Source organism: Telopea speciosissima, chromosome 1, assembly GCF_018873765.1.
Source record: "Telopea speciosissima isolate NSW1024214 ecotype Mountain lineage chromosome 1, Tspe_v1, whole genome shotgun sequence".
NCBI classification, from domain to species: Eukaryota; Viridiplantae; Streptophyta; class Magnoliopsida; order Proteales; family Proteaceae; genus Telopea; species Telopea speciosissima.
Window position 1 is genome coordinate 18,856,917 of NC_057916.1, and position 280,549 is coordinate 19,137,465.

General features: G+C 38.9%; 16 protein-coding genes, 1 long non-coding RNA gene and 3 pseudogenes across 23 annotated transcripts; 10 read left to right on the plus strand and 10 right to left on the minus strand.

The window, feature by feature from the left end:
• Window positions 1-8,667: 8,667 nt before the first annotated feature.
• On the plus strand, window positions 8,668-14,098 carry LOC122648999 (binding partner of ACD11 1-like). 2 transcript variants are annotated; one of them, XM_043842341.1, is made up of 9 exons: window positions 8,668-8,680; window positions 8,718-8,752; window positions 8,891-8,994; window positions 9,317-9,392; window positions 10,585-10,650; window positions 10,741-10,806; window positions 11,622-11,953; window positions 12,954-13,077; window positions 13,767-14,098. In XM_043842341.1, the coding sequence occupies exons 2-9, from the start codon at window positions 8,747-8,749 to the stop codon at window positions 13,785-13,787; spliced, it is 795 nt and encodes a 264-aa protein (XP_043698276.1). In that variant the 5' UTR covers window positions 8,668-8,680; window positions 8,718-8,746; the 3' UTR covers window positions 13,788-14,098. The 2 variants fall into 2 exon arrangements, with proteins under 2 accessions (XP_043698276.1, XP_043698275.1); XM_043842340.1 differs by lacking the exon at window positions 13,767-14,098 and adding an exon at window positions 13,403-13,483.
• Window positions 14,099-21,983: 7,885 nt separating this feature from the next.
• Window positions 21,984-34,033, plus strand: LOC122649110. Its single transcript, XM_043842475.1, has 10 exons — window positions 21,984-22,700; window positions 23,992-24,169; window positions 24,291-24,519; window positions 25,318-25,457; window positions 25,762-26,048; window positions 28,800-29,000; window positions 29,095-29,595; window positions 30,408-31,070; window positions 31,716-32,258; window positions 33,654-34,033. The coding sequence occupies exons 1-10, from the start codon at window positions 22,425-22,427 to the stop codon at window positions 33,885-33,887; spliced, it is 3,252 nt and encodes a 1,083-aa protein (XP_043698410.1). The 5' UTR covers window positions 21,984-22,424; the 3' UTR covers window positions 33,888-34,033.
• Window positions 34,034-46,115: 12,082 nt separating this feature from the next.
• On the minus strand, window positions 46,116-49,409 carry LOC122649111 (FT-interacting protein 7). The gene has a single exon (XM_043842476.1). The coding sequence runs from the start codon at window positions 49,336-49,338 to the stop codon at window positions 46,177-46,179; it is 3,162 nt and encodes a 1,053-aa protein (XP_043698411.1). The 5' UTR covers window positions 49,339-49,409; the 3' UTR covers window positions 46,116-46,176.
• Window positions 49,410-55,545: 6,136 nt separating this feature from the next.
• LOC122664298 (indole-3-acetaldehyde oxidase) lies at window positions 55,546-165,593 on the plus strand. Of its 3 annotated transcripts, XM_043860062.1 has the most exons (11): window positions 55,547-55,789; window positions 56,304-57,992; window positions 58,212-58,471; window positions 58,563-58,772; window positions 59,706-59,924; window positions 60,096-61,061; window positions 67,162-67,257; window positions 79,267-79,365; window positions 79,874-80,063; window positions 82,139-82,404; window positions 92,550-92,565. In XM_043860062.1, exons 1-10 carry the CDS (start codon window positions 55,645-55,647, stop codon window positions 82,372-82,374), a joined length of 4,110 nt encoding a protein of 1,369 aa, XP_043715997.1. In that variant the 5' UTR covers window positions 55,547-55,644; the 3' UTR covers window positions 82,375-82,404; window positions 92,550-92,565. The 3 variants fall into 3 exon arrangements, with proteins under 3 accessions (XP_043716013.1, XP_043715997.1, XP_043716005.1); XM_043860078.1 differs by lacking the exons at window positions 82,139-82,404; window positions 92,550-92,565 and adding an exon at window positions 165,355-165,593 and having other exon boundaries at window positions 55,546-55,789; XM_043860070.1 differs by lacking the exon at window positions 92,550-92,565 and having other exon boundaries at window positions 82,139-82,428.
• Window positions 74,006-85,948, minus strand: LOC122664390 (annotated as a pseudogene).
• LOC122664323 (pathogenesis-related protein 1-like) lies at window positions 89,999-90,496 on the minus strand. Its single transcript, XM_043860101.1, has one exon. It carries the CDS (start codon window positions 90,494-90,496, stop codon window positions 89,999-90,001), a length of 498 nt encoding a protein of 165 aa, XP_043716036.1.
• On the minus strand, window positions 93,974-94,483 carry LOC122664371 (pathogenesis-related protein 1A-like). The gene has a single exon (XM_043860166.1). The coding sequence runs from the start codon at window positions 94,481-94,483 to the stop codon at window positions 93,992-93,994; it is 492 nt and encodes a 163-aa protein (XP_043716101.1). The 3' UTR covers window positions 93,974-93,991.
• LOC122664332 lies at window positions 99,481-99,978 on the minus strand (annotated as a pseudogene).
• On the minus strand, window positions 103,120-103,638 carry LOC122664352 (pathogenesis-related protein 1A-like). The gene has a single exon (XM_043860133.1). The coding sequence runs from the start codon at window positions 103,629-103,631 to the stop codon at window positions 103,140-103,142; it is 492 nt and encodes a 163-aa protein (XP_043716068.1). The 5' UTR covers window positions 103,632-103,638; the 3' UTR covers window positions 103,120-103,139.
• LOC122664399 lies at window positions 105,319-105,623 on the plus strand. Its single transcript, XR_006333333.1, has 2 exons — window positions 105,319-105,442; window positions 105,540-105,623. It is a non-coding gene; the product is annotated as an uncharacterized LOC122664399 (long non-coding RNA).
• Window positions 116,005-116,525, minus strand: LOC122664341 (pathogenesis-related protein 1A-like). The gene has a single exon (XM_043860121.1). It carries the CDS (start codon window positions 116,514-116,516, stop codon window positions 116,025-116,027), a length of 492 nt encoding a protein of 163 aa, XP_043716056.1. The 5' UTR covers window positions 116,517-116,525; the 3' UTR covers window positions 116,005-116,024.
• Window positions 119,723-123,175, minus strand: LOC122664362 (basic form of pathogenesis-related protein 1-like). Of its 2 annotated transcripts, XM_043860154.1 has the most exons (2): window positions 123,154-123,175; window positions 119,723-120,186 (listed from the first exon to the last, which is right to left on the minus strand). In XM_043860154.1, the coding sequence occupies exons 1-2, from the start codon at window positions 123,173-123,175 to the stop codon at window positions 119,723-119,725; spliced, it is 486 nt and encodes a 161-aa protein (XP_043716089.1). The 2 variants fall into 2 exon arrangements, with proteins under 2 accessions (XP_043716089.1, XP_043716079.1); XM_043860144.1 differs by lacking the exon at window positions 123,154-123,175 and having other exon boundaries at window positions 119,723-120,214.
• LOC122664380 lies at window positions 126,999-127,490 on the minus strand (annotated as a pseudogene).
• Window positions 143,263-157,309, plus strand: LOC122664316 (probable aldehyde oxidase 4). Its single transcript, XM_043860090.1, is given in 5 exon segments — window positions 143,263-143,356; window positions 145,678-146,043; window positions 146,046-146,372; window positions 155,240-156,239; window positions 157,172-157,309. Coding segments are annotated over 3 exon segments (1,410 nt in total). The 5' UTR covers window positions 143,263-143,356; window positions 145,678-145,898; the 3' UTR covers window positions 156,178-156,239; window positions 157,172-157,309.
• Window positions 165,594-167,254: 1,661 nt separating the features above from the next.
• Window positions 167,255-181,879, plus strand: LOC122664291 (indole-3-acetaldehyde oxidase-like). Its single transcript, XM_043860050.1, has 10 exons — window positions 167,255-167,440; window positions 171,162-172,856; window positions 173,400-173,659; window positions 173,788-173,997; window positions 174,576-174,794; window positions 177,358-178,323; window positions 179,991-180,086; window positions 180,449-180,547; window positions 180,980-181,169; window positions 181,640-181,879. Exons 1-10 carry the CDS (start codon window positions 167,281-167,283, stop codon window positions 181,855-181,857), a joined length of 4,113 nt encoding a protein of 1,370 aa, XP_043715985.1. The 5' UTR covers window positions 167,255-167,280; the 3' UTR covers window positions 181,858-181,879.
• Window positions 181,880-191,769: 9,890 nt separating this feature from the next.
• On the plus strand, window positions 191,770-196,434 carry LOC122646155 (beta-glucosidase BoGH3B-like). 2 transcript variants are annotated; one of them, XM_043839654.1, is made up of 10 exons: window positions 191,770-191,851; window positions 192,488-192,749; window positions 192,844-193,048; window positions 193,379-193,469; window positions 193,592-193,737; window positions 193,903-194,146; window positions 194,260-194,364; window positions 194,885-195,067; window positions 195,325-195,532; window positions 195,823-196,434. In XM_043839654.1, exons 2-10 carry the CDS (start codon window positions 192,527-192,529, stop codon window positions 196,308-196,310), a joined length of 1,893 nt encoding a protein of 630 aa, XP_043695589.1. In that variant the 5' UTR covers window positions 191,770-191,851; window positions 192,488-192,526; the 3' UTR covers window positions 196,311-196,434. The 2 variants fall into 2 exon arrangements, with proteins under 2 accessions (XP_043695589.1, XP_043695586.1); XM_043839651.1 differs by lacking the exon at window positions 191,770-191,851 and adding an exon at window positions 192,110-192,236.
• Window positions 196,435-202,330: 5,896 nt separating this feature from the next.
• Window positions 202,331-206,202, plus strand: LOC122646169 (beta-glucosidase BoGH3B-like). The gene is made up of 9 exons (XM_043839664.1): window positions 202,331-202,559; window positions 202,655-202,859; window positions 203,256-203,346; window positions 203,469-203,614; window positions 203,778-204,021; window positions 204,113-204,217; window positions 204,745-204,927; window positions 205,192-205,399; window positions 205,688-206,202. Exons 1-9 carry the CDS (start codon window positions 202,337-202,339, stop codon window positions 206,173-206,175), a joined length of 1,893 nt encoding a protein of 630 aa, XP_043695599.1. The 5' UTR covers window positions 202,331-202,336; the 3' UTR covers window positions 206,176-206,202.
• A 31,397-nt stretch (window positions 206,203-237,599) lies between these two features.
• Window positions 237,600-241,730, plus strand: LOC122646176 (lysosomal beta glucosidase-like). Its single transcript, XM_043839673.1, has 9 exons — window positions 237,600-237,842; window positions 237,967-238,171; window positions 238,572-238,662; window positions 238,802-238,947; window positions 239,814-240,057; window positions 240,157-240,261; window positions 240,419-240,601; window positions 240,733-240,937; window positions 241,070-241,730. The coding sequence occupies exons 1-9, from the start codon at window positions 237,623-237,625 to the stop codon at window positions 241,555-241,557; spliced, it is 1,887 nt and encodes a 628-aa protein (XP_043695608.1). The 5' UTR covers window positions 237,600-237,622; the 3' UTR covers window positions 241,558-241,730.
• A 5,920-nt stretch (window positions 241,731-247,650) lies between these two features.
• On the minus strand, window positions 247,651-254,033 carry LOC122646190 (protein IQ-DOMAIN 29-like). 2 transcript variants are annotated; one of them, XM_043839690.1, is made up of 2 exons: window positions 253,937-254,033; window positions 247,651-248,992 (listed from the first exon to the last, which is right to left on the minus strand). In XM_043839690.1, exons 1-2 carry the CDS (start codon window positions 253,975-253,977, stop codon window positions 248,173-248,175), a joined length of 861 nt encoding a protein of 286 aa, XP_043695625.1. In that variant the 5' UTR covers window positions 253,978-254,033; the 3' UTR covers window positions 247,651-248,172. The 2 variants fall into 2 exon arrangements, with proteins under 2 accessions (XP_043695625.1, XP_043695627.1); XM_043839692.1 differs by having other exon boundaries at window positions 247,651-249,024.
• Window positions 254,034-258,375: 4,342 nt separating this feature from the next.
• LOC122646184 (beta-glucosidase BoGH3B-like) lies at window positions 258,376-263,407 on the plus strand. The gene is made up of 9 exons (XM_043839682.1): window positions 258,376-258,634; window positions 258,729-258,933; window positions 259,129-259,219; window positions 259,357-259,502; window positions 259,883-260,126; window positions 260,228-260,332; window positions 260,463-260,645; window positions 260,846-261,050; window positions 262,722-263,407. Exons 1-9 carry the CDS (start codon window positions 258,415-258,417, stop codon window positions 263,204-263,206), a joined length of 1,884 nt encoding a protein of 627 aa, XP_043695617.1. The 5' UTR covers window positions 258,376-258,414; the 3' UTR covers window positions 263,207-263,407.
• Window positions 263,408-280,549: the final 17,142 nt, after the last annotated feature.

Genomic DNA, 280,549 nt, shown 5'->3' on the forward strand with positions numbered 1-280,549 from the left:
TTTACTCTCGTATATCCCCCTCTAAACATGCAACCTGTACATGGTCTACCCACCCTTGCAACTCTCTAGTCCCCATCAGGGTTTTCGTAATCGGTATCAGTATTGGTCTCTAGTGATAGTGATTCGGATCGATCCATATCGATCAGTCTTATCCCTGTTTTTTTCTTCAAAACATTAGATTTTTTTTTACATATGTACCTTTGTTTGTACCAATCCATCGATACGAGATCGATCAAGAATCGATATCAATATCCACAGCTACCGTTACGACTTTGGTTCTTCTCATTGTATTTCTTTTTTTTTGGTCAAAAAACCTTATTAACCTGATTAATGTTATCTTGGTTTAAACCCTTCAAACATATTTATTGTTATTTATCAAAAAAAAAAAAAATTGCCTTAAAATCAATCCGCTTCAAGGTTTTGGAGAGGAGGAAGTTTCGGTATGGCCGTATGGTTTCTCTCTCTCTCTCTCAATGAGACACTTAACTTTTCTTTTCTTTTCTTTTCTTTCTTTGTAATGTCATTTATGAAAAGGAGAGATTTTTGTCCATATGATGAATAAAGTCAAACCAAAAGTCTAGGCTTCAAGGTCTTGGGATCAAGATCGTCTCCAGGGAGACGTGCACCCATGGTGCTGTCGAGGACATCCAGCAGCTGAGCTGTGCCGCATATATCTTGGCGCACACCTAGGGATGTGTGCGACACAGCTCAACGATTGGCAGCAATCTGGGCATGCTGGGCTCCCTGGAGATGAACTAAATTCGAAGTCTTGAAGAGGAGGAAGTCTCTCTCACTCTTAATGAGACACCTAACCCTTTTTTCTTTTGAGAGAAGTGTCCCATTTTCTCTTTCTTTTAGCATGTTACACATGGAGCCATGCTTGGATATTTCTAAAGAAATGGGCCAAGGACCCAAGGTTTTGTGCTTTATTTCTTTTCATTGTTCCCATTGTAGCCCTTCTTTTCTTGTTACTTTTGTCATAAAATTCCTCCATTATATGTCGCTTATCTCATACATGTTATTCACCAAAAAAAATTCTCATACATGTTGTCTCAAATCTACTTCATATTTTGGTTATGTATCATGACCCATGGAGAAGATTTTGATTGTCACGAGTCACAACAAGTGGGTTTGCTAAAAGGAAAGGATTTTCTTATTATAGGTCACGATACCTTTTGAAAGGATATAATGAAAGCTTTTAAGTAGTATCCTTACAATATTGAGATGGAACTTATTGAGGAAAGATCGCCTTGCAGACAATAAAATGCTCTGATGATCAGGACATCTTACAAGAATAACAAAGATTGGGGATGAATGTAACCACGGTGATTTTGTGGTTTGATATTGTATTGTATTTATAAAGGAGAGAGTTTGTACATGTGTATGAGTGTTACAAGGAGATAAAAAAGGAAATAATTGTTAACGCTTAGGATCTATTTGTGAATCCTGATCTTGAGTGGTAACTGCATTGAGCTTGTCTTTATCACCAACTTGAACAGTAACTATATTGGACTTATCCTTATCTCCAACTTGATTAGTAATTGCAATGGACTTATCCTTATCACCAGGTGCCGTAGACTGGGTCAAGTGCGGAAGACTGATATCTTTAATACATCTCAGTGTGAGGAGATAAGGACCTCCTTCCCTTCTCCATTTGGAGGGGATTCAACTATGGGAGACCCCTGTTGGAACTTAGGAGATTAGATGGAAGAGGATCTAGAAGCCGAAAGGATGGCTCAGTGCCAACTCCTTCATGTGACTTGTTGCTCATGGCAGACTTGCTACCGGTGACATGCTAAAATCTAAAGGATTGGTTGGGCCAACCAGGTGCCCGAGTTGCCCTATTCTTTTCTATAAGGAATTTGTTTGTCCAGGATTATTCACATGCTTACCTAAAAGCAAAAGGCCAACCAGAGCGCAATGTCTACATATATATAAAAAGAAAAGTAAACCTAAGTTTATTGAAAAGCGAACAAACCCCCCTTTGAAGGAAGCCAACATTGGATAGTCCACGGGGTAACTTAAGCCACCCATTGGTTAGTTAGGTGGTGGCGCATTCAGCATTCTACAAGCTTCACCAGAAGGACTTTGCTTCCCTGCCAAAATAGAATGCCTCCTAGAAGTGATTAGTCGCAACAAATCAACAATTATCCTTTCATTGCATGCAATAAACCCAAGCTCCACTCTCGATATAAATTAAAGTAAGGCCTGATGGAAGGAGCCTCCCTACCCAAATAAGAATCCCTACAAGAAAAGGACCTATACGAGTCACAGAACCTGCATTGGCCCTCTCATCTTTTGTTGCTTGTTTGTAAAAAATGGTCCCATATTCCTTTGTGACGTTTATAAACAAACTGTTTTTCTTTTTGTTTCTAAAACTACTTACTTCAACTAACTTTGCTAAAAACAAACTTATAAACAATTTAGAAAGAAAGAATAAATTTCTCCTAATTTAGTTGTATTGATGTGTCTTGCTACCCAACTCATTAAGAGATAAATAGTATTTTACTCATAAAAGGGTTGTGAATGTATAAGATAATGCTTCTTAAATAATTAAAGAGACCATGTGTAGAATCAAATGAAGCCAAAAGACAAATGTTTTGAACTGATCTTATGTGGATTGGGCCTTTTTGTCATACCTTGAAATCCTGGCTCTAGTACATGTCATACCCTTGGACCTTTATCCGCTGCTGTAACTGGAGCACTGCTATGCGCATCGTGCCGCGCAACAACAGTCATGTGCACACAGTGGGGCCCTCTGTGCACATGGCTACTGTTGTGCTACACGATGCCCACAACAGCGCTCCAGTTACAACAGCAGACCCCACTGTGCGCACATGGCTACTGTTGTGCCGCACGATGCCCACAACAGCGCTCCAGTTACAACAACGGATAAAAATTCCATACCCTTAATGCATGCTTAATCCTTTACCCAAGGACATAGAACTTGCTAAAGACTTCCTTGATCTGCACAGACCTATGTGGTATCAACATATTTATTGCCATATGGAGGTCAGATGGGATTGGGCTCCTCTCATTGGAGGGCATCGCCCAATGAGTGTCCAATGAGGCATCTAACGGCTGGGCTGTGTCGCACACATCCCGATAATTGATTGGGCACACACCGGGATGTGTGTAACACAGTCCAGCCGTCGGATGCTTCATTAGGCGTTGCCCTCCATGGAGAGGAGCCGAATCCAATCAGATGAGGCTGTTATTTTGTAGATAGGTAGATGCACACATGTGTATTTTCAATTATATGGAATTTACCAAGCGGTAAAATAAAGAATTAAAATTTTCTCAAATACGAAATAGATGCGTGGACATACATGAGAGAGTATATGATTAACTTGAGGCAAAAATTGATGTGGCCAAAGGAAAACCAAATGTATTTCCTAAATATCTAATGGTAAGAATTACCACATCACCCTTTTATGTGGCATAATTCAATGTGTAGGCTAGGAAACCTTTACCACGAGAAATTTATGAATAATTTTTAAAATTATTTTTAAGTTATTGGTTAATGAACTTTAAGCACAGTGAGTTCATTGGCCAATTTTAATGCCAAGCTAAGATGCTATATGAGTGGAAATTAATTGTGTCCAAACCTATAACAGATTACAACTAATTCTAATATTATACAATGGAGGTTTGCATAATTTTTTGTATTTCGATCACAAACTTACAATGGGTTAATGCTTGACAACTGACTGTGCGATCTTCTATAACAAAGACCCATCAATAAAATGGAAAAACTTTTCCTTCACACCTGATATGAAAGATGCACCTGAGAATCTAAGGTCATTATTACTCTCTCCTATATGTTGATTGTCTGAAATGTCCTTCGATATTTCTGAACACCCAAGAATTCCTCTTTCACTGTCGTTTAAGGAAAGTTTGATCATATTTTACTGTTTGCCTTGTGCCAACTCATGAAGCATCAAACAATCTTTTTTTTATGACTTGTTTTAAAGGAAGAATGCATTAAATGTATTGCTCTAATAGTTTCACAAGAAAAAAGAAGTTGCTTTTTCTCAAATTTATTTAACATTTGAACCTCTAATTTTGGTTTATTTTAATTCTCAACTGTTTGACTTATAATTTGTTGGACTTTTTGTTTTAGCAAAATTTTTTGTAGAAAACTACTAAATTATTGGAGCACCATTAAACTCATGACCAAATCTAATCTGCCACATGGTGCAGCGCTCTTAAAATGGAAGTTATCACATGCGTCAAATGTAATGTCAATAAATGATTCACAAAGATGATTGTGTTGCTTGCCCCAGCAGTAAGGATCTTTGATTATTGTGACAGTCTTCGGATTGAATCCCTCCTTCAGACTTCTCGTTCACTTTTCTTATCTTCCAACCACGCTTTCTCTAGAAAAAATGGAAAATAGATCGAGTTTCTCTTCACCCGCGGTGGAGAGAGAACCACCTAATCCACGGTGATTTGATTTTTTAATTGAATTGCAAAAAGGTATTTCAGACATTTGTAAATGAATTTAACTCGTCTCTAGGGAGCCTAGCACGCCCAAGGTGCTGTCAATCGTTGGGACGTGCCACACACATCCCTAGGTGTGCGCTGAGATATGTGCAGCACAGTTCAACCGATGGATACCCTCTGACAGCACCCTGGGCGTTGGCCTCCCTAGAGACGATCCTGATCCTTTGTAAATAGGGGCTAGAGTACTTTCTGATATCACTCTTAATGCTTCCTTAATTTTTCGTCCTAGGACATAGAACTTGCTAAAGTTTTCCTTGATTTGGACATATTTATTGCCATGTGAAGGTCACATGAGGCTGTTATTTTGTAGATAGGTATATGCCCATATGTCAACTTTCAACTTAAATGGAGTTTGTTAAGTGGTAAAGTAAATAATCGATAATTTCTTAAATATGAAATAAAAGTTCTAACATACATGAGATCGAATACATGTTTGAATTTGAGATTAAAATTGACATGTGGCCAAAGGCCAACCCAAAGACATTTCCTAAATATCTAATGGTTAGGGTTGCCACATTATCCTTTTACGTGACATAACAAAGTGTGCAAGGTAAGAAACCTGTCACCAGGAGAAAATTATGAATTTTTTTTTAAAAAAAAATTGATTAATAAACTAAGAGCAAAGTGAATTCATTGGTCAATTTTAAAGCCACGCTACGATGCTATATGAGTGGAAAGTATGTCCAAATCTATATTATAGACCACAAGTAACTTCTAATATCATATGGTGGAGGTTTACATAATTTTTTGTAATTCACAAACTTACAAAGTTTTAATGTTTGATCAGTGAGATGGATATATGATTTTTTTATAACACGAACCCATCGATATCTTATATTGTTTGCCTTTTGCCTCTCGTGAATTTATAAGTGTCACCTAACATTTCTTGTGACATGAAGTCAAAGAAGAATGCATTAAATGTACTTCTCTAATAATCTCTTCAAGAAAAATGAATTTTTTTTTTCTATAAATTATTTAACATAAGAATATCAAATTTATGGTTCATCTCAATTCTCAACTGTATGACTTATCATTTGTTGGACTTTTATTCTTCTTTTAAATTCAACAACTAATTCATTGGAGCACCATTAAACCCTAGAGAAATCTAATTTACCACGTGGCGTAATTCTAATGGAATGAAATTTATCACGAGTCAAATGTAATGTCAATAAATTATTTCACAAAAATAATTATTTTTCTTTCCTCAGGGAATGTAATGTCAATAAATTATTCATAATTGAATCCCTCCTTCACCCTTCTTCTTCTTCTCCTTTTAATTATCCAACCATACATTCTCTAGAAAAGGGAAAAGTATTCACAAAACTTAGACAACAATTAAAGTCCCATTTGATTGCCAAGAAGGAACCAGCCACCCAAAGATGCTAGTGAAAGAGATGCCTGAGGTTTCCTCTTGTTTTAGATCATAAAAACTTGAACCAAATGAACCCGGTTCAATTGGGGGAAATTCCAAATGAATCCAGTTCAGTTGGGGGGAAAAAATTCCAGGCGACGGGATTTTAGATCATTAATACTACTTACTCTGTATGAAGGAAACTTCTAAGCTAAGGATTAAACAACCCCATTTTGTTATTTCTTTTTTAAGATATGGCAGTTGGAACTTGCAAGTGGAAGCATAACATGATAGACAAAGTCTAAGATGGAAGAAAAGAATCAAAAATTTCTTTATAAGAATAGCCTTCAACTTTGATGTAAGTGCAAATTTTACCTTCCTCCCTAAACATATTATAGGGGTGTAAATCGGTTTGGGTTGGTATTAATTCGGGTTAAGTCGGTTTCGGTGTGGGAATGATGAATCCAAAACCAAACCAATAAGGAATGTTCAATTTTGTTTCAATTTGATTTGGTTTCGGGTTGTATCGGTTTATTATCGTGGTCAATTTCGATTTCATCCCGATTTGTGTTCGGTATAACAAACATACTTATACAAAACTATAAAAAAAAATGGATTTTTAATGTATTTTGGGTTGTTATTGGTTTCTTATTAGGGGTGGATTGGTTTGGTTTCGGATTATTTCGGTTTTCGATGTGGTTCGGTTCAAGTTGTAATACCCCAATCTGAAATCTGTCCAATAAGACATCGGTGTGATTTGGTCCCATGCCATTTTGGTCCGATTCGATCTCAATTTTGACATCCTTAGGTCCATTAAAAGTGATGGTCATTGGTTTTGATTTTTAATGCATGTTTGATAAGCTCTGCATTTAACAGTTTAATGGGACTATATATGGAATTTCGTTTATGTAGTTGGAGAAGTAAATTCAATCAAGAATCATACCTCAAAATACTTACATAGGGGGTTTTCTTTTCCAACACAATGCTTAGTGAAGTATAATGCGTCATTATTTGTCATATACCAATACATAATTTGTCTATGTGATAGAGGACCAGAAAAATATTTCATTGGTACAATTTCAGCTTAAAATGAATAGAGAAAGTAACTAAAAGCACAAAAGATATCGTTTTATATGTTATACTTAGGGGTGTCAACCGATCGGGCTCGGTCGGGCCTAGTCGGGCCTCACCAATTTTACAGGCTGCACTATGTCCTACCGTTTAGGCATTCGGGCTTGCCTTGGGCGGACATGGTACAGTTTCATTTCGGTCGATCGGTGTTCGGTCTTTAATCGGGGCAGCCTTATTCGGGCTAAACGGGCCTAATTCGGGTCCAAAACGAGCTAATGAACTGTTTAACTCTAAACGGTCTCTAAACGGTGTGGGTTTACTAATTGACATGCAACCAGAATTTTAAGTTCAAACCATCACACCGTTGGGCAGTCACGGCACACCTCAACTCAAAGTCAAATAAAGCTTATTCCAATTAAAATAGTAGCACAAAACCGAATAGAAACACATCTAACAAAGTAAATAGAGGGGAAAAAAATAGTAGCACAACACCAAATAGAAGACACATCTAACAAAGTAAGTAGAGGAAAAAAAAAAATTGCAGCACAACACCGAATAGAAGCACATCTAACAAAGTAAGATTTAAAAACTAAAAACTAAGCCTCATTTCACCTACGTTAGTGTATCTAACCAATAAATGTCAAAGACCAACAAAGAAACAAACAAAAACAGGAAATTTGGAGGGAAGGGGAGGGGAAGTTTATAAGTTAAAGGGTCGGGCTGTAACCAGTCGGTTCGGTCGGGCGCCTGACAAGCTAGGACCTCACACCGGGATCGCCCGATTACTAAACGTGCCAGGCCTAGGTCTGACACATTTAGTAATAGGGCCGGACTGGGTCGGGCTTTAACCGGGCGGACTCGATCGGGGTTGCCGGGCCAGGCCTAGAATTGACACCCCTAGCTATACTCATCTCCATCAGATGACATTTTGGTAATTTTATTAAAATTTGATATCAGAGTTTGAACAATTTTCCTTGTTTACTTCAGACTAAAATTTGACCATTGAGATATGTCCAAATGTTCTTTGTGCCGAGGGCGCAGTCTGCACCCAGACACATGGGGGTGAGCGAAATGATCATCTTGCCCCCTTGAATGGTAGGCCCATGTATTTGGGCGCATGGTATGCTGCGGCACAGTGAACATCAACCTAAAATATTTAAATATATAAGGTCTTCTATCGTGTGGATAAACCCATGTACTATCAAATGAAAAATAGTAAAATATTATACTTCATTAGGCATAGTGAGGCCTAAAAGGATTTTACCAAAAAAAAAAACAAAATGAGAACTAGGACCCCCAAAAAGAAAAAAAAAAAATCACAACAGAATAAATTTGCCACTAGTTTTCTAGAATCCAAGTTCCATGAACTACTCAAGAATTGGGTTCCAAATTGATCAAGCAACTGAGATTGACTTGAAATTGACTGGGACTGATTTTTTTATTAATCTTGATTCAAACTGATACGACCGATCCAGATCGGTATCGGGTAAAACATAAATCCATGATTCCGGCTGATTATGAGTTTTATGGGTTTTTACTTTTTGATAAACCTTGCACACCAGACCAGAGTGCCGAACCCCACGATTAATTAACTTTTTTGTCACGTTAAGGGTTAAATCTATTAATTCCAATAATTTAGTCAAAGTTGGGGGTTACTTACGTGATTATGATTACGTTCTCCTGTTCACATTCTTCTTTGTCTCGTTTTTGAGTTTCTTGTCTCTAATAACGGAAGAGAGAGAGAGAGAGAGAGTGGAAGCGAAAAAGATACGGAGCAGGGAGCTCAGAGCAAGTTTTTTCCTAGTAGAAGAGAGAGCAATGCAGGTGGACTCTAAGCTCTAATTTTTTTTTTTTTTAATTAAACTTCTTGTTCTTTTTGCTGAGCTTTGTGGATCTTGTAGTGGTTGGTTAATCTCTCGGTATTTTTTGTTTGTTTTTTTTTTTCGTCTGTTACTTTTGTAGACGAGAACAGTTCAAGTAGGGCATGTATCAGATCTTGCAGGAGAAAGAGAAATTCAGGAATTTTTCTCTTTTTCTGGAGATATCGAACACATTGAGATCCAAAGGTATATCTTCCCCATCCCCCCACTCCCTTTTTCCTCGAAGTTTTCAGTTCGCCTTGTCTGTGGAAGTTTTCTGTTTTTGGTTTCTTTGATTGGGGTCTTTCTCATTTTAAGTTTAGGATTTCCTATGCTTTAGGACTCTTTATAGCTGGTGAGATAGTTTCACAATTTTCTGTAAAAACTATTGTCTTGCAGTTCACACCCCCCCCGGAAAAAGAAAATGAAATAAGATCCTTCACGATCGTCGTTGCAAGTTTTCTTTCCCCTCCCTCACCCCCCTTTCTTGTTGTGTCTTTCTATTAACATGAGGGAAGTTTTTGTGCAGAGGTGCTGGGCAATTGAAGACTGCATTCGTCACTTTCAAAGATCCGAAAGCACTGGAAATCGCATTGCTATTATCTGTATTTCCCCGTTCTTTTAATTTTCTTAGGAATTTAATTGTTACTGTTTTTTCTTTATCTCTTTATACTTAATTGACATGAGTTCATGCTTTTTGTTTTCCTTGGCTATAAAAGTCTGGTTGCACATATTTTGGGTTCCTTGTTATATTTTTTGTTACTCATTTAAAAAAAAATAGAAATAAAAGAAAGAACATCCATGATCCCAGTGCACGAAGCTCCCACTACTGCATGATTCATTTGAAAAAAAGATATGAATCATGGATTCAAATCTCTTACAGATTATGGGGTTAAATAAGAAAGGTGAAAGCACTAAGTGATTTGAACAGAGAAGATTATGGTCAATCTTTTGGTCTTGGATGCACTGGAAATCTTAAAATGAGCAATCAGCTCCAACATTTCTACAAATATTGTCCATAATGAAAAAGATCTGTAAAGAAGTATTGGGAAAGAGATCGCTGCCTGGACCCTAAAGCCTGCACATACACGCAAACGCAAGCATCCCCCTGGGTGGGATTTCCGCCTTTCCATGTGGACAGCGTGGTACTTTCACGCGATTCTGTGTCTAGGCGCAGGAGCTACACAGTCCACGTGACTGGGTAGTGTTCTTTTCCCCATAAGTATTATAAATTCCAAACCCCGCAGGGGTAAGGCTGCGTACATTATGATCCTCCCAAGACCCCGCAGTGGCAGGAGCTTCGTGCAGTGGGTATGCCCTTAAAATATTATAAATTCCAAAACACATTAAGCTGTGTAAAATCCTAATAGTCCAACCCAGTATTAGCAGGCTGTGGGTACAAGAGGATTAAAGAGGGTACTTATGATAAATAGAAGAAATTAGAGATTCTTACACAATAATCCAGAAATTAAGCAATGTTTTTTTCTTTTTTTTGTTAAAATAAAATTATGTTAGAATATCAGCTTATCATATCTTTACCTACAGAGAGAGAATTCTGGCTCTTGATGTTCAGAAATTTGCCAAAAGGGCATCCTTTCAAGAAGTCTTGATTGTCATCTTGGCCTTATGTTCAATTTCTTGCGAATGAGGATTTTCTTCAATATTCTGTTGGAGTTGGTCATAGAACTTTGATTAGATAGAACACAACAAATGTTGCATGACTACTTTGTTGGGTAGACATTCAGATATTTGTGGCTCTGGTAGTGATACTTAAATTTCCTGTTCTTAATCATGCAGGGAGCAACCATAGTTGACCAGATTGTGAGCATAACTCCTGTAGAAAACTATGTACCGAAAGTTGAGGTGCAAGTAAACTTCACTGGCAGCATATTAGAATGCTCATTTAAGTGATACATTAATTGATTCTGATTTTCTCTGTTGTTATTCATGCAGGAAGTAAGGATTGCAGACAATGCCATGAGTATTGCCTTTGCTGGAGACTCCGGACTGAATGCTGAGGTGGCAATAAACTCCCCTATAGATTCCCTCATGCATAAAAGTGTTATAGATTTCATTCACCAATTCACCTATCAGTGGACCATAAGGGATGCAATTGCATTACACTCAACATAGTGCACTTGCTTGGATGTTTGATACCCTAAGTTTGATGGGTCCCATCTTGGCAATCTCTTAGGTGAACTAGTTGAGTCTATTTGATAACGCGGATGATCTGATCTGCATATTCTTCTATGCCCTATAAAAATTTGATGCAACTCTGTAAAGTCAATGAATTGTTACTATCATCTCATCAGGTAGAATAGAGTCATCAGATAATGGGTTTGAATACTGCACGTTATAGTTGTCAAGGCGACCCAAGCCATTGGAGGGGGTGCTTAGGCGACATGGCACTTGCATAGGCCAGCATTAATGACTATATGTAATATAGCAATGATAATTTTATATAATTATGTTTATATGCAATATAGAAGCCATATCAATGCAATACGGTATAATTATACTAGTAATGGCCTAATATGAAAAAACCAACATATAATATACAAAGCATAAGATATAATATTGCATATTCATCAAAAGACAAAGCAATAAACATATATCAACATAAACTAGTGCAGTGTCAACAAGGCGTGTTGCCTTGGACCCAAGAAAGAGCCTGAACACCTAGCCGATGCCTAGGCGACACTTTGACAACTATGCTGCATTTGCATCATGATTATAGCTGTTATGTGATTTTTCAATCCATGATCTTGGTGCCTCAAAATTTTTCTCTAAAGGTTTGTGAATGTGGAGTTTTTTTGTTGACTCTCTCCTTGCAGACTATAAGTAGTTCTCCACGGGTATATGTCAGTAAAGCTCATGATGTTGTCACAAGTGTGTTGGCTAAGGGTTCAGCCATTCGGCAAGATGCCGTGAATAAGGCTAAAGCATTTGACGAGAAGCATCAGTTGAGAGCTAATGCATCTGCTAAAGTCATTTCATTTGATAGGAGAGTTGGACTTACAGAGAAATTAACAGTTGGCATCTCTATGGTTAATGAGAAAGTGAAGTCTGTTGATCAAAAGCTGCATGTATCAGATAAAACAATGGCTGCATTAACTGCAGCTGAGAGAAAGTTGAATGACACAGGATCTGCTGTAACACAAAGCAGGTATGATGTGTATTTTGTTCTGCCCCCAGAAAATTTTCTTGTTATCTAGTGTCCACTGTAAAAGGAGAGAGAAATTAATGACATTCACAATTTCATGCAGTTGAGAATGTAATTAATTCTTCTTTCTTCTGGAGGCAATTGCTTGCCATTTTTTTTAATAAGTTGCTGAAGACGAAGTTAGAAACTAATTAGGAATGATGACAGACGGAAGGTGCTGTTGCAGTCCATGCCATATGCATACAGCTAAAATATTCTTGGGTTCTTGATGAGTTGCCTTAGTAAGCTCTGCTGTGAAACATGCCAATCTGGTGATCCAAAGCCATCCAGGACTTTTTATGGTCAGTTATCAAAGTATGTTATGAGCTTAATAAAAGTTTCAGAGATGGTTATGTTCATCTTATTGAGTTAATTTTCGGCTCTAGGTCTGCCAGCCAGGGTATGTGTTCCATGCACATGTCATATATAGTAGGAATGTTGTCTTCTGATCTTTTCAGCTTGAGCTTATGAAGGTGGTTTGCTCTTCAACCATTTGGGGGGCAATGCAAAGATAATCAGGCTATTGTAGCGTTTGGCTTTTTTTCCTACAATGATGTTATACCTGCCCGCCTCTAGGAGGGGCAACTGGTTAACTGATTCATCCTTCTAGGAGGGGCTTATGACACTGTTGACTATTGTGCAAGCTCTTTGCTGGATTTTACTGCAAAACTTTGTTTGTATGTAGTCCGGTTCTCTGCCTAACATAATGCCTTGCAAGAATTGATAATCAGGCTATTGTAGCATTTGGATTTTTTTCCTACAATGATGGTATACCTGCCCGCCTCTAGGAGGGGCAACTGGTTAACTGATTCATCCTTCTAGGAGGGGCTTATGACACTGTTGACTGTTGTGCAAGCTCTTTGCTGGGTTTTACTGCAAAACTTTGTTTGTATGTAGTCCAGCTCTCTGCCCAACATAATGCCTTGCAAGAATTGATAATAATTTTTTTTCCCTGGCTGGACAGGTATGTAGTTGCTGGAACAGCTTGGTTTAGTGGTGCTTTCAACAAGATGGCAAAGGTTGGGCAGGTAGCAGGTACAAAAACTAGAGAAAAGTTCCAATTTGCTGTGTCAAACTTGACTGCAAAGGTGGGATCCCCTCTCAGTGTAAATTGTTTATTTGTTCTTCTGTTGAGGCCTTCATTTGAAGATTGTCCCCCCCCTCTTTTCACTCGCAGGCCCTTTTTCTTTCCCCTCATTGCTTATATGTTATACATTGATAATTCTTTATATCTGATTTTACCTGGGAGATGTGGTAATGTGCCTGGATCCTTATGCATGTGTTCATAGACCTTTCATATGCTCTGCCATTTATAGATGCCATTTACCATAAGTAATCCTTTAATGATTGACCTATTTTCCTTGGCAATTTAGGAATGTTTCATCGAATCTGATTTCTTCCACTGTTTTGAAGCCAAATGGAGGTTTACTAGCTCAACTCAAATTCATCTCTGGAAGTCAAATGCAAATATTGAAATGATGACATTTTTCAAATTATTTATTGGCTCTAAGTTTTTTTGGTTGGGGGTGGGGGAGTAAACAACTCTTAAACTGTTGTGAGTTAAGATATGAATCTATCTTGATGACCTTATTTGTACAGATGCCAAGGAATATCCAAATGAAATCATATTAGTTCCATGTGGCTTTAGAGAAAGCCTTGTATTTATTATAGGCTCTTTTTTTTTTCTTCTATTAGTGGTCTGGGGAGAATTCAGCCTCCAGTTTCTTCATTTATCCAAGTCCTTGTCATCTTATCCTTAATATTTTACTGTGTGCAGGATCCTCCCATAGCCGTGTAATCCAGTGATTTCATTGTGGCACAAAGTTAGCTGTCATATGAGGAAGCCAATTGACCACCCTACTCTGCTTATCTGCAAAACCAGGGGGATGAATGTCAAGGTGCATTTGGAAAGGAGGGGGAAGAATTTATGATTTCTCCAATTTGAGTGTTGATTTTGTAGTTTATATACTATGTGGACTTAGATTAGTAATTCATTTTATTGTTTCTTGCCCTCATAGATAGGGTGGTGTTTACTGTGTAAACTGGGGCTGTCTTTGTTTTCCATTTTTATTGTTTGGATTATCCAAAAAAATTAAAAAGAAGAGGGGGGGGGGGGGGAAAGTAATGGAAAGCATTGTGTTATACCAAAGCAAATTTGCCCTCTTATAAAACATCGGATAAATTCTCCACCATGAATTTCTTCAACAACCTTGTGGATGAAGAGATTCTCTCTTCACCGTGTGTGAAGAAAAACTTGGTCCATAAAGCATAGTTCAATTTGCATTGCATACGATATTGTTTCAATTATTTGACTCACACCAAATGGTTAAGACAGAGGTTAACAATATGGTTCCACCTAAGAAATGGTTATAAGCAGAGGAGATCTGATTTGATTAGCACAAAACAGTTTGCTCTCCTGATTTATTCCCTTGTTTAATGCAAAAATTTTAATTACAGCACTCTTGGATTCTAGTTGTTTCTTTCTTTTCTTTATTTTCCCTCCAAGATCATGACTCGAACTGATGCATTGTTGGGTATTGTAAAAAAAAGTGATTTGGAACCAAAAGCATCACTCATCTGCAAGAGTGACTAGCAATGCAAATACACAATTTGATGATTTTGGCCATCTTTATATGGTGACTACCAACCACGCTTCCCCCTCAACTGTTGTTGGGGAAGCTTTGGCTATCAGATTGGGGCTAAATGACGCTATTGATGAGGGTCTTCGCCGGATCACCTTCTACTCGGACTGCCAAGTTTTGATTAAGTGTCTTTTCGATGCTTTGTTACCTCCGCCTGTCGAGGTCTCTACAATTTTGTTGGATATCAGGATCCTTCTACAATCTCTTGAGTAGGTAACGTCTTATTGGATGATCTCTTCAATATTGTATTTTTTTGTTTTGTTTTTGGCCAATGAGGCTTCTTAGTCTTGCCCCTCTTGCAGGATTTTTCGTACCTAAAAAAGAAAAAAAAAAAAAGTAGTTAGGTTGCTTTATTCTTCTGAGAGTACCTGAGAGAATCTTAGACTAGCAGGCAAGAAGGTTGCTTCATTTTAAAAAAAAGTCTTTCAAGAGTTCTATTAGTTGTCATCTTAGCTGTGTGAGGATCTCTCTTTGGCTGATCTGAAATGTGACAGAGAAGTTAGGTTAAGTGGTTTTGACCTGGAATTGCTTTGAGCATGTTTACCTGGGAAGAACGCACATGCGGTGCATGTGACTACATAGATTTGGTCCACCACAGGACCACAGGACCACAGGCCACAGGGTTTTTATTGTGTCAAAATTGGGCCTAGCAGTGTAGGAGGATCTTTTTTTGGGTGTGTTTAGTGCAATCAGTTGGATTTTTTTTAATGGACTTTAGCTAGAGGAATGTTTTTAAACTTTTTAATGAATTTTCAAAGCTTTGTTCCACATGGCCAACTCCATTTATGCTGAATCTTGACGGCTTGGGACAGGTAATGAGTTGGGCAATTAGTGGTTTTCTGAATGGAGTCATATCTAAGGCCTGGCCCAATATAGTCCAAATTTAAGCCCAAAGTTCATGTATGCAGGCCCAATTTTACTCCAGTAAAGGGCAACAAACTGATCTGCCATGAAGTGCTAGGGTGTCAATGTAGAACCGAAACTGGTCGTTTAAAACTAAATTGAACCAAATCGAACAGAAGTAAATTGGTTCGATTGTGGTTTCAAACGGTGGAATCTTTCTTTGGATTGGTTTGGTTTTGATTTCTTGACTAAATCTGATGAATTGAATTAAATTACATATTTTGGAATCGAAAAAGGAATTGAGTAAATTTATATTCTTTTTTAATATTTCAATCAACGTATATGATAAATTCTAATTCTTTTTAATGTTTGGAAATAGCTTGTGGGTTATGAACCTAAATAACAAATAATAGTTTTTTTGTTGGTGAAGATGTAAAAAGTTAGCCCAAACACTTAAAATAGGATCTAAACTGAATATGAAACTGAACAAGGAACTAGATATAAACCGAATAAAATCCAAAACCGAAACAAACTGCATCGATTCGGTTTGATTTTGAAATGTTTCCTATTCTCGATTTGAGTCAATTTTAGTTTTTATATTTTGTATCGTAAACTGAACCGATCAACCGAAATTGAACCAGTTGACACCCTTACAATGAGGCAAGTATTAGGTTTGTAAGGAGGTTGGAGAAAGAACGCACTTTGAGCCCCTAACGAAGAGAAATAATGATGAACTTATGTACGTACTATGGCTAGCTTGGATCTAGCTCTCCTCCAGCTGTGGTGGGAGCTGGAGGATCTAGCCCAACAAAAACACCTAAAAACAGGGGATTTATGGTCATTTCATAGGGGCCCACTTGGGTCCCACACATGAAATGACCAAAAGCACCCTTGTTTTCTTGGGCTGGACCCTCCAGCTCCCGCCATGGCTGGAGGAGAGCCAAATTGGACTAGCTTCTCCTAAGTCAATGTTTGGCTGATTTGAAGTAGGTATTTACAATCTTTTCCTCTAGAAGCTGAGAAGGCCAAGAAGTCACCCTCACCCTTGCTTATAGGCTTCTGTTTCTCGAGCAGAAGAAAGGTCTGAGAAGCTTAGCCAAATCAGCACTCTCCAAGTCAAAAGAGTAAAATAATCCTTAATCTCAAGTCAAAAGAGCAAAATAATCCTTCTTCCCCTATAGAAGACTAAAGCATGAAGGGCATTAACATTAAGATACTAAAAAGTAATTAAGCACTACGTAAACTATAGGTTAGAGGAACAAGTTGCATTAATTTGGAGTCGTTTACAGCATCATCTTATCTTAGTTACTTGTGTTTCATGCCTTAAACTTAGGCATTAAGGCGCTTGGCTGTTAGGCTCTGTGAATCATGCAGTGCTTGTTGAGGAGGGAGGGGGGGGGGGGGCAACCCTAGTCCCTTTCTGACCTCAAATTAAGACTTCCCATTGGGAGAGTCCTCTCCTATCTTCAGTAGGATGAGAAATTCTTCCTCCTTAATTAGTTTGAGAGAATTTCATATTCTAAGTAGAGTTTATAATTATTTAACAATGAGAGAGAGAGAGAGAGAGAGAGAGAGAGAGCCTTCTAGACTTGGCCTTAAGGTGTACAATTTTTTTGGGTGATGTTGGGGGGTGGGTTCCTAGATTAGAAGAGGAACAAAAGGTCTCAAACTCGAATCCTCCTGAAGACTAACCTCAAGGCAGTTGTGCTAGCAATTGTTGTCCTCAAGGTGTATAGTTGACGAACTTAAATCAGTCGCAACTTGAACCTCCTATCATGTAACATATATATATATATATATATATATCCTATGATGCATCATGCATGCATCTATCTTTAATTAAAATATTATGATCATGTACAAATGGTATTGAGACAATTTTTGTTATTATATTAGGCTGTGTTTAGTATGTATTACTCGAATAGAATCAAATAGGTCTTATAATGCAAGTCCTGACTTCAAGGAATTCTCCAACTTACTGCAATCTTTTTCTTGTTCCTGTAATATCTGATTGCCTTCACCCTTCTTCTTGTAGAAAAGAGTTTCTTAGTTTAGAGCACATTCAAAAACCCAATTTTATTTTTTTTCTTTCTAATTTCTCGCTTTAAAATGCGTTCTAGACCTTAAATCTATTCTGAGAATAGATACCAAATACAACCTAATTTCTTCTTCTTTTCTTGGGTGGGTGGGCGAAGGTTGAAGTGAAAGCTTGAAGCTAAGGCCTCTCCTAGCCTTTAATCCTGCCGATGCCATAGAAAATTGTATTGGGTCAATGGGCTTTCATCTTGGATTATCCTATCCCAAGTTGCACCTAATTATTATTATTTTTTATTTGGCATGCTTTTATTTTTAAACATGTCGTAGCAAAGGCATGAGCATAAATTTGATCCAAAAGAAGGCAACAGATTAAAAAGTTGTAAGTTGAAACCCTTAAAAGTGATTTTTGAAGCAAGATTGTTACTCTCTCTCTCCCTCTCTCTAATGCGTGGGTGAAATTTGTTACTGAAATATTCACAAAATCAGTTAAAACTCATGTTTTATTTATTATTATTGTTAAAATATTCTTCTCATGGGAACCGAAAAGAATCTTAGGTTCCAAGGGAAGGTAGAGTGGTCGACTTATCTGTAATTGAAGCAATGAATCTTGCTTCATTGCTTGTTACCATAGTAATGTGGAAACTCTTTATTGTGTTGTTACTGGGGTTCTTACCAATAAAAAAAAGTTTTTAGTGGTGATCATGAAGATTGGTCTAGTGTAAGGGTGTCAAAATCAAACTGAAATTGAATCGAACTGTTAAATCGTTTAATAAATGGTTCAGTTATGGTTTCAGAATTGAGACCGTTTATTAAACGGTTTGAACTAAATGAACCGTTTAATACTCTTAAACGTACATAAATGTGCCAAAATAAAAAGAAGCCGTTTACCGAACTGAGCCATTTACAACCGAAACCGTCAAATCGTTTCATAAATGGTTCGATTATGATTTGACAAGCGAGACCGTTTAATTAAACGGTTTGAGCCAAACCAAACCATGAGAGAGGGCTTGGGTGATCAACAACCAAACCGAACCATGGATCGAGTTTATGACTCAATGGTGATCAGCAACCAAACCACCTATAATACAATATGTCCTACTAATTCCAATCCCTTCAAAACTCGGCCAACATAATTTTGGTATCTAAACTCTAATAAACGCTAGGGTAGAGGTTGGGCACGCCGCCCGCTCCAGGTATGCGGGTGGCCTTGACCAATGGGCTGGGTGGGATGGGAGGGATAGGGTGGTCCATTTCATGGTGGGTGGGTGAGACTTGGGAGAGAGACAAACACATGGGTTATTCCCTAAACTCTAATACTTTTGGTATCAAGACTCTAATAGACTCTAATACTTTTGTTATTTGGAAGACACAGCTAGCGCAGTTGGTTAAGGGTCTCTGCTCCAATACAGGGGCCAATAGGAGCACATGCATGAGCATCCAAGGGGAGGGGTACAGTGGTCATTTTACTGCACCATGAAATAGGGCTTGGGTCGCCACCGAGTGATGTTCTCTTTTCCAAAATAATAATACAAATATCAATATGAGAAAGAAATTACACCTTGGCATTGTGGGAAATTTTTTTCTCAAATATAATTGGAGAGGGAGTTCTCTGAGCAAGCAGGGTATTCTACACTCTCTCACATTATTATTTTTAAATCATTGTTTCTCTCTTTTGAAAAAAAAATCTGTAAGACAATACATGTGAGAAGACATAGTGCGCCTTAGACACAGAGAGCCTGTTCCCATATAATTAACAATCTATTGTAACTTATCGGAGAAAAAAAACTTCTACTGTAAGAGTTGATCTTTATCACCTCCAGTTCCCTACCCGACCCAATTTTCCAATTCCTCTAACAAGAGGGGGGGGGGGAATGACCACCCTACCCTTTCCCAAACACTCTACCCGGGTGAGATCCACCACCCCCTATTAGAGGAACTGGGGATTGGCCGGGCATGGAATTGGAGGAGATAATTTTCCCTGTAAGAGTAGTAGGGCTTTATTTAACAATCAAACCATGTCAAACCAAATCAGGTCACCTGATTGAACTAAAAGTCAGATTTTTATGAAATAATAAATAATTAAAGGGAAAAACAGTTGAATCGAACCATTACTTTATTTGGTTTGATGCTTTGATTTGTGGTTTCTTGGTTGAACCACGGTCAAATAAAATCGGAGCCAGAGGGCTGAGCGGTTTGGTGTCCTGATCACGTGTAGGGAGTAGGGAGTTAGCAGTTAGCAGTTACGGACTCACTACAGACTCAGTGACGTTATAACTTACACGTGGGAAGCGGTTGAAAACTGAAAAGCATACTTGTCCACTGGAAATTCCCGTTTTGTCCCTATTGTTTGGGCTCTCTATGTTGTAAATGGACAAAGTCGTCCTTTCTGTAATTTTATAATAGCAATTTCGCCTTTTGAGTCGATCGTGTTCACGTCTCACAATCTCACGACGACACGGGACCCTCGAGTCCCGACACTTACGGGGTTCGACAGATCACACCAATAGCAATGCGAACCAAGGAATCTTATTTTCCAATAAGGGCCATAGGGCAAAAAGTTTGAAATTTCAAAAAACTCCTTCCAACAAGTCTTCGTACGAGTTATAACGAAATCAGGTCATCCTATGCCACTTGTCGTCCAATTATCTCACCACGTCGACATTATCATCTATGAATAAAAGTGAAAAAAGAAGATTACAGAAACTTGTGACCGACAAGTGAGAAAGTAGAACAACTGAAACTTCCGACCCAGCAAGATATCTCGCTGTCCCATGTCTTTATTGAGAGATATTGGGGGTATTTGAGTCATTTGACTGTTAGGTGGATGCCGAACTCCAAGATTGCCCTTGAGAGATACAATCTCTCTTCTCGGGTATATTCCAATACTCGATTCTGTCTTCAACAGAACTCACCAGTCACCACCGCATAAGAGGTGAAAAAAAGAGAACGCAAAGTTCATAACTTTATTCTCGTCATTGCTGAATCCTGATTTCCTCTTCTCCCTGGAGTTGCAGCCTTGCAGGTGATTTTCTTTTGTTCTCCATTTTTGAATTTTTTTTAATCAACCGTTTTGTATGCTCGCAGGTTTTTCCTCTCCTTTCTCCTTCATCTTCTAGTACCTTGGTTTGTTGAAAGTTTTTTTTTTTTCTTCAAGTATGTGTATGTTGGTCTCATTTGTTATTGAGGGTTTCCTCATTCTTTATTTTTTGGGTATTTACCTTTGGTCAAGAATTTGTTGAGTATTTTGTGATTTTTTTGTACTTTTTTGTCATCTGTTTTACTGGTAATTGGCTGATTTCCCGGTTTTCTAGATCTTGTTTTTGGGATTTAATGTTGTATTTGTCACTCTGAATTGGAGTGATCCTCATTTTCTGTTGACAATTACTTGCTTTGAATTGGTTGGTTTGGGGCTTCCCTCATTGCTATTATGTCCTTAAGGCCTTTGAATTCTAATTCAATGGATCACACGGGTAATTGGTGTGAAGAAGTAAAATTGAGTCTTATAATCCATAGGAAGAGATATTCTTGGTGTGCTCTGTGTTGAGATTCTGTTCCTTTATTTAAATCAGCTCTTGAAGTTGCTAATAAATGGGGGCGGTAGTTTGCAAGTGTTTTAGACAGCATGTTGTGCTCTAAATTTCTTCAGGAAATGCATTTCTTGAGTTCTTCATTTCAAAAAATTTATGTTGTCTACAAGGCGTCATTTTTTCATTTAGCCCAGGTTTACCTATTAAATGCTTGAATACCTGATGTCAGTTACATATCTGTAAGGATTTGGGACTTATTGGTCAATATAATTCTTGCACACTAAGAATTAGTATTCTTAGTTATTTTTCATTGTGGACCTGCACACCCAGTATTTTATGGTGTCTTACTGGAAAATTGGGGATTACAGAACTAGAAATACATTACTACACTGTATTGGCCTATATCAATTTATAAAATATAATATATGACTCATTATCTTTTTTGATGTTTGATATTAGATTCTTTTTGTGTAATTTTGCTTAAAATTTGCTCCCTTTTAACATAACTATTTTATTGTGCAGTTCCACTATGTTACTTGATTTTGTAAATTCTTGATGTGTTATACATACATGCGTAGTTTTGTCCATATTTTATTTATGATTTAACTAATGCATCCAAAGTCATCACTTTGAGGTATTACTATGGTATCCTAGAAGACAATAGTGTTTATTTATCACTTGTACCCTTACTTCTCATAAAAAATAGAATGGCCATGCAGAATCTTAGTTTTTGGAACTCTTTTTTTTTTTTGGGCGGGGGGGGGGGGGATGTGTGAAGAAAAGGTAAGACTAGTCTTTGGAAGTTTTCAAGTCATATTTGTATAGATTGACTCTTAAGCACTGGAGTTTGGTGTCCTATCATGATTAATAAGATGTTGCTGTCTGTATCATGTTCTTCTCATACAGTGTCCGTTTCTCCTTAGGTATATGTTCAATATCTTGTTCTATTTTCGTTGATTGCGTCTTTGCTAAACATCTGGTTGAATAACATACTGACAGAAGAAATTTTGAATGTTGTGTGTAGCTTCCCTTGCATCTCAAAGACTTTTATACATGTTCCATGTACTCTCCCGGGGTTTTCGGAATGGCTACCACAGCTCGGTTCTGTGTACAATAATGATGGATATGGTGATGGTGGTCTAGCATTTAAGCATTATGGTTTCTAACTTCCAATGGATGGATTCCTGACCTTCGAATTGAAAGCTAAAGCTACTTTGTGTAACGAATGAGCTTAACCAACTTTTCTCTGGATTATGGAGGATGTGGCTCTCAATATTCTGATGAAGGGAAATTGTAAGTTATATTACGTGGCAGGCAGTGGGGTTGGAAGAATTAGGCTATAAAGTTGGCAATCAGAGAACATTTTATTGTGCATGCAATACATTTATGGAGGTTTCACCATCACATTTGGTCCGAAAGCATAGTCAGCAGACAAACATGCGCAAACTGTCTTCTAATGGATCCCAGAAAGATCTGTGTTTTGCTACGCGGGATGGTTCATTATCTGAAGTAGATTCAGCTTTGGCGTTACTGAAAAAGAATGGGGGCAATATCAATTCAAGGAATATTTTTGGCCTCACTCCTCTTCACATTGCGACATGGAGAAACCACATTCCTATTGTGAGGAGGCTAATTGCAGCTGGTGCTGATCCTGATGCAAGGGTGTGTTGGTCATCTATTCCTTTTATGTCTTATGTCATTTGAATACTTAAGCTTTCTCATTTACGAATCACAGTAGTAAGTCATTTATGCTCCCCTGCTGGCAGGCATTTGATTCATTTTTTTTTAATTTTTGTTTTTTTTATATTAAGTATGTTACCATATTTTTATCTTCCTTTGTTAACACAAATGAAAGCGGTTGATTATCCCACCCTACTTCTTCATTAAGATGTTCTAGTACTCTGTCTTCGTGGAAGAATTATCTTTTACTTCGATAGAGTGACAAATAGTATTTTAGTTCATGACTGACCCTTGATGTTAAACTATGGAGGTTGTTCTAGTTGATTTGCAAATCAATGGGTTCTTTTTTCTTTTTATTTTTTTAGTGGGAACTTGTAACTTGCATTCGTCAGAGTACCACAATGCAGATGGGGAAAGAAGTTTTAAGAGATTATGGAATTTTTATTATATGCATACATTGGTGGTTTCATATGATAGATGATCTGACACCCATCTCACTGGTCAACTTTCAACCAAGAATGGAAGTGGAATAGGTCAAAAGTAGATTCAAATTTACATAGAATTTCCAAAAATTGCAGTCATAATGGCATTTTTGCAACTTTCGCAACTCTGGATACTTATTATATCAACAGGCATGCTCATTTCTGGCCTCAGATTTGACTGGTGAGACGCATGCAGGGTCCTCTGTCACAAAAACTCTCCCATATCTGCCATGGGAAAACGGGTGAAAATTATCATGTTTACCAGCCTTGGTGTCTCTAACAAGACAAATTAGACTTTACATGCATGTATATCTTATAGAGTTGTAGTTGTGTATACCATTTATATATCATTTGATCAATTGGGATATGTTTGTCTTAGATTTACTGGACCCCACCACTTTTCCCAGACACTGTTCAAAACATTCATTTTTTGAATCTGAAGCATTTTCTGCCAAATTGTTCATTGTGATAATTCTAAATGGAGTGAATGAAAGTCCCCAACCTGTGCTATTACAACCTTAGATTATTACATAAAGATCTAGAGCTTGTGAGTAGTAAAATAAAATATTTAATGCTCAGATAAGAATAAAATACTTAAGTCTCCCTCCCCCACCCAAAAAAAAAAAAGAGGGTGATTTTGGAAATGGACCAGTATCAGTTCTTATATTTGAGCACTCGTCAAAGACTGGTTCTGAAATCTGAAGTACCACCTGTCCTTATCTTTTCTTGTAGTTTGCCTTTGCAACCATATCTATTCTCATTATGCATGACCATTGCCTTTTATCTTATAGGATGGGGAATCAGGATGGAGTAGCCTACATAGGGCTCTCCATTTTGGCCATCTTGCTGTGGCAAGTGTTCTCCTTCAATCTGGTGCTTCCCTTACATTGGAGGACTCCAAATGTCGAACCCCTGTTGATCTCCTCTCTGGGCCTGTGATGCAGGCTGTTGGAAATGGTCATGATGCAGGTATGCCGATGCAGTGAATTAGTGGGCAGTGTCAATTTTGAATCTTTTCTGGTTTGAATGAGTTCCATTGAGCACAGACTGTGTGTAGTGATGTCCTGTGTGATCTTTTGTGTTGTTTCATCTGTTACAGAGGTCTTTAGCTGGGGAAGTGGTGCTAACTATCAACTGGGAACTGGGAATGCACACATTCAGAAGTTACCATGCAAAGTTGATTCACTTCAAGGCTCTTCTATTAAGTTGATATCTGCGGCAAAGTTCCATAGTGTAGCGGTTGGCACTCGTGGAGAAGTTTACACTTGGGGATTTGGAAGGGGAGGTCGGCTTGGACACCCTGACTTCGATATCCACAGGTAACTGAATGGTCAAAGCTGTATCATCTTGTAGGCTAGCCCTGTTCATGAAAATTGGGATGTCTCTTAGCTTCCCTGACATTTTTTTCATCCCTGCAATACTGATGATCCATTCCGTCAAGCACATTCCTATGCACGACTGCTAAAATAAAAATCCAAATAAAATCTTCAACCATCCAGAGGGATTTCCCTAGGGCAATGCAAATCAAGTCTGGGATCATTCAAGTGGAGCAACCTGTACTGGTAAAATGAGAATTGATGAAGAAGCCTTTCAGACGTTGTCATCACTAAAGCAATGGGAAAGGCTCCCCTGAATGGCTGAATCAGGAGACTAATGAGCGAGCAGCTCTTCGAACTTGTTGCAGTGTCTGGCTTGTGAACGATTAAACTAGACTGCAAGAAATCATTGACCTTGATTAAGAAAGGTTGGTTTGAGATTTAAGAAAATCTAATGACATTGTTGAAGCTGTCAACAAGGGAAATTCATCTAAGGATGGTAGTGGTTACTTTATTCTCCTTATGTCTTGCTATTAAGAAGTAAAAAAAACTCCAAATAGGCTGCATAAGAAATCATGGGGTTATTCTCTTTCTCTCTTCCCATAGATCTCCCCACTGGTTTAAGAGTGACTTCTCAAAGCATGCAATATATAGTCTTATGTTATTTATGGTAATGTGCTTACATTTATGAACGGCATATTGATGCTGCTTTTATTCCTGGTAATGCAATTCAAACCTCAAAAATGGTCTGGAATTTTCTGTCCTCCGTTTTGAGGGTGCTGACTTTTTAATTGTTTGTAGTGGCCAAGCTGCAGTTATTACTCCCCGACAGGTTACTTTTGGTCTAGGGTCCTGCCGAGTGAAGGTAGTTGCAGCTGCTAAACATCACACTGTTATAGCAACAGAAGGTGGGGAAGTGTTCACTTGGGGATCCAATAGAGGTACTTTTTTGTCTATTAATGGTCCAAAATTTTTTTCGGGCAACTTTTTGCTACTTTCTAATACAATTAGATGTTTCATGGGACTTACAAAACAACCCTCAAATTCGTAGTCAATAGTCACTTTTAGACATCAGTCAGACAAAGGAATGGGACAAAAGTCTGTTCTACATGTACATGATGTTTGTTGGTTCTTGAATCTTGGAAGCGAAAAAATGAGTTCAACTTGCTTGTTATTTCTCTTGGTGTGTTTTTTATATTTTATTACTTCCAGATTATTAAATTCCTTCCTGAAAATATCCTGCAGAGGGTCAGCTTGGTTATACTTCTGTGGATACCCAACCAACACCACGGCGAGTGAGTTCCCTTAAACCAAAAGTAATTGCTGTTGCTGCTGCGAACAAACACACTGCTGTGGTTTCTGAATCTGGTGAAGTTTTCACATGGGGATGCAACAAGGAGGGCCAGCTTGGTTATGGTACCTCCAACTCCGCATCAAACTACATCCCAAGGGTGGTTGAATCGGTGAAATTCAAACGTATGATAGGAGTATCAACATCAAAGTATCATACAATTGTATTAGGTGATGGAGAGGTAACATGCAGCATATGCTTGTTTGACTTTAAATAATATTCATTTTCCTAGTTAAATAAATCTTTTTGCTCCTAGGATAGTTTGAGGATGGAATCTTCAACTCAAAGCGCACCTGTTAATCTCTCAATCTTTTTAAGTATAAAACTCATTTAAGGGACAAGTAATTGACTTCCTCAGGGGGGACCTCCAAGAAAAAGTATGAGCTAAGGTCGTATGTTGAATTGCTCAAGTCTGCGGTTGACCTGTTGAGTACTTAATTTTTCTTTATGTTTTTTTTTTGTATGTTTTCAAGCTTTAAGTTTAGTGGATCGAGGAAACCCATGAGGGGGGGTGAATTGGGTAATCAACAGTGTATGGGAATAAAAATTTCTCTACTCAAAAACTTTAAGACTCAAAAGAAAGAAGTTGTAAAGTAAATAGAGTGTGATGAAAGTGAATTATGAAGGGAGGAAGAGACATTGGTTGACACAAGTAATTTACAGTGGTTTGGACAATACCTACATCCACTACCAAGAGGCACCCTCTTGGACTTTCCCCTAGTTGTGATCAAACACAATCAAACAACACAATTGCTTTTACGGATTCAACAACCCATGTGTTTTGGCTCAGACTCAAACCTAGTGGTTTTCTTTGGTTCACCACTAAAAATCCTTTACGACTTCACAAAGTTGAGATGAAGTGGCTCAAGTAGCCGAAGTATACAAATGACAGCTCAAAAGAATTAACTTCTAAAAAAGTAGATTTGCAAGATAGAAAGCACTTGGGGATTCTCAACTAAGGGGAACTTAGACACAATAAAAGTTATTCAATTGATGACAAAAATTTTGGTTAATTATCTTCAATGAGTCCTATTTATAATGCTCATCAACATGGAACTAAATCTCAATCAACATGGAACTATTTATAATGCTCATCAACATGGAACTAAATCTCAATTGATGGCAAAAATTTTGGTTAATTGTCTTCAATGAGGCCTATTTATAATGTTCATCAACATGGAACTAAATCTCAGTCGAAACTGCAGATTTCGACTGAGATATCTCGGTTTCGCAGCTGACCGAGATGAGTTGAAGGGGGGGGTTTCGACCATATTTCGATAATTTCACAAGTTTCGACTTGAACACCTATATAAAATCACTTATCCCCATCGAAACCAGGTTAGGCACTTATTTATGCCAAATATCATTTAAACTTGAGATATTATTCATAAATAAGATATTACCCCCTATTTGAATTCATTAAGAATATTTAAAAAATAAAATTCTAATAGGATAAAAAGTCAACCCCCTAATTCAAGAACAAAAACTAGATGTTCGGCGGTAGGTGCAATTTTCAACATTTAATTGCTGGGGTTTTTCTCAAATCTAAAAATTTTATAAATCTTAATATGATAAAGCATTGCTAAAAACCAAAAGAGTGGTAAAATATTCATTTGTTTTGATTTCTAAAAATTTATTTCCATTCAGAGCAATTTTAATCAGCATTCGCACACACCAAATTAAGTTTGACTGGAACATAACTCCTTCAATACAAAGACTGTTCGAAGACTAGCTCTCATGGCCATTTTTTCACCAACTGGCGGGCCGGTTATCAATGATCGTTATTGTACATAGCCATTTTATAGCCGTTGTACAGTGACCGACCACTCATCGGCGAGTCAGTACATCGGCCGGTGAATAGCCGGTGCTGCCCATCAGCCGGATTCACAAGCTGGTTCGCCTAAGTACCTCTCAGGAGGTTTTCAGCCGGTTCAAGCTACCGGTTGTCCTCAGGTACTCTCAGATAAGAACAGACGGTCCTCAACCGACGAGCCAGTTGCTGATCAGGCCAGATCTTAATGTGATTTTGACTATTCTTTTATGAATAGAATTCTAACATGTTTTAAGTAAAAAATACTCCAATTTGGTCATATAGCTACCCAAGACCGTTTTACCAAAATGTCTTAAGTATAAGTTTTCCATTTGGTCATAAGTTGGACTTTTTTGGTCAAAGGCATCCTATGTGTCCTAATTGAGAATCATCTTACCTGTTGTGCTAGGAATTACAAGTATGCAATATTACAATCATAAATTCCTAACACAAGAAATCATCTACACTTGATGGAGTCCTTTGATGATGCCATTGAAGTTCTTGACCCGCTCTTGACCCAATTGTGCTTGAACTTGGTGATGATGGCTGTAAAGACTTGAGGTAGGTGCTCTTCACATATACCAATTGTTGTGACACCAAACAAGTCAATTTAAGATGGACTTAAACAAGGCAAAAGATAATTATATAAGGGTCACTTGATGCCGATTATGGACTTAAAGAAGTGATGAACAATTCATGCCAAAGGGGTGGGCTTACACTAGGCTCATGATAACCAAGATGGTTGCCATTAGCTGTCGCAAGTTTGAAGGTCAAGATCACAAAGTGACTTGACCAAACCACAAACACGTTACACAAATAACCTACACACATACAAGTAGGGTTAGATTATACAAATTTAATCAAGACTTTTTCCTTTCAAAGACACTGTTTAGTTTTCACCAAAAACAATGAATATAATCTATGACTCAACAAAGTTGACCTAGGTCTTAAATGAAGAGTTTATTGATCGAATTTAGAGCAGATGTGCTTATTCCTCTGTTCTGTTAAAATTACAATTCTATTTTGATATTTTGCTTCTAATTTTTTTTTGTATCTTTCCCTCTGTTTCTCAATAAATTCTCATACCTCAATTATATGATTGTGGATCATTACGGCTTGCAGGTGCATACTTGGGGACATAGACAAGTCAACCCAAGAAAAGTAGACATTGCCAAGTGTAGGAACAGTGGGCCAGTTAAGTTTCATTATTTTGGACGATCTAAAGTGGTTGCCATAGCCGCAGGGATGGTACATAGTATGGCTCTCACAGCCGATGGTTCAGTATTTTATTGGAATTCTGCCTATCCAGAAAGATGCCAACAGGTTTGTTTTGACTAGAAGCTACCTTGTAGCCTATCCTTTCCTATCATCTTTCAATAATATCTGATTCTCGTCATTTTTCTGCTGCTCCATGTAGTTGTATTCTCTCAGTGAGAGAAATGTGGTCAGTATTTCTGCGGGCAAATTCTGGGCTGCTGCAGTTACAGATACAGGTGATGTTTACATGTGGGATGGAAGGAAAAGTAAGGATGAACCTCCTGTTACGACCCGGCTGCATGGTGTGAAGAGGGTTACTTCAGTTTCAGTTGGTGAAACACATATGTTGTTTGTTTGTGCTCTTTATCACCCATCTTTTCATCCTAAATTGGCTGAGAAACCTCAGGAGCCAATTTTAGAGGTTACTGATGAATTAGAGGAGTTAGATGAACATTTTATGTTCACTGATACGGAAAAGGTGGAAAACAGGAAGATGTCATCCATTGTGCGAAAGGGTGACCCAGATGACACATGTGCACCAAGCTTAAAAAGTCTTTGTGAAAAGGTGGCAGTGCAGGCTCTGGTGGAGCCAAAAAATGCTATACAGATGCTTGAAATTGCTGATGCTTTGGGAGCAGATGAACTGAGGAACCATTGTGAGGTAATCATTGATAATATCTTTTGGCTCAGAAATAAAAAAATTCCTTAAAGAGAGGTGGTGCTGAGTTTCAGGACTCTCTATCTCAAATGAATTTTCTACCTCTACTTGGCAATGCATAACCCCATTTGACATAGGTTGTCTGTGGCATCAACTTTCTTGAGAAGTTTTTCTTTTCCAATGAGATTGAGGTTTCAGAATGTACTTGTATTATATCCGAGGAAAGGTAGAAATTCCTGCTTGTACCATATTCGTGTGGCACACATGCATGGCTTCTGGGATTCACCATCGTATAAGTGTGGAAGGGTGAACATCCAATGCATGAGTCCATATTGGAGACTGCTGGCTCTCTAGACTCTTTTCTAGACTATCATGTGTTCTGTGCTACACTGATAATAAGTTGGTAGATTCCATTGTTATCACAGTTGTCAAGATGATGTCAAGGCTTGCCTTCGTGCCCTGGGCACCTTTTGTTTCGAGTTGTCCATGTCTAAACGATGAAGGAAATATACCTGTAGTATGGAAAACATGCCTGGGATGTGGAAAAACACCTAGAAAATGGCAAATATGCTCTGTAATATGACACTCACCTTGGCTCACGTTGGCACCTTGACAACTGTGATTGTTACCATCCTTTAATTGTATGAATTTTTATTTTACGTGGCCCAGATCACAAGTGGTCAATGTGTGCTACTTGAGCAGTGTTGGTTGTGTTTGCATCATCTTTCTCTGACAGATATCCCTCAATTATTTTGCGTTCCATAATCACTCTTTTAACTCCCAAAGCTTATGAAGTTAACCACACCTTTTTGCAGGATATGGCCATTCGCAACCTAGACTACATATTTACTGTCTCTACACAGGCTGTGGCAAGTGCGTCACCTGATGTTCTGGCTAATCTGGAGAAACTATTGGATTCAAGGTCCTCTGAGCCGTGGAGTTACCGTAGGCTGCCAACCCCGACAGCTACTTTTCCTGTCGTCATCAATAGTGAAGAGGAGGACAACGAGAGCGAATGCCTCAGGGTTCGTGCCAATCCTTTGAAACACATCTTAAAGAATCAGGGGTACCAAGGATCAGTCTACTTTCAACAGAATAAAGATGGTGCTAATCCATCTGTCCTAAAAGCAATCCGTAATCTGCGGAAGAAGTTGCAGCAGATTGAGGTGCTTGAGATAAAACAGTCTAATGGCCACCTTCTTGACGAGCAGCAAATTGCAAAACTACAAACAAAGCCGTTTCTTGAAAGTTCACTTGCTGAGTTTGGTGTCCCAGTTGAGACACAAGAGGATGCTTCATCTCCTATGTTGCTGGATGGGAAAGGGAAAAAGGTTGATGTACCTAGAAAACAGAGGAGAAAGAGTAAACAGAAAATGGCACATGTGGAAGCTGCCTCTGGAAGCACTGGGACTGGTATAGAGCCTGTCCCTGTAAAGGGTTTCTTGAGTGTTGAGATCCCTCAAACTCCCGAGCATAAGGTTGGTCATAGCCTTTTCAATCAATATTCGAGTAGGATGTAATTCTAGTTTCAATGTGTTTTTAGGTAAATGGGAGAGAAAAATCTTAAAGTTGCTGAGACTCATTAATAACTTAAGCATTACTGGCACTACAAACAAGATAACTGTCAAACATGGGACACAAGCTTTATTAATCAGTTGCTCATATCTGGAGATCCCAATGGTTGAAGTTAACATTCTTGTTTTTTTTATGAGCTGGCATATTTCATATTGCACAGTTTTCACTTGTGAAAAATATGGCAAATGAACCATAACAACCCTGAGATTGGATGGTTACTGTCTTTTGTCTATGGTTTCAAGTATCAGGATTGGATAGGGTGGATTGGCTGGCACTGATCCACCTGATACATCTGATACCAAATCTCCCCTCAAAATATGTCACCGGATTGGGATTAGTGGCTTCTGATCCAACCTGCAATGCAAAATTTTCTTCTGCCAGGGTTTACCACTTTGAGACTCTCACATCCCATAGTAATGTTTTTGTGCATACATATATTCAATCCATTCTTTCATCTTGAAAACCATCAATATTTATGTTCTTCCCCTCATCACTCTTCTGAAATTTCTCATCACATTGTAAATTTGTTGTATTGTGATTTTTAATAGGAGGATACAGATTTTGAGGAGGCTGACAGCAGCCACATCATGGAAGTGTCTCCTTTATATAGTCTGAAGAAAGAAAATCCTGACTCCCGCCATGGCAAGAACCAGTTGCCTACCATTTCTAAGAAGAAGAAAAAGAAAGGTGGTCTTTCAATGTTCTTGAGTGGTGGCCTTGATGATGATCGCAAACATGCTGCTGCCCCGTCTCCAATGCCCAAAAATGAAGGCCCTGTATGGGGTGGGGCGAAGATTTTTAAAGGATCCAGTTCACTGCGTGAGATCCAGACTGAGCAGAGCAAAACAAAGGAAAGTCAGCCAAGTAGGGCGGGTAAGGATATGAGTGAAGATCTTGTTGATGGAAGAAGTGGTGGACAAATCCGATTGGGTTTGTTCATGCCGGTGGGTACGGTATCTAGCCCAATATCTGTGGGTTCTGCTCGTGCATCACCAATGTCTGATGGAGAGAAAAGCACGCCCACCTGGGCTGCTGCAGGGACTTCTCCTATATTCTCCAGGCTATCTCTTAGGGACATTCAGCTGCAGCAGGTAAGGTCTACTCATAATTTTTTTGCTCTATGTTATCAATCTATTGAATATTGAATTTGAAACTCATCCAAGTGCCGATCAATATGCTTTGGAAATTGATCGAAAAAGAAAAGCTGTAAGTTGAGCACCAAGAAAGAAAATAATGGTCTTAATTATATAATTACAAAAAAAATCCCGTAAATTCAACAAGTAAATAGCAACTTATATTATTTTGAAATGATAGAATTTTTGTGATTTCTTGAGTTTCAAAGTCATTGCTACTACTAGGGCTCTCACCAGATCAGATTTGAGTCGGATCTCTCTAAATCCGACTCAAATCCGTTAAGCATATTGTCCAATCTGACTTGATCCGATTATCTGATGGATCGTTAAAAGCCTGGGTTGATCCAGTATCAGATAAGAATATCACATATCTGATCTGGTCCAATTCGATTCAATTTTCCTAATACTTGCCGTGGTAATTGGAGTACCCTGTTCAAAAGGGAAAATTCTATGATGAGTTCTCGGCTAGAAAAAATGAGTGGCTGAAGAAACAATTTTAGTGAAAGGGGAGGATTGTGGGAGTGTTTAATCTGGGTATTGACGTCGAATCTGGGGAAGGGTGGGATTTATAGAAATACAGGAGTTTGAGAAAATCAATCCCTGCATTTTTTTTGGGGGGGGGGGGGGTGTGGGTGGGTGCGGAATTGAGGATCACAGATATTCTATGTGGAGCAGCACTAAGGCTAAGGAGAACAAGAAGCCCAACATGCCCATAAACTCAGTGAGATCTGTAGTTGATGGAAGAATGAATTCACCCTCGGCTGGATGGCTGCTGTAGAAGGCGGTCACCCAAAACTCAATGTCACAGAGCAGCACGCTAGCAGTGATGGCCGATGGGTGAATGAAAGAGAGACAGAGGTGTTCAGCACTCCAGCAATTTGGGCAGACGGGAGAGACAGTTGTTTAGAGATGGGGATTGGGGACATATAAGGAACCAAGGTTTTTCATCTTTTACGTTATGTAACTAACTATACTATACCTAATATATTTTTAATATTACTAATATAACCTTGTTAAATATGTTATCACAAATCGGATTGGATTAAATCCGGATTTGATCACACTCCTAATTGGATTGAATTGTGGTCTTACCGTAAGCTCTTAATTGGATCAGATTCATATCAAAACCGGATCAAAATCTGATCCATTGACAACCTAGCTACCACACCTCAGGCACAACATATGTGTCCTTAACTTGCTGTCTCCCAACCTAACCCTTGAGCTTATTACAGCATCTGTGAGTGGTTTTTTAACACATGCCCTAGGACGAAAAATGTTTCCATATGATTTTTGCAGCTTCTACTTCTAATTGTAATTTGGTTCTTACATCTTTCAATTATTGTTACAATGCAGGAGAAAAACCAGCATGCTCTTGCTCACAGCCCAAAAACTAGAACGGCTGGGTTCGCTGTCTCTTCTGGCCAGGGCTCTCCATCAGACACTGCTAGCTCCAATCGCTGGTTCAAACCAGAGGTTGATACAACCTCATCAATCCGTTCAATTCAGATAGAGGAGAAGGCAATGAAGGACCTCAAGCGCTTCTACAGCAGCGTTAAGTTGGTGAAAAATCCTACCCAAGTCATATGATCTCTAACCAGTAGATGTAGTGATTTTTATTTTTGGGCCCATGGTATTCTTTTTGTGTTGTCTATTCTCCCTTAGATGTAAATTTTCTGTACAGATGATCTGGTTGTACATTCAACTGTCATAAAGTAGGTTCATCATCATCTTCTTATCCAGATCCTTTTCTATGCTAAACCATTTATATCCTGTCCTACTGGATGGTGTAGAGTCGTCCATTGGTATTCAGGTTTATGGTTGGAGGGGTTTTTAAGTAGAGTGATTTTTTTTGATTGGATGAAGGCCTGACTCCAAATGAAGAACAGTACTAAAAGAATAAGGACTCCAGAAAAAGAAGACTTGGAAACTTTTGATAGATTTCTCCTGCAATGCACTGGTTGTCCCTGGCACGAGCGAGCTATTGACATTAATTTTATCCTCTTTCATTATTATGAAAGATGTATAAATTTGATTGAGAAACCAACCCACCAATGCTTCTCAGTTCTTATTGTCCCCTTTTGACTTTCCTCTTTTCTTTTAGTTCATTGAGTCTGGTCTTTGGAGCTGTGGTGAAAGGTTGTGGTCCAAATTCTAGGGCCTACTCGGTTGTAATCTTTGATCTATATGTCCATCAAATCTGTGTTGAGATACTATTTTGTGCCTCATGGTTGGTGGAAGAAAAAAACTAATTGTAGCTGATTTCCTCAATCAGATTACTGAGGGGAGTAAAAAAATATTATGAAGGATTGGTGTTGGATGAGGAAAAGGAATGATGGGAAGTGAAAAATGAGATACAAGTTGATTGGTAAAGGCAAAGACTATATAGCCTTCAGGTTCAATTATTGCTCTTATCTTTCTGGTTTGGCTACTATCTCATTTGGGCAAACAAATTATTGAGCATCTGATTGGAATCCAAAGGTGAAAAATGGCAAATTGATGTCATCAATGTGGGTCCCAATCGTTGTGCACTTGAATAATCTTATTGTATGATTGATGCTTTTGGAGTCTTCTGAATGGGGTTTACCTAAGAATATCCATTCAGTCAAGAATCCAGAGTCCTGATAAGAAGGTGAAGAAAGCACAGAGAAGATTGCTTCTTTCCAATGCTTCCCATCTAAAATGAGTCAAAACCCAAAAAAACATTGTTGTCAGCTGCCTCAAATGCCAAAAAAAGGTAACGAAAGTTGGAAGGAGTTGGGCCTGTAGGAGGAGGAAGAGGAAGGCTTTTTTGGGTGTCTGTCCGTGATACACAAGGGAGGGAGGGTATGTGGGCCCTTTGTACGTGTCAAGTTTGAAGTAGTCACAGTAATTGACCCCACGTAAGACACCAATCAAGTATGTTCCCAACACTAGCGAAAGTGGGTGGGCCCAAGGATTGCAAATCATCACAAATGTTAAATAGTTGGAACAAAGGATCTCCCAATTTCTTGTTCCAAAAAGATGAAGAGAAATCATTACTCAAAATCATGTGAATAATCATCTCAATGTCTCTCTCTTTCTTTCCTCTTTTCTTTTTGTTCTTTTTCCATTTTTTTTTAATACCCCTGGAATCGAGGTGATGCATGTGTAAGTGAGAAGAGTAACCTAATTATTACCCCAAAAAAAAAATTTAGAAGCGAAAGCTAACTTCATAAACACACAGAGGGAAATAAGGGTTTCAAAAAAGGGGGAATCGGATCGGCAAATCGACCAATTTATAATGGAATCGGCTGATTCATAATGAAATTGTATGACATTGACCTTGGTTTCCACCAACTTTAATCACTGAGAGGTGATTCATTAAATAATTCCTTTGTATTTTCAGTTGAATCGAACCGATTTCTGATTCCAGGGCTGATCCCAACTTCACAACAAATTGAATCGGGCCGATTCGGATCGGATTCGATTCTGATTGATTCCACCACTGAATAGAGTTTTAAAAGAGAGAGAGAGAGAGAGAGAGAGAGGGGAATCCTCTTCAAAAGGTGAAAAATCATCTGATGTTGAAACCCACGAAGAAAAGTTTTTTATTTTGTTGGAAGACAATCATTTGTAGCTGATGATATTTACAAGCCCAAATATGTGTAAATAGAAAATAAATAAGAAATTATTGAGTTAAAAAAAGGGGGGGGGGGGGGTGGGGTGGGTGAAGACTATCCAATATTGTGGGTCCCAGATCCAAAATAACCTGCTTGTGCTTTTATAAAGAAATATCAGGATTCCAAACAGGTTTCTTCCGTAAGGTCTACAATCCGACCAACATTGATCTTCAATGAAGTTGCCAGTTGCCTTCAATCTGAAACATAGAAATTTTTTGATTGAATTTTCCTCCACCTACGGTGAATGGGATCGGAGATTCCATTCAGCGTGAGGCAAGAGAGGGTGGGAGAAGGCATCATGAGAGTCTTTTAAAAAAATATTAAAACCCAATTGTGGTTGAACCGTCCTCTATGGGTGGAGGAAAAATTTATCCTATTAGTATGAAACTTTTTCACTCTTGTTCCAAACAAATACTTATTATTGAAAATCTTCCTTCTCATTTTTCTATTTTACTTCATTTTAGGTAAGTAATAAAATTCATTTTTCTATTTTATTTTCATCTAAACATATTGATGCCAAATCTTTGCGAAGCTAAAGAAAAAGTGAGGAAACATATAATGCCTTGATTGATTAGAAGTATTTTTTTTTGTGGAAAGAAATTTCTATTGCGATTAGTGGATTACACTCCTGTGTTCTGCAACCAGTGAAACAGAGAAATAGGGATCGGAATTGGATCAAACAGTTCTATCCAAAACAGACTGGGCCCTCCTTGCCAAGACATCTGATTGATTAGAAGTAAGTGATGTGGAATTAGAATAAAAGTAAAATAGAAATTTTTTTTTTTTTTTTGGTGAAGAGCAAAATATATTTTTTTGATATTGTTACAAATAACAATTACGTAGGTAACTTACCGACATACTAAACTCAATGTTGGTGTGTTACCATATTTAATAGGGTGAATTGTTGAGTTTAATATTTTACTAAATTATTTACACATTTATTCATCGTAATAATACCAAAACTTTCCATGTTTCTTTTGTTCTAGTTTCACATTACTTTAATTTTAACCAAATAAAGGCCATAGCCCTACCAACAAAAATTAAAAAAAAGAAAAGGCCATAGGATTTTGCCTGAACCAAAAGCAAAACCACCTTCACAAAAGAATCAGGTGAAGAAATCATCATTTGATCTACCTTCTTCAATGGGCATTTGACAAACTTAATTTATTGATGGAGAGGATATTGATTTAATTTGCTTCCTCCTGTGAGGTACCTGGTATGCATTATCATTCTAATGTTGTAATCTCCTCAAAAAAAATAAAATGGATGTACCTAGTGCACAAGGCTCCTAACACTGTAAGGTCTAGGGAGGGTCATAATGTATGCAGTCTTATTTTACATTTGGTCCATAAAGAACCCCTCCCCCTTTGTAGTGATTAAAATCTCTTGTAATTTAAAGTCCCATTGAGGAGTTAGAGAAGATACGTCACTATGCCCAGTGAAGTATAATGTTCCACTAGTTGCCACTTGGTAGTACACGGGTTAGTCCATGTGATAGGGTATATATATATATAACATACATCTCAATGATCAAATTTTTATCCAAAGTAAACAAGGAAAGTTGCTCAAACTTTGATTCAAAGTTTTCTACTTCATTGGCCATAATGACAGAAAAGAAAACCCTCTCTACAATGAGGCCCTAGACTTTTTGACCCTAGACTTCATAGCCTTAATTTCTTCTCAATGGAGTGTTGTCTCTTTAGCTCATGATAATGCTACATTTGCTTCTAGACTTGTTTTGATATTGTTTGGTCAAGATCTTTCCCAGCTAAGGTTATGAATTCTTTTGAAGAACTTACATAGCTGTTTCTTTAATAAAAATATTTTTTTGGAAAAAAGAAGAACACTGAAAGGCAGCATGGCCCCTACATCAGACACAAAGGGCTAGCTAGGTGTGAAATGACCATCCCATCCCCCATGAAAGGCGAAATCTTATCCCAATTGACTTTCTGTGCATACTCCTATTGGTCCGCCGCACTGGTGCAAGGATATCGCCTTCCAGTGAACCCTCTCCCTTTTTTTTTTTTTAAATGGAACCACTTAGCCATAACCTTTATGCAGTTTCAATGGTAGCTAGTTACAATGGTCTCTCTCATAATTGGGGAATTTATAGGAATGCATGTCAATCCTTTATCTAGATCAAATGATCCAGAGTTCGGTTCCTCTGCGTACATATGTGTAGGTGCACGTATATGTGATCGAGTTGTACGTTCATTTGCACGTACATGCAGATGATCCATTTTCTTCGGCTTAGGTTCACATACGAGAACCATCTAGTACGCCCTTGAGCTGCACTCCACAAACACACGCAATCGAAAGTAAAGTAAATGACAAAGAAAGTAATTAAGAACATAGAAGAAGTAGTGATTTTCTAATCAATTAGGTTAACTTTGTTATTAGGATTCCTCATGGCAATATGGTTTTCTTTCCTAGCTATTGCTTTCATACTTAGCGTGATGGAATGGGTTTCTCTCTTTCTCTATCCCTTCAATAGTTAACTAATTACCTTGTTTAGAAGAATATTACTACTAGTGAGGCAATTAAGAGGGAGTAGTGGTGAATGAATGAATGAATGAATCCCTTTCTTTTTTTAACATTGATAGAGAAATGCTGATTGGTGTTACCTTTTTTTCCTTTTTTTGTGACCCCAACTTTTGCACATAAAGAAATGAAGCCTGAGGAGTACCATTTACCCCTCCCATGCTTCCTTGTCTCTCTCAGTCTCCCTCTTTCTTCTCGTTATTTTCAGTGCTCTTATTGTTTTTATTAGAGTGATAGCCTGTAAAAGCCTTAACACTCTCTCAACACCCATAAAAGCCATAGAAGAAGACAACATAACATCAATCCCCCAAAATCTACCAGCTTTTCCTTATTTTATTCTCCATATGACCTGTCCATCATGTGCTTTTCTTAACCTCATTCCTTCTCCATCCCCTCTCCTATCCTCTCCTACCACTTCGATCCATCTTCATTTATAAACTCTTCTTCCACTTCAATTAACATTGTTTCTTGTTTCTATGATTCCAGAGAGAGATTGGTTGAGAGCTAGCTTTGAGCCTAGCTAGCTAGTTAGCTAGTGGGTTTGATTAGCTTCGATCCATCTTCATTTATAAACTCTTCTTCCCTTCAATTAACATTGTTTCTTGTTTCTATGATTCCAGAGAGAGTTGGTTGAGAGCTAGCTTTGCAGCCTAGCTAGCTAGTTAGCTAGTGGGTTTGATTAGCTAGAGAGAGAGAGAGAGAGAGAGAGAGAGAGAGAGAAAGAAAGAGAGAGATATGAAGAAGGAAAGTAGGTGTTTGGAATGAGGTTTGATCCAAGATCCTTCCATATAATCAATCAACTCTTATACCTTCACTTTGATTTCATTATTATGGAATGAATGATCTCGGACCAGGCTTCATTCCTCACACGAGTCTTTCCATCAAAACAAAAGAGGTTTAGGTTGTTATTATGGTGATCATCATCCATCCATCCATCCATCCATCCATCACTTGAATGGAAGCCAATAAAGCACAACCATGATCGATGATGAAGCTCTAGAACATGGTTTGTTCTTAGATCAACAAAAGGTAACTGATTTGAGGTATGTTTCTGTTTCTCCTTATCCAAACCCTGTTTGATCCTGTAGATTTTAAAAGTTTTTGCAGCTTATAGAGTTATGAAGTAACACCATCTTCTTCTTCTTCTTCTTCTTCTTCTTCTTAGGTTTTCCCTTATCACTACAGTAGTCTCTAGATAGAGAAGTCTAGGGTTTCTCTTATTTATTTTTCTTTTCTTTTACTTATTATTATTATTTTTTTAAATTATTAGAATTGTTCTAATTATAAGACCCAGTTAGGGAAAAGGAATTATATATATTGGAACTTATCATTATCTTCTTGGGGTTTTCTAGTTGGAGTTTCTCAAAATTCCATCTCAAATGTATGGTTGCCCTCTTCTTTGTTTTTCTTTTTCTCATCTTCTTTTTTTTTTTCTTTTTTTTTAAAAAAAATTGTTTTTATTGTCTGTCCTACACTATACACTATAGAAGGAATAATCTCTGATTGCTAGCTATTAAACTCTGATGAATTAGTGTTATATATATGGTCGTCAGAGAAACAATAGTTAGCCCTTAGAGAGGTCCAGGTCGTTCAAGTATTTAAATAAATACTATATATGTATATTTTAATGTGATGAGATTGTTGTGAAGTTCAATTGTCTCAGGGATAATCGATGGAGTTGGTACTATTCTCCCAACACTCCCTCTCATTTGTAGACGGAAGTGCGTACACACGTGTGCACAGATGAACAAAGGTAGGTCTGGAAACATTGCATCAGGACTGAAGAAAACCCACTCTGATACCATGTAAATATCCAACTCAAAAGCTCTTACAAAAAAAGAGAGATTTTTTTTCCTTTCGATAACATGAAGGGAAGAGAGATACATGAAAAGAAATATACAAGAAAACTGAAAGGTAAACAAGGAATGAAAATATTCACAGAATATTAATTGTAGAGATAACAAACTTAATTCTCTCCAAGAAAACAGTACATTGCATACCATAAAAACAAATTACATGCAGCTATAATATTAACCTATAGTGAGTTCTCATATATTCAGATATTAATTAAGTAGTGATATTATCCTTAATGCTTGCTTAATTCTCTCTCTCTCTCTCTCTCTCTCTCTCTCTCTCTCTCTCTCTCTCTCTCTCTCTCTCTCTCTCTCTCTCTCTGTGGTTTTGGAATAGGGGGTTTGGGTGTTAGGTGGGTGGATGCATGTGTTTGTGGGTGATGGTGGGCGTGCATGAGGGTTTGTACATGTGTGTTCCCTCCTGAAGTTTCTTAATTTAAGTTTGTATCCTGCTTATTGCACAGAAATGTAAGGGAAACAGAGTATAATGTACACTTCAAAATGAGACATGAGTACATGAAACACATTGCACCTGCATAGAGGGATAGGATGGGAGGCCCCGGATCCAGATCTTCTACTGTGCGGGCTGCCCATCCTGCCGTGCTGCGCAGACTCAAGGTGGCGTGCATTGATCGCCTTACCCCTGCCTGAGTGCTTTACCCGAGCAGGGATAAAGCGATCATTGCATGCGGCCCTGCGTCTGCGCAACACAGGCAGGACAGGGCAACACATCGTAGAAGATCTGTGTTGTAGGATTCAACCCCAATTTAGATCCTCTACTGCCGAGCTGCTAGGCAGGATCATGCTGCCCAGACATGGTGAGGTGCACAATGATCGCCTTACCCCCACTCGGGCAAGGCATTTGGGCAGAGGTAAGGCGATCATTGCACGCCTCGCCGTGTCTAGGTAGCACGGTCCTGTCGAGCAGCTCGGCAGTAGAGGATCCAAATTGGGGTTAAATGGGTGACTCATGACTGCCTTGCTCCGCCCATTTAACTTTTTAAGCTTATAGGAGGAGCACACGAAAATTCGATTACATTAAATGTTCATTTGCTTATTGATTTGGTGAGAAAAATATATTTTATTAAATAATTGGAAAAAAAAAAAAAAACAATTGCTATATGGTGTTATTGGTGAAGCCTGATCTTAGTCCAGAAAGTGTTGTAGTGATTCTTTGACGGGCTGTTTCATCTTCAAATCACGTTAGAATGGCCCAAAAGTGTATAAAACAACGTTGTAAGTGCTGATTCTTGTAGAAGCTCGTCGAGTTCTTCGATTTGATATGTATTTCGACGTATGTTGGTTCAGGTCTGAACCAAACCAGGTGGGTCTCTAAGGGTACTTTTGTACTTTCTGGGTTAAGGTTTTCTTATATAATGTTGTTATCTCTTTGACAGATGTGAGATTGAGAGTTTGTATTTTGCTTCACAGAAGTAATGGAATCATTCTATCATCAGACGTAGCCTTCCTATTTAGAATAGAAGTAAACCACATAAGTCTTGTCTTGTGTGATTGTTCTTCTCTTTCTCGATCTTCGTTTTTCTTCTGCAAAATCACCATCTTGAGCGTTGATTTTCTAAAATATGGATGATACCATTTTCCAACTCTTCATTGGTTGTTGTGTGCTGGTTCTTTCTTTCACTGCCCTTGTAGAAAACCTTCTCCTTAAATAATCCAACAGCAAAGTTATTAATAATATGCTCATCTTTAGGTCATATAGAGTTTCAAGAATAGACAAATTTTCACAAAAGGGCTAGCTAGCTCTTTTACGTATTAATAATACGCTCATCTTTCCATATATGGTATACATTTCTTATTAGGACGTCCAGTAATTGTTATATATCATCTACTTAAAATGGGTCTGGTCATTTTCTTCTTCTTCTTCTTCTTATTATTTCCTTTTCCTTTTCAAATATTGGTTCTGAACTGTGGAAATCAATGGAAGTTTGGGTTCAAAACCTTCATATGATTAATAACAGTTTTTTAAACAAGAAATGTTTATCATTAATGGCAAGCATAGTTTACAAAAAAAGGGTACTGGATCGGGTGTATTGGCTTATCTGTATTGGTATCTGCCTTGTCCAATAATGATACCTATTTGATATTGTATCGGTGGAACGATTCTAATTGTGAATAAATTAAATCTGTTTAAAATTAATATTTTTAATCAAAATTGAGAGCAAAACTGTTTGATTCAACCCGTTACGATAAATTGTATCGGTATCAGCTGGCTAAGGCCGATACCAAAACCCTTTTTGTAAACCTTGATGGCAAGAGTTTAGTCATAGAAATAAACTGTAATATCAGCAAGTTCTATAGTTATTGGCATAAACAACTTCTGAAATTTCAACTGATTTAACTTTGCAAAAGTTCTATAGAGAGACGTGATTATGTGTTGAAGAGAAAACTATGTCTTAAAAAAAAAAAAAACCCTGTAGATAGAAAAGCATTTTTTAAGTGATCAGTACTTTCGTAATTTTCAATTTTTTTGTTAGATATTTGATCGATACGCCAAAAGCTCTGAAGCTGATGGAATGTGTTAAATCAAGTCCTTTAACTTATCCCATACTAGGTTGGTCCAATCTAGCACCAATACACTAGAATGGGCCCCATTTTGGCACATAACAGACCACCATGCTTCTGCAGTGGCTCTCATTCGAGGCAACTTTCATTCTGGCGATAAGTAGCTCTTTCCAAGCGACTCCACTTTGCTCCAGGGGTTTTGGCCTGGCGGCAGGTAACCCTTTTTTGATGGCTTTCACTCTACTCTAGGTAGCCCTCTCCTAGGTAGTCTTTTCTGTGATTTAAACTTGTGACGTGGTGCCCAGTTCTGATACCAAATGTTAGGTATTTGACCGATACACCAAAAGCTCCGAAGCTAATGAAACATGTTAAATCAAGTCCTTTAACATATCCTATACTTCTTACTTGACCGATACACCAAAAACTCCAAAGCTGATGAAAGATGTTAAATCAAGCCCTTTAACCTATCCTATACATTTACCCAGAAAAACATTAAAAAAATAATAATAATAAAAAAAATAAAAATAAAAAAATAAAATAAAAAAACCTATTCTATACTAGGCTGATCCAATCTAACATACATACACTAGAGGAGCCCCATTTTGGCACATAACATTCTTCAATTACTTAAATAATGATATTCTTCAAAATAGAAGTTTATCCAATTGGCCACAATATCAACGGTCACAAAATAAAAATCAATGATCAGATTAAGATCATAGGCATCCATTATATATGCAATATATTTGGACAATTTTTAATATACAATAGCTGCTCAATGATCCAACGATCAGATTAGCATCTATAATGATTCTAATTCAACGTTCTAGATTTGTCTCTTCAATAGATATTTGTGTCCTTGAGATTGATTCATAAATGAAGTTCTTATAAAAATACCGTAACTTAAGTGAAACCGATAATCAACCAATAACCAAAGCTCGAAGATGAGAGCGGGAGAGATACATTAGAAGAAGAGGAAGAGGAATTACTAAACCATGATAGATTCAGAATAATTTTACCGGGCCTGCTAAAGTTCTATTTATAATTAAGGACAAAGTTTTCCTCCACCCATCGAAGACGGTTCACCCATCATCTTAAGTTTCACAAACCCTTCTTAGGGTTTTAGTATGTTTCAAAATACCTTCTTGATACCCATCCCCCATCTCCGCACCTTAATGAATGGGATCTCATTCACCATGGGTGGAGAGAAACTCGATCCTGTAATTAATAGCAAAAGTAAAACAACACACTCCTAGTATGATTCTAAGAGTAAACCTTGTACAAAACTGATACTTATTACATACCAACTAGAAACAAAAGACTTAAGAAACACAACCCATATCAATTAGGTCACGGTAGGGACATTCTTCTAATTGTGGTCAACAACATATCCTAATACCACAAGAGACTTAACACATACCATAGATCTACCTTTACATGAATGATGTCTGAATGCATCCATTCACATGCGTCTTATGTAAGTATATTCTAATAAAAGGAGTGTCTGAATGTCACTTTCATTTAATTGTTCTTTGTTTTATTCTCAAAAGTTCTTTAATGTAAAAGGTAAAAAGGTAAAAAAAAGGTTTTCCAAAATTGGGAAGTCATTTTAATGCAAAGATGTTGTTGTGTCGGAATAATCCTATCGTGTCACTATTATCCTCTACGAAGACAGTAGATACATTAATCTACTTTTTTCTGTGAAATGACAATATTCATCCTCATTAACAAAAAAAAAATGTGTTATACTGAATCAACAAAAAATGGGCTACACTGGAAGGGTAAAAAATTAAAGTTACAATTTATTTGATATCTTAAGCGTGTCAATAAAAAATCCCTCTAATAAAAGGATGTCTCCATATAAAAATCTATTCTCATCCCATGTGAGATTATTCTTTTTTTTCTTTCTCACAAGAAGGAACAAGGAAAAAAACAAAAAGAAGCACTACAAGAAAACTCATTTTGGTGTTGGTAGCTTGTATATTGTTGCCCTATATCATATTTTGCAATGACTACTTTTTTCACTGTCACAGTATACTTTATTTGACAACGATTGTTTTTTAACCGTTCGTCACTTTATATTATATTCTACAACGATTTCTATTTAACAATCGTTGTATATCAATTTTTTCCACGGAGAAATCTTTACTCGCCAAAACCGTTGCCAAAAAAACTTTTTCTTGTAGTGAAAGTAGACAATTAATAAATGTATTCCGTAGATGTTTTACCTTTGAACATATGAGTAGAAATCATGTAATACTTAATCTGATGTGATTAAGATGGTCAAACATTGATTTTAATCACAAAGAAATTTAAACATTAATTATTGTTTCACATTTATTCAACAAATAAATATAATAAAACAGGCTACACATTATAGACCATGTGCTAATATCAGCTTAGCAAGAGATTTAGGTATCCAGATCATCTACGGCCTGGCTGTCCGTAGCGGCCAGAGTAGCGCACTAATGAGGTGCAGTGCAATGATCATCTTACCCCTACCCGAGCGCCTTGCCTGAGTGGGGGTAAGGCGGCCATTACGTCTCACCTCATTACTGTGCTGCTATGGCCGCTACGGACAGCAGGCCGTAGACGATCACAGAACTTTACAAGCTCATGAGAAGTGGCCTTGACGTCTACGAATTTGTTAAAGAAAAATAACTTCTCATTTCTCATATATGGAAATAAAGTGCATTAACCCATAAAAATGAAATTTTATTAGGAACAATTTCAACATAGAGAAAAGACCATAATGGAATGGCAAGAAACACCCTTTGGAGTAGACACACATCATAGGCTCTGAGATCTCATATCAGAATTCAATTCAATATGAACAATTGAAATTGAAATTAAAAACCACTGGACAGTGGACACCTAACCCATGATATAATTTCTTGTCTATTTCAGTCTTTAGCATTATGCATGGCACGGGTGGAGGATGAAATATGAATTTATAATCCAACTCTTTGAGGGGAGGGGAAAGGCATATGCATGAATTGGGCCAGGCTAGGAAAAAGAAAAAAAAGAAAGGCCGAAAGGGTCGGTTAGGCGCACAACGATGTATAAAAATTGAAGGATGAAACCTAATATATTCCCAATTATTATTTATTACAACACAAAAAAGTTATATTACAGTTGACGAATAAGTTAAGAATCGAAATCCTTTACTACTGCCTATTCGGTATTGCTGTGTGCGCCCCAAATACATGCAAGACAGAAAATACTGCCTTACCCCTGCCTGAACACCAAAGGATTAAAAATTGATCTAGTACCTACAAGTGCAACTTTTTTAATAGACCACATGCCTTGCTCCTATTCACCCTACATGATACGATCAGACAGCGCAGGAAGCCTCCTGAAGAAATTCAATGCCGGCGGGGGCATCCGATCTCGGAACATTGGATGGCGTAGATAATAGAACCCCGTCGCCATTGCTACCATCTTCGTAGGTACCAAATACATTAACACCGCCACCACAAAGCACAACCCCACAAATATCCCCGTCGCCCGTGGATCCCTCCACGTCACCAGCGCCTGTAACCTCTCTCCCTGCGTCGCCAAGTCACCCAATAACGTCTGCACCCTCGCACCTAGCGTCCGTAACTTATCATATCTCGCACGTACCACTTCCGCTGATCTGCTACTTGGCACTGTATCAAACTCCTCATCCAGTTCGTCCCGATCAACTGCATCCGCCTGTGAGATCTTTGGACAAAGGTGAGGCAGTGGGTCCCGTACCCGGAGCCTATAGTTCCATGCACCGATCACAAACACATAGAATGCAAGCGTGGGGAATATTAGATCCGGGAACCAAACCAGCATCACCAACAATGCATGCACGAGCAGCGTAGCCGTTGGGTTCTTCCATGTACGTGTATCCTCCACCCATCGGACCATATCGATCAGTCCAGCGATGACGTTGATGATCCGGTACCAATTCGCACGTACCTTCCTCATGCAGAAAGCGTGTGAATCGACATCGAGCATGTATAATACCACCTCACGCCTCACTGGCGGTTCTGATCTTGACAAGTGTTGAGCCACGATCTTCGAAGCTGCATTCCGTAACATTTCTTGTTGAAACACTCCCAGTGGTTTGATGTGGTGCATTGACGGCATCATTGGCTGCGTGTACACTTGCAGCAGATCAAGCGTGGGAACCGCACGGACGAACCGTACAGCGATCTCTATGTCTCCCATCTTCTTCACCCCTGTAGGTGACAGCAGGAGCAATGGATACGTATTTCTATACACCCGACCCGTCTCCAACGTCGAGATACGTATCCGAGCCTTGCCGATACGGAAATCAGGTCGAACCATGGCGGGATCTTTAGAACCGTCCATCTCGTAGACTCCCCAGCTGTCAAACACTCCTAATGTGAGCACCGTACAAGGATCGTAAACCTTCCACGTGTACTGCTCGTTCCACTTAGGATCCAAATTGTCTGCGACCGTACGCGTCCGCACCCACTTCTGACCGTACTTGGCTACGGAATAAGCATCCGTGGATCCCTTACCGTTGATGGTCTTCATGGGAAGAAGATTCTTGCATCCGATGATACCAAGCTCCACCGTACCAACGGGGGGTTTCCAGAGCTGCCTTGCTGTCGGACGGAAATCGCTGCACACGTGAGCAGCTTCGTCCATCACGTGATACCCTCCATCGAAGCACAGGCGGAGGTGGATACGCCCCTTGTAAATCTTCTTCTCATCCACGGCATCTTCTAGGCCAAACCACCGTGATAACACTTTCCGGTCATCCACGCGACGTTCGATTGTCGCTAGTGGTATTCTGGCAATCCCCAAAACAGGCGATTCCTTTGATTGGCGGTTTTGGTTTTCCAGAGAGAAAACCAGATGATCACCAAAAGGCTCAGCAGCGACAAAAATGAGATCTTCGTTCCATGACGGCGATCCGTTACGGCTGACGGAGATTTTCGTCTGGAGTACCTGGAAACCCAAATGAGCCTTGACTAAAAAGCTGGATTCCCGTAACGCCGTTACGGGTAGAATGTCTTGGGCTTCGATGACCGTTGCTCTTAGGTACCAAAGCTTCGGGGAGAGGTAGATCTTGGAACGTGAACTGATGTTGCCAGCTGTATCAGTTTTCCACGCGTCGGAGAAGGATTCATCAGCTTGGGTGCCGATCCACGTTGCTAGCATTAGATCGCCATTGCGGGATCCATTTCCTTCCAACCTGTACCATTGCGGAGCCAATGGGCTATCTGGTGGGTCCCGCAACGGGATCTCCGTAACGTCGAAGCAAACACCTCCGAGGAATTTCCCTACCACGTCATCAGTGGGGTCAGAGTTGGAGGACGACGACGGAACGTCCAACACGGAGACATCCAACGTGGAGGCTAACTCGGGCGATTCGCGGCCGAAGGCGAAAGTCTGGTCCCACTCGAAGAAGTTGCTTTTCCGGGCCGGCTTGGTTCGTACCTGATTGCTAGAAACGGCGATCTCCACGACCGGGCTGCCTTTGGTGGGTAGGTATCGAGCCTTGACGACTCGGACGAACAGGTAGTGCATCTTCTCCACCAGATCGTAAGTGGACCGCTCGTTTGAAATCCTCTCTGACAGATCCGACGAGAAATTCAGATTATCCGGCATTGGTTGCCGGTAGATCGGTCGGGCAGGATTGATTCCGGCAAGTTTAGATTCAGGGATGGATACGGTCTGCAACCTTACTTCAGGCGATGGGACCACTTCGGGGGGATTCGCCTCGTTTTCAGTATCAGGAGGCGTGGGTTCTGGTGGTGGGTCCACCGGATTTTCACTTACTTCAGGTTCTGGCTCCTTCGCTGCTTCAGGGATGTTTTCCAGTGGTGGTGGTGGTGCAGGTTCCTCTACTGGTGGTGCTGCTTCTGCAGGGGGCGCGGGGCTGGGTTCTGATGGTGGCTTCGCTGATGTAGTATCAGTATCAGTTTTTTTCTCTTCCTCCGGTGCTGCTGGCTCCCCAGACGGCGGTGGTGGTTCAGATACTGCAGGCGCTTCTGGTGGTTGCTCTTTCTCTTTCTCTTTCTCATCCTTTACTTCCTCCACCGCAGGTGGCGGAGGAGTCGGCGGAGGGACCACCTCATCGACGTAATAAATCCTCAAACCAATCTCACCTTGAATCCAACTGAAGAAATTCTTCTTCTCCAAGGGAAAGAAAATCAATGCCTCCTCACCTTTCCGAACAAACTGACTGGAGTTCAACCGGATCCGACCCAAGAAATTGTTTCTCCGGCTAGGTCCAATGCGGCGATCATGGTAGACATCAAGTTCAAGCATATCACCGAGCACATCAGATGGGCCTCCCACGGTGAATTCCAACCTATCATTCCATGTAGGGTTCAGGTCACGATGCACCGTTTGGGTTCGTTTCCGTTGGCCATAGAAATCAACAACAACGTAAGGGCTCGAAGTGCCGTGCCCATCCTTGGGTTGGAGATTATGGGCTTCAACCACTTCCACTATGAGCTTCCGAACAGTAGTCATGGCCGTTATTACGTTATTGCATGGGCGTATCAGAGTTTTCAGAAAGAAGGAAGAAGAGAAGAGATTTAAGTGTGTATAAAAGAAATGAAGAGATTGGATCAGAAATGAAAAAGAGAGGAGAAGAGAAGAGAGAGAGGAGACAAAGTGAAATGGTGTGGATCATTAGTGGATCTCTTAGGTGTAACCGTGTTAGGACTGGGGGAGAAAAAGGTAAGGGGATGATAGGTAAAGGTACTTAACTTCATGTGCAAGCAGCCTTGGGGAATGGGGGTAAGCCAATCTTTTCTTCTTTTCTTCTGCTTGAGATAATAAAAACCCATACTTTGGCTAATGGGTTGGGAGAATCCCTCAAGACTTGCCTTTTATCTCCATCTCTCTACAGTGCACTCTCTAACTCTATTCTCTTTTCTATCTCTTTTTCTTAGTGGTAGTGTTTTACTTTCCAAAGATTAGTATCTTTTCTGTCACCGACCATGGTGGGCCCATGGGGTTATTGGATCTGTGTGATTAACACATCTGTTTTTGACAGAAAGAAAATTGAGAAAATTTGAACTGCCATTGTTTCTCTCTCATGACTGCATGGCACCACTGTTGACTTCATTGTTCAATCTATAGAGAGGGGATGTTACAGAGTCAGGCATGCTGATGATTACCCATGTTTTGGCTTTGTAATTCTAAATTTGCCAAGGATGTCGGCCCAACCCATTTGTAATTGGAAATGGGCTTGGGTTAGGTAGGAATTAGTCAAGAGATTTAACATTCCTCTCCAAGGCATAATTACAAAACAAGAAGCCATTGTTTTAGAAAAGGGACAAAGTTTTCATCCACCCATAGAGGATGGTTCATCCACCATCCTAGGATTCACAAGGTCTTATTTGGACTTTACTATGTTCCAAAATACCCTCCCGATACCCATTCCCACCTTCTCCCGCTCCTCGGTGAATAGGATCCCATTCACCGTGGATGGAGGGAAACTCGCTCCTTTAGCAAAAGAAAAATAAAAGAGAAACGAAATCTACTTCTAATATATAGGGAGCGGGATAGAGAGATGACGAACAATATTGGAGTCAAGAGCGTGCTATTCAAGCAAAAACACCAAGCAGAATCGAAGAAGACGAAGAGCAGCTTCAAGAAACATGCTCACGTACAGTCGAGCTTTCTCTCTTTGTTCTTCCTGGGTTCGATCAGATTCATCCTGATAAAGATAAATCCATTTGGGATTAGGGTATTTATACCAAGTGTGGATGTAAGTGGTTCAATTTGGAATTCACTTATTGAGGTGAATTCTGTATTGAATCACTTTTAAGAAGAAATGGTCATTCTATGGATTCACTTGATTCTAATACAAATCATCTCAAAATGCAACCAAACGATTTTAAAATATCAGATTTACGATTCTACAGAAAGACATCCCACAGATTTACGCAACCAAACACTCCCTAAGACTTGCTGATATGAGAGAGAGAGTGTGTGTGTATGTGTGTCTAGTAATGAATTTGACAGCAAGTCATGTTTATTTGGCTTAATTGACATTGAAGTCATCTAGATTTGAATAGGCAACTTCATCTCTCTATTATTTTAAGCAAATTTTTCTTTGATTTGATGAGTTTTTAAGTCAGAAGAGAACAAGATGAACAAGTTTAGCCACGTCGGCAGATGGTAGCTTTGCTATGGTTGGAGTTGGGAAACTAATGACGCAAATGAGCTAAAATGGCTTTAATTTTACTTAAATGTCTCTTTTGTATTGGTTGCACTTGTTTTCAGTATAGCTTTTTCAATGGTTTGTTTTGAATCACCAAAAAAAAAGATATGTTTTGATTTGATGTTAAATATTAAAAAATAAAAGTTTTTTTTTTAATCTAAAATGTCATTTATGTGAAGAAAATAATGTCCTTAATTGGGTTCTCTTGTGCCTTTCACTGTGGATTGAGTGACAATTGTCTATGGTTAAAGATTATGATGCCGATCCAAGGCTTGCCACAGTGGTTCGCTACTCCTTTGGGAGAACTATGTCAAGAGCTTGATCGGTAGTTTAAGTTTCCTTAGAGGCACCAAGTCCACATTTACTTACTTTCCAAAAAGTGGAGCCCTTGCTCATGGCCAATAGGCCCTCGACAACTGCTCCCAAAAAACAAAAAAGACTATGATGCTTTCACTTGCTTACCATTGGCTACTTTTTAGTGGTTTCTTCATATGCTTCTTAATAAAATATATTTAGTTACAACCTTTACTTATTTAATATAGTTAATATGTTTTCAATTTGTTTCTTCAACCAAAGTGCACAAAAACATGAAGGTAATGACAAGAATGTAATTCTTCATTTCGAACACACACATATATATATAGGGAAAAAGAACGATACATGATCGCATAGTCCCCTGCATTTTGACACAGGAGCAGGTGATTTACTATCCCACCCTCATTCCTTGTCTGCTCAACTTTCTAATACAAGGAGGTTCGAAGAGAAAAATCTTTTATTGGGCCCTAAGCTGACCTAAGTAACTAGACCGGGAGCATTTGGGACCGGACCCGGTGCACCTACAACGATTCCTTGTTGGAGTTCCATTGTGACACCGGAGACTCTAGCTATACAAAGGTCTGTGATGCTCCACCAGGAGAATCGTTATCCTCTCCTGTTACAGCACGGTGTTGTACTGCATCGTGCGACGCTGCAGAGGCCATGTGGCACAGCGGGTCCCACATGGTGCACATGGCCTCTGCAGCCGCCGCACGATGCATTATAGCACCGTACTGTAACAGGAGAGGATAAAGCTGCCCCAGTAGGATGGCCACCCCAATACCCCGTAATGCTCATCAAGTTCGCCATTGGAGGGACAAGGACAGCGTATGAAGTGACTTTAAAGTTTAAACCATGGGTATATTGTGCAGATCCGTTTATCCCTAGCGGACAACACCAATCATCTGTACTCACTTGTGTTTAGGGGTGTAAACGGATCGGATTCAGCTCGGATAGTGCCATATCCGCATCCGATTAGTTTTCGGATGGATTCGAATAGTGCTAAACGGATACGAACACAGATACGGATCGGATATTTTATCCGTTTACATGTAAATATAGCTTTTCGGATAGCTATAGCCTATTTGTATCCGTATCCGTTTAGCTTTCGGATGGATTCAGATAGTGATAAACGGATACGGACACGGATACGGAAACGGATTTCGGCTATTCATTTACATCCCTACTTGTGTTCATGAATCTTAATTTCTCCCTGAATTGGCCCTGACCCCCCCCCCCCCCCCCCAAGGGATAGTAGCCCTCCAACATCTCAGTAAATGAACCACACTTTTTTCATGAATAAATTAAATGAACCACACTTTAACATTATAACTTTTTTTTTCCAATTTTGGCTTGTGATATATTCTTATAGTACCAAAAAAATGAAGGGGTCTGTAGCTTCCTTAATCATCTGGTGGGATAAATATTCTCTAAGATCATGAAACAAAAGTTTGTATTTAATTTTTGGATAAAGTTCTCCTCCACCCATAGAGGATAATTCACTCACCATTCTAGGGTTTTAGTATGCTGCAAAATATCCTCCCGATATCCATTCCCACCCTCTCCCGCCCCTCAGTGAATAGGATCACATTCACCATGGGTGGAGGAAAACTTGGTCCTTAATTTTTTATATATTTATTATCATATCTTAATAAATATAACAACAAATAATGTTTCAAGATTGAATTTTATTAGTCCAAATCATACACAAATGTACATGAATGAGAGAGAGAGTCCCATTACATTATAAAAGTTGGGGCAAAGTTCTCTATCTGGGAGCATGACTCGTGTGCGAACACGAAGACCAATGGAAGTGTACGTGGAAGCATCAACAGGGCAGGACTTCTGCCTTCCATTGGAGACGGGATGGTCATTTTACCCCATGATGTGTCTTGAGCAAAAGAGCTATGCTTCCAGACAGTCCTTCTTCCCATAAAAATTATATAACCTCTCAATTGAATTGGCATATCAGCATTGCTTCACTATATAACGGAATGAATAAGTTTTGAGTCACAAGGCCGCATGCCAATTGTGTGCACACATAGTGATCCATATAAGAGCTTTGCCACCAAATGGAAGCCTAGCCAAGGTTTTAGTGCATTGTATTGACATTGGTACTAGTTGTCGTCGATACTGATACAATACTGACATGGACTAAACCATGGATGAAAATTCCCCCAAAACAAAATTCTTTTTTTTTTTCCCCCCATACCACTAATCAGTATCAGTATCATATCAATACTGATCATGGTGAATATTGATACGACTCAAACGATACAATCAATCCGATATTGATACTGATACCTAAAACCGTAAGCCTAAATGTAGAGGATGTGATTTAATAACCTAGTTCTTCAACACCACCCCCCCCCCCCCCGGCGCAAAACAAAAACAAAAAAAACCACTTAGTTGAATTGGTTAAATGGCTCTAAAAAATCACCACAATATTAAAACAGTTTCGGTATTAAATGGTTCTAAATCGTTGTAAACAATTTTTTTAATTTCAAACATCGTATTTTTGTTTTGTTTTTTCGATTGAAATAAATGTAAAATTAACATTGAATTAAATTGATTATTGTTATATGTTTTCTTATAATAATTGTAAAGTAATAATTGTTTCTATATTTTAATTTATTATTTAAAAAAAATTTGAATGTCACTCAATTTTTAGTGGGATTTGTTCTTTCGTACCAAAGTTATTTACTTTAACCATGAATGACTTAACTTTTTTTTTTTTTTTGGTAATGAATGACTGAACTTATTATGTATATGAATTGGTTTTAAACGATTTATCGTTGATTTAAATTGTTTAACTAAAAAGTCTCAATTTTGAAATCAAAATCGAACCATTTATTAAATGGTTTCAAGGTTACGGTTTGAACGATTCAATTAAGTTTTGGTTTGGTTTTAACACCCTTAGTTGTAACCAAAGTTAGTGGGAAAATTCATAATTGTACCGTTTTATCCTTTTATTGTATTTTTTTTTCTAATGAGGGTAAATCCTGACATTTTACATAAATAATGCATTAAATAACTTTCAACATTTTAAAAACTCTGGCCTTCGAGGCCTACGACCTCTTAACGGTAAGGGTGTCAATGAGTAACCAATAACCAAGTACCGAATCCAGATCCAGACTGAATACCCTGTTTCGATCCGGACCGAATTTAATATGATTAAGTCCTAGATTTGAAAATGTCTTTATAATTCGGTTCGGATTGGATCTGGATCTACCCACCTATCCGACGGATCTATCCGGATCCGAACCAAATACCCGCATTAAAAATTAACATAAAACCCTAATATTTTATTATATTTAAAAGACTCTAGTTGACGGTTATGTGGTTAACTTAACCCTTCAATTCTCACTTCTTTCTCTTTAGTCTTTATCGCTTCATTGTCTCTGGAGTAAGCAAACTGCAAATGAAGGATCTGTCGCAGACTAAGGGAATCAATTGAGTGGTTTCTTATGGAGAAGCAAACATTGATTTGTCTCGTGAATATTAGAACCGAACAAGAACCGAATGACAACCAAATTTAAATTGGATATAGTTACTAGATGTAATAACTAGATAAGAACCAAATACAAGAACCGGATTGTAACCAGATCCAAACAAAAACCGTTCAGTAAACGGTTTGCATGTGTTACACCAAATTTAATGCTTGCTAAATATACTCACCAAGACACATTGAAAAGAACATGATTCTAATTCATAGAAAAACCAAAATATTCATAGAAGCATTGAATACTATTATACTAATTTATTTGAATGAATCAAACCTAATTATTTTATTACAAATTCTACACATACACTTCTACCAATCCATGTTTAACTTCCATTATTTTCGTTTACCAAAAAAAAAAAAAAAAAACTTTCATTATTTTCAAATTTAGCAGCAATCTAATGGTTAATTATTGACATTACATTTAAAAGGTTTTAAAAAGAGTTAAGTTAAAATAGTTAATTAAACGATCTCAATTTTAAAACTTAAACCGAATCATTTATTAAACGATTTCACGGTTTCAGTGTATACGACTCAGTTCGGTAGCTTTCAACGTGTCGGCTGACAAGGGTTCCAGATAGGTACAAATAACAATTTCCACTTACCAGTGTCAGTTTATAATGAACAGTTACCACTCCCTTTGGACACTCTTCTCACTTGGTTCGTTCTTTCTCCACTTCTTTTTCTATTATTTCTGTCGTTTGCGGGAATCGAAAGTATTCGAAGTAATGAAGTTGGCTTCAGGAGTAGAACGATACTCTGCTTCGCTACTCGGTGCTACTCAAGGATGGAAGGGATTGGAGGGAAGAAGCTGGTTTTTGCTATTAATGGCGAGAGATTTGAACTGTCCACTGTCGAACCTTGTACTACTTTGCTTGAATTCTTGCGTACTCAGACGCGTTTCAGAAGTGCTAAACTTAGTTGCGGCGAAGGTCACTTCTTTCTCTCTACTCATCTATTCATTCGTTATTTCTTCATTTTGTAAATTTGTGATGTTTCTCATGGGGCTTGTGGGTTTTTCTCCTTTCGAGTCTTGATGCCAAATTCTCAACTGTGTTATTCTAATCTTCCTTTCTTCTTTTAGATTCTGCTGTGTAACAGTGTGGCACGATTTGTTTCGAGCTGTTGTTACTTTGTCGGTTCTTGAAACCATTTACTACTGTTCTACCGATCTGACAATGATTCATTCCTTTCCTTTTACCGCTTTTGATTTGATTCTGCTGAAAAATTTTGTGCTTTGGGTCTTTTTGATTTGGATTTCCTCATTATTCAGTTTGGATTTTTTAGGATTCATGAGTGATGAAGAGGTATGCAACCTACTCGGTTTTCACCGAATAGGATTTAGAGAGCACGATTTTCCAGTGCTTGATTTTCTGAAATATAGTGCAAGATGCCTTTTGCCTTCACATTTAAAAGAAAACAAATGTCCCGCCTTTTTGGTTGCAGGTGGTTGCGGAGCTTGTGTTGTTCTTCTGTCCAAGTATGACCCTGTGCTTGACCAAGTCGAGGACTTCACAATCAGTTCTTGTCTGACTCTTCTTTGCAGCTTAAATGGATGCTCAATTACCACCAGTGAAGGGCTTGGAAACAGTAAAGATGGATTCCACCCAATCCACCAAAGATTCTCTGGTTTTCACGCTTCGCAGTGTGGCTTCTGTACGCCTGGGATGTGCATGTCCCTTTTCTCCGCTCTCTGCAATTCTGAAAAGACCCCAAGGCCAGAGCCATCTCCAGGTTTTGCCAAGCTCACAGTATCAGAAGCTGAGAAGGCTATTGCTGGCAATCTCTGTCGATGCACTGGTTACCGACCAATTGCTGATGCCTGCAAAAGTTTTGCAGCTGATGTTGATTTGGAAGATCTGGGTCTTAATTGTTTTTGGAGAAAGGAGGAGAACAAAGATGTAAGTAAATTACCCTTTTATAGCCATAGGGATGGTATTTGTACCTTTCCTGAGTTCTTGAAAAGGGAAATAAAAAACAAAACCCTTTTGAATTCAAAAGAGTATTCCTGGTATAGTCCTGTTAGTGTTGAGGAGCTGCAGAGCCTATTGGGATCTGAAGAAGCAGATAACGGGACCCGGGTGAAGCTAATTGTTGGTAACACCGGAATGGGCTATTACAAAGAGCTTGAGCACTACAACAAGTACATTGATCTAAGACATATCCCTGAGTTGTCTATCATCAGAAGGGATAGCACGGGGATTGATATTGGAGCAGCTGTGTCAATCTCCAATGCCATCCAAGCTTTGAAGAAAGCAAACAAAGGTATTCCTGGATATGAAGAAGCCGTCTTTAAAAAAATTGCTGATCATATGGATAAGATTGCATCTGAGTACATCAGAAATACCGCAAGTTTGGGGGGTAATTTGGTAATGGCACAGAGAAATCAATTTCCTTCGGACATTGCAACCGTACTTCTTGCTGCAGGTGCATTTGTAGATATACAGATTGGTACCAAAAGGTTAGAGCTTACATTGGAGGAATTCTTGGAGAGCCCTCCCTTCGATTCTATAACCATACTTCTGAGTGTTAGAATCCCGTTTTGGGAACAAATAAGAAATGTTTCCTCCAAAACCCAAAGCAGATTGCTCTTTGAAACCTATCGGGCTGCACCAAGACCCCTTGGAAATGCACTGCCCTATCTCAATGCTGCTTTTTTGGCTCAGGTTTCTAACTATGAAGATTATGATGGTGTTATCTTGGAAAGCATTCAGTTGGCTTTTGGCGCCTATGGGACTAAACACGCAATAAGAGCAAGGAGGGTTGAGGAGTTTTTAACTGGCAAATTGCTTAGTGTGGATCTTCTATTTGATGCTATTAAATTACTCCGGGGAATTATAGTACCTGATGACCATGCTTCACATCCTGCTTATAGGTCAAGTTTGGCTGTTGGCTTTCTTTTTGATTTTCTTCGTCCTCTGGTTGATAGTGTTGGTGAAATTCCCAATGGTGGGATAAATGGAGCTATTAATGGCTTCCCAATTGATGCCAAAGTGGAGAGTAATTTTGATAAATTGGATAATACTATGAGGCCAGGTTTGCTCTCATCTGCAAAGCAGGTGGTGGAAGTTGTCAGAGATTATCATCCAGTTGGTGAACCAACTACAAAAGCTGGTGCCGAGATCCAAGCTTCTGGTTCGTATAATCTAATTTATATTTGCTATATTTTTTTCTTCTTCTTGTTGGTTTTTCACCTGTACTGGGAGTAAGGGATCCCATTTTTTAATCATAAGGGAACGAAAAACTTGTATGGAGCTTAAGAAAGAGAAGAATTACTAGCAATTTTATTTTTTTTTAAAGTCTCTTTCGGTTGGAGATGCCTTCATGTTTGAATTTTTTTATTTTGATAATCAGGTGAGGCTGTTTATGTGGATGATATTCCTTCTACAAAGGATTGCCTATATGGAGCATTTGTTTATAGCACAAGGCCTTTGGCACGAGTAAAGGGTATTACATTGAAATCTTCATTAATACCAGATGGGGTTGTGGGGGTTATTACAGTGAAAGAGATCCCAAAAGGAGGTGAGAATGTTGGAGCTCGGAGCATGTTTGGTACTGAACCCCTATTTGCTGATAATTTTACTCAGTATGCAGGCCAGCCAATTGGATTCGTGGTAATTACAATTGGGCACATCTGGAATTTATATCTATGTTCGTTTTATAAATTTTTTTTGACTAATGTAGTCACTGGATTGGCTGGTGTAGGTTGCAGATACGCAGAAACATGCCAACATGGCTGCCAATTGTGCGGTGGTTGAGTATGGCACTGAAAATCTAGAACCACCTGTTTTGACAGTTGAGGAGGCTGTTGAGAAATCCAGCTTTTTTGATATCCCTCCGTTCCTAAACCCAAAACCCATTGGCAATTTCTCCAAAGGCATGGCAGAAGCAGACCACAAGATCCTCTCAGCTGAGGTGCTTCTCTTATACTTCTCTTTCTGTTAAGGCATGTACTGTAGATTGGTTGCAAAACTAGGACCCAATAATGCCCAAGTATGAGACTATGAGTTAGGGGCTAAAAGAGCTAGGGACAGGCCTAAAATGACCATAGGAGAAGTTGTGAGGAAGGACATGCATAGTGTAGGCCTTGTACCAAGTATGACCTTGGATAGAACCTATTGGAGGGCAAGGATACATGTTGCAGACCCCATTTAGCTGAGATGATCCGGACTTGCTAGGCTGTGCCTCTTTCCTCTTACTTTCATCTTTCTTATTTCATTTTCCTTTTATTTTTCATCTTTCATGTGTCAGTGTCCGTTTTTCATTTATCATCTCATTTCCCATCCCTCTTTTCCCATATCTTCATTCCCCCTCTTTTTCTTGTTGTTTTACCTATTTTGTTTTGTTTGGGTTCATGTAGCCGACCCCATTAAGTTGGAATAAGGCTGTGTTTGTTGTTGTTTATGAGACCATGAGTTAACTTGGAATTCTGCCAAGACTTTTTTTTTTTTAAATTTTAAATTATTATTATTTATGTTTTAAAAGTATGTATTCTTTGCGACTGTTCTCCCAACACTGGATGTTTTCCTTTCAAATTTATCCCTTAAATCATGAGAATTCACACGTGAGTTGTGGCTCCAATTTTCTTCCTAACTTATGCTTGTGACTGGTGGGAATCTTCCTGGTTTGGGATTATGGTTTATTCCTGGTTTCTTCTGTGACAGGGAGTTACAGGGTTTGTAACGTACTACTAGATTCCTTTCTAGTATGTGCAGTTATGAATCTTGCATCCCCTTAAATTTAACCCCTCTATATTATGATTGTTTTGTGGTTGAATTGTATTTAGAGTAATCAATCAAGTCTCCGACTAGTAGTTACCTCTTGATTATTTTGAACGGTGATTTGCAGATCAAACTTGGATCACAGTACTATTTCTACATGGAGACACAAACAGCCCTTGCTGTACCAGATGAAGACAATTGCATGGTAGTTTACAGCTCCTCCCAGTGCCCTGAGAATGCCCAGATTGTGATTGCAAAAGGCCTCGGTATTCCTCACCATAATGTCCGTGTAATTACTAGGAGGGTTGGAGGAGGATTTGGTGGAAAGGCCATAAGGTCTTTGCCTGTGAGTATCCTATTTTATGAAATCTGGAGATGGTCTTTTTAAACAGATGTAGAGATGTCTTTCTTAATTTTGCCTTCTTTAATTGCACAATATTTTCCTTTGGCAAGTCGGCTCGTGTCCGTTGATAAATTTATTGATTACGTTTCTTACAAATTGTTAAGTATGTTTTAGGTTGCCACAGCATGTGCACTTGCAGCTCATAAGCTTCGGCGTCCTGTCCGAATTTACCTTGATCGCAAGACAGATATGATAATGGCTGGAGGACGTCATCCTATGAAAGTAAACTACAGTGTGGGGTTCAAATCAAATGGAATCATCACAGCTCTGCACCTAGATGTATTAATTAATGCAGGTATTTCTGAAGATGTAAGCCCAGTAATCCCATATAATATGATGGGTCCTCTGAAGAAGTACAACTGGGGAGCTCTGTCTGTTAATATGAAAGTCTGCAAGACAAACCATTCTAGTAAGTCAGCCATGCGGGCACCTGGAGAGGTACAGGCTTCATATATTGCTGAGGCCGTCATTGAGCATGTAGCATCTACTCTTTCCATGGAAGTTGATTCTGTCAGGGTCAAAAATCTCCACACATTTGAGAGTCTTAAAGTTTTCTATGAAGGAGGTTCTGGGGAAGCCGTTGAGTATACTTTGCCTTCTGTGATGGATAGGTTGGTTAGCTCTTGTAATTTCCACCAAAGGTTTGAAGTAATAAGACAATTCAACTGTTGTAACAAATGGAAAAAAAGAGGAATTTCACGGGTACCTATTGTCCATGAAGTTATGGTGAGGCCAACACCCGGAAAGGTGAGCCTCCTCAATGATGGTTCGGTTGTGGTTGAAGTCGGAGGTATTGAGCTTGGCCAGGGCCTCTGGACAAAGGTGAAGCAGATGGCAGCATTTGCTCTGAGTCAAGTACTACTTGATAGAAGTAGCAACCTCTTGGAGAGAGTGCGGGTAATTCAAGCAGATACATTAAGCCTAGTTCAGGGAGGGTTTACTGCTGGTAGTACTACATCCGAGTCAAGTTGTGAAGCTGTTCGCCTTTGCTGCAAGGCCTTGGTTGAAAGATTAATCCCTCTCAAGGAAAGGTTGCAGGAGAATATGGGTACAGTTTCATGGGACATGCTAATTTTACAGGTGACTTTCAAATAGACACCCAAATTTTTGTTGTTTTGTTCTATGATTCTTAAATTGGGATTGCCAGAGGAAACATGCAGATTGAGGGTGGTTTGGAGTCACAGTTTGGTAGTCCTTGTCACCTAGGAACTCCAGTGATACTAATCATCAATTCTATAGATGGGGTGCCCAAGTACTATATGTTTTATCTAATCTAATTTATGGGACTTGTCACTGTGTAGTCCCAGCAAAGCCTAAATATGTCCATGTGCAGTGTAGGCAATAAATGGCTTCTCCCCATCCTTGTTTTATTGTCTATTTACTCTCTCTTAAAGTTTATGCTTAAGGCTTTTACTGATGTAGCCTAGGTGAAATAACTTCCACTTAGGACCAGGTTCTGTCTAAGGGTTGGCCGAATGGGCAGATTAGGGCAAAAGTTAGGGTTAGGGCTAAGTAATGACTATGGAGTTTATAGGGTTTTAAAAGGCTGGTTTAAAAGGTCTTACGGTATAAAGATATTAGGGTTAGGAGAAGTTTTGAAATTCTGCAATTTTGGCAGAATCGGGTCACAGGCTTTAGGGTTTAATGGGGTGAAGAGATGAAGGGGTTAGAGTGGGAATTATGGGCTAGGGCTGAGGTCGAGTGTGGGGAATGATGTGGGGAATGTAGGCTGGAAGTAGGGTTTGAAACTGATGGACAGATCTGTAGTTATGAAGGAATCCTAGTTAAAATAGGAGTTGCAGATTTAATGGAGATTAGGGTTATGGAAATTGATAGAGGATGTAGGGCTGGGTTAGGGAATAAGAAGGAAACTAATTAATTGCAGAATTCTGTAACAGCTTACTTGTAATAGAAGAACTGCAATGGCAGCAACTCGAAGAGCTTGATTGAAGAAGAAGAAGAACCTCCCGATCTGCGAGATGCGAGGAGTCGCTGGATTTCTCCAACCCTAGCCCTTGATATAACTCACAAGGGGTCTTGATATGACACACAAGACAGAGAAGCAGCAGCAGTCATGGCGGCAGCAGCAAGAAGAAACAAAATTTCAAACATAATAGGTGGGGGAGCCTCCCACGAAATATCTATTTATAATAAAAGGGGGGGGGGCAAAAGGCCTTACAAATAATCAATCTAAAAGCAAATCCTAGTCAGATTAGGAGTGGGAATTCCTAATCTGAATCTTAATCACAAACATAAAACATAATAGACTTATACTCTAAATAGGAGTATAAGCTTAAACAAATAAAATAAAAAAAACACCTATCCCTCTAAAATCGTGGAGGGAGAACTTAAGAAAATAAATATAAAAAGACTGTTTTAACCCTATCATAAGAAAAATAAAAAGGCTCCAACGAAAATCAAAGAACAGCCAATTAAATCATGGTTTCGGCTTCTGCATCAACTCTCCCCGACTTAGAAATATTCATCTCCGATGAATGGGTGAAATCCATGCAACGCTCTGGCAACTTGGGGCTGAGCTTGTTGACTTCATGAATGGGAGTCCACGTACCATGCTTGTGTGAAGAAACTCGTCCACGAACCTTGTGATGAGGAGGAGGAAGTAACATGTGGGCAGCAGCTTCAACACTTCCCTGGCAGAATTCTGTTGAAGTTATAACAGTGGGAATATGGTCTTCAAGTCGTGGGGCCTTCTCTTCGAAGAACCAAGGGGGCATCACAAAATCAATGTGTTCAACCTCCATAGGGTCTTCAATATTTATAACCTTCTCATTCAGCCCCACCTCTTCAAGAACAACAACTTGCTTGATACTATCTCCCTGTGAAATGTTCCCAATTACCTTGTCACAATCAATCGCATCATCCATGAGAACTGGAGCAATTGTATGGACACCTCGAGCACCACCATCTAGATCTTCAAGGTGACGGTCTAAGTCTTCATCACTATCAGGGGGTAGTGCATATATGCCATGCTCATCGTGCTCTTCAGAGGTTTCCTCTGCCTTGACAGCCACATTAACAGGTCTATGCTTTTGTGGGCAATCTTTGGCATAGTGCCCAAGTTCATTACAATGGTAACACTTGTGGGGTTCATTGCTGTCCATGGGAGCTTTACCTTTATGATCAGCACGTGGAGGACGGGAAGAACTACCAGCGGAGTAGCCTGATCGAGTAGGACCAGCAATAGAATTTCCAGTTCGATTGTGACTAGTGGTAGTAGACTTGAATGCCGAAAAAGTTTTGACAGTACCCTCAGTGGAAGAATCAAATCCTCTATTCCCAACCAATAATTCTTCAGCCTTCAATGCCTTCTCAAAACAGTCCTTGATGTCTAGAACATCAACAACTCCAATAGCTCTAATAATATCAGATCTCAATCCCAACCGGAATCGGGACAACATCTGAGTAGCACTTTCTATTGTGTCAGTGCGAGATGAGAGAGAGTCAAACTTTTGCATGTACTCGGATACAGTCATGTTCCCTTGACGAAGGGAGTTGAATTGATCTTGCATCTGAGCGGTGTAGTGTCTTGGTAAGTACTTCTCTTTCAAATCATACTTCATATCCTCCCAGTTGGTAGGTACTTTACCTTCACGTTCCATGTCCTGCTTTGCCTTGCGCCACCATTCTCGAGTAGAGCCAATTAGTTTAGTGCGTGCCAGTCTCATCTTTCTGTCTTCAGGCAAATCATACCAGTCAAAGTAATCATCTAGGGCAGCAAGCCAGTCATAGAATTTTTGTGGATCACCATGCCCATCATACTCTTTCAATTCTAGCTTGACCTTCTGTGTATCGAACCGCCGGTTAGTAGCTTCATCTCCAGTGAAGTAGGACCTCAAATATTCCTCAAAGCTAGGTCTTCGAGGTGCTTCAGTAGTTCTGTCCCTGTCTTCTCTGTAGTCATCTCTGTCATACCTACGTCGATCCCTGTAGTCTTGGTCATGTCTAGACTGATCTCTGTGGTCCCTGTGACGTCTGGGATGATCTCTGTGATGTTCATCCCTTCCCAGAGTTCCATGAACTTCCGAACGGATTTGGAGTCTATCCTCCTCTACGTATAGAGGGTTGTTTACAATAGGCACAGCTTGCCTTTGTTCCATGGCTGTCATTTGATCACCAAGAGCTTGCTGGTCTGTGGAGATCTTCTGCAGCATAGTCATGATTGCAACAAGGGAATCGGGTGGGGGTGGTTGTGTAGGATACACAGCAGGGCTGCCATGTCCTTCCATAGCTTTGATACCAATTTGATGTAGCCTAGGTGAAATAACTTCCACTTAGGACCAGGTTCTGTCTAAGGGTTGGCCGAATGGGCAGATTAGGGCAAAAGTTAGGGTTAGGGCTAAGTAATGACTATGGAGTTTATAGGGTTTTAAAAGGCTGGTTTAAAAGGTCTTACGGTATAAAGATATTAGGGTTAGGAGAAGTTTTGAAATTCTGCAATTTTGGCAGAATCGGGTCACAGGCTTTAGGGTTTAATGGGGTGAAGAGATGAAGGGGTTAGAGTGGGAATTATGGGCTAGGGCTGAGGTCGAGTGTGGGGAATGATGTGGGGAATGTAGGCTGGAAGTAGGGTTTGAAACTGATGGACAGATCTGTAGTTATGAAAGAATCCTAGTTAAAATAGGAGTTGCAGATTTAATGGAGATAGGGTTATGGAAATTGATAGAGGATGTAGGGCTGGGTTAGGGAATAAGAAGGAAACTAATTAATTGCAGAATTCTGTAACAGCTTACTTGTAATAGAAGAACTTCAATGGCAGCAACTCGAAGAGCTTGATTGAAGAAGAAGAAGAACCTCCCGATCTGCGAGATGCGAGGAGTCGCTGGATTTCTCCAACCCTAGCCCTTGATATAACTCACAAGGGGTCTTGATATGACACACAAGACAGAGAAGCAGCAGCAGTCATGGCGGCAGCAGCAAGAAGAAACAAAATTTCAAACATAATAGGTGGGGGAGCCTCCCACGAAATATCTATTTATAATAAAAGGGGGGGGCAAAAGGCCTTACAAATAATCAATCTAAAAGCAAATCCTAGTCAGATTAGGAGTGGGAATTCCTAATCTGAATCCTAATCACAAACATAAAACATAATAGACTTATACTCTAAATAGGAGTATAAGCTTAAACAAATAAAATAAAAAAAGCACCTATCCCTCTAAAATCGTGGAGGGAGAACTTAAGAAAATAAATATAAAAACTGTTTTAACCCTATCATAAGAAAAATAAAAAGGCTCCAACGAAAATCAAAGAACAGCCAATTAAATCATGGTTTCGGCTTCTGCATCATTTACGTTCCACTCTTTTGAAGTTCACTTGATTTATAATTTTTGAAGTCATCCAGAAGAACTGGGGAAAACAGAAGGTCCAGTGTAATGTGTGTTCACCAAAGATGCTTGCTTTTAAGAAAACAATTACAGCTTGGTGTCCGGAGCATCCTAATGTTTGAATTAGATTGACCACATCCAGAAATTCACAATATCCATATTGATCACAATCAACATGATTAGAGTTCATTTTAGATTGTGGACCAATTCTGATTCCGTTAACACATTGTTTGGTCATCATCTTTTCAGACTGGAAATATGCATGGTCGCTTGGAGTAGACTTGGACTGATATTCTCAAGGATTCCCCAATCTTTTAGTCTTAATAATGAGCTTTCTTAGGCCCCTGTCCCTTTGTTATTTCAGTTTAGTTAAAAATGTTGTTCCCACAGCAAAACAAAGAACTATACACCAATGGTCGTATCCAAAACAAGGTGTCCCCCTAGGAAGAAGGGGGAAAAACACTCTCAAAAGCAGGTTTCATCCTAGAACCTGCATTAGTCAAACTACAAGCAAACATATAAGGTCCCTATGCCATGAAAGAAAAAAAAAGTCACAGAATGGAAGTTACCAGACATGATCCAAACTTCACTACCAATGGACATAATCCTCCAAATCTGCCACCCATCTCCCAATTTACAAAGTTGTGAGCTTATTTGTTTCAGAAAAAGCTTAATCCTGATCCTCTCTTCCAGAACTTCCTTCAATCTGTCAAGAAAGCTAATTTGCTTGAACCATTTTGGCAGACCAGCACTTCCTGCAAAACATTTACCAGGTCCAAAAATAGAGTTATCGAGATCAGGATTGAAGAACTGATCAAAACTGTTATCCTTGTGGGGTGTGAGACTGAACATTGGTATAGCATTACTGTGGCTCCCCAAGAAGAGCAATGCACATCCCCAGACCTTGCAAGAATGGAGGATCGAAGGGGTTTAATCTTATTAAAGAGAGAGTTGTTATGGGCCTCCCAAATGGCCGGGCATATTGATGAGAAATGACATTGTTTTTTGAGTGCTGATACCCATCAGCAGTTAGCAGACGTAGCTAACAATCACCACTTGAATCATTCTATTCATTTCGAGTTCTGACAACAAGGTAGAAGCAAACCCAAGTAGCTTAAATAAACTCACAATTTAAGAAAGATATTACTCATTGTTTCCTATCAGACTAGAAACAGGACAGGTATCATCCGTCCCATTGCCAGAATATTTAGGAATGATCTTACCAGAATTGCTCTCATCATGCATTATCGATCAAATACCCATCCAAACAAATAAGATGTTTATAATGTTAGGATCATTGAAGATGATCAAAATTTTGGATGTAAATCCAAATGGTGTCCTAATATTTGGAAGTGATGATTACCGTCCAGAAGGTGCATTTTTAATATCCTCTCACTACTATGTGCATCCTAAACTTACTTTGTTGATTAAGTAGTCAAAACTCTTGCTGCACAATGTGACTTTAGGAAATGGAAACACCAATTTGCTTCCTAGACAACCACTAGATTGCTTTGTATGGTGTTTTGGATTAAAAATCGAATTCCCATTTGCTTTAAATGGTTTTTAGAAAAGCATGCGAGACTTCAGAACCTTTGTCTTAGACTACATTATACATTCTTTTGAAACCTTAGAACATAATCTTTTCCTGGTTCTTGTGAGTCCAAAGAATATATTGGAACATGCCATTGAACAAAACTGTCAAAACCGATTGACTGAGAACATTTCATGCTTAGAAAGGGGAGCATTTCAAAGGACTATGGTAAAGAGGCAGTGTATCTCTCTTCCTCTCGATCTTTCTCTGTATGTGCATTATTTGTTCATTTATTTATGTTTTGCAGGCACATCTTCAATCTGTGAATTTATCGGCCAGTGCTTTCTATGTTCCTGACTTAACTTCCGCTCAGTATCTAAACTATGGTGCAGCTGTGAGTGAGGTGAGTACATATGACACATTTTTTCCCTAATATTTCCCCCCTCGAACTACTACTGTATGCACCATGAAGTAGCATTGGTGTTTGTTTCAGCAAGTCAGTTGGCATCGGTACTACCTTAATGCTTGAATCCTGAACTAGTGTGCATCTTGCAATATATTACTTATACAAAAGTTACACTGTCAGAGAAATGAAGATCTAGTAAGTATGAGGTGGACCAAATGATTCTTTTTCTAAAGTACTAGCTGATCGGGAATGGCATAATCCTTGCTAAACAGGAGAATGCTTACTTCAATAGGAGGAAATGGGCTGCTTTGGATAGGCCCACAAAGCACAAGGTGTAGAGTTCTCAAGGATCACTGACATTGTCAAAGCTTTAAAGCAAGTCACCCTGTGCAGAACTTTGTTTCATGGAAGAAGGTGATGGTAGAGGGAGTAACGACAAGAAAAATCTGGAAAGGTTCAAATTAGAAGAAATGACTAGAATTAGAAAGAAAAAAAATCCACGATGATTTAGATGAAACATTTTAGCTTGGATCTTGAAAATATTGCTAGGGTTTTCTTTAGAAGCGATTTTCTGCATTATAATCTGGTGTCTATTTGCTGCTCACGGGGCCGACGAACTAAAGTTTTTATCGGAGGACCAGAAGGCTGAACAGTGTCTTGAGTCTCCTCTTAAACTGAAGACAGGGAAGCAACAAGTGGAGGCACATCGTCATCAAACAAAGTAGAGTCCCCCCCCCTCTCTGAAGAGGTGCTGGAGAAAAATAAGGAGCAGACTCATGTAACACAACATCCAGAGTGATAAACACACGGCAAGATGGAGGGTGATAGCACTTATAGCCCTTCTGAGTGAGAGAGTAACCAATGAAAACACATTTGAGTCCCCGTGGATTGAACTTGCCAGGATGTTGATGATTCCTTGCAAAGAAAATACAACCAAATACCTTTGGTGGGATGAGAAAAGCAGTGGATCCTTGGAGAGTCTCAAGAGGGGTAAGAAAGTCAAGTACCCGAGTTGGCACACGGTTGATAAGGTAAGCAGTAGTCAAAACAGCTTCAGTCCAAAAATGAGGAGGAACATCCATCTCAAAGAGGAGGGAACGAGCCACTTCAAGTAGATGGCGATGTTTGTGTTCAACAACTCCATTTTGAGCCAGTGTATCCATACAGCTTGTTTGATGTGAGTGGCAAGATGCCAAGATAAGCTTGAAACGGGCCATCCATAAGTTGAGTTTCAGATTAGGGAAACAATGGAGAAGGAAGGAAGATGTTAGAGAAGAAGGAGACAAGAGAGGGAAGAAGAGAGAGTTACGGTTCAAAGTTGTGTGTGTTAGAGAGACTTCTCCAACCCACCTATATTGCTCAAATAGAATTACTAAAAGTATTACAATCACCTCCCTAGGGAGGTAAAAGGTAAAAAGACATAAAAAGTTAAAAATACATAATAAGGGAACTAGTTAGAAGTCTAGTTCCTGAACTACCCCTGATACATATTTACTATCAACTCTAACACTCCCCCTCAAGCTGGAGAATATATATTATGCATTCCCAGCTTGCTTAGAAGGATATTAAACTGAGGAGAGCCAAGAGCTTTGGTGAGGATATCTGCCAACTGATCACCAGTCTTCACAAAGGGAGTACAAATGCAGCCAGAGTCTATCTTCTCCTTGATGAAGTGTCTATCAACCTCTATGTGCTTGGTTCGGTCATGTTGAACAGGATTGTGGGCAATACTGATGGCTGCCTTGTTATCACAGTAGAGTCTCATAGGACCTTCAGTGTCAAATCCCAGTTCCTGAACAAGTCTTCTCAACCATATAAGTTCACAAACTCCATGGGCCATAGCTCTAAATTCTGCCTCTGCGCTGGATCTAGCTACAACATGCTGTTTTTGCTTCTCCATGTAACCAAATTACCCCCAACAAAGGTGCAATAACCGGAAGTGGATCTCCTGTCGTAATGGAGCCAGCCCAATCAAAGCATCTGTGAAACCTTCCACTTTCAAGTGGTTATGTCGGCATACAACAATCCTTTCCCTGGAGAAGACTTCAAATATCTAAGAATACGGTAAACGGCATCCAAGTGGCCACTCTTGGGAGCATGCATGAATTGGCTCACTACTCCCACTGCATAGGAGATATCTGGACGTGTCATGGCAAGATAGATAAGCTTCCCCACTAGCCTTTGGTACTTTCCCGCATCCACTAGAGAAGAACCACAATCTTCTCCTAGTTTATGATTTTGCTCAATAGGAGAATTGGCTGGTTTGCAGCCCAACATTCCAGTCTCTGTCAACAAGTCAAGAACAAACTTCCGTTGACATATATTAATTCCTTTCTTGGTCCTTGATACTTCAATGCCTAAGAAATACTTCAAGGGACCCAAGTCTTTAATTTCAAACTGTCGTGCCAAGTAACTCTTCAGGTTATCTATCTCAACTATATCATCTCCTGTGACCACAATATCATCAACATAAACAATAAGGGCTGTAATGGTACCATGGCCCCTCTTAGTAAAGAGAGTATGATCAGCTTGGCTCTGGGAATATCCATTCTTTAGAACGGCTTGCCGAAAGCGCTCAAACCATGCCTTTGGTGACTGTTTGAGACCATATAATGCCTTCTTGAGGAGACACACCTTCCCTTCAGCTGATGGCAGTTTGAAGCCTGGAGGAGTTTGCATGTACACTTCCTCTTCCAAATCCCCATGGAGAAAGGCATTCTTCACATCCAACTGGTATAATGGCCATTCTTTATTGGCACCAATGACAAAAGAACTCTAATTGAGTTTGTGTTTGGCAACCGGAGTAAATGTCTCCCGATAGTCAATTCCATAGACTTGACTGTATCCCTTAGCCACCAACCTTGCTTTGTATCTCTCAACACTCCCATTAGATTTGTACTTGATTGTGTAGACCCATCTGCATCCAACAGGGACACGTCCCTTAGGAAGATCCACCGTTGCCAAGTACCATTCTTCTCAAGTGCCATCATTTCCTCGACATAGCTTGTCTCCATTTTGGGTCGACATAGCATCAATAACATTTTTGGGAGTAGAAGCAGAGAGGGCAGAATAAAGGCAAGACACTGTAGGAGAAAGAGCATCATAGGAAACAAACTGGGCTATAGGATTAGTACAAGCTCTTTTCCCTCACGAACAGCAATAGGGAGGTCTAAATCACATAAAGAAGGAGAAGGAGATCACCGAGTTAGAAGAGTGGATCTCGGGTTGTGGATCCGGATCCAAAGAGGACTCTTGGTAGGTCTTCTTTCTTTCATTATGCAAGCCTTCACCTTTTCGTATGTAATGTGGTAATCTTTCTCCTTACTAGGACCATCGGCGTTCGTCAACCACCGAATCGTATGCACATCATCCAGATTCACGGACTTCCCAATGTCAAACATAAAGGAGAGATAGGTAGTGGGTAATGGAGAGAATCAGGACTGTTCATTCCCACAATTCTCCCCCGAAGAGGATCTTGAGATGGGGCAAAAAAGGAATAGATTCAAGGAAGGTGACATCTTTAGAGGTAAAGCACCAGCGAGAAGAAGCATGGTAGCACCGAGTAACCTTTAGAAGTAGAAGAGTAGCAAGAAAAAGACACTTGAGGGCTTTGGGATCAAGTTTTGTGCGATGTGATTTGTTAACATGCACATAACAAACACACCAAAGATTTTAGGAGGAAGAGAGAAAGCGAAACTGTGGAGATAAGATGTCTAAGGGAGATTTGAAACCAAGAAGTTTGGTTGGCATGCGATTGATGAGGAAAGAAGCAGTGAGAAGAGCAGCAGACCAAAAAGTCTTGGGAACATGCATACCAAACAAGAGACTACGGGTGACCTCCAATAAATGGCGATTTTTCCTCTCAGCAACCCCATTTTGTTGGGGTGTGTCAACACACGCTAACTGATGGAGAATGCCATTCTTAGTAAAGAAAGCTTGGAGACCACTAAACATATATTCTCCCCCTTTATCAGACCGGACAACTTTGATACGAGTATCAAACTGAGTAAGGATCATTTGATAAAAATTCTGAAATGCCTCACAAACATCACTCTTATTTTTCAGAAGAACAGTCCAAGTGGCACGAGAAAAATCATCAACAAAAGAGACAAAGTAACGAAAGCCAAATAAAGAAGTAGTGGGAGAAGGTCCCCAAACATCAGTATGTATAATATGGAAAGGAGCAGCAGTTCTATTACCATGATATAGATAAGAGGAGCGACAATGTTTGGCCAACATACATGGTTCACATTCAAAAACATGGGAAGATGCAACAGAAGAAAATAAGTGAGGTAAATGTTTCCTCATTACAACAAAAGATGGATGGCCTAGACGCCGATGCCATAACATAACAGACTCCACTGAACTACTGTCATCACGTCCACACACATAGGGACTGAGCGTGGGTACACCAGGATAAAAAAGGTAAAGGCCTTTCTCCTCACGTCCGCTACCAATAATCCTCTTCGTCACCAAATCCTGAAAGAGACAGTGAGAAGGAAAAAAGGTGACACAACAGTTGAGGGATTTAGTCAAGTGACTTACGGATAAAAGGTTAACAAGAAGGTTAGGAACATGAAGAATCGAGGTAAGGGAAATAAAGGAGGTAACAGGGATACTACCTTTACGAGATATCGAGGAAAGGGATCCATCGACTATCCCGACTTTATCCTTACCAGAGCAAATGGTATAGGTATCATAAGTAGAGGACATACCAGTCATGTGGTCATGGCACCGAGTCAATGACCCAAGACTCGGCTGCAGAGAGGCCGTAGCGGAGACCTGCAAGGCCGAGGACGAAGATGAGCTGGCCACGGTAGATGCAGGAGATGTGCTCAATCGGGCTATAATCCGGCGGATCGTGTCAACCAAGATAGGATCATCTGTGGAGCATCCGCCGCGATCGTCACGAGTGAGCTCGAGCTCCCTCTCTACGACCACCACGACTACGTGTGCTAGGGGGCGACCATGAAGGGACCAACACCTATCCTTGGTGTGCCCAGTTCTCCCACAGTGATCACATTTAAACCTGTCTCTCCCAACTCCACTGGCACCAATTGTCTCTACTACACTGGCTGCCTCACGAGTGGGCCCTTGGTCTCTACTACCCCAAGGGTGTCTCGAAAAAACCGGAATTGAGAGCGACTTGTCATGAGATGATGCCGATGTGGAGTCCATAGTGACACGGCGAGTCTCCTCACTCTGTAGGTAACTACGACCTCACTAAGAGATGGAAGAGGAGATCGGCCTAAGAGTTGGAGCCGGATGGGTTCATAGTCCGGGTTCGAGACCACCAAGTAAAGTGAACACCCGCTCCCTTTCAAAGGTCGATACACCTTCGCTTCATCCGCCGGGTTAATCAAATGGAGGTCCCGGTGAGTGGTCATATTCTTCCAAAAGACTAAGGAAGGCATGATAGTACTGGAGATAGTTCGTCCCCTTGCCGCATGGAATGAATCTTTTGTGCGTGATACACTTTGGCGAGTCACCCACTCTGTCATAGGCACGAGAGACACTATCCCAGATGGCCTTGGCAGTCTCCTTTCTTATAAATCTTCTCCCAATCTCAGGCTTCATGGAGAAGATCAACCATGTCATGACTGTAGAGTTCTCGTCTCCCATTTCTCATAAGTAGGTGCATTCGGCTCTGGAGGCTTGATAGCACCGTGATGTACCCAAGCTTCCCTTTGCTCCTAAGGGAAAGTTTCACGGAATGTGACCAGTCCAAGTAATTTGTCTCATCAAGTTTCACAAAGGAAAGCTGAAACTGTGTGCTTTCATAGGCAAATTGAGGAGAAGGGACAGGTATACCAGGTCCCGAAATCTCAGAATCAGCCATTGTTCAAGTGGGGAGTACACACTCTACCCAAATAATAAAAAACTTCCAAACAGTCTCGATAACACAGAACCAGCAAGTAAAGGCAGCCTGTAGAGGCACAAGTAAAGGAAAAAGCGAGGAAAAAGGGGCTTCACCCTAGCATTCACCAAGAAATAACATATCTAGAAACAATCTTAAGGCCCTCACACAAGTGATGTTAAACATTTCTCAGCAAAGGCAGCAATACATAGCAGTCCAGAAATAAGAGGAGCAGAGAAATTGCAGTGAGAAATTGCAGTCCCGATATTACCTAGGCGAAACAGAGATTCCACGAAAGAGAGTACTGCTCAGCAGAGTGGAAGATTGAAACCAAGGCCAGATGGGATGAAAAGAACACCCTTGGGCGATTCTATGGAGCCATTCCAAGGTGAAACCAAGGCCGAGAGAGAGAGAACCAGGGGCTCGAACTTGAAGCTGGCGGTAATAGTTGCAGGTGATGGAATGGCTTCAAAACTTCATAATAGCTTCTACCAAGCTCAAAGAACACCTCCAAACAGCTGAGTTGGTTATTTCCAACCTATTTCATACTTCTATACCACAGATTTTTTACATTGGTAGCTTCTCTTTGAAACCCTTTGAATCCTAGGATTCCAAAGAGAAGAAAAGAATAGAGAAGAGCAACCAAATATGACTCTCAAACCAACCTGCTTTGATACCAAGTTGAGTTTCAGATTAGGGAAACAATGGAGAAGGAAGGAAGATGTTAGAGAAGAAGGAGACAAGAGAGGGAAGAAGAGAGAGTTACGGTTCAAAGTTGTGTGTGTTAGAGAGACTTCTCCAACCCACCTATATTGCTCAAATAGAATTACTAAAAGTATTACAATCACCTCCCTAGGGAGGTAAAAGGTAAAAAGACATAAAAAGTTAAAAATACATAATAAGGGAACTAGTTAGAAGTCTAGTTCCTGAACTACCCCTGATACATATTTACTATCAACTCTAACACCATATACTCCTTGCCATTGTCACTACGGAGAATCTGGATATTTGCATTAAACTAAGTGTGAACCATGCTATGAAAAAGCTGAAAACAACTGAAGACCTCATTCTTATGATGCATCAAATAAATCCAAGTAACTCTGGAGTGACAATCAATAAATGTAACAAACCAGTGATATAGAAGTACAATGGACAGAACCCCATACATCCGAATGGACTAACATAAAAGGAGAAATACTTCTATTTTTAATACTGGAATACTTCGAACGAGTTTGCTTGGCTAAAATGCAAACATCACAAAAGAAATTAATGTAGAAGGGGTTCACAAAGAACCACTCTACAGGAGGATCGTTAATAGTTGCAGCAGATCATCAATAATGGAAGCAATTCAGAATTAGAAGGTAACAAATACTAGGCAAACCAGCAGTGGAAATGAGCTCCAAAGGGGATCAAGTTTCAGTCTTGATGGGGTGAATGTTTGCTCCCAGTTTGGTCCTATTCTGATGGACAGAAGTGGAGATCAGAGTTGATCTTGAAAATAGAAGGTAAAACTCAGAATTAGAAGGTAAAGGCTGCAGAGCAATCCAGCCAGTAGGGGCTGGAACTGGGATTAAGTGGAGGTCTAGTAGCAGTGAGAAACTCCTCCAAATCTCGGCCTATTCAATCAATGGTTTGCAGCAACAGCAGCCTTCGGAGTTGATTGGGAATGGATTCTGATCTTCAGGGTGTGTTCTCATAGAGATTTGTTGCAGTCACAAGCAGAGCAATGGAGATCGAGTAGAGGTAGGAGAAGAAGATAGAAGAAGAAAGGGGTAGGGGGATGGGCTCTCTCAGCCCTGGGTCTCTCACCCACAGCTATCCCTGCAAGGAGCTAAAACTCGGGTTTCGACCAGCTAAATTTTCGAGTTGGCTCGAGATCTCGGTCGAGTTGGTGTAATTTTTTTTTTTCAACTCGAAGGCTGGTTTCAATGGGTTTTAGACCTATTTTGGGGTTGAAACTTGGTACTCAGTCTATTTTAGACCATTTAAACACAATGACACTATCAGATTTTGCAAAAACAAAGTCCAAATAGGAGTTTCACTTAGTGCGAAACCAGGACATACACTAATTTATGCCTAGTATCATTTAAATAAATGTTTTTGTATTTGTATTTCATTTACTTACGATATTTTTCATGAATAAGCCAATACCTCCCTATTTGAATCCAATAAAAATAGTTAAAAAATCAAATTCCAAAAGGAAAAAAAGTCAACCCCCCAGTTCAAGAACAAAAACTGGATTTTCAGCAGTAGGCGCAATTTTCAACTTTCTAATGTTGGGGTTTTTCTAAAATCTAAAAATTCCATAAATCTTAATATGGTAAAACATTACTAAAAACCAGAATTGCGGTAAAATATTCATTTGTTTTGATGTCCAAAAAATATTTTCATTCAGAGTGATTTTGACAACGTTCATGCACACCAAATTAAGTTTGACCGGTACATAATTCCTTCACTATAAATCAGATTTAAGCACTTTTGGTTTTTAGCAATGTTTTACCATATTAAGATTTTTGGAAATTTTAGATTTTAGAAAAACCCTAGCGTTAGAAAGTTGAAAATTGCACCTACCGCCGAAAATCCAGTTTTTGTTCTTGAACTAGGGGGTTGACTTTTTTTCCTTTTGGAATTTGATTTTTTTAATTATTTTTATTGGATTCAAATATGGGGGTATTTTCTTATTTATGAATAATATCGCAAGTAAATGAAATACAAATACAAAAACATTTACTTAAATGAAATTAGGCATAAATAAGTGTCTGTCCTGTATATAAGTGTTTGTCCTGTGTCTGTATACCAAGGTTTGCATATATTGGTGTCTGTATACCAATATGGCAGTCTCAGTAGAACTCGACAGAGAACTCACGAGATTTGTCGTGTTCTGGAAGTCTTTAAAGGTAAAAAGGGTCGAAATCTGGGTCAAGTCGAGATCTCGACTCGACCGAGATATTGTAATTTTTTAACTCAACAGCCATCTCGTCTCGACCTTTGAAAAAACCGAGATCTCGCTAATTTTAGTTCCATGATCCCAGCTGTTGAAACAAGGTTTACTCCCATAACCAAGTGCAAGAATTCCTCAAAACTTATTCATTCTCTGTCTGTCAATTACAATAGCTACCTTTATATAGACTGAGGTTAGGCTACAAAAATAGAAAGTAAAACTTAGCAACTGTTTGGAAAATAGAAACTATTGAAATAGTGCCTAATGGAAATAGAAATTGAATGAAATTAGAAACTACTATAGGCTTTATAACTCAGCCTTCTAAACATGCAAAGATAACCAAACTAGAAACTAATATAAAATAGAAGGCCAAATGTTTTCTGTGCCAGGGGCGCAGGCTGCGCCCAGACACATGGGGATGGGCGAAATAACCATCCTGCCCCCCTAAAAGCCAGGCCCATGTGTCTGAGCGCAGGCTGCGCTGCGGCACAGAAAACTTCAGCCCAAAATAGAAACTACGTAATATAAACTGAAAATAGAAACTAAACTATGGCAGCATTAGGATAGAATCTTCCTCCACTTGATGGGCCCACAAGATCTTCTAAAAATCAATCTCAAACAAGGACAATTTTGGCTTTGACGACGTGAATAGTGTTTTAGTCTTCAACTTGGGTCTTCTAAAAGGATTTCCATCGAGGCAATGTGGGCTGTGACACTGTTCACGTGAATAGTAATTCCAGACTTTTCTCTTCCTCATGCTTCAATCTACATCAGATATCCTTAGGTTTACAATGCTGAAATAAATGGGGAAAGGTTGTAACTAAGGTCCCAACAGGAGGGTGACCCAAACGCCTATGCCAAAGAGACAATTCAGATGAAGAGGTGGAAGTAGAATCAGTCTGATGAGCTTGATGTGTAGATGAGATGTCTTCGTCGAGCAAATAGAGACCACCAAAAACTCTACCACAACCAACCGTCACCATATCCTGAAAAACACAATGAGAAGGAAAACAGTCACTTGACAATTCAGATCAGATGTGAGACGGCTAATGGAAAGAAGGTTAGTGGAAAAGTTTGGAACATGTAAAACAGAACCCAAGGATAAAGTAGGTAAACAAGTTATAGAGCCCTTTCCAAACACCGAGGAGAGAGAAACATTGGCAATTCAAACCTTGTCTTTACCAGAACAAGGAGAGTATTGAAAAAATAGTCTAGAAGTTCCTGTCATGTGGTCAGTGGCACTGGAGTCAATTATCCAGGGATAGGGTACAATCGATGCACAATGACAACTAAAGAAAATACCGGAGCCAGCAGGGTTGGAGACAGAGGGAATTAGAGTGGAAGCAGAGGTGGAAGCAGGTGCAGTAGACTGTGAATGTTCCAATCTGGTCATTAAGTGGTGGAGCATGGTGAGCTCGTCCTGAGAGAGGGCAGCACTAGCAGGGGAATCAGACTTAAAACTCTCAATGTGATGAGCAGCCAATAGAAATCCTTGGTGACCACAATAATCACATTTAATAGAATCCCGCTTAGACGCAGAATGATCATTGGAGCAAGAGGAGCCACGAGGTGGCTGTGTAGTAGGCCCAGAGAAGAGGTTTGATCGTTGCTGAGAAGAGGACTGCATCATAGCAGTGCGACGGCTGTCCTCCAGCTGAATCAAGGAGTAAGACTGCTCCAAGGTAGGAAAAGGATCACGACTGAGCACCTGTGCACAGATCTAATCATACTCCATATTGAGGCTGGCTAGAAAATCATAAACTCGATACTTGTCTTCCTGCTTCTTTAAGCTTGTAGCATCGGTGGTGTAGGATGCCGGAAAAGTATTATAAAAATCTAACTCCTGCCACAGGCTGCGCAGCTCAGAGTAATGTTGAGGGTTAGGTCCTTCTACTTGGTCTCATGAAGTTTCTTGTGCAATTCATAGAACTATGCATCGTTCCCACCCTGAGAGTATGTTTCCTGAGCAGCGTTCCAGATCTTGGCGACAGTATCCAAGAGAAGATATCCTTGTGCAACCTGGGGCTGCATACTGTTGATGAGAAAAGACATTACCAGGGAGTTATCAGGACCCCACTTTTTCTATGGAGCACCAACAGTAGTAGACTTCTCTGTTTCGCCTATAATATAGCTAATATACCCTGTGTGAATCGATGGAGAGGTAACAGGATCGTGACCGCATCAGAGAATTGCTCCCATGCAAACAAACGGAGCTCACAAGGAACTTGGGGAAGCCATCATGAGTCCCACGACTCAGCCCTTTAGTTCCAGATGTAGTGGTTGAAAGAACAGACATTGTTACCAGGAAAGGATTGCACACGGGTTGACGAGGGATCACTAACACATAGAGCAATCACCAAAAACCACAGCCAGCATAGAGATCAAAGCCAGGGCTGTAGCACCAAAGTTGATACCAGGGAGAATTCCTGAAAAATAATAATTGGGGATAGACCCTGATCAATACAAAAGAACTAAAACCGATAAAAATTGATCTCTAGATCATGGGAAGGGATCTAAGAGACCCAAAAAAGGGGGACAAAATCCCTTGGTGGTTTAGGAAAACACTACCCAGGGGAGGGGGTAGTGAAGAGAGAGAGAACAATAACTTGTGTCTAATGGGACACTGGGCAGCTTTATTTATGATAGAAAGGAGAAGATTCTAGAATTACTACAATGACAAAAATATCCCTGTAGACAATTCTACCCTTATACCCATATTACAACAGAAATGTATGCAATGTGGTTTTGGTAAAAAGTAGGAGTAGACATGGAGTGGTAAAGATAGATGACCAACAGATAATCCAAAGGGACAAGTTTTTTTTACTTCGTTCGCTTACATGTAAGAGGGGAAATTGAATATGGTGGTGCTTGTAAAATTTGGAGTGTGTGGGTGAAGTGGTGAGGAGCTTCTAGCCTGTGAGTATATACTATCTTTATATCCCTTTTTTTTGCTCAAGATGTTCACTGTGTGGGTTTTATTCAATGGTTGGAACATTGATTAATATATAATATGGTGTTTGTACCTGCTTTGATAGTAAGCTGGAGTGGACTCCACACCTAATGATTACGGTTGATGTTTAATTATTGTGTTATTCAATTTCAACTTGCATATGAGATGTTTGATTTGCTGGTTACCTTGTAGCTAATCTGTGGCTATGTCAGGTTGCTATAATGCTAATTGCTAATGTTATAGTTATGAGAATCACAGGTGGAAATAGACCTCCTTACTGGGGCAACCATGATTCTGCGAACAGATATTATCTATGACTGTGGACAGAGCTTGAACCCTGCTGTTGATTTGGGACAGGTTGGCCCAACTACAATCTTATTTGCATTGTATTCCCACTTTTGAGTTATTGTTCTTTCTTTCTTTTAGGGAGGGTGATAATTCTCTTGTGTGTATGTGCCGTTTAAGTTTGTGTGATAACAAGTTAATACAATTGTACAATGAGATTTCCTTGGAAAATGACAAAAAGAAGCTACTATTGACAGTTGGTATCATTGTAGATGGGTAAGATGTGAGACTGGCCATTTTGTTGATACCACTGGAAAATCTTTACTCCATAAATCTACCAGAATTAAAATTTTTAATCAACCAAATGATCTATTATGGGCGTCCAAAACAAATTTGGAGTAGTTGAGAGGGTTTTATAATGGGTGTTGTGTTCATCAGGTTAATTTTGGTTTTGGATATATGTAAGTTGGATCCATTAATCCATAGACTACGTAGAGAGACCTATTGGATGCTTTATCTTAATTTACAGTCCACCATAAATGTGATTAGCCACCTCACATTTGCAAATTACTTCCTGCAGATTGAAGGTGCTTTTGTTCAAGGGATTGGTTTTTTCATGCTGGAAGAGTATCTGACAAACTCCGATGGATTGGTAGTATCAGATGGTACCTGGACATATAAGATTCCAACCATTGACACAATACCCAAACAGTTCAATGTTGAGATATGGAACAGTGGACATCACCAGAGACGTGTTCTCTCCTCCAAAGGTACGGTCTCTAGTTGCCACCTCTTTAAGTTGTATGGGCAATTGCACGTACTTCTCCTAATAGATGGTCTAATAAATACGAGATGGTACATATTCTACATGTGCAGTTTCATGAACCCACCCTCCAGTGGGCCCACCTTGACTTCTGTGGCTGAGGATAGAAAACAATAAATGATCCCAACCACAGTAAATTGTATTTATTCAAGTAGTTTTGTCATATTGCAGTTAATAGCAAAACTTTTTGTAGGGTGTGAAGGTTTAACTGACCAGAAAAGGATTCTTAGTGTAGGGATTAGATGAGATTAAAATAGGATGAGGATAGATGAATGACCAAGGCCCGCTGTACGGCTTATTTGTTATTTTATTTTTCAACGGGTGTGAACCTCTTGATAAATCATAAGATTAGAGGCCTAATAACTGTTGGAACTTCTTGCTTCTATATCCTTACTCTGCAAGCATTTCTCATTATTTCTGTAGTGATGCAACCATATACCCAGCTGTGACTAATACGTGTTGATTGGAAGGGCTGTGTCCAAGGTCTTCAAAAACTGTATGTTTGCAAATCAGGTCCCGACCCACTTAATAGTATTAAGAGGCATGGGATCGAAATGCCGCTTGAACTCCACGTGCAAGGACCATGGGATTTTGGCCTGCAAGTGCGGGGGAGTGTTATGTATACATTGATGCTGCCCTTCCCTAAAAGTTTGAGCTTTTTGGGTGAAACGGTAGAGAACATTTTTTGTTGAATTGGGTTCTTTTTTGTCTCATTCTTATTTATCATGAACTTCTTCAATGTGTGAACTGATTGATAGCCTTCAAATTGTGCATCTAGATTGTCTTGACTCTTAAGGTATGGAACTAAGTTGAACTTCTGGACCACAGATCTTCAGAAAATCTTTTGATTCTTTCCTCTCTGACTTTTATGTTTTCACCTCCATCTTTTTCTATGTTGCTGTTCTGTTGGATAACTCCTTGTTTGTACCCACTACTTCTTGTCTCATTAGTTTTGACCTTTTCCTCCTTATTTTCCTCTCCTTGCTTGACAGTAGTAGTTGCTGAATTCTGGAAGGAGTAATTTGCAGTTTTTCACTGTCTTCCTGTTTATACACACACACACACACACACAATTGTTAGTGGACTGTATGGATCAGCAATCTGTCAAATTCCCTTCTAATCATCAGCCCTAGGTAAAGATAGCTGTCTAAAGGTCAACATTTTGTTTTGAAAACTACCTAGAAAAGAACGGATTTCCTGTCACATTGTAAAAGGCTAGAGTTTAAAGTTTCTGCTAAAAAAAGAGATGATGTGAAGGTTATCTGGAGCCTTTTTTCTTTCAGCTCTGACATGTAAGAGTTCCAGGTTGGCCATATCTCTTTGTTGGATGACCTAACTAGGAAACCTATCACAAAGGTGCCAATGAAGCTGTACTGAAAACGAGAATAAGGATGGAAAGAATGAATCTCTTAAAGAAGGTTTTTTTTTATTTATATTTACATATGGGATAAATTTTCTGAAAACTCTTAAAGCTACACTTTTGTGGAACTTCAGAATGAGGGTTGCAACTGTGTCAGCACGTGGCCATATATCGACATAGGATTGCACGAACGCATGTAGATTTTAACAAAAACCCTTAAACAAGAGAGAATCTATCTTAGTCACATGCCAACCTACTAGTATAAGCTTTAACTACTCATAAACATAATACGTGAAGTCAATATGAATAATTTAGGTACACCACAAACACATTTAAAGAATAATATGTTCTCTTTTATGAATTGCTAGATGTAAGGACTATTTGAATAATACCAAAATAACTTTGATGTATTTAAAGTAGAAGAGAAAAAAACCTAACACATGACCTTTTTGCACTCTATTTACCTTGTGGTCATTAGATAAACTCACTGTTTCACTTTGAATTTAAGACAGCTTTTTCTTTCAAGTGGTAGTGAGTTGAGGGGAATTGTCTGTTGCAAATACTGTGGTTAAAAAAGTTTGAATTGCCAGTCTTTAAGTAATATAAGATCATTATTAGATGTTCAATCACGATCAGTTTGCTAAAATTAATTTGTCTTGCAGCTTCTGGGGAACCACCATTGCTTTTGGCGGTCTCAGTTCACTGTGCAACCAGAGCAGCTATTAAAGAAGCCAGAAAAGAGCTTCTTGCCTGGAATGGGTCTAATGCATCTCATTCAACATTCCAACTGGAGGTCCCTGCAACAATGCCTGTTGTCAAGAAGCTCTGTGGGCTTGACAATGTTGAGAGGTATTTACAAAGCTTGCTTTCTAATCAACAGAAGCTTAGTTTGTCGTGAATAATTTGTGTGGATATGCAACGTTCATGTAGGTATACAAAATAAAGATCATATTGATTTGTTTCGCTAGTGATCTCCTGAAATCAGAGTCCTTTTAACTGTACCAACATCCAGGCCTTGCAACGAATACTAAGGGCTATATGCTAGGCCTGGCTCAGACTTTTGTGATTGGTAGGGAGGCCCACTGTGGGTTGGCCAGGCCTGTCGGCATTGAGTATAGTAGATGTATTTTTGTATTGCTCTCAAGTAAAAAAGAGCTATAACATCACCACTTTCAGTGACATTTATATTGTCATGAAGTCACTTATCCTTGCTAGATGGCAGATGTGGGTATCAGGCAGGTCCATGTAGCGGAAGAGTAGAAGACCATACAACCATTTCACTGGTCAAATTTTGGCCCAAAACAAGCGCAGAAAATGAGTAAAAAGTGACTCAAAAATTCAATTAAATTACAAGAATATTATTTTGTAAAAGTGAGAACCGAGTCTAAAATTTCACTTCAATTCGTTTTTCCCCCATGGCAACGAAAATGGAAAGCTTTATATCTTAGCAAAGGAAAGACCAATACAATGTGAGATCAAAGTTGGAGGAGTAGTACTCATCCATTGATCCACACTCAAGAAAGAGAGATACAGATCCCTGGCTAAGTTGTGAGCCTCAGTGACAAAATTCTTATGTTTGAAGACCAGAAAACATATCTCAAAGGTGAAGTTTTAGTTTCAGAATATCACACTAAAGGGAAGAAACATTCTAATCAGGAGCTGCAGTAGATTCATTTAAGGGCTTAACCAGAACCTCAGAATCTCATATCAGTATAAATTTAATTTGAACTCTGAGCCAGTAGAAGACTGTCTCTGATTGCCATGGTTTCATCCATTAAAGGAGAGTACACATGGGAAAGAAGGCTCTTGCAGCTAAGAAATTCCCAGAGTCTGATTAACTGAGCCCAGATGAGGAACTTGAGAATGGGTAATGGTTTTGTTCATTTGCTTTCACGTGTCAGTCATTAGTTCGTCAATGTTGCGAGTAACCTGCTATGAATCATTGCTTCCTTGCATGTAACAGTGGATATATGATGCATCACCCAGAGGCCTCTTTAGCTCCTCCTGCATCAAAAAGCTATTGACTTGAACCTAACAAATATATAGGAAAAATGAAGATTATTAGAGAAAATTGCAAAGAAGATAAACATAGTTTCATCTTTTTGTTTTTTTTTTCATGAACAAATGATTTTACGACTTTGCTGTGTCATACGGTATAACTTTTTAGAGGGAGACGGGTCCCCACACTGCCATTTTGTTTTTGTTTTGGGTTTTATATATGAGAAAAAGAAGGCTGCTTGGTTACACCTCTTATTAGGGATGTAAACGGATCGAATTTGGTCGGATAGTGGCATTATCATATTCGTATCCGATTATATTCGGACAGATTTGGATAATATCCTACCGATTTTCGGACGAATTCGGATAATTTTCGGATAGTGATTTTTTGAATACAGGTTCTCCTAAATGGATATGAATACGGATCGAATATGATTTTTCGATTATCCGTTGATATATTTACCGTTTTTATGATGAGGGTTAGGGTTGAGACTTGAGAGTTCAGTAACTACCATTTCTTCTACTCTTCTTAGTCTTTTATTCTCTTATGTTTTTTACTTTTGATTTTTTAATAGATATGTAATTCCATGTATCACATTGCATAAAATAATATATATAAGCCAATAGCAAATCTAGAAAAAGAAGCACATTACCTTAACTTATAAATTTATAAAAATAAGATAACAAAATCCAATAAGGTAACTTAAAAGGATAGACAAACACAGAGTTATATTTCAGATATTTTATTAATGTCGGACTGCTAAACGAATCGGATAATAATCGGTCCGATAGGGGGATTATCATATTCATATCCGATTAGTTTCGGATGGATTCGGATACTCCTAAACGGATACGAATGCGGATCGAATACGAATTTACGAATATCCATTTACATCCCTACCTCTTATGCCCAGACACATGGGTGGCGAAATGACCACCCTTCCCCCCATATTGGATGCTTGGGCGTGCACTCCTATTGGTCTCTGTGTTGGTGCAGGGGCCACACGACCAAGTTGCGTTCTCTCGCTCTCTCTCTCTCTTTATATATATATATATATAAAGGAAAGAGAACACTATCTGGTTGCGTGCAGTGCACGGCCCATGCGCCTAGACATGGCCACATGAAATGATGGGATGCACCCCAAGGATTTCAGCCTTTCCATAGGGGTGTGATGATCATTTTGCACGACTGTGTGTCTGGGCGTAGGGGACGTGCACCATACGCGATCAGGTAGTGTTCTTTTTAACCCCAAAAAAATAATAATAATAATAATACAAAAAAGAAATGGCGAAAACATTCCTTCAACACGCCGTGAAGGTTCACCACATTATCTTATAGATTCACAAGCCTCTTTAGGGTTTTAGTATGTTCCATATGATAATCCTCCCGTGTGCTATGCTATTGAATTATTTCTGTTTTCCCAACTTATTGATTGGGTTCGACTCTGGCCTTTGTTTGTCCGAAAAAAGAATGGAATTAGATGGTCAATAAAGATCCAAAATACTATGGTTGTAAATAAAGGTGTGAAAATCAAACAGAAACTGTTTACCGAAATCGAATCGAACCGTTTAAATCAAAATCGATAGATTGTTTAGTTAAATGGTTCAGCTTTTGATTATGAGACCGTTTAGTTAAATGGTTTGATTACGGTTTCTACCTATAAGCAATTAAAACCGAATCGAACCATTTAATCGGAACCGGATCATTTAACACCCTTAGTTGTAAGGATCCTGAAGTTCATTCCGGCATGCAAAGGAAACTTATGATTTACCTCATTTATATCTTTCCTTTAATATTATTATATTATTTGTCAACATGATGAGCAAGGACTCATACATAGTTGTTAAATCAACTTGGACGTACAAGAAGTGAATTCATCGCCAATGTTATACGTTACATATAAGAGGTTATTATTAGAAGCAGTTCACTAAGATTTTTCCTGAATGACAAGAAAACTCAATAAGGGCGTTGCCCTACATAGTTGCCTGGAGGATCATAGTTGCAGGTGATGAAGGTCCCACCACTGTTGCACATAACCCTACCACAACCAAGCCGAATCGAATTCCTCCAAACCACCTGGGTATAGTGGCCGCACTGTTGTCCCCCAGTATAAGAATTGGAATTGTAATCATAGTAGGCTTTCTCATCCACCCACAACTTGACAGCATCTGGCATCTGCGGCTGACATGTTACCGGAACTCCAAGCAATGTTCTCACCATAAGGTCTGCCGGAGTGCATGAGCTTGCAATCTCCAGCTCTTTGGTTGGCATAGGTAGCTACTGTGGTGTTCCATGTCATTGATCCAACTCCGACATCTGTACGGGCGGCATTGTGGGGTGATAGGTAGTCATTTGGAGAGTTTTGGGCTTGGGAGACATGGAAGAAGGCTAATAAGCCAATGAAGCAAAGAAGAGCTAAGAACTCAAGCTTGTATGATCCCATCTTAATTGCTAAAAATTAAAGATCCTTGAATTGATATATAAAATGAGATACATGCAAGGTAGTTATGCTATTTATAGATATCCCCCAAGATATAATAAACTAATAAACTTTCAGGAAGGATTTTGAATCAAAACTTAAGAATGATTTTGTTACCAAACTAATCATCCCCTCTGGACCCAACACTTTACTTTCCTTTCCTTTTACATTGCCACTCTAAACTTTATTGGGAAAGGTTGAAGATTGAATAACCAAGAACATGCCTAGTCCGCTCTTATTCAACCAAGAAAATGCTCCCAAAGAAATCTAAAGAGTTTCCCTAATACTAAAGCAATCTCCAATTTTAGAATTTGACATTACAAAGACTCACCCGAGGCAAATGCCAAATGGGTGTGTCCGGGTTGGTGGTTTAATCTGTACATCGTAATTTTGATGGTTATAAAGAAAAATAATATTTTGGACAGAACATCACTGCCAGGCTGCATGGCTCCTGCACAAGCACGAGCCAATGAGAGATGAGATGAAAACAACTTTACTTAAGACTTGGCATTGGAAGTGGGATGGGATGGATAACACCTGGAAAGGTAAATCAATCGGATTAGGTGGTGATTTAGAGTTCCTAAACGACGAGAACTAAACAAAAAGCCTAGTTGGCATGGAGGATTGAGATCGAAGGCTAGGGGATCTAACAGCCATGAGCGGGTAGACCGTGGAGTTGGGTTTTAGGATACAGAAGAGATAGAAGGAAAATTAGCCGTAGGTCCTCCCACTAAACCTAGGGATGTCTCCTGCAAAGAAGAATTCGTGGAGAATTTCCCAGAACCTGTGGGGCTTGTCAGGGCCCACAAACTAAGTAGCTAAGACCAACTGATGGACGAGAGAACCGAGACAAAGGCTTTCCCACCCTTGGATTTATTTTAGAAGTAAATATTCTTTGAGCTGACATGAAGGGTATGGTAGCTCTCTCTCCTCACATGAAATGACCTCTTTGGCCTCTTATGTATCAAATCATTTTTTAGATGCTCATTGGTGCACTCCCCTACGGTGAATGCTTATAAAACCTTCTCCCATAATTTTTTCAGTGAAGTCATTGGATTATAAAAGTAAATGCTATGTTCCTCGTTGTGATAACAATCACAAGGATGGTAACCTAGCATTTCACAATACAACTGGGGAAGGTATTCTCTATATGGGAGCATGGCTCATGCACCAGCATGGGGGGCCAATGGGTGCGTGCATAGAAACAATTGTCTAGGCGGCATTTTTGCTTTTCTTGGGAGTGGAGGGTGAGGCAATCATTTCACCCCTCTGTGTCTAGGCGCAGGCAGGGCACACACTCCCCAACACAGCTCTTTTTCCTATAAAATTAAAAAAAATGGTAAACATGCATGCATGGCTCAAGGCACAAGGTCACGGATTGTTGTTGAATAACTAGGTGGCAATTTTTGACCCGGCTTAATGAAAAACTTTCCATCTCTCCCCTCCCCCCCTCCAATGAATTTAGTACACCGTATCGGATCAGGTATTGGCCATCTCAGAAATCGATACAATACCAATATGGTTTAGTCTGGATAGGATAGCTTTTCACCCAATATGATACTAATACCTTAAACAATAACCTTCCCCCTCTCAAAAAAAAAAAATATATATATATATATATATATAAAAGAATCCAACTAATAATAAATATAGAATTGGTCCGGGATAAAATTGATATTTATACCAGGAGGATGAGGTAGATGAATATCCATAATATTATCATGTACTACGTTTAAAGCTTCTTTATCCAGTCTAAAAGGACCAATTCAAGTAAAGGTCCGTAAGGAAATAGAGTTCTTGTTTCAATGGCAAAGTCTACCTTTCTCACTTTTCCCTTTCATGATCATAGCCGAAGATTGAAGTCATCAAAGTAGACTCAGACAGACCACTGATATGATGAAGTGCATTTGGATCCTTACGACTTTACTTTTTACAAAAGGGAAAATGTATTCTTAATTTGAGAATTGACCTTTCCATCATGTGCCCCCCAAGTAAAATTTTAAGGCGTAATTTCAGTATCTATATCACAGTCTACGCCTTGTCTCCCGGAGGGTGGAAACCTATCCTTTTCATTTTCTCTTTCACTTTATACCCTATTCGTCCAATTATATTTACTCATATTGAATTATTAAAACATAATTCAATAAAATACTTTTTTCAAGTATGCCAATGCACAATCTTGTAGTTCTTAAATTTTCAGAGTTATATCTTGTCAATTGAAATATCCGTTTGGGCTGAAGCTTTTGGCATGTAGCCAGGGACATTGGGATTTATCTTCTACCAAATCATTATCACCTCCAATTCGTGGGCATTTTCAATTCCTTTAATAGGTGGGGAGTGGACCCCACCTTGGACAGTGTTTTTGGGCAAGGGCAAGTGATCATTTCCATCCCTATGTGAGGAATTGGAAGGGACAGCGAATTGGAGAGGACAACGATTCGACTTTGAGCGTTTGAGATAAGCTTATTGCAACAAGCTGTCTACAAAACTCTGCCCATATATATAGCCTACCATCCTATATATTATTCAATGAAATTTTAAAGGACCAAGTTTCCTTTCATCCATAATGATGGGAGAATTCCCTCATCACGGGCATCGGTACCGTTAAATGGGCCGCAAGAAAGGGTAGTTTTATACGACCTAGGGTCTTGACCCCCTCTTGTCCAAAGGCAAAGGTCTGTGCTTGACTATACATGGTTTTTAAATTACTTTTCAACTTCCAATTTTAATCAAACCATATGGAGCCTAAGGAATCTAGTATTTCTCTAGATAAGCATTAATCAAGTCTAATTTAGCACGTAAGAGAGATTAGGGATTACCCATTTTCTAAGATTATAAAGTTTCTTCAAATATCTCTACAATTTTGACCCATTATTTCTTAATAAAGAAACCAAAATCCATCTCAGCGAGTCCTTTTTCCATTTTTTTTTTAAAAATCCAGTTAAATCGTACAACTCACATGGCAGCCGAGACTAGAGCAACCTTAGACTGTTTCTGCTATATATATGCTATTGAATTAATTTTGTTTTCCCATCGAATTGATTGGTTGTGACTCTAATCTTTGTTTATTATGGAATTAGATGGTCAAATCCAGGTCCAAAAGCCAGATCAGTTCCCCATATGTGGAGAGTGAAATGACACATATAGTCAAGGAATAACCAGCAAACTTGGCGGATCAGGCTCCTCCTCAGCACACCCCCCCCCCCAAAGGTTGACACGTGGCCGAGGTGTCGTTTGAATGGCGATGATGGATGCACATATCTGAGCGTGGAATACATGCGATGGAGAAAGGGATTTCAGCCTTGGGTGTGCACATATATCCTTGGTGATCGAATGGTATCTCAGCCACATGTCGACCTTTGGGGGTGCACTAGAGAGGAGCCTGATCCGGCAAACTTCTCTTCCAAACTGCTATTAGGTTTTTTTTTTTTTGTTTTTTTTTTCTCAAATCCAGAAATGATGGGAGCTACATTATATTATTTCAATCATTTCATCTCAAGCCCACAAGCATACTCTTTCGGTGCCGGCACGGTCTTGAATGGTAAACATTATGTTATGTGTGTCTCAAATTTTTGTATTTGTTTCGAAGATAGGCCTGCTCCAACATTTCTCGTTGTGACTTGAATAGAATTTTTCTGAGATCTGTAATGGTAGCGGAAGGCTTGGGTGCAATATAGTCTCTGATTGTTGTTATGGTTGTATATATCTCAATATTCTGGCATGAAAAACACTAGGTGAAGAACAAAGATTGAAAAAGATAAAAAGAAACTTAATTCACCTCATTTATTTATTTCCTTCAATATTATTTATTTGTCAACATGAGCAAGGAATCATACTTTGTTACATAACATATAACAGAAAATTAGAAGCAGTTTATTTAGGCAGCTAGCATTTGGTATGCATTCTAGGAATGCAATCTAAGTCGATTTCGTATTCTTTGATGATTGAAAATAGTTGTTCTTATCGTCTGAGATGAGAAATCAACCTAGAATGCATTCCAAGAATACATACCAAACATAGATATTCTGAATTATAACAACTCAATTAATAAGGTTTCTCTCCTACATAGTTGCCTGGAGGATAATAGTTGCAAGTGATGAAGGTCCCTCCACTGTTGCAAGTAACTCTACCACAACCAAGCTGATTCGAGCTGCTCCAAACCACCTGGGTATAGTGCCCACACTCTTTTCCCTCGGCACAAGAATTGGAATTGTAATCATAGTAGGCTTTCTCATCAACCCACATATTGACAGCATCTGTGGCCGACATGTCACCGGAACTCCAAGCAATGTTCTCACCGTACGGTCCGCCAGAGTGCTGGAGAGCACAATCTCCGGCTCTCTGGTTGGCATAGTCTTGAGCATAAGCAGCTACTGTGTCGTTCCATGTCATTGATCCAACACCCACATCTGAACGTGCAGCATTGTGGGGTGATAGGTAGTCATCTTGAGAGTTTTGGGCTTGGGAGACAGGGAAGAAGGCTAATAAGCCAATGAGGCTAAGAAGAAGAGCTAACGACTCAATAAGCTTGTATGAAACCATCTTAATTGCTACAAAGATTCTTGATATAAAATGAGATACAAGGTTATGCTATTTATAGATATAAACCTGGACCCAGTACTTTTATTTTCTTTTTGAATTGCCGCGCTCTAAACTTTATTTATTTGGGATAGTAGAAGATTGTGAAGAACCAAGAGCATTAGTAGTCTTCTTATGATCAATCCAAAAAAATGCTCCAAAAGATATTTTGGAATTTGAAAATTCAAAGTCTTTCTAAGACAAATGGCCGCGAGGCCCGGTGGTCCTAATCTATACATTGTGATTGAGTTGTGGTAGAGAGAAAAAAAATAATATATGAGAAGTGATTCTCTATGGGAGTACGGTCTATGCCAATGCTTTCTTTGTCTCCCTCTCTGCTCCCCTCCTCAAGATAAGTGGTAGACATGTCTTTTCAAAAGAAGAGGAGCAAGATAGACATGGACTCCTGTCAATCCGGGCAGCAGTGCTGACACCTGAGATGAGGCGGTGCACATTGATCGCCTTACCCCTGCCCAAATGCCTTGCCCGAGCAGGGATTAGGCGGTCAATGCGCACACCTCATCTCAAGTGCTGCACATGGCTGCACGCTGCCCGGATTGACAGGATCTTTCTCAAATAGACACATGGGAGCATATGATACGATGAACAGGTGGATGAATTTCCATCCTACCATATATCTAGAACCTTTCAAAGGGGCTCTCGTTCCAATTCCAATTGGCAAGGTTTAAGTATTTTGTATTAATTTGAACCATCAATGTAGTAAAGCCAGTGGATTTACTTTCATTGGGTTCAATCAATCCAGCCATGTCTCCTTCATATAGTTATTAAAAACTCCTCTCACTGTTTCTAACTTCTGCCGCACCTAAGTATATGCCATGTGGTAATTTAGATAGAGTCAGAATTTGTGAATAGGTAGAACCTAAGGTATCAAGTTAACATGTGAAATTTCAGCCGAAATGGAGTTTTCCATGTGCCAAAATAAAGCATCAAAAACTTCAGGACTACCAAAAGGATGGGAAGGATTTGAATTCAAGACCTCCTGAGGATAGGCTCTAGGGTAGCTGTCCTCAATCTCTAGATACTTAATGGTCAGGATTATCACACCACTCTTTCATGTGACAAATAAATTATGCTATCAAAATCGAGATATTTATCATCGATCATGGTCAAAGAGAATGTCTTAACAACAACTTTCAGATGGGCAAGAGAGGATATTGCGGGAGAGGATATCATGCAACAGGGGAGGCTATTATCGACTTCATCCAATACAAGGAAGTTGTTTAAGATCCTAGAATAGTGGTCGAACCCTACACAAAAGGTGTAGGATTTCCAATTATATGAATAAAATTGCTGTCTCCACAATTGGACGAATAGATGAGAGAGAAAATGAAAAGGATATGTTAATTTCCATGTTCCGGGACACAAGGCGCAGACTGTGACAGACTGAAATTATTATGCCTTCAAATTAAGAATTGATTTCCCTTTTCTAAAAGCATATTCGTAAGGATCCAAAATGCACTTCAGTGGTCTAAGTCTACTACTTTGAAGACTTCAGCCATGGAAGATTAAAGAAAGGTATCATGAATGACTTCTATTTCCTTACGGACCTTTACTTGAATTGGTCTTTACAAGGCTGGATAAAGAGGTTTGGAACTCGCTAAAAACCCATTAAAAAAAATAATAAATAAACCTTGCTGGAAATTAATAATGTAAAGAGTTACATCAATATTTAATTTATTTTTTTTTGCCACTTGAAAGGTGATTTAGCAATTTCGACCAGATCCTTAGGGATAACTAGGTCTTGGTTTGAATTATTGGTCATACATTAAATCTCAAACTTAGATTTAATTGTTTACCTTCTCTCCATATTCAGAATTTTTCAAAGGTAATCCAGAAATTTTTAAAGTATGTTTACCTTGAAATTAGACATGTGAGTAAGAAACTTTGAAAAATTATTTGTTTAACTCTGGCTGTCGGTGTTCACTGGTGTTGAGAAACTACTCTTTTTGTTTTTACTAGAGGAATGGTACGTTGTAGTTATGCTAACCTTACCATGGAGTAAGGGTGTCAAAACCTAAATCGACCCAGTAAAACCGACCCTGCCCAACCAGATCAAGCCCGATCCAAACCGAATCGATGCCTTAATGGTTCAGCTTCAGTTTTCAGGTTAGAACACAATTCAGTTTCGGCTCAATTTGAGCTAAATCGATAGGCCACCGATTGTCCTTCCTGATAAGACCGAACCCGAATCGAACGTTAAAACCAACCCCAAAACCCAACTTTACCTAATTCCTACCCAAAACCAGCCTATACTCAAGTTTCAAACGGAACCGAACCAGACTGAATTGAAACCGATATCATAAATCAAACCGAACTGAATCCAACCCAAATCAAAACCGAAAAGTCCTTATTGGTTTGGTTTCGAGATCCTTTAAACTGACACCGAACCACCGAATTGACACCCTTACCATGGAGGTTGAAATTTTCAATCTGAGAAGGTTTTTAATCAAAAGTTTACGTGTTAGGTTCGTAATCTCAAGCACTCAGGATCTTCACACTACGTGTTTACCTTGAACTAGTAAAATCCTAACCCTAATTTATTAACAATTACAATTAAATGGTCCCTTGCTTTAAGCCATACATGTATGAAAAGACCTCAGAGCTAGAGATTAATATAATGAGAAATTCTCGATCACCACAATTTAGTTCTGCATTCTTCTTTCTATTAGGAGATTTGCACTTGGGTATTTTTGACATCATTCTTGTATGTAATAATGCTAATTTCTCAAATGATTGCAAAAAATCAAATATTAATTGAACCTTGAAAACTAGCTCGTAATCCCATTTCCCAAAACCCTAAAATTTAAAAGAATAGCTTCTGGTTCTAATTGGTCGTCCAGCAAGGATATGATAGCTGTGACGGGATTTGTGAACCCTGCACGGGCTACGATTTCTCTTAAAACCAACTTTTTAAGGTTTTTGAAACCCAAAACCCCTATTTATTTATTTATCATCTTGAAAATCCAATACGTTTATATAATATAAATTACAAATCTTTTGTAAATAACTATTTATAAAACGTGCCATTGGATCCAAATTTCATCGATCTATTCATACACGTACACTCTCACATTGATATTTTTCCTCAAAGAAGTGGATTTCTTGTTGACCATCTCTTTCGGTGGTAGCCAAACATCATGAATCTAATCCACTGATATATAGTCAGAGAGAGAGAGATCAACCATTAGTACACCAAAACTCAAAATACTTAAGTGTAACAATAAAGATCTTTCTCTCTATCGAGGTGTTGGGGAGCGGGGGGGAATAAAAGATGTAAGAAGCTTTACCAATACTTTGAAGAACAAAGGTTATATATAAAAGATAAAAAGAAAACTTTTAATTTACCTTATTAATTTATTATTATTTCCTTTAATATTATTATTGATTAACATGAGCAAGTACTCATTACATAGTAACAGGAAATTAAACTCCTCCTCATCAATAAGGACGTTCCCCTACATAGTTGCCTGGAGGATCATAGTTGCAGGTGATGAAGGTCCCTCCACTGCTGCATGTAACTCTACCACAACCAAGCTTAACTGAGTTCCTCCAAACCACCTGGGTATAGTGGCCGCACTGTTGTCCCTCGGCACAAGAATTGGAATTGTAATCATAGTACGCTTTCTCATCCACCCACAGCTTGACAGCATCTGTTGCCGACATATCACCGGAACTCCAAGCAATGTTCTCACCGTACTGTCCACCGGAGTGCTGGAGAGCACAATCTCCGGCTCTCTGGTTGGCGTAGTTTTGAGCATAAGCAGCTACTGTGTCGTCCCATGTCATTGATCCAACACCAACCTCTGAACGGGCGGCATTGTGGGGTGATAGGTAGTCATTTTGAGAGTTTTGGGCTTGGGAGACATGGAAGAAGGCTAATAAGCCAATAAGGCTAAGAAGAGCTAATAACTCAAGCTTATATGAAACCATCTTAATTGCTACAAATTAAAGATCGTTTAATTGATCGATACACAAAGTGAGATACAGAGTTATGGTATTTATAGATATTCCGAGATATATATAAAATCCTTAAAAAGATTTTTCAATCAAAGTTTAGGAATGATGTTACCAAATTGATTATCCCCTCCTCCTAGACCCAATACTTCACTTTCCTTTTCCATTAACGTTATTTTGGAAAAAGTAGAGGATTCTGAATCATCAAGAACATGTCTAGTTGTCTTATTCAACCAAGAAAATTCTCCGAAAGAACCATTAAAATAGTGTCCCTATTACTAAAGTAATCCTAAATTTAGAATTTGACAATTCAGAGTCTTCCCAAGGCAAAATCGCAGCCGGGCGGCCCGGGCCTGGTAGTCTAATCTGTACATCCTGATCGCTGCCAGTCTACGTGGCCCTTGCACAAGCACAGGATCAATGATTGGCATCAATGGGGTGAGATATTTTCATTTCAGGGGTAGGGTAATCATTTCCCATGGTCTATGTTTGGGTGCAGGTTACACGCAGCCTAGCATAGATCACTGCATTTCCGCTTTAGATGGAGCCGGGGTGGTCATTTTGCTCCGTGTCTGGGGGTGCGGGGCACACACTCTCGGTCATAGTTCTTTTTCCCACACAATTAATATTTAACAGTCATGGTAAACATGTCTGGCTTAAAGCACAAGGTCACACATTGTTGTTGAACACACTAAGTGTGGATTTTTTACCAGCTTAATTAGAAACTTTTCAAACCACCCTCACCCCCAAAAAAGAAAAATTGAAAAATAAAAAACCCAAAAGAAGAATCCAACTAAATATAGAATTGGTCCGGGAAAGCATTGAAAATTATACTATGACGACCAGGTAGATGAATTTCCATCCTACCATGTACTACGTTTAAAGCTTTTTTAATCTTTATCCAGTCTAAAGAACAATTCAAGTAAAGGTACGTGAGGATATGTAGAAACCTATCCTTTTCATTTTCTCTCAGTTTTTACCAGTTCTTGTGGAAACCGCAATTTTATTTATGGCAAAAAATCTCTACTTGAACAAAGTCGATAATACCCTCTCTCTATTGTGTGATACCTTCTCTCTTGTCCATTCAAAAGTTGCAATCAAGGGATTTGTCTTGACCATAATCGAAGGAAAACTCGGTCCTGATAATTGGATCGAATGGCATAATTTATTTGTCATGTGGAAGGGTAACTAGAGATTTTTGTTAAAATATAGATTCAAATGCGTGCATTTTAAATTTACTCTGTAGTCTTTACACCCTTTTGGTAGTCCTGAAGTTTTCGATGCTTTACTTTGCCACATGGAAAACTCCATTTTGGCTGAAGTTTCAAATGTCAATGTACACACAAATATACACTCACACCTAGGGCTGTAAACGGATCGGATTCGGGTCGGATAGTGCTATATCCGCATCCGCATCCGATTAGCTATCGGACGGATTCAGATAGTGCTAAATGGATACAGACACGGATACGGATCGGATATTTTATCCGTTTACATGTAAATATAGCTTTTTGGATTGCTATAGCATATCCGTATTTGCATCCTATTAGCTATAGGACGGATTCGAATAGTGCTAAACGGATACGGACCCGAATACGGAAACGGATTTCGACTATTCATTTACATCCCTACTTACACCTGTATCTCAGAATTAACATTTCTGAGTGCACACAATATGACAACTACATGAATGGTATGCCCAACTAGTACACCGTGAACACATTTTAAGTGAAAACCTATGATGACTAACAAAATTTCCAACAGTTGCCCAACTGAAGTTATTCTCGCACGAAAAACATAGTTGAACCTTGCCCACCAGATGAGAGGTGTTGGGGGTGGGGGATGTAAGGTGGAAGAGAAGGAGTAGTGGTTTTCAGACCATACTTTTGAAGAACAAAGGATGAAAAAGATGGGACCCAGTTTGGGATCTACGGTGAATGGGATCCCATCCATATTTGATTTGCTTTTGTTTTCATTTAGGAGAATCCGAATTCGTCTGAAAACTAATTGGATACGAATACGATGATCCCCCTATACGATCAATTGTTATCCGATACGTTTAGCAATCCAATGGTAATAAAATGTCTGAAATATATCTTTGTGTCTGTCTATCTGATTAAGGTTTTTTTTTTTTTTTTTTTTTTTATAATTTTATAAGTTAAGACAATGTGATTCTATTTCTAGATTTTCTATTGGTTTATATATATTGTTTTATGTATTGTGATACATGGAATCACATATATATCTATTAAAATAAATACAAGATAAAATCAAAACTAAAAAAATAAAAAAATCAAAGACGTAGAACTCTCATTCACCATAGGACGAGAGAGGGCATGCAGGAAAGGGTATCGAGAGGGTATTTTGAAACATATGAAAACCCTAAAAAGAGTTTGTGAACCGTAGAACAGTGGGTGAACCGTCATCCTCTCTGGGTGGGTGGAGGAAAACTTTGTCCAAAAAAATAAAGGAAACTTAATTTACCTCATTTATAACTTTCCTTCAGTAATTGATATTATTAGTCAACTAGGACTCCAAGTGATTCATAGCCCATGTTGCGTTACATCTAACAACTACTTAATTAGAAGCAGTTTTACTAAGATTTCATTATTAACAAGAAAACTCCTCAACACGGACGGACTTTCTCCTACATAGTTGCCTGGAGGATAATAGTTGCAGGTGATGAAGGTCCCTCCACTGTTGCACTGACCTCTCGCACAACCAAGCCGAACCGAGCTACTCCAAACCACCTGGGTGTAGTGGCCGCACTGTTGTCCCCCGGTACAAGAATTGGAATTGTAATCATAGTACTCTTTCTCATCCACCCATATCTTGACAGCATCTGTTGCCGACATATCACCGGAACTCCAAGCAATGTTCTCACCATTGGGTCCGCCGGACTGCACGAGATTGCAATCCCTCAATGATTTGGGGTGTTGGATTCAGCTAAAACCAAAACCAGTCCCACCCAACGGATTGACACCCCTAGGAAGAATCGTTATTCCCTTCAATTTTTTCAATTGCTCACATGGGGCGGAAATAACCACCCTATCCCTTCTCCGAAATCACTGCCCAAGATGAGGTCCACCCCGACTGATCCAATCATCAGCAAAGAGTTGGGTAGTGATGATGGGAAGTTTGAGTCAAGTAAAAGTAAGTCAATAATGGCTCTATCGTACATGATAATGGAGCTTGACCCTAGGTCAACATGGCCGTGGAAGAAAATCATGGCTGGCTAAACCGAAGTAACGAATCAAGATAAAGCCGAATAAAAACACAATATAATGGAGAAAATTAAGACCTCTTATACCTCATATGTTGTTTTTATACTTAGAGGATAGATCTTGAAGGATGTGTGTTGATAAATTAATGACTACTTTTAAGACTCTATGAATGATGTACTTGTCATGCTATTTGGCATATCAAATGCACCAAGTAATTTATCATATGGAGAGGGTTCTTTAAGCAATGAATCAATCGTACGTGTGTCGGTTTTGGTCTTTGATTGATCGGTACGTATCGTCCAAGCCTACCGGTGCAGGCCATGAGATCGATGAGAGGTGTTTGGGGAGGGATACAATTGGTGCAAGAGCTGTAGTACATAGTTTATTCCTTTATTGATAAACATGAGCAAAGACAAGGAAGTAATACATCGCCCATGTGACATTACATATAAGATATCAACCTGGAAGCTTAATTAGGGCAGATGTCACCACACTCATGTCACCAAATTCATCATTCATTCCCATAGCTTTTTTTAATTACTTTTCTCTCCTTTCACATTTTGGAGAGTACAAGATTGACTCAAAAGTCTTGGAAAAACACATGAATCAATGCAGAAGCAGAACATGGTAGTCCCAACTTTTAACACCGAGAGATATTCTTTAAGTAAACACCATCATATGGAATATGCCAGTCTGAAATCTTTGTCAGGGTCCAACATGAACATCATAATTGATATGGCCGAAAAATAACGGAAAAAATATCCTCTAAAGTGCCCTAATCTTGTGGTGCACTGCATTGTGGGCGTGAGAGCCCGTCACGTGGAAGTTGCGACATCCAACGGTATCGAGTTTAAGAAGAAAGAAGAAAAAAAATTATCTTGCATCGAGCTCGCGCGCACTGTTGGATGAAGCTTCTTCCACGTGTCGAACTCTCACACCCGCACAGTAGTGCACTGCAAGATGCCGACACTATAGAGGATTTTAATCTGAAAATAAAATGTTAATTTTTTTCTAATAAGATGTTGGACTATTACGTTATTAATCTCTTTGATATATACAGAATCTAATCTCCAATGGCATGAAAACACGGGTAGCAAGGCCGAACCAGAGAGCAGTTCAAGAAATAAGAACCCACAGCCCGATCAGACCCTCAACCATAGTTTCACACTAGAATCATGCGTATACGTAAGGAACTTAGCATGTGGCCTGCCAAGAGTACAATCACTAACAATATTGACAAATTTGGTTAATGGCTCCCGTTCGGATTTCCCTCCTAACTTGAGGAATACACAACCCTAAGGAGAAGAAAGACATTTGTTGTGGTGACTTGAATTGAATTTTTCTGAGATCTGTGGTGGTAGCGAAAGGCTTGGGTGCAATACAGTCTCTGATTGTCACCTATGGTTGTATATATCTCTATATTTTGGCATGAAAAGCACTAGGTGAAGAACAAAAATTGAAAATGATAAAGAGGAAATTTAATTCACCTCATTTATATATTTCCTTCAATATTATTTATTGGTCAACATGAGTAAGGAATTATACTTAGTTACATAACATATAACAGCAAATTAGAAGCAATTTATTTAGGCAGCGTTTGGTATGCATTCTAGGAATGCATTCTAAGTCGATTTCGTATTCTTTGATGATTGAAAATAGTTGTTCTTATCGTCTGAAATGAGAAATCAACCTAAAATGCATTCCAAGAATACATACCAAACATAGATATTCTGAATTATAACAACTCAATTAATAAGGTTTCTCTCCTACATAGTTGCCTGGAGGATAATAGTTGCAGGTGATGAAGGTCCCTCCACTGTTGCAAGTAACTCTACCACAACCAAGCTGATTCGAGCTGCTCCAAACCACCTGGGTATAGTGCCCACACTCTTTTCCCTCGGCACAAGAATTAGAATTGTAATCATAGTAGGCTTTCTCATCAACCCACATATTGACAGCATCTGTGGCCGACATGTCATCGGAACTCCAAGCAATGTTCTCACCGTACGGTCCGCCAGAGTGCTGGAGAGCACAATCTCCGGCTCTCTGGTTGGCATAGTCTTAAGCATAAGCAACTACTGTGTCGTTCCATGTCATTGATCCAACACCCACATCTGAACGTGCAGCATTGTGGGGTGATAGGTAGTCATCTTGAGAGTTTTGGGCTTGGGAGACAGGGAAGAAGGCTAATAAGCCAATGAGGCTAAGAAGAAGAGCTAACGACTCAATAAGCTTGTATGAAACCATCTTAATTGCTAGAAAGATTCTTGATATAAAATGAGATACAAGGTTATGATATTTATAGATATAAACCTGGACCCAGTACTTTTATTTTCTTTTTGAATTGCCGCGCTCTAAACGTTATTTATTTGGGATAGTAGAAGATTGTGATCGTAGAACCAAGAACATTCGTAGTCTTCTTATGATCAATCCAAAAAATATGCTCCAAAAGATATTTTGGAATTTGAAAATTCAAAGTCCCGGTGGTCCTATTCTATACATTGTGATTGAGTTGTGGTAGAGAGAAAAAAATAATACATGAGAACTGATTCTCTACCTGGGAGTACGGTCTATGTCAATGCTTTCTTTGTCTCTCTCTCTCTGCTCTCCTCCTCAAGATAAGTGGTAGACATGTCTTTTCAAAAGAAGAGGAGCAAGATAGACAAATGGGAGCATATGATACAATGGAGTTTTCCATGTACCAAAGTAAAGCATCGAAAACTTCAGGACTACCAAAAGGATGGGAGGGTATTCTTAAATTAGACGAGGAATAGAAGGTTTCGAACTCAAGACCTCCTGTGGCTAGGCCCTAGGGTAGCTGTCCTCAATCTCTAGATACTTAGTGGTCAGAATTATCACGCCACTCTTCGACGTGACAAATAAATTATACTATCAAAATTGAGATATATATTTTTCTTCGATCATGGTCAAAGGGAAATCCTTGACCACGACTGTCAGATGGACAAGAGAGGGTATTGCGGGAGAGGGTATCATACGAACAGGGGAGGCTATTATCGACTTTGTCCAATACAAGGAGGATGTTTTAAGACCCTAGAATAGTGGTTGAACCCTATACAAAAGGTGTAGGAATTCCAATTATATGAATAAAGAATAGGTGAGAGAGAAAATGAAAAGGATAGGTTAATTTCCATCCTCCGGGACACAAGGCGCACACTGTGAGATACTGAAAATATGCCTTCAATTATGCTTGAGGCACATGGAAATGTCAATTTGCACCCGGAAATTCTCAAATTAAGAATTGATTTCCCTTTTCTAAAAGCATATTCGTAAGGATCCAAAATGCACTTCAGTGGTCTAAGTCTACTACTTTGAAGACTTCAGCCATGGAAGATTAAAGAAAGGTATCATGAATGACTTCTATTTCCTTACGGACCTTTACTTGAATTGGTCTTTACAAGACTGGATAAGAAAGTTTGGAACATGCTGGAAATTAACAATGTGAACATTTTCTCTACATCAATATCCAAATTGTTTGCCATTTGAAAGGTGATGTTGCAATTTCAACCATATCCTTAGAGATATCTAGGTCTTGCTAAGAATTCGTCATACTATATATTAAATCTCAAATTCGGATTTAATCGTTTACCTTCATACGTAATGGAATATCCTCCCATGTATGTATATGCATATTTTCTCTTCATATTCAGAATTTTTTAAAGGTAATTCAAAATTTTGTATACTCTGCTTGGTTTGAAACTAGACATGTGAGTAAGAGACTTTTGAATAGAAGTGCGACGTTGCATAACTTGGGATACGTGTTGGTGTTAAGATACTAGATACACCCGTTAGTGTAGAGAAACTAATAGCTGGCTACAATTAGGAATTGGGCTCCTCTGTAGCGCAGGGGTACTATGCTACAGTACGTGCTTATGGAGCGGCACCAGAGCTCGCCACATGGACAAGCTCCCATTTGGACGGTGCAGATCGAACTAGAAATCCTGAGCGTGATGCACATGCGATGGAAAGAAGGATTTCTTAATTTTGAAATCTGGATTTCTAGCTCGATCCGCGCCTTCTAATGGGAGCTCGTCCATGTTGCGATAAGGGTGTCAAACGGTGCGGGTTTGATTATATGGTGCGGTTCTAGTTTGGTGCACATTTTGCAAGGTAGAAATCAAACCGCACCGGATAAGAATCACCAAAAATCAGAATCGTTTTATATGTGGTGTGGTTTTAGCGGTTTCTATTCGGTTTTCGTTATCCGGTTTACATGCGGTTTGTTATACCGGTTTCATCTTTGTATCCTTTTAATTTTATTTTTATATCCTTGTTATGTGGGAGAAATTATATTGTTTCATACACATCTAACTCTAGGCAAAGTTCACTTAGACATGGTAGTTGTAATGATAATTTTAAGTGATTACTCAAAGTCACAAAATACCGCAAGGGAAGCCAACCTGAGGACATCAACAATCCATACCCCACTCAATTCATTAACAAAATCCACTAAGACATGCTCGTTGCAATGATATTTTAGAGTGATTACTAAAACCTTTCGTCCCTTCATGAATTTGACACTCAAACTGAAATTCAAAAAATCTAATTTAGGAGTCCTAATATTTTAGAGTGCTTAATCTCATTCTTAAACAAATCAAAATATTCCTAATCTTAATTTTCTACCTGGTTTCTATTCGATTAACCGACGGTTTTTCGGTTTTAAACCAAACCAAACCAGTAATTGAACCTATGAAATCAGAATCGCATCATTTTTATACAGTGCGTTTCGATTGTAAATGATCGGTTCTGATTCCGACAATCGGTTTCGGTTCCATTTTAACACCTTTATGCTGCAAGTTCTGGTGTTGCGCTACAGTGGAGCTAGATCCATTACAATTAGATGGTCCCTTGCTTTAATCCGTACATGTAGAAAAAGTCATATAAAGAGAAAGTCTCACAACAATTAAGTTCAGCATTTTTGTAAACTATTTACAAGACATGCCATGCATTGGATCCAAATTTCATCCATTCATATACATACACTTTCACATTGATATTTTTCCTCAGAGAAGTAGAGTCCTTGTGGACTATCTCTTTCGTTCGTAGCCAAACATCATGAATCTAATCCACCGATATATAATAAGGGAGACATCAACCATTAGTACACCAAAACTCATAATGCTTAAATGTAACAATAAGGATCTTTCTCTCGATCGAGGTGTTGGGGGGGGGGGGGGGAATAGAAGCTGCAAGAGATGTAGTAGTTTTAAGAAGCTTTACCAATATTTTGAAGAACAAAAGTTATAAAAGATAAAAAGGAAACTTAATTTACCTCATTTATTATTATTTCCTTTAATATTATTATTGATTAACATGAGCAAGAACTCATTACATAGTTCTTAATTAGAAGTAGCTTACTAATTAGATTTCCTGAATAACAAGAAAACTCCTCAATAAGGACGTTCCCCTACATAGTTGCCTGGAGGATCATAGTTGCAAGTGATGAAGGTCCCTCCACTGTTGCATGTGACTCTACCACAACCAAGCTTAACCGAGTTCCTCCAAACCACCTGGGTATAGTGGCCGCACTGTTGTCCCTCGGCACAAGCATTGGAATTGTAATCATAGTACGCTTTCTCGTCCACCCACAGCTTGACAGCGTCTGTTGCTGACATATCACCGGAACTCCAAGCAATGTTCTCACCGTACTGTCCGCCGGAGTGCTGGAGAGCACAATCTCCTGCTCTCTGGTTAGCGTAGTTTTGAGCATAAGCAGCTACTGTGTCGTCCCATGTCATTGATCCAACACCGACATCTGAACGGGCGGCATTGTGGGGTGATAGGTAGTCATTTTGAGAGTTTTGGGCTTGGGAGACATGGAAGAAGGCTAATAAGCCAATGAGGCTAAGAAGAGCTAACGACTCAAGCTTACATGAAACCATCTTAATTGTTAGAAATTAAAGATGCTTTAACTGATACACAAAATGAGATACAGAGCTATGGTATTTATAGATATTCCGAGACCCAATACTTTACTTTCCTGTTCCATTTGCCCCATCCATTCTAAACGTTATTTTGGAAAAGTGGAGGATTCTGAATCACCAACAACATGCATGCCTAGTTGTCTTATTCAACCAAGAAAATTCTCCGAAAGAAACATTAAAATAGTGTCCCTATTACTAAAGTAATCCAAAATTTTAGAATTTGACAATTCAGAGTTTTCCCAAAGGCACAATCGCAGCCGGGCGGCCCGGGCCTGGTTGTCTAATTTGTCATTCTGATCGCTGCTAGTCTGTGTGGCCCTTGCAAAAGCACAGGATCAAGGATTGGCATCAACAGGGTGAGATATTTTCATTTAAGGGGTAGGGTAATCATTTCCCATGGTCTATGTTGGGTGCAGGCTACACGCAGCCTAGCATAGATAACTGCATTTCCGCTTTATATGGAGCAGGGGTGGTCATTTCGCTCACACACTAAGTGTGGATTTTTTACCTGCTTAATTTGAAACACCCCCCCCCCTCCAAAAAAAAATGTATTCAGTGCACGGTATAGGCCATCCCCGAATCCGATAAGATACCATTATAGTTTGGTTTGGATTGGACAGTTTTACCCCTACTTTTCATTTAAAAAAACAGGTGATTTGACAGTTTTACACATGGTCCATATCGTTCCACCAATAAAGGATCGGCCAGGTATCAGGATTGCACTATGCCAATATCGATTCGGATCACGCAATATGATACCGATACCTTAAACCATATCCACCCCATCCCCCTCCCCCCCGAATTTTTATCGATGCGCACAGCAACGGCCATGTGTGCACAGCAGACCCCATTGTGTACACATGGCCGCTGCTACGTCGCACGATGCGTACAGTAGCACTACAGCTACAGCAGTGGATAAAAGTCCCTCCCTCCCCCCACCCGCAAAAAAAAAAAAAAAACAATGAAAAAAAAAATACCCAAAAGAAAATCCAACTAAATATAGAATTGGTCCGGGAAAGCACTGAAAATTATACTATGACGACCAGGTAGATGAATTCCCATCCTACCAAATACTACTACGTTTAAAGCTTCTTTAATCTCTAAAGACCAATTCAAGTAAAGGTACGTGAGGATATATAGAAACCTATCCTTTTCATTTTCTCTCCGTTTTTATCAGTTCTTGTGGAAACCGCAAGGGAAAAAAATCTCTCTTTGGACAAAGTCGATAATTTCCTCTCTCTCTTGTGTGATATTTCTCTCTCATCCATTCAAAAATCACAATCAAGGGATTTATCTTGACCATGACTGAAGAAAAACTTGGTCTTGATAATTGGATCCAATGGCATAATTTATTGGGAAATTAACAAAACATTCCTTAAAAATAGATCGATACTCAGATCAACCCCTTTTATTTGAAAAAACTCAGATCACCCCCTCTATAGTAACGGTGTTAATCTGCTGTTAATTATTATTATAAAATAATTATTTTAGCCTTGTACTAAAACTTTAGAATTAAATTTATAATATTACCCTTTCCTTCATCTTCAACGTGTGGGCAACGAAGATGAGGAGTTTTCTTGGTGGGAAGGACAGATTCCACCATGAGAGAAGCTTAAGCTGGGTCTTGCACTGAGAAAGCAAGACCCATTTCCGACCGGCCTGCAACTTCCTCAACGTCAACGAACTCGCTGCTTTGTTGGAGAAGAAGCTCGGCCGCACTCTCCCTCGAGAGACCATCACTGAAGACAACCTCCTCGCCGCCGCCGCAGGTGGTTTTTTCTTCCGTCTTCCAAACATCACCTGCTAGATTTCCAATTTCTTACTTTTTATTTTTTGTTTTTATTTTTATTTTTTAATTTGGAACAGAGAATATCATCCTGCTCAGCGTGATGGCGGCTCTCACCCACGACATATTCATAAAGGGATGTCAGATCAATTTCTCTATTGATGGAATCAAGGACCTCGAAACCAATTCTCTCGAGCACGAGCACGACGGAGGCGGTGATAGCAAAATTGCCGAAGGCGACGGCGATGACAAGCTCTTCCTCATGAGTCTCTTCTCCAGGCCCACCATTTCAGGCCAGACCCCACAATCCCCTACCTGAAACACAAACGCTCCATAACTACCAGACCCTGTAACCCAATTGAATACATCCCAATAGAACTCCACTACAGACCCACCAACCACAATTCTCTCCTTCCCTCTAAACTTCCACGCTAATCTCTTCACAATCAAACCCACCTCATCGTCCACCTTCATCCTCAACACTCCACCGCTGCATTCGATCCCAATTCCATGCTTCGATCCAGAGATTTGAGCAGAGGTCACGAAATTTCTGCGCCCAAATACGTGCTCACGATGGGATAGTAATGTGGATTCGGCGGAAGGAGAGATTCGGCTAGCTCCGGCGATGTGTCGCAGCGCATTTTCTCTAAGATCACCGATGAAGAATTCGATGCGGGCATCGCAGGCGATGGCAATGTAGAAGCGTGAGGCAGGCTCGACCGAGTTTCCGGTGAACTCTGCCTTAGAAAAATCCCAATAGATCTTGACTTGGTGGTGATGTTGATGGGGGAGAGAGATAGATTTGGAGTCAGGTCGGTTTCGAAAGAAGGAGAAGCTTGATGGGTAGAGAGAGAAATTGATAGAGAATAAATCGACGGCATGGATGATTAAGGAATGGGAGAAAAGGATTTTGGACCAGGTTATTGTCAGGAAGGTTGGGAAGTTCCAGAGCTGAGTTTGGTAAATGCAGGTGATGAGGTTTTGTGGCTTCTGGGTTTCTTGAGTCAATTGGTTTGGACTACTGAAGCAGGAAGGGACCATGGTTTCACTTCTTCTCTGAGACCCTCAAACACTGAAACTGAACTAGAAAATTAAAGAGTGTTAGAAAACTAATATCAAAGGATGGAGAGGATGGAGAGATAGCCTGAGTCGAACGAGAACGCTCTGTCCTTAAGATAGTATTTGCACCCTATTACTGCACTGGGTTGTAGCAAATCTGTCTCTCAAGATAAAACAGGCTGGAAGATAAAACAGGCTGGACTGATTACTGATTTGCAGAGACAGTAATCACTTGAAACTATCAGAGAATTGAGAATTCGTTAATGTCTAACTGACTGAAATTGTACCACAAAAATTGAATACTTTGGACTGCCTTTATTTATAGTGATAGATGTACCTCCTTCAAGACACCTCATGGAATGGGTGTGTCCATTGACATGAGTGGACAGGATTAAAAGATTCTAATCCAAGCACTTATATGTAAGTGTCTCTTGAAGATACCCCATGGTATAGGTGTGTCTCTTGGAAATACCCCATGGTGTAGAAGTGTCTCTTGGATCAATGGATTAGATTAAAAGATTCTAATCCAAGTGCTATGAATGCACCTATACAAATGGATATGTCTCTTTAAAGATACATGTCCCTTGGATATGTCTCTTTGAAGGTACATGTCCGTTAGCCAAAAAACAGGCCAACATTTAACCAAATAATGACCCAAAATCGCCAAAAAATCAGACCAACATTGAACCAAAGAATGACCCAAAACCGTCCATACAATTATTGAACAAAGTCCAACAATTTTCCATAATTTTTAAAATAATTAAGTCTCAGTCAATAACCTCTCTGTACCTTTAAATCATACGTACATAAAGATGTCTTTCGACTTGAACCTTCATGTTGTCAAAATACATTAGGACTTGTCAAAATCAAAGTGGACAAGGCCTTGAACTTAGAATTTATAGCAACAAATCTCATATACTAGACATATGATTTACTTGACATAGTTTCAAAAATACCCGCACATTTATGGCATTATGTTTTCATCTTAGGTTTTCATAAGTGCCTTAGAGACAAGCTTCGGCCCCACTTCCTGCACTTATATAGGTGAATCTAATAATATGCAAATGTATGACTTGCATTTCCTATAGGACATAGATTCATTAAAGGATTGATCCTATCCTCTGTCTGTTTCTCTATACATACATGCACTACCTTGAGATGACAAGAGATATTATCTCTACTAATTAAGTGCATAACCGGTTATTACTACAAGTGTTTTTTCATTAAACTAGATGACTAGATGTTGGTTTAGTGTCTAGTTGATTTTCACTTGCAGGTTACCTCTCATTTAAAAGCTTTAAACCCATCTCCCTGGAAGTCTTTCATACCACATCCCTGCTTAGGCCTTTTGTAAAGGGATCAGCCAAATTTTCCTTTGACTTTACATAACTAATAGTCACAACTCCCTTGATGAGTTGTTCCCTTACATAACTATGTCTTAAACTGATATACCTTAACTTTCCATTGTAAACTTTATTATAAGCCCTTGATAATGTTGCTTCATTATCACAAGTTATTGATATAGCAGGCATTGGCTTAGGCCACAGAGGAGTCTCTGTTAATAGGTCCCTAAGCCATTCTGCTTCCTTTACTGTCATTGCTAAAGCAATAAACTCAGACTCCATAGTGGAGTGTGAAACCACAGTCTGTTTATTGGATCCCCAAGATATTGATCCTCCACCCAAGGTAAATATCCAATCACTTGTGGACTTTGATTCATCGGATCCTGTAATCCAATTTGCTTATGTGTATCCTTCTAGTACTGAGGGAAAATCCTTATAACTTAATGCATAATTCATTGTACCCTTTAAGTACTTAAGTACTCTAGAAATCACGTTCCAATGAATTTGTCTAGGATTATGAGTAAACCTATTCAAAATACCAACTGCAAAAGCTATATCAGGACGAGTGCACTGCATGACATACATTAAGCCGCCAATGATACTAGAGTATTCCAATTGAGATATACAATTTTCATCATTAGAAGATAATCTAATAGAATGATCATATGGGGTAGCAACTGATTTACAATCCTCATGATTGAATTTCTTTAAGATTTTCTTTATGTAATGAGACTGTGTTAAAGAAATAGAATCAGAGGATCTAACAATTTTGATTCTCAAAATTACGTTTGCTTCACCCATATCTTTTATATCAAAACATGAAGATAAAAACCCTTTTGTCTCCAAAGCAATGCTTGAATTAGTACCAAAGATTAACATATCATCAACATATAAGCATATTATAACACCATGTCCATTCTTGAATTTAGAATAAACACATTTATCAGATTCTTTTATTCTAAATCCATTTGCTACAACCTTTTGGTCAAATTTATCATGTCATTGCTTAGGAGCTTGTTTTAGACCATATAAAGATTTGACTAATTTACAAACCTTACTTTCCTGACCTTTCAAAACAAACCCTTCAGGTTGTTCCATGTAAACTTCTTCTTCTAAATCTCCATTTAGAAAGTAATTTTAACATCCATTTGATGTATAATAAGTTTATTAATCGATGCTAAAGTAATTAACAATCTAATTGTACTAATTCTAGCAACTGGAGCATATGTATCGAAATAGTCAATACCTTCCTTTTGCTTAAAGCCCTTAGCTACAAGCCTAGCTTTAAACTTATCAATGGTTCCATCAGCTTTAAGCTTTCGCTTGAAGATCCAATTACAACCAATAGGTTTAAATCCAGGAGGTAAATCTGTTAAAACCCATGTTTTATTACCCATGAGAGAATCCATTTCATCATTTATAGCTTCTTGTCAAAAGGCAGAATCTTGAGAATTCATGGTTTCTCGGAAAGTCAATGGATCATGTTCAACATTATACACACAAGAATATGTAACTTCATTTCTATTTCCTTCTACTAAGAATTGATAGGAATCTGGGCCAAAGGATTTTTCTACTCTAACTCTTTTACCTCTTCTTAGTTCAACACTCTCATTATTCTCAGAGTTTGATTGAAGAGTATCTTGATCCTCCTTGTTTGTATCTTCATTCTTTCGTTTTCTAGAGAATGAATCCTCAAAGAACTCAGCATCTCTAGATTCTAAAATTGTATTTTGGCTAACGATCTTTGTAGATTCCATCGTTAGGAATCTGTAGGCCTTACTATGTTAGGCATAGCCAATGAAAATACATTCAATTACCTTTTCACCTAATTTAGGTCTTTTAGGATCAGTTAATCTTACTAATGCTCTACATCCCCATACTTTGAAATATCCAAGAGAAGGTTTTCTCTTCATCCAATATTCATAGGGAGTGATATTAGTCTTTTTATGGGGATACGGTTAAGTATATGACAAGCAGTCATTAATGCTTCCCCCCATAAATTCTTTGGTAAGTCAGAAGTAAGTAAAAGTGTATTCACCATTTCTGTTAGAGTCCTATTTTTTCTTTCTGCTACTCCATTCTGTTGAGGACTATAGGGTGTCGTTGTTTGATGGATAATTTCATAAATTTCACAGAAATCATCAGTAGAGAAGTATTCCCTTCCTCTATCCGTTTGTAAGATTTTAATCTTACGGTCCAATTGATTTCCAACTTCGGCTTTGTAGATTTTGAATTTCTCCAAAGCCTCATCTTTAGTTCTTAACAGGTATACATATGTATATTTTGAACAGTCATCTATAAAAGTGATGAAATATCTTTTACCACCTCTAGTTAGAATACCTTCTAACTCACACAAATCAGAATGTACCAATTCTAAGAGTTATGTATTCCTTTCTACTTTCTTAAAAGACTTCCTAGCAAATTTAGGATTAAAAGATGTGCATTCTGGTAATAATCCTAATTTAATCATATTTCTCATGCACTTATAATTAACATGCCCAAGTCTAGAATGCCATGTATCAAAAGTAGAAACGATATAAGTAGAAGATGGATTTCCATTCATCACATTAAACTTATACATCCCGTTCGATGCATATCCCTTCCCAACATAAATTCTCCCTTTGGACACTATTACGTTCCCTGACTCAAACAGGATTTTAAATCCATGTTTGTCAAGCAAACTTACAGAAATTAAATTCTTCCTAATATCAGGAACATAAAGTACATCATTCAAAGTAAGCTTCTTTTCGGAGGTGAGATTCAGAACCACTGTGCCTTTACCTATGACCTTAGTAGTTGAAGAATTTCCCATAAAGAGATCTTGTCCATCTACTATAGGTTCATAAACTTTGAACAGATTTTTGTTCTTGGCAACGTGTTTGGTTGCACCAGAATCTATCCACCATTCCTCATCATCACCAACTGTGAATGCTTCAGATATCACAGCAGCCCTATCATCATTATCAACAATGTTGGTTTGGTCCTTTTGTTGCTTCTCCTTGAGATAAACTCGACACTGTTTCTTGAAATGATCGGCTTTTCCACATTTTCAGCAAGCCGCTTTAGGGTTAGTAAAACTATCCTTTTTCTTTTTCGAAACAGATCATTTCCCATCAAACTTTCTCTTTTTGCCCTTAGAATATGCATTTTCTATAACATGAGCCTTTAGAGATTTTTCTTCCAATTCAAGTTTATCCAATTTACGAGAATTCTCTTCAACTTGGATATACTGTATCAGCTCTTGTATAGTCATTGCATCTTTCTTTTGTTTCAACTCTTTTTGACAGTCTTTCCAAACAAGAGATAACTTAGAAATAATTGAAGATACTTGGAAAGACTCATCAAGAGAATGGCCCTCAGAGATTATTTGATTCATGAGATCTTGCAACTCATAAGTTTGTGAAATAATAGACTTATCACCTACCATTTTGTAATCAAATAACTTACTTATGAGAAACTTCTTGTTGCCAGCATCCTCAATTTTGTGCTTTTTGTCGAGATCCTCCCACAGTTCTCTCGACATGCTGTCTACAAATTTGGACTCATACACATCATAAAGTGTGTTTGACAACTCATTGAGAATATAGCCCTTGCACATGAAGTCGTCTTGTTCCCACTTCTGGCGCTACTGTTTCTGTATCGATGTTTCTCCACTTGAAGTTTCTCCAGTGGTGTTTGTCGGTGCTGTTGGCTTCTCTTCATTCAGAACATGTGAAATCTTCAAAGCAGTGAGGAAGAAATATATTTTCCCTTTCCAACGCTTGAAGAACGAACCATCTAACTTGTTCAGTTTGGTGATCTCATTCCCAGGTATCTTCATCACTGTTGTCTCCTCCATTGATCAAATACTGTCTTAAAATTGTTAGAAAACTAATATCAAAGGAAAGAGAGGACGAAGAGATAGCCAGAGTCGAACGAGAACGCTCTGTCCTTAAGATAGTATTTGCACCCTATTACTACACTGGGTTGCAGTAAATCTGCCTCCAAAGATAAAACAGGCTGGACTGATTACTGATTTACAGAGGTAGTAATCACTTGAAACTATTAGAGAATTGAGAATTCGTTAATGTCTGACTGATTGAAATTGTACCACAAAAATTGAATACTTTGGACTGTCCATTTCACCTTTATTTATAGTGATAGATGTATCCCTTCAAGGCACCTCATGGAATGGGTGTGTCCATTGACATGAGTGGACAGGATTAAAAGATTCTAATCCAAACACTTATATGTAAGTGTCTCTTGAAGATACCCCATGGTATTGGTGTGTCTCTTGGAGATACCCCATGGTGTAGATGTGTCTCTTGGATCAATGGATTAGATTAAAAGATTCTAATCCAAGTGCTATGAATGCACCTATACAAATGGATATGTCTCTTTGAAGATACATGTCCCTTGGATATGTCTCTTTGAAGGTACATGTCCCTTAGCCAAAAAACCAGGCCAACATTGAACCAAATAATGACCCAAAACTGCCAAAAAATCAGACCAACATTGAACCAAAGAATGACCCAAAACCGTCCACACAATTATTGAACAAATTCCAACAAAGAGCGTTTTTCTCCTCTCAGGCTGCAGTTTCACACTTTAGAGAGGTGGGTATCATGGGGCGCCGATCTGCTTTTTGGTTTTCCATTATTGCTTTTGGGGAGCTTGGACAGAGATTAAGTTGCACGTCATGTGAGAAAGAAGATAGATATTTGGGGTTTTAGATTCAAGGGTAAAATAGTAACTCTACATTAGTCAAGGGTAGTTTAGGGATTTCAATATACTTAACAGTATAAAACTAATGGTAGGGACTAATGTGAGTATAGGGCTCTCATGCAGGGGGTGATCTGAGTATTTTCAAATAAGAGGGGGTGATCTGAGTATCGGTCCAGTTTCAAGGGGTGTTTATCCCTAATTTATTTGTCATGTGGAAGGGTAACTAGAGATTGTTGTTAAAATATAGATTCAAATGCGCGCATTTTATATTTACTCTATAGTCTTTACACCCTTTTGGTAGTCCGAAAGTTTTCGATGCTTTACGTTGCCACATGGAAAACTCCATTCTGACTGAAGTTTCAAATGTCAATGTACACACAAATATACACTCACATCTGTTTCTCGGAATTAACATTTCTGAGTGCACACAATATGACTACTAAATGAATGGTATGCCCAATTCCATCGCTAGTATATCGTGAACACATTTTAAGTGAAAACCTATGATAACCACAACCTGTTAATATCATACAATTAATTAACGTTAACCATTTAAATATGGATTTGATGGACACACTTCCAACATAGACTCAAATGAAAAATAGTCAAATTGGGTTTGGGATTTTCAGATAATTCTCTAAACTACATTGGATGTCTTTTTAAGATCCATGCATGTATAACCTCGTATTTTGGAGAATGAGAATAAGAGCGGAATGTCCTTTGTCTATGGTTCTATTTTACCCTATCACGATTCATGAGTCATGACTAACAAAATTTCCAACGGTTGCCCAACTGAAGTTATTCTCGCACGAAAAACATAGTTGAACCTTGCCCACCAGATGAGAGGTGTTGGAGGTGGGGAATGCAAGGTGGAAGAGGAGTAGTGGTTTTCAAACCATAGTACTTTTGAAGAACAAAGGATAAAAAAGATAGGACCGAGTTTCCCTCCACCCACAGAGAATGGGATCTACGGTGAATGGGATCCCAATTAATAAGGATGTCAATCGATATTTGAAAATCCATATTCGATCCGCGCTCTTATCTGTTTAGGAGAATTCGAATTCGCCCGAAAATTAATTGGATACTGATAGGTCATCATTGACCAGAACCAATACCCATATAACACGTGGATGAGCGGGTCAGCTCCGGCTCAACCAATCAAGAACTCGGGTCGCGATATCGAACTCGGGATAATCCCAATTAACCAGAATTGACGATTGACTCAACCCAGTCAAGGACTCCGGTCAGGTTAAGGACATGCTTCTCGCATGACCCTAGTCACACTTTCCGTATGACCCTAGGTCATACACGTGTCGACCAGAGACCGTGCCACCAAGGACCACATGAAACCGAGGTTACCATCCATAAACAAGTAAAGCTTGGGTACCGTTGAGTATCCTAGAGCTATAAATAGCCATGCCAAGCTAAGGTATGGTCTCAATTGACTCTTTCTTGCTTAAGCTCTCTAGCTTGAGATTTCTATCTGTTGCAAACTCTGACTTAGGCATCGGGGTGTACTAATCGGCTCTGGCCGACACTTCCCTGTCTTCTTGTGGTTTACATGTGCAGGACGACCCGATCAGGTGGACTATTGCTCGAGTCATAATTTGTCTCAACAGATACGAATACGATGATCCCCCTATCTGATCAATTATTATCCGATACATTTACCAATCCAGTGATAATAAAATGTCTGAAATATATCTTTGTGTCCGTCTATCCGATTAATTTTTTATATTTTTATAATTTTATAAGTTAAGATAATGTGATTCTTTTTCTAGATTTTCTATTGGTTTATATATATTATTTTATGCATTGTGATACATGGAATCACACATCTATTAAAATAAATACAAGATAAAATCAAAAGTTAAAAAAGTAAGAAAATCAATTCAAAGACTAAGAACTCCTATTCACCATAGGAGGGGAGAGGGCATACAGGAAAGGGTATCGGGAGGGTATTTTGAAACATACGAAAAACCTGAAAAGAGTTTATGAACCCTAGGATAGTGGGTGAACCGTCCTCTCTGGGTGGAGGAAAACTTTGTCCACAAAAATATAAAGGAAACTTAATTTACCTCATGTATAGCTTTCCTTCAGTAATTAATATTATTATTGGTCAACATGAGCAAGGACTCATAAATTATTTTTTTTGGGTAGAAAGCAAGGACTCATAAATAGTTCTTAGTCAACTAGGACTACAAGTGATTCATAGCCCTAGTTGCGTTACATATAACAGCTAATTAATTAGAAGCAGTTTTACTAATTAGATTTCATTAATAACAAGAAAACTCAATAAGGACGTTCTCCTACATAGTTGCCTGGAGGATAATAGTTGCAGGCTAAGAAGAGCTAAAGACTCAATAAGGTTTGTATGAAACCATCTTAATTGCTAGAAAGATCCTTTAATTGATCGATACACAAAATGAGATACAGGGTTATGCATGGTATTTATAACCGATGTCACCAAATTAATCCTTTCCTATATACACCCGAAACTTGCATTGTCTCTCCTTTTACATTCCCGGCCGTTGTAAACGTTATTTGGAAAGTTAGGTGTATCAAACCCTAACCGAGAATAGAACCTGAAATTCAAAAAATCTAATTAAGGAGTCCTAATATTTTAGAGTGCTTAATTTCATTCTCAAACAAATCAAAATATTTCTAATCTTAATTTTCTACCCGGTTTCTATTCGATTAATCGACGATTTTTCGGTTTTAAACCAAACCAAACCGATAATAGAACCTATGAAATCAGAATCGCATCGTTTTTATACAGTGCAATTCGATTCGATTGTAAACGATGGGTTCCGATTCCGACAATCGGTTTCGGTTCCATTTTAACACCTTTATGCTGCAAGTTCTGGTGTTGCGCTACAGTGGAGCTGGATCCATTACAATTAGATGGTCCCTTGCTTTAATCCATGCATGTAGAAAAAGTCATATAAAGAGAAAGTCTCGCAACAATTAAGTTCAGCATTTTTGTAAACTATTTGCAAGACATGCCATGCATTGGATCCAAATTTCATCCATTCATATACATACACTCTCACATTGATATTTTTTGTCCTCACAGAAGTAGAGTCCTTGTCGACTATCTCTTTCGTTCGTTGCCAAACATCATGAATCTAATCCACCGATATATAATAAGGAAGACATCAACCATTAGTATACCAAAACTCATAATGCTTCAATGTAACAATAAGGATCTTTCTCTTGATCGAGGTGTTGGGGGGGGGGGGGGGATAGAAGATGCAAGAGATAGTAGTAGTTTTAAGAAGCTTTACCAATACTTTGAAGAACAAAAGTTACAAAAGATAAAAAGGAAACTTAATTTACCTCATTTATTATTATTTCCTTTAATATTATTATTGATTAACATGAGCAAGAACTCATTACATACTTCTCTTAATTAGAAGTAGCTTACTAATTAGATTTCCTGAATAACAAGAAAACTCCTCAATAAGGACGTTCCCCTACATAGTTGCCTGGAGGATCATAGTTGCAAGTGATGAAGGTCCCTCCACTGTTGCATGTAACTCTACCACAACCAAGCTTAACCGAGTTCCTCCAAACCACCTGGGTATAGTGGTCGCACTGTTGTCCCTCGGCACAAGAATTGGAATTGTAATCATAATACGCTTTTTCGTCCACCCACAGCTTGACAGCGTCTGTAGCCGACATATCACCGGAATTCCAAGCAATGTTCTCACCGTACTGTCCGCCGGAGTGCTTGTGAGCACAATCTCCAGCTCTCTGGTTGGCGTAGTTTTGAGCATAAGCAGCTACTGTGTCGTCCCATGTCATTGATCCAACACCGACATCTGAACGGGCGGCATTGTGGGGTGATAGGTAGTCATTTTGAGAGTTTTGGGCTTGGGAGACATGGAAGAAGGCTAATAAGCCAATGAGGCTAAGAAGAGCTAAGAACTCAAGCTTACATGAAACCATCTTAATTGCTGAAAATTAAAGATGCTTTAACTGATACACAAAATGAGATACAGAGTTATGGTATTTATAGATATTCCGATACCCAATACTTTACTTTCCTTTTCCATTTGCCCCATCCATTCTAAACGTTAGTTTGGAAAAGTAGATCGAGGATTCTGCAAGCCTAGTTGTCTTATTCAACCAAGAAAATTCTCCGTAAGAAACCTTAAAATAGTGTCCCCACCCCCTATTACTAAAAATAAAGTAATCCAAAATTTTAGAATCTAACAATTCAGAGTCTTCCCAAATCGCAGCCGGGCGGCCCGGGCCTGGTTGTCTAATCTGTACATCCTGATCACCCCACAATGCCGCCCGTTTAGTGATTGGTGTTGGATCAATGACATGGGACGACACAGTAGCTGCTTATGCTCAAAACTATGCCAATAAGAGAGCCGGAGATTGTGCTCTCCAGCACTCCGGTGAATCGTACGGTGAGAACACTGCTTGGAGTTCCGGTGATATGTCGGCAACAGACGCGGTCAAGCTATGGGTGAACGAGAAAAAGTACTGACTACAATTCCAATTCTTGTGCCGGGGGGAGAACAGTGCGGACACTAGGCAGCCGGCACAAGGTCACACGTTGTTGTTGAACACACTACGTGTGGATTTTTGACCAACTTAATTACAAACTTTCCAAACTCTCCCCCACCCCCCACAAAAAAAAAAAAAGTATTTAGTGCACGGCATACGCCATCCCAGAATCCGATAAGATACCATTATGGTTTGGTCTGGATTGGACAGTTTTGCCCTTATTTTTCATAAAAAAAATTAGATGATTTGACAGTTTTACACATGATCCATATTGTTCCACCAATAAACGATTGGCCCGGTATCGAGTTTGCACTGTGCCAATATCGATCCGGATAACCCAATATGATATCGATACCTTAAACCATACCCATCCCACTCCCAAAATAAAATAAAAACCCAAAAGAAGTATCCAACTAAATATAGAATTGGTTCGGGAAAACATTGAAAATTATACTATGACGACCAGGTAGATGAATTTCCATCCTACCATGTACTACGTTTAAAGCTTTTTTAATCTTTATCCAGTCTAAAGAATAATTCAAGTAAAGGTACGTGAGGATATATAGAAACCTATCCTTTTCATTGTCTCTCAGTCTTTATGGATTTGGCTCCTAACTTGCAGTGGCAGGAGTTGGAGCATCCACCTCAGCAAAACCATCTAAAAATAAAGGAAACTTAATTTACTTCATTTATAATTTTCTTTCAGTAATTAATATTATTATTGGTCAACATGAGCAAGGACTCATAAATTTATTTTTTTTGGGTAGAAAGCAAGGACTCATAAATAGTTCTTAGTCAACTAGGACTACAAGTGATTCATAGCCCTAGTTGCTTTACAGCTAATTAATTAGAAGCAGTTTTACTAATTAGATTTCATAAATAACAAGAAAACTCAATAAGGACGTTCTCCTACATAGTTGCCTGGAGGATACTAGTTGCAGGCTAAGAAGAGCTAAAGACTCAATAAGGTTTGTATGAAACCATCTTAATTGCTAGAAAGATCCTTTAATTGATCGATACACAAAATGAGATACAGGGTTATGCATGGTATTTATAACCGATGTCACCAAATTAATCCTTTCCTATATACACCCGAAACTTGCATTGTCTCTGCTTTTACATTCCTGGCCGTTGTAAACGTTATTTGGAAAGTTAGGGGTATCAAACCCTAATCATGGTTTTAGTGTACGGTATCGGAATAGGTATTGGTAACACGCAAAATCGATACGATATCAGCCTGGAATGGTTATATCTGACAAAATTACCCCTAAATTTCCTTTTAAAAAAATGACTTTTCTAACCATTTTACCCCTTTGTGCGTAATGTGCTACCAATACGATATCGGTATCTGTGACTAGTAAAACCGGTATGTATCGCTAGATACGGGTGATACGATACCGATACTTAGAATCATGACCCTAACCCGAGTCTTTGAACCAGATCAACCCGACCAAATACATTTTGGACCAAATTGACCCTAATTAGATCGGTTTCAAATTAAGATATTTCACACTTGAAATCAATCTCAAACCGGATGAAATTTATTTGGGTCGAAATCGAAACCAAATCATATAACCCGATAAGAATCCAATACCAGACCAAAATTCATTAAAAAATAAACGTATTTTTTGTCATAATAAAAACCAAACTGATAATAGAAACCAATAAGAACTTGAAACCAAATTAAAGCGAAACAAAAACTACCCTTAATGATTTGGTGGCGGATTCATCTAAAACAAAAACCAGTCCCACCCAACGGATTGACACCCCTGGGAAGAATCATATCCCCTCGAATTGCTCCAATTGCTCACATGGGAGTGGAAATGACCGTCCTACATCCTTTCCAAAAACACTGCACAAGGTGGGATCCACTCCGACTGATCCAATCATCCCCCAAAGAGTTGGGTTGTAATGATGGGAAGTTTGAGTCAAGTAGAAGTAAGTCAATAATGACTCTATTGTACATGATAATGGAACTTGACCCTAGGTCAACTTGGCCTTGGAAGAAAATCATGATTAAACCGAAGTAACGAATCAAACACTGCGGTAAGGAATCAAGAAAAAGCTGGATCAAAAGACAATAATGGAGAAAATTAAGAACTCTTATACCATATCGCATGGTTGGGTAAGATATATATATATTTTAACTCCATTCAACATATTTCCTAAGACAAGTGGAAGATTTGTTAAAGAAATGTCTTATTCATATGTTGTCCCAACTCTTTTTGTCCTAGAGGATAGATCTTGAGGGATGTGGGTTGATAAATTAATGACTACTTTTAAGACTCGAGAGGCCGGGACGTACTCTATGAATGCACCAAGTAATTTATCATAGGGAGAGGGTTTTTTAAGCAATGAATCGACCGTGTGTCGGTTTCGGTCTTTGACCGATCGGTACGTATCGCCCAAGCCTACCGGTGTAGGCCATGAGATCGATGAGAGGTGTTTGGGGAGGGATACAAGGTGCAAGAGCTGTAGTACGTAGTTTATTCCTTTATTGATAAACATGAGCAAAGACAAGAAGTGATACATCGCCCATGTGACATTACATATAACACGTACCTTACTAGAAGTTGTTTTATTAATTACTAAGATTTCCTGAATATATAACAGGAAATTAAACTCCGGCCTCCTCATCAATAAGGACGTTGCCCTATATAGTTTCCTCGAGGATAATAGTTGCAAGTGATGAAGGTCCCACCACTGTTGCACCTAACTCTACCACAACCAACCCTAACCGAGTTCCTCCAAACCACCTGGGTATAGTGTTCGCACTGTTGTCCCCCGGCACAAGAATTGGAATTGTAGTCATAGTACTTTTTCTCGTTCACCCACAGCTTGACCGCGTCTGTTGCCGACATATCACCGGAACTCCAAGCAATGTTCTCACCGTACGGTCCGTCGGAGTGCTGGAGAGCACAATCTCCGGCTCTCTTGTTGGCGTAGTTTTGAGCATAAGCAGCTACTGTGTCGTCCCATGTCATTGATCCAACACCAACCGCTGAACGGGCGGCATTGTGGGGTGATAGGTAGTCATTTTGAGAGTTTTGGGCTTGGGAGGCATGGAAGAAGGCTACTAGGCCAATGAAGCTAAGAAGAGCTAAGAACTCAAGCTTATATGAACCCATCTTTCTTAATTTGCTAGAAAGACCCTTGAATTGATACACAAAATGAGATACAAGGTTGTGCTATTTATAGCCCTATAAGATATCAACCTGGAAGCTTAATTAGGGCAGATGTCACCACACCAATGTCACCAAATTAATCATTCATTCCCATAGCTCTTTAACTTTTTTTCTCCTTTCACATTACCTTTCCAAACGTTATTTGGAGAGGAGAGTACAAGATTTTCTCAGAAGTCTTGGAAAAACAATGAATCCTATTGGAATGAAATATTATTATTGCCTTGAAGAAGAGATTACATCTTTGAGTATATATAGAAGAGAGGATTACATAGGAGAGAGGATTCCACATTTTGGAGACCCAATCTCCTAATTCCAGAATATATCTATTACTATATGGAGAGAGATCATATACTATATATACTAAGAGAGAATATTGAGAGAGATTACATGCTTGGTGCTCAAGATAGAGCAGATATAGAAAGACCGGATATGGTCGGATACACCCCCTCAAGGTGAAGATTCGAGGGATCTAATCTTCAGCTTGTCCCGAAGGAAAGAAAATCTTGTCGTACCAAGCCCCTTGGTCATAATATTCACAATTTGATCTTTTGTGGAAATAAAGCGGACTTGAAGATCGCGTTTGGCAACTTTATCTCGCACAAAGTGGAAATCAATTTCCACATACTTGGTACGTGCGTTAAAGACCGGATTGGCCGAGAGATACGTAGCGTCGATATCGTCACACCATAGCACGGGGGCTTGAGATGTAGAGAGACCAAGCTCACCAAATAGAGACTGGAGCCAGGTCAGTTCAACACAGGCATCGGCGAGGGCCTTATATTCTGATTAAGTGGAGGACCATGCAACGATCTTTTGCTTCTTGGACGTCCAAAAGATTAAATTATGTCCCATGTAGATAGCATATCCACCGGTCGACTTTCGATCATTACCATCACTAGCCCAATCGGCATCCGAGAAAGCTTGTAGGTCCTGAGAGGGGGACTTGATGATGTGAAGCCCATATGCAATTGTATATTTGAGGTAGCATAGAATATGCTTCACCATCGACCAATGGTCTTCAGTAGGGCAATGCATGTACTGACAAGCATGATTCACAGAAAAAGCCACATCTGGACGGGTAAGGGTAATATACTGTAATGCACCCACTATAGACCGGTACTTTGTGGGATCAAAAAAGGGCACACCCCCTATAGAAGATGCTTTAAATGTGGTTGCCATGGGGGTAAGATCCGGCTTGCAATCAGACATGCCGACCTGTTGTAGGAGATCAGTAATGTAGCGTGACTGAGATAGAGTGAGACCATCAGACTTGTTTGTACCTCGATCCCCAAGAAGAAACTTAATAGACCAAGATCCTTTATAGAAAACTCATATGCAAGCTGTTGAAGAAGAGTAGCAATATGCATGGGATGATTCCCTGTAATGAGGATGTCATCCACATAAACAAGGACATATGAGGCCGTGGGGCCTTTAGTGTAGATAAATAATGACGGATCGGCTTGGGATGACCGAAAACCAGACTGAATCAAGAATTGTGACAAGCGGCTGAACTAGGCACGAGGGGCTTGTTTGAGGCCATATAAGGACTTGTGCAACCGACAAACATGATTCGGCCGATTGGAATCTTTGAACCCATGAGGCTAAGTCATATATACCTCCTCATTAAGTACGCCATGTAAGAAGGTGTTTTGTAGATCGAGTTGTCGAACTTCACATCCATTAGAAACAGCCATCGTTAACATCGTACAGATGGTAGTAGGTTTGACAACAAGGTTAAAAGTTTCATCATAATCAAGGCCCTGCTGCTGGTGAAACCCTTTTGCAACAAGCCTAGCCTTGTAACGCTCAGCAGTTCCATCGGCCTTGCGCTTTATCCTGTACACCCATTTACAACCCGCCAAATTTGCATTAGTAGGAGGAGGCACTAAAGACTAGGTGCCATTGTGTAGTAAGGCAACAAATTCATCAAACATGGTCAACCACCATTGGGGATCCTTCACAGCTTGAGAATAACATGTAGGTTCGAAGGGGGTAGATGGGTTAGGTGGGGGTGGGTTATAGTGGTATGTAGAGCTGCGGAAGGGTCATCATAGAGATCACTGAGGAGGCGCGTGCGAAGTGGGGGGTTGTTTGAGGGGTTAAAGAGGGAGGGGGATGGACTAGGAGAGGGGGAGAGGGGATCGACACTTAAAATTGGGATTGGGTGAGTGGTGTTTGGGGGCAGCTGGGGAATGGTGGAGGGTCTGTGGGTAACGGTGGATCAGGTAAAGTAGTTACGGGAAGGGAAACCCAAGGAGGGGAGGTAAGGTGTGAGGGAGGTGTGGGAGAGGGAGATTCTTGAAATGGAAAGCGGAGTTCATCGAACCAGACACGACGAGCAATATAAATGCGGTGGGACTCAAGATGCATGCAACAGTTACCATGGGGATGGTGACTATACCCGAGGAAGACACAAGAAGCGGATCGCGGATCCATTTTATGGTTGTTATATGGTCGAAGAAAAGGAAAGCAAAGACACCCAAAAACTTTAAGAAAGTTGTAACCAGGTGTTTAGGAGGTGAGAAGTTGGTAGGGAGAGATGTTGCCAATACTGGGGATGGGCATTCGATTTATAGTAAACTGCCGTTTCAAAGGCATAATCCCAGTAAGCATGAGGGATAGAGCTTTGAGCCAAGAGAGTGAGCCTTGTCTCAGCAATATGGCGATTCCGCCTTTCAACAGTGCCCTGTTGCTCATGAGTATGAGGGCATGAAATTCGATGGTGAATGCCAAGAGAGGCAAAGTAAGAGTAAAGAGAGCAGTACTCTCCTCCCCAATCGATTTGCATATTTTTTATTTTGGTAGAAAATTGACGCTCAATAAGGGCTTGAAATTGCTTGAAAATAGTGAAAGCATCAGATTTAACCTTAAGGGGATAAAACCAAATATATTTAGTGAAATCATCCATAAAAATAATAAAATAACGAAGTCCAAGAGAATAAACTATGGGAGATAGTTCCCAAATGTCACTAAAAATTAAAAACAAAGGAGAACTACTACGACTAGTTGATTCGCGAAGGGTCAAACGGCATGATTTCCTATTTGACAAGCAGAACACAAGTGAGGAGATGAAGGGAGCTTGACATCGTGGAGCATGAGGCGAAGTGAACGGTCATGAGGGTGACCAAGCCTTTAATTGGTGCCATCGATCATAGAAGGAGAGTTGCGCAAGATTGGTTGAAGGAGCATGTAATGGTTGCAATGGCAGATAGTAGAGACCACCGTGGCTAGGTCTCGTAAACAGAAGCGATTGGACGTCAGATCCTTCACATGGAAATGAGAGGCATGAAATTCAAAAAATACACTGTTATCAGAAGCAAACTTATTGACAGAAAGCAAAGAATTAAAAAGATAAGGTACATGTAACACATCAGAAAAGGATAAAGAACGAGAGGGAGAAGAAACAGAAGATAAACCAATATGGGAGATCGAGATAGAATTACCATCACCAACTAACAAACCATACTTACCATTATACGGCGCGTATGAAGAGAGGGACTGCAAATCAGGTGTCGCATGATGTGTGGCTCCAATGTCAGGGATCCAATGGAAAAGGCCATGGGTGGTACTAGAGGGGGGTAGTGTGGATGGGGTGGAGGATCGTTTCTTGCTCTTTGGAGCTAGAAGCTCTGATACCATATTGGAATGAAATATTATTATTGCCTTGAAGAAGAGATTACATCTTTGAGTATATATAGAAGAAAGGATTACATAGGAGAGAGGATTCCACATTTTGGGAACTCAATCTCCTAATTTCAGAATATATCTATTACTATAGGGAGAGAGATCATATACTATACTAAGAGATATTGAGAAAGATTGCATGCTTGGTGCTCAAGATAGAGCAGATATAGAAAGACCGGATATGATCTGATAAATCCATGCAGAAGCAGAACATGGTGGTTCTAACTTTTAACACCGAGAGATTCTTAAAGTAAACACCACCATATGCCTTATTAAAAAAAAAAAAACACCCACCAGATGGAATTTGCCAGTCTGAAATCTCTGTCAGGGTCCAACATGAACATCATAATTGAGATGGCCGAAAAATAAGGAGAAAAAAAAAAAAACCCTCTACAGTGCCTTAATCTTGCGGTGCACTACAGTGCGAGCGTGAGAGCTCGACAAGTGAAAGATGCTATATCCAACGGTGCCGAGCTTGAGAAGAAAGAAGAAAAGAATTTGTCTTACATTGAGCTCGCACCGTTGGATGGAACTTCTTCTAGTAAGATGTTGGACTATCACGTTATTATTCTCACAATGCTATGATTTTTTTGTAAGCATTTTTCTTTTACTTAAAAAGTAAAAGGTGTTTCAAACAGAGTTTAAATAATTTAAGAATGCTCTTGAAAATCCTAAACATCGGAGACTACAATTATAATTTACAAGGGAAAATGATTGAATCTGAATTTCAAATTTAGTGTGGATTTTCTTATCTTCGTTCTTTTTTTTTTCTTTTTGTGGGTTTTAAGCAAGTTCCAAGCTTCTTTATCCACGCTAAAGGCCAATTCAAGTTCATAAGGAAATAGAGTTCATGTTTCAGTGGAAAATTTTTCCTTTCTCAGTCTTCCATGGCTGAAGTCAAGTCGACTTGGACCACTGAAACCCATTTAGAGATTGGGATTACACTTTTGGAAAAGGAATAAATTCTTTTAAAATCTCTTGTCGGTACAATTGACCTTTCCGTGTGCTCTCAGCCAATTTGAAGGCGTGATGTGAGTTTAATTGGCCGTGTCGTCGATCCGGAGGGTGGAAAATTATCCTTTTCGATCATTTCCTATCTGTTCTTTTCTTCTTTTTCTAGAGTTTGGCCCATGTGCCAGTGACGAGGCCAATAAGACAGGCCGGGGTATCAATCAGGAAGGATGCGGTGGTCATTTTGTACGTCCTTGTGTTTGGATATAGGAATATATTCGAAGAGAGAACATATTCCTTTATTATTATATATATATGACAAATGATTTGGTGCATAACTACGCACCATGCATGGTCAAGCATGGACTGTCTGATAGGGATAATAGAGGTTGAAATGAGCAGACTTTCCCAATTTAATGTATCGTAACCAGTCGTTATTATATTCTTGAAAAAGATACCCACATCCACAATATGTGATGCTTTCTGGTCATTTTACCCCTTTATGCGTACCGTGCTATCGATATGATATTGGAATCGGTGACTAGTAACACTGATATGTATCACGGGCGATATGATACTAATACTTAGAACCATGACCCTAACCCGAGTCTTTGAACCAGATCGATCCAACCCAATACATTTTGAACCAAATCGACCCTAATTAGATCATTTCAAATTGAGATATTTTTCACTTGAAATCAAACCCGAACCAGATGAAATTTATTTGGACCGAAATCGAAGCCAAATTGATATAACCTGATAAGAACTATACCAGCCAAAAATTCATTAAAAAAAAATATTTTTTATCATAATAAAAACCAAATTGAGAAGAGAAACCAATAAGAACTTGAAACTAAATTAAAGCGAAACAGAAACTTCCCTCATTGATTTGGTGTTGGATTCATCTAAAACCAAAACCGGCCAGTCCCACCCAACCGATTGACGCCCCTAGAAAAGTAGAAGAACGACTGATCCAATCATCCCCAAAGAGTTGGGTAGTGATGATGGGAAGTTTGAGTCAAGTAAAAGTAAATCAATAATGGTTCTATTGTAGATGATAATGGAGCTTGACCCTAGCTAGGTCAACATGGCTTTGGAAGAAAATCATGGTTAAACCGAAGTAACGAATCAAACATTGTGGTAAGGAATCAAGAAAAAGCCGGATAAAAACACAATATGATGGAGAAAATTAGGAACTCTTATACCATATCTCATGGTTGGGTAAGATATAGATATATATATATTTTAACTCAATTCAACATATTTCCTTCCAAGACCATAATAATGAGAAGTCTAGCTAATTTCTTATTGGTGAAAACATTTAAAAATATTTATAAAAATATTTTTCAAGCGTATGTTCTAATTAATCATAAAGTTTAATTACCAAGAGTTAAATACTGAGAGTTATTGGTATAAAGTAGCTCCTCAATGAGTTCTCCGATATTGCTTTGAAAGAATTACTTGATAATTTACCGCCAATGTGTGACATTCTACATAGAATTGTCTTGGTTCCAGAAACTACTATGCAAAATTTACAATATTATCGAATAAATCCAAAAGAACATGTTGAACTCAAAAAAACAAGTGGAAGACCTATTAAAGAAATGTGTTATTCAAGAAATCTTAGCCTCATATGTTGTCCCAACTCTTTTAATCCTAGAGGATAGATCTTGAAGAATGTGTGTTGATAAATAAATGACTACTTTTAAGACTTGAAAGGCTGGGACTCTATGAATGACTTATCATGCTATTTGGCATATCAAATGCACCAAGTAATTTATCATAGGGAGAGGGTTCTTTAAGCAATGAATCAACCGTACGTGTGTCGGTCTTGGTCTTTGACCGATCGGTACGTATCGTTCGAGCCTACCGGTGCAGGCCACGAGATCGATGAGAGGTGTTTGGGGAGGGATACAAGGTGCAAGAGTTGTAGTACGTAGTTTATTCCTTTATTGATAAACATGAGCAAAGACAAGGAAGTGATACATCGCCCATGTGACATTACATATAACACGTACCTTAGTAGAAGTTGTTTTATTAATTACTAAGATTTCCTGAATATATAACAGAAAATTAAACTCCGTCCTTCTCATCAATAAGGACGTTCCCCTACATAGTTGCCTGGAGGATCATAGTTGCAAGTGATGAAGGTCCCTCCACTGTTGCATGTAACTCTACCACAACCAAGCTTAACCGAGTTCCTCCAAACCACCTGGGTATAGTGGCCGCACTGTTGTCCCTCGGCACAAGAATTGGAATTGTAATCATAGTACGCTTTCTCGTCCACCCACAGCTAGACAGCATCTGTTGCCGACATATCACCGGAACTCCAAGCAATGTTCTCACCATACTGTCCGCCGGAGTGCTGAAGAGCACAATCTCCGACTCTCTGGTTGGCGTAGTTTTGAGCATAAGCAGCTACTGTGTCGTCCCATGTCATTGATCCAACACCAACCTCTGAACGGGCGGCATTGTGGGGTGATAGGTAGTCATTTTGAGAGTTTTGGGCTTGGGAGACATGGAGGAAGGCTAATAGGCCAATGAGGCTAAGAAGAGCTAAGAACTCAAGATTATATAAACCCATCTTTCTTAATTTGCTAGAAAGACCCTTGAATTGATACACAAAATGAGATACAGAGTTGTGCTATTTATAGCCCTATAAAATATCAACCTGGAAGCTTAATTTTCATCAAAAAAAAACCTGAAAGCTTAATTAGGGCAGATGTCACCATGCTGATGTCACCAAATTTAACCATTCATTCCCATAGTTTTTTTAATTGCTTTTCTCTCCTTTCACATTTTGCAGAGTAGATTGACCCAAAAGTCTTGGAAAAAAACATGAATCCATACAGGAGCAGCACATGGTGGTCCTAACTTTTAACACCGAGATCGAGAGATATTCTTTAAGTAAACACCATCCTATGGAATATGCCAGTCTGAAATCTCTGTCAGGGTCCAACATGAACATCATAATTGAGATGGCCGAAAAATAAGGAAAAAATATCCTCTAAAGTGCTGTAATCTTGTGGTGCACTGCATTGTGGGTCTCAGTGCTGATCACGTGAAAGTTGTGACATTCAAAGGCATCGAGCTTGAGAAGAAAGAAGAAAAAAAAATTGTCTTACATCAATTTTGCACTGATGGATTAAGCTTCTTCCACGTGTTAAGTTCTTACACCAGCACAATAGTGCACTGCAAGATGTCGACACTATAAAAGATTTTAATCTGAAAATAAAATGTTTATTTTTTTTAGTAAGGTGTTGGACTATTACGGTTATGAGTCCGGATCAGCTCCACATATGGGGAGGATAGTTATTCTTCACATAAATGAGAAATTGACACGTGTTACACTCAACTTAAGAAGACTACTGTCTATTGATTTTTGTTTTTAGAATTTTTTCTTTTTTTTTTATTTCCTTTTAAAAAACGTAATTCAAAAGTTACATAAGGGAAAAGTCGACACGTGTTATAGACCAGACGGTAAAACTAGAGACTATTTAGCGATAACACTATTATCAAAAAACCTGAACTTCGTCTCTCTCAGGGTCAGTCGTCTCAGACTCAAGTCTCTCTACACCATTCTAAGCTTCATACACTCAGACACATTTCGTCTCATTCCGACAAGGATCAGAAGAAACCAATTGCAAATCTTCCTTCGAAGCTCCATTTTCTCTGTAGGCTCCTAAAAACACTAATGCATGGCGCTCATCAATCTCGCTGCAAGGATTAGAAAAACCTACTTGTAAATCCTCCTTGCCCTTGTTTTATGCCTTACTTTTCATCCACCCTTTCTCTTATTCTGCAAAGGTTATCTACTCTTGTTACTCCTTTGATACTCCATCTCAGTTCACCCATTCTCAGACCCATCTCCATAGACAACTTATTTTCATCACTCGATCCCTCTTCTCACTACGGTTCAAGTGATTTCGAGTTACATGAAGACGAACCCTGCAACCCAACGAGCCAAGTCTTGATGGGTTTCTTGAAATACTCAAGCAGACTACAAAGTTTACCTCAACAACCCAACATAAGGTTTGTTTATTCTGTAATTTGGGCTCTGAGACATAAACTAGAATTGGCTTCCTTGGCCTTCAAATGGGGTGAGAAATGGGATTGTAAGAGTGTAAAAGATTGGGAATTGATGATTTGGATACTCAGAAAGCAGAAGAGTTTCAGTGTCGTTTGGAGCTTCAATCGGGACATGCATCGATCTTCCAAAAGCTTGAGGAGCTAGAGATGGTCATAGCTAGGCAAGATTTAGGGTAGTAAAATTCTCTCTGTTATGCTTTCTCAGCCTACCATGGACAATGACCTCGTCTTCTTCCCTTGTTCTTCATCGTCATTAACATCATCAACAAAATTAGCTTCTCTGTGCTCTTCAAATATGGTAAAATCCAGTGCTTCTATAGAGATTCATTGTAACAACCCAAGTGGGTTTCAAGGATGGAAGACGGAGACTGATGTCTTAGTTCACAGGAATCATAGTCAATTGGAAACGATGCCGACGGAGGGAGCTCTAATGTGTGAGGTGGGATGGATATATAGGGGAGGGTTGCGGAAGGAACATCGCGCTGAGCGGGGGTGGGGTTGCAGGGGAGGGAAGGAGCAGGGACAAGGGAGCGAGGAAAGGGCTGTGGGGCGAGGGTGAGTGTCGTCAGACTCTCCAAAGGAGAAGACGAAGACGATGAACAGGTGAATAAAAAGTTGAAACAAACAAAAAAGTTAAATAAAATATTCATTCTTAAGCAATAGTGGATCCCTGAAAAAGGTCAAAAAAAAAAACCCAAAGAACAACGTTAATGAATGGTAGTCTTCTCTCTTTGGGCCATAACACGTGTCAACTTCTCACTTGTGTGAAGAGTTAACATCCTCCACATATGTGGAGCTGATCCGGACTCTTACGTTATTATTCTCACTAATATATATAGAATCTAATCTCCAATGGCATGAAAACACGTGTAGCTGGGCCGAATCAGAGAGCAGTTCAAGAAATAAAAACCCACAGCCCGATCAAACCCTCAACCATAGTTTCACACCAGAATCATGCGTAAAGAACTTACCACGTGGCCTTCCAAAAGTACAATCACTAACAATATTGACAAATTTGGTTAATGGTTCCCATTTGGATCTCCTGCCCAACTTGAGGAATACGCAACCCTAAGGAGAAGAAAGATATTTTGAGATAACATCATATAAAAAGAGGAGAGAGGAAGAAACAAGGTAAGACTCTGATGACTGTCCCATTGGTTGAGATCCTAAAGCTCTAGAACCTAGCTTTCTGTTTCCGGCCATGTTAACTGTTGTTTTGCTCTGAAATCTGACTTAGGCATTAGATAGCACCCCCCCCCCCAACCTATCCGGGGCACTCACCCACTCTGTCATCTAGTTCTATTGTGTGCAAGATGGGACCAGACCGCGAGAGGAAGTCTCGACTGCAACACTCACAATGCATAATTTTCATGTTAGCATTTTGTTTTACTTAAAAAGTAAAAAGTGTTCCGCGGGATTGTCTCCTAATTAGGTTTTCACATTACAAAAGAGCCATGGTAAACATGTAGCTTCCTCTGGTTGCAAGTAAAAGGAAGGAAATATAAATCAAATTGGTTTAAGATCGATTGTGAAGAATTAATGAACACTGTAAGTCAAATTAGATATTAAGATTTCAGCAATAGCAACCAGAGCACGCACACATGTATGTTTTGAAAAAACAAACAGAGTTTAAATAATTTAGGACTGATCTTGAAAATCCTAAACATCAGATTTTTTATCAACCAAGAAACCGAAATCGACCTAGAATGCATATCAAACGTCAAAGCATAAGTATGCAGAGAGAATGCATGAACATACATAGGAGACTATACAATTATAATTTACGAAGGAAAATGATTGAATCTGAGTTTGAAATTTAGTATGGATTTTCTTATCTTCAATCTTTTTTTATTTTTGTGGGTTTTAAGCAAATTCCAAGCTTCTTTATCCACGCTAAAGACCAATTCAAGTTCATAAGGAAATAGAGTTCATGTTTCAGTGGAAAAATTTACCTTTCTCAGTCTTCCATGGCTGAAGTCAAGTAGATTTAGACCACTGAAACCCGTTTACAGATTACGATTATACTTTTGGAAAAGGAATGAATTCTTTTAAAATCTCTTCTCGGTACATTGACCTTTCCGTGTGCTCTCCAGCCAATTTGAAGGCGTGATGTGAGTTTAATTGGCCGTGTCTTCGATCCGGAGGGTAGAAAATTATCCTTTTCATTTCCTATCTGTTCTTTTCTTCTTTTTCTAGAGTTTGGCCCATGTGCCAGTGATGAGGCCGATGAGACAGGTCGGGGCATCAATCAGGAAGGATGTGGTGGTCATTTTGTGCATCCTTGTGTTGAATATAGGGACATGTTCCGAGAGAGAACATGTTCCCTTATTATTATATGGCAAAAGATTTGGTGCATAGTTGCGAACCATGCATGGTCAAGCACGGACTGTCTGATAGGGATAATAGAGGTTGAAATGACCAAACTCCCCCAATTTAATATATCGTAACCAGTCCTTATTATATTCTTGAAAAAGATCCCCACATCCACTTTTTTTTTTTTTGATAAAAATCCCCACATCCACAATATGTGATGCTTTGTGATGCCTTCTCACATCCTAGCTATATGAGTTGTGTACTAAACAAGACTCAAAATTCAGGTATCGGACTCGGGATCGGTCATGGCTGAAACCTTTTCGGATAGAGATCGGATTGGTTAGGATCAGTCAAAAAACCCCCCAAAATCGTTTTTTTATGGATCGGGTTGCGTATCGGCCAGAATTGGTGGGTGTTGTGATCTTGGGATTGGATTGGCAGATATTATCTGGATCAGATCGGCCAAAATCGATTGGTATCGATCCGTATCGATCGGTATCGGTCAAGATAATATAAAAACTTTAAAAAAAAACTTAGTAACTTTGAAAAAATAAAAAAAATATTCAATTGAATCGATCAAGGATCGGATCGACCGATTCAACCGAGTTGGGCAATCCAATCAATGATCCAATCAAACCTTATTGTATCGGTCAAATCTCAGGATCGACCTCAACCAATACCGATCCAATCTGACCAATATCGATCGATCCGATCCAATACCTCAAACCATGGTAAGATTCTCTCTCTCCACCATGACCATGTGGGCTTTCTATTGGAAGAAATCGTACCGCGTTGTGGTTAATGTTGGGGAGCAGATTTCCTTTATACCATCAGCTAATGTGGAAAATCCTCTCCCCTTCCCTTTCCGCATGTGAAACATGTATGAAACCTTTTAACCTAATATATCCATCCCTTTTATGAAAAGTTTCTCTAGGCAGCCCACTTGGACAGGTATCTCTTGATGGCATATACGTACCTAATGTCTTTCATGTAGAAGAGTGATGTGATAATTATGACCTTTTAGATATCTATGGGTTGATGTGGATTAACCACATGTCAAATGTTAGGCCAAAATAAGGGTGTCAATATCAAATCGAAACCGTTTAAACTGAAAATGTGAAATTGTTTAATAAATGGGGTTACAACATAAATCTGATAAGGTCTAGTATAACCAAACAAACGTCTAAAATCAGACATATTACCATGTGATTTTGATTGTAGAAGTTGAAGCAAGAGGGTGATGTCTTTCGGGAGATCTCGTAACATTAAGGTCTTTTGCTCGCATGTTAAGTTTCAATCTAAGCAAAGTTTGTTAGGATTACCCTTAAAAATGTCTAACTGTGGCAAAAGGGTACGTGAAAAGGTATGTCATTAGAAGCAAAGGAAACTGATTGAATTTGAGTTTGAAATTTTATGTATAGCTATTTCACACCAATACCCTAGATATCCACAAAGATATGATTGAAATTGCTCCAATCAATTGGGTTTGTTTTGAAAAACATAGCAACAATCTTCTCTCACACACACACAACACGTCTCTCTCTCTCTCTCTCTCTCTCTCTCTCTCTCTCTCTCTCTCTGTTTGTTGGAGTGTATGTAGTTTCTCTCTTATCTTAATTTTATATTTTATTTTCTTACATAAAAGAAGAAACTGTGTTTTCAAACTTCAAAGTTGATTTTGTTTTAGTATAAAATATTGGACCGTGTATGGAGATGAATGTAAAATACAAAATGGCATTTTTTATAATTTTATCTATTTCCTTCATACGTCTTGCTGCTTCATCTAAGTAGGTTTGTGCTCCTGCCCCCCCCCCCCCCCTTGGCAAAGTAAGCTGATGGGCAAACCCCTTCCAATGGCAATGGTGTGGGGTTTTAGAGATTGGTTTGTGTTCATTCAAAGGAAGTAGAGCACGGGAAGTTGATCTCCCTCACTATAGGGATATTATAAGCTTCAAATTGCTATCTCTACTAGTGATCATCTTCTTTGTCCCAATATAGAACTCATCATCGAGTGTTTTCTTTTTCCGTTAAAGTTAACCCTCATCTTTCATCCCCACCCATCGCTTCAGACTCATTTTAAGTTAAAATTGTATCAATAAGATGCTTGTCCAATCCTCTATCAAATGGACTAACTCATGTACTGTCATGTGACAAATAGTGAAATATCATATTTCACGAGCCATAGTGATAGAGAAGAAAATCTTTTGATAAAATAGAATCACGGATTTTGAAATAGATATTGTTTTCTAACTTTATTGTGTTGCTTAATGCATATTGTACATGGTTTTTAACTTTTCTAACCCCTGCACAATTTTTAATTAGGTTTTCAACAAACACAACCTTAGTGACCAGAGTATCTAAGCTGTCCAATGACCCATCACCCTTATCCACTCCCAACACCCACCACCCCCAAAACAAAAAATTACAAAAATAAAAAAAGCCCATCGATCCTAGCCATCAACATAGCCGGCCCCTGGTCTGCCATAGGATCCAACAACTTGTTTATATTTTAAACCTCATAATAGGGTTGTAATTAAGGGAAAAAAAAAAAATCTAAACAACTCACACTTCTCTTTCTAGTCCCCTCCCCCCCCTAAAATAAAATAGGGAGAATGTTCTCTGTGCCGCAGCGCAGCCTGCGCCCAGGCACATGGGCAGCCTGTACAGGGGGCAGGATGGTCATTACGCCCACCCCCATGTGCCTGGGCGCAGGCTGCGCTGCAGCACAGAAAACAGCACCTCAATAAAATATTTAAAAAAAAAAAAAAGTGAAGGAACCCAGTGGCATGAATGTGGTGGGGATGGGTGGGCGGCATAAAGTGAAAGGAGGGATGCCCTAGGAGGGGGAGAATTCCATAAAAGGAAAGGAAGGCATAAAGGGTTGGTAATATATTAACTATATAATTATTGTCTGGTTGTGGTTTTATGTAATTAACCATCTTCCTCTCTCCCTACTTTCATTCACTTGTTTGTATAAAGAATATTATCAAACGTACCCTTCCCTCTTTCCATTTTATGCAAAGTAGATCAGGAAGATATAAAGCACCAAATTTAAATTTATATATGGAAGAATTGACTTTCCTAGTGCATCATCTACTACATTCTTTCCTCTTTTAATTTTTTTTTTTTTAGTTTTTTTATAATCTAAGATTCGTTTATCTGGTGCTGAAGCTTCTTCCTTGGCCATAAATATATAAAAATGGTCATTAGCCATTACTCTCCTTTCATTCTTTTTTCTCATCTTTCTTAGTCTAATCCTCCTCATGTACTGGAAGATGAAGAAGAAGAAGAAGAAGAAGAAGAAATTATTAGAGGAAAGGAGAGAAGAGTCTTTAATTTTCAAGTGTCAAAGCAATTTCCCTCTTGAGTCTTGAAGAGTAGTCTCAAGCAGGGGAGGAATAAGGCAAGTCACTAAGGCAAAGGGAAGGCAACGCCTTTCTTTCAGTTTCTTTCTTTCATTTCTTCCTTCTTCTTTTGTGCTCTAATGTACCTTCTTTTCTTCCCTCTTTGTCTGTCTGTGTGTGTGTTTGTGTGTATATTTGTGTGATTCAAACTTAATTTGGTGCTTTTTAATTTGTAGCAAAGAGTTGTGGTTACTCTACTTAATTAGTTTCATCTTTTGATATCTCAAATATGGGAAAAAGATCTCTATTTGGTTGTGTTTCTTACGCCTTTTCATAGGGTATCATGAGATAACACCTCTTCCCCTGGATAGATACCCAGATGTGCTCATCCATTGACCCAGACACTTGTGTAGAGATCATGCGACCACGGAATATAAATCCCAATTAATTTGTTGTGGCTTTGTCCTATGAAGAGTATGCTTGGGGTTGTAGATACACAATTGATAAAGGAGAGGAGACTAGTGTTATTGTAGATATTATCCAACTATGGGCTCCAACAACGTGGGCCTTTTTTCCTTTTATATGGGAATTAGAAAAGGTACCAATCTAAAACATAATGGGTCAACAATGGATCCATGGGCCTTACACATGTAATAAAATATCCATGGTTCACCACACATACAAACAAGTCCATGGCTGATGAGTCGATTGGTTTGTGCCTTGCTTGTCACAGCTTGGCCTGAGGCTTGTACTTCCTCCCCCTTCCCCCCCCCCCCCACCCACCCACCCAACAATTGGGTGCCCAAACGAGGCACCACCTTTCCCTCGACTCCCCCCCCCCCCTGACAGATGCTCAATCCCCCCTACGGGCTGTACTGTAAGGTAGTGCCCTCTTTATCTCTCTCTCCCCCCTGCCGTTGAAATGACCTCTTGCCCCTCCTGTATGATGTTCCATCCCATACCCCCATCGCTGGGAAAATTATCACCTCCAGTTCCCTGTCCAGCCCAATTCCCCCAGTGCCTGTAATAAGGGGGTGGACCCCATCCAGGCAGGGGTAGTCTGGTCAATGCCCCCCCTTATTAGAGGCACTGGGGGAATTGGAGGGGACAAAGAACCCCATTGGTGCCACGCGCTAGCTTACCGCACGCAGGTGTTGTGCCTATCCCTCTTCCAATAAATAAATAGAAACAAAAAAGGCAAGGAATCCCGTCAATCTATAAAGGAATGGATGGAACACATCTCAAAGTAAAAGGTGTCAATTTAAAACCAAAATAGATATCAAATCTGATTATTTAAAATATTGAACCGAATCAAATCAAGGAAAAAAATAGATTTGAGTTTGATTTAAAAACAAAATCTGTTTTGGTTCAGTGTGGTTTTGGTTTTAGAGCAAAACCATTGGTTCTAACAATTGTAATTAAATGTTGCGGATTTTCGCCCTATCAGCCTTTGCAACGTGTCTTATAAAATTATTGCCAAAATTATGGCCAACAAACTTAAACCTTTTCTCTCCCTTTTTATTTCCCCTAACCAAGCAGCATTTATCCCTGGCAGGCAGATATTTGACAACATTACCCTTGCTCAAGAGATTTTCCATTATCTTAATCATAAAAAGGGTAAAGAGGGTCTTTTAGCTCTAAAGCTTGATATGTCAAAAACATATGACAGGGTTGAATGGCTTATGATTGATAAAATCCCCCAGTTCTTGGGCTTCCCTGAAAAATGGAACCACGTACTTAATCCACACCCTCATGACCACCTCCTCCTTTTCTTTCAAGATTAATGGAAGGCTTTTGGCCACTTTAAGCCTTCCAAAGGACTCAGACATGGATGCCCACTCAACCCTTACCTCTTTCTGTTAACAATGGAGGTCCTGTCCCGATTATTGGATGCCTTTAGGGACATTGGAACTTTCAAAGGTATTAAAATTGCCCACACAGCCCCAGAGATCTCTCATCTCCTTTTTACAGATGACACCTTTATTTTCTGCAGATCGACGGAGGAGGATGTGCTCTCCATCAAATCTGCCTTAGACTTATTCTCTGACCTTACTGGGCAGGAAATTAATTTCTCCAAAAGTGAAATCCACTTCAACAAAAACACCCTCTGCCAATAAAAAGAAATATTTGTTCCATCCTTAAAATAAAAGAAATGCACCATGATACTCTCTATCTTGGCACTAAGCTGTTCCACCATAGATCCAAGGTTAAGGACTTAGCCTACATTGTCCAAAGAGTCAAGAATAAGCTTTGCACGTGGAAAGCAAATTGTCTCTCCTATGCTGGCCGTCGGATTCTAATCCAATTAGTCCTAGCATCCACTCCCTCCTTCCTCATGTCTTGCTTCCTGTTTCCCCTTAAAACATGCACCTCTCTTGATTCTGTTTACCTCAACTTTTGGAATAATAGCTCTGAGTCCAAAAAAAGACCTCACCTGATTAGTTGGGAAAAAATCTGCTCTCCTCTTACCCATGGGGAGTTAGGTCTTCACTAATCCATCACCCATAATAAAGCTTTAATCCTCAAATTAGGTTGGCGACTGATAAATGAACCTTTCTCTCTTTGGGCAAAAGTCTTAAAAGCAAAATACTTCCCCCAAACCTCCATTTTTAATCCCACCACTTTCAAAAAGAAGGGGTCCTGGGTCTAGAACAGCATCACTGCCATGCTCCCCAACCCTAAAGAGTTTTGTCCACCGTAAAATTGGTAATGGGAGGACCACTCACTGCTGGTATGATCCCTGGATCCCCAACCTCCATGAAATCTGCTTGCCCAAATATGAGGCTTGCAACCCTGCACTGATGGTAAGTGACTTCATCACAAGTTTGCATTGGAGAGCTGAGACTCTTTTTTTTAATTCTCATCCTTTGCATCATATTATAACTAATGTCCACTTCTCTCATGATGAGGACCACTGGAAATGCAATCTATCTCAAACAGGGAAGCTCTCAACTCAGCTTGCAGCACATTCCTTTCAAACCCACTTACAGCAAAGGCCCTCTCAGTCCAAATGGTGGCGATTTTTCTAGAAAATTAAAATCCATCCGAAATTTAAAATGTTCTTTTGGTGTGTTTTAAATGCAGGTTTACCTGTCAAGGCCTCTCTCTCCAAATGGATGCCGATCAAGCCTACTTGTCTTTTCTGTGGTGATTGTGATGAATCCCACTGGCATATTTTTCTATCTTGTGAATGGGCTAAGTAAATTTGGGCCTGTGGACCCCTCAGATTGAGAACTGAGCATCTCAGCAGCTCCTCATTAGCACACCTTTGTGCTTCTCTCCTCAATTCAAAAGACCTGGATAGACCTACTGCTACTTGGATCTTCTTAGTTATTGCAATTACTTGTTATTTTATTTGGTTTGTAAGGAACGAAGTTTCTCTTGGTCTAGCACGAGCTGGCCCACATCTTATTATTCAATACACTTATAAATGGCTTACTGCACTTAATATCAACCCTCCTAGGACTAACACTACCATGTGCACTCCACCTGCCTACACACCATAGGACTTACAAATTTCTGATTTATCTGACTCGAAACTACAATTCCCTGTTTTATGCTGCGCAAGCCTTTTTGAACCCTCTGTAGGTTTAGCGGGATGGGCATATTGCTTTTTGATAGATGGCCACAGTGTTTTAACATCTGCAGGATGTTTGGACTCATATGACACAATGGAGGCTGACCTAACCAGACTCTTGCAGGGGTGGAAACATGCTTGGCAAGCTGGACTTCGTCTCAGTGAAATTTGGTTTACAAATGCTAACTTAGAGGACCTTTTTACTTCTAGTACACACTTGAACATTACCAGGAACTTAACCTCCATCTTTTTTCAACTAGCTGAAGAAACAGACAATTTTTCTAGTGTTACGCTTGTATGTAGGAAATCTAAATGGGCTTACCCTCTACTAACGTTGGCTCGGTCCTGCGCTACATACCGACATACTTTATCTCCTTCTATCTATACTGTACAAACTTTTCTCTCCTTTTAGTTTATATATAATTTGGTTTTCATCAAAAAACAAAAAAAAAAAAATTAATTGTAATCAAATCTTGTTTACTTTTGAGAAATCCAGAGGGAATGTGCCAAATATATATGACCAAGTTTCGTCCTCTCTTGAGGGGTTAATTGACCTCTTTGGGGTGACTGATATTAACCTACAAAAATCATTGTTTATATGGTCTAATAAACAACAAGCCCACCCCCACCCCCCACAAATAGGCACATGGTCAATTCTAACTGGAAATCAGGGGCAACTTTATCCGATACAGTCAATCTATTATGGTATCGTATCGGTTCTGTAGGTGACCGATACCGTGCACTAAAACCATGAGAAAGAGAGAGAGAGAGAGAGAGAAAAGAGAGGTTTTGTTTTAATTTTTGTTAACTTTACCATTTTACCCCCACTTAAGTACCAATTCTGCACATGTTCATTAATGGTACCCGCATAAACAAATATTAACAATTTATGGTGCTAAATCATAAACAACTCTCGAGTTGTTTATGAAATTATGCTTATATTGATTTATTTTAATGATAAATAAAATCATAAATCATACCAAAGACATCTATTTATATTTATGTGTCAGATAAACATAAATTTAAACTATACCAAACAGAGCCTAAGGATTATTTTCTCTTTTGTTAATTTATCTTTATTTCTCAAAAAAAATTAAAAATCAAATTTATGTTACTAACACCTGTTTTCTTCAATTCTTCTCTCTATTTTTTTATTATTTTTTTTGTAAATATAAAATTTATTTCATCGACGCCCAAAAATACAAAGCACTCAAGAAGTAGAAACAAAACGAAAAAGGGAGAATTTCTTGGGGCCAACCGCCTGAGGCTCACTAGGGCCCAAAAGCTCCCAGTTCGTGCGTGGCGTGGGAATCATGTACGAGCCTAGGGGGATTTAGTCGGCCTAAAGTCGGATACCCCTCCTGTCTCCCAAAAAAAAAAAAAAAAGGAGAAAAATAGGGAAGGACCGGAAGGTGGAGCGACTTAGCCCCAACTCCCAAGGATAGGAGGCCGCCACCTATGCCAAGGAAATTACAAGGGAACCCTTACCAGCATAAAGCTAAATGTCGGTTTCTACTACAGCCTGGGACAGCAGAATCTAGATCCTCTCCATCGCGCTAGTGAATGCAGTACGTATCGAACGGCTGGATCTGTGGGCCACATGCCTCAAGGTGTCGGACACCTTCAACCGTCCGATGTGCACTGGAGAGGATTTTTTTGCTGGAACACCAACACTTCTATAATTTGAAGTTGCACATGCACCAACACGATTGCCTTGGCTTCAAAGTATCTCACTGAATCGTTTGGTTGAGAGACAGAGATGTGTTATTTAAGCTGTCCCCGTCAAATCCATTAAAATCTTTATAAAAGAATAAAAATCAAGTCCATTCAAACGGCCAGTACTGCTGAGAACTCTAATTAAACGGCTGAATTGAAATACTTTTTGCCGACGGCTGGACACTGAACTTAGTTGGCTTTACGGGATCTTTATCTCCTCTGGTTTTCTGTGGGACCCAATTCTCCAGTTCTTCTAACATGGAGGTTGGAATGATGATTGATGGTCGAACCTTTGCCCCAAACAATCTGCCCGGGTGGGATACACACCCTCTCTATTAGAGGAATTGGAGACTTGATCGGCCAGAGAATTGGATGAGATAATTTTCCGACTTTACTGAGCATGATCAATTATTAATATGAGATAAGAAATAAATTGCCACGAAACCAAGAGCACAATCTTACGTATGCTTTGTCTTACATCTCACTCATAGTTTCATATTTTTTTCTACCTCGTTAAGGATGTGTTTACTACGTATTTTCATAATAGATTTTGGGTCTAGAACACATTCTGAAATCCAATTTGTCTCTATTTTATGAAATCAGAATGCGTTATAGACCCATAATCTATTCCGATAATATATACCAAACACAACCTATAACTCCCTATTATATGATTCAGTTACCACTTCCTCGTTGATGAAAAACTACACTCTTTATTTATTTATTTTAAAAATAAAACAACCAAAAAAACTAAATTAAGCAAAACTACACTACTACTTTGCATTTACTTACTTGGGTTTATGGTTTTCTATCAATTCAATTGGTTGCATGCTATTATAAGTCTAGAATGAATTAAGTCTATTTATATATCTGATGCTGTCACCAAATTAGTGGATTAAGAAGTTATAATCTTCTTTTAATTGCCCATTGTATTTTATATTTATTCTTCAAAGAATTGAAAAAAATATATTTAATAAAATAGTCAATGTAGTATTTATGTGAAATGACTTGATGTACCCTCTGTGTTTTTTTTTTCTTATAAATTGACAGGATGTACTCTCATTGAAGAAAAAAATGCATTACCTTAAAATGATAAAAAAAAATAATAATAATAATACAACTTCTTAATTCACCACTTTGATTATAATAAGATTTTCCTTTATATCTACAAAAGCGGTTTTGCAAGATTGTTTGTCATTTGAACCGGTCAAAACACATGGGCTCACAATAAAAACCTGTAAACTAGTACATGTGTGGGATAAATAAAATTGGAAAACAAGAATGCTAACAAGTTACATGGTTTCTACACCTAGCACAAGACCGCGCGCGTGAAATTATTGCTCAACCTCCAATGAACTAAAAAATCTCATTCACTTAAATGCTCTTGCACATGTTCCTATTGGCCCCTATGCTGGTGCAAACGCTACACAATTGATTTTAATGTTCTCTTGCCCATAAAAATTTCAATTAATGCCATTGGATGATTAGCTCACTTTCTCTTGGTGATTGTTCTGGTAAAGTATTGACGCAAGGCAATCAACTAAGTTGCTCAGTTGATTAGCGCATGTCCTATTGTAGCAGGCCCTGGGCCTTGGTCTCAATTTCATGTCCTCCCCACCACATTTGCAGTGGTAGTTGTGCAACTACCTCAGTAGTGGTCAGTACCTCCCTCTTTGGATTCCACCCCCTACACACTTCCCACCCCTGGCCGCCCTCTTTGAATGGAAACCTAGTAGCTTATGGGTCCTCATTAAGAATGATTAAAAATATATATATATTGATACAAGGGGTTGTAAATAATTTTATCTTTATTAAAAAATATTTGTTTTTCATTACGCTAGTAAAAAATCTTTGCAATCTCTCTCAAAATATCAACATCTAAAAAAAAGACAGTATTATATTTTGCGGAACCCACTATATCTTAGAAAAAAATGTTAGAAAATTTAATTGAGCTGTCATGAATAGTTCTTCATTTTTTGTCACTTAAGAGTATATGAGCTAGTCCATGTGATACAGAACCCCAAATACTTCTCAATGGCCGAATTTCAATTCAAAGTAATTGAACAAGAAAAATTGCTCAAACTCTAATTCAAAATACTAGTAAAATTATCAAAATGCCTTTAAATGGAGATGAATATAAATTGACATCTTTTGTAATTTTATCTAGGGAAGCAGTTTTCTGTACGAGAGTGTGGCCTACGCCAGCACTCCCATGTGTCTATCTCTCTCCTCCTTAAAACAATGGGGTAGAGGTGTCTTTTCACATGGGGAGGAGAGAGATAGACTCATGGGAGTGTTGGCGTAGGCCACACTCCCGGACTGGGAACTTTTTCTCGTATATCTATTTCCTCTACTCATTTGAAGCTGAAATTATATCGATAAAATGCTTGCTTAGTCCTCTATCACGTGGATTAATCCATGTATGTACTGTCATATGACAAATATTACGTGAAACATGTTACTTCACAACATCGTGCAGTTACACTTTTATCTTTTTTTTTTTTTTTGTTATTTTTGAAGTAAGCAATTTTCTTGTTGGGCGCGTAACACACCTATTTATAGTTGCAACACATATCTTCAACGGCGGCACACTGCCTTTTCTTGCCTGTGCTGCTCAGAGACAGGATTGCGTGCAATGACCGTCTTACCCCTCTCAAGTAAAGTGTTCGGGCAGGGGTAAGGCGATCAATGCGTCTACGCAACATGGCAGGACAGGCAGCCCGCACCATAGAAGATTTGAATCCTCCTTATAGTGGAGGCGTTAGCGCTTTTCTTGTTGAAAACACGGTAGCGGAATAGTTTGATTGCTTCCTTAGCAGAATAGTTTTGTTTTGCTCAGCGCCATTATCCCAACCCGGTTCCTGTAGCCACGTTGTATTGATCATGTCCCCTTCCCAACAGTTGTACGTACCTTGTCTTGGAGCATCTTTGGATCTGCCGCCTATGATATAAGATCAAAGCTACCTCAAACCAACAAGGACTTGGTTTTCAGCAACCCTTTTTTTATTTTTTTTGTTCTTTTAATCAGCAAAACCACACCTTTTGTCTTAACAGAAAAAAGAAATAAGCTAGCACAGAGGGGTTTCTTCGTCATTGCCTAAATCATTCAAGACATATAATACTGCAGTGCAGATTTTCAAAGTAAAAAAAATCCAATGGGTTATATTTAAAGAGTGCAGAAATGACAGGGCGGGGCCGGGGTGTTTTCGATCTCAGTCATCTCACTGATCAGCAATAATAGAGATATGGAGAACAAGCAGGAACAGAAGAAGAAGATGAAGAAGAAGCTGGTTTTTTCTGTTAATGGTGAGAGGATCGAGGTATCTAATAAGGTCGACCCTTCCATTACTTTGCTTGAATTCTTACGGACTCAGACTCGTTACAAAGGAACTAAGCTTGGCTGTGGTGAAGGTGATCACTCACTTCTTGCTCTTTCTTCTATCCCTTTCTTCTTCTTCTTCTGCTTGATTGTTCTTTTGAAATTTGATTTCCTACTAGCTAATAAGATAAGATCTTTCTTTTCTTTGTTTTTTTTTTTTCTCCCCTGTTGAGTTGATCCACATGCAGGCCAAGCTTCCTTCTCTATTGCTCTTTTATCTCTTGCTACTTAGTCTGTCTGGTTAATGTCTATTTCTTGTGTTTCTTATATATATACCTTTAACTTGATCCAGATCCTCTACTTCTGCCGCCGAGCTGTCCTGCAGGATCGTGCTGCTTAGACACGATGCTGCGCGTAATGACCACTTTGCCCCACTCGAGCAAGGCGTTTGGGCAGGGATAAGGTAGACATTGTGCGTAACACCGTGTCTGGGCAACACGATCCTGATGGGCAGCTCGGCAATAGAGGATCCAAATTGCTTTTACTTACGGGATAGCTCATGATGTTCATATCGATCTATTATGCGCCTCTGCATCTGCATCTAGCACTGGGTACACCGCAGTTCTCATACAATAACTTTCCTAGTTCTACTGTATCTTTTGTTTCATTTCTGCTAAAACAATCACAAACGATTTTTTGATTATGGATATGGGGAAGTTATAATTTTATTTTTTATTTTTTTGTATATTTAATATAAATCAAAATTTTCAATAGCGGGGATAAATTTTGTTGTTTCACAATTACAATCGAAAAATATGCAAGACCGTGACTGTTTTTGATAATGACATAATAATTCATAATTATTTTTAAGAATCATTTTTCTCCCCTGACTTAAAAACGAACTTTTAGGAATAAGAGAAGGGGAACTCAAAACAAAATGTTAAATTATAAATACATGTCATTTAGATAGTCTCAAGTTTAAAACACAAGACACATAGAAGAATACAATAACATTTTACATGGTTTGGCACAACCAAGCCATGAGGCCAGTGTCTAGCTTCACTAGTAATAAGAGGGGGGAAAAAACAAAGGCAAGAGATCGATTTCCCATCGGGTAGAGTCTCCACCAGCATAGGGCCAATGAGAGTGTAGCACAAGGGCACCAACATAAATGCAGTTTTTATTTCATGAAGATAGGATGGTCTTTTCACGCGCTCCTATGTCACCAGGTATTTTTTTTCTCTCAAAAACCCTAATGATAAGTCCCAACGTCAAAGTTTCAAAGGACTTTTAAAACTATTAAGGTTGTAAACCCAAGTCCCAAGCCGCCTATTTTTAACACATTCTTAAAGGGTCATGATAGTGAGAATCTGTTGATTATTCTTAACCTCAATTTTGTTGATGCATTTTTGTCTTTCAGTAATGGTTTTAGTATTCGGTAAGGGGGTCAAACCTTAAATTGAACCAGTTAAACTGACCCGACCTAACTTGATTGAGATCGATCCAAATCGAATCGAGCCCTTAACGGGGCGGGCTCGGTTTATAGTTAAGGGCACCATTCAGTTTTAGCTTGGTTTAGCTTAAACCAACGGGCCACCAATGAGCCCAATGGATAAGACCGACGAACCCTGAACCCAACCCTCGAACCCTAAGAATCCTACTTAATTAAAAGATGTACCTAGTGTACGAGGCTCCCGCTACTGCGAGGTCTGGGGAGGGTCATATTGTATGCAGCCTTACTCCTACTTTCGCAAAGAGGTTGTTTCCAGAATCCTCCCTAATTCCTACCAAAAATCAGTCCATTCTAGGTTTTCAAACCAAACTGACAGGAAAGCAACCCAATAACACAAACCGAACCCAAACCGAAACCAAAAAGTCCATAATAGTTCGGGCTCGGTTTCCCTAAACTCACACTGAAGCCTGGAAAAATCGAATCGAACCACAGCCCTATCGGCATTAGAATCAATACCGTCTACGGATGGTTTGACCTTAAAAAATACTAAAACCAAACCTTTTTTACATTTTTACCATCATCTGTCCCGTTTCAAGGATGGATACTGGTATCGAATCGATATCGGTGTTGGTTGATACCGATACGGATCTGGTTGATATCAAACCGGTACCTAAAACCATGCTTTCAGGGACTTAGAACGTACTGTACGGACCAGGCCACAATTTTGGTCCACCTTAAACCGAGCCCAAATTTTCAGGGTCTGGTCTAGATTTACAAGCCTATGGGCTGGGCCAAGCCCGGGCGCAGACCTGAGCTGAGCCCTGGGATCGTTCTGGGTCTAGGTTTTCCAAAATCCGACCCAACCCCGGCCCAGTTGCAACCCCAGTTTCTGTAGCATTTTTTGTCTCTGATTTTACATTTCGAATCTAATAAATTTCCTCTGTTGCTCGTTCTTTGCAGGTGGTTGTGGTGCCCGTGGTGTTCTTCTCTCCAAGGACGATCCTGTCCTTGAACAGGTTGAGGAATTCTCAGTGAGTTCATGTCTGATCCTTATTTGCAGTTTAAATGGTTGTGCAATTACAACCACAGAACGACTTGGCAACACCAAATCTGGGTTCCACCCAATCCACCAAAGGTTCTCTGGTTTTCATGCTTCTCAATGTGGTTATTGCACTCCGGGCATGTGCATGTCCTTCTTCTCAGCTCTCCGTAATTCTGAGAAGAACCAGAGGCCGGAACCTCCTCCTGGGTTCTCCAAGCTCACAGTTGCAGAAGCTGAGAAGGCTATTGCAGGAAACCTCTGTAGATGCACCGGTTACCGACCCATGCCGATGCCTGTAAAAGCTTTGCAGCTCACATTGATTTGGAGGATCTGGGCCTTAATTGTTTCTGGAGAAAGGGGGAAAGTAAGGATGTGAAATTGAGCAAATTACCATTTTATAACTATCAAAATGATATCTCTACATTCCCCGAATTCTTGAAAGAAGAAATGCAGCCCAAAACCCTTTTGGATTCTGAAGAGTACTCGTGGTACAATCCTGTCAGTATTGAGGAGCTTCAGAGCCTATTGGAATCGAAATTAACCGAGAATGAAGCAGGGGTGAAGCTAGTTGTTGGTAACACGGGTATAGGCTATTACAAGGAACTAGAACACTACAACTGTTAGGGTTAGGGTTTTAAGCACAAGGTTGCTTAAAGCATTACACCCTGAGTATCTAGTTTGGAATACCCAGACTGCTGCCTCCAGCTAGTATATATAGGAAAACTAGGGTTTAGGTCAGATGGACTAATTACTAGATTGCCCCTCACAGCCTGGGCATTAATACAAGTAGGATTATATTAGAACATATAAAGGGATATTACATAAATACCCTTACAATCTCCTCCTATGTTCTACATATATCCATTACACATGTATAGGAACCATTGTTCAATCAGTAATTGAATCAATATAAATTGAATATCAATAATCCAATAAATCAAATAAGAAATAAGTAAACTTCAAGAAATAAAACAAAGGTTTTAGATCAAAACTAAACCCAACAATAAATCCGAAGTTCCACATGCAAGTGGCTAAACCAAAAGAAATAATCAAAAGGAAAAGTCCTTGCAATCCATGTGACTTTACTCATCAAGTAAGTCATCCTCATCGAGATCCAGATTCAACCGTTCTCCTCCATCTTCGCCATTCTCTATAATTTGTCAAATATGAATTTCATAAGATATTATGAATTCAATCATTTGCACAATAGTATCTAGTTCAACAATAAGAACTTAGTACATTTCATATATGGTGAAGGTAAATCAAAAACAATCAAGCATCATCATCAAGTTTCTTTACAAGAACTCGATCCTATATAGTCTCTATCATAAGGACCATACCATGTTTCCATTTGGAATACTGTATTCGTCATATCAGTCATAGATTTATGTTGTATCATCAAATTTGGAATGGTACACCATACTATGAAAGACATGTCATCAAATTTAGAATGACATAAAGACTAGCACAATATCATTGAAACATATCAGACATTTTTCATATTCCTTTGTAGAATAACAAAGTAAGGAGACTTCACATGAAAATTTGCTACACAATCAAGTTTGGAATGGTTTCACAAACCCCCATACTTAGTAACCTAACTAAGTTATCTAAAACATGTAAACTGTCCCGAATGCTTACCAAGGCTAGATGAGATTCGAATAATTCAAAATAATATCGGGTTAGGTTAAGACCTGACTAAATGGTCTTTAACCCCATCTCCCTTGTAGTTTTGAATGTTCGATCTTTGTTCAATCCCTTTGTAAGGGCATCTGCCATATTATCCTTCGATCTCACATCAATCAAAGTGATAATCCCTTGTTCTGTTCTATAATTCAGCATGGCCTGTTTCAGCCTGATGTGTCTCCTCTTACCATTAAAGAGTGAGTTATTCACAATCGTCTTTGTTGCTTGATTATCACAGAATATAGATATAGAGTTTAACTTAAAACTCCTCAATGGAATATCCATAATCAGATCCTTTATCCACTCTGCTTCATCTCATGAAGCTAGAGCATAAAGTTCCGATTCCATAGATGACAGAGCAATACTAGTCTGTCTTTTGGATTTCCATGCTACAGCTGCTCCTCCTAGTGTAAATACATAACCACTGGTGGATCTGCTGTCTCCCAAATCTGAGCACCAAGATGCATCAGAATATCCTTCCAAAGTTGGAGGATGTCCATTATAACATAAAGCATAACCTTGAGTACCCTTAAGGTATCTCATCAGCCTCGATAGGGCATCCCAATGCTCTTTTCCAGGATTACTAGTGAAACGACTCAGCATGCCTACCGTAAAGGCTATGTCTGGCCTAGTGCAACTCATTGCATACATGAGACTACCAATCAGTTTAGAATAATCTAACTGATTCACGGTGTCACCTGTGTTAGGTTTCAACCGTTTGTTGTAGTCATAGGGTGTCTCAATCGGTTTACAATCACTGTATCTCCAACTAGAAAGTAGCTTCTCAATGTAATGAGTCTGATTAAGGGTGATCCCTTGCTCACTGAAGCTTACTCTCATTCCAAGAATGGTGTCTACCACACCAAGATCTTTCATGTTGAAATCTTTGGACAAGGTTTCTTTAATGTCACTCACTACAGAGAGATCAGAACCTAGAATCAACATGTCGTCTACATACAAGCAAATAATCGCGACCTTGTTTGACTCAGACAAAAAATAAAGGCACTTATCCGAGTTGCTGGTTTGAAAACCAAAGCTCTTTACTGTCTTGTCAAACTTCTCATGCCACAATTTAGGTGCTTGTTTAAGACCATAGAGAGATTTGTTTAATTTACAAACTCTTTTTTCCGAACCTTCCATGACAAACCCTTCAGGTTGGTTCATGTAGATTTCTTCTGTTAGGTCTCCATTAAGGAAAGCCATTTTTACATCCATTTGATGCACAACATAGTGCTCAATAGATGCTATGGCAAGAAGAATCCTTATTGTTGTCAAATGGCAGACCGGAGAGTAGATGTCAAAATAATCTATCCCTCTCACCTGTTTATAGCCCTTAGCTACTAATCGTGCTTTATACCTGGCTATAGACCCATCCGGATTAAGTTTCTTCTTCAGTACCCACTTACACCCTATTGTCTTGGCCCCTCTAGGCAGATCAACAAGGTGCCAGGTCTCATTCTGCATTAAAGAGCTCATTTCCTCATCAATGGCTTCTTTCCATAACAGGGAGTCCCTAGATCTCATCGCTTCCTTATAGGTGGATGGATCAGCCTCTAAATGGTAGGTCACAAAATCCTCACCAAAATTCTTGGGTACTCGATCTCTAGTAGATACTCTTCTAGATTCGATTCAAGGAGCATTGTGGGAGTAGTGTCGAAACAATTGGTTCGATTCCAAAGGTGATTCCGTAACCACTTATCAAACCAGGCAAGGTCAGGCCTTTATCTCTAAGGAATTTATCCTCAAAGAATATAGCATCCCTAGATTCTATCACCACATTGGTTGATAGATCCAAAAACCGTCTGCAAGACTGTCTCGCACAACCAAGATATACACAAGTGTTTGTTCTAGTTTCCACCTTAGGTCTCCTAGGGTCTTGTATCCTAACATAAGCTACACAGCCCCAAACCTTAAGAGTGTCATATCTACGGGGATGATTATGCCATAGTTCATAAGGTGTAGAAGTCAGTTTTGAATGTGGTAGTCTATTTAGAATGTGATTTGCAGTCAACACTGCTTCTCCCCAATAGCAAGAGGGCATACCAGCTGTCAATAACATGGAGTTTAACATCTCTGTTAACGTCCTGTTCTTTCTTTCAGCTATGCCATTTGATTGAGGTGAGTAAGGAGCGATGAGTTTCAAGGATTATGCTGCAGAGGCACAGAATTCCTTGAACTCTGTCAATTTGTATTCTCCTCCCCTATCACTTCTAAATCTTTTAATTTTCAAGTTCAACTGATTTTCTACCCTATTCTTGAAAATTTTAAATTTTTCAAAAGCTTCATCTTTAGATTTTAACAGGTATAAATGACAATATCTAGAAAAATCGTCTATAAATGTTATCAAATACTTCCGACCTCATCTAGTTGTGTAGTTTTTAAAGTCACAAATGTCAGAATGTATAAGTTCAAGAAGTTGAGTGCTCCTAGAAACCGGTCTGAACGGTTTTCTAGTTATTTTAGTTTGAGCACACACTTCACATCTGTTAAATCTAATTGAAGTGTCTAATGGTAAATTATGAGTTTTAACTAGTTTGAGCATTTTCCTATAGTTCACATGTCCTAACCTACAATGTAGTATTTTGGGATCAAGTAAATTATGGTTAACCTGGTTTATTGTCTCATTAGCTAAACTCAACCTAAACATACCATTCAAATTATAAGCACATCCAAAATAAAAGGAGTTAACAGACAATGTTACTCTACCACTACTAAAAGTAATAGACATGCCAGCATCAAGCAAAATTCCAATGGAAATTAAATTCTTTTCAAAACCAGGAAAGATTTTAACATTTTTCAAAGTTAATATTTTACCGATGATAGAACCAGGTTTTGTCCCTTGTTGAGCCACTTCCACGACGTCTCCATTTGCAATGATGGATCTACCGCTACTTGAACAACATCGGTGAGCGGTCCTTGCTATTGCAAACATGACAAGTCGCTCCGAGTCTAACCACCAATCGAAAATGTCTGGCCAACCCCTTACCCTTGCCAATCATGGCAACAAAGTTAGTAGGCTCGTCTTGTCCACCAAAGATGTGAACTTCCTTCTCGTGGTGTGTCAGTGTTCCCTTTCTTAGGACCCCTACACTCAGATGCATAGTGACCCCACTTTCCACAGTTGCGGCACTTGCCCCTCTTTTTAAAATTAGGCTTTTTGGCCTCCAACTGTTGGGGTGCTTTCTTAGGTGGCTTGGACTGCCTAGGATATTTCTTGGGTTGTGAAACCAAATTGGCAGATGCCTGTTGTTGTTTCACCATCTCCAAGTTATTCCTGGCTCTGTTCTCATCTTCGATTCTAATGAACCGTTTGAGATCATCCAGCCCCACTTGTGTTTTCTTTCTGTGCATCTCAGTTTTAAAGGAATGCCAGGTAGAGGGTAACTTAAAGATAATTGCACCCACTAAGAATGCATCAACAACGGGGATGTTTTCTTGGTTCAATTTTGTTCTCAAGTTCTCAAAGTCTGTTACTTGTGGAAGTATCTCCTTATCTTCTTGAAACTTGAAGTCCATAAACTTGTCAACCAAGTGAGTTTTTGATAGGTCCTCCTCCTTTTTGAATTGGGCTTCTAGGTTTTCCCAAATCTCTTTTGCGAGTCTCATATTTACTATAGGTTTCCCGACCTATCTCGAGTGCGAGTTCAATAGGTAGTCTTTGCAAAAGTCTTCATCACTTATCCATTGGGCTTCAGTTAGGTCCGTACAATCAGAAAATTTATTTACTACAGTGTAGAAAATATTGAGGTACTTCAATCCAAACTGAGTCCTCTTTTTCCAAGAACTGAACTCAGAGCCACTAAAGCTTTCCAATTTGATCATCTCAATTGGAACAGCATGTTTCTCCATTGTTAAGTGATTTGTTTATATGTCCAAGTAAAAACTTAAATAAAAAATAAATACTTCAAAGAACAATCACACCTGAGATGGAGAACCCTGGATTTAGATGAAGGAGGAAAAGAAAGTGGTGGTGCAGCGGCATCAACACTTATGATGTGCACGTTGGTGCTTGTTGACACGGATCGCTGACTGCTAACACTGGCTGCCGATGCGATCGTTGGTGGCTGATGATGGCTGCTGGTCACGGACAGGTAACCAAAACCAATAGAATGAAAGGAGAGTTTGTACGGATCTTTCTTCCTTTTTTTTTTTTCTCAAATCCAACAAATCAAACAGCCTTGAGAATCACTACACAAAACAACTTTTGACTTTCTCTAATCAAATAATAACTTTGAAGAAAGATTCTGCCAAAGGTCAAATCACTTCTTCTTTTGATTTTTTTTTTTTTTTTTTTTTTAATAAAATAAAGAGAAACGAATCTTGTGACAAAGCCCTTTCAATTCAAAGCAATTAATGCCTTTGAAAGCAATTAATGCGTTCACCCTTTTTATCTCTTGCTATCTAACAATGAAAGCACTGAGAAGATGCAAAAAACCGAAGCGTAATTTGAAGAGCTCTTGACAAAAGGCCTCCTGACAGCTTCTGCAAACGTACTTTGTGGTTTCCTTTGATCAAAACAGTAAGTAATTGGAGAGCTTTGAAGCCGATCGGATAACGCACTACTGTGAATGATAAACGCCAATAAATCCAGAACCGTGAAGTACGATCTCTCAAAACCAGATTTTTGAATTTCAAAGCCGAACGTGAATCCGAAAATCCAAAAATCCAAAGCGATCTTGATCGTAAAGAAACGATGTCACACCCCGGCCCGGTAAATAAGGGCCAAGTGTGGCGGGATATCTCTGACATCCAACCAATCCCCAAGGATCACAAGTGCAGTACCCTATTTACAATCATTGCTCACAAATACAGTAATCAGAGGCAGCGGAAACAATTAAATAATAAAGGTAACATCAGTAGTAAGAGAAGTCTATGTGATATTTCATTTATATAAAGGACAAAGCTTGTGATACTACTATACAGTTCTCAAAGGTACTACAGGGTAAAACTATACAAAAACTATATTATATCAATATAGAAATATTTATAAGCATAAAATAGTGGGGAGATAGCCTGGACTGTTAGGCCAAGATCGGAAGATTGCGCAATCATCACATGCGCACGAAGTATCGTGCACTTCAAACTCCAGCGCCGCAAATCCATCATTAAAAGTAATTAAATCACCTGAAAAATAGGGATATCCACAGGGGTGAGCTCTCAACTGAGCCCAGTAAGGAAATGCATGCAAAACACAACACAATAATTCATGATGAATGTGTTAATCTAGCATGCTCCTAACATGGATACTAAGTCTTATGTGGTATAAGTACTACTGTGGTAGATGCTAACCTCGAAGAGAACCCGCCAGGAAAGCATGACACAAGGCAGCTAACCCAACAGACCCCCAATGACCAACTGGAAAGCATGACACCATGCAGCTCCAGACGTCGGTCAACCGAGCGAAACCATTCTACCACGGTGAGGACCCGCCAGAAAGCATATCACCAGCGCACTAACCCATGACCCTCAATGACCAACCCTACTGTTTATTCCCACAGTGAGTACACACGCTAACATGGGAGCGTGAATGGTACCCGGCATACCTTCTTGGCTGTACCACGGGTTGTCCAACACCTTACCCCTGTTGGTAAGGGGCGTAATCTTGGGTTATGATATAACATGACCTAGCCAAGTGCAAACTATGCATGATAGCACATGTATGAATAGCTGAATTTAAATAGAACAAGATTTCTCCAAGAATAATCATCGATAACAAGTAAATATCATGCAAATGCAAGATGCCAATGCAACCTAATTCACATGCAGATTCTAATGCGGTAAATAAAAGCTAATAAACTATATGAACAGGATAATTTTGATGATGCATGACATGGCAATCAGAACAATAACAAATTAAAATGGTAAACACTCCAAAATTAAAGTCAGAATTCCCTTACCTGAAGTTGCAGACTAGACTAATTCAGTTACCCTTCAAAGATCCCAGCAATACAGGCAAGAATAGAGTATACAGCCCAACACAGTTCTAAAACATTAGAAAAGATCAAGTGTTAGGGTCGAAGGCAGCCTAAGGTCTAACCAAGGGTCTAGGGGCATTTCTGTCCAAAAATATTGAACCGGATTCAGAGGGCGTAATTGGGATCTTGTTCCTAATGGTCAGATCTTGACATGCATGGGCTTAATTTCATGGTTTCACCTAATTCTAAGGTGGGTCCATTTAATTGAGGGTCCAATTTCATGATTAATTCCAAAATTGAAAAATCAATTTGAGGGGTTTAACAAATTAACCCAAATTGATTATCAAGGGTTTGTTAATTGAGTAAATCAGCAGAGAATTGGGTTTCTAATTTCATATTTGGCTTCCTAATTTAGGGATTTCATAATTTAAACCCAAATTAGTTGACTTAGGGTTTATGGTTTGCCATTAGAAACAGAATGGGCTGATTAGAGGTACAGCCATGAAGATTCAGGCATAGCCGAACCTAAACAAGCACTAAACGAAGAAGAAATTAGGTGGAACTTCCACTTTTAAGCTTGGATTAAAAGCTTTAATGGCAGAAATCTATTTAGGCATAGTCTAGGCTGAAATTAGATCAAATTTAGAGGAGGAGATGGAAACAGCAGGGATTCTCAGAGCTTACCTGAAATCAGCAGCAAGAAGGGACGATGGCAGCCTTGCCTTTATGCTCCAAGGTCTCTAATGGAGGTCTCTAAGCTTCCAACTCAAGTCTGAGATGAATTTCCAAGGTATGCTTCTTATTTCCCTTCTTCTTCTTCTCTTTTTCTTCTTTCTTTCTTATTCTCCAAGGCTGGAACGATTCTGGTTCCTCTTCTCTTTGTTGGTGAATAATGAATAGTGTAAAGAGGGTTATATTTATAGAAACTTAAGCACTAAGGGGTAAATCTGTCTTTTGGACAGAAATTAGATTTAAACTAATTTCTAAAATAGTTTATAAACTTGAATTCGTATTTGTTGGTCTATTCTATCCATAACTTGATGCCGGGCGACATTAAAGGTTATCCGAATACGGGTAATTGTCTGGAACAGCATTCCCCACTGGGGAACTGGGTCCCACAGCGATAATTTTACTAAAGTACCCTTCTAACCCTATTTGGTCGTACAAAACGTTATATAAATATATTTTAAATTATACTTACATTGAGTTTAATTAAGGGGGAGGTTCTGCAGCCTGTCCAGCTAGCAGACCAGACACAGGTAGCTCTGGTGCGGGGTCCCATAAGGTCAAAATTACTATTCTGCCCCTAATACACTAATTAATTAAAAATACAACATACATACATATAAAATGGGATTCTTACCTGGGATTCGGCCTAAGACAGAGAGAGGCTTCGCAGGCCATCAATCCAGCATGCCAAGCTTATGTGTTGTCTTCCGCTAGACACCTCCGACTCATTTAAGGCCACGGTAGTTGGCTGATCGGAATGCCTTTACAGACGAGTCATGAGATAGGTCTGAATTTCTTAGTCAAGATGGCCCTCAACTTGAGGTTAGCATGGCCAAATATTGAACCAGAACCTGACATCACAGATTTCAAAAGTTCAAATTTATTCGGAAATTTGACCGGGTTTCACAAACGAAATACTAATGCTTTAAGATTGTTAGGGTTAGGGTTTTAAGCACAAGGTTGCTTAAAGCATTACACCCTGAGTATCTAGTTTGGAATACCCAGACTGTTGCCTCTAGCTAGTATATATAGGAAAACTAGGGTTTAGGTCAGATGGACTAATTACTAGATTGCCCCTCACAGCCTGGGCATTAATACAAGTAGGATTATATTAAAACATATAAAGGGATATTACATAAATACCCTTACAACAACTCCTACATTAATCTTAAACATATTCCTGATCTCTCTATGATTAAAAGGGATACCACTAGGATTGAAATTGGAGCAACTGTGACATTCTCTAAGGCAATTCAGGCTTTGAAGGAAGATGGGGAGGGTGGGTTTCACTCCACTATCTTGTTCAAAAAAATTGCTGACCATATGGATAAGGTTGCATCTGTGTTCATCCGAAACTCTGCAAGTTTGGGGGGAAATTTGGTCATGGCTCAAAAGAATCACTTCCCCTCAGATATTGCTACAATACTTCTTGCTGCAGGTTCACTTGTAGATATACAGAAAGGTCGAAGAAGACTAAAACTTACATTGGAGGAATTTTTGGAGATGCCTCCATGTGATTCTGAAACCATACTTCTAAGTGTAACAATCCCAAATTGGGAACCGGTAAAGAACATTTCATCAGACAGCAAAACTCAATTGCTGTTTGAAACCTATCGTGCTGCTCCACGGCCACTTGGGAATGCATTGCCCTATCTCAATGCAGCTTTATTGGCTCAGATTTCTTCCTGTATAACTACTGATGGTGTTGTTCTCGAAAGCGTTCAGTTGGCTTTTGGTGCATATGGGACTAAGCATGCAATAAGGGTGAGGAAGGTGGAGGAGTTTTTAGCTGGGAAGTTTCTTGATGTGGGTCTTCTATTTGAGGCTGTCAAATTACTCAGAGAAATTGTGGTTCCTGATAAGGGAATTTCACATCCACCTTATAGATCAAGCTTGATGGCTAGTTTTCTTTTTGATTTTTTGCATCCTCTGGTCGAAGCTAAAACTGGGATTTTCAGGGATGGCTTAAATGGCTACGGTAATGGTTTTTCAATTAATGCCTCCAGACCAGAGAATCACTGTGACCAAATTGATCAGACCAAGGGGGCCAGGCATCCTCTCACCTGCAAAGCAGTTGGTGAAAGTTAACAGGCAGTTTCATCCAGTCGGTGAACAAATTAAAAAGGCTGGAGCTGAGATCCAAGCTTCTGGTTCGTTGTACTAAACTGCTATATATATATATATATATTTTTTTTTTCCATCATGAAAATAGCCTTTTCCTTTTCCCATTCTTTAATCTCAACCTTTGTTGGTTTTATTGTTTATTTTTTCATCATGAAAATAACCTTTTCCTTTTCCCAATCTTTATTGTCCTCTGTTGATTTTAGTGTTTACTGGCCACGTTTCTATGTTTTTCGCCCATGCTGATATTTGTTATTCCATTAACAATTGTGAATGAGAAATTCCTTTCCTAATAATACCTGTGAACACACTCTTCTCATCAGGTCAGTCTTTTGAGATGTAGTTTTACATGGTATCAGAGCAGGGTACGTCCTGCCTTCCTTTCAGTTCTGTCCAGCTCCATCCTCCCCTTCCTGTTTTCATTCATGTTTATGGTGGTTCCAAACCACCTACACGTGACGGAGAGTGTTAATCCCACATCGATTGTGAGTGAGAAATTCCTTTCCTAATATACCTATGAACACTACAATTACTTATTCCTTGTCCCGGGAACCCATAAATTCTTTCAAAAAACACCTTCTTGTCTGGATATTGTTTCTCTTTATTTTTTTTTAATGTTAATGATGTCATCATCTCTAGTGTTTCTTAATTGGCTGGGACCTTTAATTGTTCTTCATAATTAAACTTCAGATTCACATCCATCCAAAAGTAAAAATCAGACTCACAGATTCTGCTCTTGTTTTATACTTTTTGCCACCTTGCCACCTTGATATTTTACATGGTAGTTTCAATTCATGTTAATTAGCATTACTTAGAGCTAAATTTTTATCCTTTTGAGGATTCTGTTTTTATGTTAATAAACTTTTTATTAATTGCCTTCTTTATTGTATTCTCCAAGGAATAAGAAAAAAAAGTCTGTATGGTGTTAACAACTTTTGAATCTCACCATAAAATCATATAGGTGAGGCTGTTTATGTGGATGACATACCCTCTCCAAAGGATTGCCTTCATGGAGCATTCATTTATAGTACGAAGCCTTTGGCCCATGTGAAAGGTATTAAATTCAAGTCTACATTACTACCACATGGGGTTTTGGGAGTTGTTTCTGTTAAAGACATCCCCGCGGGAGGGAAGAACATAGGAGTCACTTCCTCTCTTGGTTATGAACCATTATTTGCTGATGGTCTTACTGAGTTTGCGGGCCAGGCACTTGCGCTCGTGGTAATTACCATCTGGATTTTATTTTTGCTGGTTTGACTGTGTTTGCCCATTGGCTCACAGCTAAATTAGTGTTTTTTTTTTCACCTTCTTGTTTTCTACTAATGTTATCACTGGAATGCTGGTGTAGGTTGCAGATACACAGAAGCATGCAGACATGGCAGCCAGTACTGCAGTGATTGATTATGACATGGAAGGTCTAGAAGCACCCATATTAACAGTAGAAGAGGCAGTTGAGAAATCCAGCTTTTTCACTGTCCCTCCATCTATTAACCCAAAACAAGTTGGTGATTTCTCAAAAGGGATGGCAGAGGCTGAGCACAAGATTCTCTTGGAGGAGGTCTGCCTTTAGACTTATTTTTCCCTTTTCTAGCTAGAGTTGGAAACCTGGAACGCAACTTGGACGTAGTGAAGGCCAGATAGGTGTTGACCTGGAACTCTTATTAGCAGTAGAACTTCTTTTGAAGTTTTAAAAGCACATTTTTTGGGAACAATTAGGATTGATCTTCTCCCTGGGGGGGGGGGGGGGGAGAGAGAGAGTTAGATGAATCGGCTCATTGGTCAATTGAACATAACATAATATAAATATTTGAAAAGTAATATATATATTACATAGAAATATAAGCATTATAAGAAAAATGCCAAAACTATTGAATCACTAGATCCACCAGTTTCAGTGTACTTATGAGTCAAAATTGAATGAGGTGTGGCCTAGTCACAGTTGGATCTGACAGCAGAACCAACCAATAACCGATGGATCTTCTGAACCCTGATTTACTCACCAAGTTTTGAGACTCTGGTGTGTGTACTAATAAATGAGTCATGAATGTGATACGAAAAAAAAACAAACAAACTAAGATGGATCTTCAAAGCCTCGACTTTACTCACCAAATTCTGAAACTGTGGTTTTGCACTGATAAGAGTTTGTATGACAATATGCAGATCCAGCTTGAATCGCAATATTATTTCTACATGGAGACACAAACTACTTTTGCTGTGCCAGATGAAGACAATTGTATGGTGGTTTACAGTTCTAGTCAGTGCCCTGAGGAGGCCCAGATGCTTATTGCAAGCTGCCTTGGTGTGCCTGAAAATAATGTCCGTGTGATTACGAGAAGGGTTGGAGGAGGGTTTGGTGGAAAGGGCTATAGGGCTATGCCAGTAAGTGTCCATTTGCTTGATGTTTCCAAATTAACCTCATGAAGGTTTCACATATTTCAATAGAAAATATTTTACAGGAATTCCCTTAAAAGCAAATGGAAATTGTGTAGGAATAAAAATAACAGAAATTGTTCTACTGAAATGCAATAGAAAAAATTGGATCTAAGTTTTCTGGATCCCCCCCTCTCCCAACCCCCAGCATAAAAAAAAAGGTGGCTGTGTCTTGAACTCTTGATCAATCATGCAATTGCCAGCCTTGGAGCCCACTCTCCCCCTCATATGTCTGGATTCTTTTCCTCAACCTCCGATGCCAAATGCTTGCTTGTCATGTAAAATAGAAAACAAAGACAATGAATAAGATATACAGAATAAGTTTTATAATTAAACGTTGATTTTCTGCAGAATGTTTCCATTGAAACATATGGAGCCCAAGGGAAGTTCTTGAGGGAATGTTCTGTCATGCATTTCAATTGAGCTGAACTTACATAAATCATGGAAGTAAACACAATATTTCACAAGTATGGATAAACTTTATGACGTTTAACCAAAATAAAGAAACCATCTTAATACATGCATTGTCTTGATTCACTGAAAGTACTAAAACTCTGTATTTTCTGCTTCATGTTCCTAGGAAAGTTAAGTGTTCATACAACTTGAGATAAGAATATACTTCTTTTATCCAGCATTATTGAACCTGTATGTATGAAACCTATTATTCTCCCACACTGAAATAGGTACATTGGCACTGAGACTAAGAGAAATGCTGAATTTGCTAAACGCTTTTGTATTGTCACTTGTAAGACTGCCAATATCGTACATACATGTGTTTTACTTATACTGACTAATGTACATGATAGTATGCTATCTGAAGCATATATTTGTCTGGATTAAGCAACTTACAGGGATTTCTGGGACTGTTTTGTCTGGCACTGACTTTGTCTTTGTTCTCTAGATTCGGTTTCCTTTTCTTATTTTCTTTTTTTCCTGGATAAGTTATTGGATTTCTTATTATTGGATGAATATAAAAGTGGACCCTGTTGCAGATGCAACATAGACATGGGAAATTGATACATTCAGGGAGTCCCACCCGAGGAAGTATCGGTATTGGGTATCGTCTTGGAGGGGTATTTTAAGGGGTGTATTGTATCGTAATGTATCGGAGAGACGCAAGATAAGCTAAAGATACACATGTAAATGGTCTAGAAATGCATGGATGTGTTTTTTATACATATAAAATACAGTTTTGAAGCATTAAACACCTTATTATGCAATCTGTAAATATATATCAGCTTGATGGTAGGATTTGAGTAATTTTTATCTGACCTAGTGATGCATAACAACCCCCCCCCCCAAAAAAAAAAGTATGAAAAAAAGAGATCTGCAACTTTGCCACTTTTCTTCCAAATCTAGTTCGATCTGTGATTCGAGCACTATAAATCCCCAAAACTTGTTGAACTGGTGAAAATTCGGGTCATTTTTTATTTTAGATGATTTCCTCCAACTCATATAGAAGAAAAAAATAAGTTTCCAAGGCCTTTGGTTACTCTCAATTTCGTATCTTACTCACATTTCTATTTTGCAGGTTTAAAGGAGGTGTATAAAGTGTATCAATCCCGTATCGATTGATACAATTTATATGTATATATATATCGTATTGGTACATATTGTGTCGATAGCCACCGATCTGATACAATACTTACCGATACTTAAAACCCTGGTCCCACTTCCTATGTTTCCTAGCTGAAATGGTTAACCTGTTCCAACAATCATTACCAGTCTTTGAGTTTGTTTGGACATTCCATAAAAGGGTTCATAGATGACATGAAAATGAACTATACAATAGATGGCTGCTATTTGTGAGCCAGATCATTTGTTGGCATATGAGACATGGGTGATAACCATAGAATCATGGTACTCCAGGAATCCAAATGCCATGTTTTCCAAAATCTTTTTGTCAATCTTGGTTGTGGTCTCCATGGATATCCTCTTTGCCAAATGTTACTCAGGTCTTAGAATAATTTCAATTGATGAAAAATCTCAAATACCTTGATAATTTAACTAAGTATTATTATATGGTTAGAAGTTGTTACAACTTGGTTATTCAATTTAGATAAGATTTCGGTTATTCCAGAGGTTTATTTCTTGATAGCTTCCATCCTCTGTTCTTCTTCGCTACCCCTCCCCCTCTTTCAAAAGCCTAAAAATGAAATTTAAAAAACAATAAAAATTTTCCTTTTATGTTTAATGTATGTTACATAACCTACTTGCAGGTTGCTGCAGCATGTGCAGTTGCAGCGCACAAATTACGCCGTTCTGTCCGAATTTACCTCAATCGTAGGACTGATATGATAATGACAGGAGGACGACATCCTATGAAATTAACTACAGTGCAGGGTTCAAACCAAATGGGAAGATCACTGCCCTACGTGTTGACATATTAATCAATGCAGGTATATCTGAAGATTGTAGTCCAATCTTGCCACGCACCATCATTGGTGCATTGAAAAAGTATGACTGGGGAGCTCTTTCCTTTGACATTAAGATCTGCAAGACAAACCATACGAGTAAGTCAGCCATGAGAGCCCCAGGAGATGTTCAGGGATCATATATTGCAGAGGCTGTGATTGAGCATGTAGCATCTTATCTTTGCATGGAGGTCGATTCTGTCAGGAACATTAATCTCCACTCATTTGAGAGCCTTAAGCTATTTTATGAAAATAGTGCAGGAGAATCTTTTGAGTATACTCTGCCTTCACTTTTTGATAAACTAGCTGTGTCTTCAAGTCTCCAACAAAGGTTTGCAGAGGTACGTCACTTCAATAGATGCAATAAATGGCGGAAAAGGGGCATTTCCCGGGTACCTGCTGTGTATGAAGTGCGAGTGAGAACGACACCAGGGAGAGTGAGCATCCTGAATGATGGGTCTGTTGTGGTTGAAGTCGGAGGAGTTGAAATTGGGCAGGGGCTCTGGACCAAGGTGAAGCAAATGGTGGCATTTGGTCTCAGTCCAGTAGTACACAATGGAGGTGACGACCTTTTGGAGAAAATACGGGTCATCCAAGCAGATACTTTGAGCTTAGTGCAAGGTTGAATAACTGGTGGAAGCACCACATCAGAGTCATGCTGTGCTGCTGTTCGTGAGTGCTGCGATATCTTGGTTGAACGATTAACACCTATCACGGAAAGGTTGCTGAAACAAATGGATACAGTTACATGGGACATGTTAATTCTGCAGGTGACTTTTTTAATTTTGAAATCGTGTATAGCATATCACTTGGGACCTTTATCCCCTGAGGTTCGCTGACCGGTACGGTTGTGCGGTTCCTCTCATAGGGGGGCTGAAATGACCATTCCACCCCCTGACCGAACACACTGCCCAGGTGGGGTCCACCCCCCTTTTATTAGAGGCACTAGGGAACCATACCGGCCAGGGGAACTGCAGGTGATAAAAATTCTATGACTTGTTGTTTTGTCATGAAGCTCCCAATATGGGCTTCTTACTGGGCTCGACCAGCCAAACCCAACCCAAGACCTGGTGCAACTACTGCCTTCACAGGACTCCTTGGTGGGTAGACTAGAAACAGGCCTAACCTTTGATTACTGGTACATAAAGGCATATTATTATATAACATGTACCATATTACTTTGTCATATACTCATATGTAATACAGAATTATTATGCTATCGATTATATTATATAATACTTATCTATTATTTACTTAGCCTTATTATCTTCTACACTTGTAAAGGGTAGACAAAACAAGGGAAAGTTCACTTCTGAGTTGCACCTCTTAGTTCTGGCCTGAGCTTACTGCACTGGGAATGAGGATAGAGGTTTGGCTGGGCTTGGGCATATGCTAGACCAACCCAGACATAGTTTGAGTGGGATTGCACAGAGCTGATGTTGGCATGGTCTAGACTTCTTCTTCTGTGATGCAGTGAAGCTCCATGGCTAGGATTTTTTTTTTTTTTTTGGGGGGGGGGGGTTGTTAGTCCCACAATAGTAGGGTAGTGTGCAGCTGCTAACTTATAACCCTGGGAAGGGCCTCCCTTTGCTGAAGCTAGGGCTGGACGCCATCATTATGCAGCACATTCTCAAATTATCTGCTAGAAGAAGACATCTGTTTTTGTTGCATTTGTATGGGTGGTTTCCTCCAACTTAGTTCTTCCCACTAGGTAGATTATCCTATCTGAACCGCAGACTTGATGCTTAGTTCTTTTGATCAGTTTTCAACCTGGAAGATCTACTTGATTGGACTACATCAGTAAATTCATGTATAATGTTATTTATTGAATGCAGATGTTCCTTTTTTAGGGGGAAAATCATCCAAATTTTAATTGCATTGGATTTTGCCCTGAAGGGTCTATCTTTAGCATTTCAAAATTGAGCTGATCTTCTCCAAATCTCATTCACCATGTCGTAACTCCAAACACTTGTCCACCCCTAGCCAAAAGAAAGAGAGAGAGAGAAAGGCAACATTTATGTCCTCCCATACAGCTGCATCCAGCCATAAGGGAAGCCCATTAAAAACTTACAATCCAAAATGCTCAACGCCTGTTTACCTATAAACAGAACACTTTGTTAAACTGATGGGATCATTTGAATCTAGTTCCTGAAATGAAAGGATGTAGAATGTGTGTTGGAAAGTATGAACTGATGGTTAACATGATGGACACTGAAGTAATCATTTTCCTTTACTTTTACCCCTCCTCTAATAGCTACATTAGAGAAAGGCAACATTCCATAAACCTCAAATGGTTGAACATCATTTCCTGAAAGGATATTTCTGGTGGAGTTCATCTAAAGCAATGGAAATAAAAACAGGTCATATATTTTATGAGTTTTTAGAAAGCTTTAAAAAAATAATTCTTGGAGCCCTGCTAGGTCTTTGGAAAGAATATAGGAATTTAGTACAATGCTGTGAAGTGACAGCTATATGGAATTCAGAGCATGCCATAGAATGAGATTTAGGGCACATAAGATATGTGTCGATTTAAGTGATAAGCTTATGTGAAAAATAGAGGTGCTTAGGAACATCCATCACTGAAACATTTTACTTTTACAAGGCTATGAACTAGAGAGAATCTCTCTTTAACACACAGATTACCTTGCAGGCACATCACCAATCTGTTAATTTGTCAGCAAGCACTTTATATGTTCCTGATCTTACTTCCAACCAGTATCTGAACTATGGCGCTGCAGTCAGTGAGGTGAGTTAGTTAATGCATCCTATTATGGTTCTCTTTCCTGATTGTGTTTTTATGAAATAAAATAATTGTTTCCATCATTAAGTAAGTTGGAACACTCAATTCCAGTGTACAATATTTATCTCATGATATAGTTCCATGTGTAACATGCTAGAACAATGCTAGCAGGATGCACATGTAGGCCATGCATTGTAGTGATCTTACTTTTACATGGGACCTCCTGCGTATTGGAAGTGGAGACCACTACAGAATCTGGCTAGCACATACTAAATTACCAATATTGTCTAGTTACCATATACTAAAATGTCACATGTTGGAGGAGCTGGGTGCTTACACTGTGGCTTTGGGGCATTGCAGGTGGAAATTGATCTGCTCACAGGAGCAACCTCTATTTTGCAAACTGATATCATTTATGACTGTGGACAGAGCCTTAATCCAGCTGTGGATTTGGGACAGGTTGGCTAAAACACAAATCCTGTTTGTAGCTCAACTCCCATTTTAAGTCCTTATGCCCCCTTCCTCGTGAAAATCTTTTTATAGGTTTCTTATACTAAGATCTGCATTTGTGTTCATTTAATCCATAACTGTTACCATGGCATGCAAATTCGTATTAATAGCAATCCAAATTCTCCCAGGTAGAGACTACAGAGCGACAAGCTCCAGTGCTAACATTGACAGCTGATACATGTGATAGATATGCTAGGACTCACACTCAGCATTCTATCTTCATGACTTAAGACATGCATTTTCCCTCATTCGTATAGGTGGCAAGAAAAATTCTGATGAGCCATCAAAAGTTGTAGGAATGGCCGGGATCATAGGACTATAAGGACCTGTTTCATTATTTGTCTCAACTGCCATGTCAATAATGTTATTAGACACCTCACATTAAATTACCTGTGCAGATTGAAGGTGCTTTTGTTCAAGGAATAGGATTTTTCATGCAAGAAGAGAACCTTATGAACTCAGATGGATTGGTTGTGTCAGAAGGCACATGGACTTACAAGATTCCAACCATTGACACAATCCCCAAACAGCTCAATGTTGAGATACTGAACAGTGAACATCATGAAAAGCGTGTTCTTTCCTCCAAAGGTAGCATCTCTAATCTCCACTTCAGTTTTCGGTAGTAAAGACAACTGTTTCTAGCGATGGTCTATTAATGATCTGGAATCTGATGGTGCATTGCCATTGCCAATACTTTGACCTCCCTTCATTCAATCTCACCTGATTATCTTAGGTCATAGATTAGCTAGACTGGATTTGATGGGTAAAATCATATCACAACAATTTCATTTCAGACCAAGACCTATATGAGGTTTAATTATTGGCAAGTTTGATTTGATCAGAACATCCACCGTCTTTGTACGTAGTGAAGCATCATCAGTGCAGTGGTATCTAATTTTAGTATATACAATCTCTTATCATCAACTTTCCTCTTGTATGAACAACATAGCACAGGGTCAGACAAAGAAATTGTTAACATTAAGTAGTTCAATAATACCTCGTAACTTTTGATTGGTTATGATTTGTGGGGTGAAATCAATTTGCATGCAGCTTCTGGGGAGCCACCATTGCTTTTGGCAGTCTCAGTTCACTGCGCAACAAGAGCAGCCATCATAGAAGCCAGGAAGCAGCTTCTTTCTTGGAAGGGATCAGATGGGTCTTGTTCAACATTCCAATTGAAGGTCCCTGCAACCATGCCTGTTGTCAAGGAGCTGTGTGGGCTTGACAATGTGGAGAGTTACTTGCAAAGTTTACTTTCTCATCAGTAGAACTTCTATTTTACTCTTTTTTTCTTTCTTTTTTTTTTTGGGGGGGGAGGTATTACCTTGGCAGACCTTATGCTTAATCTTGCTTCCTCCAAGCATGCCTATCTAGTCTTAAGGTCAGTTCGGTTAGAAGGGAAGTAAATTTGGCAAAATTTAATGTCTTCATACATCAGAAAAACCCCAATGAAAAGCTTCTCCAATCTCCATTCTTTTTGCTTTTCACTTCATCAATGAAAGTTAGGGCTAAGTTTTCCTTCACCCAACTTTTGGTGGTTAGATGGGATTCGAGGAATAATTATGACATTCCACTGGTGGGATTATCTTCACCCACGGTGAAGAGAAATAGTTGAAAGTTATGTTTCATTGGTAACCAAACGGGACTTAAGAAACTGAGAGATGTGCTCGAGCCCATGGAGCATATATGAATTGGAATCGGCTAATTCCGATTCCCCTGATTTTGAAGAAAGAAATTGGGATCAACCTTAACACCATTAAGCCTGATTTGGTGTGAGTTCTATTTCAATTACAGGGGATGAATTCTATTTCGTATATTGTTTGGTTTGATTTCTGCACCTTATTTCAGTGAAATAGAAATCAAGTGGAATAGAAATTCAGAAATAGTTGAGGAGGTGTTTGAGAATTTCTATTTCATTTGATTTCACTCTTGCTCTTTGATGAACATATAGTTAATTTGATGGGCAAAATAGTAATTTCATATTAAAAATAAAATTCTATCTTTCTTCTTCTCCTAATGGTCTCACCACCACCCTTCCTAAAGAAATTGACCTACCACATGGATTTTTTTATTCTTCAAATATTTCATATTGATACCACCAAAATAATTTCAATTTTCTGATCAAATATCTATTTGTTAACTATTTCATGAAATCATTCCGAAAATAAAATAGAAATCATACCAACTCTGGACTAAGATTTCAATTTCTGACCATTATCTCCTTGCAATGGGTAGAAGTACATTAATGTAGAAACTCACGACTTGTTGTAGCTAGACATACAAGAATTTTGGATAAAAACTGTTTAAAATTTTTTTTTTAAAAAATTAAGGACAATTATGCCTTTCCTAATAATTCCATTTTCTAGAGCCCTGGCAAATTTCAACCAATTCCCCAATTATACCTTTCCTCCAAGGAGAGGGCCAAATCTGGATTTTATCCTCTCAAGTTCTTAATCTGCTGGGCCTCTAGCACTACTCTCTAAATGAATGACACGTGGATCTAAGTAAATCCATCGGTCAAAAATTGAATAAAAATGGAAAAGAGTGAGACGTTATTAAATTACCAACGTGCTCAAGCAATTTGGCTCTCCTCCAGCCGCGCGTGGCGGGAGTTGAGTTGAGGCCCGCCAGTGAAATGATCCAAAGACCCATGTTTTGGCTGGGCTGGATCCTCCAGCTCCCGCCATTGCTTAGAGGAAAGCCAGGTCCCGTGCCAAGATGTGCACATGGCCACACGAACTTGTCACTCTCTGTTCTTCACGTATGTTTGTCAAATATGGTACCATGGACTTCGTTTTCAACTAAACTTTTAGTTTCGGAAATATTCTGTCATTGCTTAAATCATTCAAGATATACTTTTAGAGAATTTCAAACTCAATCTTCCAGTACTGGGTTCTATAATTATTTAAGAGTAGTAGTTGCAAAAACAGGATGGATGTTTTTGATCTCTCTGTCACTCAATCAGCAATAGAATTAATGGAGAACACGGAACAGAAGAAGATCAAGAAGAAGAAACTGGTTTTTGCTGTTAATGGTGAGAGGTTTGAGGTATCTAAGGTCGACCCTTCCACTACTTTGCTTGAATTCTTACGGACTCAAACTCGTTACAAAGGAACTAAGCTTGGCTGTGGTGAAGGTAAATCACTTCTTGCTCTTCTTCTTCTTCTTCTTCTTCTTCTTCTTCTTCTTCTCCCTCACTTTTATATATTCTGCTTGAATTGATTGTTCTTACTTCTCTGTGTTTCTTTTAGATCTTGCTACTTGTTCTGTCTGGTTAATGGCTATTGTGTTTCTAATCTATATATGCCTTTTTATTATCCACAAGAACAGCATTAAAAAACTAATTAAACATAAGAAGATAAACCTGGTTCGACACAGTCATGGGGGGAGATTGAGCTTTATTTGGCTTTCACAAATAATAATTAAGAACGGGGGAAGAGGAAAATTAAACAAATATTAAGAGATCGAACCCACAACCTCTCTGGTATTCACCCAAATCCAAGACCTCTTGGAATTCTGTAAACACTTGTAACTCTTAAAACTTCAAATCCTTGTGAAACTATTTTTCTATTGCACCTCCTTCCTCTTCTAGAAGACAAGACGGAGAAGAAGGAAGGTAGGGAAGAGTGGGAGACAACAGGGGAGAGAAAGTGAGAGACAGAGCTTCTCTGACGGCCGTGGGGGAGACACTGGAGAGAGTTACAGAGAGAGAGAGAGAGAGGGAAGAGATCAAACAACCGATAAAGAACGGTGGAGGAGGCGGCTCAGATATGCCCTTGTACAAAGTATCGTCCAAGGCCCTCCGAGATCACTCATATAGAATCCATTTATTCATCTTATGGGTCTCACATTAGATTTCATGTCAAATCCAGATCAACTATCCACATGGAGACGGGTGAAGACAGATCCGATTCTTTCATGAGATGTACGGTATACCTAGGGGTGGATCCCACACCATCATGAAAGTTTCAGATCGGACATGATCCGTGTTCTCTCTCTCCGATGTATTTCAGCCACTCGTGTAATATAAGGTACACGGTCAGCCCTCCCACCCATCTTTCCACCCATTTCAACACGTGGATTAGTGGACACCATATTATGTTTAACACTTTATCCATATATATATATATTTTAAATTTTAATTAAATATTCATAAAAAATTCTTTTAACAGCCAAACACTAATTTTTTACGTTCTTTAATAAGTGGATTTTAGTGGACACCACCATATTATGTGTAGCATTTTAGTCTTATATATATATTTTTTAAATTTTAATTAAATATTCATACAAAAATTCTTTTAATAACCAAACTATTTTTTTTTTTTTTTTTTTTTTTTTTTTTTTTTTGCCCTTTTATATCTATTTCTTGACAAACACACACAGCCAAAGAAGATGTCCATATGACTCACAATTTCAGTCTTAATTTGTCTCTTTACCTCTCACATAATACAAGAGAAAAAGTATATAATACGGAAGAGATATGGAGCCATTATAAATATAGGTCTCCCTATCGATTAAGGGTGTCAATTGATTAGTTTGATCCGATTTTGGTCTATTACTAGGCTAACCCAAAATTAAACTATTAGGTTTCACTTTTGGTCGGATTTGGTGTGATTTTTTATTGGTTTATAATATGGTTACTATCGGTTTCGGTCTAGTCTGGTTTTGATTTTGCATATATATACGTATAAGCAATTCCGTCCAAATCCGAACCAATTCAAGGCAATCCATAGTAGTATCGGTATCAGCAAGACTAATCCTAATCCAATTTCCGATACCTTAGAACCATGTTTGTGAGAGAATGATGTTGAAGTTAGTTGTTGAAAGTTATCGTGGTTCACCCTGGCCACCCCAACCCCAGAATATGCTTTCGTCCTTCCCTCCATAATAGGGGTGTCAAAAGTTGGCCCAAACCGATGAAACCAATTCGACTGAAATTGGTCTTAACCAAAACCGATATGAATTTATTGGAACATGCTTCAGAATTGGGTTTTTTGCAGCATCAAACCCAAACCGGATCATGCCAAAACTGACAAGATGCTAAACCAATCATAGAAAACCAAACCAAACCAAACCAAGCCGATACCAGCCCAAAATTCATTAAAAAAAATATCTTTTTTTCTCTCCAATACTTATGAATATATTTACATGGTAAAACGAAACTGAATCAATAGCAAACTGGTGCACCTTTTATTGGATTGTGTTTTGGATTCACTCATTCTCACACCGAAACAGATCCAAACAAACCAATTGACACCCCTACTCCATACAATTAATGTAAGAGTAGAAGACCTAGCTGGATCATCTTTGGGGAAAAAGATCCTTGTTATGCTACGTGCAGCCTGAGCCTAGAGATAGGACCGTGTGAAAATGACCCCCAACCCCTGGAAATGAAAAATCCCATTCCCATTGATATCCTTGCGTGTGCTCTCATTGGCTCCTATGCTTTTACAAGGGCCATGCATCTTGGCATTGATTTGCTGCCCTCTTTTTATTTAGGATTTTCTTCCCTATGCCTACTACAATATAACACTTCACTATTTGCCACATGTCAACCCCCTTGAAATGAAAAATCCCATTCCCATTGTTATCCTTGTGTGTGCTCTCATTGGCCCCTATGCTTTTACAAGGGCCATGCAGCTTGGCATTGATTTGCTGCCCTCTTTTTATTTAGGATTTTCTTCCCTATGCCTACTACAATATAACACTTCACTATTTGCCACATGTCAATATTGAGTAGTCCATGTGATAGACGACTACGCAAACATCTCATTGGTATAATTTCAACTTAAAATGAGTAGAGGAATTAGCTAAAATTACAAAATATGTCATTTTGTATTTTATATTCATCTTCATTTTTTATGGCATTTTGATAATATTACTAAAACTTTGAAGGGAAAAAGATCTCTGCTTGGTGGTGCCCCTTATGCCCTCTCACATGGTATCATAAAATGACTCTCCTATTGGTCCATACGTTGGTGTAGAGATCATGTGACCAAGTAGCGATCTTATTCCCAACTTTGAATTATGGTTTGAGCAACTTTCCTTGCTTACTTTGGACTTAAATTTGATCATTGAGATCTGTGTGGGTCCTCTAACACATGAACTAACCCATGTATTACCAGGTGGTAAATAGTAAAGTCACTAAGCATAGTGACTCCTAGACGGATCCAATTAATTGTATTGGAAGATTTTAATAGGGTTGCATATGATTTGGCTTCTATAGATATAATTGGGTTTGGGACTTCACACCTTGTGGGAACTTTGTTCCCTAAGGCCCAGCTTGGCCTCTTAGCCTTTTTTTTTGTTTTTTTGGTAGATGCATGGCCTCCTAGCTTGACTCTATTGGAAAATGCACTGATGTCCATGAATCTAAATGATATAACAATGGAAAATTATCCTCTCCAATGCCCTAAAGCTCGGCAGTGCCGCAGTGCTAGGTGAAGATGCCGACATGTAGTAGCTCGGACATCCAACAGTGCACAAAATGTCCAACAAGACTGGAAACACTGTCCATGCCCATCTTGTGATTTGGTGTGTAATTGGGCCAGGATAGGCTCGGGATTTACAGAGCCCAGGCCCAGCCCATAATGTGAAGTCCCAAACCAAAAGCCCAGTCCAGCCCAACATGGTTCGGACATATAGAAGTAGAACTGAACTCAGAGCAAACCCCGACAGATGTTGCACCATTTTGCTTCTATATTTCTATTGAATTACATTACGGATTGTCATGTTCAAGATGTGTTCTTGAAAATTCAGTCTCAGAAGAGAACTTTTCCATAATTGCTTCTCCTCGACTGGAATAATTGAATAATTCGTTTTGAATCTAAATTTCCACTGTGGCTCGTTGTTTGCAGGCGGTTGTGGTGCCTGTGTTGTTCTTCTCTCCAGGTATGATCCTGTCCTTGAACAGGTTGAGGAATCCTCAGTGAGTTCATGTCTCACCCTTATTTGCAGTGTAAATGGATGTTCAATTACAACCACAGAAGGCCTTGGAAACAGCAAATCTGGGTTCCACCCAATCCACCAAAGGTTCAGTGGTTTTCATGCCTCTCAGTGTGGTTTTTGCACTCCTGGCATGTGCATGTCCTTCTTCTCAGCTCTCCTTAATTCTGAGAAGAGCCAGAGGCCAGACCCTCCTCCTGGGTTCTCCAAGCTCACAGTGGCAGAAGCTGAGAAGGCTATTGCAGGAAACCTCTGTCGATGCACCGGCTATCGACCCATTGCAGATGCGTGTAAAAGCTTTGCAGCTAACGTTGATTTGGAGGATTTAGGCCTAAATTGTTTCTGGAAAAAGGAGGAAAGTAAGGATGTGAAATTGGGTAAATTACCATTTTATAACCATCAAAATGAGATCTCTACATTCCCCGAATTCTTGAAAGCAGAAATGAAACCCAAAACCCTTTTGGATTCTGAAGAGTGCTCGTGGTACAATCCTGTCAGTATTGAGGATCTTCATAGCTTATTGGAATCGAAATTAACCGAGAACGGAGCAGGGGTGAAACTAGTAGTTGGTAACACGGGTACAGGCTATTACAAGGAACTAGAATACTACAACACCTACATTAATCTCAGACATATACCTGATCTCTCTATGATTAAAAGGGATACCACTGGGATTGAAATTGGAGCAACTGTGACAATCTCCAAGGCAATCCAGGCTTTGAAGGAAGATGGGAAGGATGGGTTTCCCTCCACTATCTTGTTCAAAAAAATTGCTGACCATATGGATAAGGTTGCAACGGTGTTCATCCGAAACTCTGCAAGTTTGGGGGGAAATTTGGTCATGGCTCAAAAGAATCATTTCCCCTCAGATATTGCTACAATACTTCTTGCTGCAGGTTCACTTGTAGATATACAGACAGGTCGCAGAAGACTAAAACTTACATTAGAGGAATTCTTGGAGATGCCACCATGTGATTCTAAAACCATACTTTTAAGTGTAACAATTCCAAGTTGGGAACCGGTAAAGAACATTTCATCAGAAAACAAAACTGAATTGCTGTTTGAAACCTATCGTGCTGCTCCACGGCCACTTGGGAATGCATTGCCCTATCTCAATGCAGCTTTCTTGGCTCAGATTTCTTCCTGTATAAGTTCTGATGGCGTTGTTCTCGAAAGCGTTCAGTTGGCTTTTGGTGCATATGGAACTAAACATGCAATAAGGGCGAGGAAGGTTGAGGAGTTTTTAGCTGGGAAGTTTCTTGATGTGGGTCTTCTATTTGAGGCTATCAAATTACTCAGAGAAATTGTGGTTCCTGAAAAGGGAATTTCACATCCTCCTTATAGATCAAGCTTGGTGGCTGGTTTTCTTTTTGATTTTTTGAATCCACTGATGGGAGCTAGAACTAGGATTTTAAGTAATGGCTTGAATGGAAACATTAATGGTTTTGCAGTTAAGTCCTCCAGACCAGAGAACCACTTTGATCAATTTTATCAGACTAAGGGGCCAGGCATTCTCTCACCTGCAAAGCAGTTGGTGAAAGTTAACAGGCAGTTTCATCCAGTTGGTGAACCAATTAAAAAGGTTGGAGCTGAGATCCAGGCTTCTGGTTCGTAGTACTAAACTGTTGTATCTTTTTTAGAATAACTTTTCCTTTTTCATTCTTTAATCTCCTCCTCTCATGATTTATGTGTTTATTGGTCACGTTTCTATGTTTTCCACCTGTGCTGATATTTGGAGACAATTACCTATTCAGCTATTCCTTGTCCCTTGAAGCCACAAATTCTTTCACAAAACACATCCTTTTCTGGATGCTCTTTTTACTCTTTATTTTCATTTTAATGTTGGAGGTGTCATCATCTCTTTTTTTCCCCCCTTAATTGTTTAGGACCTTTAGTGGTTTGCACAACGAAATATCAGATTCACAGATGCTGTTCTTGTTTTATACTCTTTGCCTTCTAGATATCTTATATGGTCGATTCAATTCATGTTAATTAGCATTAATTAGGGCTAAACTTTAATTCTTTTGATAATTCGGTTGTTAAGTTTGAATTTTGTTATTAATTGGCTTATTCATTGTATTCTCCAAGGAATAAGAAAATAACTCTTTCCTGTGTGATCAACTTGTGAATCTCACATTCAAATCATATAGGTGAGGCTGTTTATGTGGATGACATGCCCTCTCCAAAGGATTGCCTTCATGGAGCATTCATCTATAGTACGAAACCTTTGGCCCATGTAAAAGGTATTAAATTCAACTCTACATCACTGCCACGTGGAGTTTTTGGAGTTATTTCTGTTAAAGACATCCCAGCAGGAGGGAAGAATATAGGAATTAATCCCTCTCTTGGTTATGAACCACTATTTGCTGATGGTCTTACTGAGTTTGCAGGACAGGCACTTACGCTCGTGGTAATTATTATCTGGATTTTATTTCTGCTGTTTTCTGAATGTGTTTGCCATTGGCTCACAGAAAAAATGTAGTGTTTTCTTTCACCTGCGTGTTTTCTACTAATGTAATCACTGGAATGCTGGTGTAGGTTGCAGATACCCAGAAGCATGCAGACTTGGCAGCCGCTAATGCAGTGGTTGATTATGACACGGAAGGTCTAGACGCACCCATATTAACAGTAGAAGAGGCAGTTGAGAAATCCAGCTTTTTCACCATCCCACCATTTCTTAAGCCAAAACCAGTTGGTGATTTCTCAAAAGGAATGGCAGAAGCTGAGCACAAGATTCTCTCAGAGGAGGTGCTTCTTTTAGACATCTTCTTCACTTTTCTTGCTAGAGTTGAAAATTTGAAACGTAATTTGGATCTAATGAAGGCCAAATATGTGTTGACCTGGAACTCTTATTACCAGTAAAGAGTGCATTCTTTTGGAGTAATTAGGAGAGAGATGGACAGAGAGAGAATGAATTAGATGAATTGGCACATTAGTCAATTGAAAATAACATGATATAAAAATTTGAAAAGTAAAAATATTAAATATTACATGGAAATATAAGCATTATAAAAAAATTCCAAATCTTATGAATCACTAGTTCCACCAGTTTCAGTGTACTTATGAGTCAGAATTTAATGAGGTATGGCCTAGTCATGGATGGATCCGACAGTGCCAATCGTAGATGGATCTTCTGATCTCTGATTTACTCACCAAGTTTTGAGACTGGTGTGTGTACTGTAAGAGGTTCTATGGTAATATGAGTTATGAATGTGATATGACAGTAAAATCAACAAATCCAGATGGATCTTCAAAGCCTTGACTTTACTCACCAAGTTCTGAAACTGTGGTTTTGTACTGATAAGAGGTTCTATGACAATATGCAGATCAAGCTTGAGTCACAATACTTTTTCTACATGGAGACACAAACTACTTTTGCCATGCCGGATGAAGACAATTGTATGGTGGTTTACAGTTCTAGTCAGTGCCCTGAGGTGGCCCAAATGCATATTGCGAGCTGCCTTGGTATGCCTGAACATAATGTTCGTGTGATTACAAGAAGGGTTGGAGGAGGCTTTGGTGGAAAAGCCTACAGGGCTATGCCAGTGAGTGTCCATTTGCTTGATGTTTCCAAATTGACCTCATGAAGGCTTCACATATTTCAATAGAAAATATTTTACAGGAATTTTCATAAAAGCAATTGGAAATTATTTGGAATAAAAATAACAGAAACTATTCTACTGACATGCAATAGGAAAAATTGCAACTTCTAAATTTTTTGGATGCCTCTCCCCCAACACAAAAAAAAGTGGTTGTGCAGTGGTTGTGTCTTGATCAATCATATGCTTGCCAACCATGGAGGCTGCCCTCCCCCTCATATGTCTGGATCCTTTTCCTCATCCTCCTGTGTGCCAAAATATGCTTGCTTTTCATGTTAAATAGAAAACAAGGAAAATGATTAAAAAATACAGAATTGACTAAAAGTTTATTTCCTGCAGAATGTTTCCATTGAGACAAATGGAACCCAAGGGAAATGCTTCTTCCTTCTTGAGCGAAAGTCCTGTCATCAATTTCTAGTTGAGCTGAACTTACATGAATCAGAGAAGTAAACACTGTAGTGTGTACTTGTATCAGTTGGAGGTCCATGGACCCTATACTGTGGATGGTTTTCCTATCTTGTTTCTATCTAATTAGGTGACTCTTATCTAGTCAGACAGGTCTTGTCTAAGTTCCTTTTTAGTTTCCTAGTATAGCTAGATTAGTCTTTTCCTATTGTAATAAGGATTCCTATTGCTATTATGATTGGTTTCACTAATATAAATAAGGAGGCTGGCGGAAATTCATTACTACCTATTGCACATCCTCTTCCTCTTCAACCTATCGACTTCTTCTCCATCTTCTTCTCCTTCTCTCTGCTTCCTTTATTCTGGTTTCTTAGAGATTAAACTACTTACAAACACATTTCATGAGTATGGATAAATATTATGAAGTTTAGCCAGAATGAAGAAACCATCTTAATACATGCATGGTCTTGATTCACTGAGAATACTGTGATACTGTATTTTTTGTTTCATGTTCCCTGGGAAAGTAAGTGTTCATAAAAATTGAGATAAGAATATACTTGTTCTATTGAACAATACAGAACCCGTATGTAAGAAACCAATTCCTCTCCCGCAATGAAATAGCTACATAGGCACTGAGACTAAGGCCTGATTTGGTATGATTTCTATTTCAGAAATTGTTTGGTTTGATTTTCGCACCCAATTTCAATGAAATTTAAATCAGATGGAATAGAAATTCTGAAATAGCTGAGAAGCTGTTTCAATTTTGAAATTGAAATTAATTTCATTCTTGCTCTTTAATGAGCACATGGATAATTTGTTGGGCAAAGCAGTTATTTCATGTTAAAAATAAACACCACCCTTCTTCCCTTTATGGTCACCACCATCACCGTCGCTGTCACCGCCACCACCTATCCGCAACCACCACCACCCCCTTAATTCCCGACCCCGCTAGCACCACCACCACCTTCCTGGCCCCCTCCCCACCCCACCTCCACCACTGCCACTGCCACCACGACCACCACCATCTCTCAAAGAAATATAGAGAATTTATTCTCAGAAATTGAACTACCAAATGGATTTCTTATTCTTGAAATATTTCAGAGGGATGCAACGAAAACAATTTCAGTTTATTGACCAAAAATCTATTTGTTGACTATTTCATGAATTCAATCCGAAATTGAAATAGAAATCATACCAAATCTGACCTAAGAGAAACCCTGAATTTGCTAAACATTTTTTTTATTGTTGTTGGTACTTACTGCCAATATCGTAGATTCATGCATTTTTCTTATATTGACTAATGTACATGATAGTGTTGTCTGAATCGCATAGTTGTCTGGACTCTCTATTAAGCAGCATACAAGGATTCTGGGACTGTTTTGTCTGGCACTGACTGTGTCTATGCTCCCTCGATTCATTTTCCTTTTCTTTCTGTTCTTTTTTCTGGATAAGTTATTGGATTTCTTATTTTTGGAATGATTTAAAACCGGATACTGGGGCAGATGATACACAGACAAGGGAAACTGATTGCTGATCCATTCAGGGACTCGCACCCACTAGGTTTCCAAGCTGAAATGCTTAACCAGTTCTAACAGTCACTAGCATCCAATCTTTGACTTCCTTTGGACATTCCATAAAAGGTTCATAGATGACATGAAAATGATCTACACAATAGTTGGCTGCTATTAGTGAGCCATGTTTTTTTTCGGCATATGAGGTGTGGGTGATAACTATTGAATGATGGTACTCCAGCTATATGAATGCCCCATGTTTTCCAAAATATTTTTGCTAATCTAGGTGGCGGGTTTCCATGGATTTCCTCTGCCAGCTGTTACCCTGGTCCTAGAATATTAATTTTAATTGAATTGGAAGACTCAAATATCTTAATAATTTAATTTAGTAATATGGCTAAGTGTTGCAACAACTTGGTTGTTCAATTTATATAAGATTTTGGTTACTCTGGATGTTTATCCCTTGAGGTCTTCCATCCTCTATTCTTCTTCCTTAACTCCCCTTCTTTCAATAGCCTAAATACAAAATTTAAAAATAACAAAATTTTCCATTTTATGTTTCATGTATGTTATATAATGAACCTCACTTACAGGTTGCGGCAGCATGTGCAGTTGCGGCTCACAAGTTACACCGTCCTGTCCGAATTTACCTCAATCGTAGGACTGATATCGTAATGACAGGAGGACGACATCCTATGAAAATTAACTACAGTGTGGGGTTCAAATCAAATGGGAAGATCACAGCCCTACGTGTAGACATATTAATCAATGCAGGTATCTCTGAAGATTTTAGTCCAATAATGCCATACACCATTGAACGTGCACTAAAAAAGTATGACTGGGGAGCTCTTTCTGTTGACATTAAGGTCTGCAAGACAAACCATACTAGTAAGACAGCAATGAGAGCCCCGGGAGACGTGCAGGGATCATATATCGCAGAGGCTGTGATTGAGCATGTAGCATCTTATCTTTCCATCGAGGTCGATTCTGTCAGGAACATTAATCTCCACTCCTTTGAGAGTCTTAAGCTATATTACGAAAAAGGTGCAGGAGAATCTTTGGAGTATACTCTTCCTTCACTTTTTGAAAAAGTGGCTGTTTCTTCCAGTCTCCAACAAAGGATTGCAGAGATACGCCACTTCAATAATTGCAATAAATGGCGGAAAAGGGGTATTTCCCGGGTACCTGCTGTGTATGAAGTGGCAGTGAGAACAACATCCGGGAGAGTGAGCATCCTGAATGATGGGTCTGTTGTGGTTGAAGTTGGAGGAATTGAAATTGGGCAGGGGCTCTGGACCAAGGTGAAACAAATGGTGGCATTTGGTCTCAGTCCAGTACTATGCAATGGAAGTGAAGGTTTTTTGGAGAAAATACGAGTCATCCAGGCAGATAGTTTGAGCTTAGTGCAAGGTGGATTAACTGCTGGAAGCACCACATCAGAGGCAAGCTGCGCTGCAGTTCGTGAGTGCTGTGATATGTTGGTTGAAAGATTAACACCTGTCAAGGAAAGGTTACAGAAACAAACGGATACAGTTTCATGGGAAATGTTAATTATCCAGGTGACTTTAACTTTGAAATCGAGTACAGTATTATGACTTTCTGTTTTGTCATGAAGCTCCCAATAAGGGCTTCGTACTGGTCTCAGCCAGCCAAACCCAACCCAAGACCAGATGAAAGATAAGCAGATACATACAATGGCCATAACCTGGAGCAACTACACCCTCCAGACTGCCTTCACAGACTCCTGGAGGGTGGAATTGAAATAGTCCTAACCTTTGATAATTGGTAAATATAGGCATATTGTAATACATGTTATGTACCATAATATTTTGTTATATGTAATAGATAATATTGTGATTGATTATATTATATAACACTAATCAATTATTTACTTAGCCTTATTATTTACTTGCCCTTGCCTGATGTTACTGCAGTAAGCATAGGGATAGGAGGTTTGGCTGAGCTTGGTCATGGGCCAGACCAACCTAAACATAGGTTGAGCGTGATCCAGCCACATTTTTATGCAGCATGATTCTGAAATCATCTGCCAGAAGAAGGCATCTGTTTCTGTTGCAGTTGTGATGGGTGGTTTCCTCCAACTCAGTGCTTCCCACTAGGTAGATTATCCTATCTGATCATCAGACTTGATGGTCTATTTCTTTTGATCAGTTTTTAACCTGGAAATCTACCTGATTTTACTACATCAGTAAATTAGTATATAATATTTTGTATTAAATACAGATGTGCCTTTTTTAGAGGAAAAATCATCAAAATTTTAACTGCAGTGGGTTGGGCCCTGAATGGTCTATCTTAGCCATTTCAATATTTAGCTCGCCACAACATTGGTCTTGGCCAAATATCACTCACCATGTCCTAACTGCAAATACTTGTCCACCCCCAGCGAAGAGAGAGAGAGGTATTCATTTTATAGCAAACCACACACCACATAGAGCATATATCCTCCCATACAGCTGCATCCGACCATAAAAGTAAGCTAATAAAATATTACAATCCAAGAGAGTCAATGCTTGTGTAGTTCTATTTATAGAAGTGTGTTGAAAATGTATGAAGGATGGTTAACATGATGGACACTGTAGTAATTTGTTATAAGACATGGAACATAATCGTATTCCTTTACTTTTCCCCCTCCTCCAATAGCTAACTTAGAGAAAGACAACAATCCATGAATCTCGAATGGTTGAACATCCTTTCCTGAAAGGATATTTCAGGTGGAGTTCAGCTAAAGAAATGACAATAAACATAGATGTCATATATTTTAAGAGTTTTTAGAAAGCTTAAGAAAATGATTGGATCGAGATCCCCTCCAGCGCACATCGTGCAGCTGGGGGGCTTCGATCCACACCACCACACACATCCCGGTGCAGTGGCACGTGGATCGAGGCCTCCCCAGCAGGACGATGTGCGCTGGACATCGTCCCGCGCGGGAGAGGATCTCAATCCAAAATGATTCCAGGGACCCATGCTAGATCTTTGGGAAAGAAGATGGTATGAATTTAGAAGAATCTTGTGAAGTGATGGCCATACAGAGTTCAAAGCATGCCGTAGAATGGATAGATAAAAGTGGATGATATTTAGAGAACATAAGATATAAGTGATAAGCTTATGTCGAAAAAATAGAGGTGTTTAGAAACATCCATCGCTGAAACATTTACTTTTAGAAGGCTATGAACTAGAGTATCTCTCTAATACATACCTTACTTTGCAGGCGCATCACCAATCTGTTAATTTGTCAGCAAGCACTTTCTATGTTCCTGATTCTACTTCCAAATATTATCTAAACTATGGTGCTGCAGTGAGTGAGGTGAGTTAGTGAAGGCTTCCTAATCTCTATTTCTTTTGTGTGGTTGTGTTTTTTATGAAATAAAATCACTGTTTCCATCATTACATAAGTTGGAACACTCAATTGAAGCTTACATGCTGAAATATTAATCTCTTGATATAGTCCAGGTATAACATGCTAGAACAATGCTAGCAGGATGCACATATAGGCCATGCAAGGCAGTGATCTTACTTTTACATTGGGACTTCCCCCATATTGGAAGTGGAAACCACTATAGAGTCTGGCTAACACATCCTAAATTACCAATTTTGTCTATTAACCATACTGACATCTCACATGTTAGAGGAGCTGGAGGCTTACACTGTGGCGTTGGTGCATTGCAGGTGGAGATTGATCTTCTCACAGGAGCAACCACTATTTTGCAAACAGATATCATTTATGACTGTGGACAGAGCCTTAATCCAGCTGTGGATTTGGGACAGGTTGGCTAAAACACAAATCCTATTTGTAGCTCTACTCCCATTTTAAGTCCTTATGCATTTCGGGTTTCTTATGTTAAGATCTGCATTAGTGTTCATTTAATCTATTACTGTTGCTATAGCATGCATATTTTTATTAATAGCAATCTAAGTTCTCCCAGATGGAGATGACAGAGCCACAACCTCCAGTGCTAACATTGACAGCTGATACTTGTGAATTGTGATAGATATGCTAAGACCCACACTCAGCATTCTATCTTCATGACTTAAGACTTGCATTTTCCCTTATTCATTCGGTGGCAAGAACAATTCTGATGAGCCGTCAAAAGTTTGTAGGAATGGCCAGATCATATGACTACAGGGACCTGTTTCATTATTTCTCAACCACCATGACAATAATGTTATTAGAAACCTCACATTAAATTACCTGTGCAGATTGAAGGTGCTTTTGTTCAAGGAATAGGATTTTTCATGCTAGAAGAGAATCTTACGAATTCAGATGGATTGGTGGTGTCAGAGGGCACGTGGACTTACAAGATTCCAACCATTGACACAATCCCTAAACAACTCAATGTTGAGATACTGAACAGTGAACATCATGAAAAGCGTGTTCTTTCCTCCAAAGGTAGCATCTCTAATCTCCACTTCAGTTTTGTGTGGGAAAGACAAGGTAACTGTTTCTAGTGATGGTCTATTAATGATCTGGAATCTGGTGGTACATTGCCATGGCCAATACCTGGACCTCCCTTCACTGGATCCTACTGGTTATCTTAACCCATAGATCAGCTTGATCGGATTGGATGGGTAAAATATTCTCACACCAATCTCGTTTCAGAAAGAGACCTATATAAGGTTTAATTATTGGCAAGTTTGATTTGATCAGAAAATGCACTGACTTTGTATGCAGTAAATTATCATCGGTGCAGTGGCACTGCTATCTAATTTTAGTAAATACAATCTCTTAACATCAACTTTCTTCTTGTATGAACAACATAGCACAGGGTCAGACAAAGAAATGGTTAACATTATGTAGTTCAGCAATACCTAGTAAGTTGATTGCTTATGCTTTGTTGGGTGAATTCACTTTGCATGCAGCTTCTGGGGAGCCACCATTGCTTCTGGCAGCCTCAGTTCACTGTGCAACAAGAGCAGCCATCACAGAAGCCAGGAAGCAGCTTCTTTCGTGGAAGGGATCGGATGGGTCTTGTTCAACATTCCAATTGAAGGTCCCTGCAACGATGCCAGTTGTCAAGGAGCTCTGTGGGCTTGACAATGTGGAGAGTTACTTGCAAAGTTTACTTTCTCATCAGTAGAACTTCTATTTTACTTTCTTTCTTTTTCCTTTTTAACATGGCATACCTCTTTTGGAATATGGAGCCAAAAGACATATATCTAATTAATGTGCACAGAGCAGCCTTCGAGCATAGATAGAAAGACTAGTGGTCGTATCGTTCACATATGAAAGGATTTTCAGATATAAAAATTCCCGAGTATGAAAGGTCCAAGTGCACTGCATTCATCACTTTCACCACAGCTCAGGGAAATCCTTTTATTGTATATCAAATCTGAAGTTCAGAAAATTCCCAAGTAGGATTGCACTAGGATAAGATATCTAGATGAGAAGATTCTTGCAAGTGCACTGTTTTACCAGAAACTCAAACTGAACTTTCTATTGTCACATGATTCTTCATATGCACAATTATTTTGAGCCAGTCTATTGACTGATGCAACTTAATCTGTGTTTTGTCAGTGGTTTGAACATCATTCAAGTAACAGTTGGACTTAAATGGTTGATGGGCTCAAGTCCCTTCTGTATTAACATGGCAGATCTCATGCTTTATCTTTCTTCTTCTGATCCTATCTACCTAGTTGAAATGGTAAACGCCAATAAAAAGCTTCTGCAATTTACATTCTTTTTTGCATTTCACTTCATCAATTAATAGGGTTATAATATTAAACCTTTTATTTATTCCAATCAATTATTCTCATATTAAAAAAAAAAAAATTTTCTTATTGACAACCCCTAAGATGTCAAATAATTTGTAATCTTCTTGTTTTTCCCCCTTACTGTAACACATTTTTTCTTTCAACAAGCGTAAAAGTTTGTCATTTTACATGTGAACTCAGACAACATGCGAAATAATTACAACTCTTGATAATGATATAATGGTAAGTTACTTTCAAAAAAGTTTGATTTTTTTTTTATCCTTGACTTAAAAACTTTTGAAAATGAAACAAGGGCAATAAAATGAATGTTACATATTCTAAATACACCTATAGTGGTGTCATTGAAGTATTCCCAAAACAAATTCCTTTTTAGTCATGTTGATTTTGCTCGTACCATCGAGGCATTGTATGTATTCGTGTCCCTTCTTTTTGCGGAACCTAAACTTACTATGGTTGAGAGCAATCCAAGGGTGCATGTGAGATGTGGACTTGTATATAGTTTGAAAGGACCAAAAGATTTGCTTAAAAATTCATCATATTTCTTTCCTTCACACACCCCCAAGCAAGGTTTTAAATGATCGAATCAGGTCCAAATTGGTTCTTGTGGTTGAAATTTGTCCCATAAACCTTAGAATCAGTTCTCAGATCCAAAAACACAATGATTCTAGGGATTTTAAGGGTGATTCGATCATATCAGATTGGCCGGAATTGGGATCGCTCATGGCTGATTCCCAATTCTTGAAACCATGGCCGCAAGCCTCCCCCGCCGTCAAAGTAAATCTTGTAAGATATTTGACAATAGGAAAACAGAGTGGATGGGAGAAAAAGGAAGAGATTTTAAGGATTAGGAAGGTGGGATTTAGGATCTATAGGAGGGACTTTGAGTTATATTTATTAAGATGAGAAGCCAAGGAGCAATCTTGGGGTGATACAGAATTTTGGACATAAAGATGTGGTGATGAGAGGAAGGGAAAAAGGATCGATGTAAGGGCAAAGAACTTGTTTTTGTTGTGATAATTAAAAAAAAAGGGAGACGGTTCTCTGAGCAAGCACGGTACTCTACATCCTTTCACGTTATTTTTTTAAACTATTATCCCTCTTAATATAATATTTCATGATGAGAATGTGTAGAGAGTCTTTTCCCTTTAAATAAAAAAACAGAAGATGGTAATGACATTGGAGTTTCAATACAATATAGGAGATGACAAATGTTGAATGTAGGTGAACATACTTCATTTTATATCAAGAATAATTCACATATATATTTGGGAAGCAGTTTTCTATTCGGGAGTGTGGCCTACGCCAGCACTCTCATGTATCTATCTCCCTACTCCTCAAAACAAAGTGGCAGAGGTGTCTTTTCATATAGAGAAGAGAGAGATAGACTTATAGAAGTGCTAGTGTAGGCCACACTCCCATACATAGATCTTTTTCCCTTATTTTTTTCATGAACTTCACATAATTGAAGAAAGGGAAAATATCACGTACCTCCCCTGAGGTATGACTTATGTACACGTTTACCCGTGAGGTTTGGGAAATTCCATGTACCTCCCCTGCTTTCCAAACTAACATAAAGGCCCACTCCGTTAACTATTCGTGTTAGTTGCGAACGGTAGGCATTTTTGGATCTTCTTATGACCAATATACCCTTACAAGGGTTGGGGTAAAGAAAAGGCTTCCCTCTTCCATTTCTCGACTCAAACCCCTGCCGCTTGAACGAGCACCTGCAACTGCTCAAGCACACATGCAAATCCTCAAGAACATCTATGATTGGTCTACAACTGCAGCGAGAACTTCTTCCATTCCTCTTCCACTTCTCAAGAAGACCTCCAAATACCGCATTGTCGCGCCATTTTTGCACTGGAAGCCATAATCTAGATATTTGCTCTTTGGAAGCTACCCATCACTGGAGGAGTGATGATTTAGCAGCATAGGTCTTCATCACAACCTGGAAATCTTCGACCAAAAACACAGCAGCACCGGAATAGAACTTTTCTAGGTAAAACCCCATCCATTAATTTCAGTTTTGTTAGTTTACTTCTGCAACTTTATATTGAATAAACCCTAAACTCAAAATTTTTTATGTCTTGTATAGGATTCAGTTGCAGCAAATCCTCATCACAGCCTGCATTTCATCTTCGTGAAACCATCTCTGCACCAGAAGTCTTATTTGTAAGGTAAAACCCCAAAAATTGATTGGGTGAAACCATCTCTGTTATATATTTCACACCCAAAATTTTTGAAACCATCTCTGTTATATATTTCACACCCAAAATTTTTTATGTCTTGGCTCTCATCTTGGAATTCTGTTTATTATATAGGCAGTTGTATAATTTCCATTGGATTTTATAGTGTTATAACATTATATATACTATCTATTGGATTTGTTTAGTAACCATATATATATGTGTAATGATGTATTTTATATACTGTATTTGTACCATTGGTTGTGTTTATGTTGACAGGCATAATTGTGAAGAATGGACAGAACAGTGTGCAAAATAGTGTATCACTATGTCAATGCTCAGTCTCGAGTGGTAGATGTGGACAGATTTGGCTATCTTGAGATGATTGGTGACATATATAACACAGTACTAAGTTATATACCCAAAGATAGATCAGTGACTTTTTCTGTGAAATATATAACAGCTGATAAGAAAGAAGTAACCATGGAGACTGACAGGGATGTGATGAGGATGTTTGAAATGGCTGCCAAGGAATTGGATGACCTCAACCTGTATGTGTACGATGTGGTAGTTAGTGAGCAAACTGCAAGCATTAACATAAATGGACACTCACTTTCAGTGATTGGTGGTGATGTTGTAGTTGATAGACCAGAAGCTGGAGAGCCACTAGTTTCTCCTGTTGATGAAGAGCAAAACATAAGTAGGCTTGGTGCCAATAGGAGACGAAAAGCAAGTGTAAGGAGGGGTGGTGCTACTCTACATACACCCAACTTAAGTAGGGAAACTGCCAGTGCTAGTACACCAATTTTAAGGAGAGATAGTGTCAATACATCTGGAAAGAGAGATACTAGTACCTCTTATGTAAATGCGGGAAATACTACTGTGAAGGCTGATTTTACTCACACTGTTGTGCTTGGGCCAAGGAATGGTTCTCCTGATGGGGTTACATTTTACAACAAGAGCACAACAAGTATGATGGAACAACATATGCCATTTGAAAAGGTTGACATGTCTGGCAGATGTGTAGGCATGGGTGGTGGATTTATTAAAGCTTCTACCATTGGTTCTACCAGTATTGAGAAAAATAATGCTTCACCTAGCAAGATGTCTGTCAAGGATAGTACTGAAGTTCAAGAGATGAGTGACTCAACAGATGAAGATTGGGAGGTTGGAGAATCAGATGATATATCTGAGAGTACAGATGACAGTGGAGATGAAGGAAGTGATGATGATGTGGAAAAGGATGAAGGAATAGAGGACAATATTGATGAAGATGATGATATTTCAGAATGTCCATCTGAAGGAAGAGATAATGGAAGTGATGAGGATGTGGACAAAAAGATCAGATTAGAAGTTGGTCAAGAATTTAAGAATGTGACACATTTTAGGGAGGTACTAGTTGATTATGAAGTGCAAGAGGGCTTCCATGCATTGAGACAAAAAAATGAGAAATCCAGGGTTACTGCAATCTGTGAGGGAAAAGGATGTACATGGAGGATCCATGCATCACCTCTGGCTAGGGATGGGATCACATATGTGATCAAAACACTTATTGATAAGCACACTTGCAAGAGATTTGGGGCCAACAAGCATGTAAATTCGGTATGGATAGCTAAGAAACTTGCTCCCAACCTGAGGGTAGACCCAGACATGAGTAACCAGGTCATGGAACACTTTTTAAAAGAAAAATACAATGTGGAGTCTAATAGAATGAGACTATACAGGGCTAAGTGGAGAGCAAGGGAAGAAATTGAAGGAAGTCATGTAAAGTCCTATAAGAAGGTGGAAAAATATGGGGAGATGGTCCCGGAAAAGAACAAGGAAAATGCTTATGTGATCCAATACCAGAATGGATGCAAATCTGGACATGAGATTGGTGGAGTCCCTGTAGTACTTCCACAGTTCAAGCGCTTGTTTATATGTTTTGATGCTTGTAAACAAGGCTTTTTGAAGGGTTGTAGGTCATTCTTAGGCCTTGATGGTTGCCATTTGAAGGGGGCATTTGGTGGAGTGTTAGTGGCTGCTGTTTCAGTTGATGGAAATAATGGCATATTTCCTGTTGCATATGGTGTTGTTCAATCTGAAGACAAGGACAGTTGGCTATTCTTCCTCTATCACTTAAGAGAGACCCTGGAGAGGAATAAAGATATAGTCACAGCCCCTGATATACCAATCACATTTATGACAGACAAACAAAAGGTATGATTCCAATTTATTTCATTAGGTCAATGTTTAAGATTGTTTGTTATTCCAATTACAATTGGTTTGTAATATGTTGTGTATTATTCTGGTTTATAGGGTCTTATTGAAGCAATATCAATCATCTACCCTAAAGCAAACCATAGACACTGCAGTAGACATTTATACAATAACTTCAAGAAGCAATTTGGAGGTGGGCCAGCATTGAGGGGTTATTTCTGGGCTGCCATCAAAGCATACAATGTGTATGACTTTCAGAAAGCTATGAATGGAATGAAAGAAGAAAAGAAAGAAGCTTATGATTGGTTGATGAAGACTCCAGTTCAGATGTGGGCAAGACATGCATTTGATCACAGAGCCAAAAGTGATCACATAACCAACAATATGACTGAGTCATTCAACCAGTGGATTGCACCCATATGGAGCAAACCAATCCTTACAGTGATTGACCAAATTAGGCTGAAGTTGATGTGCAGGCTACATAAAAGGTTAGTGAATGGCTGCAACTTTCCTGATGTCCTGACTCCTAGGAGTCCCTCCTAGGAGTTCCTCTAAGCTTGAAAGTTTACAAAAGAATGTGAGGTTTTGCAGACCATCAGTTGCTGGAGGAGACAAGTATGAGGTACAAGATGGCTCTCATAGGTATGTGGTTGACCTAGGAAATCTAACATGTGAATGTGGGATCTATATGGCAACTGGGTTACCATGTAGACATGTAGGTGCATGCACTCAATTTAGCAGGGTTCCAGTCCGACACTATTGTCATGCATATTACACAACAAAGACATATCTCTTGGCTAATGGGGGAGTAATTGATCCATTATCTGATCCTAATACTTTGGAAGAGACTAATCTACTTCCTCCACCACTGAAGAGGTCAATTGGCAGACCAAATAGATCAAGGAGGAGGGAACCTGATGAAGCCCGTAAAGAAGATATAAGGAAGAGGTCCACCACTGTTAGATGTAGTAAATGTCATTCCTTTGATCATAATAAAAGGACGTGCAAAGGAGGACCAGTAAAAGGCAAGAGACCATCTACTTCAAAAACTATTGGTGTCAAGGTACCCAGACTAACTAACCAAATTCTATTTCAATTTAAGTCTGTTTATTTAAAGTTAAGGTATCCTTTTGATTATTTGTTTTGTTGATGCAATTGTAGAGGAAAGCAAGTACTGATATACATGTTGATACTACACCCCCTCAGAGGGAACCAGATCATCTCAACAATCTTCTACATCTGCATTTACGACTGAACAAGATAAAGTTCAGAAAAGAATGGAAGTCAAGGCTTCTAAACTGAAGGCAAAGAGAGATGGCCAAACAAAGCTATAACCAAGGTGGTTACTTTCCTGGAAAGGTACGGGTATGACTTTTAATTGTTTCAATAATGAATTGTTTCAAGTCTAACAGCAAAGATTGTGATGTTAATTTGAGGTATTACTTCCTTGTACAGAGATGGAAGTGATTTGCTAAGATTGCCATCTTCATAAGCTGAGTTAAGTTGCTGATCTACAGAGTTGCTGGTTTCATTTGCTTCATTGCTTGAGTTGGTGATTTGCAGAGTTCTTGAGTTCAAACAATGAAGATGGATGTTTAATGCTTCATTGCTGATCATGTCTTGATGTCCGGAGTTATTATGAAGGAATTTAGGAGCGAGTTGGTGATTTGTGTGTTAGAAAACATTAGTCTAATTTTCTGTTTTAAACAATTTGGTTGTGGATGTAAGTGTTTGAGAATCTTGATCATCAAGGGAAGTGAAAGAGAAGGGTGTTGTTTCATGCAATTTTGGCGCTTGTAAGAGAAAGCATGCATGGAAGGAAGAGTGTGAGAATTGAATGATGATGGAAAAGAGCTTAATTAATTACCTCTCAAGGAAATAGGCTAAAGGGCCTAACAAGAGCATCATGACAATTAGGTATCTGTAGACTATAAAGACAAAGTGACTGAGTCCCTTGTTGATGGCAACCTTCATGAGGATGTTGGATCCACCATAACCGAATTGTAGCACCACCATGGCCATGTAAGAACTAAATGTACTTAAAATCGCCATAACTTATTTCTTCCTTGTTCCTTGTTATTTCAACTAATTCCTTGTTATTTCAACTAAACATTTATAGACAAACACAGAAGTGACATAGAAAGAGATTGAATAAGTCTCCAAAACTTATAATGGAGCAAAAGAGAGGTAGTGAATAAACTTTGCTGTAGATTTTACTATTTAAATGGAATATCAGCTTTGGAATTGGGGTTTAATAGTAATGGAACATCAACCTAAACCACTAAAAATAAGTCTCAGCCACTAGAAACACATTCATAGAAGGCTTTAATAGTTATGGAGCATCAACTTAAGCCTTCAACCTTTGGTAGTGAATGTGTGTCTATACCTTTTTGTGTGGAATACATTGAAGGATCACACTAATGCCACATTGCCACCTTTGGTTTTTTTTTTTCCTAAATTTATGGAAATTAACCAAAAAAAAAAAAACAGAAATGTAATCAGCCAAACATTGATCTTCCAGTACAATGGGGCCAAAATATTTTTCCATCATAGCTTTGGAAGCATAGTGCGCAAGCTTCACATTCCATTCTACTTCACCATAAAGTTTTAACATAAAATTGTCCACTCCCCTTCCCAAACATACATCACTTCTTCACAACAATTACAACCAAATTGAAGACAAACAAAGCAACCATTATTAGACATATTGTTTTCATTTCAGCATTTGATTTTTCCAGGGCCTTCACTCTAGTCTTCAGACTACGTAACTCTTCCTTCCTCTGTTGTTCCCTCCTCTGATTGTCTTCTAGAATATTTTCAGCCACAATATTTGGTGCATCATTGGTGTTGGTCACTCTTGGTTCATCCATGTTAGTATACCATTGGAAGAAGTTGCAGCCACCCTTGTTTTTGTCTGCACAGTTGTAATAAAGCCTATTCGGGTTGTCTGTCAAGTTTGAGATCCTCACAGCAGCTCTTTTTCTACAAAAACACAGCTTGTTTTCAAACCTCAAGTACCTTGAATTGCTCTCATTCACACTGGTAGCAGACATCTTACCTGCAAAAAAATACCAATTTCAAACTTCAAGTACCTTGAATTGATCATTGGGTATAACTCAAATTGCTGTACACAAGAATCACTAAATATTTTTTGCAAGTTTTGGGAGCAGGGGTATAAAGCAAATGAACATCAATGGGGGCCATAATAAAATAGTTTACCTTTTCCAGAATGTTAGGGGCCTTTTTCTAGAACTGAACATTGCTTACAAATGTACAAGATGGGTTTTGTCATCTTGGGGCAAGTTGTTTCGATTCTCTCTAGCTAGCTAATTGATCAAGTACTCATATCAATAATAATGCAAGGGATTAATAAGCAACTTAACTCATGACTGTATTTGTTAATTTAATTTAGAATGATGGTTTAAAAGAACCACAACCCTTTTCCTAACACTATAAGGCATTAATCAGAGATGTTTATTCACAGCTAATATGGATCTCCACAAACCCTATTTCAATTCAAGTGAAATATCACAAATTGGTTGAAATACTTACAGCCAAAATCCTTTCAATTTGCAGGTGCCAAACCGAAGTTGGAAGGAGTTGCTGCAGCCAAATCGAGATTTTATGAGTTGCAGTTACCAAACAAAAATTGGGAGTTGTAGGTGGGTATGAGTTGGAGGTGCCAAACCTAGTGAGATTGCAAGTAGGGATGAGTTGGAGGTGCCAAACCAACTGAGGTTGCAGGTTCCAAACAGAGGAACGAGTTGCAGGTGACTAACGCGATTCCTTCAAAGGGCACAAATCCAGGTTGAATCCAGGCTTTCCTCGAAGGTGTAGTAGCAGCGGCAAAAAGAGTATGTTGTTTAAGCTCGGTGGCAAGAAGCTCACCATCAATGGTGGTGCCCTAGGTGGTGTAGCAGCGGCGAATTTTGGTCCGTTGTGAAGAATGGAGCTCAACAGAGGAAGTAATAAAGAAATAAGGGATGAAACTTTAACGTTTAATAAGGGCATTTTGGTCAGTCAAAATAAAACTTTAACGTTTAATGCCCTCAGTTAACGGAGTGGGCCTTTATGTTACTTAGTTTGGAAAGCAGGGGAGGTACGTGGAATTTCCCAAACCTCACGGGTGAAAGTGTACATAAGTCATACCTCAGGAGAGGTACGTGATATTTTCCCTTGAAGAAATTATCTTTGAAAGATTAGGTGTAGGTCTGGTTGCTCACCCCTTCTAGACCAGCAATCTGTATCCTCCAAACGTTCTTGGATAGATATCTTTGTTAACATCAAAGGCATTGGACTTCTTGTCAACACAGCAAAAAAAAAAAAAAGTCATTGGACTTCAACTTGTATATAACCCAGTAAGGTTGAGAGAACCTTCATTAGAGTAAACTCAATTTTGACTGGTTGCTTGGGGTTTGGACTAACTCAGAGTTCTTCATTAGGTTTCTCTGTTTTCAAGTTAAAACTTCTTTTGGGCTTCCCCAGATAAGCTTTTTTACTTTCTTTAAAGTATGAAAAAATGTGTTTTTCTGTTTCAGTCGACCGTTGGAGATGAAGTGGCTACACGTCAAATTTTAAATATTTCAACCCAGATTAATACGTTAGACGAGGTGGGTAATGTTTATAAAGCCATGATACCCATCTCCTCTATCCACTATCCCTAAATTTAGTGAGAAGCGCATTAGCTAAAAAATGCCTAAATTTGAGAACATGTCCCTGTAAATTTTTGAACATAAAGCGATGTGCCGCTAAATTTTGAGGAATCTTCTGCAGTGCAAGCTGTGCAGACCAACAGAGAGGTTAGGTTCTCCCCAAGTTGGGTTCCTTGCTTTTAGATTTCTAGTTTTCTCTGTATTTATCCATTCTCGTCTTATTTATAGTTTTCTAGTTTCCTGTCTTTAACCATTCTCATCTTATTTAACCTTGTCTTAGTCTCACTCTCTCCTCAAACAACCCTTTCGTTTCACGCAGCTCTGTAAGCTCTTCTTTCTTGCTGGTTCTCTTTTTCCTGTTCTTTTATCTCTCTCTATCTCTCTTTTTATTCCCTACCCACCACAACCAACTTTTGGATTTCTTGTTGATTTTAACATTTTACATGTGGGTCCTTTGAGTTTCGTGTGTTCTTCTATTCTTGTTTTCTCCCCCCAAATCCCACCCCCCCCCCTTTTTTGCGGATTTTGGTATCTGGTTCTATGTTCTTAGCTTGTTAAGATTCTAGCTTTCCCAGGCATCCGTATTGTGATACTTTCTGATATTTCTTCTTGGTTGTCTTTTCTTATTTATTCAAGGGTTTTGGATCTCTGTTTTAGCTGTAGAATTCATGCTGCATTGATCTACATTTCATTCTCCGACTTTCTTTGGTGGTTTTTCTTTCTGCAGTTTCAAGTTCATAAATTTCCACTTCTTCTACATTTCTACCTATTTCCTCTATTACTAGGGGCTACTGTTGATTTTTGCCAATTGGGTCAGTCATAATATCATTAACTCTTCTGTAATATAGGCAATAAAATTTTCCCCTTTTCTTATTATTAAAAATTAATTTTTATGGGCTATTTTGACAATCCAATACTTCAAACTTGCTAATCAGTTTTCTTTAACTTTACACTTTCAGGATCAGAAGCATTGGTAAGAGTTGGAAACCAGCTTGAAGATGGCTAGAATTTCAATCCCCCTTCTGGGGCTTCTGTATTTGTGTTGTTGGGCAGCCATTGCAGAAGCTCAAGGGAATATGAAATACAAGGACCCTAAGCAACCATTGGGTGCTCGGGTCAAAGATCTGATAAATCGGATGACTCTCGCAGAGAAGATAGGTCAGATGGTCCAAATCGACCGGATTAGTGCTACAGCTGATATTATGAAGAACTACTTTATTGGTAAAGACTATTGAGCCTCATTATTAAAAAAAAAATTAAATTTAGAAGATTTTCTATTTAAAATTGGACTAAACTTTGAAAATATGGTCGGTAGGGAGTTTATTGAGTTCTGGAGGAAGCGTTCCTGCTCCAAAGGCTTCCCCTGAGACATGGGTATCTATGGTGAATGAGTTCCAGAAGGGTTCCCTTGGTTCTCGTCTTGGAATTCCATTTATATATGGAATTGATGCTGTTCATGGCCACAACAATGTGTACAAAGCCACAATATTCCCTCACAATGTAGGGCTTGGAGTTACCAGGCAAGCACCTTTACTGATACATTCTGTTATGTTTCTTCTTCTTCTAAACAAGAAATTGAATTTATCATCTGTTATCAACCCTCTAGTTTTCAGATGATTGCTTAAGGTTAAATGAAATATTTAGGTACTTGATTAGTTGATCTCTATCAAGTTGAAATGCAATCTTTTCAACTTATATCTATTGGTGGGGAAATTTGGACTTGCAAAGGCACTGGTTATGACTGAAAATTTGAGTTACTAGTATTAGACTCATCTATGGTTTATTGATATTCTTTACTCATTAACTTCATCACCACTTCCCCCCCCCCCCCCTCCTTTTTTGTCTACCAGGGATCCAAATCTTGTGAAAAGGATTGGGGCTGCAACTGCACTTGAAGTTAGAGCTACAGGAATTCAATACGCTTTTGCCCCATGCATCGCGGTACCGTAACAGACCTTACAACTAATCATTGGGACTTCTTGATAAGTTATGTTGTAAATTGAATTTGTTTCAATATCTAACTTTTTCCAATTCCACTTTCTTTCGTCCCTGTATTGATGCAGGTCTGTAGAGATCCCAGATGGGGCAGGTGTTATGAGAGCTACAGTGAAGACCCCAAGATTGTCCGAATGATGACAGAAATAATACCTGGGCTACAAGGAGATCTTCCAGTCAACACTCGAAAGGGTGTCCCTTATCTTAGTGGAATGTAATATTTTTACTATTGGTATCTTCGTCCCTTCGTCTCATTTCCCTTCTTTATTTTGTATTTTCTGCAAGAGTTTCCATAAGTAGGCGGTCAATTTCGCTTATTCCATGTCCCACAACTCTAATATTTTGTTCCATCAAATGAATCTCTAATTTTGATGATTAGGGATAAGGTTGCAGCTTGTGCTAAGCACTTTGTAGGTGATGGTGGAACAGTCAATGGCATCAACGAGAATAATACCATTGCCAACCAGAATGATTTGTTCAACATCCATATGCCTGCTTACCTTGATTCAGTCAGCAAAGGTGTCTCAACAATTATGGCCTCTTACAATAGTTTGAATGGAGTGAAGATGCATGCAAACCGTGATATGATCAACGGATTCCTCAAGGGCAATCTCCGTTTCAAGGTAAAGATCATTTTAAGCAATTGCATATGACAAGTAATTCTTGAAATATCACTTGTACTGGAAAGACATTGCTAAGTGACTGACTGAGTCATGTATCATTATCTAAATTTCAGGGTTTTGTCATCTCAGATTGGCAGGGTGTCGACAAGCTCACTGATCCACCCCACTCAAACTATTCCTATTCTATTGAAACTGCAATTAATGCAGGCGTTGACATGGTACATAACAATGATAAAAGCCCTTACTATAGAAAATTCTGTCATATTTTTTGAACATTTGTATTCTGATAACGAATTTTATCTGTTATTTTTTTGTATTACCAGATGTTCTTCATTTCAAGTTTTTATAATTTTTCTGTTTAAGTCATACGAGGTTTTATGCACTTATGATTATGTTGGCCTCTAGAATCAACTGCTTTTGTTATCTTCCAAGGATGGGAGTGTTCTATATGATATGATGATACATTCCTGATTCTGAATACAGCAAATTAATTTGGACAAAGCAAGTCTGTATCAGTAGAAAAGTCTTCAAAATTTGATCAATCTCTCCATAAGACAGTCCATTAATTTAAAATTCAGAGTTGAAGCTTGCTTGTTCTGTTGTGCCTTGAATATAGAGAGACGGTAAAACAAGATTTTCATGTAGCCAATCATAATTAGTTGGATAAAACTTGTTTAACTTGAGCTGAATTTGTTGTATCCTTTAAGTTAAATATTAATCTTTCTGCATAATTTTCAGGTTATGGTTCCCTACAATTATGCTGAATTTATTAATGGTCTGACCGATTTGGTCAATAAAAATGCTGTCCCTATGAGCCGTATAGATGATGCTGTAAAGAGGATACTGCGGGTCAAGTTTGCAATGGGTCTCTTTGAGAACCCTTTAGCAGATAACAGTTTAGCTGCCAAGGTCGGATGCAAGGTTAGCTACTTCAACTCCTAAATCAGTATTAAACTTACATGTTCAACCTTGGCAATTTAATGCTACTGAGTCACTTTTTTGAACTCACCCATCTAGCATCAAGTTATTGATGTTCATATATGCTGTCTTTGATGCTTCAAAGACACTCCAGCACATCAAGAAACTCACTCTTTTGGTTGGAAGTCAAGCTTGTGACATTGTATGGTTATTGATCCACTAAGTTTGACCAAAATGTCATCTTTTTTTATCTTAAATAGGAACACAAAGAATTGGCAAGGGAAGCTGTAAGGAAATCGCTGGTGCTGTTGAAGAACGGCAAGACAGCATCTGACCCATCAGTGCTGCCTCTGCCAAAGAAGGCACCAAAGATCCTCGTCGCCGGTACCCATGCTGACAACCTAGGCTACCAATGCGGTGGATGGACAATTGAGTGGCAAGGACTCAGTGGAAATGACCTCACCGAAGGTATAGTTCCATTCAACAACCTTTCTCTCTGAACTCTTATTTTGCAATTGTTGCTTGTTTAATTGTTGATTTCTTGCACCAGAAGTGTGGGAAGAAGCCCTTCCCACACCAATACTCTGTTTTGCCATGTTGAAGTGTCTCTCGAGGCCCAAATTTATGGACATGTTGTCCATATCTTTATCTTATCATGGGTTAATATTTGAACCAATTTGAATTCTCCGTGTATTATTTCATGTGTTGAAAATTATATATCTCTTTGATAACAACTAATTAGCAAATATCATAAACAGGAACCACAATCCTCAAAGCCATCAAAGACACCGTTGATCCAAGCACCCAAGTCATCTTCAACGAGAACCCAGACACCAACTTTGTAAAGTCTAATGGTTTCTCCTATGCCATTGTTGTAGTAGGGGAATACCCTTATGCAGAGACAAAGGGTGATAGCCAGAACCTAACAATACCTGACCCAGGCCCAAGCACAATCACTAATGTATGTGGGGCTGTCAAATGTGTCGTCATCGTCATATCAGGTCGTCCAGTTGTGATCGAACCATATGTTGCCTCAATGGATGCTCTTGTGGCTGCATGGCTCCCTGGTAGTGAAGGCCAAGGTGTGGCTGATGTTATCTTTGGTGACTATGGTTTCACTGGCAAGCTTGCTCGAACTTGGTTCAAGACTGTCGATCAACTTCCAATGAACCTTGGGGATGCACACTATGACCCACTCTTCCCATTTGGGTTTGGATTAAAAACTCAGCCAAGAAAGTCAAGCTAGAGATCTGAGAAGCTTTTGATCAGCAGTTGTAAATTTTTTGTTACCAATTCATCATCCGGCTATTATTTAAGGAATTTGATGTAACAGAGCTTCTCTATAATGGCTTATTTTGGGTTCCATTGTTAATGTAATCTTGCATACATAGTGATTTCAAATACAAGAAGTTGTGACTGTCCTACATGCTGTGTTGTTCAATTTGACTCCATACTAATTTATTTGTTTCAACAGAACAATCCCAACCAATGTGGGCTTTTATGCGTTTAGGATCGTAACCCACTAAACTAGGAAACCCAGCCCACCAGAATATCAAGGCTTTGGGTCTGACTTCAGCACTAGGGTGTCAATGGGCCAGGCTGGGCCTTAACCCTATAGTCCAACCCTAGGAGCCTCAACCTAAACCCAAGCCCAGCCCGACCCTGCCAGGGCCAAGTATACCCTCAACCCAGCCCAACCTTGGCAGGGTTTTCCCAAGCCCCGCCCGACCCTGATTGGCCTTGATGGCCTATTGAATAGTGAAATTAGCAAAGCCCATCATGGCATCACAGCCACGTAACAAAACCCCAGCCCACTTTTTGATATATATAATGTATTAATACAGGGTCGGGTTGGCCATTCCAGGGCTGAGGCCTCAACCCAGTCCTTGCTCGGCCCTGCCAAGGCCTAGCATTTGTGAAACCTAGCTCGCCCCTTCCTTGTCCCCAGGTCCGGCCCAGCCCAGTCCGGGCTCAGGGCGGGTTAGGGCCGGGTCGAGATGGCCGAGTTTTTTTGACACCCCTACTCAACACCACCAAATTGACTTTACAACTTCTGACACACACCAAATTACTAGGCACTTTATAAAGGGGACCAAGTTTTGCCAAACCCACGGTCAAAGGAGAATCCCTGGTGCGTTGGGTGTGCGGGTTTTTGGTCCCACATCGGGTGTGTGAGTGTAGTGTGCATTGTGTATATTTTGTCATTCTGCGATCCCAAAAGTCAGTTAACCTTTTGGGATTGACGTGTAGTTTGTATGATTACCGGAAAAAAAGGAGAATCTTTTGACATAGGGTGTGGGATGGCCTCTATAAGGGATCTCCCTACACTATAGAGGTATTATCCACCCTATAGTGTAGGGGGTAGACAAGAATAAATGGTTGTCCTTGTCCTTCACCCCGCGGTGAAGGAAAACTTCCCCCTTATAAAGGGGTCCACACAAAGCCAAATCACTCTCTACATGTGTAAATTTTAATATAGTAGCATTTAGCCATTTGGCATAGTAACAAATAAAAAACAACTTCTTTACAAAATCCCAATGGATTTTCCATTTCAATTAGTTGTTCAAACATTTTACAAAATATTTGACTTTTCAACCAGAGACTTGATGATGAGAAACCAAGGAGAGAAAGGGATCACAAATAAGAATTTGTAACCAACTACAAAAGCATATGTGGACGAAAGGCATTGGACAGTCAATGATCGTCTCCAATCTCCTTCGGTAAAAAGGTGAATGGCAAGTGCTAGGCTTGTAAACAAATTGGATATTATCCGCATTTGGTATGTTTATCATGGATATGGATATTCTAATATCCGATCCTTTAAAGATGTGGTTTGTTTACAGCATTTAGGATTCATAATCGGATAGTAAAACCATATCTCATCCATATATATATATATATATATAGGGTGGTGCGTTCGTTTGTAACCAAGCAAGTTACAAACATAATTTGTGATCGGACTTTTTTACCCTCGATACAATGAGGTGGAAAAAAAAAATCGTGTGGTAATTTCCCAATGCAGGAGAGATAGGGGTAGAACAAGGAACCACCAGCTGTCACTACAACTACTCTATTTCTGACAAGGTATACGTCATCCTTTTCTCTCATTCGCTCCCATGCACATTCTACTCCTCCTTTGTCTCGACCCCTCCCCATGCAACTCCTGGCCCCTTCCCCCATCCATGCAAATAGATGTTGAACCTTTTTCGGCCATCATAGGCAAGCAATGGAGAAGAATTGAGGACATGGAATACTAAATCCTCGTATCCTTTCATCACAAACAGAAAATACATGACTCACTAGTCTTATTGACAAGATGACATCGATCAAGGACCCAGGGTCCATGTCTATCAGTTACTTGGCAAAATCACGGTGACAGTACCATAAAGCCTCATGTAAGGCCGAGTATCGTTTATGATTTGTGATCCTAACAAGTCAAATTAATGAACAAAAATCCATTCTATTAATAAGGTGGTTAACCACAGGTAATGTCCAATCCTCACACCAACATGTAAGGCAGTGTCACCAAATTGGTTTATCTCAATCATAAATGATAGACATTGCTCACAAACTTCTACTAGAAAGTTTAGGTGCTCAAAAATGGCCACTTGATGAAGGAGTGTGTTCCCCCATAAGAGTCACTTGATGTAGGATGTGGGGATCTATTTCATGCAGTTGCTTAAGGCTATCAAATGTCTCATTTTCTTGCTACATTGATCAATCCAAGATCCATGAAGTCTATTTCGTTTAAATTAGTTGAGATTTTGCCTCAATACTGATAAGTCTCTATGAAATAAGAACTCCCTTCATATATTCTCTGTAAAACTAAAGTTGAAGCGGCAACAACCACCATCGTAGCCATTTATAGCTTCTTCGTTCCTTTGCCTTTGTCAAAAGTAGAAACCTGAGCTAAGAATTGCAAGGATAGAATGGAACAAAGCAAAGAACATAGCTTGGTCAATTCTCAGTTTTGGGTTCCATGTATCTTCTACTTGTAAGAGTTGATGTGGCCTACATTACCACATCAACATCAACTATAAATAGCCATTAAGTGGGAGTTAGAAACCACCACATAACCACCTTGATGGGAGGTGTTATGTTTTGTAGTTGGTCCCTGTTTCCAGTGATGTACATAGTTATATCAATTTCTCCTTGTGCTTGAGAAAACAAGAACCAGAAGCACCATGCTCATTGTCGTCGTCATCGAAGAGGACAAGAGAACATATTGGACAAAACCGCAGGATTGCGATTTGGTTTGAGATGTAAGCTCCTCATTCCTCCTCCTTCGATATATATTTTTCACTTTCAATTGGTATCAAAGCAGACTTACTTGCTTCTATCAACATTTAGATCACATTTTTCGGCTATTTATTACATTTTTTAAACAACTTTTTTTTGTGTGGTGGCAAGCCGCAAGCACCCACATACAGGTAGGGCCGCAACAGGGTCAGGTTGGGCCAAGCCTTTTAAAACCCTAGCCCAACCCTGAGTCCCCTTAGTTGGGCCCAAGCTTGACCCGATCCTAACTCAGGGGCCAGAAAAATACAACCTTGACACATCCTCAGGGTCGGGCCAGGCTGACCCTGATTGGCCCTAATCATGGGGGTGGGGGGGAAGGGAGATGCATGGGCTGGCCAAGCTAGGAAAGGGAGATGAATGGGCTGGTCAGGTTGAGAAGAAGAAGAATAGAAAGAAGAAAGAAGAGGAAGAACAAGAAGAAGAACCAAAAAAAAAAGAAGATGAAAGAACAAGAAAAAGAAGACAAGGTCGGGTTGGGTTGGGCCGGGCCGGGCCGGGCCTAGCCCGAGACCTCAACCTTGACCCGACCCGATCCTGACTCAAGGCCAAAATTTCCCAATCCTGACCCACCCTCAGGGCTAAGGTATCTCAACCCAGGCCCTGTTCGGGCTCAGGGCGGGCTCGGGCCGTCAGGGCTAAACTTGCACCCCTACATACAGGGAAGGAACTTGTATATAGTTTGAAAGGACCAAGAGATTTGGCCTTTATCATTGAACTCTTGTCTAAAATTTCATCATATTTCTTTCCTTCACACAGCCGCAAGCAAGGTTTTAAAGGGGACGAGATTGAGGTCTGAATCAGTTTCTGCCCGATCGGAATCTGTCCCAAGAACTATAGAATCGATTCTTAGATCCAAAAACACAACGATTCTAGGGTTTTTAAGAGTGAATCGGCTGGAATTGGGATCATCATGATATATTCCAATTCAAATCACCTGATTCAACGATCCGATTCCTGATTCTTGAAACCATGGCCGCAAGCCTCCCCGTTGTCAAAGGAATTCTTGATTAATACTTGATAGAAAAGAGAGTGGATAGGGAAAAAAAAAAAAAGAGATTTTTTTTTTCGGAGGGGGTAGTGTCAGGTAGGATTGTTTTAGCAGGTAGGATTTAGGATCTATGGGAAGGACTAAGAGTGTTGAGCAATTTTGGGGTGATAAAAACGTGATGAGAGGAAGGAAAACATGGTAATGGCTTTGGAGTTTCAGAGCAATATAGGAAATGACAAATGTTGAATGTTGGTGAACATACTGCATTTTATATCAAGAATCATTGAGAGAGAGAGAAGAAAACAATTTATAGTTTCCTAACAAGAGAGGACACTAGAGAAAGCTTTTAGGAGCCTTTGAGAGAGAGATGGAAGAAATTATCTTTGAAAGATTAAGTGTAGCTCTGGTTGCTCAACCCTTCTAGACCAGCAATCTATATCGTCCAAACGTTTTGCATGGATATCTTTGTTAACATCAAAGGCATTGGAATTACTGTCAACAATAAACAAAAAAATCATTGGACTATTAGTCCATCTCTTGGGTAACTTGTATATAATATCCCAGTAAGGTTGAGAGAACCTTCATTACAGTCAACTCAATTTTGACTGGTTTTTGGGAGTTTTAGATGTTTTTTTAAGGTGCTTGGGAAATTTAGATGATTCAACCCACTGTGAATTCCTATTTGGAGTTTGTACCCAAAAGTCATTGCCTCAATTCTCTAAAATTCATAGGCAACTCAAAGTTCTTCATTAGCTTGCTCTGTTTTCGTTTGGGATTCCCCACCCAGTAAAGGTTTTCTTTTTCCCACTTTAATTTCATAGGGTAATTAACTCCTTAATCAGGGAGATTAAAGTAATTTTATCCGTTTAACTTCTAAAATGTATGAACTATCCGTCTGTTTTAATCGACCGTTATAGAAGTAGTCGAGGTGGGTAAGGTTCATAAAGTCATGATACCCATCTCCCTCATCCACTCCTCCTAAATTTAGTGAGAAGCATTAGCTTAAATGCCTAAATAAGAGAACATGGACCCCAAAAATTTTGAACATAGAGCGACGTGCCGCTAAATTTAGAGGGACCTTTTGCAGTGCAGGCTGTACAGATCATCAGAGAAGTTAGGTTAGGCTCTCCCCAAGTTGGGTTCCTTGTTTTTAGGTTTCTATTTATCTCTGTTTTTACCCATTCTCACCTTATTAATAGCTTTCTAGTTTCTTTTTTTAAACATTCTCATTTTATATATATAGTCTTCTAGTTTCCTCTGTTTTGAATATCTTGTAAGACATCATCTTGGCTTAATCTCACTCTCTCCTCAAACAATCCTTTCGGATCATGCAGCACTGTAAGCTCTTCTTGCGTGTTCGTTCTGTTTCTCTATTCTTTTATATCTCTCTATCTCTCTTTTATTCTATACCCACCACAAACAACTTTTGGATTTCTTGTTGCTTTTAACATATTACATGTGGGTCCTCTGAGTTTCGTCTGTTCTTATATTTTTGTTTTCTCCCCTCAACCTTTTTTGCGGATTTTTGTATCTGGTTCTATGTTCTTAACTTTTTAAGTTTCTAACTTTCCCAGGACATGCACAGTGTGTTCCATTGTGATTCTTTCTGATATATTATTTATTTATTTATTCAGCCGTTTTAGATCTCTGTTTTAGTTGTGGAATTCATGCTGCATTGATCTAAATTTCATTCTCCGTCTTTCTTTGGTGGGTTTTCTTTCTGCAGTTTCAAGTTCATAAATTTCCTCTTCTTTTACACTTCTACCTATTTCCTCTATTACTACGGGTTACTGTTGATTGTTGCCAATTGGGTCATTCATAATACCATTAACTCTTCTGTAATATAGCCGATAAAATTTTCCCCTTTTCTTATTATTAAAAATTATTTTGGGGGGCTATTGTAGCATTCTTTAACTTCTAATCAGCTTTCTTTAACTTCCACTCTCAGGAACAAAGACATTGGTAGGCGTTGGACCAACTTCAATATGGCTAGAATTTCAATCCCCCTCCTGGGGCTTCTGTATTTGTGTTGTTGGGCAGCCATTGCAGAAGCTCAAGGGTATATGAAATACAAGGACTCTAAGCAGCCATTGGATGCTCGGGTCAAAGATCTGATAAATCGGATGACTCTAGCAGAGAAGATTGGTCAGATGGTCCAAATTGATCGGGTTAATGTTACAGCTGATATTATGAAGAACTACTTTATTGGTAAAGACTATTGAGCCTCATTATTAAACAAACATTTAAATTTAGAAGATTTTCTATTTAAAATTGGACTAAACTTTGAAAATTATGGTCGGTAGGGAGTTTATTGAGTGCTGGAGGAAGCGTTCCTGCTCCAAAGGCTTCCCCTGAGACATGGGTTTCTATGGTGAATGAGTTCCAGAAGGGTTCCCTTGCTTCTCGTCTTGGTATTCCATTAATATATGGAATTGATGCTGTTCATGGCCACAACAATGTGTACAAAGCCACAATATTCCCTCACAATGTAGGACTTGGAGTTACCAGGCAAGCACCTTTACTGATACATTCTGTTATGTTTCTTCTTGTTCCTTTTTGTTTTTGGATGAATAACAATAAGACTATAAACAAAAGGTTGGGGTGAGAGAGGCTCCAACTACAAAACAAAAAATTGAATTTATCATCTGTTATCAACCCTGTAGTTTTCAGATGATTGCTTAAGATTGAATGAAATATTTAGGTACTTGATTAGTTGATCTCTATCAAGTTGAAATGCAACCTTTTCAACTTATATCAATTCGTGGGGAAATTTGGACTTGCGAAGACACTGGTTATGATCGAAAATTTGAGTTACTAGTATTAGACTCATCCATGGTTTATTGATATTCTTCAGTCATTGACTTCATCACCACCTTCCCCCCCCCCCCCCCTTTTGTCTACCAGGGATCCTAAACTTGTGAAAAGGATTGGGGCTGCAACTGCACTTGAAGTTAGAGCTACAGGAATTCAATACGCGTTTGCTCCATGCATTGCGGTAACATAACAAACCTTATAACTAATCATTGTGACTGCTTGATAAGTTATGTTGTAAATTGAATTTGTTTCAATGTCTAACTTTTTCCAATTCCATTTTCTTTTGTCCCTGTATTAATGCAGGTCTGCAGAGATCCCAGATGGGGCAGGTGTTATGAGAGCTACAGTGAAGACCCCAAGATTGTCCGAATGATGACAGAAATAATACCTGGGCTACAAGGAGATCGTCCAGCCAACACTCCAAAGGGTGTCCCTTATCTTAGTGGAAAGTAAGATTTTTACTATCGGTATCTGCTTCCCTTTGTCTCATTTCTTCGTTGTTTTGTATTTTCTGCAGGAGTTTCCATAAGTAGGCAGTCAATTTCACTTATTACATGTCCCACAACTCTTATATTTTGTTCCATCAAATGAATCTCTAATTTTGATGATTAGGGATAAAGTTGCAGCTTGTGCTAAGCACTTCGTAGGTGATGGTGGAACAGTCAATGGCATCAACGAGAATAATACCATTGTCAGCCAGCATGAATTGTTCAACATCCATATGCCTGCTTACCTTGATTCAGTCAGCAAAGGTGTCTCAACAATTATGGCCTCTTACAATAGTTTGAATGGAGTGAAGATGCATGCAAACCGTGCTATGATCACTGGATTCCTCAAGGGCAAGCTCCGTTTCAAGGTAAAGACCATTTTTCTTGAAACATTACTTGTAGCTGAAAGAGACATTGCTAAGTGACTTACTGAGTCATGTATCATTGTCTATATTTCAGGGTTTTGTCATCTCAGATTGGCAGGGTATCGACAAGCTCACTGATCCACCCCACTCAAACTATTCCTATTCTATTGAAACTGGAATTAATGCAGGCATTGACATGGTACATAACAATGATATAAACCCTTAACTATAGAAATTTTTTCATATTTTTTGAACCTTTGTATTCCGAAACTGAATTTTATCAGTTATTGTTTGTATTACCAGATGTTTTTAACTCCAACTTTTTAGAATTTATCTATTTAAGTCATATGAGGTTTTATGCACTTATGATTATGTTGGCGTCTGGAATCACCTGCATCTATTATCTTCCAAGGAGTGGAGTGTCCTATATGATATCTACAATGATACATTCTCGATTCTGATACTGCAAATTATTTTGGACAAAGCAAGTCTGTATCTGTAGAAAAATCTTCAAATTTAATCAATCTCTCCACAAGATTATAAGACATTACATTAATTTAAAATCCAGAGTGGAAGATTACTTGTTCTGTTGTGCCTTTAATATAGGGAAATGGTAAGACAAGATTCATGTAGTCAAACGCAATTAATTGGATAAAGTTTGTTTAAATTGAGCTGAACTCGTTGTATCCTTTAAGTTAAATGTTAATCGTTCTGGATATTTTGCAGGTTATGGTTCCTTACAATTACACTGAATTTATTAATGGTCTAACCGATTTGGTCAATAAGAATGCTGTCCCCATGAGCCGTATAGATGATGCTGTAAAGAGGATACTGCGGGTCAAGTTCGCAATGGGTCTCTTTGAGAATCCTTTAGCTGATAACAGTTTAGCTGCCAAGGTCGGATGCAAGGTTAGCTACTTCAACTCCTAAATCAGTATTAAACTTATTACATGTTCAAGCTGGGCAAGTTAGTGCTACTGAGTCACACTTTTCTGGACTCATCCATCAAACATCAGATTATTAATGTTCATATATGTTGCCTTTGATGCTTCCAAAACACCCCACCCCAGCATATTAAGCAACTCACTCTTTAGGTTAGAAGTAAAGTTTGTGACATTGTGTGGATATTGATCCACTAGGTTTGACCAAAATGTCATTTTTAATCTTCAACAGGAACACAGAGAATTAGCAAGGAAAGCTGTCAGGAAATCACTAGTGTTGTTGAAGAATGGCAAGACAGCATCCGACCCACCAGTGCTGCCTCTTCCAAAGAAGGCACCAAAGATCCTTGTTGCCGGTATCCATGCTGACAACCTGGGCTACCAGTGTGGTGGATGGACCATTGAGTGGCAAGGACTCAGTGGAAATAACATCACTGAAGGTATAATCCCATTCACTATCCTTTCCCTCTAAACTCTTATTTTGCAATTGTTGCTTGTTTTTATTTAAGGTTTCTTACAGCAGAAGTGTGGGAAGCCCTTCCCACACCAACACTCTGTTTTGCCATGTCGAAGTGGCTTTTGAGGCCCAAATTTGTGGACATATTGTACATATCTTTATCTTATTATGGGTTAATATTTGAACTGATTTGAATTCTCCGTGTATTATTTCATGTGTTGAAAATTATATATCTCTTTGATAACAACTAATTAGCAAATATCATAAACAGGAACCACAATCCTCGAAGCCATCAAAGACACCGTTGATCCAAGCACCCAAGTCATCTTCAACGAGAACCCAGACACCAACTTTGTGAAGTCTAATGGTTTCTCCTATGCTATTGTCGTAGTAGGGGAATACCCTTATGCAGAGACAAAGGGTGATAGCCAGAACCTAACAATACCTGATCCAGGCCCAAGCACAATCACTAATGTATGTGGGGCTGTCAAGTGTGTCGTCATCGTCATCTCTGGTCGTCCAGTTGTGATCGAACCATATGTTGCCTCAATGGATGCTCTTGTGGCTGCATGGCTCCCTGGTAGTGAAGGCCAAGGTGTGGCTGATGTTCTCTTTGGTGACTATGGTTTCACTGGCAAGCTTGCTCGAACTTGGTTCAAGGCTGTCAATCAACTTCCAATGAACGTTGGGGATGCACACTATGACCCACTCTTCCCATTTGGGTTTGGATTAAAGACTAAGCCAAGAAAGTCAAGCTAGAGAATCTGACTATCTGAGTTAGAAAATTTTTATTTCCAACTCATAATCCGGCTTTTGTATACAAGGAATTTTGGGTTTCATTGTTAATGTAATCTTGCATGCTATGGTGATTACAAATACAATAAGTTGTAACTGTCCTACATGTTGTTGTTCAATTTGACTCTATACCAGGGATAAAGAATTCGATGCCGACCTAGCTAGGTTTTCGACCAGCCAAAAACCAAAATTTGGTTGAAACTGGGTTGGTTTAAATTAGTTAAAATTGGACGAAACTTGGTATTTTATGGTCCAAACTATCGAAAATTCCAAAATATTGTCAAAACCAATCGAAACTTGGTAATTTTAAAACTCCCCTAAAGTTTCATCTCAGCCAATTGCGAGACCAATATTTAGTTCCATGCTCCATACTAATTCATTTGTTTCGACAAAACAATCCTGACCAATGTGTGCTTTTATGCGTTTAACACACACCAGATTTGTAGGCACTTTATAAAGGGGACCGAGTTTTTTGAAACCCATGGTCAAAGGAGAATCCCTTGACAAAGGGTGTGGGATGGCCTCTATAAGGGATCCCTCTACACTACAGGGGTATTATCCACCCAGTAGTGTAGGGCGTGGACAGGGATAGATAGTTGTCCTTGTCCTTCCTTGTCCTTCACAATGCAGTGAAGGAAAACTTCCCCCTTATAAAGGGGTCCACACAAAGCCCAAATCACTCTCTACATGTGTAAATTTCAATACAGTAGCATTTAGCCATGTGGCATAGTAACTAATAAAAACAACTTCTTTACAAAATCCCAACGGATTTTCCCTTTCAATTAGTAGTTCAAACCATTTTACAAAATATTTGACTTTTCAACTAGAGACTTGATAATGAGAAATCAAAGAGAGAAAGGGATCACAAATAAGAATTTGTATCCGACTATAAAAGCATATGTGGAGGAAAGGCATTGGACAGTTAGTGATCTTCTCCAATCTCCTTCAGTAAAAAGGTAAATGACAAGTGTTAGGCTCCTAAACGAATTGGATATTATCCGCATTTGGTCTGTTTATCATGGATATGAATAGTTCATCATAATAGTTGAAAGGAATAGTTATTTGGATGGACATGCACGACCATGATTTGTGGGTTAAAATTTTCATTTGGAATGTAAAATACCCTTTAAAGGGTTAAGTTCAATATGACCATACATTAAGTTAAGAACTTATCACGTTTGCTTGGCATGTGACAATATAAGCCAAGTGGAAGAATGTAAGAACTAATGTGACTTACATCGTCACATAAGCATCAATTGCAAATAGCAATTGAGTGGGAGTTACGAGAGGGAGGTATTGTGTTTTGTAGTTGGTCCCTAGTTCTACTGATGTATAGAGTTATACATTTCTCTCTGTGTCTAAGAGAACAAGGAACAGAAGCACGATACTCACTTTCCATCACTAGAGAAGACCTGTTGGATAGAATTGCGGGATTGCTTGGCATGTGGCAATATAGGTCAAGTGGGTTGCAAAGTGTGGATGTGGTAGAGAGGGTAAATGAGAGACGAGAGAGATGGAGAGAGAGAGGGAGAGATGAGAAAGATATGGAAGTTGTAGGGGGGTAGGGGAGGGTAGTTGTAGAGGATAGGGTTGGGGCGAGCAAAGGTGGGGGTGGGTTGGAAATACAGAGGACGAGGAGGGCAAGGTAGAGGAGGTGGAGGGGGGAAGGTGAAGTTTGGAGTAGGGGTGGGTTGGGGAAATACAGAGGGGGAGGGGTAGGGTAGGTGGAGGGATTGTAATCTTCTCAAATTCCCTAAACCGTGCAATGCGGTAGTTTGGGGTGGTGATTTCGACATGTGGCAGCTCAGACATTTAACAGTCCAAGCTCATTGACTTTCATTTTTTTCTTTTTTTGTTGAACTCGGCACCATTGGATGTCTAAGCTGCCGCATGTCAAGATCTCCACCTTGAACTGTTGCACTGCACAGTTTTAGAGAATTTGAGAGGATTATTTTCCGTGGTGGAGCTAGATCCAACAAAGTATAGAGGAAGGAAGAGGGAGAGAGGTGGGGGGGAGAGGGGTGTCGGAGAGGGAGAGGGAGTGAAATTACCAAAAAAAAAACTAAAAACTAAAAAATTGAATGAGAAATATAATGAAGGAGCAACAAAAAGAAAAGAGAAAATTGGTTATAAATGGATTTTTATCACCTCAATTTCTCTTCCCCTCAATTTCCCTTCCGATGGTCCACACGTGGCTCCCAATAATCCAACGGTCCATTTTAAAATTTAATTTCTTTCCCGTAAAACGCAATTCACTTTTCTCTCCACGCGAGAAATGAATGATTGCGCGGGAAAGAAATTATACTTTCTTTAAAATAGACCGTCGGATTATTAAGTGCCACGTGTCGAGCATCGGAAAGAGAAATTGATGTGATAAAAATCCGTGTCGAGGTTTTGGCAGGGCTTATCGAACTTTCATCTCCTCTCAAAATGGCCAGTGCTCAGTAGTCCAGTAGTACGCACGAATGCACGATTCGAAGAATGCTCTATCCTCGAGCCCAAGCGCAAGCAAACTAACTACGAAGGGGAGAGAGTCTCCGACGGGACTCCCGACGAAACATAGAAAAAGGTCTAAAAGAAAGAAGGGAAAGAAGCAGTGACAATTTAGGAAATGAATCTCACCTTCACGAACCCACTGAGATCATTGAATGACTTCCATGAAGCAGCAAGAGGTTTTAGAGAGTTTTCGACCGCATCTTCATCGTCACTAATTGTCAGGAGATTGCCTGTGCTCTCGAGCCGACTCACCTTCCCATCCCAATCTCAATTCCCAAACCCTTTTGGCACCTCTATCCGTCATATCGGCAGCGGTCGCCTTCATCGGGACGATCTCCGTGCAAGGTTCTTTAGCTCTTCTCTTTCTATATCTCCGATTTCCATCCCAACTTTCTATTTTCTACTAGTTCTGACTCTTAACTAAGTTGCTTCGTTTCCACTGTTTGTCGTCTAATCTTTTTTTTTTTTTAATACGGAATTGAGAGAGATAGAGGATATGAAATGACGCTACCTACCAATTGGGGTATCCGAATCGTCCCCGGGAAGATTACGCTGGACAAGACTTTTGAGGAGAGGGACACCCTGTATGAGAATGAAAACATTGTGGTGAGTTCCATTCCAATCCTTTGCCCCAGCTTTTGTTTTTCTCTGTCCTTCACGCCGTTAAATGATACAAGTCACATGTGTTGTCTGTCTAGTCACTACGATCAGATGCCGAGCTTTATAAAAATTCTTGTGAAAACTTTAGTTTGATGGTTCAAGTCCAGATCCTAGTGACTGACTAACCACTCCATGAAATTTATTTTATAGGGGCTGCTGCTAGTGATTTCTTTTTCTTTCGGAAAATTTCTTCTCTCTTTGGTTTTTGGTATGATATAAAATTATAAAATTAAGCTATCTCTGGGATGATACCAAATTGAGTATCCAAGTTTGGGTATTCCACCCCCAGAAAGGCAAATCCTTCAGTAGCTATCCAATAGATTCTGTCTTAAATCCTCGAACTTAATTTTGTGCCACATTAATCTTCAGGAATTGAAGAATCTAGATATCCGTCCCTCTTTTTTAATTGACCTAAATGCTACTAACCAATCCAATGCTTGAAATTCTTCTTGTCCATGTTTCGTCTTATTATTCCTCTTAACCACTAGTGACTGATATCCATAACCCTTACCTCAAAAAAGAAAAGTAGAAAGTTGTCCCTGGTTATGTTCTGACTTATGCTTGGTGCTCAGAATTGAGATGAACCTGGTAAGAGATGTTTGTAGCTCAGATTTGCTGTTTGCAGAAGACAAGGAAACCTAGGTAATGAAATACCATGAGATATTGATGCGGATACTATATAGCATAGTTGTTAGTTGTCACCGCAGCTAGGTGATCTGAGGCGTTGGAGGGGGCCTGGACGCAAGGCGACCAAGGTGCCCGCCTAGGCATCGCCTTGACAACTATGCTGTGTAGTCCAATCTGCTTTGGAAAATTCTAAAGTTTGAGAAATTCTTTGCCTGCTAACTGAGATCAAATTGACCTGTCCAATTGATGCTTTTCTGGGTCCTAGAAAGGGCTACAGGCTAATTAGGTAGTCACCATGTCACTACTAATTGAGCTGGGTGGCTTTGGTAGAAGTCCTGTTCATCTTTATTGTGTGTTTGGTTTTGCTTTCATACCATTTTTCTCAATAGTGGCAAGTATGTAATCTTGGGGTATTTAGGTTCAGATTCGTTTCAGATTTTTGATGTCTTGTATTATCAAGAATTGGTTACCCCTCTGTCAGAATCAAAAGGTTTCCCAAATCAGAAAGATGATCTCATAAGGCATGAGGTGAGTGTATAAATCTCGATGGTCATCTGCGTGGTCCTTATTTCGTCGTTTGACATTTTATTTGTTACCTTTTTCTCTTTGGTCTTTAGAGGGGTATGCACATGCTATCCTTTTTTTGTACTGCTAGGCAATGTTTAAAGTATTGGGTATCGTATCGGTCGGGCGATTTTAAGAGACGTATCGTATCCGATCGATGCAGCAACACATGAAAATGAGCAAAATACACATGGAAATACACTTTTGGACACAAAAAACAATATAAACAAGCAATATATGTCATATATCATGCGTATACGCTAAGAATTGTGAATAATGTATAACCAGACAAGGGTGAGACTTTGAAATTGTTATAAAAGATGAGGTTTCTTACATGTAGTCACTCTATTGCTATTAAGAATGTCGGGGTGGATCAAACTCATGTCTGTAAGGGTCTTCAAGAATAGGAGCGACTAGAATGATGATTTGTACTGACCGAACATACGGACAATATTGACCCCAGTCGAAATACTGATGGTAATGTGTCTCCCACTCATAGTAGAATCGTGTGTACCACTCTAGAGTGGCTAATGTTGGTAAAGCATCAAGTTGTGGTTGTGCCTCACCGTATCCATAACTTCCATACCCTAAAGAAGCCTCATGTCCATAGCCCGAAGAAGAAACCTGACGCGTAATGCCCATGGCCTGATGAAGCACCAGCATGATCTGAACTAATGGTAAGTGACTCCATGCCACTCATAAGCACATCACTATCTTGTGGATTGTGGGAATGCTTACCCTTCCGACTGTAAGTTTGTCAGCGACAACCATGATCAGTATCTTGGGTAGCATGTGTGTATCCTCCTTCACATGTGTACTGTATCCCAGTATAATATTGTGAAGCCCCATGACTACCACCATAGCCACCACTACCACCACCACCATCAGCATCAGCAGCAGCATCATCACCATCACCATCTTTGCCTTCATCAGCATCAAGATCATGTTGAGTTCCTTCATACGGATGACCTAACCTCGTCCTCCGAATTAAACCTTCATCAGGGCTACTGACATCCTCTTCAACATTAGGATCTTGTTCTTGTGATGGTGCCTTTGTTTCATCGTCATCAAATTATCGAATGATGTTTTCTATGTAATGTAGTCGTAGATAGATGATAGATCCACTAGGAGCCAAGTAACCAGGACCCTCCAAGCTGTTGGATTGATTGGGCAGAATTGGGGATTTAGGTCATTTCTAGGGTTAGGGTTAGGGTTATAGGAATGTGTCTTATATGGTAAAGCTAGGCAGGTTTAGGAGAGTCTAAAGATATAGGTTTGATGATGTTTGACTGAGGATTTAAAAATTAGAAAATTAGGGTTTCAGGTTTTGGGTTTTGGGGAAGGTGAGAGTGATAGGATTTAGGGTTTAGAAGTGGATCTAGGACTAGGGCTTTGGATCAAGTGCTAGGGGTAGTGAGGTGATGATTCGGTTGTAATATGGTAGGGTTTTTATATAGGTTTTTAGGGTTTTAGGCTTTAATGGAGGTTGAAGGGATTTAGGGTTTTAGTGATGGAATGGGGCAGCAGCTAGGATCGAGTGTAGGGGTAATTGAAGGGGTGTTGTGGTTAAAAATTTAAATGGATTCTGATGGTGGACTAAGGCTGGACAGATTTATGAAGGTCTAGGGTTTCGGCAGCTTGTGGGTAGATGTTAGGTTTTAGGGTTTTGAAGGAGGGAAGGGGCTGAGAGTTGGATCGAGTATAGGCGTTGGAGAAAGGGTGCTGTGATTTAATTATGGAAAAATTTTAATGGTTGATTAAGGCTGTAAGTGAATTAGGGTATGGCAGCAGCTTTGAAGAACTAGAAGTAGGACCTCCCGATCTACAAGATGCAAGGAGTCAACTGGAGATCCACCAATCCCTTCACCTTGATTTTACTCACAAGGCAACCTTGATGATACTCACAAGGCACACTCTCAAAGGAGCAAGGCAGCAGCAACAATGGCAACAACCAGAATCAATTTTTTTAAAGTCTGAATTGTGGGGGAGCCTCCCACGATTTTATTATATATAATAAGCCAATGGCCCTAATTCCTAATTCTATTACAACTCACTCCCTCTTCTGAAATCGTGGAGGGTTGTAACTGAACTTAAAAGCAACTTAAAACAACTAAATTAAAAGATTCCTAAGTGACCAATAGGAAATAAGAACCTAACAACCAATAGGATTAATTCACTTAAATTGAACCATGGTCTGAACCGGTTCAATTTAAGTTTACAATTAAACTAAAAAAAAAACTAAATATGGGAAATAACTTAGGCTGAAATAAACTAAGCCCCTAACTATGGCCTTATGATTAGGGCTGCTTCTCCTCCTTGCGGATGCTTGGATCTGCATCAGCTCTCCCCGGCTTAAAAACATTCATCTCTGATGAATGGGTGAAGGCCAAGTAATACTCATGCAACTCGGGGTTAAGCTTTTTGAAATCATCAATAAGAATCCAAGTACTGTGCTGGCTTGAAGAAACTCGTCCTCGAATTTTGTGGTGATGAGAGGGAAGCAACATGTGAGTAGCAACTTTAACAATTCCCGGTCAAAACTCTGGTGAGACAGGAACATTAGGAATAAAGTCTTCAACGCGTGGAGCGGTTGGTATAACAAACTCTATGTGTTCGACCTCTGAATCAATATCAACTGTGATTGCTCTATCCATAGAGTCTTCAGTGTTAGTACCCTTTTCTTCTAATACTTGAGACACAAGCTCCACCTTTTCAAGAACAGCATCTTGAATGTCATTGCTTTCAGTGGAATGCTCTCAACTACTTCTTCATCTTCTGTTGTTTCAACCATCAATACTTGAGTAATAACATGAACACCTTGAGTATCATCACCCAAATCTTCATGGTAACCAGCTACGTTATCATCATTAGATGGGGGATAAGCAGATAAACCATGTTCATATACTTCATCCCCTTCTCTTTCCAACTCTAAATATTCAGCTTCAACTTCATATTGTAATGTACATATACTACTTCTCCAACTTCGAATAACTGAGACGATTGCGGGGTTTTGTGTGTATCAACCCGAATGTACTCCAATTACCTTTGCAGCCAATAGAGGATGCCGTTAGGGATAACACCTGAATTGCAATTGTCGTTAATTGTGGAGCACTAGTACCCCCATAATTGAGCCACCAATCAGCTACACAATAATAAATGAAATATTAAAAGACAAGTTTGAAAAAATTTTTAAATAACATAATAAATTATTAAACCTAACTTACTTGGGCATTGTGTGCCCCTAGAATGGATAGTCATTCTATCAGGAAAACAACGAGTGGCCTCCTGAAAATACTTAGCCTAGAGAGGTATTAAAATATTAGTTAACCACTGAAACTGTTTTTTGATATATTCTTTGTATCAATCTTTTATACATTAATGTATTATTAACCTCTTCCATGGCAAGTGTGGCCTTGGCCAAATCTAGCTCCAATCTGTTGACAGCTTTGTTTAGGGCTTCTAATAGATCCGGTTTACACCCTATATTATTGGTATATTGAATATTCAGATTCAAATAATAAGCTAAACATGGTTTGTAATTGATGGTTAGAAACCTAGAATACTAATAAATAAATAGTAACTTGGTAAGTGTTTCAACTGAAACCAAAGTCATCTACATAAGGATGAGTTATAAGATTACCTGCTCGATAAACATCTTGAACCAGCATCTTTTTCCATCCCTCGTTTATAGTTTTCAAATACCTCTTGTTTGATGTTGGGTTATCATCATGTATTTTTTCTTCTTAACTATATTTATGGCCTCTATCATCTTACCTATGGTCTACTCCTTATCCCCATCAACCTCTCGAAGAAGACAAAAGAGTGTCATCATAATATTATCAAGTCGGCGCATCATTTCCCAAAACTTTGAGGAGATGACAAGGTCTTAAATATATCTCCCAATTTCAGACCTTGCATAACTGCTAGTTAACCAGTCAGAAGAGGTGGGAACATCTTAAGCAGCCATCCTTTCGGGAACGGAGGCTATCAATTGCAATATAGTTTGTTGCGAATCTTGTGGTTGCATACCTAACTAAATCCCCTTTTGTGTGCCCCTTCATCAATGCCAAAACCCAACTGTGATTATAAATAAAGTTGGTGATCTTCCTTGCATCAACAACCACCTGTTGGATCTTTTGACAATTCTCCTATGTCCTTGAACATCAGATTTATACAATGAGCTGCACATGGTGTCCAAAATAGATGTTTTTTCTTCAACATTAGGAATTGACCGGCCTTTCTGAAATTTGTTGCATTGTCAATTACTATCTGGACAACATTATCTTCTCCTACCTCCTCTACAACTTCATCCATTAACTTGTACAAGTAATGGGCATCTTTAATTTCACTAAATGCATTGACTGACTTGTGGCAGATCGTCTAATCATCACAATATACAAGGAAATTGATGATGGATAATCTTGTTGGTCCACTCCACCCATCACACATGATGGTCGCTCCATATAAAGGCCACTTCTCCTTGAACCTCTCAACATACGCATGCACCTCTTGCACAATATCATCCAAGTAAGGCCCAACAATCTCATAAGGCATGGGTGGCTTAACATTTTTCCCACAACACTGAATCTCCTTTACCATAGCCTTGAAGTGGGGATCTTTGTCTTTGTGAGGTGGAATCATGGAACTATATGTGGAACCATCTGGAGATTGCTTTACCTATCCTTTTACTCAATGTTTTGGGCTGAAAGCTTTCTTCAATCCTCTGTTGGCCTTCATCTCTCGATCTGTAGAAATCAAGCTCCATGTCTGGGATATTTGGGCTCTTCTTTCTCTTACCCTTACCACTCTTAGTATATTGGTCAAACATTCCCTTGACACTGGTTGCTCTACTAAGGCCAGCATGCTCCTTACCCTTACCTACATATGGACGACAAGAGGAGCCAACACCAACTTTTTCAGGGCCCTGACGTTGTGGTCAAGCTGATTGAGTTCTTCTCAGTATTAGTTTTGAGGATATCTTATAAAGCAAGGGTTGTTAATAGGTGTTTTAAGTTGTGGAAGACTTTAGTGTGTTTTAACTTTATATTTTTTATTTTTTTATATTTTAAATACCGTGTAATGGCTAAGAGCCCCCATGGTTATTATTAATGGACTGATTTAGTTTGGTTGAATTAGAAGAGGTTGTTACCTCTCCTCTCTCCCTCTCTTCCCCATGTTTTTTCTTCTCTCTCCTCTCTCCTATTCGTCCTTCCCTCTCTCTCCCCCTCGTCTCTCTCTCTCTCTCCCTCTCTCTCTCACACACACACACACTTCCTCCACAATTCTGAAATTTCTGTTCTTCTCTTGCTCACTCACTATTTCTCACCACTAGCAAATCTATCTGCATCAGTTATATATGCTTTGGGTCTTTTGTCCAATGAGTTTGCTTTGTAATTGGCTACGTTAAAGGGCTTAAAATATGGGTAGAAGGTAGGAATACATGATTTACTTTCTTAGTTTAGTTGAGTTTTATTTCATTATTTTATTGTTTATCTCTTTACTTCTAACGATCAGATAGAGTCTTGTTTGAATAGAACTCTTCCTCCTAGTTTGGATAGAGTTTTACTCTTGTGGGACACCTATTCCTACTTTGGATAGAGTTTCCTACTTCTTCCCTATTTCAGTTTCTGTATAAGCATTGTAAGGCTTTGTAATATATATATATTGAAAACCTTGTTGGCACCAATGTTGGTTACAAAACGATTGCAAACTTACTTTTTTTGCCCTTTTAGTATAACACACTTTTTTTCCCTATGAGGGTAAATCATGTCAGTTCACATGGACTATTGAAAATGACATAATGATCAGTCACTTTCTACTTATTTTGACAATACATTTTTTCCCTTAAATAACTTTTGGAAGATGCACCCATATATAGCAAATGCCCAATCTGTTTCGCTCACTCTCTAGACGCTCGTCTAATCCAGAGGATACTTGACGCAGGCGGAAGGTTCAGATCTGTAATAGAGAGATCAGATCTAGTTTATAGGTAAGGTTAATGATAGGATGAAGGGAGAAGACAAGGTTTCAAGATCAGATTCTGATCTTGGATGAAGAGAGAAGTTGCAGGTTTAATGGAGATGGATTGGAGGTTGAAGAAAAAGAAGAAGAAGAAGAAGAAGATAGGTTGAAGTTAAAGGAGACAAGGGGAAGAAAATATGGGAGAGAGAAAGAAAAACTAGATTAGGGAGAGGGAAGGGATTGAAGGTGATCAAACACACTTGCTGATTTCCAATGAAATCCATATTCAATTCATTCTTCAAATCTTCTTTTCATTGTTGGATTACATGATTATATAAAGAAAATAAAATGACTCTTGGACTCAAGCATTAATCACCTAGAAGCTAACTCCAATAAAGCATTAAATTACCTAGAAACTAATACCAAGTAAAATTAATTACTTAACACAAACTTTTGGACTCTACATAGAAACTTAAAAGTCCCAACTTGAAAACTGAAAAGTCTAATTAAAGCATCTAGAAAAAAGAAATCAACTCATTAACTAAGACTAGGAAAATGAAAAGACAAGTTTGAATATTAAAAGACACTTAAAGAAAAAACTAAACTCAGGTCTGGTGGCTCTTTGGAGTCAACTTCATGGGCCCCACCAGCAATAATATCACAGGAACTAACCCTGGCCAATTTAACCCACGGTTGGGTTAATTGGGGCTGGTTCTTGGCCCTGCGGTTTGGGTCTAGTTTTGATGTGGACCAAAACAGCATAAGGGATCTTCTTCAGGCTTGATACTGCATCAATATTCCTTTGTCTGTAAGTAATTAGACAGAGTTAATCGTCAGGGATGTTGAAAAACAATTGACAAATTGGAATATGCCAAAGGTAAATATTTTTTATGTTTATCACAAGGGTAGCTTTCAATTTAAATCTGACAATGTTATTAAAACATGTGAAAAAACATTATCAGTTATGGAAGAGCAATCTGAATTCCAACTGATATCTCAAAGATTGATCTCAGATCATCTTCAGAAGCAATGTAAATACATTCATATTGGTTTAATACAACTATACAAGTAGCCATAAAACCTTTAACAAGGTTTGGACATAATACCTCAGTCCATGCGGTGGTTAGAGATGCAAGGCATGAATGGTTCACTGATTCAATGTTTGGCTATTGGTTTCCTCTAGGATGAGATGATAGCTGCTTTGGCTCTTTGTCTCTAGTTGGCATTTCGAATATTTTGAAAGGAAGGAACAAAATGATGTTTAGAGGATGAAACAAATCTTCTTGGGATGGAACTTATTACTAGCATGAGAACTGCCAGATTTTGTCTCCTGGAGGACTTTCATGGGATTCCCATTAGTTACTCCTTGTCCTAATAAGTATCTGTTTCAACCTCTATGGGTGCCCTTGTTCTGATCTAGATGTTGGGTTTCTCCCCCTCCCAATGCTTTCAACCTAAACTTTGATGGCGGGTCTTTGGCAACACTGGGCCGACATGAGTAGGATGGTCTAGGAACCAAGGTTTGAAAACTCATCTCGACCCGGTCGAGACCATCGAGATCTCGGCAAGCTTTTTTTTTTTTTCTCGGTATAATGTTTCAATGGGAAAATTGCCATAGTTGGCTCCGTAACTTTAAGGGAAGCCTGTTTTATGCTTAATAAACATATTTAAATCTTCAAATTGTAAACAAGTAAATTATGCAATAATGGATGAAGACATATAATATTGAATAATTATGTAAGAAATAGTTAAAAGACTTAAAGTTTCTACTACAAACTACAAAGTACAGTGAAGTTTGAAGAATGCATATTACATAGTACATAGACACCCATCCCAAGTTTAGTGAACAATACATAACATAAATCATAGACACCCTACAACACTAGTCTTCCATGTCCCAATTCCCAACAATACAATACTATGAGTATGTGGCTGACTGCCTATTGATATGAACTATGACATGCTGGATGGAGTCCACTCATGGTCTGATGGAGACGATGTGCATTGTCCTCTGTTTGCATGACATATGAATGTCACGTCATAGTGTTCGAGAATAAACGAGAGTAATCCTCCACAATCCTCCACATCTCTTTGTAGTGATGTGGCAACTCCCAGTAGTGTATCCTAGTAGTATTGAGTGATGATGTGGCCAAAAAGTCAAGAACCAAGGTTTTCCCCCTTCTCTGTCGAGTTACTTTGAAATTTTGAAGTCTGACTCGAGTTGGTGCATTTTTATAGTGTACAATGTATCGGTTTTCCGAAATTTTGGCGAGATGGTACAAAAGTACCGAAATCTCACCAAAATTTCAGTCGAGATATTTTAGTTAGTGTAGGTTTTTTGTTTCAGTCATAAACTTGTCTCGGGGAGCTCAAGTTTCTTAAGTTTTTCGAAATCTCGGCGAGATTTAGAACTAGAACCAGTTGGGAATATTTTATTATCACTGCAGAGCTGGCGGTGGCAATTATGGTTCACAGACACTTCTGTGTGGATACTATTCCTGGCGCCTGATGGTGGTTCGCTCTACTCATAAATGGTTGAACTGCATATGAGGTGGTCGTTGGAGATGCATGCATCTCATTTGAAAGTTAAGTCTAGCTAATTTGGGAGGGGATGTTTTGTCTTTTGGCGGGTGTGTAAGCCAACACAGGAAAACTGTATGGTGTTTTGGAGAGTAGGCATTATTGTAATCTCTTCTTGAGGATGGGTGGCCATTGTCCTTTTTCTTGTTGTTTTACTTTATGGTTGTGCAGCTTTCCTCTTTCACTTCTGTTAAATCTGTTACTCATTGGGGGGGGGGGGGGGACAAAGAAACATTGGCCTGAAAGTACGCTGGTCTTTAGAGATGTCAAAATATTTTAACTATTTATTGAAGTGGAAAGGACTTTGAAATTCTTTTATCAGATTTGCTTGATAGGTTATTCTGTTCTGGGCTTTTTTGTTAGCTTGTTGTCAGGAATAATTTATGGCACTGATGTCATGAAGCTTAAATCTTTCAAGTGGTAGAATAGTCAAAAATTCACTCTTTAACGACTTTGTTTTTTCTATCTAATTACGTATTACTTGTTTTCTTTTATTACTTCATCCTGAATACTTAAAGTCTGGACTTTACATAATTTAATGATTTAAAGGTTCATTTTCGATCTATGGACAAACCAAAGAAAGATGCTTTTTGTCTGGAGCTGTAAGTATCAGTGAATATTTCTTTTACTTTCATTGTTATTTTTAACTGTTAGAGAACTTGTTTCAGTATAAAATTCTCTCAATCATTCCCATTTCTCCTTGTGAATCTGCTAGGTCAAAGCTTGACACATATGATGATATTGTCAAAAAAATTGCTGTCAAACTTGGTATGGGTGATCCATCCAAAATTGCTATCACTCCCCATGATTGTTTTTATTTAAAGCTATATTGCCGACCATTTATGTACGGAGAGGTGAAGCATTTATCAGACATGCTGGTCTGCGGCGATCAGGTTGGTCATCAACCTGGAACCTAATTCTTTTTTTTGGGTTTTCATGTCATTTCATTTTTGGTAACCTTTGAATGGCTCAATTCTCAATTGGAATTATTTTTTGACAGATTTCAAATGTCTTGTATTATCAAGAATTGGAAATTCCTCTGTCAGAATTGAATAATGAAGTCCTAAATCCGACAGATGATCTCATAAAGCTTGAGGTGAGTGTACAAATCTCAATGGTCATCTGCGTGGTCCTTGTTTCGTCTTCTAATTTTATTTGTTGCCTTTTTCTCTTTAGTCTTTAGAGGGTTATACACATGCTATCTTTTTTTTGTACTGCTAGGTCCATTCTTAGTGGGATAAATGGTGCTTTTTTATTTATTGGTTTAAAGAATTCCTCAGTCAGCATATTTCTTTTGGATAAGATTGTCTACAATTAGTTATGAGGCTATCCTTCTTTAGCTGAAATTAAAGTGCGGATACAGAAGAAATTGTTGGTTCCAGAAAAGAAGTTTGTTAAGGTGGTTATCTTCTTTTATACTTGCTTTTTATTTGTGGGAGGGATGTCTAGTGGATGCCGATCCAGATCTTTTGGCTGTATCGGCTTAGTGTTATCTGTCCACACGTCCTGTACCCCATTAGTGGTGGACTAACATGGGCCTTGAAAGAGTAAAATCTTTATAAACAGATTTAACTAAAGGCTTGAGGGGAAGAGGTTCAACTGGATGGTTTTTCGGATATTGGTATTAGACAGAACTCTGCGTTGGATGTTAAGGTGGCATATATGTTGATCCATTTTGATATTTTTGTCACTTCTCAGTTCACACGTTCAAGAAACTACGTATCACAAACCATCATAAAATTCTTGCTAGCGGGGGGTCTTGCTATGTAAAGTCCCCCCCCCCCCCCCCCTACAATAACAACTCAGCCTTACCCCATAATATTTGAAAAATGATTTTCTTCTCAGTACATCTAATAGTATTTGTTCTCTCTCTCTCTCTCTCTCTCTCTTGGTTCAGTTGATGATTGCATTTATGAAATCGCGTGTTATTGAGTCTAATAAAGTTCGTGAAGAGTATGACAATGTATCCAGCGATCCTAAAGATTATGACATTGAATTCAGCGATCCTGAAGATTATGACATTGAATTCAGTGATCTTGAAGATTATGATTTCTGACATTGTATTCACCGATCCTTGTGACCTAAAATGTTTTTGCACAAGGATTGTATGCAGCCTATAAGAACTTATGGTTATTGACAAATTTTTATTTTTTTTTAAAAAAAAAAAATTAAGTTTGCACTCTCATTAGATGTCTTAAGGTGATTTGGGTGTTGTACAATTGGTTTGTTGATTCTGGGGATTTTCTGGCCTTTCAATTTGTGTAAACGAAAGTACTTCGATCTCCAGCTCTCAGATTTGCTAATTAATGATTCCACTTTGGCTATGGTTTTGCATGTTGGTGACGTTTTGTTGCTTACTATGATAGTAATTAGTTGACAGCCAAGGGCTTGATTAGCGAGAGGGTTTATCTTCGCTGGCTAGGTTGTCTTGACTTATGATTGGTCCTTTTGGCCAAGAATAATTTCTGAACAAAGCCTTATCTTCTTATATAGATTTTCTATCTATAGAATGCAAATGGCAAAAACTAGTATTGCACCCCTTTATGAAGATATCAGCTCCTCGTGAGAATTTAGTTTCTTAAATTCTTCTATTTACGCGCCATCGGTACATTTCATTTGTTAAAATACTCTTCCCCATTCGTATTGTCACCATATGATTGGACTCTTCTGTCATCTTTAACTCCCACCTCTTATTATATAGGGTTAAAAAATACCCTCTCCCACATACTAATCTTGTGCTTCAAATAGCAAAATGAGCACACTTCATCCACAAAACAGTTTAACATTCTTACCCTGGTTCTCTTTGCTAATTTATGCATGATGATCTGTTCAAACTTATATTTACACATTTTACACATTTATAAGAGACACAAAATGATAATAAAACAAAAGGAACCCATGGCTACCCTCAGCTCCAAGGGTCCGGTTTCTCGGTTTAGTGTGGAGGGAGGTGTTCTTTTTTGACCTTTCAGGGGAAATGTTGTAATTTGAAGCTGGCAATACGTGCTTGAGTCGATGATCAATCCGCCGTTCCGATGAAGAGCTAACCCAGTGCAGACTGAATCCTTAAACGTTTCGCAAAATAAAGTAAAGTTACCACTCTTATATGGAAATGCATTTTTATCTGAAAGGCTTAGGAAGTGTTTGGTTCACTAAGTCTTAAGAATTTGAGTTTACGGACTCATGATCCAAAATCAGAATCTAATTCTTTAGAACAATCGAACCAAACACTTCCTTAGGCTTCTACGCTTTATAGAGTGAGCCAATCGACCAACCATTTATTTACAATCAGTTCAAACGTTTATGTGTTCCCCCCTTTGCCTTTGGGCTTCGGGCCGTCTTTGTTACATATTTCAAATTTTCATATCCTGTGTGTTCTTTGCAAATTCATGATTCATAAAAGCCATAATTAATTGAGAGTTATAAAGGGAAATTGATGGCGGCCTTATATCTATTCTCCAAATTTTTTTGTCATAGCTGACTTCACAAATAATGACTAGATGCTACACACGTGGTAATCCTTGGTATCTCTAAAAAGCTGACTCATCAAACAAGGAAACATAATTATCATTAGCAACCGATGTAAGAGACAGAACACCAAAGAGGAAAAGATATTTGAGTTATGGACATAATGTAAAATTAACTGAAGAGGATTAAAACCCTTCTAGAAATAAGTTAGAAAGAAAACTGAACAAAGGACCAACGTCCAGAGAGAACTCTATAAAGTCGTAAGAAAAGATAACAGAGAGATATCAAAACCCTTCTAGAAATAAAAGTTTTAGCTCACAGCTGGGGCTCGGTGACATCAACGTTAGAACCTCCGAATCACAAATGTGCCAAATTTATGTATAACTAATGTGCTAACCTCTATTTGTGCTGGCCTTGGCGCAACGGTAAGGTTGGTCTATTGTGACCAAGTGGTATAGAGTTTGGGTCTAAATGATTACACTTCTGTTCTTGGGACATGATTCTATTCCAGAAATGACTTTTTGTATTTCTATTACTGGGTCATATTTCTGGGCAAAAAAAATAACATTTGGTAACGCATAATAATTTTTATTTTTTGGTTAGAAAAGAAACAGATTCACATATGTTATGCACAATCATTTCTGTTTCTAGAACTTCTATAAATTTCAAAAAAAAAAAACCATTAAATACCCAAAAATTTGGTGGAGGTGGAGGTGGTTGTGGTAGAGGTGCCAGTATTGGTGGAGGTGGTGGTGATAGAAGTGGTGGCAGCGTTGGTGGTGCCGGTGGTGCCGGTGGCAAAGGTGGAGATGGAGGTGGTGGTGGCGGCAGTGATGGTGAAAGTAGTGGTGGTGGTGTTTTATTTTGAACATGAAGTTATTGCTTTACCCATCAAATTAGGCATGTGCTCATTAAAGAGCAACTCTCCCCTTATTTCTTCTTTTTATTTCTGGGACAGAGAAGCTTGAAATTTGAGTCTTTTTTTTCTATTTCTCAGCAATAGTCTTGTCCCAGTTTATACCTAGGAACAAAAAAATGAACCGGTGTTAACAAACGGATTTCATGCAGGAGTGTTATCATGCAAGCCCTTTGAGTTTGGAAATAGCCTCTAAACAGAAACGTATACTTCTATGTCTGCAAACTTGACAATTGAATGGTTTCTTTTTCTTCTTTATTTATGTCCGGTGCATGCAAATTTGTGCATATGAACACAAAAGAAAAATACCTTCCTCAAACATTGTGATTATTTTTTGAGTAAATATCACCCCCCTCCCCTTTAAGTATCCATAATATCAAACCTTTCTCCCAGATTTTGAATAATGATAATTCCCTCCTTTACTTTTGAAAGACTCTATCAACCGTACCCATTCCCATAAAAAATGCTGTTAAGTGATGACATCAGCCTTGATATATTCATCCAAACCCCACAATACTCATATGTAATGTGATACTTCAATATTACACCTTAATATCAAGAGAAAAAAAGTAAAAAAAACAATAATACCCTCAAGTCCAACCTCATACCCTTCTTTCTTTCTTTCTTTCTTTCTTCTTCCTCTTGCAACCCCACCCACCCCCACTCCTCTGCACCTCTTAACAAGACCAGGATATCACTTGCAATGGGGGTAGCAAAACCCCCTTTCAAGTGACTATTGAGCATAAAAAATGAAGGTGGAGCCATGTCTTCAACCTCAGCCCAAACTATGAAATCGGAAATTGCTAGGGTTTCAACGAATTTTCAGCCTCTGGTTGCGGCTGCTGCCGACGCTGATTGACATCTACAGCACCGGCAAACAATAGTTGGACTCTGGCGAACCCTATGCCGGTGTCCAACGGTCGAACTAAAGCCTAGCATAATAACTTAATCGATTTCACCATTCCAAAAAATTCCCAAATCTGCCTCCTAGAAATTGATTTATTTTTTTCATATTACCGGAGAAGGAAGGAGCCCACCCCGGCGACCACATGTGTTAATCCCGGAGCCACTGTACAAATTCCAATGAGAAATATACTGAAGGGCCAACAAAGAAAGAAAAATTGGTTACAACAATAAGTTTTTTTTGGTAATGTTAACAACAATAAGTTATGGGGGAGGATTCTCTGAGCAAGCATGGTACTCTTCACCCTCTCATATAAACATTATATTTATTTATTAGAGGAGAGAAAAAAAAAATAAACCAAAAAAAGATGTGAGAACGCACGACATACACCTTAGGCACAAAGAGCCTTTCCCATTAGTTATAACCATTTTAATTAGAGACAGATTTTCCACTATATAACAAAGGGAAATTTTCGAGGATACCCCCTCTGATGGACTGTGGAATTAATGCCATCCCACTAAGGGCCAATATATCAATTTTGGCCCAAAAACTAACGGAAAAAGTCTTTTAATGGTTAATTAGTGATGTCAGCATGTTAGTTTTTTTTTTAAAGACAATTTTACCCTTGTTTTTATTCAATACCTTTATTTTTTTTATTCATTTTCTTGCCTTCTTCTTCTCCTTCTGCTGTATATTCCGATGCAATACATTGTCTCGCCGCTGCCGGTACCCCCCTCCAGCCCTCATTCTCTTGCTCCCCTGCAGCCCCACCACCACCCTCTCCAGTCTCTCCCACTCCACCATGCTCTAAAGGATGTTAACTCAGAAAAACCCTAACCCTCTCAGAGCTCTTGGTGGTAGATCGCGGTTACAATGGCGGTGGATCGTGGAAGAAAGTTGAGCCACTGGAATTTCAGATGTGGGATTGATCTGCAACCACCAGCAAAACTGACACTTGACAGTTCAGTTTAATTCTTCGTCCCGCATCTTCCACCACATTCATAACCAAGTAAAAACCCAAGAAAAAATAAGACCACAAAATTAACACACAAAAAATAGAAAGAAAAAGAAGAAGATCTGCAACAAAGATAGTAATGAAATAAACTAACAGAAAAAAGGGAAGACACATCGAGAGAGAAAGAGAGGGTGTAAAACAGAGAAATTTGTAACTAAGAAGTATAAACACCTCTTTCACCTTAAATACAGAACAGATTACAGTTCATAGATATGCTCAAATCTCTCTCTCTCTCTACAACTCTCTTGGTCCAAGCCCTCAAAATCCCCCCAAAGAGCCACGCCAAGACCTTATTTACCTCAATCACTCATCACTTTTTAGAGAAACTCTCCTTAAGCCTCTTACAATCAACCAAATAAGCAAACCCATAAGCCATATTCTTAAGCGTAGCCACATGCAACTCCCTTGCCGAAGTCGCCATCGCATCCATCGAAAAGAAAACCCTAATCACTCTCACAAACGCCTCCCTCACCGTTGTTTCACAGCACAAATTCGTCATAACCCCTGTAATTATAACCTCCTTTATCCCTCTCTCCACCAAATACTCCTCCAATTCAGTTCCTATGAAGGCACTGTAAGTGTTCTTTTCAAGAACTTTATCGTCACATTTACGATTGATCTCCGGCATCAGCTTTGTCTCGGGTGTTCTGTCCATGATCAAATTGTTTTTCCACCATTCTCCAAGCATTTCTTCATCGGAGGGGGACTTGTGGTTGTGGCATGTGAATATTATTGGGATCAAAAGGTTTCGGCAGAGATTGATTGCAGGCTCTGTACTAACAAGCCAGGGGAAGAAGTGGGGGATGGTGGCGGTTGCCAAAGCCTGTTCTCCGCTCAGTTGCAGGCTTGTAGCAGGTGGGCACAAGGGTGGGTAGGTTGAGAGAGAGAGAGAGACCAGCAGTGGCGGCGAAGGGAGGGAGATACACTTGCATATTGATTGAATGGTTGGGATGCCTTCCATTTCATCCAATGGCCTAAAAGATGTTAGTAGGTAAAGGGTAGTTTAGTCATTTGCATTTAATTCAGTTAACCCCGTTAGTTTTTTGGCCAAAATTGATATAATGACCCTTAATAGGGTGGCATTAATTTCACGGTCCATCGGAGGGGGTGTCGCCGAAAATTTCCCTATAGGGGAAGATAGGAGACTAAAAAATAAAACTACTTTAATTGAATATCCGATCACTAATAAATGGATTTGTTTCCAGATACGAATATGGATATGTCTTTCATGTTCATCGGATATTATAAGTGGATATCAAATATCCATAAAAATAATAATAATAATAATAAGCGGACCGACTACAGATATATTAGTCAAATCTTTTTTTTTTTTCGGCTGAAACTTAAGAAGCCATCAAGGCACCCCAAACTTTCCCATATGAATGCCACATCAATGGGTGTTCTTAGAAAGGTATCATCCATATTGGGTCCATATTTTCAAAACAAGTGAGAAAATAATAATAAAATCATGTGAGATGAAAACTATACTCTAGGGCGTGACAATTTTTTCCCTTAAAACTAGGTACTAGTTCCATACATGAAATGTTGTGATAGGCACATAAGAATTGAGTATTCTTATTTGATGGGTTGAGATGTTAATAAAAATTTTCCGGGCTGGGGTTGGGAACCCCGCCCGCTCTAGATATCAGGCAAACTTGACTAATGAGCAGGGTGGGAGGGGCAGGGTGATACTTTCCATGGAGGTGGGAGAGCGATAGACACAGGGTTGCCACTCAATTTCCTCAATTCCATCTAATAGGAGGGCAAAAATGACCACCCTACCCCCTACCCGAACATATTGCCCGGAATGAGGTCCACCTCACTCTATTAGAGGGAAATGAGGAAACTGATGGACAGACAAATTGAGGTGATATTTTTTCGGAAAGATATGAAAAGAGTTTGGATATCTAAAGTAAAGATTGTGATGCTAATAAATTTGAGATAAAGAAGATAAAGATAGGAAATAAAAGTCATTGATTAGAAATTTATCCCCCAAGTAAATATTTGACCAATGGTTGGTTCTAAATATTGTGGGACCATTTCCCATACCCAGAAAAACATGGGGGAATTTAAGTCCCTACCATGGATTTAGTAATAGGTATCGATTTGATACTCATCCGGATCCGCGATATACTCAATAATAAGGATAGCCGCAACATTAAAAGAAAGAAAAAACTAGTACTGTGGAATCATTGCCAAACTTTGTTTGGTTTCTTTCCCATAAAGAAAATTTTCTTTTCCATGTTAAATTGAACCTTTTTTTTTTGGTTAGATAAAATTTATGAGAAATATTTTCCCAAACTTATCCCTAAATGATATTTTCTCGAGTAAATTATGTGTATCTCTCCTCTAGTTTGGTTCAATTATAAGTAATCCTCATATTTTGAACAATTACATCCGCACCCATGAAGGTTGATGGTGTTAGTGAGGTTTTAGTTTTGAAATGTAAAAGACAGTTTTACCCTTATTATATGTTGAATTAAAATGATAAAATTTAAATACCATTTTTATCCTTATTACATCCTCAAACCTAAAATCCTCAAATCGTTTTTTAAATAGGGTGCCATCACTAGTGAAAGTGAAGAAGATAGAAATTTCCGGTGGACAGCATACAGCACTGCAACTCTCAGGCAAAGGTTGGTGGCAGGGGAGTTTTTGGTGGCAATATATAGCTCTGCAACTCTCTGCAATTGATGGCAGTGTCGAAGGAATGAAGCTCTGAACTTTTTTCTTCTCATTGTCATAGCTACTGCTACTATTGTAAGATTCTTCTTCATCATAAGCCAAAACCTTATGGCATTTCTTCTTCCTGAAGTTCTTGGAAGAACCCACAATCTATAAGCAATACATAAAAGCCGATTTGATTAAGGATTTAGAGAGAATGTCATAAAAGATTTTATCATAGAAATCAAATAGATTAAATGGGGATTTTGTTTTTGGTGTTTTAGTGTTTACCTTGTAACCTAGACAACAGAATCGGAACGAATCAAGGAAACTTCGTTCTCAGACCTCGCAAGTATTGTTTACACCTTTGCCTGGCTTGGGTTGAGGGTGCTTGTTAAGGAACACGACTTTGGCACTAAGCTCTGATCTCCTTACCTGTAATGGCGAAAACAGAGCAAACCCATTAATGCTAAACCATTTTGAGATTCAAGCAGATTGAATTTAAATACCTAAATATGAGAGAGAAAAAGATAAACCCCTTCTCCTAATCCCAAATAACTCAAAAGATAAAAAAAAAAGAAAGGGGAAGAGTATAAAACCTGAATGGCTCTGTGATCTTTGTGATAAGTGAGGCAAATAGAACATAGGCTGCCAATCATACTTTTTGCAGCTCGATCACAGACCCATTCAACAAAAATGATCACAGTTCGAAGATCATCGTCGGATTAGAGAGTGAAGTTCCTCACAGATTGTCGGAGATGATAGGAAGATGTGTATGCAAGTCGCCAAAGAAGAGAGAGATGTGATGGAGGAAGATGAGGTTGGAACGAGGTAAGACTGAGGAGATGAGTTTGGGTTTTGTAATGTAAGGGTAAAAAGGTAAAACTACACTAATGAAGGGTAATATGACCATTTATGAATGCTTTACTTTAACTAACGTTTTCAACTTAACAGACTGAGATTACTTGTAAGCCTCACCATAGTCCGTGGGAGATCTATGTAATTGTTAAAACAACGAGGATTTGCTTATAATTAGACCAAACTATAGGGGAGGTATATGTAATTTACTCTATTTTCTTCCATTGAGAAAGAAACTGATGCACGTAACAAAGTGTTTTTGGGAATAGCAATCAAATGTAGCATGTTCATGGTTTTGATATCTTTTTTTTACCTTCACCAAACCATGTCGGATGGGGTGGAGATTCTATTTGGCTGGCTCTCACTGTGTGGGATGGCACCCTATATGAAAAAAAAAACATCTTACCAACAGCTGCCTAGTGCAGTTGGTGAGCCGTGGTGCGCTTTATGCCCATGCTCATCAGGAGGTCTCGAGTTCGAGTCTCTTGGCTAATACCTTCCCCCCTCCCTATTTCCCCCCCGCCCTTAAGAAAAACAAAGTAAATTATATATAAAGCTCCCAATTCCACAAAAAAAAAAAAAACAGAAGCATCATTTTGAATATTATTTAATGTCAATAAAATTATTTTTTTCTTATTAAAAAGGCAAAAAAAAAACATAACTGGAAATTCAGGAACCATCAAATAAACTGATTGATATCAAATATTAAATCCAAAATTTCAAACTATGGTTTTGGATTAAGTCGTTGAAGAATCTAAATATAGTTCAAACCCTAGCTAGCCAGTACTTTGGACTGTTGCATTGGATCAGGCTTCAACTAAGTATTCAATATGTACACGTGCTATATATAGTGCCATTTCTTGGATGTAGACATCATTGAAGAAAGCATTTGATAATCAATTCATTTGGCTTTTTGAATCCTTGAGCTTTGGTTGTTGAATGGTCCCCATAAGTAAAATAAAGTAGGGAAAATATTTTGCTTTCTCTATTTTCTTCTATAGTTATTGGGTATAAAATAGTGGACCCTACAGTAAAGCTCTTTACTTTCCTTATTTTTATTACGACTCAAAATGGTATTTCCAAACTGGAACTTTGTAGCATCCACCAAAAAATTTAAAAAATTAAAAAAAAACCCTATATCTTTCTTGTAAAATGTATTTTAAAGAGAAGTTTCGAAATATCTTGTCCCTTTTTAAAAATTGATTTTTCTCCCACAATGTTTGACTCTTGACCTCTTAGAAAGTTGCTTTTTGCAAAGATTTTAAGTGTGAGAACTTAATCCCACATTAGAAGTGGAAAAGAGTGAAGAAATGTTGATATAATATTATGGGAACTACAAGGTAGGGATCTTTGAAGAGAAGGCCCTCTCTCTCTCTCTCCCTCTCTCCTTTCTAGTGTTTGGGACTTGGGGGGGGGGGGGGGGTTTGGTTCTGATGTTTATTTCACATGCATGTCGAGCCAAGTTGGACTGGAGAGCCTAAGGGAATTAATGTTTCAACCTGGAGATTGATTCATAAGTATCCTCTCACCGCAAGGATGAATACAATCTTAAAGATAGTAACTGGTGGCACGAATTAGCCCCACAATTAATTATTTCAACATTCGTGAAGAGCATGTTCTAGCTTGTACAAGTTGATGTTCAAGATCAAGTGCTAAGACAATTAGAATGTTTGTTTCATTTCGAAAGTGAGTGCTTTAACCATTAAAGATTACTACGCACTTTTGCATTGTACTAACCTCTCAAACTATAAACTTTAATTAAATTAAGAGAGAATGTTCTCTGTATCACAGTGCAAGCTACGCCAGACACATGGACTTGCCACTCAAGGGGTCATTGAATGAGGCTAAAGCTCGGGTTTGGGTTTGACCCGAATCCCCAAACCATTGAAGTTGCAACCTTAGTAAAAATAAATAAATAAATAAAAGTTTGATTCCAATATTGATTATTAATTTGAGAGGTCGGTAGGAAGGTACTAGGTAGGTACTTTTTGTTTGATTCCAATGGTCATGATGTGACTACTAGATAAAGCTTTTTCCTCTTTTTCTTTCAATATGTACATTGTGTGGGAATACATTGGGACCACAAAACATGGCTTATGTCTATATTAATGTAATCTTCTAGATCTCAACCAAAACGTTAAAAAGATGGTCTGCTCTACCTCACATAGAAAGCTGAAGCTGATAAAGTCAATATTGCATCACATCTTTATTATTGATTGTGAGTTATCTCTTTCTCTAATTAATTAAGGAAACATTTTCAAAGATTTGCATACATTGACTTCGGCTTAACTTACTCACATCTTGGCCCACTATCTTTGGCTGGAAAGAAAAGTTTATCATTCTTAATTAAATTTAATTAATTAAATCCAAAGAGGACTTAATATTCGAGGACATAATCTAAATCTAAATCTAAATCTAGAATTTTCGATAACATGAGGTATCATATCCCAATAAAGACTAATCTTCCTGTTCTAATTATGTGAAGTTTTCATAAATGCTCTGTCCCTATTGTACAAAGTCGATAACATTCTCTCATTGTTCATTAATTACCTTTTGCATACCATCCAAGCCCTTCAATCAAAGGATCCTTCCTTGACTATCGTAGGTGAAGGAAATTGAAATTGTCAATATAAATCAAAATTGCATAGGAAGCAAGGTCTCGTGATCAAACCTTCGCTGCTGCATAATTTCTTGGGACCACCCACCTGAGGCTCACTAGAGCCCAGAAGCTCCTAGTTCGTGCGTGGCGCAGGGGTCATGTACGAGCCCAGTGGGGATTTAGTCGGCCTAAAGTCGGATATCCCTCCTGTCTCCCGAAAAAAAAAAAGAAGAAGAAATTGCATGCCCCACTCAAAATACTGTAGCATCTCTCCTATGAAATGTCCTACATACCTCCTATTTAAGAAGTTTCTTTTTTATTCTACCTTTTCTTTCGCCTGAAACTACACACAGACATTGGAGGGAGCCCTCCCCCCATCCTCCCCCTCCCCCCTCCCCCCTCCCCGTTTGGGCTGGGAAACCCTCTCCACTAATTTTATTATAAAAAATGGAAAAAAAGATTGTTATGCTACACTTTTACAAAGTGAGTGGTACCTACATTGACATTCTCTCCTATTCTGATTATATGGGTCCTATCTGAATCTCATATGGAAGATGCAATTTTCCAACCCCTCATTGGTGTAGCGCGTAGATGCCTTTCTTACACTGTCCTAGTAGGAAACCCTCCCCCCAAGGGTTGGATTTTCCACGTTGACAGTGTGTGGAGGAATCTGCACAACAAACCAATAGGTGTTCTGGAAAAGGTATCATCCATTTGGGTTCTACATTTTTAAAAACAAGTGAGAAATATAATAAAAAATTCATGTGAGAGAGAAACTACACATTTGCAGTATAGCAATCTTTTTCTCGTATGCCAAATATTAGATCTAATTAAACGGATCAGGCTTGTTGACAAGTTAGTGGGATTGATGTCACACTCCCTAATGACAGATCAGATCAAACGATTCATCAATCAAATTAGCCTTGAGTTTAGAATTCTCTTTGCAGTCTTTGGCTCGGTTTTGCTCCTCTATCTTTATTCGGACAACCACTTAGTCAAATGAACAATCCTTTTGTTTATGCTTCATATTAAGCTTAAAAGCATCCCAAGAGGTTGGTAATTTTTCAATCAATTAGTCAGTTAAAAATTCATCTGGTAGAGCTATATTCTCCTTTGACAACCTATCAATTATGACTTGGAATTTGTCAATCTGAGAAAAGGTACTCTTACCATCATTCATTTGAAAATTAAGAAAATTATCAATTATATATTTTGTTCACCTCGCGTCATCGAGAGTATACTTATTCGTCAGTTCATATGCATTATATAATTATACAAATCAATGAAAAAAAAAACATTCAATATGCGATTCTTGCACTGGAAATTGGTTTGAATCCAAGCTAATTGTTTGATATCCTGACCGAATCTTTAGATTGTGGTGTTTTGGAATCCATTAAAGCAAAGACAACTCCCAATTGAATAAGAACAAAAAAGACAATTGGCTTCCACCTTTTGAAGTTTTTAGGATCAAATGGCTCAACTTTTTCAAAGTCAGAGGTTATCCTCAAGTTTCTCATTGGTGGATTAATAATGGATTTAACAATAGATATGGATGCAACCGGAATGGGGTTAGGTGGAGGTGGTGAAGTTGTACCTTGAATGGTATCCGTTTGATTATTCACATCAATCATTATCTTAAAAACTGAGGATAATATTTCAAACCTTAAGATTGTTGGATATATACAACACACATATATGGGTTTTAGATTTTGTGTCTTAGTTTTATTCTTATACTTGATGGAATCAGATGAATGCCAATGCTTTTCCTTAATTATAGGCAAAGTGAGATAGACTCGTGGTTGGCTTCTAAACATCTGACCATATCAGGGAAGTATGGTGGAGATTTCTTCCCACGCCCGAGTGAGTAACCACACTAATGAGAGGGTGGGAGGCCGACGAACCTATTATGTGAGAGGGTACAGGAAGAAATCCCCTCTTATGTAGAAAAACGAAAACCTAAAATGATGTAAAAAAATAAAAAATAATAAATGAAAATCACAAACAAACAATCACACAATGCACACAAAGATTTATCACATATCCTCACACCTCTCTTAGATTATATAGAAAACCATCTCGCAACAACCTACAAATATAAAGCAAAACCCTTCATAGGCACATATTACTGAAGTACGCACTCATGTAACCCTAAAAAACATTCGGGCCCTACATTTTCTTATCAACCCTTCGAAATCAACCCACTAATTTAAGTGAAGGCATATGAGACTAGTCACCCCAAGGGGTAGCTCAATTGACACCTCACAATTAAGAAGTCATGAGTTTAGGATCTAGTTATTAAAAAAAAAAAAAAAAAAAAAAACCTAAGACTATGGGTGATCAGTTGGTGATATTTCCCATAAATTATCCAACAAAGGAAAAGAGTGTGACACAACATGGAAAAGCAAGTAATAGCAATGCAGTCAAACAATCTTATGAATCCCATATTCCCATTCCATCACCTTTGGCTTTACTTACCTTTTAATTCATACCATTTCACTAAGAAAATAACTACTAAACACAACTTTATAAAATGATTCAATAATTCTAATTTTTCTTTTACATTGGGAGAATCTACCACTAGAATTTCCCCTAATAAAGAGTCACGTGCCATCATTTATTGACCATAGGGAACTTATAGTAGCAAAGCTTTAACACACCATCTATCAATGGTCTAGTGTTTTTAGGGCATAGGACCACACAATTTAGAAACAAAGAAATAGTGTGATTTAAGGGGTTGAAAGTGTGAAACGTACTCCGGTTTCGACTTCTCGATTATTATCTTCGGTGGCCATCCGTTCCCCTAATCTGTTCTAATCATTATGATAATAAGATGACCAAAGAAGTTACCTCTAACGGTCAAATGTTTATTGGACTATGTGTTCAAGGCTGCTCCCGCCAGTGCGGGTATGGGAAGGGTCATAATGTACGTAATTTTACTTTTTCTTTCATTGAGATCACCTCCAATTCTGACATCCTCCAATTTCCTCCAATGTCGGGGTAGGGTGATCATTTCAGCTCCTATGTAAGGGATTGGAGGGAATTGGAGGGAATTGTAGGGTATCAAAATTAGAAGAGATAAAAATTCTCATTGAGAGACTGTTTTTTTATTTGAACCTAGGACCACTTGATCATAATGGAGCAACATTACTGTTGGATTCTATATTTTATAAAATAAAAAAAAAAATTGGGAAAATGTTCTATGTGGGGGTGCAGGCCATGCCCAAACACAGTGGGGGCAAAATGATCGTCCTGCCCCCATGAAAAGCAGAAATCCCGACCTCGAGATGTTAGTATGCGCATGTGGCCTCTACGCTCCCTTCAAAAAAATTCATTGGATTATGTGTGCTTATACCACAGCTGAAGTATTGATTCTCTATATTTAGGAAGATGTTTTTTGTTCGGGAGCGTAGCTCGCACACCTGCGCTTCACCATTCTCAATTCGGTTCAATCCAAAAGAGGGACAGGGAGGAGGAGATAGACTCAATATTTATTTTATACTGAAATATGTGTTCTATCGAGAGCATGGTCTATGCCAGTAATCCAATGTGTTTAACTCTCGCCTCCCCCTATGAAATGACATATCTACTCCCTATTGAGAGAGAGAGAGAGAGAGAGAGAGAGAGAGAGAGAGAGCACTCTCCTAGACAAAGAACACTTTCCCTTATTTTATGCATATACAATGCCCAGACATACTAAGGGTGAAATGACTATCCCACCCCTTGTGAAATGAAAAATCCCACCTCTATTAGATGCCCCCATGCACACTCTCATTGGCCTTCATATTGATGTAGAAATCACACACCCTGGCAGCAATTCCGCTCCCTTTTATTATTAAAAAAAAAAAATAGGAGAGGGTTCTTTGGGCAAGCGGCATAATGTGCATCAGCACTGGCCAATAATAGTGTGTGCAGGAACATTGGACTGAATGAAATTTTTTACTTCACTTAGGGTTGCAACAATAATTTCGCACAACCTGTGTCTAGGCACAGGAACCACAGTACCTTTTAATGTTATTTTTCCCTAAAAAAAATATTTACTTTTCATATTTTGAAGAATACTCAGTTGTTACTCTCTTTTTCTACCCAAAAAAAGAGGGAAAAAGAACTTTGTCCGGTCCTGTTTGGGAGTGTGGCCTGCTGCTTTACTCGCATGAGTCTATCTCTTTACTTCCCATATAAAAAGACATTCCTGCCCCCTTGTTTTGAGGAGAAGAAAGATAAATGCATGCCACACTTCCTGATAGAACACTACTTCCTTAAAAAAATAAAAGGGCAAAGTTTTCATATGAATCTAGTATGTGAGAGAGTGCGAGTTTCAAGGCATTAATTAATGGGTGGGAGTTTATAATTTTTTCAACTCTTTGTGAGAGGGGACACGATCGTACATGCTTACACAACCATGTATGAAACTTCCCCCCAAAAAAAAATACATGAGGAACCTTCCTTAGCAAAACAGAGTTAAGAGAACGAGTGATTGCTGGGGAAGTCAATGAACATTATGTTCAGAACATATCATTAGAAAAATACTCACTTCCCTTTTTTCTACCAGTGAAACATATCCACTAGTTCTTACCAAAAAAAAAGGAAACATATCCACTAGTTTGACAACCAAGTGAGAGAGAAAATAGCAGTTCTAAAAAGAGAGAAAAAAAAAAAAAGAGAAAGAGAGAGAGACAACAACGTGTTCCACCAACTCAGGTCACCGACCAAGATAAGTTCAAATCCGCAGATCGAACCGCTCAAAATATCTAATCAATCGATTGATGATTTGGATCTAATCAAACGGTTCAGATTTGTAAACAAATAGGTGAGAATATTATCTCCCTATCACACTCCCCAATGATGGATCATGGAAAGAAAGGATTCGGATTTGTTTAATCACATTTTCATTTTCCATTAATGTACAAATTTTGCCACTTTCTTCTTATTCTTCTTCGAAAATAAGGGAGGGAGAGAATTCGTTATTAAATATGGAAAGTTAATCAAAGTCGAACTGTCCCCAGCTCTTCACATGGCAAAGCTGTCTCTGTCATTGCGGCCAAGCAGTGAAGAGTAAGAAACTAAGAACCGAACAGAGAGGAATCGCTTCTCTGCCTCTTCCAGTGTTCATCGACCCTTCTTCTGCTCTGCTCTGTAAGTGTTCTTTCATCTCTCTTCTGCCTCATTTGGTCTTCCTATCTAAGTTTCTAAGCTTTTTCCTCTGCTACTATGGATCCATTAGTGAACATTTGTTCCCTTGGTCTCTGTCATTGTGACTGAGGAGGGAAGGAACGAGTTAAGACAGAAAAAACGCTTCTCTGCTACTTCCAGTGTTACTCTACTTTGCTCTGTAAATGCTCTTTGATCTATTCTTCTGAGTGGTCGTTTTCTGCTTCTCTTGTTCTTCCTGTTTTAAATGTCTAAACTTACCTGCTACTATGGATCCATTACTGAACATTATTTTCCTTGATGGTTTTAGCTTGAACGGTGTAAGCATAGATAAGACTTGTTTCAGTTATGTTCACTTGAAACTCGTCCTTTTCATGGCTTCGCAACGTATGTGGAACTCTTGGCATCCTTCTTTTGCCTGTTCCAGAGATCGATCTTTTCATCTGTTCTCATTCCTTATTTTCCTTTTAAGCTTTCCATATCAATTCACCAATCCTTCTTTTGCCTTTTGTGTTCTTATTTTAGGATTCTCCCCCATTCCCCAATCCACACCCCCTCCTCCTCTAAGTTTTTACATCAATTCCTTTGCACATTTATGGGTTTTAGATATTCTGTCTTGGTTTTACTCTTCTGCCCGATTGAATAAGTCTCATCCTACTGGTTCTCCCTTCCATTTGTAATTTTGCCAACGTAGCAATTTTCTGGATTATTTTTTCAAGCTCCCACACCCCCTAAATGAAATGTCCTTTTCAGATTTCACTGGTTATTGCCTGATTTAGCCGCTGAAGTTGTAATTAGCATGCATTTCTATATGCCGAATCATTTTCTTTTGTTCATCTGTTTAAATCTTAGAAAAGTGAATTTTAGATACTGTTCCATAGGAAATGCTGTAGATTTTCTCATGCTTTGCCTGCTGTCTGTTTTGCAGTCTAAAGACAATTGGGAGGGAAGATGGCGAGATTTTTCATCCCCTCAATGGGGCTTCTGTTTTTATGCTGCTGGGCAACCATGGCTGGGGCTGAGTATTTGAAGTATAAGGACCCTAAACAGCCCTTAAATATTCGGATCAAGGATCTGATGAGCAGAATGACTTTAGAGGAAAAGATTGGCCAAATGACGCAGATTGAACGAAGCGTAGCATCGGCTGATGTAATGAAGAAGTACTTCATTGGTAAATATCATCATTTATTCGCTGAGAAACTTCCTGTATGTTTTATCCTTTCATATATTAATTAAATCAAATGAAAATAAAATAAATGGAGTAGACTAAAATGAACAATCCCTGTTTTGATCAGGGAGTGTGTTGAGCGGTGGAGGGAGTGTACCAGCCACTGAAGCTTCTCCAGAGACTTGGATTAATATGGTGAATGAATTCCAGAGCGGTTCACTGTCGACTCGTCTTGGGATTCCAATGATCTATGGAATCGATGCTGTTCATGGCCACAACAATGTCTACAAGGCAACAATCTTTCCGCACAATGTTGGTCTTGGGGTTACCAGGCAAGTTGATATGATCTTGCTATAGAATTGTCTGGATTTTCACAAATCTATCAGTCTTATTAGCCTAGAACAAACTCTTCTGGTCATTCGTTTTTGACTGAATTTTGAAGCATCATCTAACAGAGTCCTAATAACCTAAAACTTCTTGTTTCCTAATTTTGATATTTCAGTACTACTATAAAATAGCAAAATAAATCAATTGCCCCGAAAATAATGAATGATGACTACTATTTTAATTCAACTCTATTAAGGACTCAAGGCAAGACTAGCCTTAGTTTGAGGGATACAATTTTCCCCTTTTAATGTATGAATGATGAATGAAAGGGTATATAATATCTGGTCTTATTAGAGCCCTGTAAATGGGAATAAAGATTTAATCTGAGTAGCAACGGTTGACCAGGGACCCTGAACTAGTAAAGAAGATTGGAGCTGCAACTGCTCTTGAAGTTAGAGCAACTGGCATTCAATACGCTTTTGCTCCTTGTATAGCGGTATGTATACCAACGATAACTACTGATTTCTTGAAGCCTCAGAGAGCTAATTATTTGAAGTATCTTTAATTCTTCTGAAGAAATTTAGACCTTTTCTTTGTCTGCTGATGTTTTCTGCTTGCTACTTTACTCAACATAGGTATGCAGGGATCCTAGATGGGGCCGTTGTTATGAAAGCTACAGTGAAGACCCCAAGATCGTTCAAGCAATGACAGAGATTATACCTGGTTTACAAGGAGATATCCCAGCAAATTCTAGAAAGGGTGTTCCATTTGTTGCTGGAAGGTAAGAACCTTCTTTCATTTTCAAGTCAAAAGTCTCCTTTGCTTACCTTTTATGGAAGCAAGACCTACTGGTCTCTGTAACTTCAGTGTTGGATGAATTTTATTGCCTATATATGCTTTATTGACATAAATAATGAGAATTTTGCTGATGTGAATTAATTTATGATCCTATGGTATGTTTGAGATGTATCAAACTGGGCTGATTGAAGTCACCAAGAATGTAACTTGCAGATTTTGACATATGATAAGTGTCAGACAGCTTCATATGGATTATTCTGTCACTATTGAAGCGCATTAGGTCACACTTGTGGACATATTGTTTAATTTATGCCGAAGTAGTGGACCATGTGGTCCTCTAGTTAAAGAGGAAAAAGCAGAGAAGCATATTCCCCTCCGTTTTCTTACTGTTGACTTGAAGATTGTTTGTATGTTGGACTCCAGTATAAAACCCCATCTTCAGTTGCAGCAATAATTTTTGGAGCCTTAATAATAATCCTGTTATTCCCAAAGTGCCCTTTGAATTGACCGAGATTCTCCCAAAACATAACTGAACCTAGTGCATACTCAGAGGAGAGGTTACTGAGTTCTTATTTGGTAAAACATCTGATTTATCTTTCTGGTTGCCACCAAATAAAAGAATGTGTTTTATAAAACAGTAATTCTGTTTTATTTACTGATATTCTGTTTAACATGAGCTTCTCAATGGTAGTTGTGCACATATGCTATTAATTTCCTTCCAAAAGTCCAATTTGTTATGTTGTTATTAACTCATTACTAAATACATTTTGGTAATTACAAAAACAATATGAAATGACAGAACCAACCTCTTCACAAAATTCCACTCTAATACATCTCTTACTATTGCAGAGACAAAATTGCTGTTTGTGCTAAGCACTATGTGGGTGATGGTGGCACAACCAACGGCATCAATGAGAACAATACTGTCATCGATTGGCATGGATTGCTTAGCATCCACATGCCAGGATATTACAATGCAATCATCAAAGGTGTCTCAACGGTCATGATCTCTTACTCAAGCTGGAACGGGGTGAAGATGCATTCTAACCGTGATCTTATCACGGGCTTCCTCAAGGGCAAACTCCGTTTCAGGGTTAAAACATTTTTTCAGAAACTTCCAACATGAATTTCTCTGCTTTCATGCTAGAATAACTGGACCTGACACTTCTGTCTCTTTCTTGATGAATTGCAGGGTTTTGTCATCTCAGATTGGCAGGGTATTGACAGAATTACATCTCCAGCAGGTGCTAACTACTCATATTCTGTTCAAACTGGAATTCATGCAGGCATTGACATGGTCAGTTAAAACTAGACTTGATCATTTTCCTATGTTCAAAGCTCGTGTTTGAAATAATAGACTACCATATAAAATTTCTGAAGACTTAAATTAAGCATCCTCAATCAGATAATGGGAGTTGTTCATTGTTGTAATATCATTTTTCTATTTGTTGCAGATCATGGTACCATACAACTATACGGACTTCATTGATGATCTGACCTTCCAGGTGAAGAACAACATCATACCCATTAGTCGGATTGATGATGCTGTGAGCAGGATTTTAAAGGTTAAGTTTATTATGGGTCTTTTTGAGAATCCATTGGCTGATGATAGCTTGGTTAAGCAGCTCGGAAGTCAGGTTAGTAGGTCCATCTCCCTAATGGATCTCAGTTTCTAAGTTTTGACTTTGCTGACTTGGCTGGTGAAGTTTCTAAGCTCCTTTCCCCTAATGATGGAAAGACCATTGATAAAGCATTTTGACTTTGACAGGAGCACAGAGAACTGGCAAGAGAAGCAGTAAGAAAATCACTTGTTCTTCTGAAGAATGGAGAAAATGCTGATAGTCCACTGCTACCCCTTTCCAAAAAGGCAGGCACGATTCTTGTTGCCGGAAGCCATGCAGATAACCTGGGCGATCAGTGTGGTGGGTGGACTATCACATGGCAAGGCCTCGAAGGAAATAACCTCACAGTTGGTACGTTTACAGATTTTAATTTTGAAGTCTTTAATGTCTACGAAATGTGCTTTTCTGGTGGGAAACAAATATTTCTGTAAATTGGTAAAACTGTTATATTTGATTTAATGAGAATATCCTTGGCATGAACAGGAACCACAATCCTCAAGGCAATCAAGAACACTGTTGACCCATCTACCCAAATCATCTACGAAGAGAACCCTGACAGAACCTTTGTCAGTTCCAACAAATTTTCCTATGCCATTGTTGTTGTGGGTGAACCCCCATATGCAGAGACATTTGGTGACAGCTTAAACCTTACACTTCCCGACACCGATCTAAGTACCATCACCAATGTATGTGGTGCTGTCAAGTGCGTTGTTGTTATCATTTCTGGCCGTCCTGTAGTGATCCAGCCCTACGTTGAGAGAATGGATGCTCTTGTGGCTGCTTGGCTCCCAGGAACAGAAGGGCAAGGTGTAGCTGATGTTCTCTTTGGTGATTATGGGTTCACTGGTAAACTTGCACGTACTTGGTTCAAGACTGTTGACCAGCTCCCGATGAACGTCGGTGATTCACATTATGATCCGCTCTTCCCATTTGGGTTTGGACTTACAACTGAACCTGTGAAGGCAAACTAGGACCCCAATTTTGAGGGAAAGTTTCACCTTCCTAGTTCAAAATCAAGCTCATTTTTCTCTGTTAAATGGGGGCTGGATTTTGTCTTGTTGTCTAGTTCCTTTATTTTTAGCCCGTTCCTAATGGCTTTTTGAAAGCTCTCTAGTGATTCAGTTAAATTAAATATTTTGGTTTTAGAGAGTTGAGCACTTGAGCGAGGTGATTGTCATGAATTTTCCTCAGTTAAATCTCATGTGGGTTGATTAATTAGCTAATTTAGTTGGTAAGCACCTCAGCTAGTTGCAGCAAGGTCTTGGGATTGAATATTGCCTTCACTTGGCCAGATGTGGATCAAATAAGACGGAGGGACTATTATGTAATATGACCTTAATGCATGGCAAAATACTTTTAATTATGGAGAAGGGTTTACCACAACGCGGGCATGGGAAAGTTGTACCAATGGGAGGTGTAATTTTGTCATTAGGGGCAAAAGAGTGTTGGGGAGGAGAGAGAATGTGAGACTTTCCCACTTTGGCATGGTGGGAAAACTTCTCCCTTCCATTATAGTGTGTAATGTCATTACTATCCGTCCTTGAGGTGCAAAGAATAATAAATGTTGGGGAAGAAGTTTTCTGTCCAGGAGTGTGGCCTATGCCAACACTCCCTGTAGGCCACACTCCCATGTGTCTATATCTCTCCTCCTCAGAACAAGGGGCAGAGGTGTTTTTTCATATGGGGAGGAGAGAGATAGACTCATGGGAGTGCTGACGTAAGCCATACTCCTGGACAGAGTTCTTTTTCCCTAAATTTTATTATGGTGTTTTACCAACAAAAAAAAAAATTTAATTCCCTAAAGCATGTGTTTGCATCCACCTTTGCTAATTTATACAGAACATGCATGAGAATTAAATAGATTAAATTCAAGCCTTATCTTTTGGCTGGCCTTACTTCCTTCAAGACATATTCAAGCTTCTGCTTCTTGCAACCTCGAGGCATGCATCTGGTTCCCTTCAGCAGCAAGACATCTTCCTGTATAACCATGGATGGTGAGTGGAAACATTCACAAATGCTGATGATTAGGTATAGTATAAACTGAACATTGTTCCTTGAAATGTGTATAGGATCCCAAATCGCATATTGGTTTGAGGCTATGTAGGTATCTTCTTAGTAATCCTTTTTGTGGGTACTTTGATCTTTCCAAGTTGTTTATCCTTGTAGTTACTGCACTAGACTCCTAATTACTGTTGGATTTAGAGGAGCATCAATATCCATTGTGGATTTAAGGGCACAAGAAGAGGAACACCTTTTGCTGCTCAAACCGCAGCAGGAAATGCTATTCGTACAGTAGTGGATCAGGATATGCAACGAGCAGAAGTCATGATAAAGGGTCCAGGTCTCGTAAGAGATGCAGCATTACGAAGCCATTCATAGAAGTGGTATACTATTAAGTTTCGTCCCCTATGCCACATAATGGGTGTAGAGTTTGTAGATGTATTTTCCAGCCCTCCCATTGCAGCAAGTCACAGGTACAGTCATACAGGCCAAGATAACTAAGCTGGGTCTGAGCATGAGTCCACTTGGTCTCTTGCAGAGGTGAGAGTACTTTGTGAAGTAGCTGGTTGCTGAAAATGATCCGCTATTAATGTCTTCATCTTTATTCCAGAGCCATTCTTTCTCCCCCACCCCACTCCCTTCACCCAAAGAAAAGAGGCTAAAAGAAAGGAAGAAGACTCATTTCATTGTTCCCATAAACAAAGAGCTATAAAATCTTAGCCTGTTAACTACAGGGAAATTGCTAACAAGCACCCAAAAACATAACAAAGAATCAAAGACTGCACTCATTTAACGAGGCTCATAAGAAACATCTGCTCTGATTTCTTTCCTTGGTTAGCCGTCTTCAGCTTATTTTGTCAGTGCTCCAGGAGGGCTATATTTTTTGGTTTGGATTATTTGGGTTGTCGAGCCATGTCACCAAGAAATTGGATTCCATATTTTCTCACTTTTGTGGTTTGGCCCTAAGTTGGAAAGAAGAAACCAATACATTGCTTGAAAGGTGGATTAGGTGTTAACCGTATTAAAGACATGAATGTGGCTGGGATCCTTAAGCCAATTTGGTGGGTGTCGCCCAAGAAAGATTCTTTATAGGTTAAGTGGGTCCAACACAAATACTTGAAGATGGATTCTATTTGGACAGTGTAACCGGTTCAGAACTGTTTCTGGGTTTGGATGAAGATGCTTATGTATCGGGCTCGTGGTAAGTCATACATTCATCACATTATTGGGGATGGTTCCTCTACCTTACTTTGGGTAGACCCTTGGCATCTTGAAGGTATTTTGTTAAACAGATATGGGGACCGAATCAGGTACGATGTGAGCACTAATAGATTGGCTAAAGTTCAATCCATTCTAGTTGAGGGCAGGTGGAATCATGGGCAACCAACTTCAGAGGCTCTTTAGAAAGGTGTGGGAGCAGCTAGGCAGTATTCGGTGTCGTGATGAGATTGGAGATGATTCCATCATTTGTAAAGGTTACCCTTCAAGAATCTTCTCGACTAAATCGGCTTGGGACATTGTGAGGTGCCCTACCTCTAAAGTGGAATGGGTGTAATGTAGTCCTAGAATAGGAATTAATCCTACTAGGAACCAAGTAGAACCAAGCTTAGGGTAAGCCTGCTGTTTAGGGCTGATTAGGGGCTGTTTTAGGGCAAAATTAGGGTTTAGGGTGGGAATTTGGGAATGGGGTTTATAGGGTTTTAATCTGCAGTTTTAGAGGGTCATTATGGTATAAAAATATCTGCATTTGAATAAGTTTTAATTTCCTGCAGAAATTAGGGTTAGGTTTCGGGTTTTGTAAATAAGGTAAACAACTAAAATTATGGTTTAAAGTAGGATTTAGGGGCAGGGGTTAAGGTCGACTGTTAGAGGGGCTAGGGGGAAGATTCGGTTGCAATATGGAAGGTTTCGATGGCTGAATGTGTCCCAAGAGAAAATTAGGGTTTTTAGGGTCAATGGAGAAGAGGGATCTTAGGGTTTTGATGGACGGAATGGGCAGACTAGGGTCGAGTGGAGATGGTGATGAGGGGAAGTTATGGTCCAAATCGATCGATTCCAATGGAGGAGTAGATCTGAATCGAGTTTAGAGTCTTCTAGGGTTTATGAAAATAGGACGAGAAGAGAAAAGGAATTGATTGGGGAAGGGAAGAAAGGATAAACAGAAAATAATAAATTCAAACTCACTCTCGAATCCTCTAACAATAGTTTGAATGGTTGAAGGATGAAGCCACCTTCGAAGAAAGAAGATCCTCCCACCGTCACGGCGTAAGGAGTCAACCGGATTCCACCAGTCCCTTTCCACCTTGATAGAACCACAAGGATGCACACTCAACAAAGCGACACTCAACAGAGCAGGGCAGCAACTATGGCAGCAAACAAAAAGCTTTTCATTAATCAAATTCGTGTTCCAGGTTTTGCCCCCTTACAACCTTATATAAAAGACTCAAAAATAGACTTCTACTCTGAAAAGGAAAGGCCTAACCCAATCCCTAACCTATTAGATAACTTAAACTGATTAGGAAACTAAAATAGACTCAAAATAGAGTCCTAATGACTTAAAAACAACTTAAACTACTTAAAATAAAGAAGATTCCCTACTAGCCAATAAGATATAAGAACCTCTTAGTCAATAGGATCACTTCACTTAAATTAGACCAATTGAACCAATTGGATGCAACCAATTTAAACCGGTTCCATTAAAAACATAAAAATAGACTAAATATTGGACTAATCCCGTATGCAACCTATGTACCCCTCTTTTAGGCCCATAAAAATGGCCTATTACATAGAAAACCCATGGGATCAAAGGCCCAACATACATATAACCCAACCCTAGACTTATTTCCAAAGAAATAAGCCTATTTCGGTGACGAATCTGCATCAGGGTGTCTACTTTACGATTCAATAATTGTATTCCTAGACATTTGGCGACGACTTGGAGGTGCTTGGTCGATGGTCTTCCTACTAAAGATTAATTCAGGAAGAAAAATATGTTGCCCCTTTTTGTTGCTTATGTTGAGCGGAATTCAAAAATAGGGATCACCTATTTGTTTTTACTGCTAATTTACTAAACAAATTTGGGGTGACATAAAACGGCTATGTTCTCCTTCTGAAAGCCATAAGAGTAATATCATCATGGAAACTCAATGGATTGAGAAGAAATCAGATAGAGGATTTTATTGGGTGCATTGCCAAGTTTGCATATTTTTCTACTATTGCTCACATTTGAAAAGAGAGGAACTTCAGTATATTTTGGAAGACCATTGTTGAGCTGTCATTCCGAAGGGGAAGAATCTCCTAGGAATATATATACCTTGTTGAGAAGTGGGGTTCCATTCGATATGGGTAGGGATGTAAATGGATAACCGAAATCCGAATCCGAATCCGCATCCGTATTCGTTTAGAGATATCCGGAAAATAATCCGAATACTCCGATTAAAATCCGTCCGAAAAAAAAATCCGAATACTTAATAATAAAAAATTAAGTAAATAATGATTTCAAGGGTTTTTGAAGATTAAATAAGTTCTAGAATATGATGAAAAGAGAATCATGATCTAAGAGATATGGATTGAGAGTGAATTGTATCCGCTAGGGGGAGGAAGGTCCGGGTTACACAAGGCAGAGATGTAAACGGATGGTCGAAAATCCGAATCCGATCCGCATCCGAATCCGTTTAGAGGTATCCGTATTCGACCAGGGAATATCCGGCTCCGATCACATCCGATCCGTATCCGATCCGAATCCGATCCGTTTACATCCCTAGATATGGGTGGACAAGTAATAATGTTTGTGTTTCTTTGATTATTTGTGTATGGGTTCCATTTCTTGGGTTTTGACCTGATGAAGAGTTCCTTTTGATCTTGTTCTTGAGGTTTAGGGGCCTATCTGGCTCCCTTGGATCTTATTCATGAGGCCCCTCATATAGTTCCCTGCTCGATATAGTTCGTATGGTTTCTCTTATAGGGGACAGAAATGATCACCTTATCCCCTGCCCGAACACACTGGATGGGGTCCATCCCCTCTTATTAGAGGCACTAGGAAACTGTACCGGGCAGGGAAGAACCTGAGAGGATAATTTTTCCCTCTTAGGCTGCCTTTGTGTGTGTAATTGTTTTTTTCCTTCTTTCCAATAAATGATGCTACCTATTAAAAAAAAAAACTACTTATAAGAATTGTTTTCTTCTCATAACAATAAATTGATGCTATCTATTTAAAATTTTTATTAAAAAAAAAAAAACTTATCAATAACAGATTGTTGAAGTTCGAGACCCTAGGCCTCTTGATGCAGGTGCGGACTAAGTCGAGCTCAATAGGGATAATTTTGTAATTTAAATTGGGGAGGAGGTTGGGGGCACCGCTAGCGCTCAACCAATGGGATGCTCGGATGGAAGGAGTAGGGGGACTTTTTCATGGGGGAGGAGAGAGGTTGACACAGTCATAAGTGCTAGGCTGCTAGTGTACCCAGTCTTTATTTAGGACTAAGTTTCCCTCCACCCATAGAGGACGGTTCACCCACCATCCTAGGGTTCACAAACTTCTGTAAGGTTTTAGTATGTTGCCAACATGCTCTCCCAATACCCCCTCCGCCTTCTCCCGCCCCATGGTGAATCGGATCCCATTCACCTCCCATTTACCCTTTTTTTTGGGGGGGGGGGGGAGGGGGAGGGTAAGAAACCTCCCATTTACCGTGGGTGGAGGGAAACTCGGTCCTTAAATTTACATAATTTTATTTTATTATGTTAAGATTACCCTAAGAGTATATAAGTTGGTAGAAGTAGAGTTTGAGGCAAGTGGAATTGGACTGACTACCGCAGGCCACACATTATTCATAGGGATTTCAAGCTCAGAAACATCCGAAGGAGAGATCCAACAGCTTTTTTTTTTTTTTTGGGGGGGGGGGGGGGAGGTGGTGTCGGTGGGTGGGTTTTTACAAGGGGGGGGGGAGAACAGCAAAGAATTGTTTCGCATTATCAATTTGTTGTTTTTCATGATCTACAGATGTTGAGTTAGTGCATGATCTATCAATTGAAACCATAAGCATATCAGACATGGTAAGAGCTTTAAGAATATTTAAGAGGTTTTGGAAATCTTTAGAGGAGCATATGAATTATAATGTTGAAATACCTGATGATCAAATAACAGAATGCTTGTACTTGCTGTCAGTCAGAAAACCAGAGAAGCAAGCACAATATCATGTTAGAAGCCAAGGGGAAGAATCTAAAATTTTTCAGGAGCCTTAGGGGTCCAATTGCTTTTACTTTTTCCAATAGTAGTTTCAAGCAAACCAAACATGTCAAATGGTGCAAGCAGTTGAACCATATCGTGATAAGCAGCATTTCCGCATCTGTGACTAACATGTTGAACTTGCAGAAAAAGGCCCATTGATCAGCTGAACCCATAAGATATACAGTATGTTGCTCATCCCTCACATGCAGTGTGATCAATATCTTGATAAGCACCCTTTCCTATAGGAAAAAATGTATTGTTTATGGATCTCCTCCCGAATTTTCTAATTTCACTACCTTTTTACTGGAAGGAAATGAATTTGACCTTCACAATGAGTTCAAGCTTTTCTGCACTGTTTCTAATTGTGAGTCAGATTATGTTTAATTTTCTGTCTTCCCTGCCTCCATGGACAGTTTGGTGCAGCCATCAGAGCTTGCACAATCACCCTGTTATTTGAAGGAGCCAAAGCAGTTTTCTTCACCATGAGTTCATGCTTCTTCATATTGTCTCTACTTGAACTACTGCCCAGGTTAGATCTTGGGCTGTGTTCCCCATGTATCCTTACAAAGTTTAGTGCAGCCCTCGAAGGCTGCCAAGGAACCTTGTTACCTGAAGAAGTTAAACCAATGGATTGATGTCTATGACATTTACTAATAGCATCATTTTCATCTACAGACTCCCCAGGAATAGCTCTCTTAGAACTCTTCTTGCAGCGTTCCACGCTTTCCTTCCCCAGTTTTCTTTTCAAACTTCCAACATTTCCTTCAATATCTTTAATGGCTGACTGGGACTTAGACTTTGGCTGATACAAATTACTCTCCCGGTCAAGCCTAACACTAGTTTGTTGGGGATATTCCAGTTCCAAATTACCACCAGAAGCTGTTCTGACTTGAAATTGCTCTTCTTTTCCAACATCCTCCTCAGGTTCTACTTCAACTTTGTCCGTCATTTCTTTGAAAATATTTTCTTTCAATCCAATAGTGGGAGGATCCTCATCAAGAACTTTCTCTCTTCCACAACCTGGGGGAAAATTTCGGGGAGCTGAGATTCCTTTCCTTGGAAGTTTTCCAGTTAATAGGGTTTTTCTCCCACAACCTGAAGGGAAATCTCGGCGGACAGAGATTCTTCTCCCACAGCCCTCAAGGGAATCACTATGTGCAGCAGTGACCTCCATTTCACTTCCAGAAACGGATCAAGCATAGGCAAACGACTGAAGGAAAAAGGGAAAGCACAAGGAAAAACATCAGCCAGAATGGAAAAGTACCTTAGTTGTCTAAAAAGAAAAATTCAGAGTAACAATTCTATGAAGAAGTATATGGGAAATCAAGCTCAAGATGATTCAGCATAAATTAAATGAATAAATGGGATAATCAGAGCACAAACTAAAATGAGAAGCTGTAACTGAATTTGTATGAACGCATCTAGAACATATGAAAACCTGAACGGAGAAAGAATTCAATTAAGCAGATCTGATACTACAAAGAAATCCTGGCGTGACAAAGGGAGATGTGCAGGTGAAGCAGTCAAATCCAAGATAGGAATGCCAATGTTGAGGGTTTTGAATGGAGAACAAATGTCAATATAATTCAGAAACACTTACTTATGTTATCATATTCATTTCATAGCAATGAAAGTCACATTACTTCCATTGTTGTTGGATGCTGTTACAATGTGTGGAAATTTATCGTCTAAACATATTAATTAGGCACTTCACATTCAATGCACACATATGCCATTCTTTTGCCTTTGTAGCAATAAGCATCCCATGACATAATATTAGGGTATTCAATCCATCACATGGTAAGGCTTAGAGTTACCTGATGATTCACAAATGCAAATCCTCCTAGGGAATACAACCCTTGAACAAGTTCACAATCCACAGGGATAAGAGAGGGAAGATGGCACTAACAACTATTTGCAGGGAGAGTAAGAATAACTTCTCTATGCAAGGAGGGAGAAGAAGAAACCTTTTCTTCACAAGAAAGAGAGTGAATTCTCAATTGCACTGTCCTTAGCTCTCCCCTCCCCTATTTATAGTTGTTTCTTCATAAAAGTCTCATGAATTCAAAGAATTAAAGCCTCATAAATTCAGAGGGTTAAGGCTTCTTTAGTTTCCGCCACACTAATCTTTCTTACGTATCTATGACGTGTGGCGTCTGGCTGAAAAATGTAATCGTCCGGGTCATTTCTACTTGACCTATCTCCATTTAGTAGGTGACAAATATACTCATCCCATCTCTTCACAATGTTCTCATCTCTCACCAACACTCTTCATGCACCTCACCTGATCAAAATCTCTAGTCTTCCTTTCTCTCATCTTAACTATCTTATAAATAGCATTTTCTCCTTCTTTAGTGTGTAGGTTGGTATAGAGATCCTCATATTTCTTCGCCCTAGCCAACCCCACAATCTTCCTAGCTTCGTTTCTTGCGTCAATATAACTCTTTTTATCCTCTGCTTCTTTAGTCTTTTGCCAAGTCTTAAAATACTCTTTCTTGGTCTTAATGGCTATTTGGACCTCATCATTCCACCACCAAGTCTTCCTAGGGGCCTGATGACTACCCTTTGCTTCCCCTAGCACATCTTTGGCCGCCCTCTTAATACAGATCATCATCTCGTTCCACATCATATTGGTGTCTCCCTAAAAGTTCCACTTTCCTTGTTTGACCACAATATCAGTAAAATTCCTTAGAGACTCCCCCCTTTAATCTCCACCACCTTATCTTAGGGTACATAGGTCCCTTCCTCCTAATCTTCTGAGCACTGAGGTACATATCCAGGACCACCAGTCTATGTTGGGTGGTTAAGCTCTCTCCAGGGATAACCTTACAGTCCTCCTTATGCTCCTTCACAAATTGCTCTTCAACGAAACTGGTGCCACTTTGTCCTCCATCATCGGTGGCTCATCTTCTTGCTCTTCCACCCACTGTTTAACGAGTTGTATAAGTTTGTCAAAAGAAGCTTCCATACAATTGAACATGGACGGCGATTAGCTTCATAGTAGCTCAAGTTGTCACCAAGCCTCTTCAAGACTCTCTTCAACCTTATCTACACTCTATTGTCTGACCTTAAGTTCTTAACGAACAGCAAAAAGAAGGTAGGATCAACGGAATCTACGACTAGATTTAGGTAGTTTAAGATAGGCTTTGATACCAAAATTGATGTAGGTCGAGATGGATCCGCGTGTGATGGGCCAATATCTAAGTTTCTGTTTCAAAGGGTGATATTACCTAGATGTACCAATCAGGTCGAATGGTTATGATTGCTCAGATCTGATCTCAGATCTAATGGTTTGTAAATAAGAGAAAATATCAACACAATTCAGATATGAGTTTCCAGGTTTAAAGATGGTGGATAAATTAGCTAAATAAGAGAAGTCGATGAATATTGTGGAGAAAAAATGTAGGAAAGTTATATCCTTGAATTTTGGATTTAAATGAACATGTGATGGAAGGAAGGAGGAGGGAAGAGAGGGTTGTCGATGAGAGATGAAGAGATAGAAGATAAGGAAAGAGAGAGAGAGAACTAACTAGGCCACTACCAAATCAACAAGATTAAATCCATTAACATACAATCATAGGGGGTGGTTACATCTAATTATAGGAAAAAAAAATACAAAGATATATTCCGAATCTAGGGCTCTTGGACAGAGACTCTGGTTTCCTTATAGCAACCTATAAAAACAAACTTCACTTCAAACCCATGACTAGGACAGCTTGATAGACCCTATTTAAGTAAACTTCTAACAAAAGAAAACTAATACCACTCCCTTACATGTCTAACCATTGGACCCCTCAAACAAATTCAAAACTAAACAACTTCTAATTCAAAATTATCCTATGGTTTGGGCCCATGGTACTACAGTATTCACAATTAACAAAATTCAAATCCACCATCCTGATTTTGAGATCAAAGCACATAAAGCAGATTTGATCTTGCTTCTACATTACAAGATGGCCCAAAATTTTCAAAAACGTTATAATATCTGAATTATATTGAAAATAGGACCAATTTTAAATACATAACCATGTTATCTGATGAAACTTTAGGCAAAGTTTGGCCAGTTTTGTTGGCACAGTAATCCCTTTTCAAAGGGTGTGATGGAAAGTGATATCCTCTCCAACAAGCAGATATCTTCAAGCAGGTTTGTAGCAGGGTTGTGCAGCAAAGGAAGCTGTCATATCCAATGAACAGTTGCTGCAGAATCCAACTCTGCCGTCACCCTGCAATTTGCAAGCACTAGGAAACACTGTAATCGTTCTACAAGACTGTAAGTTCACCCAGGCTTAATAGAACGAGCAAAGCCTCCACTCTAATTACCCTAATCATCAATTCATCATGGAAAGAGCAACAACAGCCATGGGCCTATATGTGTACTTCAGTTTAAACTTCCAGATGTATCTTTCATTATCCAAAACTGAATTATACCCAAGTTACTCAGTACCATAAAATCCCAATAGATAATGCTCAAGTTTGAGCATCAGATCTGCAAAATGGGAAATATAACCAAGACAATTTCAAAATGAAATGAATCAGGTTGGCTTAGCTGAGTAAAATCCCATGACCTGTATAACATCAAAGTAATCTTAATAACACTAACACTTTTCTTACAAGATCTGAAAATAAATCCATGATACGAGCAAAATGAATAGTTATCGGAAGTTTATGACTTTTTTTTTTTTATATCATACTGAGTCATGAACAGATTTTTAGCAAATTAAGCCTCTAAATTCCAAACTACATATTTTGTCCTCTGAGAGATCAATGGTTTTAGCTATAAAATTGATCAGTTTACTACTGTTTTACCTACAAAGGTGAGCAGCATATTAGCCAAATAAATTTCTTCCTATACTGTTTTGTAAGGACTGTAAGGTTATACCTAGGGAGAATCTAACCAGCCAACATAGATTGGTGGTCCTAGATATGTGCCTCATTCCACAAAAACGTAAGATAAGGGAGCCTATTTGCCCTAAGATAAGGTGGTAGAGCTTAAAAGGCTTCCTTGAATTCGTCAAACAAAGAATTTGGGATTTTGAGGGAGACTGATACGATGTGGAACGAGATGACATCTTGTATCAAGAAGATTGCAATCAACTATGATGTATGTTGCAGAATCTTGGAAATTAAGAAACTTCATATAGATAAACTAAGCGTAGCGGAGATGAGGATATTGAGATGGATGTGTGGCAAAACTAGGAGGAATAAAGTGAGGAATGACCATATTAGAGCTGAGTTGGGAGTAGCTCCGATACGTGATAAGCTTCGACAAAGTCATTTGAGGTGGCATGGCCATGTTCAACAGAGACCTTGGGATGCCCTCGGTTCGGAGGAGTGATTTGATTCAGATGGAACACACCAAAAGAGCCAGGGGTAGACCTAAAATAACCCCTAGGAGAAGTGGTGAGGAAAGACATGCATAGCTTAGGCAGTGTATCATGTATGACTTCGATTAGAGCAGATTGAAGAGCAAGGATCCATGTAGCTGACCCCATTTAGCTGGGTAAGACAGCTGTTGTTGTTGTTATTTTCTACTTACCAACAAAAGAACAATCTTGATGGTTAATTGGAGGAAAGTAACACATGCTAAATGGTTACAGCAACAAAAATATTCTGAATACACTTACAGAAATTAAAAATAAAATAAAATAATTCACCATGATTAGCCTAAGTGCTTCGCTTGCAAACAGGCAGTTAAGCCACCTTAATGAAAACCAATCCTAACCTATGGAGGCATTAGTTATCAAATGAATGATGGACTAACAACCCCCCCCCCCCCCCACACACACACACACACCAACAACAACAACAACAAAAATGGATTTATGGCAATGCTATCACCATAATCCTTTTCCCCTCTTTTTCAGTTAATGATGATAATCACTGTTGGAGCAGTGAGGGCTTTTAAAAAAAAACACACAATTCTTTCAATGTCTAAATGTTTATAAGAAAATAACCAATCACATTAATTATTCGGACTCTAATCAACTTAAGCAAATCGTATTCCATCAGAAAGTTCCAAACGCTGTGTTTGAAATAAAAAGTTAATAAAAGACGGAAAAGAAATCGCGAAGAGAAGAGATGACAGATTGGAAAAAGAGAAAGAACCAGAGATTCTGCCTTACCGTTTCACTAGGAGAGATTGGCAACTGGATCTTGATAACATGCCTTCTCAAACCATCCGACGGAGCTCCGGCGGTAAACCACCCCACGAAAAGGTTCAGTATCAATCGGTTTCAGTCCGTTGATTTATTTCAGTTTTCTCTTTATCTGTTTTTATATTTCGGGTTCGGTAATATTTTAGTTTAGCGTTTTTTGTTTTTGTAGAAAGTATATTTTAGTTTAGCATACCATATGTATAAATAATTAGGGGAGAATGTTGTTTGGTTGCGTGGCCTCTATGCTAGCCTAAGCCCTTTACACCGAAATAGTGAAAAATCGTTTATTGATTCAGTTTTGATTTTAAAATTAAGATCGTTTAGTTAAATATTTAAATTGAACTGTTTTTTTTGGTAGAATTTAAATTGAACTGTTTAAATCGATGGTCAAGAGTTTATGTAAATCGTTTAAAACCAATTAATTTATGCATAGTTTTAAGTCACTCATGTTTAAAATAAACAATATCAAACTTTTTGAATAAAATATTAAAAGTTTAAAACATATAAACAACTATAATCTTACAATTATCAAAAGATTATTGTTACATCAGAGATAATCTATAAAATAAAATAACAAAAAGAAGAGAAATAATAGGGAGAGAAAAATATGAGAGAGATAGGGTTTTGGGGCTTTACGGACGAAGCCACCAGATGTCCTGATGCAATTAGGAGGCGGGCAATCTTAACTAACTATTCCCTCCTAAACGAGGATAGCCCGTCCATTACATACATAACACAATTCGATTCAATGTTAGGTTTATATATATTTAAAGGATTAAGTTTCCCTCCACCAACTGAGGGCGGATCACCCACCATCCTAGGGTTCACAAACCCCTCCTAGGGTTTTGGTATGTTCCAAAATACCCTCCCAATACCCTTTCCCACCCTCTCCCATCCCACGAGATCTTATTCACCATGGGTGGAGAGAAACTCAATCCTTTAAATAAAAAAAGGGAAAATGTTCTCTACACTGGGAGTGTAGCATGCGCCCAAACACATGGGGTGGGTGAAATGACCGCCCTATCCCCTTGAATGACCACCCTGTCTCACCCCATGTGTTTGAGCGGGGAACATCGCCCCTTAAAGAGAAAGAAGCTGTTTGAATTTCAAAAAAAATAAAAAAAATTTAAAACCGTGTATCACCATTCAAAACTGAAACCGTTTAAAACTACAATGATTCAAACCATTAACATTGAAACCGAACTATTTAACACCCTTGCGGCCTTGCCTAATTACCCCACCTCAAGAAAAGGTCTAAATCCCCACAATTACAAGAAAGAAAAAAAAAGAGGGAGGTGACAAATATGAAAGAGAGAGAGAGAGAGAGATGTAGCGGAAAGAATGTAAGACTCAAGAGCTTGTATTTAATTAATCCGTGTAGGGTCGAATACCGATCTAGATAGGTGGTACGGTCGGTACGGCAAATTCAATACCGATTACTAAATCCATGCTTAGGAGGGGGAGCCGGGGATGGGAGTAATTGGTAGGTTTTCCAATAAAAATAGTATTTGGGTCCTCTATAACGCGACAAGGCTTGTAATGCACATCTGACAACCCGTAGTGCTCGGGCATGCAGGCCTTTGGATGTGCGCTACACGCCCTATCGTGTTACAGAGGAGCCCCACGCATTGAGTATTGAGTACCCTCTCCTTTGAACTATGGAGTCCATGGAGGGGGTATTTATGAAAATTAAAAAAAAAATATGTCATCACCTAAGAGTATAGGTGCAATTTCTTCAACCATCAAGAGAACATTATCTTAAAGTTGTTATTATTGAAATTTTTGGCGGGGGAGATTTCAGAAGTTAATTATTTCCTCGTGATTTGGGTTGTCGGGTTGCAACAAATTTTTATAACAAATGAAATAACATCTTCTAATTTTTTGAAAGAAAATTAATCCCAAAATAATAAAAGAATTGTGATTAGTGCAAATATCACATTGGTCCCTTTAATACATATGGGAAAATCTTAATGTGACCAAGGTTGGTTACAATAAAATTATAATTTTATTTTTTTATTCTTTTAGTATATCACATTTATTTTTTTCAATAAGGATAAATCATGCCATTTTACATAAAAAATGTATTAAATCATAATAGTTGATCACTTATCTTTTTCTTTTTTTTTTGCACCAAAATCTTTTTTAATGCTCCAGTGACCACTTACCATTTTCAAGTTATCATCAACACACTAGTAAGTCAAGGTCACCATATTTGAGATATTCAGTTATCATAATTATGTATTACCACATGGAAGTTTAAGACGGGGATAAAATTTTATGGATGGGTAGATCCTAAGGTCCTCTGTAGACAAGTAAAAATTTAGAACGATTAAAGTTGATCACATGACAACGTAAACCATTTAAAAAATTAAGAGTATAAAAATGATGCATTGACAAACGAGTCTAGATCAGCTACCCACATGGTGAATGCCACACAAGTGGAATGTTCACCTGAACTCTTGACAAACAAGGGAGGGTATGTCTTAAAGGGAATACTTAATTATGAACTTTGACAAGTACACAATTCAAACCAAGAAAAGAAAAGAATTTTTTTTTTAAGTTTTAAAAAAAATAAAAAAAGAAAAAGAAAGCTACAACGCTAACTCAAAAGTGAAATTGCACACCCCCTCGCATATCATTGTTCATGTCAAGGGGTGATATATCATAGATGCATCTCTCATTTTGTTTATGACAAAAACACCCTCTCACATGAACAGTGATATGTGAGGGGGTGTGCAATTTCACTTTGGAGCTGGTGATGTGGCTTTCGCTCTCCCAAAGAAAAAATTCAAAAAAAAATTGAATTTGAGGAGAGAAATAGAATGATGGACATATAAATCAATCATTGTGTCATCATTTTTTTTTTTTCCTTCTTTTCCTTTCTTCGCTTCCATAGCGTAAATGGGTGTAACAAAACCGTAGATAAGTTGCATTTGCATGGGATAGCATATGTATCAGGTTTCATAGTCCACCTCAGTTGTGTGGCCCACATTGTGTCAGACTTTCTCTATACAATAAATAAAACACTTTATTTTGCCAAGTGCCATTACAATTTTGGCTTGTAGCTCACCTTGAGGGATTGAGCTCTTCTCTAGGGAGCCCAGCACGCCTAGGGGGCATTTAGCCATTGAGTTGTGTTGCACACATCTCTAGGCATACACCGAGATGTGTGTAGCACAGGCCAACCCTTGGATGCCCCCTGGGTGCTGAGCTCCCTGGAGAGGAGCCGGATCCCACCTTGAGAGCATTGTCAAGAATATGGGTACATGTATTGGTATCGTTCTCGGTTGATACCGATAGGTCCATATCAGCCAGTTTTTGTAGCTCCAACATTTTTTTGTGGCAACTTAGAAGTACAAATTTGTGAAGTCTGTGATGGTAGCAGAGGGTTTGGGACTTTGGGCCTATTGTCCCAAGAAAGAGGTACAACCCGATGGATCGACTCGACTGGAAGGAATATTTCCTTGTTTTATTGTCTTGTTGTGTAAGCAAGAGGGAAGTGGGATTTGAAAATTTTCATGTTAGGGTTTTTTGGGAATAGTTATTGATACGTGTTTTGAGTGTTCTTGAGATCTCCGTTGTATCATTCTTCCATCACATAATGAACCATCTTCAGCTTATCCCGTGGATATAGCACCTAAAATTGGTTTGTGAACCACGTTTATACTTTGTTTATATTTTGTGTCATCCTTGCTTAAATCTGTTTTGTTTCTTCGTATTTTTTGGTGGAACCGTCACACCAATACGGAAGAGAGAGAGAGAGAGTCTGACCCTTCCAGTTTTTTAACAACTACTTGATCCGTTTTTATCTCTTTCGAAGCCTCATATACGTACGTAAATCATCAAATCCACCTCCGGGGATCCCTTATATAGCAAATTATAGTTCCTATGGACAATCATAACGTTCGCAACATCCTAGCTGGATTGAGGACGGACGTCCTTGAATCTTTGAATGCTGTTTTTCAAATCCGCCTATATATACCCCACATTAAACCATGCTCTGCATTAATATTCTGCTTGTTTGGAGCTCCCCTCTCGGTAGGATGCTTTCTTCTTTTTGGGTTTTTCTTGCATTGTCTTCTCCTTAATTATAATTTCTCATCTGTATTGGAGATATACTACAATCAACAATGATGATAGAATTTTTGTGATCTTATTAGCTTGCATTGGATGAAATCTAGATACTTAGCTTCCATTTTAGCTCTTAAATCTTTAAATTTCAGATTCCACCATTACTGTTTAGCCATAATAATGGACGTGGGTTTCGGATTTCTTGGTTGGGCTTTCATTCCATGACTCTTTTTTTTTTTCCCTGATTACTTCTTTGGCTTTTGCTGGTTTATGATTTTTATTGCTCGATTTCAAACATTGGATGTGAACATGCTTGTTCTAAAATTACCTTCTGATCTCCAGAGTGAACAGAATATTAATTTGGAGAAACAAACATGCCACGAATTTGGATCCCCCTAGTGGGACTTCTGTGCTTATGCTGCTGGGTAGCCATGGCAGAAGCAGACTACTTGAAGTACAAAGACCCTAAACAGGGATTGAATGTGAGAATCAGGGACCTTATGAAGCGAATGACACTTGAGGAGAAGATCGGTCAGATGATGCAACTAGATGTGACTAAATCTACCCCAGAGATAATGAAGACTTATTCAATAGGTTGGTGCTAATTGATTGGTAGATTTAAGAAGCGCAGATGAATTAGGAATGGAGTAGTAGTCTAAAGAAGTCTTTTCGTTTTGGTTTTGAGCAGGAAGCGTATTGAGTGGTGGAGGAAATGGGCCTCGTCCAAATGCTACCGTTACCGATTGGATTGATATGGTTAACAATTTGACGAGGGGTTCTCTGTCTAGTCGTCTGGGGATTCCGATAATCTATGGAATTGATGCAGTTCATGGTCACAACAATGTCTATGGTGCAACAATATTCCCTCACAATGTTGGTCTCGGAGCAACTAGGTAAGTTTAAGGAAGTCTTTCAAAATTTACTTACTTGTATGAGATTGCTTCTCTTCTTTTTGCTAACCTCTCTTAACAGTAGTAGTTCATGTTACCTGAAACTTGATAAAAAAAAAACAATTGAGATGTAAGAAAAATCTGTTAATAGATGTATCTTTGTGCTTCCAATCTTGTAATGAACTTTTCATTATTCAGAGATCCTCAACTTGTGAAGAGAATTGGGGCTGCAACTGCTGCTGAAGTTAGAGCTACAGGCATTCCTTATGCTTTTGCTCCATGTATTGCAGTAAGTTAGAACAGAAGTCATAATTTTTCAGAAATTTTTGAGATGTCTTTCAGTAGCTACTGCTGAGCCTTGGGGGCTGGGGAGCTTAAAAATGCTCTGTTTCTGAACTTGTTGCTTTTACCAATCACTCTATGTAGGTCTGCAGAGATCCAAGATGGGGTCGGTGTTATGAGAGCTATAGTGAGGATCACAAGATTGTTCAAGATATGACAGAGATCATACCTGGGTTACAGGGAGATCTTCCTGCTAATGTTAAGAAGGGAGTTCCTTATCCTATTGCAAAGTAAGAGTCAATCCAAGCTGGCATATACTTCATTGCAACATATTTTAAACCTTTGAGGTCCTACCTTTGTAGACACTTAATATTGATCGACTAAACATATTCACTATTGATTTATGATTTATCCTATTATCCCAAAACATTCCAAGAGAACCCATGTCTTCAGATCTTCCCTTGAGAAAAGCCTACTGTTCTTAATGGCCACTCCAGCAATTTAGGACATTCCTCTGATTTTGAGGCAAAATTGCAGTTGATCCATCGCTACTCCACTGTTCCATCTTTAAGACAACTATAAAAGATAATAGGGAAGAAGAAGTAAGATCGTTAGGTTGACTTCTTCAAATTCTTCCTCTCAAAGCATTTCTCTTCTTGAATCTGTGTAGGGACAAGGTAGCGGCTTGTGCAAAGCACTTTGTCGGTGATGGTGGCACAGTCAGGGGCATTGATGAGAACAACACTGTGATCGATTGGCATGGATTGGTCAGCATCCACATGCCAGCTTACTACAACTCCATCATCAAGGGTGTTTCGACCATCATGGTCTCCTACTCGAGCTGGAATGGGAAAAAGATGCATTCCAACCAACAACTTATTACCGGCTTCCTTAAAGACAATCTAAAGTTCCGGGTAAAGCCAATTTAAGTTACGTTGTGCTCATGTATAATTTCTGTCTCTCAAACTGGATTCAACTAAGGCTACTGTGTTCTGTGTTTTGGATCAAATATCAGGGCTTTGTCATCTCAGATTGGGAAGGCATTGACAGAATTACACCCACACCACATTCAAACTACACATTCTCTGTCCAAGCTTCAGTTCTTGCCGGCATTGATATGGTTAGTGGCTCTCTGGTGTAGAATCTCAAATTGGACTCTTTTTATTGGATTGTTTTTCCTAACCTCACAAAGAAATTAAAAATGGTTTAATTTTAATCACGTACTGTGCGCTTGTGCTTTCTTTGATCAGATCATGCTTCCTTACAACCACACCGAGTTCCTCGATGCCATGCTCCTCCTCGTGAAGAGCAACGTCATACCCATCAGTCGGATTGACGATGCTGTCAAAAGGATTTTGAGAGTCAAGTTCACCATGGGTCTCTTCGAAAACCCTATTGCTGATAACAGCCTAGCCAACCAGCTGGGAAGTCAGGTGAGTTAGACTAACCATTAAGAGTTCAGAGCTTTACAATATCAACCCAACTTTCCAGGTGGTAATTTGGTTTTTGAGCTTTTCATATTGCTTCAAAAACTAAAAAGAAAAAGAAGATTAAGAGAAATTTTTTCAAGTATTTATGCTCCTTTGTGTCTGGAATATGGTCCCAATGATCAAGCCTGGTGTCTCTTGGATAGGCAAACAGAGATATTGCAAGGGAAGCTGTTAGGAAATCGTTGGTGCTGTTGAAGAATGGAAAGAATCCAAATGAGCCATTGTTACCCCTCCCAAAGAAGGCACCCAAGATCCTTGTTGCTGGAACTCATGCTGCCAATTTGGGTTTACAATGTGGTGGGTGGACCATTACATGGCAAGGAGGCAACGGAAATAACTACACACTTGGTATGGTTTTCACCTCTTATAATTCATAACAACAACAACTCAGCCTTATCTCAACTAAATGGGGTCGGCTACATGGATCCTTGCCCTCCAATCAGCTCTATATGAGGTCATACTTGATACAAAGCCTAAACTATGCATCTCTTTCCTCACTATTTCTCCTAGGGTCATTTTAGGTCTGCCCCTGGCTCTTTTAGTTCCTAAAATCTGAATCAAATCACTCATCCATACTAAAGCATCCGCTGAACATGGTCATGCCACCCCAATCAATTTTCTCATAGCTTATGATGTATCGGAGCTACTCCCAATCAGCTCTAATATGATCATTCCTTAATTTATCCTTTCTAGTTTCACCTCCTATAATTCATGCTTATTTATATAGCAGTCTTTGTGATAATCCATTCAAAGTCAGATATAGTAGGTCCCCTTACAACACCAATTATAAGTAATTGCTATAAAATATTTTCTCTCTCTCTCTTCCCTCCCCCCCCCCCCCAAAACCTCGACAGAAAATAATTGTACAAATTGATAGGGATCAGATTGACAACAAAAGGGGCCATAAAATTTTATTTTGAACCAGTGAGACTTGATCTTCTTGGCCTTCCCATTCCCCATTTCTATTCTATGATCTCCAAAATTGAGAGAGTTTCATGGCTTAAAGTTCATTGCAGTTAACATCTCTTTGCTCTAACATTAGGTGGTGCACCTCATCAATTTCTTCTTCGTTGATAACTTTCTCATTATCCACTGAAGTGAATCCCCTATGATGACTTCATGAACTATTTCTTCATTTGTTGGAAGAATAAACATTTTGATGATCATTGAATCCTATACATCCAAAATAACATATTCATATACAATTCTTCAAGGACTATTTCTTTAGTTCAACCTAATGAGGTTGATGCCAAGGTATCAAACTTTTAGTGATTTGGTTAGCCATCATCCTTGTGAATAGTGGAAAAGGCCATTAGCCTTCAATAATTGAATATTGTCCCAAGAATAATTGATCTTGAAGTTGGTTGACTTTATAGTTTCCTATCCCACTGCCATCATTTGAATTTAATTCATGTTCCAGTTGATAACTTGGATAAAGACTTTAAAGGCTACAATGACCCTAGCATCCATCAGTTTTATCTTCAAAAAAATTGTTAAAAGAGGAAGAAATTGAACATGCACCTATCTAATTCAATGTTGTCAACAACATGGTGTAGAACAAAATTTAAGTTAGACGACTTTTCCTCATTACTGATTGCAAGAGGGCCTAATGTATAGTAAGCCTCCTGTTGTTCCTGATGCCTTTCCTAAGGGGGGGGGGGGGGGAAACAAGATTTTAAAAAGCCTTTCATGAAAGCTTCTACCAGTCTGCATTGTCCCTAGCACATTATCTACACTTTGCCAGTTGCTGAAAAAGAGGAAAAAAACATGTATACAAATTGATTCACTCCCACCCCCATTAGATATGTCAAACTAAATCCAACCTCAACTTGATTAAATTGTTGTTCTGGTACTGGTAGAAGTTGTTTATTTCCTTCTTTTAGCTTTTAATTATATAATCAAAACACTCTCATTTTCACATATGCCTTTACAGAAATCACTCTAATGCTACTTTTTAACAGTTGATTTCTATCATATGATAATCAAATTCATTGATGAAAGTGCTCTCCAAATGAGTAGGTACTACCATCCTCACTGGCATCAAAGCTGCAGTTGATCCGAGCACTGAAGTTATCTACAATGAGAACCCAGATGCTAACTTTGTCAAGTCAAATGGCTTCTCTTACGCCATTGTTGTTGTGGGTGAGCCACCTTATGCTGAATACTTCGGAGACAACTTAAACCTCACAATCCCAGCCCCTGGACCAACCATAATCAACGACGTGTGTGGATCAATCAAGTGTGTTGTAGTCCTCGTAACTGGTCGACCTGTTGTGATTGAGCCATATGTCTCCTCCATTGACGCCCTCGTAGCTGCATGGCTCCCAGGTTCAGAAGGCCAAGGTGTGGCTGATGTTCTTTTTGGGGACTATGGGTTCACCGGAAAGCTTTCCCGTACTTGGTTCAAGACTGTTGATCAGCTACCAATGAATGTTGGGGATGCACACTATGACCCACTCTTCCCATTCGGATTTGGGCTCACAACCAATCCAACCAGTGGATAGTAAAGATCAGTCAAATTTAGAGACCTGTTCTCCACCTATTTATTATTGTTATGGTTTCAAAATGGGAATTTTGTTTCCCCATCCAGTGATCCAACAGATATATACTAAGTTTCCTATTCCCTGTCAAGGAAAATTTAACAGAATACCATGGTTCAAGTCTAAAATTCAATACATAATGAATAGACTTCAGTTTAAATATATTAATTGTTTAATGATTTTTTTTCCGATAAACAACAATTATTGAAATAGGAAGAGAAAGATACAAGCAGCCTCCAAAGGAAGCATACTATGGCATACAACAAGTATTATCCCACCCTTACAAGGGCCATCCCTCACAAAGGAACACTATTCCCATAAGACATACTATGACAGAGAATCCCTTGCTTAGCCAAATCATCCTACCATTGGCACTCTATCATAAGCTCTTGTAATCACATAACACAGCCCAATTTTTCAAAGACAATTCAGTTTAACCCGAGTAAATTCATCTTTACCTAATCAGTATGGAGTTAAGCACCAACAACCAAATCTTTAGACAATCATAAAGATCCACCCACCCCAGATGGTCCCAGATTACAAGTGCAGCAACCATCAAGATTTAGCTTCACCTCAACATCTAGGAAGGAACAACCAAATCCTCAACTCCCTCTCTCTTTTGTTTCTCCCAAATGAACCAAAATTCTTCCCACAATCCTTAAAGCATCAGCGATCCAAAATTCATCTGATCAGTACCATTTTGTTTCTCCCAAAATGGTACTGTGCATGCTGATTAGTATCATTTTGTTTCTCCCAAATGAACCAAAATTCAGCCCACAATCCTTGAAGCATCAGCAATCCAAAATGCTTACTTTGGGGGGGACAATACAGTAAAAATAAGCACATGAAAACTTGCATACCCCAAAGTTGTGGTGCCACTTGATCAAATCATCAGGTTCAGCATCTATTGTATCCCCCTCCCCTCCCCCCCTGCAAAAAAAAATTTGTCAAGTTGCATATCCATGAATAAATTTCGTTCCCCACCAATCTACTGGTCCATCATCCAATCCCTCTTTACCTGTTGTACATTGAGCACCATACCACCAAACAGTATGGGGGATACCAAAGCCGGATACAATTGTAAAAATACAATAAACCATCAAATGCAAAACTATAATGAAGAAAGAGCCAAGGATGGTATGATAAGGGAAACAGGTGCCAGTTTCCAAAAGAGAGAGACAGCATAACTTTAGAAATAGACGTTAATTTCTGGGTTGGAAAAACAAAAGCATCAAGTTCGTGAGTTTGATATTCATCAATTCTGGTTAAGTAGGAGTCAGATTTATCTGGTTAGAGTCATATCAGCCTCTCTCTCTTCATCAATCTCAAATTTGGACATTTTAAATCAGCATAATTGGAGTTTTCCCCCCCTATTATGCTAATAAGTCAGATCCAAAGTTTATCAAGTGAATTTGAAGTTTCAATAGAAAGTACCATTCCAAGTAGTAGTTCTGCTTGCTTTAAAAACAAGATTTATATTTCTTCTCTATTTCAGTTCCTTTCATAGCTAGTTGAGAATTATTTGGACAGTGGTTAGAATATATAGTAATCTAAGTCCTATTTGTTTGTTTGGTCCCAGTTTGGGTTGTAGTATGGCATTCTAGTTTTTCAGGCCTATGTGGAGTCGAAACAGTGCATTTACACTCATCTCACTTTTCAACAGATAACAATGAACAGAGCACCTTCTTCTTCTTCTTCTTCTTCTTCTTCCCTTTATTGGGGTTTTCAGATTAGTAAACTTATTGAATTGGTTTCATATTGGGGTTGCTCCCAAGCTCCAACCTCCTATTCTTGTCTCACCTATTAATAACTAAAGCCTCTAGTTAAGCATATCTCAGTGAGTCAGTCTGCATGTTTGCATTCTGCAGGTATAATATATATCTTAGTTACCCAACTAAATGAAATTGACTCGATTGTCTCCTATCAAACGGCCAAGGCAACTGTGCCCTAGACAGTCCTGTAGCTCCTTGCTAGGCAACATTTCATCAACACTGACTTCCTGCAGTTCCTTGTTGCCTATCGAAAACTTTAATGACACTAAATGTAATAATTAAGTATGTTATGGTTCAAGTTTTCTTCATTTTGGTCAAATAAAAAGATAGTTTCTTGGTTTAATTTCAACGTATTGGTGACTACAGGTTAAACATTTTCATGAGCATTCTATTTGTAGGAATCCACCAACTTTCTCTGAGGGAGCTGAACCACAGACACTTGAAATTTAAGTAACTATTGGCGTATTGGGCAAGTAAAAGTGGAATTCAGTTCATCAAATTAGAGAGGTTTGGGCTGTTTACTAACTGATGCAGTAATAACAGTATATTCATACGCATGGTCATCATGGGTAAATAACAAATGAAAAGAATGATGCTTTTTGGTTACGAACCTAAATCCAAACAACAATGCAGTCATAAGCTCAAAGTTCAGAACCGACTACAAGCTACTGCCTGGCATAGCTAAAACTCAATCATCCAGAGGGTATAGCTCTTTGATAAAGCACACAAACTACATCGCCAAGCAAAGCAATCAAATAATTAGAGCCCAGATTGAAACCATTGTCATTCAACTTAAGTAACAAGGATTACATATTGAGATATTTAACTCTTATAGCATTTTATTATACAACATCTTTACATCTACAAGAAAGAGAGGAGGGGGAGGAAAGGAAGAAAAGTTACAAGCAAACATCTCATGGTACTATGCCTCATCAATACCCACCGATGTGTCCTTGGGCTTTTCAGCAATGGCACAGTTCTGTGCCTCAGCTTCACTGATCAACCTTGTGATGTCTGCCTTTTTCTCTAGGAGGGCTTCTATCTTGGCATTGATCTTCTCTAACTTATTCTTCAGTTTCTCAATGTCATTGCTCTTGTCCTTGCCAAACTTCCTTTTCTTCTCCCCTTTCTCCACCTTTTCTTTGTCCTTCTTCTTCTCCTTGTCTTCTTTTTTCCCTTTGTCTAGCATTGTCTCTTTTGTTTCCCCTTCAAGTTCTTTTGGATCCTCTCCTTCTACTTTGATCTCCCTTGAAATGACTTCAACATTGTTCTTCTCAACAGTACTTTCATCTTTGTGTTCATCTTCCTTAACAATTTGCTTTTCTTTTTCTTCCTTGGATTTCCCATCTTTTTCCTTCTTCTTCTCTTTTCCCTTCTTTTCTTCTTTGCTTTCTTTGCTAGTGCTCTTCTCTTTCTCTTTTTTCTCCTCCTTTCCATCTTTCCCCTTTCTCTCCTCTTCTTTGCTGTCCTTGTTTTTCTCCTTTTCTTTTTCCTTCTTCTCCTCCTTTCCATTCTTTCCCTTTTTCTCTTCTGTATCTTTAGGCTTCTTTTCCTCTTTCTCCTTCTTGTCTTCTTTGTCATTCAGTACCTCCTCTATGTCTTTCTTCTTCTCTTTCTCTTTCCCCTTTGATTCTCCATCTTTGTCCTCTTTCTTCTTCTTTTTCCCCTTTTCCTTCTCTTCTTTCTCAGTTTCCTTAAACTCCCCACCTTTGTCCTTCTTCTCATCTTTTTCCTTCAATTTCTCATTTTTGTCCTCTTTCTTCTTCTTTTTCTCCTTTTCCTTCTCTTCTTTCTCTTTTTTCTTCGAGTCCCCATCTTTTGCTTTCAATTTCTCATCTTTGTCCTCTTTCTTCATCTTCTCTTCTTCCTTTGATTCTTCATTCTTACCTTTGTTCCTATCCTTCTCTTCTTTATCCTTGTCTTTCTTCTCCTTAATCTCTTTTGTTTTGTCTTCTTTCTCCTTGGTTTCTCCATTCTTGTCTGTCTCCTTGGACTCCTTAACTATGTCATCTTTCTTATCTTTCTCTTTGTGCTTTTCCTCTTTCTCCTTTTCCTTTGGCTCTTCATCTTCACCATTTTTCTTCTTCTCCTTTTCCTTCTTTTTCAACTCTTTGTCCTTTTCCTTCTTCTTTGATTCCCCTCCTTCATGCTCCTTATCCTTAAGTTTTGTATCCTTCTCGTCTTTGCCTTCTTTATGTTTCACCTTCTCTTTCTTCCTAGATTCAGTCTTCATTTCAACTTCTACCTCTTTCTCTTCCCCTGATGCATTATCTTTGCTTTTTTGTTTCAGATGAATTTCCTCTCCCACAACTATGGATTCTGATACGCCAGCCATCTATGAATTATTATGGAGAACTGCAAAAGGAGACCTTTATCTTTGCTTGATATTGAATTCCCTGAAAGAAACACCACAACATGCTGTTAAAAGCAAGAAACCACCATAACAAAAAAACTACAAAGCAGGAAATATTAGTGTGCAATTTAAAGTAAATGTAATGGTGCTGATTCAATCCATATCCAAATAAATCAGGAAATACAGGTGAAATGAAAAATATATCACCACAAGATTATCTGTACTAGCATTGCATCTCTAACGAATAACAGCCAAAGCCCAAGGACTAAAGATGCCAAAAAGTCATTTATGCACATTAAAGACTCAATATATCATGGGGTTACAGAAGCAGATTTCTGATCCCATGTCCATTGAAGTGAATGAAAGAAATGTTTCATCAATTCTTTTTAATAAAACTAGGGACAATGACTTGGTGCCATTGTAAAAGTTCGGGCTGCTGGTTCTAAGTATCAGAGCAAACACTTGTGCCTAAAAACTGAGGTTAGGACATACTCCACTTCATCCTTCCAGGACCCTGAATGTACGACTAGCACTGGTTTATAGCCCTTATTCTTTTCAATAAACTGGTGAAACAATCCTACATTAATAACTAAATTTCTTGTAAAGCCACTTAGCCAATACATTGCTCAAAGTATCCCTGGTACTACTGTACTTGCATTGATGTTTAGAGATCTAGAAAAGCTATTTATGTTATGCAATACTCCATACACCCTGAGTTTATGCAATTGGTAATCCAATCCCATCCCCACTTAAGCATGTAAGTGAAATAGGGAATCACACTTTGTTAAAAATATATACCGGTGAAATTATCCTACATCAATGACTAAAGATCTTGTAAAGCTGTTCGAGCCTATGCAGTGCTCAATATATCTCGACTTGCTAATTCAGCTTTTTAACCTTTGAGTTCACCTCAGTTGAGTCAAGTCCAAATCACTGGGTTTAATCATATCAAACCAAAGATTCATCATAAGAAAAAATCAGAGAAGAGTTCTGTAACTGGTATTCTACCTGACCTAGCCAACAGATCCCACCAGAGCTATGACTTAACTCACTCCATTTTCCACCACTAACCTATTGCCACCATCATGATTATTAGGATTTAATAACCATTGCCTGTCAATACTACATATTTAATCTCCAAATCAGGGCAAGTTACTAGACTCAAGTTCTTTATGACGAAACAAAGAGCAGATAAAAACTAGAAATTGTTTCCTTTTCTAAACAAGACCACAAGGATGCTCAGCATGCCCTACATAATTTGCTACTAATTGTCAACAGGGTATTTAGCAATCGAAAATGTACCCACCAACTGCATCACACCTTCCATGAAATTAAAAATAAAAATTAAAAAAAAAAACCCTTAATGTTACTTGAATGTTTCAAATTAATAAATGGAATATTAGATAGAATGGACAAAATCAAAATAAAAAAGAAGACTCACTTGATAACAAATTTTTTTTTAGGAGGACTATATTGATTAATTAACATGAGCATACATTCTGGGGTGTATGATTTATTTCCCATATATTTCATAGAACTAAACAACAGCTAAACATCACACCAAATTGTTAAAAGAAAAAAGGGAAAATTACTTGGACACCCAAAAGAAAAAACAAGCAGTATTCCCCCCCCCCCCCCACACACACACACACAAAAAAACCCTATCTCTGTCAACCATTCAAACCAGTCTTCACCCACCAATAATTCAATCACTAAACCACCAATCCCCTTATTCCCTTCCCACTCTACCAGAAGGGAAAAATGAAAAACCTGTTATTCAACAATTGAAACCACCTCATTGGACATAAACAGAAGAGAGAGAAGGGGAAAAAAGGACAAAAATTTTAAGAATAGAGATCAATTAACAGGAGATAATGGATTTAAAGAGGACAGAAAGATCAACCCAGATGAAATTCGATCACAAAGCCATAAATAGATGATGAAAACCAGGAAAAAAAAATTAAGTGAATAAACAGACCAAACCTTGTTCCGATCTCAGATAAATTGGGGGTGTTTGCGGGCTCTGTCTATCCTTCTCTCAATGATCACGGATTCAGCTTCGAAATAATATAGAGATCACTTGCTCTAATCCTCTTTCTTGCTTCCTTGGGGACGAAGTGACGAACCGACGAAGGCCTCTCTCATTATGTCTTACGTGGCGGTGCACCTTGTTTCCGCGTCAAAGTTTCGCATCTGGACCCACCTTCAGCTAAAACTAGAAGATGCTACGCGATTCCAGATTTTTGCAACTCGAAAGACCAGCAAGATGAACCCATGTAGGACGAAACGAAATTGAACATCAAAGATTCCTTTTCCTTCAAACATGACTGGTGCCACAGTGTCAGTTTCTGTAAAGTCGAAGCTGTTGATCCAAGAATTGATGCTTCGCCATAGTTTTGGACTTTTCGTGTTAGGAACGCGTACGTGATTGACGGAAGAGTGTGTCCGTGTCCAGATCCAGATCCTGTAGGACTAACTGGAACCACAGAACCAGTCTTTTTCTGGTACGTTTCTTAGGTTGGCTACATGACTCATACTGAGGGATCCAGCTCGTCTCCAACGCACATGTGCACTGCACGGCGTGTAGCACACATCGGGATGTGTGCTGGCATGTGGATCAGGGTTTCCCAGCCGCACGATGTATGCTGCACACCTTGTCGCATGGGAGAAGAACCCAATCACATATGAGAGTTTCATGTAAAAACCATTTGATTGGCATGACCATACACATAAAAAGATGAATGAAAAATACATAGGCGGAATGACCGTACATGTGAAAAGACGAGCGAGGATTTAAATTCTGATACCATGTTAGATTCTAACCTAAAAGCTAAGGGGAAAAAGTTTCAGCGCGACGTGTAAAAGTCCTTAAGCTCAACGCTAAACACAACCGTTAAATCTCAACCGTTTAGATTTAACCAATTGATCTAAGTCGTTGAATTTTTAACCTGCAACCGGCTGCCCACATCTTCTTCTTCTTCAGCTACCGATCTGCAAAAGGTCGTTGAACGTTTCCCATCTCCGGCGAACTTGAAACCACCTCTTCGTTTGGTTTGTGTTCAACCTCACACCTTCCTCTCAATACCCCACACCATGAAAGTTCAGATTTTGAAAGAAAACATAAGGAAGAAGAACAGAGAAGTGTCAACAGACTGAGAAGCTCTCTCTCTGCTGCAAAATCTTCAAAGCTTCAATGTCCACTTCCATTAAAAACCCTTTTAACGAGCAATTAAAAACCCCTTTAACAAGCAACAGCAGAATCAACAACAAAAATAAAAAAGTTCATCTAAAAATTCAGTCCTAGATGAAAAGCCGAAGGAACCCAAGTGAAAAAATCCCATGAAATTTAGGTTATCGTTGGGCTTATCGTCGCTGAAGGCGGAGGCGTTTCAGTTCAGAAACCCTCTGTCCCATGTACTTGCTTGTTCTTCTTCAAATCCACATACTTGCGTCACTAACCCAGTTCACCGACGGAACCACCGGAACGCAGTACAACCCTTTTTTTCCACCCTCCCTGTCTATTCTCGGTGGGAAGATGGAGGGTTTTTTTTATTTTTTTTTACTTAAATGAAAGGGAAGATGGAGTTCGGGTTATAGTATTTGAAATTTCTTGATTTCTCTGTACTGATTTCTACAGAGAAAAGGTAACTTGGAGGATCTATGTCGGTTATTAATTCTAGATTTCTCTGTTATCTGTTCTCTGTTCTCTGTTCTCGGTTCTCTAGAGAAGATGAATCGCTGATTTCTGATGGAAGATGAATCGATGATTTCTGATGGAAGATGAACCTAGAGAAGATAACTCGGGAGATTCTGCGACTTCCATCCTCCCACCACCGCCCTCCCTGTGTATTGTCTCCTCCACGCAGCGTCAATCTTTCTTCTCCGTTCTATGTCACATGAAACACTTCCCTGCAGTGAAAAAGAATAGGAAAAAGAAGAAAAGGGCTGTGACGGTTAGCAGGTTAATGGCATTTTTTATTCAACGGTTACAATTAAAAGGTCAAAAAATAAATGGTTCAGATTTACTCGTTCCGTTTAGTGGTGAGTTTAAGGAATTTTATCGTCGCGCCGCTACCACCCGCTCAAAAGCTAATCTTTCCAATTGTACAATCATTCTGCCAATACGTTACGTATTCATTGGTTGTCTATCCACGTGTATGTATGATCATTTCACCTACATGTGAGGGGGTTCATTTAAACTACGCGTAAGTCGTGACGGGGTGTTGGGAATAATCTCACATCTGTTAATTTTGGGACTATAGGTTTTTTCATGTGTGTCCTCCCTTTTGTTACATACCAGTTGGGAAATCTACTTAAGGCTTTTAATTTAGGTCAGAATCTAACACATTCTCACCCGAAAGAGTGATTGAAGGATTTAATTAATCGTATAATTGTATGATATAGCAAAAAAAGACCACAAAATTGCTAGCCATGCGTTAGGGAATCAAAGAAGAAATAACCTGAATTTGATAAATTTCACATTTCGCTGAAATGATCCATATTTATATGGAGATTTATGATGAAAAGCCCATCAAGCTCTTCAAGCTCAGCCCAATGACAAATCAACTCAACCAAGTACAAATGGTTCAATATGCAGCCCTGACTAAAAGTTCCAGCAGCTACTGTTAGAGTTGTTAGTTAGTTAGGACTTGGTCTTAATAAGTAGTTAGTTAGTTTGTTAAAACAGTGGTTTATAGTTGTCTTATTTTGTCCTACTTTGATGTAATAATGTTTTATATATGTATAAAGGTCATTCTTGCTTATCTCATAGTTGAGTGAGATAACATATTAAACTTTTCTGTTTTTACCTTTAATGTAAGAACAAACACCAAGCAACATACGAACAGAGTAAGATGACACAGAGATTTAACATGGTTCACACACCAATACGATGTGCTATGTCCACAGGCGAAACTGAAGATGTTTCACTATATAATGAAAGAAAGTTACGATGGAGATCTCTCAAGAACCCCCAAACGGCGTTGTTTCTCTCTTCTTAAAATCCTAACATGAAAACCTCCAAATTCAACTTCTTTACAACAAGACGGGTAAATAATATAAATACTCCTCCATTAGGTCAATCTATCGGGTTGGATTGAACCATACGAGCCCTCCGCTATCATCATAGATCTCAGAAAAATATTCTATTCGAGTCACCACAAAAAAAATGTCGGAGCGGATCCATCTTCAAAACGGGTACAACAATTCGAGACACACATAACATTTACACATCTTAGTCAATACATAGAACACATAGTTGTGATAATCTATTAGATGACCATCATAGAAGATATAGCACAAACTGGATAAATCTCACATTAATCTTAAATGTTGCATATTTATACATCTTATTCATACAAATATTATTTTTCTAGAACATTGGTACCACATAAGAAGCAAAAGAGGGAAATATGAAGAAAAGGAAAAGATCACCTATACTGACTGTGCTATGGATCTTGTAAATAGTACCCACCAAGTGTGTGGGCATTTCATCAATTACACAGCTCTATTCTTATTCATATTTACAAGAATTACAGTCAATAAATAAGCATCTAAACTCACTGTTCTATGCCACATTAGTGACCTCCAAAAGGTCATTCTTAGGCTTTTCATTGGCATTTTTTATCAAACTCATGATATTTCCCTTTTTCTCTTTGAGTTTTTCCATCTTAGCATTGATCTTATCTAACTTCTTATTCAGCTCCCTAAGGTCATGGCACTCATCCTTCCCATCAAGCTTCTTTTTCTTCTTCTCCTTGTCTTCCTTGTTTTCTTTCTCTGTTTCTTCCTTGGTCTCTTCATCTTTGTCCTTCTTCTTCTTCTTCTTCTTCTTCCCCTCTTCTTCCTTATGTTTCAGGTTTTCTTTCTCTGAGGATTCAATTTTCAATTTCTGTTCCATCTCTGCAGCATGCCCTTCCACCTCTACTTGGTGTTCTTTCTCTTGGATTTCCATCTTGTCAATGAACTTATTTTCCTGGTCAGTTTAATGGAATTAGAAACATAAGTGACTCAACTGTGTCCAAATACTACTACAAAGGAAGCAAGAAACCAGTTCACAAACTAACACAGAATATGTAGAACTAACACTTTAAACCCAAATATAATCTATATTATAGGCTCCCTAAGATAACAGAAAAGAAGAAAAAGAGAACCAAGGGAAACTGGCAGAGAATAGATAAAAAGTGCACAAAACACTCTGATCAACAAAAGAAAATTCTTTTTGAAACCAATTGAGAGAGAGAGAGAGAGAGAAGGTAAGATTAATAATTCCACAACACTACAAGTGTTAATCAAAAAAAATAAATTACTCTGTTTTGATGGGGATCCAGAACAAGTTCAGTTCATTTACATACAAAACAAATGAGAATACAGGAAATAATCCAGGAATCCAAGCCAAGGGAAAAGGAACCTGAAAGAGAGTTCCCTAGTGGAGCTCTGGTCTTCTATGGATCTCTGAGGTTCCTTGACACAAGCATATATATAGAACAAGTAACCTCAGAGGGAACCTCTGAGGTTCCAAACTTTTCCATACAATTATAATGGAATTCCTGGCGAAGGATTTTCTGTCAGACCCACCTGAGTCAGATCGTCCCTAGCTTAAATCCTTTTTTCATTATTCTATAGGAGCAGGTTATCTGAGCAAGCGGCGAAGGGAGACAAAACGGTTTTGTACACAAGGGGTAGAGAAGTCATTTCATGTGTGTGTGAGAGAGAGCGAGAGAGGGTGCTAGTTTACCCTCCACAATCCGCTATGGAAACCTTACCCATAGATTAGGGAAGAGAACGCTACCTGATCGCAAAATGACTATTGTGTTCTCGGGGATTTCTGCCTTTTCATGGGGGCACGATAATCATTTTACGCGGTCTTGTGTCTAGGCACAGGACCGTGCATCGCACACGACCAAGTAACATTATTTTTCCCCAAAAATTATATTATTTTTCATTGACCAATTTTAAGTTTTAGGGAAAACGTTTCCCCATACGGCTAATGTACACTTCCCACATAGGTTTGTTTTACTGTTTTCTCTCTTGGACGTGACCATGTGGGCACCAAATTGCCTATGAGAGCCGTAATAGGGAATCTTTTCTCCTTCTCACATGAAATGACTTGATGCTCTGCTATGTACAAAACCATTCCGTCACACTTCATTAGTGCAGTCCTCTATGTGGTTTGCTTGTAGAACCCTCTACCATTATTTATCTATCATTTCTGTAAGACAAGATATTGCATGAGAATCAAATACTTATAAATAAATAATAGTTATAGGGTGTGTGCGTGTGGTGTGTTGTGTATATCCGCCATTCTATGGTCCTAAGAGTAGGTTAACTCTTTTGGAGTTGATGTGTGGTTTGTGTAATTATATTTTCATAAAAAAATAAAACATTTATAAGGAGAAAAGTTCTCTGGTACCTACTAGAGAAGGGACAACTTCGAGACTATGCAAATGGAATAAAGTCCACCGCCATTGGACGAATGGTTCGAACCACTATTCCTTTTTGCTTTCTCTCCCTCCCATGCCTCGTATTTTTATCCCCTCCAGTTCCCTGCCCCGCCCATTTCCTAGTGCCCCTAATAAGGGGGGTGCAATGACCACCCTACCCCTGCCCGAACACTTTGCCTGAGTGGGATCCACCCCACCCCCCCCCCCCCCCTTATTAGAGGGCCTGGGGAACTAGAGCGGGTAGGGAACTGAAGGAGATAATTTTTCGAACCTGGCTTTTGTCCAACAGTGGTGGGAACTGGAACAACTAGCCTCGCTAAACGACAGCAAAAACAAGGATGGGGTGATCATTTCACATGGAGGGCTCACGGGTCTGGAGGCTCCAGCTCCCGCCACTGCTGGACATAATCCTTTTCCATAATTTTCTCCCATGCCCCTAAATTCTCATGGTCTGTTGGACTTGCGAATCCCTTCCCTAACATAATAAGACATTTGGAATTCAGCCCTACTAATTAAGTGGAGTTGAGTTCATCCAATTAGTGGTTAAGTTTTGTAATTACCCAATTCTTCCAAATGCCGTTGCAAAGATGGGTGTAAGGTGTCAAATCAATACTGAAACCGTTTATTGAACCCATATCATACCGAATCACCCGTATCGTATCGTACCAAATATAATTCGATATGGTATCGATATAGGAAAATAATATCGTATTCGATATGGTGATACCAACAGTACATACTGATATCGTACCGAATTACCGAATATCGATACCTTATCATATTATCATAATATATACTTATATATATACTAATTTATAAATAATATATATAAATATATATGTATTAAATATATATAATTTATTATATATAAGAATATAACATAATAAATATAATATATTTCATACTATTTATACTAATTATTATTATTATATATATATATAGAATATAAGAAATCATATAACAAATATTGTATACTATACAATATACATACCAAATCGATACCATACAGTACGGTATCAATATGGAACAATAGTGTCATATTAGGTACGATACTTTACCCCCAAAAAAAAAAAAAAAAAAAATATTTGACTTCGTTACAATATTGAATACCGGATATCGTACCGATTGATACCCGTATATGGGTGAGTGTCCCATGCAATAGGGACTCGAATACCATTCTATCTTAAAGCTTCTAGTCGGACTTGGCTCCTGTCATGCAGTGGTGGGAGCTGGATCGTCCAGCACTGCCCTGCGATTGCTCCACGTGGCCATGTTCTAATCCAACGACATTATTAGATTTGACCCATTATTTGACCTCTCTCACCCGCCTAGATCCCATTAAACCCGACCCGGTATATTTCACTTTTTGAAAACCAAATCGAAAATAAGCGAGAGGTCCCCATTTCGTCTCTTCCTATTGCTTGAACAACAACAAACCTAGGGAGATCTCACCATCTCCACTGTGAACGGAGAACAGCGAACGGCGGCGAATGGCGAAAGGCGACCGGCAACCGGCGACAGAAGGTCATGTGACTCTCCCCTCTTCTTCTCTATCCTTCTCTCTCTCTCTCTCTCTCCCGGATTTGGCTCATTTTCGTTCCTAAATAACTACTAAAAATTAAAACTGAAACAAATCAAATAAAATTTTCGAAACCAAGACCAAACAGAATATTTTCTATTCAACTTGGTTTTAACTGTCAATTTCAATTTCAATTTCAATTTCGACTTACGAGTCTGGTTTTAAATTCTCAACCAAGGAATATAGTTTAGTCGCTGTTTGCCATTCCACTTTTCCAATTTCACCAATTCAGTGATTCACAACTACACCAGCATATTAGGAGGACCCACCCTACCCACTATAATCCCAAGTAGAGGGCAATCAAGGGTGTAGGAGAGTTGTCCGAACCTGCGGATCTCTGTGAACAGAGTGATGGATATGATGCTTGGTTGTTTTCCATCGGTTTAAATCTCTAACTTCAATAAGGGATGTCAAGGAAACATAGAAACACACACAAACTTCCACTGAAAATGAGCCAAATAGCACCCTCATTAGGGTTTCAGGAACGAAAATGAGCCAAATCCGAGAGAGAGAGAGAGAAGAAGAGGGGAGAGTCATATTACCTTTCGTCGCCGGTCGCCTCATCGCCTATTGCTGTTCGCCGTTCTCCGTTCAACCAGTGGAGATGGTGAGAGCTCCCTAAGGTTTGTCGTTGCTCAAGCAAAACGAGGAGACGAAATGGGGACCCTCTCGAAATATACAGGGTCGGATTTAATGGGATCTGGGAGGGTGAGAGAGGTACATTGGAGGGCTGAATTAAAATAATGGGTCAAATCTAATAATGCCGTTGGATTAGGACATGGCCACATGGAGCAATCGCAAGACGGTGCTAGACGCTCCAGCTCCCGCCACTGCCGGACAGGAGCAAGTCCCTTCTAGTCCCCGTCGGGGACACCTCCTCCTAGTGCTCCTACGATGGGCTCTGATACTCTGATCCTGGAGGACGATCTTCCGCGCTTCCTTGGTTACATCTTGGCTTCTCTTTTTCCTTTCTTTTCTCTTATCTCAAACCACTAATAAAAGACAAGGGAGAGGGGGTTATTAAAAGGGTTCGGGCCGTAGCGGGTAGCGCCGCCCAAACTCCAAACAAATAAAATATAAAATATAAAATTCTTTTCCCTTTAATTCTACCATCTCATTATTCAAATAACAATAATTTATAAAATATAAAATTCTCTTACCTCATTTTTTTCCCTACAAACAAACCGGCCTACAAGATTTTCCGTCTTGTAAAAGACTTGGTTGAGGTTATCCTTCAAACCTGTTTTTTGGGGGGTTTTTAAATGCATGAAAGGAATTGATATATGCCTTCCTAATTGAACCATCTTCAATTCCAGAATTTTTTTTAAATTTTAAATTTGAGAGATTAATGGCTAGCATGATCGTACACGTAAAATGCTCGAATGACTCCAGATCTTCTCCAACGTCATTGGAGGGGATTCTTCTCCAATCACGTTCTCTTAAGGGCACATGTCATATCAATCCACAGAGATTTAACTTCATTTTTCTCAAATTTTTTTTTTTATTTTTCTTTTTCATCTTTTCCTCTTTTTTAGGAATCCACAAAACGTGATTAAAGAAGAAATAGGTAATTAAAAAACTCTCTCTCTCCCACACCTTATGCGAAAGAATCCTGCAACTCAGTTCATGGTCTGAGGTATTATTGCATCGTGAAGTATCGATATCATATCGCTCGTATCGGACGATATGTAATGGTTTCGATTATGGCCGATCTCGATATTGTGTTGATATTGTATCGGTGATATGGTACAGATAAGGGGCAAAACAATCAAATATTCTTTTTTAAAGGGAAATTCAGGGCAATTTTGTCAGATATGATCGATCCTTGTCAATACCGTAGCGGTATCATATTGGTTTTGCAAGTAACCGATACTTGATCCAATACCATGCACTAAAACCATGGGTTTTAGTAATTGATATCGGTCTCTACTGATCCAGATCGGTTAGGTTTACCCTTGCTTCCTTTAAAAAAAAAAGATTTTTTAATTTGGATTTTTACCTTTGTTTGTACTCGTCCACCGAGACTGGATCAGCCAGGTATTAGTATTGGTCTCAACCGATACTGATGCGAATCGACCGATCCGATACCGATTCTTCAAACCATGATCCTGATATTGTGTTGATACTATATTGGTGAAATGGTACAAACAAAGGGTAAAATAGTAAAAAAAAATAAAAGAAAAGCAGGGGGTAAACTTATCTGATACAGCCGAGAAAATCAGGGGTTAAACTTATCTGATACAACCGATCAGTGTCGATGCCATATCAATATCATATCGGTTTTACAGGTGATCGATAATACTGTTGCAGGATTCTTTCGCATAAGGTGTGATAGAGAGAGAGAGATTTGTGATCAGATTCTGAACTGAATTACCTATTTCCTCTTCAATCACGTTTTATGGATTCCTAAAAAAGAGGGAGAAAGGAAAAAAGAAAAAAAGAAACGAGGAAAATGGAGTTAAGTTTCCGTGTATTGATATGAAACGTGGCCTTAGGAGAACGTTATTGGAGAGGAATCCTCTTCAATGACGTTGGAAAGGATCCGATTCAATGACAGACACATAGACAGAATACCATGTTAGAGTCTAACGGGAAACTAATATTTCCACATGTACAATCATTCTATCAACACGTTAGACTTCTCTTGGTTGTCTATCCACGTGTACGGTTATTACACCTACGTGTACTACCAAAAAAAAAACCACCTACATGTGAGGGGGTTCATTCTATCTACACGTGTGAAGAATGTTGGAAATTAATAATCTCGCATCTATTAAGTTTGGGACCTTGGGAGTCTTCGGTTGAAATGCATTCCAGGTCAATTTGCATTCTTAGACGACTAAAAACAACTACTTTTGTCACCCAAGAATACGAAATTGACCTAATGCATTCCAAAAATGCATAACAAACACAGCCTTCATCTCTTTGTCTTCCCTCGCTTCACATACAAGTTGGCACGGGTGCTCTACCTAAAGCTTTTAGGTCGGAATCTAACACATTCATGCACATTCGAAAGGGTGATTGAAGGATTTAAATAGTTGTATGAATGATATAACAAAAAAGACCACAAAGTTGCTAGCTGTATCTTAGGGAATCAACCAAGAAATAGTCTGAATTTGACAAGTCTCACATTTAGCTGAAATGATGCATAGTGACACATCTTTATATAGTCAATAAATAGACTGCATACTAGTTAAAAAAAGGAGGAGGAGGAGGAGGGAGGGGATCGCATTGCTGTTGCACCAATGCGGGGCATCCAATAGGGATAGGATTTTTCATTTCATCGGGGGTGGGGTGGTCATTTCACCTTTCCTAGGTCTGAACACACGCCGAGATGTGTGCGACACAGCCCAGTCATCGAATACCTCATTAGGCACTCATTAGGCGATGCCCTCCAAGGAGAGGAGCCCAATCCCTATTAGTGACCTCCAAAAGGTCGTTCTTGTGCTTTTCAGCTGCTTTTTTGATCAACCTCATAATATTTCCCTTTTTCTCTTTGAGCTTTTCCATCTTGGCATTGATCTTATGTAACTTCTTATTAAGCTTCCCAAGTTCTTGGCACTCATCCTTCCAATCAAGCTTCTTTTTCTTCTCTTTGTCTTCCTTGTTTTCTTTCTCTGTTCCTTCCTCAACTTGTTCTCCTCCCTTCTTGCTTGTTCTCCTCGTCTTCCTTGTGTTTCAGGTTTCCTTCTTCTGGGGATTCAATTTTCAATTTTTGTTCCATCTCTGCATACCCTTCCACCTCTACTTGGTGTTCTTTCTCTTGGATTTCCATCCTGTCAATGAACTTGTTTCCCGTTCAGATTAATGGAATTAGAAACATAAGCCTTTTCAATATCAGATGTTTCAAATTCCTAGAAAAACAAAGGAAACCAGTTCACAAACACTCAATATGTAGCATTAACATTTAAGAGTTTTACTATACTAGGCATAGTAACCGGGAAGAAAACCTTATTTTTATTTTCGTATACCAAAGTTTAAAGTCATTTAACTCAATTACTTTGTTACCCTTTCATCTAGTTTCTTAAATACAAATATGTTAATCCTTTTCCTCATAACATCTATAAATTCTAGATTTTTACCATCAAAGTTTTTAGGATTAAGTTTCCCTCCACCCATAGAGGACGATTCACCCATCATCCTAGGATTCACAAAACCCTA

Excerpts from the sequence above, each read along its gene's own strand:
- LOC122648999 (XM_043842340.1), top strand. Across the intron at positions 8,995-9,316 it reads GAACACATTGAGATCCAAAG|AGGTGCTGGGCAATTGAAGA; the intron begins GTATATCTTCCC and ends GTTTTTGTGCAG. Across the intron at positions 11,954-12,953 it reads TCTGCTGTAACACAAAGCAG|GTATGTAGTTGCTGGAACAG; the intron begins GTATGATGTGTA and ends CTGGCTGGACAG.
- LOC122649110 (XM_043842475.1), top strand. The coding sequence starts at position 22,425 with ATGGAGGTTTCACCATCACATTTGGTCCGAAAGCATAGTCAGCAGACA. Across the intron at positions 24,170-24,290 it reads TGGAAATGGTCATGATGCAG|CTGTTACAGAGGTCTTTAGC; the intron begins GTATGCCGATGC and ends GTGTTGTTTCAT. Across the intron at positions 24,520-25,317 it reads CCTGACTTCGATATCCACAG|TGGCCAAGCTGCAGTTATTA; the intron begins GTAACTGAATGG and ends AATTGTTTGTAG.
- LOC122649111 (XM_043842476.1), bottom strand. The coding sequence starts at position 49,338 with ATGACTACTGTTCGGAAGCTCATAGTGGAAGTGGTTGAAGCCCATAAT.
- LOC122664298 (XM_043860062.1), top strand. The coding sequence starts at position 55,645 with ATGGAAGGGATTGGAGGGAAGAAGCTGGTTTTTGCTATTAATGGCGAG. Across the intron at positions 58,472-58,562 it reads GCCAGCCAATTGGATTCGTG|GTTGCAGATACGCAGAAACA; the intron begins GTAATTACAATT and ends TGGCTGGTGTAG. Across the intron at positions 67,258-79,266 it reads ATGGTGCAGCTGTGAGTGAG|GTGGAAATAGACCTCCTTAC; the intron begins GTGAGTACATAT and ends TGAGAATCACAG.
- LOC122664323 (XM_043860101.1), bottom strand. The coding sequence starts at position 90,496 with ATGGTTTCATACAAGCTTATTGAGTCGTTAGCTCTTCTTCTTAGCCTC.
- LOC122664371 (XM_043860166.1), bottom strand. The coding sequence starts at position 94,483 with ATGGTTTCATATAAGCTTGAGTTATTAGCTCTTCTTAGCCTTATTGGC.
- LOC122664352 (XM_043860133.1), bottom strand. The coding sequence starts at position 103,631 with ATGGTTTCATGTAAGCTTGAGTCGTTAGCTCTTCTTAGCCTCATTGGC.
- LOC122664341 (XM_043860121.1), bottom strand. The coding sequence starts at position 116,516 with ATGGTTTCATGTAAGCTTGAGTTCTTAGCTCTTCTTAGCCTCATTGGC.
- LOC122664362 (XM_043860144.1), bottom strand. The coding sequence starts at position 120,214 with ATGGGTTCATATAAGCTTGAGTTCTTAGCTCTTCTTAGCTTCATTGGC.
- LOC122664291 (XM_043860050.1), top strand. The coding sequence starts at position 167,281 with ATGGAGAACACGGAACAGAAGAAGATCAAGAAGAAGAAACTGGTTTTT. Across the intron at positions 173,998-174,575 it reads ACAAGATTCTCTCAGAGGAG|ATCAAGCTTGAGTCACAATA; the intron begins GTGCTTCTTTTA and ends GACAATATGCAG. Across the intron at positions 178,324-179,990 it reads GGGAAATGTTAATTATCCAG|GCGCATCACCAATCTGTTAA; the intron begins GTGACTTTAACT and ends CTTACTTTGCAG.
- LOC122646155 (XM_043839654.1), top strand. The coding sequence starts at position 192,527 with ATGGCTAGAATTTCAATCCCCCTTCTGGGGCTTCTGTATTTGTGTTGT. Across the intron at positions 192,750-192,843 it reads TATGAAGAACTACTTTATTG|GGAGTTTATTGAGTTCTGGA; the intron begins GTAAAGACTATT and ends TATGGTCGGTAG. Across the intron at positions 193,738-193,902 it reads GTCCCTTATCTTAGTGGAAT|GGATAAGGTTGCAGCTTGTG; the intron begins GTAATATTTTTA and ends TTTGATGATTAG.
- LOC122646169 (XM_043839664.1), top strand. The coding sequence starts at position 202,337 with ATGGCTAGAATTTCAATCCCCCTCCTGGGGCTTCTGTATTTGTGTTGT. Across the intron at positions 203,615-203,777 it reads GTCCCTTATCTTAGTGGAAA|GGATAAAGTTGCAGCTTGTG; the intron begins GTAAGATTTTTA and ends TTTGATGATTAG. Across the intron at positions 204,928-205,191 it reads CTGCCAAGGTCGGATGCAAG|GAACACAGAGAATTAGCAAG; the intron begins GTTAGCTACTTC and ends AATCTTCAACAG.
- LOC122646176 (XM_043839673.1), top strand. The coding sequence starts at position 237,623 with ATGGCGAGATTTTTCATCCCCTCAATGGGGCTTCTGTTTTTATGCTGC. Across the intron at positions 240,262-240,418 it reads TTCATGCAGGCATTGACATG|ATCATGGTACCATACAACTA; the intron begins GTCAGTTAAAAC and ends TATTTGTTGCAG. Across the intron at positions 240,602-240,732 it reads TTAAGCAGCTCGGAAGTCAG|GAGCACAGAGAACTGGCAAG; the intron begins GTTAGTAGGTCC and ends TGACTTTGACAG.
- LOC122646190 (XM_043839690.1), bottom strand. The coding sequence starts at position 253,977 with ATGTTATCAAGATCCAGTTGCCAATCTCTCCTAGTGAAACG. Across the intron at positions 248,993-253,936 it reads CAATCTCTCCTAGTGAAACG|TGAAATGGAGGTCACTGCTG; the intron begins GTAAGGCAGAAT and ends CGTTTCTGGAAG.
- LOC122646184 (XM_043839682.1), top strand. The coding sequence starts at position 258,415 with ATGCCACGAATTTGGATCCCCCTAGTGGGACTTCTGTGCTTATGCTGC. Across the intron at positions 258,635-258,728 it reads AATGAAGACTTATTCAATAG|GAAGCGTATTGAGTGGTGGA; the intron begins GTTGGTGCTAAT and ends GGTTTTGAGCAG. Across the intron at positions 260,127-260,227 it reads AAGACAATCTAAAGTTCCGG|GGCTTTGTCATCTCAGATTG; the intron begins GTAAAGCCAATT and ends ATCAAATATCAG.